We start from the raw sequence: 240,894 nt of genomic DNA, 5'->3' as shown, positions 1-240,894 counted from the left end.
CAATTTTGCTAGTGCAGGTTAGAAAATGAACGGAAGCTTTGATTGTTTCGCCTTATCACATCTTTTTTTTATTGTGCTCCAAATTTTATAGATATCCCCAAGTCGACTGAGAGCGTAATCTTGATAACTGTCAAGTGGCTGACGACTTGCTATCGGGATAAGATAGCCAAAGTGCTGACAGTGACATTCACATTGCATTTGAGTGTAACATTTGTACTGAACCACACCAACAATTAAGTCATTCTCTTTTATCTGTCTAGTGTATGATAGACAATAAAAGGACATGTGTGAGTGATTGCCATGCTTTATTTTGCTCTGAAATACAATGTTCCAACCAGCTAGTTTTACATAAATATTATATACTGCAGTAGCTTGGCTCTCTGCTATTTATTTTACATTACTGGCCCAGCCCCTGCTCACATGAATGGTTTTCTTTGTAGTCATTGTCCAAAACAATATTCCTGCACAGAGCAAATATTATGAATTATCACTGCACCCCAACAGGTATTGACAGTCTGGTCATTGCACCAAATGGAGTAGGAAGAGATTAGAAAACATTCATAGCTGTGCAACCCTCAACCATAGACTGCATAGGAGATGTGACATGGTGTGTTTCATTCTTCCGGCTACCGGTAAATAAATCTCACAGTAACTGGCACAGCTCGTAAAAGAACAACTTGTAATGCTACTTAAACCAATTTGTTATATGTGTATGACAATCACACAATACAATTATCCACTTACTAAATTAGTGTTCTGGTAGATCATCAATCATTACAGCTGTCATCAATAAACTTTTAAGGCAACATATGAAAACAACCAATATAGCTACTTGAAGTGTTAACTATCACAATCATAAAATAATAAAATGCTAAAAAATTGGTATTAGATTGGCCTCATGTAGAGATGGACAAAAGGCAGTTTGTGAAATACGAAGCTCAATACTGCGCGTGCGCACATAAAATACCTGTGCTTGCATCTATATACATTCCGTCTCATCTTACCTATACAAGTCCTTACACTTACAGAGGCAGACCAGGGGAGGCAAGGGACATGCAAGCATGGGCTAAGTAGAATAAGCGTGTGTTCAAGTAATTGCGCCTGTCAGGAAATGTATCCGATGCCGGTGCTCTACCCCTGGTGTCAGATATGAAGTAATAATAATGATGATCACCTACTGAGCATAACTACGTTGAATGTGTCTTTTTTATTAAAGCAAACCTGCGTTTTGGACGTAATTTGCGGCCATCTCTACATATGGCCATAAATGAGAATTTCAGCCTCCTATAAAGGCAGATACTTCTGTTGTAATATAACCTAAGCCATGTAATTAAATTCATTTCTACCAGTGCTCTCAACTTACAAGATGTGTTCTGGTAGCAACCAGTTGCTGACTGGTAGCATTGCTTCTCCTGGTGGCCATGGGCAACTATCTACTGACCAATAGGAAAGTTATATACCGTTCCATCTTCATGCGCAGCATCACACTGCCGCAGCACTCATTCATTGCTTGAAATGAAAATAGCTCTAAAACTATGTTACATATGTACATGTCTTCCCTGCTGTCAGCCCCATACCATCAATGGCAACGGCTGTACTGTTTGCTGGATGCTATGTACATTGTAATATTGATCGTTAATTTTAAAAACTGAGAATCTTAGCTTTTCAAATTTTACAGTTAAACACTATTCAGCCCATTCTTTTTGTTGAGATATGAAATAGGACCGTTTACATTAGTTAAAAAACATAATGTTTGTTTTCCCCATTTAGAACGCCAGAGTATTAAGAGAGTTGTTCTGCCACCTACAGGTGTTGATATTTACTGATATTTTCAAATTTTCAACCGGAATTTAACATATATGTATTGGTCAACTGTTGCAAATACACATATTGAGGCTGGTGATAACTTTGATAGCATTTGCATTCCAAAATGCAGACATAAAAGGTATTAACCAAAAAAACACAATTGAGTACATAGGCAAAGTTGAATTAACTGCAAGATTCGTGCAATTCTGTAACCAGTAGCCTATGTGTCAGTTGTATTCAATCTGTAACCAGTAGCCTATGTGTCAGTTTTATTCAAGTATACATCAGATACACATCTAACAATTTTTTTAAACATTTGTTTTTTAAAGCGAAACATACATTCGCTATTAGGTTTTTGTAAAAAAAAAAACAAACCTCAAATACATCATGTATAACTCTCCTTCAAGTATGTGATTAAAAAGAAAACCTTAAAGTGCTAAAATACCCTCACAGATAAAAAAAATATATGCACAATCAATAAATAAACAATCAGCCAATCAGAAGCATTTGCTGGCTGCCATCATCATGTATTTGCACCTGCCCTCAGGCACCCGCAAATTATATGAATACTGACAGGCGTATGTGCGTCTCTTTCACAATTACATTAACATGCCCTTACTCTGCTCGGCCTATATTAGGCCACTTCTTTCCCTCTCCTATCTCGCCTTTACAGTCGCAAAGGGTAAGGTTTGTTTTGAGGGCATGCGCAGAACCAATTTCCGCAGGGCAGCATGGTGGCTTAGTGGATATCAATTCTGCCTCACTGCACTGGGGTCATTAGATTGATTCCTGACCATGGCCTTATCTGTGTGGAACTTGTATTTTCTCTCTGTGTTTGAGTGGGTTTCCTCCGTGTGCTCCGGTTTTCTCCCACACTCCAAAAACATACCAGTAGGTTAATTGGCTGCTATTAAATTGACCCTAGACTGTCTGTCTGTCTGAGTCTGTGTATGTTAGGGGATTTAGACTGTAAGCTTCAATGGGGCAGGGACTGATGTACATGAGTTCTCTGTTCAGTGCTGCAGATTTGGTGGCGCTATATAATTGCCATTCTGGGTATAAATAAATCATGAATAACCTTTGTACTGCATATTTTAGAATAGATATACTCAAGACTGTGTAGAAACATTGTTTTTCATGTCAGTAGATACTACACAGTTTTCATATTGCACTCTGACCTATTGAGTGACAGATTATTATATCAATGTTTAATGAACCCTGAAATGACAGGACTAGTACTTAACTTAAAGTATTTTAATAACAGTTGGTATAATATTTTTCTAGTGTTTCGCCACAACATACCTATTGTTTCAAGAATATAAAGTAATGAAATTTGTATGGAGATCAGAAATGTTAAGTGTATAATAAAATTCCAGGAATGTTTGCTATTCAAAAGAAGGGTCCATCTTATAGTACGTTGCAAATCAGCTCATAATCCACAATCATTTCAACAGTGTATAAACAGTTTTTATTTATATATCAACAATACGCATTTGAGAAACGGAAGTAAACCTGTAAAATAAGAGCAAAATTGGCTACCAATGTGGTATTAAATAACTGAAACAGTAAATATGTGCTGTGATGAGTAGTTTATTTGTCTTTAGAGGTTTTGCTGGCATTAATTTGTGAATGTTTTATATTTTTCTTAGCATTATTCCTATAAACAATCTTTCAGCACGAGAATAGCAGAAAGTAAAGGAAATGTGGGTTGGATTTATGTGGATTATGTGTAGAGTCAACATATAGCTTTTGTCACAGTAGACAAAAATGATAAAGTAAAAATCAACTCCATTGTTTATTAATATTAATATTTATTCAATCAATCAATCAATCTGTAGTTAACACTTATAGAGCACAAGACCAATCATAATTACTGTATGCAAGTAAGCAGTGAGTATGAAATACAATAACTTCTTTAGATGTTAGTAGTTATAAAGTGCAGGGCCAGAGCTACCACTTGGTTGGTGGTCCCCTAGGATGCCTGTGCTGGTGCTTAGTAGAAAAATGAATTGTAAACATATTAGCATTTAAAAATCAATGTCTGTAAAGAAATGAGCTTAAAGAGGAGAGGATGCAAAGTTGGTAAAATAAATGATTAAAAAGGCACAAGCATTTTTCACGCATATATTATGACTTATGACCAACAGCTGATAAATAAGTCTCCACTTATTTGCTGGTGGCTGGGCTCCTCATGTGGCTGTGGCTGCTTAGCCCAATGGGCTCTATGCAATAACATACATAGAGCCCCTGAGCATACGTTTGGCTATAATCAAGTGTAGTCCTGTCCTAGGAGGGAAATCAGTGGCCCTTTTATAATGGACAGGCTACCTTGGTCCTCTGGCCGAAGGGCCGGCAGCAAGAAAGCTCGGAACGTATGTGTCCACAGAGTTGTGGCCCGGAGGTACCTGACCAATCAACGGGAGTGGTGTCACTTTTTGTTGCACTCACTTCTGTGCCTGGCCTTCTGTTTAGGCAGAAACATTTTTACAAATCCAACCGAAAAGTCACTTATTTATTTTTCACATTGTCTGACACTGTTTTTAGTATTTTTCTCTTGGATTGGAGGGGTGATTTAGGGTTCAATTCTTTGTGTTGTTCAAGCTCAATTACAGCTCAATTACCGTTAGTACGGTCATTTTAACACAGATCAGCGGTAAAATTACTGTACTAACGGTAATAATGTGCATCTATTACCGTAGTAACGGCAGGGCCGCCATCAGGGGGGTACGGGGGGTACTGTTGTACCGGGCCCGGGCTCACCAGGGGGCCCGGTACAACAGCTCAGCACAGACTTACCTGGGGCCCGCCGCTGATCTCCGCTATTCTGTCTTCAGCCTGGCTGTCACCCTGACAGATCACATGATCGCAGGGGGAATGAATCCTCCACCCCTGCGATCGGATCGTGGTGCCTGGCTGTCACGGTGACAGCCAGGCTGAAGACAGAATAGCGGAGATCAGCGGCGGGCCCCAGGTAAGTATGAAAGTATGTGTTGCTAACGTGGGGGGGGCGCTCATGAGGGGGGGGGCCCGGATGGCACGGGGGGCCCGTACTGGGCCCGATTTTTTCTGAATGCGGCCCTGAGTAACGGTAATAGTGTGCAGCCCGCATTGTTCTAAAGAACAACATGGGAAATTGAATCTACCCCTTTACCTGCTTACATCTCCCACAATAATCTGAGCAACAAGTTTCATTTGCACTTTAAGAAGCTTCATCATAGTAGATCCAGCTATCATATTTAGATTGCTGAACTGATAATATATCAGTATAAATAAACATTAATCACTTTTAGGTGTATAAAAAGATGCACAATGTTTTTATTAACTTCAACATTAAAGAGATACCAAACCGTATGTACTCCTTAACATACAACATTAAATGGGATACTTCTTCATGATATCAGGGACACTGTACTAGTGAATAAGCTGAATAGTCTGATAACTATTAATACAAAGTGAGATTCCTGAAGCATACACTGTCAGTTAGTTAAAGAAAAAAACATACCCTAATTCAGCAGAATATCATCATCATCATCATCATCATTTATTTATATAGAGCCAACATATTCCGTAGCGCTTGAATATCTGTTTTCGTTCATTTCTTATAAATATATACGGAAACATATGGGCATTTCTTAATCTACACAGAATTCATACTCTTTCTGTATATTTGTTTTTCCAAAACTAGATTGGAGCTTTTTCACTAAAATTATATTTTTTCTTAATTATTATTATTATTATTATTATTATTGTTAACCTTTATTTATAGGGCGCTACATGAGGCCCGTAGCACCGTACAGAGGGCAAAAAACAAGAAAGTACGTGGTATAACAGTACAATACAATAAACAAATAACAATACAACTCCCAACATAGTTACTGGGGTGCAAGGGGTATATTCAGCGCAGGCTGAAACCTGTGCCCATTAGCATGGGAACAACTAATATGTTTTGAGCCACTGAAAGATGTGCAAAGACAATGGAGGAATGGACTCAATGGGCAGAGAGCCCAAAGAGGAGGTGCACAGTATAGTTGGTGAGAAAAAGTCATAGGCAATAGGAACAGGAGGGAAGAGAGCTCTGCTCACTAGAGCTTACAATCTAAAGGGAAAGGGGCAGACAAACAATTGACACATGGGGGTGAGCCAATGTAAGGAGATCCGATGACAAAAAGCAAAATAAGGAGAGATGGAGGATGAAAAGGGGTGAGGTATATTACATAGTGTAATGGTTAAGCGGAGGACTGATAGGCTCTTCTAGGTGGGGATAGTCTGATAGAACAAGGTTTAATGTCACTCTTTACTAGTTTTGTCAATTCCTGTTCTTTTTACTGGCATTTGCAATGTAAAATTGGTATAAAATAAAATAAAATAATTTCTTTCAGTGTTTATCAATACATGAACACCAGTTTTATTCAACATATACATCGGCTTGCAAAAGTATTCAAGCCTCTAAAAAGTCAACAGATTTGTCTGTATTACAAATGACATTTACAATTATATCAGGCAGTATTTTTATTGCGAACCAGTAGCCTCTTAAAGTAAATTTTCAAACTCATAATTCATTATTTGTTTGCAGAGTTTTTTTAAAATAAAATCTAAAAAATGATGCTTGCCCATGTATTCAACCTCTGTAAACTAGTACGTGGTAGAACCACCTTTCGCTCCAATAACAGTGTTAAGTCTGTTGGAATAAGTTTCTATGTAATGTTTCTTCACTACTTTATATCACCACCCCTATTTCATTATGATTCAAGACAGAAAACCTCTGCACCCTAAGGTAAGTTTTACAAGTGAAAACAAAGGCATGCTGGAGCAATGTATTCCAGTATAAAAATGTCAGATATGTTTATTGTTTGCACACAACCAAACAAGCACAAAGATACAAAGCACATATAATAAATTGTACAACTCCATAAAGGATCAATGGCACAACAATACCCTGGACTAAGATTATTCCTAGGCATTATATTAAAGATTTGCTCCTGATTATAGTTGTGATTAATATGTAAAACCACAAAAAGATTCAAAATCATTTTAAGCTTATCAATAATTGGAACTGCTAACACAAAAGAGAAGTTAAAGAAATAAAACAGAAAATATTATTGACTAAGTTACAGGTATCTTTCTATTATTACATAACCCCCAGGCAATATCAGTGATATTTGTATTTGTATTACTGCATGTGGGAATCATACATTGGTGGGCGTAAAAAAGCTGGCACACAATTATTCCAGGAAAATCACTTGCTTAATCTGAGCTGAGAAGAACTGTGAACTGATACTTTAGCGTTAGTATGCAAATACATTCCATTGACAGGCAGAACCCACATAGATCACTTTCATACTCTCAAGAAAAGACTCAATTAAACGTTCATAAGCCAATGTAAAGCATAATAATATTTTGCAAAACAAATTACTTTGTTTTAGTTGCACATGATGCGACACAAATGTTCCTTGATGGTACAATTTGTCATCTATATTAGTTTATTACACATGAGTTGTAACTGCCGCATTGTACAAACACATTTGTGTTTATATTCTATAATTATACTTCAATAGTGAGGGGTATAACAGTAGAGAAAGCAGGAATCTGACTGGCACCAAGTAGGGAGATATATATGGAAACATGATGCTCAATGGAAAACTCAATTAAAGCCCTTTGTTGTAAAATAGCCATAGATAATACAGTGGGTGACATAGTTAGAGGTAAGTAAGTTTATCTAAAATACAATGTTAAATATTTATATCTGCTTCATGTATGTAAGTATTGTGTTCAATCCTGTTATTGAATATCTGTAATACAAAAATATGATGGCTAACATTATGATGATGAAGCAATACACAGTACGGGGCATTTGTTATAGTGAGGTCATTTTTACTTTAACCTAGAATATTGTCAGCATGGTTTCATTAATGCCACTATTGTAAAAAATGTAACTAGGTCTATATTACTTTTGTTTTGGTAACGATTTCTCTTAAAAGGTATTAATTCTGAAACATCCAAAAGCACTATATTTTAAAAGCACAAACACCCACTGTGCAATTTCAACATTGCTCTTAAATTAAGAAAAGGCAATGCATCAGTGGTCGCACGTACAAGATCAAAGTGGGCAAACAGCAATTACAATGGCCACAAAAATGTCCTCTTCCTACCCTACAATTAAAGATGATACAATGCTAGGACCAGTCATCTGATTTACCTTGGACAGAGCTTTCATACTGTAGTTTTATTAAACACATGTTAACACTAGAGCAATTTTTTTTTTTTTTTTTTTTATAAATATGGAAACAACAGTGCCACAGTCTTTCAGAAATGTACCCCTTCTGCTGTTAGGTGTATGAGATCACTTTCTACCTTAGGTGTTCATACTACTTTTCAAATGTTTGCATTGTTTGTTTTGTTAGAATTAACTCTCATGTTTTGTACTCCAAGCAAAATATATATTTTTTGGGGACAGATGGGGTTATGTTTTAGTATTTTTTAAATGTATGTGCATTATATAGAGAAAACAGACTAAACATAAACATACTTTTTCATTATTCTTCCCATTCACACATGAATTCACATGAAATAATCCATTGATTTTGTTCTGCAGCTTCCAGTGTTTATAAGTATACCATCAGGGTCGCAGAGAGGGGGGGGGGGGGGGGGGTTGGTACAAATTACCCAGATCCCGGACATAGCACAGTGTAAATGAAAAAAGGGGTGGAGCAGCATGGCACAGTGTGAATAAAAAAGGGGGGAGCAGCATGGCACATTGTGATGAAGGGGGGGGCCAGGTGAAGGGGGCAAAATCGGCATGGAGGGCGCAGTGTGATCATAAGGGGGCACAGCGTGGTGATAATGAATGGGCACAGTAATGTGTGCGTGATGGCACATGGGCCTTGTGGCAATGTAGTGTGTGTGAGGTAGGTGGTGTCTAATTAATGGGTGCTATTTTGTTTGTGGGGCGATGGTGGGGCAATTTAGTAGTGGGGATTATTAATTTAAGATGGGGTGGTTTGGGGGCTATTGAATGTGGGGGTGAGTTTTAATTTAATTTCTTTATTAAATTTGACCTTGAATTACTTAATGGCAGTGATGGTTGCGGGATATAGGTATATTTATTAAAAGCAAATACTATTAATTTAATGCTGGGGCTGTTTGCAGGGAGGAAAATAGGTTAATTTATTAAATGGGAATACTATTATTTTAATGTTGGGACTGGAGAAAGGCCTAATTATTACTCGTGGGCCCTAATGATTTAACAACGGGGCTGGTTTGAATTTTCTAAATGTACCCATTTTTTTCCAAATAGGACCCCAACATTCCAGGATCCAGACAAGCCGCAACTGAAAAAACCAGCAGCCACAGGTGGCGAAAGTGACAAGAACCAGTAGGAGAGAGCAAGAGAGTATATGAAATGTTGTCATTCTAGTAAGACAATCCCGATTTCTGGTGAGTGTCCTGACCAATGTAAGGGACAGGCCAAGATTGTTAACTCTTTATATACACACTGCATTGTTTATATACCACATAATGGTGCTAGATGTCCTGAAAGTCAGGAGTGCACAACAATGCAGGTTTTTTTTCTCTAGGAGGGTAGCCTAGCGTTTTTTACCTGCAAACCATGCCCCAATGACGCATAGACATGCCCCCAATCATCTGAATACATCCATAGCTATAAAGGGGGCCCCATGAAGTTGTTGTACCCGGAACCTGAATTCCTCTTTGCAGCCCTGTATACCATGTGTGTGTCTAACACTATGGGCCCTGTAGGAGAGCTATTTTGGGTCTAAGGGAAGTGGGGCCATCAGCCTAAACGTATTTAAAATCACGTGGGTGAGTGATTATGTGTTTAGCCTATGGGCTGCTTTTACCGGTTAACCAATAGGTCAGAGGAGGGGGGTGGTCTGGTTTTATATAGGTGAAAGTTCTCCACCATTTCCCCCTCTCTGCTTGCGGATTTCGTGGAGTCAGGCTGAGTATTTTTCAAGTGCTAGCTAAAGTTGTATTGCTTACTGATTTTGTATTTCAACTGCTTTTCTGTTTCTTTCTGTTTTTTCCCCTTGTATCCTTTGTTTCCTGCCCTCTTTATCTCCCTTCTCTTTCTTCCTTCTCTCGTTTTATCCGTCCTGCCTCTTCCCTTCCTCCCCCTCTCCCTCCATCTCCCCCCTCCCTCCCTCCCCCTCCCTCTCCCTGATCCTTTTTCTCCTCGTAATATTTGCTCACCTTCCTCGGGTATGTCCCGTCCTAGCCGTGTGCGGAGGTCTCCGGCAGTAGGTCTGCCCCATCAGCGTCCCCTGGATCCTCTGCGCCTGCGCGATTCCTGCAAGTTGGCGGCGTGTCTGCCAAGGGTACCTGCAATGCGTCCCTCTCTCCTGGGCCTCACCTTTGCCCTACTAGGGGTCGGCGGTTGAACAGTCCCGCAAGTAGTGCGGTAGGGGCGGCAGTTGAGGCGGCGCCAGTGGGGCCAGATCCCGTCGCTGGGGGGGAGCGGGCAGGGGTATCATGGCGGGGGCTGGCCAGCAGGTTCCTATCTCTCCAGCGTCTGCCCGTCCTCCCATTCAGTCCCCGACAGGAGGGGGGATTTTCCGGGCATGGGAAGCAGGCAGTCAGAGGGATCCCCTTCCAGCTAGAGGGCAGGGGTAGGTGTCTCCCTATAGGGGTTTGGGGCCTGTGCTATGGGACCCCATTGTTACTGAGGCGAGTGTAGGGCGGCAGCATGGATCTCTGGTTAGGGGGGAGAGGGGTTGAAGCTAGGAGTTGCCATGGGGCCTGGGGACAGCGGGGTGAGGGGGGGTGTAGGGGGGTTTAGCAATAGGGGCCTGTCCTTCCCTATGGTTCCTCCAGCAAGAGACAGGGTGAGTATGGATGCCAGCAGTTTTTGCCCCCCCCCTGTGTTAGGGTATGAGTCAAATGCTAGGGCCCCTTTTCAGGTAGGGTGAAGGGAGTTGTACAGCGGTGTTGGTTTCCCATTTCCTGGTCAGGGGTCAGCCTTTCCTGAGGTGGTTCGACCACAGTCTCTAACCGGCGCGGTGATCGGGGAATCATGGGGGTTACCATATCCGCCTGCAAGGGGGAGTTTTATGTCTTATGCTCCAGGGGTAGTTTCACCTCCTTATCCTGTCCCATCGGGGATTTATACTCATTATTATCCGGTACCTTTGAGACAGGTAGAAGAGCAAACAACGGATCCCAGAGGTTCCGGCCGTGCTGTACCCCCCGCTCCAGGTTTCATTGGGGCTGAACTGGGGCGATGGGGCTTTGGGCCAGGTTGTGCTGGTGGAGGCCCTGATAGTGACGCTGGGCAGTCTGGTGTTGTTGCTAAAGTGCCTCTGTTTTCAGATTCCCAAGGGCTTATGGACAGGTCATCGTCACAGACATCGGGCATGATGGGGCCTGGGGCAGAGGGCCGGACGGAGGTCCCGGCTGAGAGTCAGGAGTTAGCCGCAGTGGTTCCCGTCGGAGTGGTCAGGGGACCGGAATCGCAGCAGTCAGGCATCATAGAGGTGGCAGCAGCACCAGGACCCTCCGGAGCGGCAGCAGACAGAGCAGACCTCTGGCGGTGAGTTGTTGGATGTTGGTCTGTCACACCAGCTTACACATAGTCCGCCAATGTCTTCCACTGACAAGGATTCTCCCTCTTCTTCGGGGGAGGGTCTTTGGAAGTTGATCAAAATACTCAACACACATTTTAGTAAAGCTAGATCTCAGGGTGATAGGAGGGGAGCGTCAGCGAAGTTGGCAGCATCTAAGGCCAACACCGCCCTGCTTGCAGGTATAAGGGCCTGCATTAGGGATAGGATTAAGAAAGCATGGTTTGTGAGCATGTTTGAAATTCCGAAAACGGCAAAGAAAGAGTTTGATGCGGCCTGCGCTAAAAGCGGCATAGGTGAAGATGCATATAAAACCTTCCCTAAGTGAGTGGCCGGGTATTGTTCCTTCGCTGCATGCTACATTGACACTAGACCAGAGGCGTATGAGAAAGTTTGGAAATATTTGCACCTCATAAACGAGATGTTTAGTAATGACCGCCCGGGGACTTGGCTCAAATATGACGAGTTGTTCCAGGAGAGAGTTGATGGTCAGGTTAACATGCCTTTAGGGGTTAAAGACGTAGAAATTTGGATGCAACTTAATCGGGCTAGTTTAGTTTTCGGCGCAGGGACGCAAGGGAATCGGTTTCTGAAAGGGGGGAGACGTGGGGCTCCCCAGTTTAATAAAAACAGATGCTTCGCGTTTAACAACTCTGCGTGTGGGAGGGGGGAAGCGTGTCGCTATAGACATAATTGCACATATTTCCGCGGACCACATTCTGCAAAAGAGTGTCCGAGGAGTGGCCCCGGTCTCGGCAGAGGCCGCGGGAGCGACGGTAATGTTGGTTAAAGCTCCTTCCCCTATTCGTAATGAAGTTCTAGAGTGATGGCTCAGGCTATACCCGGATGCAGAACAGGCTGCATTTCTCCGTGAAGGTTTTCGTCACGGCTTCCGGCTGCTGATTGGGTCAGCGATTAACGCGAGGGCCGCTAGAAATCTGAAGTCGGCTTATATTTACCCAGAAGTTCTTGACGAAAAGATTTGCGGGGAGATCGGCCTGGGGCGCATGATCGGCCCCTTCAGCTACCCCCCCATGTCGGATCTAGTTATCTCCCCGGTAGGGATAGTTCCAAAAAAGGCCCCCCGGTAAGTTACGCTTAATTCAACATTTGTCACATCCAGTGGGAGGTTCAGTCAATGACGCGATTGATCAGGACATTAGCTCGGTGGTCTATCAGTCATTTGAAGAGGCTCTGGGGTTGGTTAGGCATTTTGGCGCGGGTGCCCTCATGGCGAAATTAAATATACAATCCTACACCCCGATTCTTTCAAGTACATGGGGTTTCAAATTAAAGGAGAATATTTCATAGATAGATGTCTGCCCATGGGTTGTTCTCTGTCATGTGCTTACTTTGAGTCATTTAGTTCTTTCCTTCACTGGGCGATTCAAGCAGGGACAAGACACGACGGCATTGCTCATTACCTCGATGATTTTTTGTTTGTGGGCCCGGCTGAGTCCTCATCGTGTTCGGACACTTTGTTTTCCGCGCAGACGGAAGGTCCGACTACATGTTTGTCCTTCCTAGGGATAGAGATAGACACGGTGGCGGGATGCTGTTGGTTGCCAGCAGATAAAATTCAAAAACTGGGGGTGATGATTTCCGAGGCTTTGTCTGTTTCCTCCCTTAAATTGAAACAAGTTCAGGCGCTCTTAAGACTGTTTAATTTTGCATGCAAGGTGATTCCGATGGGTAGGATTTTTTGCAGGAAGTTACAGCTTTCCACAGCAGGTAGGAACAGGCCTCATGCTCTCATTAAACTACAAGAGGAGATCAGGCAGGACTTGATGGTGTGGACATCTTTCTTGGGGAGATTTAACGGTATTAGAATTTGGCCTTCCCCCCTATTTCCACGAGGGATTTAGAATTGTTCACAGACGCAGCGGGGTCTAAGGGTTTTGGAGCATACTTTCAGGGTGAGTGGTGCGCATCTCCTTGGCCATGGGAATGGGTTGAAGGAGATTTGATAAAAAATGTGCTCATTTTGGAGTTGTTTCCCATTATTGTGGCCTTAGAGTCAGGGGCGCCTCAGCTTAGGGGTCATAATGTGTCCTTTTGGCGCAACAATTTGTGAGTGGTTCAGGCAATTAATCGCCAGAGTGCATCGTCCAGACCAGCGGTGAACTTATTGCGGGTGCTGGTGCTTCGTTGCTTGGATCATGACATAAATTTTAGTGCCAAACATGTCCCGGGGGTAGAGAACTGTATTGCTGATGCTCTTTCTCGCTTTGATTGGGGACGGTTTGGATTACTGGCTGCAGGGGCTAATCTCGTAGGTATAGCATGTCCATCTTATATTTGGCAGATGGTCGGTCCGGCTTAAGGTTTTTGGCTGAAGCGGCCATAGCTCTCTCTACATTAAAGGCTTATCGGTTGGCGTGGAAGCGCTGGGAGAGTTATTTGACATCTTCTGGCAGGAAGTTATCAGGCAATGGTTTGGACATCAAGGAGTTTATGTTTGGATGCTATCAGGATGGGCTTATTAAAGCGTCCATGTCATCTACGATAGCAGGTATATTCTTTATGGCTAGGGTTCGGGGGCTAACTGATCCCACAAAATCTTTTCTGGTCAAGAAAGCCCTGAAAGGTTGGGCTAGGTTACACCCCCTACCAAGAGATCACAGGCGTCCCATAGATACATTGTTGTTGGCCCGGTTGTTGGGAGTTTTGCCAGAGATAACGGTGGATGTTTTTGAGACTTCCCTTTTCAGCGCAGCTTTTTCCATGGCTTTTCACAGGGCTTTGAGAGTAGGGGAGTTGGTTGCGCAGTCCAAGAATCAGTTAGGGTCGGCCATTTTAACTAAAAATGTCATTTTAAATTCAGATACTACTCAAATTAGGATTGCTAAAACAGATCAATTGGGAGTTGGTCACTGGTTAACGTTAGCAAGACAGGTGGACAGGGTTATTTGTCCGGTCAGGCTTTGCCACGAGCTATCGGAGTCACGCCCGCAGCAAGCGGAAGCTTGGTTAGTTCACATGGACAGTTCCCCGGTTACCAAGTTTCAATTCCATGCCATTATGTGCAAAGCTTTGGAGGGTTTGGGTTTACCTTCCTCTGAATTCGGTACACATTCCTTTCGTATTGGCGCAGCGACAGCGGCAGCATTAGGTGGAGCTTCAAGTTCAGCTATACAGGCATTGGGTAGATGGAAATCCAGTTGTTATAAAAGATACATTAGACCTGATGTTTAACCATTTTCGTTTGCTTCCTTTTTACGCAGTTTCTCCTTTTTCTTCGATTTCTTTTCTCAGGTGGTAGACCCAGGGGCTAGCTGCTCGCCGCTATTTGCGGGTGCGTGAAGGGCTTTTTCCCACCGGGTTTTCACCTTCACTTGGGTCGCTGCCTTTCCTTTTCCGTTCTATTTAATGTTGGAAGTAAAATCACCCCTTGTTATGTCAGTTTATCCAGGTTTGCTTCATTGGCGTTTTTATTAGGTTTATTATGAGGTTAGGCCTTTGGACATGTTTAATAGTTGTTTTACTTTTGTTAGTACTTTTATTATGCATCGTTAGTTCAATTTGTTGATTTCTTTTAGGGGTGGATGCCAGAAAATTGTCGGTGTGGTTTTTGGGACACTCCTATGTCTATTGGGCCAGCAGGCATACGTTTGTGCGTTCTTGTCCGTGGCTTCCGGTGAATGCTGAGGTCATTTGGATAGGCCGCCGGTGTATGAGATGGATGGAGTTTATGTCGGTCCTATCTATGGAGATCGCTGTGCGTGGAGTTCCCGATATTCTTGTGGTCCACTTGGGTGGTAATGATGTGGGACAAATTAAATCTCTGGAACTTATAATAAAAATTTGTGATGACATTTTGGCAGTCACTGTTAATTGGCCGTCTATTACCCTTGTCTGGTCGTATATTGTGCCTCGCAGGAGATGGAGGTCTGTTATCCCCCTATGGCTATCGCTTCGGTTGTTAGAAAAATGAATCAGGTGGCCAATAAGTTGTTTCATGAGTCTGGGGAGTTTTCAATTTCTCATCCATCATTGAGGGCTGTATGTATCCAGCTGTTCAGAGACAATGGTGTTCATTTGTCCGACATGGGTATCATCTTTTTTATAGACCAGTTATTTTGGAAGCTTAGAGGTATTTGTAGGGCTGTTGTTGGCGGGCCGCATCTATAGTCATCCCTGCGGCGTGGGTGGGAGAGCAGTGCAGTCGGTAAGTTTGCATATGGTGCTTGGGTTATCTTGTCATAGGTCACTACTCCCCCTTTGGATTCTGTTGTCATCACGTGTGTTGGGCCCAGTGATTGGGACTCTGGGCCAGTATGTTTAAGGTTTTACTGGCGGTTAAAAGGGGGGTGTAGTCTTGCCGTTGGACAGATATTTCGCACCGGCCGATAGATAAGGTATGATCCTGGGTTGGTGGTACTATGGTCTGACCTTTCCACCGTTATTGGTTTTGTGTTTGCTGGCTGCCCTGCTCTCGTCCGCCTTTCAGCCCCTTTAGTTTAAAAAATTAGTTATTTAATAAATAATATTTTATTCCAACGTTAATCTAGTGTCCGTGTCTTTATTTGTTTTAGGTGGGGTATTATGGTAAACACTAAGAACTTCCACACTGTGCATTTTAGGGAAGTGGGGCCATCAGCCTAAACGTATTTAAAATCACGTGGGTGAGTGATTATGTGTTTAGCCTATGGGCTGCTTTTACCGGTTAACCAATAGGGCAGAGGAGGGGGGTGGTCTGGTTTTATATAGGTGAAAGTTCACCACCATTTCCCCCTCTCTGCTTCTGGATTCCTCCCACCCACCCGGCAATTATTGGGTTGTGATATTTGGTTTCTTTTAGGTGGGAGAGCAGTGCAGTCGATAAGTTTGCATATGGTGCTTGGGTTATATTGTCATAGGTCACTACTCCCCCTTTGGATTGTGTTGTCATCACGTGTGTTGGGTCCAGTGAATGGGACTCTGGGCCAGTATGTTTAAGGTTTTACTGGCGGTTAAAAGGGGGGTGTAGTCTTGCCGTTGGACAGATATTTCGCACTGGCCAATAGATAAGGTATGATCCTGGGTTGGTGGTACTATGGTCTGACCTTTCCACCGTTATTGGTTTTGTGTTTGCTGACTGCCCTGCTCTCGTCCGCCTTTCAGCCCCTTTAGTTTAAAAAATTAGTCATTTAATAAATAATATTTTATTCCAACGTTAATCTGGTGTCCGTGTCTTTATTGGTTTTAGGTGGGGTATTATGGTAAACACTTAGAACTTCCACACTGTGCATTTTATAAGAACCATAGTCTCTCTATGGTACTAGCAAAATCAGGGGAACAAAAATCGTGGGATACACCCCTGAATTTTCTAGTACAGTACAAGGATTTGACAGTCAGTTCTGATCGAGCTAAAGCAGGAAAACTCACATTGTGGGGTCCCCCTGCCATAATCACAAACCAACACCAGGCTCCTGGCAAAACAAAATCACAGTACCAGCTTGCAAATAGCTCTCAATCCAAATGAGCTCTTAGCGGCAGTACAGTCATCTAGATAACGTGGGGATTTCCCACGGCCTGAATAATAAAGAGGGTGAATACGCGATGTGTAGAGGAAGTTTTTTTTTCAAATAAATGTATTTTTAAAACTATGTGTGTGTTTTATTTACATTTTTCCCTGGGGCACTACAGGTCCCAATAGTGCCAGGACATGCCGTGGTGCTTGTGGTTCCCCAGGTGCCAGGATGCCTTTGTACATATGGGTATGTTGGTGATTGTAGTACTACAAGTGTCAGTACGCTCAAACACTTAATGGCAACCTGGGCATGCTGGGACCTATACTGCACCATGAACAAAATGTTTGCTCTTATTAAAATTTAATTTCAAACAATTTCCCCTTACCCAACACACCTGGATGTGAAGGCACATTTGACATTTGGGGGCACATTTTTTTTGTGTGGGTTTGATCTCCCTAAAGATCTGGCCCCATGCTGACCAGGCTGGTTTGTCATTTTGGCAGGGGAACAGTGCACGTTTCCTGCTGACTGGCAAAACCTAGTGCTTGTTCTAGTAAATTGATGCCCCCACGGTTTTGTCTCCCCATTTTTGCTAATACCAGGCTGGCAGGACTAGGGTTGGATAAACATTTTTTTAAAAAAAATAAAAATAATATTTATTTATTTATTTAATTCTTATAGCTTAAAGCGTATCAGATGTAATGTAGGATATGTTTTAAGTTTATCTTACAAAAATATATGCAATATGCAATCTAGTCCGATTCGCACGTATCTTTAGGGATGCAAACTATGCTTTAAGGATAAATTGCGTCCAATTCTACATGATGGCTGGCTTATTTAACTACCTTGAGATGCATTAGTTACATTATCGCAATTGAAGTGATTCTGTTAAAGACTTAGGGGTATATTTACTAAACTGTGGGTTTAAAAAAATGGAGATGTTACCTTTAGCAACCAATCAGATTCTAGTTTTCATTTATTTAGTGCATTCTACAGAAAACAGAAAGACAGCTAGAATATGATTGGTTGCTGTAGGCAACATTTCACTTTTTCAAATCCACAGTTTAGTAAATATACCTCCTAAGTTAAGTTTAAGTTAAGTTTTTAATAGGATCTCTTCAATTGCAATAATGTAACTTATACATTGCAAGGAAGTTAAATAATCCAGCCACCACAAGTAATGCAAACTTGCATCAGTTTCTCGGTTCTAAGAAACAGGTAAGAGTTCAAAGATAAAATAAAAACATTGTCCCTATAAGGGCATCAAATGTGGATATTTTCAAATTAGAGATGAGCGAAGTCGCAGCAAAATTATGCAACAAAGTCGGCCGTATCTCCTCTTTGCTAAGTGGGAACAATTATGGTAAAATTCTGCCAGCGAAACAAGTTTTGTGGCTTAATGAGCAATGAGGAGAATATTTCACAAAACAGTTTTGAAAATTTCACTCATCCCATTCAACATGCTAAGGATATTCTGGGTTTAACACTGCAGAGGTTAGTTAGTCTGACGCTCAGATTCATCCATTTGTATATACCAACAAAGATGTCGCGCAGACCTGGCTCTGGAACACGGCCAAGCGCCGTTGTAGAGAAGGGAACTTTGGGAAGACTTAGCGCTATGGAAGTGCTAGACATTTCCCTATGAGAAGTGGTATGATCATGGCCCCTTGTGTGCGCACACTGACACTTTGCTTCTTTTTGTATCAGGACAATGCTGGAAATTATGTTTTATAGCATGCGGGAGGATGCTCTCACAATCCATATAACGGACCGGCCTTACATCACTGTGCACACAGAAATGTCCAATGCAAGTAGTTCCATACTCACTGAAACATTGAAAAATAGTAGGGAAAAAAATCTGCAAATAAACCAAAATTAGTTTGAATAAGAGCGATACAGTCTGTTTAATTAACCACAACAACACTGGCATGTGTCATTCTCTTACCGTCCAGAGAACAAAGCATTGACTGAAGTCCTTCATTAGAGAGTATAAACATGTGCAAAGGAATATAAAAGTGTAAAAATAAAAATAAAAATCTCTGCTAGATATCTGTTGTTTTATGATCTGTTTTAAATCCGCACACAGGGCAGACTAAGTCAGAGATAGTGTGTACGTTTGTGTGCTGCAATTAGAAGAGGCAGTGAAATTGCCACATAGGCATAAATACTGTTTTCCATTAATGTTTAATGTTCCCAAAAAAAGCATAACATTTCTTGCCAACTTTCACTAGCAGTGTTTTGTAGTAAACAAACACGCGTGGTAGAAAGTGTGTCCACAGATGGTTTAAACAGGCCTAATCTGCTTTGAGTTTCAGTTATATTTTAAATGACAGCGTAGAGCACTTTCTTGTTTACAGGTAAAACAGAAAAGATGATGGTGACCTGTGTATCGTCTAGGAGTGATTGCCAACCCATAACATTGAAGAGAATGTAAAATTTCCACTACTCACTCCCTTGGCTGAGCCTATTATAACATTTCTTAGACCCCCTCCTTAGGCAGCCCTGTAACCTGAGAGTTCTAAATGAAATTAAGTGAGCTGAACATTTGTGCAGAGATTCTAAAAGGAAGTGAAATATCTTAAGTAAAGTAAATTCAATAGTATTATTAGTATTATTGTTATTATTATTATGTGCTGGTTTCAACAACGGTATCTAAATTTAAACTGATATTTCTGGAACATTTTACAATAAAATATTTGAGTGAACATACATGCACTCTAATTGCAAATATAGGGGCTGATGCCAATTGAGTACTACACCGTTTTGGTAGCGCATCTTGAGTAAAAATGCTCTGCGCATGACCAGAAATGTGGCCTATTGCATATACCCCTAAATATATGATTTGAGGGATTCATATATAGGAAACCACCAATTCTTAAAGATAGATTGGGTGAAAAATGCTTCTTCCAAAACAGACCAGACTGGGAAACTTTTAACTATGGCATCCATAGAGGTGGATCTTGTGTCACCTGTAGCACTTAAGAAAGGTAAAAAAGATATTAGTAAATACACAGATTTTACTGGTAGAGAACAAAAATTCCCAATCAAACACTTTATATCTTGTCATAGCTGAAACGTTATACATCATTTTGAATGTGAATAAAGCCTTTTCTATCTTCCCGACCCCATAAAGTTTGTTTGGGTGAACATCTGAATAATATTAAAAGAGGGATGGTTTAATCCTGTTTTGGGAAGGTACATCATTGTTCTGTCGGGTCCCTAAGAATTTTTTGGGGAATTGACAAAATTTAAAATAATTGGAGACACAAATACAGTCAGGCCAGACTTGCTAAAAGTGAAATTAAATGGATACACAGATTACAGACATTGGCCCTGATTCATCAAGGCATGCATGCTGAGTGCAATGTGCGTTTGTTTCAGAACGCACGTAATTTGGGTCTGCGCGAGGCCATTATTCAAGAAGGAACGGATCTGAAGAGATGTGTGCAGATGGATACAGGTGTAGGTCTGCTCTGCTCTACCACACAGGACACTGCAGGGTACATCCAATGCCTATGTGGAATATCAATTTGCAAAAGAATGCTCAGATAAAATAAACTATTGAATTAATGTCACCTTGTAATAATATAAACATTAATGACAAAACTTTTAAAAAAATTAAAATGTTTTTATTTTATTGTTTTCCAAACAAATACATTTATTAGGATGTTATGAATCTCTACTGTCAATAAATACATTTTTACAGTTGTTCCTGATTTCATGCACCCAGTCTAGCATGCATACACAGCAGTTATCATAGGTAAGGGGAGACTAGCCCTGTAGCTGGAGCAAGATATATGGCTGAAAAACAAGTACTTTGAGATGCCCAGAGCTTGGATCTAACGCTGCTGTGTGAGCTTTAGTTTGACACACCCTTACTGTACATTGACTATGGTTAAGCGCCCTCTCCCTGCCCCGTCCCTCCTTGGAACCGTAGGCTGCTGCAAGTGTCCGTTACGCTGGAAGATGAATTGAACTTGGCTACATTCTGTGGAGTACGAGCCAGTTCTGGGCATGTGCAGAGTAAATTTTGTGAATGAGAAGCGCAAAATAATTTTTATACCCCCATATTAATTTTAGTGTCCTAAGTATAACTATTAATCCAACTCTACAAGTATCACTTCACTACTTTAATTGAATGCATTCTAATACTTAGATTTTGACGATTCATTTTCAAACTGAGACATAAACATTCTGGTTTGAAATGAAACATTACTGCTACTGTCACCTGGTCAGTGGCTTCAAATTGACCTTGTATGTCCAGAATAATGAATTGACCTTTTTTATAGCTGTACTTCTTGGGAAATTGAATTGCTGCTAATTCTGTTGATCGAGTTTTATTCTGTGCTATTCATTAGAGACTAACCTGCCACCTTGTGGGCAAAATATAAATTAAACAAAACATATAGGGCAAAGATTCAAAACCAGAATGCAACTTGTATGTGAGTTGGAAAAGAGCACACAACTTGAGCATAGTTCTGTCTTCTCAAATCGATATATATATATATATATTTATAGAGAACCAAAAAAGTCAGTCAACAAAAATTTTGGCTTTTGTAGAATGCAATCTAATTACTAAGATACTAGATACCAAAATGGCAATAAAATACACTGTAATTAACAAGAGTTCTTCAGTTCTGCTACACATAAATTTTTGCTAAATTCTTAATTGTTACATGTGTTGAATGTCATATTTATACTAAAATTCACTCACATGTTAATAATGTAGACTGCTTTTATTAACATAACCTTCATAGGAACAGAAGAAACTTGATGTAATAAAATTACAGTAATTATTATTACTATTATTATTATTAATCTTTATTTGCACAACACCAACATATTACATAGTGCTGTCATTATATGTAAGACAATGAGAGTGGGACATCTCTATAACTGGGAACATTCTGCCAGCTTTGATCATTTAATTTCAGTCATTCGTAGTGTGCGGTGAATGGTTTTATGGAGTTTTTAAGTTTATTATTTTTTTCTGAATTCAAATTCAACAGATCCAGACCAAAATAAGACAAAATGTTGTTCCCCTATATATGTGTGCATGGTTAGGGTCTAAAGCAGTCTTAATTTATTGTGGCTTATACCACGGAGGAATATTTTTGTACTTAATGTGTTTACCTTGGACTAATAAATTACATACTTAATCTCAACTCCAATCTTCTGTAAGATGAGTCTTAAGTTTATTACAGGAGAATTCCAGCTTCAGTCGAGTTTCTCTTTTAGATAGATTGTCTTATGTTCGTTGTCCTTTCATGCCACAACAGACAGAGCCTTATTTAGAGTTGGAATTTGTGCCCAAAATGCACGTAGAAAAAAGACATATGCAACAGAAAGCGCACGTATGTGTGTATGTTAAGCTGGACAAATCTCAAGATTCACCCAACTCAAAGGCAGTAGTATTTACACCAGGCATAGAAATGGTAATACTTACAGTAGTGCAGAGATGAGACATGACAGTGTTAATGTTATATGCTATAGTTACATTATCCTATTTGTACAGAATATAATAATGTAATAAAGTGTTACACGCACAAAAGAGAATAATGTCTGGACAGCTATAGAATAATATATAATAATATAATAAATGTAATAGTCATATTTTTCAGATGAAATGTAATTAAATACATATAACCCCACATCCGTTGTTTAAAGCTTAAAAATCCAAAGGGATCTTTTTTTCCTGCAGTAATGCAAATGAAAATGACAAATAAATAATCTGAATAGCCTGTGACATGATATATTTTAGCTGTGATGCAAATGAATAAAGTACAAACAGCTGGAGAGCAGCCAATCAGAAAGGGCTAGATAGTGCTGCATCATCCTGTATCCAGTCACCAGCTCTCCAGTACCCTCAACTTCTTATATGGTGACCCAGATGATCATATTATACCCATTGAAATATTACATTGTTGTAGGAAAATCACCAATAGTAATGCCAAGTCCACAGTCGTTAATCAAAATTGTGCTGTATGGTGTCCCCTCTATCTCCTATATATATATATATATATATATATATATATATATATATATATATATATATATATAGATAGATAGATAGATATACAGGATAGATAGATAGATAGCTAGATAGATAGATATTGTTAAAAAAAAACATGCATGCCAGGTAGTGATTGTACCATAGACACATATATATATATATATCCTTAAGTCGGGCAGCACAAAGATTCAAAACCATTGATTACCAGAAGAGTTTTAGTAAGTAATTAAAGTTGAGCAGCAGAGTTGTGGGTTTATATTATAATAAAGGCGCTAGCAGAAAGCTGAGTTTAACCCCAAAACAGAACCAGTTAGTCTTAGAGAAGGATACAGGAGATTTATTATAATCATAGAAATTAACTTTTACTTTCATTTCTTATATACACACAGACAAATTTTGGATACAAATCATAAAACACTACTTATTATACAGGCAAACCCATAACAGCTTTTTTGTTGGTTCTCTGATGTAGTTTGTGCTTTTCAAACTGTAAAGTAGGAGATTTTTGAAATTTAGAAACAAAACATTTAAATTAAGGTGTTTTATATGCACACATGAGCCCAAAAAGATTTCTTCACCCAGTTGGTATATGGGTCTCTATACTATGCAGATCTACACCTTTTTGCTTAAATGCAGGTAGTGGACAAAGAAAAAGAAAACAGCAAAATAAAGAAATGTAATTGGTCCATCATATGCTGTCAGTACAGCCTATATACAATATCATTGAATCAACCAATGACATCCTGCTCTGTGGAGTTCTTATCAGACCATTTTTTCTGAAAGTGGTCAGAGGTTGAAATGTGCTATCAATTGATGTGTGTTCCTGCAAAAAATATATAAAAATATTTCCTTAATTGTTTAAGTTTATCATAGTCCTCCAGCCACTGGCGGAACGATAGGCAGTGCGGCCGGTGCACGGCATCAGGGCCATGAAGATAATAGGGCCCGCTGCAGCCAGCTGAACCGCCAACATCAGACTGGCCCGCTGAGCAGAGCCCGACTAAGGGGGAACACAGGGAGCTCGTGCCCCAGGCCCCCCACTGGTCAACTGGTAGATGGCGATCCGCTGCTTTTTTTCAGCTTGTCCGTCTGTGGGGCCCCCATGACGCGCAGTAACATCTTGTGTAGGCCCAATGTGCTTGCACTGGGCGCGCAGCATGCAGGGAATGGAGGGGAGAGGTGTATAGAGAGATGCTTGGGAGGAGTGATGGACTGGGAAACTGAGCGTGAGTGAGAGTGAGCAAAGAGTCAGCGTGAAGCAGAGACTGAAAGTGCGTACTGACAAGCATAATTTATAAAGGATTTTTGCAATAAACTGTTTTATTAAAATATAATTATATTAAGGGTATGCCGTAAGTGAGCTTTCAGTTATGCACACACTGAAGTCTATTAATTTCATAACCATTACTTGCAAGACCTTGTATTTTTCTGGTAGGTCATGCTCTTCTTGATTGCCAAAAATGTTCTTTTAAAATTGAGACTGTTGGTACCAGAGGCGTAACTACCAGCATCTATTAAATAAAAAAATAAAAATAAAAATAATTATACTGACCAATCCACGTGGCACCCGGGATCCGGCATCCTACTCCCTGTACCCTTCCAACTGCATGTCGGTGTGATGTCATCACGTCCGGCATTTTCAGTGAAGAGCAGCGCAGAAAGGAACCACGAGCATGAAGAAAAAAGACAGAATGAAAAGAAAGAGAAGAAAGAAAGCCAAGCAAAGGGTAAGTAAACGAACAGAGGCAGTGGGCACAGTGTGATTAAAGGGAAACTGATGGAGGGCACAGTGTAATGGTGAAGGGGGACAGGGGACACAGTGTGGTGGTGAATGGGGACAGGGGACACAGTGTGGTGGTGAAGGGGAACAGGGGACACAGTGTGGTGGTGAAGGGGGACCGTGGGCACAGTGTGGTGGTGAAGAGTGCCAGGGGCCACAGTTTGATACAGGAGGGGCACAGTGTGATAGTGAAGAGTGCCAGGGGCCACAGTGTGATACAGAAGGGGCACCTTTTATATTTTTGTAATTCTTATGCATGAAATTTGAAGTAAACAAAACAAAAATATACTATATATTTTTTGTTTTTGTGTCTGTGTGTGTGTGTGTCTGTGTGTGTGTATGGTGTGAGGGGGGGAGGGGGGCCTGGAGCCCAAAGCAAACTTTGCACCTGGGCCCACAACTCGCTAGTTCCGCCATTGCTTCCAGCATCTGTCTAACACTGGCTGCGAAGACTCTGTTACCAGAGAAGCATAATTGGTCCAATATTACAGTGTGCGCGACCCAGAAGCAAGCACAATGCTCCATAATAGTCTATAACTATACTAAAGCACTTTAAAAATTTCAATAGGTAGATGACCGCTTGGCCCATATGTGTGGTCATTTCCTGAGGTCACTATCAGGACCTGGTAAAACCAGATGTGCAATAATCAAGCAGCTGGTTTTCATTCAATTTGGTTACCTATTTAGGTAGCGAACTTGGACACTGGTCCTTTCGTTTGGCACTTAACGTGCAGTGTCAGCCCGTGTTTGACCACTGTTGTTATAGGAGTGTCTTTTTGTGCAAATCTGCTCCTCACTATTTAAATATAAGTAGTATAAATGGAAACAACAATATAAAGTCACTTGATAGGGCATTGGGATCCCATATGCTGCTTCTATGCATCTCAGCACTAAGCTAACCTGTTCGGAGTTCTTGTTACACCATTTTTGATGAAATTGGCCACAGAGTGTAATTGGCAATCAATTAATTTGCAATTGCTCTCTTGTTTGCCCTGCACTTGGTATTAATGCACAGATATCAGAATTCTAGAGCATACGCTTCCGCCCGCTGTTGCCTTTGCCTGTAATGTATTCCCTTGGAGTTCAATGCTGACATCACCTTAGACACCATCTCTCCTGAAATATTAGCACATTGAGATGTCTATTTCACAGACTCCTGCTAAACATGCACCAACAATCACGCATCTTTCAATGCCTCTGTTGCAGCCATGCGTGCTATACATGCTGGAATGTTATTTGTTTAATCAATGCATGAACACCCCTTGCTATCAAAATACTTGGTGTCCTTCATTTACCCTGGTGTTTTTTGTCCACTACTTGTATGTTGAAATGATAAATTCTGTTTATTTTTACCTTCAGAATCGGAAATAGTTGCAAAGAAGAAAACAAGGCTTTTCAATTATAAGTATCTCACATCTAATGTGTTTGCCCTAGATTACTGACACGTTAGTCCTTCACCCCAGTTTCATTTACAGTCTATAAATGGTCACTGGTACAACATCCTTATATGTTACAGAACAGTGCCACCTTGTGGTAAGGCAGTGTTATTGGTTATTGTTTGTACTAACAGCACAGTTTGAATTTGCAGTAAAAAGGATTTATTTGCTGAGGGACATGTGTATTTTTTAATGGTGTGTATAGTTGCTAAACTAAGGTGCTTTCTAGACTCTTAAAGTTTAATGATTAAAATTTTACACATTTATAGCAAACTAGGGTGACATGCAATGTCTTTAAACACAATTTAATCTTCAAAGACAGAAAGAATCATTAATTTGACTGTCTACTATCCATAGTCAACACATGTATTATTAAATACAATAAATTGCACTAATACAAAAAAATATGAAATATCCACATACATGGGTCATATAGGTAATATTCAGGTATGTAAACATTTGCCAATAAGATATTTAGGTGCACTTAACTCTACATGCTAGGGAGATATGGAGTGTTATTTATAATAATAGTTTTATAAATAAGCATTCTATGGTATTTTGTTTTTGTTCTCATTCATGTATATACAGGTCATTTAACAAATGCTACCCATGCAGCAGTAACCATAGCTTGCCAAATTAATGAACTATAGATCATTATGATAATCACTGTTACAATGTTCGGGGCTATTTTAACAATCCCATACTGTCTGCGTCTGTAGTGGGCATTGAATGGCATCTATAAAGCCTAGCACAACTAATAAGTCCCCCTGGATAAAAAAAACATTGTTCATCTATCACACAAAGCTTGAAACAGGTGACGGGCAGATCCAAGCATACTGCAGTCTGATTTCAGTATGGTAAGCTACCCCTTATGAGGCAGAATACACATATTAAGGCTTTGCTCAGTCCAACCTGTATGGAGAACACCAATTTAATATTATTATTAACCTTTATTTATAGGGCACCACATGAGATCCGTGGTGCCTTACAGAGGGCACACAACAAGACAGTATATGGCGGCGGTTCCCAAAGTTTGCGCTGTGGCTCCCAGGGGTGCAGCGGCATTGTCACTGGGGTGCCGCGGGCCAGCCATAGAAAAAACAAAGAACACAAACACTTAGCAATCCGCACGGCGCCGGGACCCAGCATCCTTCTCTCTCACGCAGCTTGTCAATATAAGCTGCATGAGAGGAGGATGCTGGGTCCCGGCGCCGTGCGGATTGGTAAGTTTTTGTGTTCTTTGTTTTTTCTATGGCTGGCGCGTGGCAGAGGGTGCAGATTGAGAGGGAGCGTGACAAAGGGCAGAGGAGGGGGACAGAGTGACAGAGGAGGGGGACAGCGTGAGAGAGGTCAAAGGAAGGGGGACAGCGTGAGAGGTCAGAGGAGGGGGACAGCGTGAGAGAGGGCAGAGGAGGGGGGCTGCATGAGAGAGGGCAGAGGAGGGGGACAACGTGAGAGAGGGCAGAGGAGGGGGGACAGCGTGAGTGAGGGCAGAGGAGGGGGACAGCATGACAGAGGAGGAGGACAGTGTGAGAGGGCAGAAGAGGGGGACAGCGTGAGAGTGGGCAGCGTGAGAGGGCAGAGGGGGCAGCGTGAGAGGGCAGAGGGGGCAGTGTGAGAGAGGGCAGTGTGTCTGGATGCAGAGGGGGCAGTGTGTCTGGATGCAAAGGGGGCAGAGTGTCTGAATGCAGAGGGGACAGAGTGTCTGGATGCAGAGTACCTGGGGGCAAAGTGTCTGGATGCAGAGGGGGCATTTTTGCATACAACTAAATAAGTATTTCTGACCTGACCTAAATACTTACTACAATTTTTTGACCCAACTACTTCTAAAACAGGACTGCTCAGTAATTATTTTGGAGTGGTGCCTTGAAAAAATTATGAAGACTCTAAGGGTGCCGCGAACTGCAAATGTTTGGGAACCACTGGTATATGGTATAAGAGTACAATATAGTAAACAACACTGCAACTCTCAACACAGCTACTGGGGTGTAAGAGGAATAGTCAGCGCAGGCTGAAACCTGTGCCCATTAGCATGGGCGCAACTACCAGGTTTAGAGCCACTGAAAGAGGTGCCAAGACAATGGAGAAGTGAAGTCAATGGGCAGAGAGCCCAAGGAGGAGGTGTGCAGTGCAGCTGGTGAGCAAAAGTTATAGGCAATGGGAACAGGAGAGAAGAGGATCCTGCCCACTAGAGCTTACAATCTAAAGAAAAAGGGGCAGAAAAAATGGTTGACACATGGGGGTGAGCCAATGTGAGGGGATCTGAGAGTAAGAAACCAAAGTGGAAGAGAAGGCTGATGAAAGAGGGAGAGGTAAACTACATAGTGAAATGGTTAAGTGGAGGACTGGTAGGCTTTTACAAACAGGTAGGTTTTCAATGACTGTTTGAAGCTATACAGACTATGAAGTAGACTGATAGAACGAGGGAGATTGTTCCAATAGTGGGGAGCAGCACAGGAGAAATCTTGGATAAGAGTGTGAGATGTGGTTACCAAAGGGGAGGAAAGGCGACGGTCATTGTGTGACCATTAGTATGTATGGAGATGAGTTTGAAGATGTAGGGTGCAGTTGAGTTGGAGAGAGCCTTGTACATGAGGCTGAGGAGTTTTAACAGGGGTTTCTGTATGGGAAGGGGAGCCAATATAAGGCTTGGCAGAGAGCGGTGGCAGACATGGAGCGACGCGAGAGGAAGTCTAGATGCATATATATATATATATATATATATATATATATATATATATATATATATCTATATCTCTAAAAGCAAAAGTAAAGGGATAGGGCGCCAAAATAGTAGTAGTAGTACTGTTAGAATGAAAGCAATGCTTTCATTAACTAAATTATGCGTACCAAAAAGATGGAATGTTGCAAGTATATCTAATACTTTTTCAAGAGTATTCCAAATCTCATAGCAGACTCAGAGACAGGGTGATTGAAAGCATATAGGGCAAGAAAAAGTGTATAAACCTTCGTCATTAAACCAAATACACCAAACCCGTCAAAAGGTGTATGTGCGTACCAGAAATATAAACTTTATAGCTTATCTGCATGTAGTCCTGAAATCTTCATGTGTTCACTGTTACTTATTTTCTTTCTTAATGGATATTGTATGTAGTGATCTATATCACTACAAAGCTATAAAATTGCATCAAATAACACATATGTCTGTCCCATGATCACACTGTTCCATCTTCATTACACTGCTGGCCCCTTCATTACACTGCACTGTTCCCCTTGCATCACACTGTTCCTCCTTCATTATACTGTTCCCCTTTCATAACCATACTGCCCCCTTTATCACACTGTTCCCCCATCATCACAATATTGCCCCCTTATCACACTGTGCCCCTTCTTCACACTATGCGACTCATGACACTGTGCCTATTATCACACTGTGCCCCTCATCACACTGCCCCCCTTATTAGTGTGCCCCACTGTCCCCCTTATCCCACTGTTCCTCGTTACTGTGCTCCACATCACACTGCCTCCCTCATTACTGTGCCCCTGATTACACTTTCCCCTTCATCACACAGTCACCCTCATTACCGTGCCCCTCATTATACTGTCCCCCTCATTACTGTGTCTCTCTTTACAGAATTCTAATTTATTTACCTTCCTATGATCTATTTTACTTGTGACTTATTTTCTTCCTCCCAGTGCAGCTCCTCACTGACATCATCAGGATGTAATGATGACATCACAACTGACAGTGAGTGAGAAGGAGGGTGAGTTGGTGCTACAGGGCTCCCGTTGTTTAGGGGAGGAGCCCTGTAGCACAGTCACTGGAGTGGTGCAGGCAGCCTATGCAGACCACACATAGGTGGCCACATTGTATACTATTCAATGTGGCCACATAAATCATTAATAGAATATTGTGCTACAAGCTGTAGTACAATATTCTATGAATGGATGACACGGCCCAATTGAGTAGTATGCAATGCAGTCGCCTATGTGAGGATTGCATAGGCTGCCTGCATCACATTCCCATGGGATCACCAGGAAGCCCAAAATGGACTTTGGGCTCCCAGTCAGAGGGGTGCATGTCCCCTTGCCCCCCCCTGGCCCAGCCCACCCCGGTGAGTGGATAAGAGTTTTGGTGGCATCCTGGGAGAGGGATGTGCTGAAACGGACGATGTTGCAGAGCTGCAAGCGACAATATTGGGCAAGAGATTGAACTTGAGGGGTGAAGAAAGGGAGAAGTCAAGAATGACACCCAGGCAGCGGAATTGAAGAGGAGACTCTTGATGAAGTGAAGACAATGAGTTCGGTTTTGGCCATGTTTAATTTCAGAAAGAGTAAGGACATCCAGGAGGAGAGGCAATTGCACACCCGTGAGAGGAGGGGAGGGGAGAGATCAGTAAATGAGAGGTAGAGTTTAGTCTCATTGGCATAGAGGTGGTACTGGAGACTGAAGGAACTGATATGTTAACCCAGGGAGGAGGTGTACAGAGGAAAGAGCATAAGACCAAGGACAGAACCCTGTGGGACTCCTATGGGAAGGATGGATGGAGGGGGGGGGGAGAAACCAGAGGTAGAAACAGAGAAGGTTTGGTTTGCAAGGTAGGAGGTACATTTAATATTTAATTTGATATTAAATTTAAACTACAGTTATCAGCAACACACTTTGTAAATACCATAGCCCAGGCTTTTATCTGCTTGGGAAGTTTAGACCATAGATTTGATTTGAGACTAAATCATGATATTCCTACAATAAACTAAATACTCATTAAAATAACACATCTTCCCCACCATTGGTATCTTGTCAAGAAAATTAAACATGCTATTTCTGGCACACATATGGACCAACAGGTATTGCCAAACCATCTATCAAAATAACCCTTGAAACAATACTCTAAGAGGTTACAGCAGGTCAGATCTTATACACTTGTATTGAGGTACAAACTCTGTCATTTTAGAACCTGTGGGAAAGGGGCACACTCTTCCATGTTTGATGTGACTGTGCCATAATAAAACCTTATTGGTTTAAGATTAACCCATTACCAAGTAGGGACACTCTCACCTATGAATGGACCATTGAAACTTCCAGACATAGACTTATGTAAGCCAGCTCAAAGACCAGCTTAATGTCTGTCTTGCATTTCAAATATATGATGTATCTCAAATGAAACACAAAACACTATGGGCCTGAGTCATTAAGAAGAGCAAAGCATAAAATAGTAATAAGTTTGCACCTGGACAAAACCATGTTGCATTGGAGATAAATTTAAAATATGGGGACAGATTTATAGTTGGGGTAAGGCATGTCTTAGATCAACTTTAAATTTCAGTGAAAAAATAAAGCTATCAAGTATTTGTGTGCTAGATGAAAAAGGAGCCACTATTTAACTTATGTGCAAAATAATAAACTCATTTACACACTTTGCATTGTAACATGGTTCGTCCTGGAGAACATTTACTCCTTTTTTTGCCTTACTTTCCTTAATGACTCAGGTCCTATATTGGGATTTAATTGTACAGCATCTAAACAAAGTGTAAAGTCTAAAGTGTATACTCTAGACCATACCTGCCAACTCTCCTGGAAAGTCCGGGAGACTCCCGAAATTCGGGTCAGGCTCCCGGGCTCCCAGGGCGAGCTGGCATTTCTCGAGCATCCCGGATTTCACATAGAATTGCGTCATTGATGCAATTCTCGGTGATTCACGCCATTTTGGAGGGCGGGAGGGGGCGGGGCTAGGCCAATCGCGTCATTTTGGTCCTGCCCCCGCAACGTGAATCACGGTTTCGCGGGAGACAGGGCCAAAATGACGCGATTGGCCTCTCCCCGCCCTCCAGTCACGCCCCGTTTCCGGGACTTGGCAAGTATGCTCTAGACAGGCAGACATCACTGTCCTATGGCACAGTTGAATAATATTATATATAATATGATGGCTTGCAGTGCAGAAATTGACATATGAGCAAGGCCATTCATGTGACTTCATGTGAGCTCAACAATCATGACTGAAATATACTACTAAATGTTTATTTTACTCCAATTTATGTATTCTCATTTCAGCTAGCAAGCATATTCTTTAGATACCTGAAAAACAATATACTTTTCTTAAGTAATCACCGACTATTGATTTAATTGATTATTTTTAATACATATTATACCAACCAGTATAAGTTAGAGGAGCTTAGTACTGTATTTTTTATAAACAATTTATATTTATGTAAAATTCACTGTGAAACTATTAATAAAAAAAAAATAATTAAATATAAATATATTGTTAAGAAGGGTGAATGGTAAAGCAAAGTATAATAAATTGTAAATTTAATACAACTTTTTTGTTTTGAAAATTCTTCATAATGTGGTTGCATTTTGTCTTATGCACTGAAATACACAGGCTAGATTTATTCAGACAAAAAAAAATATACAAATATTCTGTGTAAACTATTTGCAATGAATTCAATGGAGTACAGATGTAATCACATTTAATTTCTACATACAGAGATAATGTCAACCTGACGGCACTTTAGTGGATGTAAGAAAATATCACCCTCAGTTACTGTGGCTCAGTCATCGCAGCCTTGCACTGCTTGCATATTAAGCACTAGTATTAATTCACTTACATGCATTTGGATAAATTTGTTAAAATATAACTTTACAACAGAAAATTTTCTTTTTATTCATCTGGTGTAACAATAGTGATACTGAGACTAAAGAGAATTTTGAATATTATGTTACTTAAAACTGGTTAATTCATTTAAATGAATATTTTCTAGAAACATTAAAATTTAACAATTCTTCAATACAAATATATTTAAACTCTGCAAACAAAAAATTTTCAAGTGGTGAAAAATGTTTTTACATCAAAATTTTATTTTTAAAAAAGTCTCACTTTAGCTGTTACTACTGTTTAGATGGCTGCTAATGGCAAATGTACCCTTTACTTTTGATATCAGTCATAGAGTTTAGCTCTCTTATTAGCCTGTTTATAACAAAAAATATAATATTCAGAATTAGAAATCTGTGTGTCTTAAGTCTATCAACTTAAAATGTTTTGCACTAAAACACTTGATATATCCAGATATGAATAACCAATCCTGAATAATTATAGATTTTTCTATTGTGAATGGGGTAAAATATTGCTTGGAGGCAACAAGCGATCAATCTGTTGATTAGAAGTCTGTGATTATATCTCTATGCTTCTACATCAGTATATTCTTTGAAGTAGGGTTTGAAGGAGCTATAACCTCTACAAACGTATATGAAAGTCAAACCATAGAACATACTGTTTTGGTAACAAGCTTATCATCAGAAAGAGCAGCTGGTGTGCTAAACATTGGTTGTTGGTAGGTACAACATGTTTGGTAAACTTATGTGAACTCACTCTGCTCACGTACAAAGTCATCACCACTTTGTGACCACTGCAGTATGAGTGTGTTGCTTCCTGCTAAAACTGGGTAATGCCACAATAACATTGCCCAAAATACATAAATGATGAGGCACTCAGGCTATCTTTATTTAGTGTAAATACAAGTAAGAATGGGTGTTCCAGGAATGAAAGGACATCATATTATTGCCAGAAGCAAAAATAAGTTTCTGGAAATTTACCGCATAACGATGCACGTACGCTTTTTAAACAACCTTGAGAGCATACCATAATCAGTTTATAAAATTGTAATTCCCCATTGGTAATGCAAACGGAATAATGTCAATGGGTCATGTGTGTGTGTGTGTGTGTGTAATGAAAAAAAAATACATGTGTGGCCTGTCTTTATTTATTAAGTAGTTTATTGCAATTATGTAATTAGCAATAGTGCTCACTAATGCCACCAATGTTGTGAGGTAATTAGTTATTTAAAAGGCTTTGTGGTGAATTCTAAAGATTTTCCCTTTAAATACGGCTTTTTTTTCAGTACAATATGATTAATATTTTATCTCTTTTATTAAACATTGACCAAATTGGAAAAAATATTATTTTGCTATAGCAAAGTTAATATTATTTTTACAAATGTTTGCAATAGTTTTCCTTTAAATCACTCAGAAAAAGAAATATGGTTAAAAATTAATGTTAACAGTAAGTATGTGCCATTTGAAAGATTAAGAGCCCCAAAAAGTTTAGCATAACTTTTAAATGAACATTTCTAGTTACATGTTACAAATAACCACATGTGTATTTCTACTATTTGATCTATGTGTCTTATTTTGCTGTTAATGCAAGATTATTTGATGAAAAATGTACATTCATAGGACAAACTAAAAGATATTAAAGTGTGTTGTTTGCACAGGATTGCTTTTTTGTAATGCATACTATTTAAAAACTGTAAGAAAATCTCCTAAATGTAGAAAATGAATAAATCCAACATCAATATATTGTTCACTTCTACCAAGAACTATTAAACATAGAAATATTCTATTAATAATCGTTAACTTAATGTTCAATGGATTATAACATATATTTTGCAGTTAAAGGAGTAATCCAATCAGTAGATCTGTGAGACAGCTGCATTTGAAATTTGACATAGGAACACTGAGGGCCTAATTTTGAGTTAGGAGCAAAGAAAAGGAGCAACTTCGCACTAAACCATATTACAATGCAAGGAGTACAAATTAACTTATTTTTTTGCACACAAGGGAATTACTGGCTGCTTTTTCATGTAGCACACAAATACTTGATAGCTTTATTTTTACACTGAAATTAAAGTTGATCTATGCCATGCCGTATCCCAACTATAAATCTGTCCCCACATTTTAAATTTCCTCCCCCTCCAATGTAACATGGTTTTGCCAAGGTGCAAATTTGCTCTTTTTCTTTGCTTTGCTCGTAAAATATCAGGCCTATTGTATCAGTGCTCATTTGGCTATAGAATCACATAGATAACTGAGAAATAATTTACTATGTTGTAATGTATTAAATAATTCTAAACATAAAATGGCAAGAATTTATTTAAAATTTCAGTGATTTCATTTCAATTCCCACTTGTTATTCGGTGATAACTATTCAATAAATAACAAGAATAATAAATGAATTCATCTTCTACAACATAATTAAGTAACACTGCACACTTTTAATTTAAGACATTAAACCATACTTTTTTTAAAAAAAATTGTAGTTATGGTAAAAATAGGACCCTCTTTTTTAAAATTGATATTTTAATTATAAAGGGATCATTTATTTAGAGTATTTTATAGCCACACACATCTTACTTGAAATGTAAAGAGCTATTCAATTGGCCTGGTCTCAACTCTGGCCTGATTCATAAAACAGCAAAGAAATATTCATATACCTTTCATTTTACAGTAACATTATCTTACAGTTAAATTGAGGCCATGTTTTCTAAGCTTTTTCACATAGTTTAAAAGAGGGTTTTCCTATAAATATGTACCTCTATATTGCTATAAATATAACAAAGAATCCCATAGAGTAGATTGTACATATTTTAATTATTACTAATATGGCAATATGTTATTCTGCTAAACTAATCCTCCTGCCATAAATGTTCAATTGTGTAACGTTACTTCCATGGAATAAACTATGTTTGGCATCTCTAGCATCATTTTCCTTACACAGTGCTCTTAAAGGAGTAACTAATACAGTAATGCAATCAAATATATTCATATAATGCATACTGCAGATAAATCTTAATGAAATATGTATGTATCTACTTATTTTATAAGAAGGTTGGGTATATGCATCTCCACAGCTTAAATATTGCCATTATTTCAGCTTATTTTACAAGTTGTTTAGCATGTCAGACAATGTCCTTTACCACTAAGCAGCTTTTAGTTGACCTATATGACTAAGTGAAATGATAAAAGAAAAAAAAAGAATGCAAATAGGTCATTAAAGGATATAATAAATTTCCATTTTTCCCTAACCTACATTATTGAAAAATACTCCAAAAATTCCTCCGTAAAAAAATATATATTTTAGAACTTCTAATAATACTTAATCTATTAGCAGAAAATTAATCTGCCTGAAACATTCTTGCACATACAACTATGCTATCATGTGCTCTCATTAAAATAAAGTCAGTTTTACAAAATGGAATATTAAAATAATATTATGTTTTTCTTTTTATTTATTTAATGCTTAAATTAAATGATTAAATTCCTTTACTGTTTGTTGTTTCCATTACATTTGCTTCTTCCTATTACTTTTTGACATTTTCTAACCATCTATAAATCGTTCAGTAAAACAATGTCTTATATATATCATGCACCCCTTTTCTCTTCTACCCTCCAAGTAGCACATGATAAGCTCTATAAATATTTCCTGATACACATTGTTATTTAGACCTTGCAACATTTTTTCGCCTTTCTTTGGATCCTTTCTATTTGTCAGCATATGTTTGGTATGCAATGTCTACATTTTGCTATATAGATAGTATGTCTAAGGTAGCATTTAAGTAGCTCTTTACAATGTCTATAATATCAGCAAAATGTTGTTGTATAAAGATTTGAAATATTCTCATATAAACCTTGACATTATATACTGAAAGATGTTTAAGGAAGTGATAAGTTAAATTCAGTAAATCTCTTTAGTTCATATGTCACATAAATCTTAATTTGTTTAAAATGCCTCTGACACAGCAGTGTTTTTTTCATGAAAGTCATTTGTTAGAGGAGTTTACGACAATATACCCCTGTGCATTTAATACGATGAACTTTTTTTCACTTATTTAAATAAACAATTAATATCAAAAGATCTTGAGCAAATGCACTTAACCTGCCAAAGTAAGATACTATGTATACATTTTATGAAATAAATATTTTGATTTTTCTAACATTTGACTTGAAATATCAATTTAAATGCCCCAAAAATAGCAGAAAGAAAGAAAATTAATTCCAAAATATGTAATGCCGAAAAGAAACCTTATAAAAGAAATATTATGGCAAAACTTAATTTTTGTGCATATTTCATAGTGTCACAATAATAAAAAAATATTTAGATCATACAATTATAACCACCATTATTTGTTATGATACTTTAGCTGGTAACACATTCATCAACATAGTAGTAATAAACAATATTTAGCAAGTCTTTTAAATGAGAAAATTGTAACCTGACAATAATATACAAATAATAAACAAATTAAGGTATTTAAGTAAAATTATCTTGTAGCATTGTCATCATGTTGCATACTCAGTATCAGCCATATTCCTAAACAGAAACATCTCCAGCTTAAAAAATGTAATCTTTTCAGGTGACTATATACAGCAATATCCCGGTATAATTATGGCTATTATTTTAGCTGTGATGTTGCTACAGCTTGAAATCCCCATTAAACTTAGTGCCATGCACATCAAATAAGCCAGGCTGGTGTTTGGAGAAAAAATAATGCAGTATGCATGAAAATCCTGGTGGTCCTCCACAGCAACACACATGGTACAAAGCAAATGTGGGGAAGACTCAGTGAGTACCTGAATAAATGTAATAAATATATTAAGTACTATATATATATATATATATATATATATATATATATATATATATATCTCCTTAAAAGTCCTCCAAGATATTACTGGAACATTTCCTTTTTGATTGATATATCCACTAGAGAGCTCCCATAAAGCAATGTCAAAATATATATATTATTATTTTCATGGTCCATTTAATGTGTTGAGTAGATGAAATGCATAATCCACTGATATTTTTAAATAATCCCAGCCAAGAATCCCCTCTTCCAGATCAGTATCCTGCCTTGGTTCAAGAAAAATGAGAGAACCCTGGTACTGGGATTTATATATGTGTAATGAAGGCTACAAAATACAGAAATACAAATATATTTTAAAATATAATATTATCATTGTCAACACTGAGGTCCTATTTACTACTAAGAAAAGAAAATATTCGGAATAGTGTCATTTGTTTCAGGAGATGCAAAAAAGTTTCAACAACTAACATGACTTGTTTCTTTGCAAAATAAGCCATCTCAAGTTGTAAAAGCAGAAATTGTTTGTGCCCACTTGTTCTTTGTGTTCTGACAAACAAACCTTCAGTTTAATAGGTGAGGTCAGAAGTCACTAGGATGATACTATATTCATCTGTTAATCATTTAAGTTTGCTCTGTTTTTAGTATATAAAGACTCACCCTAAATTATCTTAAAGAGAAACAGTGACCAGGGTCTATGGAGGTGTTTTATCTGCTTGTCACATATACAGTATAATAAGCTAAATAAAATCTAAGAATATTCCATGAGCCCACATTATCTAAGGGGAGAGTATTTTAATAGACAGCTTTATTTTCTAAGCTCTCTCCTGTGCTAGGATCATCATCATCATCATCATTTATTTATTTATATAGTGCCAGCAAATTCTGTAGCACTTTACAATTAGGAAGAAACATTAATAAAACAATACTGGGCAATACATACAGACAGAGAGGGAAGAGGGCCCTGCTCGCAAGCTTACAATCTATGGGACAATGGGAGTTTGAAACACATGCTACATCATATTGCACATTGGACTAGCTAGAATGCAAAGGTAAAAAGTATTGAGTGGGCTGTGTGATCAGTTACACAGCAATGTTGCTCAGAGGGTTGTTGTCTTGTTTTAGCTGTGTAGAGTTTGGTAATAGGGTAATCAAGGGAGATTAAGCTGCTGGTTGAGGAATATCATAAGCTTGTCTGAAGAAGTGGGTTTTCAGAGAACGCTTGAAGGGTTGAAGAGTAAAGGAAGGTCATACTGTGCAAGGGAGTGAATTCCACAAAGTAGGTGCAGCCTGAAAAAAGTCTTAATACCAGGAATGGGAGGATGTGATGGGAGTGGAAGAGAGACGTAGATCTTGTGCAGAGCGAAGGTCTCGAGTTGGGAGATATTTTGAGACAAGTGAGGAAATGTAAATCGGTGCAATTTTGTTGACGGCCTTGTATGTTAGCAGAAAAATGTTATATTGGATTCGTTGAAAAACAGGCAACCAATGTAGAGACTGACAGAGTAGCTCAGCAGAGGAAGAATGGCTTGCAAGGAAAATAAATCTAGACGCAGCTTGCAAAATAGATTGTAGGAGTTCTAGTCTGATTTTGGTAAGACCAGTAAGGAGGGAATTGCAATAGTCGATGCGGGATATAATGTCTTGTGTAAGATATGTGCATATTTTGGAAATGTTTTTAGATGTATGTAACATAATTTCGATATAGAGTCGATGTGAGGAACAAAGGATAGTTGTGAGTAAAGGATTACACCTAAGCAGTGAGCTTGCAGGGTGGGATTTATGGTCATGTTATCAACAGAAATAGAAATGTCAGGCAGGTAGCTTCTGTTTTTGGGTGGGAATATTATTAATTCTGCTTTTGAAAGCTGAGTTTGAGTTGGCGAGTAGACATCCAAGATGAAGTGGCAGGAAGACAGTCAGTAACGCGAGACAACACAGATGGTAAGAGATCAGGAGAGGATAAATAGATTTGTGTATTATCTGCATAGAGATGATACTGAAATCAGAGGAACTTATTAGTTTTCCAAGAGAAGTGGTGAAGATAGAGAATAGCAGAGGGCCTAGGACTGAGCCTTGAGGTACTCCAACTGATAAAGGAAGCGTAGCAGAAGTGAATGCAGAGTAATTAACACTGAGAGAGCGATTAGATAGGTAGGATGAGAACCAGGAAAGGACAATGCCTTCAAGACCTAGGGATTGTAGCGTTTGTATTAGGAGAAAGTGATCCACAGTGTCAAATGCAGAGAGATCCAGGAGAATTAGAAGAGAGTAATGGCCTTCAGATTTTTCTGTGATCAAATCATTGACAACTTTGGTCAGCACAGTCTCTGTGCAGTGTTCAGAGCAAAAGCCTGACTGAAGAGAATCCAGCAGGTTGCTTGCTGTAAGTGTAACATAAATGATGCGATACTTGCCCCTCTCTAGATTTGCGCTGGTTGGCCAGTGGTGGCTGAGGGAGATGACCGAAGTCAAGTAGGCGGAGTCTGGTATACAAGAGAATAGCAGATATCGTGGTCAGGCAAGCTAGGTCTGCTACTCAGGTGTACAGCAGGAACGTGGTCAGACAGGTCGGGTCTGATACACAGGTAGACAGCAGCAACGTGGTCAGGTAAACCGGATCTGGTACACGAGGATTAGAGAGCAGGGAAAGTCAGCAGGCAGAACAGGTACATGAGAGGAATAGGCACAACACAGGTACTGAGTCAGGAATGGCAGAAGTTGCTCTGATGCTGCCTCAGAACGAGGTTTATATAGAAATCAGGTTTAAATTTCCCGCCGTGCGATCATGTGACCTGCTGACACCTGGAAGTGAGAGCCGGGAGTGCTGCGATCGCGGCGCTGGAATGGGGAGAGGCGAGTGTAACAGTATCCCCTACCAAAAAAGGTGGATTCCAGACACCTAAAAGGGTTTGGTGGGAAATTTCCTATGGAAAATTTGCAGAAGATGGGGAGCGTGTAGATCAGAGACAGAAACGCATGATTGTTTCTCGGGGCCAAGAATCCGGGAATCCAGAATTTGCTTGACTTCATATTCCAGTCATTCTAGAACCATCACAGGAGATGAAGGTCTCTCAGTGGTGGTAACCATGGTTTTGAGGAGAGAGACATGAAAAACGTTGGGGATGCGTAAAGTGGAAGGAAGCATTAATCTAAGTCACAGGATTGATGATCTTGGTAATCTCAAATGGACCAATAAATCTAGGAGCCAACTTCTTGCTAGGAACTTTTAAGCAAATGTTCTGGGTAGACAGCCATATCTTATCCCCTACGGCGAAACAAGGAACTGTCCTTTTATCTTGTCATACACCTTCTTGGCGCGGATAGCGGATCTCCTCATGCTGGTCTTCGCTAAATCTCAGATAGTAGAAAACCTGCGAAAGAGATAATCCACCGCTGGTACCTCTGACTGAGGAAGAGAAGAGAAGGTTGGTAGTCTGGGATGACAACCATACAAGATAAAGAAAGGGGAGTTGAAAGCTGCTTCATGGAAATGATAGTTGGTTGTAAGAGGCACAAGGGAAAAGTGGATGGTGGTTGCAAAAGGTATAAGATGGTGGAGGGAAAGTTATGATAAGAGGGGTAAAGGGAGAGAGACAGAAACCAAAAGAGACTAAAACCTACAATGCAGAGACAGAAACACAAACACAAGGGGGAGACAGACAAAGAGATAGATGGGGAGACAGATGTACACAAAATTACCAACAGACACACAAAGAGTAGGACAAAGGCACAAATGAAGATACAGAAAGGGAAACTGGCACAGACAGAGAAATGGGAGAGAAACTAGCACAGGCAGAGGAATGGTAGAGACTGGCACAGACAGTGGAAGAACAAAGACTGGTGCAGAAAGTGGAAGGGCAATGAGGCTGGTGCAAAGAGGGGAAGGGCGGAGAGGCTTATGTAGACAGGGGAAAGTGAGAGAGGCTGGCACAGATGAGAAGGGCAGAGGCTGTTGCAGACAGAGCAAGAGCAGAGAGGCTGGAGCAGACCTTGGAGGGGCAGAGAGTGTGGCACTGGTAGGGGAAGACGAGAGACTGGTACAAACAGTGTATATAGATAGACTAGCACACACGGGGAAAGGGCAGAGAGAATGGCACAGGTAGAATAGAATGATACTAGATAGAAAAGTGACAGGAATATACAGTGACAGGAATGGACACAAACTTACTTAATTTGCTTTAAGTCTGTCCTAGATGTGCAGGGGAAAGGGTCTCTGGAAGCCCAGTGGAGGGAGGACAAGTGGTTGGGTCAGGGGATGCACAGGAAATGTTTTGGCACTGACTGATGTTGACATGAAATTTAAAAAAACGTAAAATAAACCCCAAAAAAGTCAGGTTGCTCTTATACGGGTCAGGGTCCCCAGGCAGGTCTCAATATCTGTACCCATCCCCTCACCCCTTGGTGTCCCTGACTAAGGCTGAGTGACTCACTGTGAGTTGAGGAACTATTGGTATCAGCAGACCAGAGTGAACATGAAAGCTGCTACAGCACTGCAAAAGATTCTAGAAAGGGAGTTGCCTGTGCAGCATTTTAAATAAAATTTGATGGAGGAGCAATTCTGGAGGAGAACGAAGGAGTGCCAGGAAGAGAGAGATAAAGCATTACTGGACGTCTGCACAGAGAAGAGTCATTTTGGGATCCAGAGGCTGGGAGCAACACTGGTAAGCAACCCATGTTTATTTCACTTTTTATGTTACTGGACTGAGCCATTCTTTATTAGTAAGGTAGAAAACAGGTTGGGAGACCAGAAGAATATTGTGTTCTGCCCTATTGCATGACAGAGATAATAGGGATGAATTGCAGGGATGGTCAGCTAGGGGAAAGAGACTGAATTATATTAGTGAGGAGCTGCATAAATTGTTTTTCTACTATCTACTGTATGTGAAAAGGCCCATGTATCCACATGGTTAGAAACCTGTGTTATCAAATTGACTACATGAAAAGTGTACAGGGATGTAACAAAAGTGCAAAGCATAGATTGTCTTTATTGTGAAATAATGACAGTCTTCAGGAACCAAGTGTTGTTTGAGGAGAGCTATATAATGAGGATCCTAATGGGACTGGGACATGCTTTGTTCTAACTGGTTGCTAAGAGCCTAATCAAATTAAGAAAGAAAAGGAGACAGTTGAGTTGACACTACTTCGTGGTAGAAACTGCATAATTACTAGAGATGTCCACTGACCCCCGAGTTCTGGTTTTGGCAAAACCGCCCTCGTGTGTTTTGGTTTTGGATCTGTATTTTTTAGAAAAATAGCTAAAATATGCTAAAATCACATAATTTTGCTCGTTTTTTGTTCCTACATTATTATTAACCTCAATAACACTAATTTCAAGTCAATTTTGACCACCTCACAGGTCACAATATTATTTTCCTACACTTTCAAACAAAGACTGCGGCAGTTCTTGCCAGTGATAAGAAGGCATTGTCATGCCTGGTTATAAGACCAAAATATCCACCCCTTATGTGTGGAATTATTTTTAACCAAATTCTGACAACAGTTGTCTAGCCATTTGTACCATTGTAAAGCCACAGTCAGTAGAGGTATGGACCTTAACCATCTAGGATCCTCATTCGTGTTACACCATTTGAAGCAAGTTCATGGAAAGCTCTTGGGAAAATCAGAAACTTATGCTTAAAAAATAACAACAAACAGTCTAGCATCAGCTAAATCCATTCTCTCATCTAGATCCCAGCACCTGCAATCTACAACCCCAACACCTTCATCATCAATATCCTCACAAGTGATCGGAGTTAGTCCTGCATCCAGGTTGCTAATGCTAGATGACTCCTTCCCTATCCAGGACTCCTCAGAAGAATCCTTGAGCGTTAGGCCCACTGCTGCTGCTCCTGCTGCTGGGGGTGGATTTTCAACCCAGAAGCAGACCAAGAAGAAGACTACTAGCAATTTACAACAATTGACTGTTAAACAATCCTTAGCAAGTATGAAACCTGTCACCCAAAACGGATCACAGATGCCATGGCAACTATGCTAGTATTAGATCTGCGTCCAATATTTACTATTAATGCAGCTGGTTTTAGACAGTTACTTGAGGTGTTGTGTCCCCGTTACCAAATTCCATCACAACACCATTTTACTAGAAAAGCTATTTCTCACCTCTACCATAAGGTTTGTAAAAATGTAATTATTGGGCTACAAAATGCCATTCTTCCCACTGAACACTTAACCACAGATATGTGGACAAGCAGAACTGGGCAAACTAAATATTATATGATGGTGACAGCCCACTGGGTTGGTGATTCGCCTTCACCAGCAGGAACAGCAGCAGCATGTACCCAAGTACGTCACATTTTTCAGAGGCAGGCTACTCTGTGTATCATCTGCTTCACTACGAGGCATATTATTATTAATATTATTAGTATTATTATCGTAGATTTGTAAGGCACCACAGTGCTCCATAGCTCTGTACAGTAGGGAACACAAGGGCATACATAAAACAACACATACGTAAAACAAAAACAGGCAAGGCAGACAGAATGAATGTAGACATGAAAACAAAGGGTATGGAAGACCCTGCTCATTAGAGAGCTTACATTCTAAAGGGAAGAGGGCACAGCTGAAACAAGAGGAGCGAGTGTGGCTCAGAGTAGAGATTGGGATAGTTGTGAGGGTGCATTAGTGTAAATAGTGTTATCAAGGATAAGGTCACCTTTAAAAAAGAGATGACTTTTCAAAGGCTGTGGGAAAGTCTGATTGAGCGTGGTAGGGAATTCCATAACTGGGGAGCAGCATAGGAGAAGTCTTGAAGGCGGGAGTGAGAGGTGGTTGTCAGAGACGAGACAAGGTGCTGGCCGGTAATACCGCTGACAACCTGTTTGAAAAACTAAGGGATGTGATTGCAACATGGCTTATCCTGCTTGGACTCTCCTGAGGATATGTGATTTCTGATAACGCCACCAATATTGTTAGAGCATTACAGTGGAGGGAATTCCATAACAATCCCTGCTTTGATAACACAATCAATTGGTCTTACAGAACCTTTTTAAAAAATGACAATGACATGCAGGCGATGCTGTCTGTGTCCCGAAATATTTAGGGTCATTTTCGGGAGTCTGCAACAGCATGTAGGAGAATGCAGCAGCTGCAAGAAGAATAGCATTTAGGGGGAATGCACTTTAGTACAGCGCAGTGGAGAATTCTTTCCATGTTGTGCAAGGTGCTGAAACCACTCGAAGTAGTCACCTGTGAAGAGAGTGCAGACACTGTTAGCTTGAGTCAAGTGATTCCCCTAATTAGACTTTTGAGAAGCAGCATGAGAAATTGAAGGAGGAAATGAAACAAAGCAATTCCACTAATTATGCTGGACTTGTAGATCAAGTACTTTATTCGCTTCGCCAGGATCCAAGAGTTATCAACATCACTACATCATTACATTTTGGCAACTGTGCTTGATCCTAGGTTTAAGAGCTATGTCTTTTTTTTCTTTCCAACTGACCCAGATCTCAAGAAATGCAATGAGCTCCTGGTCAGCAAGCTCAATCTCAAGTGGTACATTATACAATGACGTCTCCTTCAGTTTCTCTGGAAATTGCTGCTAGTAAAAAACTTAGCTTTCCCAAGACACCCAGTGGTGATGCAGATGAGTGTGCACAACATTTTGACATTTGGTCTGGTCTAAAAGAATTGCCCAAAAATCGTGACAGCTCTTCGATAAAATGAACTACAAATTCATGGCCATTATCCGCAATTACATCAAAGTACACAGACTTCTGTGATGGTGGATTCCAGCAGGGATGAATTAATATTGTTTGAGGATGATGTACACACTGATGAGGGTGAATATGATGACAGTGTAGATTGCAGGTGCTGAGATCTAGCTGAGAGAAGGTAGCTAGCTGATGCTGGCATGCTTGGTAATATTTTGGGTAGAATGGCATGTTGGCAATTTTATGTTTTTCCACAGTAAACTTTCACCCTTATTAAAGAGGTGTTTTTGTCTTTCAAAATGTACAAGCTTTTTATTTACATTTTGATTTCCCTGACTTAAAACCACTATGCACTTGAACATAGACTTTAGCACATGAGGTAGAGGGATTAGTATCATGTGACTGAGACTGGAGAGTGACAAGAACAATGCCACCCCTCCTGTTTCTGTATGAACTATGGCACAATAGAATGTCACTGGAGACTTTTAAGAACACTGACAGCCCTATTATTACAATTTCTGTTTCAACACTGAACCCTGCCACGTCTCCTGTTTCTGAGTGAGCTATGGTACAGTAAAATGTAACTGCAGATTTAAACCAAGACTGCCAGCCATATTATTTCTATTTCAGCAATGACAATTACCAATGAAGCTCTCCTCTTTGTATTTTACCTTTATAACACACTACAATGTAACTGCAAATTTAGAAGACCAAGCCTGCCAGCCCTAGTATTTGTATTTCAGCAATGATAATTAGCAATGGAGCAATGAGGCTCTCCTCTTTGTGAGTAACCTATATAACACTGTACAATTTGACTGCAGATTTACACCAAGCCTGCCAGCACTAGTATATGTATTTCAGCAATGACAATTAGCAATGAAGCAATGGAGCTCTCCTCTTTGTGTGTTACCTATATAACACTGTACATTATGGGATTGCAGATTTAGAAGACCAAGCCTGCCCTATTAATTCTATTTCAGCAATGACATTTAGCAATGGAGCAATGGATCTCTCCTGACTGTCACTGTAGACTTTGTAGAACACTGCTACCCCCTCCCCTTTCTTTTCTACCTATGTTGCTGCCCAACTGCTCTACAGACTGTGCTACCCCTTCTGTGTCCCTCTGTGAAACGGCACTACATCGCCGTGGAGGGCAGTACTTATAGAATCCAAAACTCGCGAGATCCGAGATCCGACGACGTATGGATGACTTTTTGCCTCGTTTTCAATTCTGAAAAACCACAAAAGTACCGAGCCGGCTCGGCTTGGTACTTGGATCTGCTAAGTTCGGGTATGTTCGGTTCTCGGGAAACCGGGCCTGAGCATCTCTAATAATTACCTGTATTTGCCTGACTTCCAAATGTATTTCTGTGCTATGCATTTATAAAGTTAAAGCAGCTATGATAGAACTGTGTGTGTAGTTCTGTGTAATGCTCCGGTCCCACAAGTAGTACCTATCTCGTTACCCGCATTTCATTTATCTAGAAAATGCCATGTTTCAGCTTCAGACAACTTCATTCATTCATTCATTCATTCAGCTATACTCAGTTAGGCACAGGTGCTAGGCTATTGCACTTCTGGACCTTCTTCCTCTTGTCATTTCTGGAGCACTATTTAAACCTTCTAGATTCACCTGTCTGATGCCTGTTCTTCAAGCTCACTTCCTGTAGCCTGTGGTTCTGGTTCCTGTTCTCCGTGTGGATCTCCGCTGTTCCAGCCTGCTCTCAGTTTGTGGCCTGTGTTGAACCATCGCTGCTCCAGTACTACTATTACCATCTTCCCGTGTACTTCATTGTGACAGCTCCGGTTCTCTCATCGCTACTACTCAGAGCCGCTATTACACCTGTGACTCATCAGCTGCTATTCCGAGTTGCCTCCGCTATTCCAGCCTGCTCTCAGTTTGTGGCCTGTGTTGAACCATCGCTGCTCCAGTACTACTATTACCATCTTCCCGTGTACTTCATCGTGACAGCTCTGGTTCTTTCATCGCTACTACTCAGAGCCGCTATTACACCTGTGACGCATGAGCTGTTACCACGAGTTACCTCCGTTACTTCAATCTGCTCTCAGTCTCTGGCTGCATTGGACTACTGCTGCTCCAGTACTACTTTTACCATCTTCAGTGTACTTCATCGTGACAGCTCCAGTTCTCTCATCCAAGCCGCCACCACTATTGTGACTCATCAGCTGTTACCACCAGTTACCTCCGCTACTGCAGTCTGCTTTCAGTCTCCAGCTGTGTTGAACTCTTGCTGCTCCAGTACTACTGTTATCATCTTCAGTGTGCTCCATCGTGACAGCTCCAGTTCTCTCATCGCTACCACTCAGGGCTACTATTGTGACTCATCAGCCGTTACTACGAGTAACCTCCGCTACCTCAGTCTGCTCTTAGTCTCTGGCTGTGTTGAACTTTTGCTGATCCAGTACTGCTACCACCATCTCACCTGTACTACATCGCGACAGCCTCAGTTCTATCACCGCTATCACTGAGAGCCGGTACTACTACTGTGTCTCATCAGTGGTTGCTACGAGTTACCTTCACCACTTCAGTTTGTTCTCAGTATCCTGCTGTATTGAACTATTGCTGCTCCAGTACCACTGTACTATATTTTATGTACTTCATTGTGACAGCTCCAGTTCTCTGATCGCTACCACTGTGAACCGCAGCTGCCTTGGTGACTCATTGCTTGTCCTCTCCAGTTACCTCCGCTTCTCTGTGTATTCAGCACTATTTTAGTGCAGTACTCCAGTGCTCCAGAATCTCTGGCTCCTCCTCACCATGCTGTGCACCCACTCACAGGACTGAGAACTGCAGGTTTGGTGCCGCTAAGCCCATACCCCCTTGTGGAAGTTCCTGGAGAAAACCCCCTGCCTGTTAGACTCCGCACCTGTGGGTGGGCTAAGCCATGTTCAGCAGAGCCTAGGGCTCAATTTCCTATAGCTAACCGTGACATTCTGGTATTAATTACCCTTGCTAGATATATGTTGTGAAACTGTGTTAGTGGGTTAAGAGGTACCTCTTAGTTAATGTAGAATAAATACTAAACAGTATTGTTCATACGTTATATGTGACCATTTTGTTCCACATCAAAGAAATCTATTTTTGATACAAAATTCCTTTAGAAGTCTATGTCCATTAATAAATGTGCCGGTGTGTCTTATAAGATCAAGTTGGTGTGATAATATTTCTTTTGTGTGCCTGTGGTCCAGTGTAGGTGGGCAGAGGGTTCCTTGGTCTCTCTGTGGTGTTGTTAGGAACTTACCTTGTTCCCGTTCCGCTGCGCTGTCAGCGGGAGCTGACAGCGGTGTCCATCTCTTCAGCGCTTCTTCTGTTAGCGCTGCCGCACTTCCGGATTCTCTCTGCTGCTGATCATGTGACTCCTGGGCGGGGAATTCAAACTCCTATATCTTCCCTGCTCTGACACGCTGCCTGTGTCAGAGCAATGTGTTTCCTGTTCCTGGCTACCGTTCCTGTGTCCTGACTCCTGTGAACCTGCTCCCTGTTAACCCCTCTATTCCTCCTACTCCTGTGTACCTACCTGGCTGTGACCTGACTATTCTCTGGATCTCCCTCTGGCACCGCATACCTGATACCTTCTGTGTACCGACTCGGCTGTGTTACCAACTATTCTCTGGATCTCCCTCTGGCACCGTATACCTGATACCTTCTGTGTACCGACCCGGCTGTGTTACCAACTATTCTCTGGATCTCCCTCTGGCACCGTATACCTGATACCTTCTGTGTACCGACCCGGCTGTGTTACCAACTATTCTCTGGATCCTGCCACGCACCCATTGCCTCCGTGCATCTACCGGTTACTGTTCCAGACCTACTACGCCTGGAATTAACGGTTAGTGCCTGTACTTGCACCGCATTGTCTATTTTCTTGTCTGCCTGCCATCACTTAGAACTTTCTCCCTTACGTCAGTAGGCTAATCTGGGGGCCGCGACCTGCGGTTCTTCGGCAGCTAAGCCCACACTACCTTGCGGTGGTTCTTGGTGAAGACCGGAAGGCCGTTAGACTCCGCGCCCTAGGTAAGCCTGTGCTAATACTGACTAAGGCATCAAAATCGTAACAGTTTGCTCTGACCCTTATCTAACTGATGGAAGCGACAGGGAATCCCACTGCGAGAGTACTACTGGATAACTTAGCGGCTCAGGTTGAGGAACAGGGAAAAAATCAAGAACAGTTATTACAGATTCTGCAGACTCTGTCTAACAGGTTGGATACGCTCCAAGCAGCTCAGGTGGCAGCTCCTAATCCTCCACCTGCTCCGGCCCCACAGCCTTCCCCCGCTCCAAGCGGTTCAGCTGTATCTGCTCCCACCACCTCTCAACTCCGCATACCTAACCCACCCAAGTTCAATGGGGATCCTAAGGAATGCCGAGGCTTTTTGAACCAGTGCGCTATTCAATTCGAACTTTTGCCCGGAAACTTTCCCACACAGAAAACTAAAGTCGCGTATATTATTTCCTTATTGTCTGGTCAAGCGCTTGCCTGGGCTTCTCCTCTCTGGGAACATGATGACCCCATTCTCCATAATTGTGCCACTTTCTTGGAAACCTTCAGACGCATCTTTGATGAACCCGGACGAGTCTCCAGTGCAGCTTCTGGACTCCTCCGTCTGCGCCAGGGTACCCTTACTCTGGGCCAGTATGCCCTTCAATTTCGCACTATGGCGGCCGAACTTCGTTGGAACAATGAAGCTTTAGTGGCCACATTTTGGCAAGGCTTGTCCGATCGTATTAAGGACGAGCTAGCAGCCCGAGAGTTACCCACTACCCTGGATGCTTTGATCTCTCTCTGTAACCAGATTGATATACGTTTCCGTGAACGCACTCAGGAGAGAGAGAGTTCCAGTCGATCTACTTTCCGTTTGGCTCCTCGCTTCCAAAGTCCTATTACACCAGAGGAAGAGCCTATGCAGTTGGGAAGAGCACGTTTATCCCAGGAGGAAAGAGAGAGGCGGTTCAAGAATCGTTTATGCCTTTATTGCGGGGAACCCAGTCATGTCCTGAGTCAATGTGGGAAGCGCCCGGGAAACGATCGGACCTAACTGATGACGGAGAGACTAAGTTAGGTATGAACATTCTCTCTCCTATGGATTCTAGTTTTTCTATCCAAGTTATTCTGCAATATACTGATAAACAATTGTCTCTTCCAGCGCTTATTGACTCCGGTGCAGCGGGGAACTTTTTACGAGCTGACATTGTAGAGCGGTTATCATTGCCTAGGCAACCCTTAGATCCACCTATTGCCATTACAGCTATAGATGGCAGTCGTATCATTGGAGGATCCATTAAGAACAGAACTGTCAACATGTCTCTACGCATTGGAGCCTTGCACACTGAGGAAATCTCCTTCTTAGTCATTCCAAAGGCTATCAACCCGTTGATCTTAGGCCTACCTTGGATCAGACTTCACTCCCCCACTTTAGATTGGCAGAAACCGGAAGTTCTTGCATGGGGTTCAGAGTGTCATTCCCGATGTCTTCCCAGGATTCATAGGCCTTGCTATGGGCTGTCTTCCAACACCCTCCGGTATTCCTCCTCAATATCATTCGTTTTCTGATGTCTTTTGTGAAAAGGAGGCTTCCAAGTTACCCCCTCATAGACCTTGGGATTGCTCCATTGAATTGTTGCCGGATAAGATACCACCTAGAGGACGGGTATTTCCATTATCTCTACCCGAATCAGAGGCCATGTCCCTATATATTAAGGAGAATTTAAACAGGGGTTTTATCCGGAAATCCTCGTCACCAGCAGGAGCAGGTTTCTTTTTCGTAAAAAAGAAGGGCGGCGGATTGCGTCCTTGCATAGACTACCGTGGCCTCAACGCCATAACGAAAAAGAATAGGTACCCCTTACCATTAATCTCTGAACTCTTTGATAGGATCAAGGGAGCTTCAATTTTTTCTAAACTGGATTTGAAAGGGGCCTACAACCTTATCCGTATTAAACAAGGGGATGAATGGAAGACGGCGTTCAATACGCACGATGGGCATTTTGAGTATCTTGTCATGCCATTTGGACTTTGTAACGCTCCTGCGGTTTTTCAAAATTTCATTAACGAAGTTTTTCAGGATTTCCTGTATCAATTTGTTGTCATCTACCTAGACGATATTCTTATTTTTTCACCTGATATTATTACTCATCGCCATCATGTCTCCTTGATTCTTCAACGCCTTCGGTCGCATCATCTGTACTGTAATGTGGACAAGTGTGTCTTTGAAAAAACGCATCTTCCTTTTCTTGGTCACGTGGTTTCTGGCTCCGGATTACGTATGGACCCTGAGAAATTAAAGGCGATTTCCGATTGGCCCCAACCGGTTGGACTTAAGGCCATCCAGCGTTTTATTGGGTTCTCTAATTATTACCGCCACTTTATCAAAGGGTTTTCGTCTGTTATTGCACCCATCACTTCCCTGACCAAGAAATCTGCCAACGCTAAGACCTGGCCACCAGAGGCGGTAGAGGCCTTCAAGTATCTTAAAGAAGCCTTCATATCGGCACCTATTCTTCAACAGCCAGATTCTTCCTTCCCCTTTTTTCTTGAAGTTGACGCATCTTCCACTGGAGTAGGAGCTATTTTGTCTCAGAAGAATTCTACTGGAAAGTTTTCTCCCTGTGGCTTCTTTTCTCGTAAATTCTCATCCACCGAAAAAAACTACGGCATTGGAGACAGAGAACTACTTGCTATCAAATTGGCCTTGGAGGCCTGGAGACATCATTTGGAGGGAGCCAGATTTCCTGTTACTATTTTTACGGATCACAAGAACCTGCTTTATCTACAAACTGCATCCTGCCTCAATCCCCGTCAGGCCAGATGATCTTTATTTTTTTCACGATTCAATATGATCATTACCTTCAGACCAGGGTCCAAGAACAAGAAGGCTGATGCTCTCTCTTGTTCCTTTGATTCTATGGATACCGAAGAAGAGAGTGTTAGGTCTATTCTAGATCCAGAATGTATTTTGGCTACTACTCCTACTCGGGTGATCATTCCTCACGGGAAGACTTTGGTTCCTCCACATCTCCAAACTAAACTCCTTAAATGGGCTCATGCCTCCCGTTTTTCTGGTCATGCCGGTATAAAGAAGACCTTGGAATTTATCTCCCATAGTTATTGGTGGCCGGCTATCCGTTCGGACGTTCGACAGTTTGTGACGGCGTGTTCCACTTGCGCTCAGAATAAAGTTCCTCGTCAAGCTCCACACGGTCTGCTGCAGCCTCTGCCAATTCCGGATCGACCTTGGAGTCATCTCTCCATGGATTTTATCACAGATTTACCCTCCTCCAGAGGGTTCTCAGTAGTGTGGGTGGTCACCGATCGCCTTTCCCGAGCTGCTCATTTTGTGGCATTAAAAGGTCTCCCTTCTGCTCCTATTCTGGCTCAACTCTTCATTAAAGAAATTTTCCGCCTACATGGCTGTCCAGATATTATCGTTTCTGATCGAGGAACTCAGTTCGTGGCAAGATTTTGGAGGGCCTTTTCTCGTCTTTGTGGAATTAAGTTAAATTTCTCTTCTGCATATCATCCGCAAAGTAATGGTCTCACGGAAAGGACGAATCAAGAATTGGAGAAATTCCTCAGATATTTCATTTCAGCTAAACATGATGATTGGGTTGATTTATTACCTTGGGCAGAATTCGCCCACAATAATAATTCACACGACTCTACCTCCATTTCTCCCTTTTTTGCTCTTCAGGGATTTCATCCTAAAGTTCCACCCTTCAAAGAGTTAACCGCTTCTGGGGTTCCTGCAGTGGATTCCCTTCTATCGGACTTCTCGTCTAGGTGGGATCTTATCAAATGCAAATTACTTCACACCTCTGCCATCAGTAAAAAAGCATTTGACAAAAGAAGAAGACCGTCTCCACTACTTACTCCTGGTGACAAAGTGTGGTTGTCTACAAAGAATCTTCGCTTGTTGGTTCCTTCTAGGAAATTCGCTCCCCGATTTATCGGTCCCTTCAAGATCATTGAGGTCATTAATCCGGTGGCCTTTAGATTAAAATTACCCCCTACCTTGAGGATTCCCAATGTCTTCCACATTTCCCTTCTCAAACCACTTGTTGTTAACAAATTTTTCTCTTCAAGAAGACCTCCTGCTGCTATTTCTGCACCAGATCAGGAATTTGAGGTGAAGGAGATTCTAGATTCTCGGATTTCCAGAGGTTCCTTGCAGTTCCTGGTTGACTGGAAAGGTTACGGTCCTGAAGAGCGTTCTTGGATTCCTGCACGAGACCTTCATGCTCCGAGTTTGTTGAAGAAATTCCATACCAAGTTCCCTCTAAAGCCTTATAGGTTGTCCGGAGGCCACCCCTTAAGGGGGGGTACTGTTAGGAACTTACCTTGTTCCCGTTCCGCTGCGCTGTCAGCGGGAGCTGACAGCGGTGTCCATCTCTTCAGCGCTTCTTCTGTTAGCGCTGCCGCACTTCCGGATTCTCTCTGCTGCTGATCATGTGACTCCTGGGCGGGGAATTCAAACTCCTATATCTTCCCTGCTCTGACACGCTGCCTGTGTCAGAGCAATGTGTTTCCTGTTCCTGGCTACCGTTCCTGTGTCCTGACTCCTGTGAACCTGCTCCCTGTTAACCCCTCTATTCCTCCTACTCCTGTGTACCTACCTGGCTGTGACCTGACTATTCTCTGGATCTCCCTCTGGCACCGCATACCTGATACCTTCTGTGTACCGACTCGGCTGTGTTACCAACTATTCTCTGGATCTCCCTCTGGCACCGTATACCTGATTCCTTCTGTGTACCGACCCGGCTGTGTTACCAACTATTCTCTGGATCTCCCTCTGGCACCGTATACCTGATACCTTCTGTGTACCGACCCGGCTGTGTTACCAACTATTCTCTGGATCCTGCCACGCACCCATTGCCTCCGTGCATCTACCGGTTACTGTTCCAGACCTACTACGCCTGGAATTAACGGTTAGTGCCTGTACTTGCACCGCATTGTCTATTTTCTTGTCTGCCTGCCATCACTTAGAACTTTCTCCCTTACGTCAGTAGGCTAATCTGGGGGCCGCGACCTGCGGTTCTTCGGCAGCTAAGCCCACACTACCTTGCGGTGGTTCTTGGTGAAGACCGGAAGGCCGTTAAACTCCGTGCCCTAGGTAAGCCTGTGCTAATACTGACTAAGGCATCAAAATCGTAACAGGTGTCTCTCTAGTGGCTAATTCCAGGACACTACCCCACGAAGAGTCTACAGTGCTTAGACCAAGGTGGAGGCACTGCATGATACTGAATACAAGGTAAAGAGTCTATTTGCAGAAATTACACACAAAGATTAGTACAAACACTCTAGTCGAGGAAAGGGGGTGTTACATTGGAGGCACTGCTGAGATCCATGTCACAAACTCAGAATTGCTTATGGCAAACGAGCGCCATGGCGAAATTATCGCAGGAAGGTAGCCGGAAAACAGACCTGGATGCCAAGACCTAAAATTTTAGACAGATGTGTTAATGGTGCATACTGTGCTACAGGAGTGTCAAACTAAGTCAGATAAAGATTTGCTTCCCACTGCTATTTTGGATGGATAAGGACGTCGTTGGAGTATAATGTTTTCCATTAGACCTAGTGAAGATGTGAGAGTCACCCCCAAGATGAACCCTACACATGGGGAGAAGGATATTTCTAGTATATAATTTCCAGATGCTCGAAGACGGGAAAACACATCTCTTAGTTCAAGTGAAATGTCTGACACACAGAGCCAGATGTTCTTAATGCCCATGAATAAAATCATAGAGCAATTGAACTAGCTGTGTCGGGAGAATGGTGCCCATGTTCAACCAGTGGATACACAAAGTCAAGCAGGAAGGAGCTTTAGTCGATGTCAGAGATCGGGTGACCAAGAAGGCTAAAGCGGCCAGCTTGAAAACCGAACCCATATGCAAAAATGAACAAATAGACCAGTTAATAGCTATCAAACTGGCCAGGGAGGCTCCAAAGCCTATACTTCACCACGTTCCAGTCGACCAGCAGATGGGGGGTGTGACCCCAGGAAGTGCTTTGAGTGGGCTCAAGTGGGATATATAGTCAAATGTGTCCTAATGGTTGGGATCCACGAACAAATTCATTTTTTACATAAGAGCATTCTCAAATGCTATATAAAATATTTTTCACATTGTGGATCATTTACAACAAACAAACACAGCTCTGAACATCCATATCTGTACCATACATGCCCACTATTTGTTTCTTTGAGATCCTGAAGGTCGAGGCCAGGTGGCAAGCTGGGGAAGGGGCATGATGACGTGATCGCACCACCATAGCCTGCCCGCTTCCGTGCTGCAACTCAATGGCATTGCAAATCATGGGCAGGGCAAACCGTGTCATTAAGGTCTGCCTCAACCCAAGATCCAGGATGGTGCCTGCGTTTCCAGGAGGACTCCCATTTGGGAATAATAAGGAAATAAAAAGTCTGTGACTAATTCATGTGTTCATTTTGTCAGTTTTAATATTTTAATTGATTTACTTTTTCACGGATGTAAGTGTATCAGCTTGCAAATACACGTTTGTTTTGAAACTTTAAACAGCGGCACATGTAAAAAATGTACCTAGCCTGTCATCATCTGATCAGCCCATTATTCCAACATGTATTTCTGCATGTCCAAGCTGCCTACTCTGTGCTTAGGCACTGTATTAAGCAACAAACATACAAAACAACTTTTACATGTTAATGCTGTCTGCTTATTTGCTATAAATCACCATCTTTATACTACATTCGATACCTGCTTTGGCATCTAGCTGGAAAATTTATTAATTATGCAGCTATTACTATGAATTTTTAAAAAATCACTTATTGCCTTAATTTATCACAAAATATCGCCATGGCGGCTGAGCAATCTCAGCTGGCCCTCAGACACTGACCCAGGTTTGGAATCATTTTCAAAACACAGATTTTAACAAATGATGTGCAGTATTATTTCACAATGAATTAAATGTGGGCATTTTTTGCAAACAGTTCATGTTATTGAGTATGAGTACTGTGAATTTTATTTAAGTCATGTCAAATATGATATTAAGGAACTTCAGTATTTTGGACTATCATTGTGGGCTCCAAACTGTTGTGTGACAGATGTCCATCTATTTTTGTCTTAGTTTATGAGATTGTTTCTCATAAATGCTGAGAACCCCTTCTAACATGATGTGCCTTAATGTGACCACTAGGTGGAACTACAGTATTGTTTTTCCTTTGCATTGCAAGTAGTTGTAATTCTATGATGAATGCAAATATTTCTGAGAAATCAGGCTCTCTGTTCAAAATGAGACATCTGATATTGAAACTAAAGTGAACGTAAGCAGGGTATATTTTTAAAATGATGTTGGAAAGCATAGAAGTATCAAAGGAGAAAACAGAGTTGAAAAATTCAGATGCAAAATATAGCTACAATAAAAAAACAATAATTCATTGTTTTAAAATAATAATAATGCTGCCTGATGTTCTCCAAAGTATAAGGAACCAATAAAGAAATATAGTAAGCTTGCGGGCAGGGCCTTCTTACCTCTCTGTCTGTCTGCATTGCCAATATTATTTTATTACTGTGTTTGTTCCCAATTGGAAAGTGCTATGGAATGTTAGCACTATATCAATAAATGGTGAAGATTATGATGAGTGTAAAATTTGTTTTACATTAATAAACAGAATGCAAAACATACTTCACCATTATTGCACCTTCTCCCCACCCATCCTCCGCCACCCAATTGTGGAGTATATAACATCCTCAACGAACTCTGAAAGAAAACCAAGGTTTCTGTAGATCGTGACGCAGCTAAACAGAAACATAGAGGAATGACAATCACTACACACTTATGTATACTTGCAGGGCCTGATCAACCACTAGGCTGACCAGGCTGCAGCCTGGGGCGCTGGGTCCAGGGGGGCGCGGCGCTGCGGGTATTTATTTATTTCATTCTTTTTTTCTTTTTTTTTCCCTTCATTCATTTTTTTTTCAGGGTGGGGGAGGGGGGGGGTCGCCGCAGGGGGGGGTCGTCGCGTGGGGGTGGAGGACTCGACGATCAAAAGCATTGGTGGTCAGTGGTTAGCAACACACAGCCAATCGCCAGGCTGTCTGTTGCTGTGCAGCAGACAGGAAGCAGGACGTCTTCACTTCCTATCTGCTGATCTGAGGAGAGGAGCGACGCTGGCACAACTACAGGTAAGTGAAGGGGGGAACTGCCCTGCATATCTATAGGGAGGGGGTAACTGCCCTGCATATCTATAGGGAGGGGGGGAACTGCCCTGCATATTTATAGGGAGGGGGGGAACTGCCCTGCATATCTATAGGGGGGGGGGAACTGCCCTGCATATCTATAGGGAGGGGGGGAACTGCTCTGCATATCTATAGGGAGGGGGGGAACTGCTCTGCATATCTATAGGGAGGGGGGAACTGCCCTGCATATCTATAGGGAGGGGGGAACTGCCCTGCATATCTATAGGGAGGGGAGGAACTGCCCTGCATATCTATAGGGAGGGGGGGAACTGCCCTGCATATCTATAGGGAGGGGGGGAACTGCCCTGCATATCTATAGGGAGGGGGGGAGTGCCCTGCATATCTATAGGGAGGGGGGGGAACTGCCCTGCATATCTATAGGGAGGGGGGGAACTGCCCTGTATATCTATAGGGAGGGTGGGGAACTGCCCTGCATATCTATAGGGAGGGGGGAACTGCCCTGCATATCTATAGGGAGGGGGGGAACTGCCCTGCATATCTATAGGGAGGGGGGGAACTGCCCTGCATATCTATAAGGAGGGGGGGAACTACCCTGCATATCTATAGGGAGGGGGTAACTGCCCTGCATATCTATAGGGAGGGGGGGAACTGCCCTGCATATCTATAGGGATGGCAGGAACTGCCCTGCATATCTATAGGGGGGGAACTGCCCTGAATATCTATAGGGAGGGGGGGGAACTGCCCTGCATATCTATAGGGAGGGCAGGAACTGCCCTGCATATCTATAGGGGGGGGGAACTGCCCTGCATATCTATAGGGAGGGGGGAAACTGCCCTGCATATCTATAGGGGGGGGGAACTGCCCTGCATATCTATAGGGAGGGGGGGGACTGCCCTGCATATCTATAGGGAGGGGGGGAACTGCCCTGCATATCTATAGGGAGGGGGGGGAATTGCCCTGCATATCTATAGAGGGGGGGAACTGCCCTGCATATCTATAGGGAGGGGGAGAACTGCCCTGCATATCTATAGGGAGGGGGGGAACTGCCCTGCATATCTATAGGGGGGGGGAACTGCCCTGCATATCTATAGGGAGGGGGGGAACTGCCCTGCATATCTATAGGGAGGGGTGAAACTGCCCTGCATATCTATAAGGAGGGGGGGAACTGCCCTGCATATCTATAGGGAGGGGGAGAACTGCCCTGCATATCTATAGGGAGGGGGTAACTGCCCTGCATATCTATAGGGAGGGTGGGGAACTGCCCTGCATATCTATAGAGAGGGGGGGAACTGCCCTGCATATCTATAGGGAGGGGGGGGAACTGCCCTGCATATCTATAGGGAGGGGGGGAACTGCCCTGCATATTTATAGGGAGGGGGGAGTGCCCTGCATATCTATAGGGAGGGGGGGGAACTGCCCTGCATATCTATAGGGAGGGGGGGGGAACTGCCCTGCATATCTATAGGGAGGGGGGGAACTGCCCTGTATATCTATAGGGAGGGTGGGGAACTGCCCTGCATATCTATAGGGAGGGGGGGACTGCCCTGCATATCTATAGGGAGGGGGGGAACTGCCCTGCATATCTATAAGGAGGGGGGAACTGCCCTGCATATCTATAGGGAGGGGGAGAACTGCCCTGCATATCTATAGGGAGGGGGAGAACTTCCCTGCATATCTATAGGGAGGGGGAACTGCCCTGCATATCTATAGGAAGGGGGGGGAACTACCCTGCATATCTATAGGGAGGGGGGGAACTACACTGCATATCTATAGGGAGGGGGGGAACTACCCTGCATATCTATAGGGAGGGGGGGGGACTACCCTGCATATCTATAGGGAGGGAGAGGGGGGACTGTCATGCATATGTATAGGGTGGGAGAGGGGGACTGTCATACAAATCTATAGGGTGGGAGGGGGGGCTGCCATGAAAATCTATAGGGAGGGAGAGAGGTTGATATGTATGAAGGAGCGCAGAAGAGAGGGGGGCTGATATATGTGACTGGTGTAGATGTGATGGGGGGATAGCTACAGAGTGGAGGTAAGGAAAATAGCTGCAAGGGGGATGGATGCAGGGTGGGAGGTAAAGAAAATGGCTGCAGTAGGGGTTAAGGAAAATGGCTGTGGGGGGGTTGTGGTTAAGGAAAATGGCTGCAGGGGGTATTTAAAAAATAGAGCAGCTTTGGGGGGCAGAATCTCATGATTGTGTGGTAGTCACATGGGTGGTCTCAGCAATCACTAGAATACTAAATATTAGTGAGATGGGGCTGGTAGAGGTTTGTATTTGATTGACAACAAATATTCAGATATTGCTTATATATGCCTGTCCAATGGGGTACTTTTGGCTGGCCATAATGGAGTGTTTTGTTTTAACTAAAGGGCCTAATCATTCAGGGTTTGCATTATAATACATTTTTGCATTTTCAAAACAGGACGCCAACTTTCCAGAAGCCAGCGAGAGGATAACAAAGTTGCAAGAGTGAAGAGCAAGAACAGGTAAGAGACAATGGCACAATCTGTCTAAATTTGAATGCTGGAGAATACACCTGAACATTCATATTCAGGAGTGTTCCTATACACCTATATATTCGGAGGAGGGGGGGGCGCTGCGGCCGTATTAGCCTAGGGCGGCCAGAACCCTTAATCAGGCCCTGTATACTTGTCAAGGTGAGCGCAACATTCATTCTGTTGTTGAATATTAGATTGATCCCGCATGTACTTCACTATTGCTGCACCCTCTTCTCTCCCCACCACTTAAAGTACACCGCTTCACTGACGTATTAGAGAGATAAGAACTAGGGATGTGCACCGGCGACTTTTGAGGTCTCGTGTTTTGTGTTTTGGATCCGGATTTTCATTATTTTTGGGGTTCGGATTTGTCTCGCAAAACACTTGACGAAAGGTCTCGGTTCGGATTTAAGGTTTTGGATTCAGATTTTTTTTGGAAAAAACATAAAAAGTTTAAAAATCAAGTTTTTGGGCTTATTTTCACTCCTATGCTATTAGTAACCTCAATAACATTCAATAACAAGCATTTCCACTAATTTACAGTGTATTCTGAACACCTCACAATATAGTTATTAGTCCAAAACGTTGCAACGAGGTATCTTTCTGGACTGCGTAGAGGAGTGGGTCACCACAATATATATAATAAGAAAACCATCAACTTGTATGATTCGCACCAATAAATGTACCTGGACTGCGTAGAGGAGTGGGTCACCACAATATATATTAAAAACCCTGAACTTGTATGATTCGCACCAATAAATGTACCTGGACTGCGTAGAGGAGTGGGTCACCACAATATATATTAAAAACCCTGAACTTGTATGATTCGCACCAATAAATGTACCTGGACTGCGTAGAGGAGTGGGTCACCACAATATATATTAAAAACCCTGAACTTGTATGATTCGCACCAATAAATGTACCTGGACTGCGTAGAGGAGTGGGTCACCACAATATATATTAAAAACCCTGAACTTTTATGATTCGCACCAATAAATGTATCTGGACTGCGTAGAGGAGTGGGTCACCACAATATATATAATAAGAAAACCATCAACTTGTATGATTCGCACCAATAAATGTACCTGGACTGCGTAGAGGAGTGGGTCACCACAATATATATTAAAAACCCTGAACTTTTATGATTCGCACCAATAAATGTATCTGGACTGCGTAGAGGAGTGGGTCACCACAATATATATAATAAGAAAACCATCAACTTGTATGATTCGCACCAATAAATGTACCTGGACTGCGTAGAGGAGTGGGTCACCACAATATATATAATAAGAAAACCATCAACTTGTATGATTCGCACCAATAAATGTACCTGGACTGCGTAGAGGAGTGGGTCACCACAATATATATTAAAAACCCTGAACTTGTATGAATCGCACCAATAAATGTACCTGGACTGCGTAGAGGAGTGGGTCACCACAATATATATTAAAAACCCTGAACTTTTATGATTCGCACCAATAAATGTATCTGGACTGCGTAGAGGAGTGGGTCACCACAATATATATAATAAGAAAACCATCAACTTGTATGATTCGCACCAATAAATGTACCTGGACTGTGTAGAGGAGTGGGTCACCACAATATATATTAAAAACCCTGAACTTTTATGATTCGCACCAATAAATGTATCTGGACTGCGTAGAGGAGTGGGTCACCACAATATATATAATAAGAAAACCATCAACTTGTATGATTCGCACCAATAAATGTACCTGGACTGCGTAGAGGAGTGGGTCACCACAATATATATTAAAAACCCTGAACTTTTATGATTCGCACCAATAAATGTATCTGGACTGCGTAGAGGAGTGGGCACTGGGCACCACAATAAAATATATAAAAAACCTTCAACAGGTCTGCATTACACTGCACATACGGCTGCTCCTCCATCCTCTCCATCATATACATGTTGGAGTTTTAGCGTGTGACAACCTCTTGTTTTTGATAATGTCAGTGCATTTTGAATATTTTTCAATTTGCCCCACACCACTGAATGTACTTTATCTATGATACGCATCTATCTATCTTGACTGCGTAGTGTGGTGGCCCCGGTACACAATTTGGTACCAAGGCCACAATATAATTAAAAAACCCTCCACGGGTCAGAATTCCACCAAAAAAGGGTATGGACTGCGTAGTGTGGTGGCCCCGGTACACAATTTGGTACCGAGGCCACAATATAATTAAAAAATTGGGCATCAACTGTCACCGTTGTTTAATATCTGATACACCTAAATATGGACTGCACAGTGGAGTGGCCCCGGTAGTAAATTTGGTGCCGGGGCCACAATACCTCCTCCAACTTCCAAGTGTAGTGTTTATAAAGACAGACAGCGTCGAAGTGTTATTAGTTGACTTTCTTAACCCTAAAATTGTCCCTGTTGCAAATATTCGTGCAATGGACAGTTACTTTTTTATTGAAAGACTCAAGCTTTCAAGTGTAGTGTTTATAAAATATAAACAACAATACAGTAGTTTTAGAGCACATCAATACCTCTTGTTTTAAATTATGACAGGGCATTTTACTTTTGGTTTAATTTCTTGAATTTGTTTAAATTTGGTTTTACTTTTTGAACATGGCAAACGACTGTTGATTGGTCATATAATGCAAAAAAGAAAGTTCCAAGATGGAATTGTCCTTGGGCCCTCACACCCACCCTTATGTTGTTGAAATAGGACATGCACACTTTAACAAACCAATCATTTCAGCGACAGGGCCTACCAAACAACTTTGGCTGAAATGATTGGTTTGTTTGGGCCCCCACACCAAAAAAGCTATTCATCTCTCCCTGTACAGCCTAAACAGGCTCTACTGAGGCAAGATGTCGTCCTCATCCTCAACCTCTGATTCCTCTCCCCCTACAGTGTGTACTTCCTCCTCATCACACATTATCAATTCGTCCCCGCTGGACTCCACAACCACAGGTCCCTCTGTAGTATCTGGAGGGCAGTGCTGTACTTCATTGAGGAATTGATTATTCATTTTTATAAACATCATTTTTTCAACGTTATGAGGAAGCAACCTCCTTCGCCGCTCACTGACCAGGTTCCCCGCTGCACTAAAAACTCTTTCCGAGTACACACTGGAGGGGGGACAACTCAGGTAAAATAGAGCCAGTTTGTACAGGGGCTTCCAAACTGCCTTTTTTTCCTGCCAGTAACAATATGGACTGTCTGACATGTCTACTTGGATGGTGTCAGCAAAGTAATCATCCACCATTTTTTCTATTGTGACAGCATCCAATGCAGCGAGAGTAGACATGTCTGCAATGGTTGGCAGGTCCTTCAGTCCGGACCAGATGTTATCAGCATCCCCGCCAGTGCCTCTTTTGGGAAAACTGAGCTTTTTCCTCGCAGCCATAGATGTGGAAGAAAATGAGGGTGGAGCTGTTGGCATGTCACGGTCCTCTTCAGAGGACAATCTCCTGACCAGCAGGTCTTTGCACCGCTGTAGACTTGTGTCCGCCGGAAACAGAGACACAACATACGCTTTAAACCGAGGATCGAGCACGGTGGCCAGAATGTATTCCTCTGACTTTAAAAGAGTGACCACCCTCGGATCCTGGCAAAGCGTACGAAGGGCTACATCCACAAGAGCTACATGCTTGGTGTAATCGCAATGGCTTACCAGCTCCTCCCTCACTTTCTCCAGCTGCTTCTGCAACAGCCTGATCAGGGGAATGACCTGACTCAAGCTGGCAGTGTCGGAACTGACTTCTCGTGTGGCAAGTTCAAATGGCTGCAGAACCTATCACAACACGAAAATCAGTCTCCACTGCGCTTGACTGAGGCGCATCCCCACTCCTTTGCCTATGTCGTAGGTGGCTGTGTAGGCCTGAATGGCCTTTTGCTGCTCCTCCATCCTCTGCAGCATATAGAGGGTGGAGTTCCAGCGCGTCACAACCTCTTGTTTGAGGTGATGGCAGGGCAGGTTCATGCTTTTTTGATTTGCCTCTAGTCTGCGGTAGGCACTGGCTGAATGCCGAAAGTGTCCAGCAATTTTGCGCGCCACCGCAAGCATCTCCTGCACACCCCTGTCACTCTTGAGGTAATGCTGCACCACCAAATTAATGGTGTGGGCAAAACATGGGACGTGCTGGAAATTGCCCATATTTAATGCCCGCACAATGTTACTGGCATTGTCTGACACCACAAATCCCCATGAGAGTCTAAGTGGGGTAAGCCACTGGGAGATAATTTCCCTCATTTTCTCTAATATGTTGTCAGCGTTGTGCCTCTTATTAAAGCCTGTAATACACAATGTTGCCTGCCTTTGCACGAGCAGCCATTTTGTAGTTGCTGCTACTGATGCAGCTGTTGCTGCGGAAGGGGATGCATCTACCCAGTGGGCTGTCACAGTCATATAGTCCTTCGTTTGCCCAGAACCACTTGTCCACATGTCCGTGGTTAAGTGGACAGTGGGTACAACCGCATTTTTTAGAGCACTGAGGACACTTGATCGTACTTCTCTGTACATTTTTGGTATCGCCTGCCTAGTGAAGTGGAATCTCGACGGGATTTGGTACCGGGGACACAATACCTCCATCAACCCTCTAAATCCCACTCCACTGATGGCGGACACCGGGCGCACGTCTAACACCAACATTGCAGTTACAGCCGCAGTTATACGCTTTGCAATAGGGTGACTACTATCGTATTTTGTGGTCATGGCAAACGACTGTTGGACGGTCAATTGTTTTGTGAAAGACTTAGCGGTCTTACGACTTCCCCTCTGGGAAGATGACCGACTAACAGCGGCAACAGCAGCAGTGGCAGTAGTAGGCGTACCGCTGCAGGATTCCTCGGATGAATCCCGTATTGAGGAGGACTCAGTCTGGCTGCTGACTTGGGCTGCAGGACTGAATCTGATGGAGATTGTGGAGGAAGTTGACGAGGAGGGTGTTGCTGGTGTGTATCCAACTGGACCACGGGATTTAGGTGTCCCTGTACCGATGAGGGTCCTAGCCCCAGTTCCTGAACTAACCACTGAACTATGAAGGTTATTCAGGTGACGTATAAGGGAGGATGTTCCTAGGTGGGCAAGATCCTTACCCCTGCTTATTTGAGCTTTACATAAGCTACATATGGCCATACATTGGTTGTCTGGATTTGGATAAAAATAACTCCAGACCGAAGAGGTGCATTTTTTGGTCTTCTGACCAGGCATGACGATGGGCTTTTTCATCCCATGGACATCAGCTGTTTCCCCCCCTGGTGCCTCATTTACAATAACCACATCACCATCCTCATCATCAAGTTCCTCCACAGCGCCAGCTACATCATCAATAGCCTCCTCCCGAGCCACCTCTTCCCGTACAGTGATGGGAAGGTCAGGCTTGACAACCACCAACATCCTTGGACTCGCCTTGTGGATTTGTGATAATTTCTCTTTAGAAGGCAGAGTTCTTTGCTGTTTTGTTGCTGACAGCATAACTCTCTTCAATTTTTTGTAGGGGGGGGGGGGAGGAGGAGGGCTAAGATCCGTGGGTGAAGCTGAACCACTAGTCATGAACACGGGCCAGTGCCTAAGCCGTTCCTTGCCACTCCGTGTCGTAAATGGCATATTGGCAACTTTACGTTTCTCCTCAGATGATTTTAAGTTTCTCTTTTTGCTACTTTTTCTTAACTTGGGCTTTTTGGATTTTACATGCCCGGTACTACGAGATTGGGCATCGGGCTTGGAAGACGACGTTGATGGCATTTCATCGTCTATGTCATGACTAGTGGCAGCAGCTTCAGCATTAGGAGGAAGTGGGTCTTGATCTTTCCCTACTTTATCCTCCAAATTTTTGGTCTCCATTATATGTAGCACAAGATACTGCAGAATGTGTGAACTTGGTAATATTGCAGTACCAATGGACTTACACTGCTGGATTGGTTTTGCAAATTTGGTTATAATTATATATTTTTTTTTTAATTTTTAATTTTTTATTTTTTTTTACTTTTTTTTTATTTTTTAAAAACTTGGGAATAATGGGGAAATAACTATGCCCTTAGAAGCACAGAGCACAGGACACAGCAACACTGGACTGAACAGGACACAGCACAGGACCCAGCAGCACCACTGACCTCAGAAGGACAGAGCACAGCACACAGCACCACTGGACTGATACTGCAGAACACAGCACAGCACAGTACAGCACAGAACTAAACAGCACAGCACAGAACTAAACAGCACAGCACGAGATCTACCAGGACAGAGGACCACCTAACACACCCTCCCTCTACCCTGATCAATGCCCGAGTGAAGATGGCGGCGACTAGCGAGGAATTTATAGGATCCGAGTATCGCGAGATCCGACAACGGGATTATGAGTCAGAGCCTCAGTTTCAGATTTGAATTTGGCGCCAATACCCGGATCTGTCTCGGATCCGACTCGGATCGGCAACGTTCGGGTGGGCTCGGATTTCAGAAATCCGAGTGCGCTCATCTCTAACAAGAACTGAAAAGTGTTCAGGTACAAGAGGGACCACAGAGATCTTCACCCCTACAAGATGAACACTCATCCATAGCTACTAAATGTGAGCGTTGCTATTTATTTATTTGTGCTACATACACTCAGAAGCTAAATCACATATTTTTCCATCCATTTATACACATGAAAAGCAAAATTGAAGAAATACCATATGCTTATTCACATTTTTTACATTACCAATGGTACTGCATGATCTAACTTTTAAGTAATTAGATCTTATAGAGTGATAATGGCATTATATGCCTTTTGGGTGTAATTAAATGTAGTTGAATGAGCATGTGGCTTAGGTTAATTCACTTAGAAGCTATCTTTGTCTAAATTAAATTCTGATAAGTTTTCACTGCACGTCAATGATAAACACTGCAAAAAAAAACTATATTCATGCTACATCAATTGGTGGTGCTCCCCCCTCCCCCTTATCACTACTTTTGAACGGTACAGCATCTCCAAGATTAATAAATTAGATACTATGAAGCTGAATTCTTGACCTTTCAAATGAAATTAAGCAGTTGCTTAAGCATATTACTTTGATTAATGCATTCAGCAGCTATTTTCACCCTGCAGGGTGAAGAGTGGGCACATTTTGAAAGTGGTTGCAAGTTTGCATAGATAGTGCACAAGCTACGTTTTTAACTGCTGTGAGTGTAGGTGGGGGTGACAGAAGGCAGTGACTTTGCTAGGTGGCTCTTTGCTGAAAATATGCTGCATATGCTACACAATGATGGAAGGAAATACTGAAGAGGAGCGGAGAAGCTTTCCCCGCGGCTCATATTAGTCCAATGGTGGGGTAAATAGTGGACCATTTTTAGAAACGTGTTTTCTTTTTTAAAGTCTTTGTTATATCTGTGTGTTATATTCCAAGCTGGCAGTCATTGTTATGCTACAAGAAGTAAAATATTCACTTTACTACATTGGCATGAGAATGATTGATCTGCTATCCAAACTATCCAACAGCAATGTTATATGTGTTGTATACTAGCCACCAGTATTATTATCTTCATAGTAGCCAATAGGATTAAGATCAGTTTTATGTATTATCTACCAGGCTTCTTATCTGAATTTTTTTATTATATACGATCCCTAATGAAAAAGACTGTATATCAGTTGAAACATGTTGGCGGAAGTATTTTTGCATGTGGAACAGACCTCATTACCGTTTTCTATTAACATCTAAATTTGGAAGTACTTCCCAGTGTATACATCACTCCGGGGTAAATTTGGAAAAGATCTGTTATACACTTCGTTTGTTTACCCATTTCTCCAAGTAAGAGTAACTGCACATATTGAATCTATATGTTTTTTATTGTTTGATAAAATGTGAGTGTATTGACTGTATTATTAAAAACGTTTTGAAGATAGATGTACTCTATTAAGATATTTAGCACTCTATTACGCTAAATACTTCTTATTTTTCTTACATTCTATATTATATTATATTGCCACTTGATGAGAAACTAAGAAGAATCTGCCACTTAAAAAGGAGTCCATTAAAAAGGACCACAGTATTACATAGAAGTTACAATATACGAAAATTTTGAGTACATTTTCTAACACTAGGGGGCAGCACGTGTGGAAAGTGTCTTCACAAAGCTCACCACTTCAAAGATAAAAGTTAAAGAAAAAAATCTTTTTATCACTAAAAGGAACATCATGTTTGGGAAATTTGGATTCTGATGACTTCTCAACAAAGAAAGTCACACAGTCAAAAACTTTAATTGTGTTGTACTATTATGGTCTTCTTTTTGTCTTTTTCTGTTTCTGTATATTATACCTGAAAAATTTGTTGGAGAAACAGAAGATCCGCGAACAACACTGATTGAATTTAGGTATAAATTTATGATTCTTTCCACGCATTTAATAAGGGATACATGCAGTTCTTGAATTTTTCTTTACCCATTTATTATTGTTTATATGTTTATACTTTATATTGTTTATACTTCTCCCAAACACATATATCTGAACGCTACAGAAATCCAGCAAACCTCAAACGCATCACCTGCCTCCCCTCTCTTTCAAAATCTTTTAAATTAGCCCTTTGGATCACCCCCAGTTCTTCACCCTCCTCAGTGTCAAATTCTCCCAAGCCTCCTCACAACCCCAGGAATATCAACTTTATTGATCTTCAACAGTTTTCCACCTCTCTTCAACACCTTCTCTCCAAATTGTCTACATTCTCCTCCCCTGATAGGGCAGTACCCCATTTTCACCAAACCCTAGCAACTGCCCTAGATCAAGTGGTTCCAGCAACTCTATATACTCCGCGTAGACTTCGTTGCCAACCGTGGCACACTAAAAGTAACACAAAAACTTTCTCGAAAAGCTGAAGTTCACTGGCGTAGATCTTGTACCTCTAATGATTTCAGCGCATATACTGGTATCTACCACTCCTGTAGAAATGCTCTTGACGCTGCAAAACAACATACTTTCAATATCTCATCTATGCTCAGGCTTCTAACCCCAAACACCTGTTAAACACATTTAAATCTCTTCTCAATCTCCCCCCCCCCCCCCAAACCCTCCAACTACCATCAGTGCCCAGGATCTTGCTTCCTATTTCAAGGACAAAACAAACAAGATCAGACTTGAAATGGTATCATCTCCCTCAACAAGCAATCAGCTCAATTACTATGTAGCACCCTCTGACACATTATCTTTATTTGATCCCACAAATGAAGAGGATGTTTCTACTTTCTTCTCATCTTCCTAACCTGCCTCCTGTCCACTGAATCCAATACCCTAACAAATTGGTAGGGCCTTGTCTCCTGTGCTCATTCAACCTCTAACTAAAATCTGTAATCTCTCTCTCTCTCTCTACTGGTATTTTTCCATCACTATTTAAGCATGCAGTGATTACGCCTATTCTGAAAAAACAAAATTCTGACCCAAATTACCGCCCCATCTCCCAGCACCCATGCCCCTCCAAGCTTCTCGAGAGAATTGCATACACTCACCTCACACACTTTCTTACAGCAAATAACCTACTGGATTCTCTTCAGTCAGGTTTTTTCTCTCTAAACTCCACAGAGACTGCGTTGGCCAAGGTTGTCAATGATTTGATCACAGTAAAAATTGAAGGCCATTACTCTCTTCTAATTCTCCTGGATCTCTCTGCTGCATTTCACACTGTTGACCACTCTCTCCTTATACAAACGCTACAATCCCTAGGTCTTGAAGGCACTGTCTTACCTGGGTTCTCATCCTACCTATCTAATCGCTCTTTCAGTGTTAATTACTCTGGATCCACCTCTGCCCCGCTCCCTTTATCAGTTGGAGTACCTCAAGGCTCAGTCCTAGGTCCTCTGCTATTCTCTATCTACACCACTTCTCTTGGAAAACTAATACGCTCCTTTGGATTTCAGTATCATCTCTATGGGGATGATACACAAATCATCATCATCGTCATCACCATTTATTTATATAGTGCCACTGATTCCGCAACGCTGTACAGAGAACTCATTCACATCAGTCCCTGCCCCATTGGAGTTTTCAGTCTAAATTCCCTAATACACACACACACACACACACACACACACACACACACACACAGAGACAGACTAGGGTCAATTTTGATAGGAGACAACTAACCTACCAGTATGTTTTTGGAGTGTGGGAGGAAACCGGAGCACCCGGAGGAAACCCACACAAACACAGGGAGAACATACAAACTCCACACAGATAAGGCCATGGACGGGAATTGAACTCATGACCCCAGTGCTGTGAGGCAGAAGTGCTAACCACTGAGCCTCCATGCCGCCCATCTATCTATCCTCTCCTGATCTCTCACCATCTGTGTTGTCTCATCTTACTGACTTTATTTCTCCCATTTAATCTTGGATATCTTCTTGCAAACTCAAACTCAATATTCCCCATATCGACTCTATATCTTTGCTATCTTTGGAAAATAGCCATTGGGATTGTAAGTCATCAGGATTGTGATTTGCTGTAGTCAGCAGATTTGGGATATGTTGTACATACCTTCTTACAGGTCTTTTCTAACTAGACTTTTACCCCTACAATCTATTTTGAATGTAGCTGCTAGATTAGTTTTCTTTGCAAAATATTATTTTTCTGCTGCTCCACTCTTGTGGTGGCCTTTACGTTATTGATTCCAATATAACATTATCATCATCACCAGTTATATAGTTATATAGCGCCACTAATTCCACAGCGCTGTACAGAGAACTCACTCACATCAGTCCCTGCCCCAAAGGAGCTTACAGTCTAAATTACCTAACAAAAACAAACACAGACTAAAGTCAATTTGATTGCAGCCAATTAACCTACTAGTAAGTTTTTTGGAGTGTGGGAGGAAACTGGAGCACACCCACGCAAACACAGGGAGAACATACAAACTCTGCACAGATATGGCCATTGTCGGGAATCAAACTCATGACCCCAGCACTGTGAGGCAGAAGTAGTAACCACTACGCCACCATAGTGCCCCATAACATAAGGCCACTAGTACACAAAGTCATTAACAAAATTGCACCAATATACATCTCTTCTCTCAAAATAGCTCCAAACTCGACCCCTCTGCTCTGCCAAATATCTGCACATCTCATTTGCATCCATTACCTGCTGCTTTTCCCAGTTGCAAGACTTTTCAGGTTACACCACTCTGTGAAATTCCCTCCCACATACAAGAAGACTCTCCCTAGCCTCTAAATCTTCAAGCATTCACTGAAAACATACCTCTTTAGGCAATGTTATCAAACTCCCAAATGGTATTTTTAACCTCCCTAGGCTAATCTACCTTGCTCTACACAGGTCTTTCAAAACTTACATTTGTTCTCTTTCTATGAAACAGCCTACTTATCCCCAAATCAACATTGTTGTGACTAGATCATATAGGTCCTATATGCACTTTTCTCTTTGAAATCTGCTTAGACTGTGAAGACCCCACTGGTGGCCTAATTTGATGACCATGAGCAGCCTTTAGCTATGGTGATCACAGGCAAATACACACCAGAGGGCCCCCCTGAATACATGTTTGTTAACACTAATTGCATGGAGTGGACACCAGTGTAGTAGCGTGGTGCAGTGCAGATATTGAAATTGGGTACCAGACCATCTCAGTTCAAAAAAACAGTCACTTTAGTTATACTGTTTTCCCTCCCTAATATCCGTTTTTGCGTATCAAGGATTCAAAACAGGACCCCCCTATACCTGGCTCTGGTGCATTCACATGACACTGTTGACCATGCTCTCACCAATAGTGCATCACATCATCGCATGGGGCCACCTCTCCGTGAACGTGACCACACATGCCACTGATGTCTCCCTGCTCCTTTGAGGCTAGCGCTTATCCTCCTCTAGTGCCAAATTGCAAAGCGAAATGGAATATGCTGGCACTGAATAAATTAATTATAATAATAATAACAATAATAATAATAATAATAATAATTATAATAATAGGTCAGTATTGTAAACCAGTCACCAGATTGATTATGTATTCCACACAGACATTGGATCTTTATTTGATCCTATCCAATTAGGGATTGCTTTGCATTCTTACCAGCAAAAAGCTTTTGTATGTAGAAGCTTACATTAAAATTGTCTTTTTGTGCCTCATTCAATCAAATTCTATGCATGTTAATATGTGGCATATATGGATCAATACAATGAATTAAATGGTCTATTTAATATGGAAAATTTGAATTGCACTAAAGTTTTCATTTGAAAAATCTAGTTGGTCACCTTACATTTGGGGCTTCTTCATCTAAGACATTAATAAATCTTCCTTCCCAGGAGCAAAGTTTCTATGAAAACTGTTGAAGTATTTGAAACACTGAAGCAACCGAAAAAAGCATTCCACTTAGCAAAATATTCCTTTGCCTGTCATTGTTTTATATTTTCATGTAAAAAAATATTTGACATAATGGAGCATGTATGACCTGGAAAAAATTAAGGGATCTATTGATTTATCAATTAACTCACGCCGGAACAGTGCTTCCAATAAGCAGCAGTCCTGATGAAGACTGCCTAATAATACTATACCTTTCGCTACTTGTTGATTGCAGCATGGAAATGCTATACTTCTGTGAACTGTACCAGCCTATTCACTGTGCATACACTGTGTGGGCATCAGTTACGCATACACTCATAACAATTACTGACAATGTCACGAACACGCTCCCAGCTGCCATGACTTTGGGTGTTTGCTGTATGAGGTCACACACGATTCCAGCCCTCATTCTCTCTCTCTACCTATCACACAGGTTATAGAACTACTGAATCGCCCCCAAACAGCGCTCACACCTCACACACTTCAGGTTTGCCACCACCTATTGAATACGGGCAGTGTCACGGTTGGCTTACAGGAAATTGATCCCTAGGCTCTGCTGAACATGGCTAAGCCCACCCACAGGTGCGGAGTCTAACAGGCAGGTGGTTTTCACCAGGAACCCCCGCAAGGAGGTATGGTCTTAGCTGCACCAAGTCTGCAGGTCGCGGTCCCGTGAGTGAGTGTACAGCAGAACGATGAGAGGGAGCCAGGTGAAGTGGATGGAGACGATGGAGTCCACAGATGAGTGGTATAAATACAGGCACAACAATAATATAGGCTGATGGTCAGCAGCCAATGAGTCACTAGGAGAATAGGGGCACTGTGGTATACAATAAGAGGACAGAGGCTGCCACTATGAAGTACTCTGGAGATGGTAATAGAGGTACTGGAACAGCGATAGTTCAACACGGCCGCAGGCTGAGAGCAAACTGGAGTTGTGGAGGTAACTCGTAGTAACAGCTGATGAGTCACAGAGAGAGTAGCCGCTCTGAGCGGTAGCGATGAGAGAACTGAAGCTGTCACGATGATGAACACTGGAGATGGTAATAGTAGTACTGGAGCAGCGATGGTTTAGCACAGACCACGAACTGAGAGTAGACTGGAACACAGGCAAACCACAAGGAGAACAGGAACCAGAACCACAGGCTGCAGGAAGTGAGCTTGAAGAACAGGCATCAGACAGGTGAATCCAGGAGGTTTAAATAGTGCTCCAGAAGTGCTTAGCCAATAAAAAAGAGGGAGGAGGTCCTGAAGTGCAATAGGCTTTCAACTGCACAGATCTGAATATAGTTGAATGAATGAACTGGAGAATGTCTGATGCTGGGACATGGCAGTTTCCAGATGAATGGACTGCAGGTAACGAGACATGTACTATCTGTGGGACCGGAGCGTTACAGGCAGTAGGACCCCAATATACTGTCCCACACTGGCACGCAAAGCTTCTGGTTGCTCACAGACTAGCAAGACCCACACCAGCGAACAAATGGTTAACTTGGTTGAGATATTTCTTCTTAACAGGCTAATGGATTTGTTAGAGAATCAAAGACACAACATATTAAATTATGGATTTAATATACAAAAGTACAGGGCATTCAGATATAAAAAATAATTAATAAACAATTAATAGATTGACATAACATACACAAACACAGTTTAAAATAAAAGGAATTGAATTCAGAGCATAACTTACAGATAAGTGGTATGTTCTGGCCAAGGGAAATTGGCTTGGAAGATGGACAGCTTATCAATGTAAATTGATTTCCCCAAAGTCTGACAATTTGCTGTACCTGGTCTCAGCCTTTTAAAGACACCTCTTCCTACCCCCAGCCTAATTTACTAACCAATTCTACTATGTTACCTAACTATTCTGTGGAGCGTCACACAGATCGAATTTTATTATTAATAAATCCCCTATGAACTTATCAAAAAAGAGTTATAAGCATTACATTGGTGTAAGAGTTGGATTTCGCAAACACATCCTACTACACGTTCTTTACAGCTTTTACATAATTACGTTTTTAATTTATTTAAAATTTATTTGCACACACTTACCTTAATATATACAGCACCCTCTGTTTAATATATATATAACCTTTGATTCTGATGAGGTGCAGCTTTCTTTAATACAAGAGCGCCTGATCCTATATTTGTATAGCCTTATAAATAACTGTAAGTTGTCTCTGTTCACAACAGACAGGATAGAGGGTGCAGCCTGCCAGGGATGGACAGAAGATTCCTATCCTGCTCAGTGGTAGTCATATTTCTGACGGAAGAAATACCAGCTCTGTATCCTGCTGACATGAAAATGCCAACAGACTAAATGCTGGTATTTAATTTCCCTGACACAAAGAAAATACCAGTATTTTGATTGCCGACAGTAAAAATGCCAACAGTCACAAAACCGACATTAAATCAGCAATTCCAGCGGGCCCAGCTATACAGTCGTTGGAGCCACCGGCAGTAAACAGACTTAAACAAAAAAGTTAAAAAAAGCTGGTAGCCCCCACCCCCAATCATATTAATCCTAGTGCTGCCAGTCTAGTGCGTGTCGTAGAAAAACCCAGGGGACAAAAAGCTTCGGGTCCCATCGATTCTCCTTCAACCAGCCCTTTAGCCAGTCAGGGCTGGTAGCACTATAGCAGGGGAGCCCCTCCCTAGGGGTACCTAGCTCCATGCTGACAGCACTAAGGCTCTTTCTAAACCCCTTGGTGGTGGGTGTGGGGGTAATAAATGGTTACAAATAATAGAAATGAATTAAATGCTATTTTACAGTGGTGAACTACAGGTCCAAGCAAGCCCGTGCTACCATGAGCAGTCTGGGCATGCTGGTGCATGTACTATTACAAACACCAGCACACCCATGGCTGTCAAGGCATGATGGCTCTTGGGGGACCATAAGTGCCAGCATGTCCAGATACCCAGGGCCACTGGGTCCTGTAAGTGTACCAAGCAATATGTAAATAAAATACACCCCTCGTTTAAACCACAACATGTTCCGATTAGATTATTTTGGGTATCAAGCTACCAGACAAGATTGTTTTTTGGAAAACACTTGCAATATATATATATTTCTTTAATAACAAAATTTGGATTAGAAGTTTAGAAGATTGGATCGTACAAAAGAAAGAAGAACAGAGTTGATCAGTATAAATGTTTTTTTTATTTTTTAATAAAATGTTGTGGTATTAGGGGTATTTTTTATTTACATTTTGCATTGGTGCACTACAGAGCCCAGCAGCCTTGGGTGTCAGGGCATGCTGGCATGTGTGTTTCCCCAAGTGCCAGCATACCCTGGCAGCCATGTGTATGCTGGTGCTTGTAGTACTACAAACACCAGCATGCCCAGGCTGTTCATGGCAGCCTGGGCTTGTTGGGACCTGTAGTTCAATGTAAAAGAGCGTTGCATTCATTTTTTTTTGGGGTAACCATTTATTACCCCACACCTACCGCCCAGGTGTTTGAGAAGAGCCCTAGAGAAGAGCTGTCAGCACGGGGCTGGGTACCCCTAGGGATGGGGTCCGCATTCTTTTGTGGACCCCAACTTCCTAGGGAATCCAGCCCCATACTGTCCAATCTAGAGCTGGTTATCATGGCAGGGGATCCCCGCTGGGGGTTCACCTGCTGTAGTGTCAACAGCCCCGGCTGGCTAAGGGACTCTACACTGTTTGGCCGCCCGATTTTCCTGCGACCAGCATTAGAGAGGCAGCACTAGGCTTAACATGACTGGCAAGGATGGGACACATATATTTATTTATTTTTAAGACTGTTTACTGCCGGCGGCTCCAGCAATTGTATAGCCGCTGGCATTGCCATTTTAATGCCGGCATTGTGACTGTCGGCAATCACAATACGGTATTTTATCTGTGTCAGGGAACTACCGGCATTTAGCCTATTGGTATTTTCATGTGGGCAGGATAAGTTTCGGTATTGCTTCCGTCGGGATTTTATATGAACCCCTCCTGCTGTGGTTTAACTGTATGTAAGAGTGGCTAACGCTATATTCAAATGTTGTTTTTACAGCATGTTAAATTGCCCCTACTTGTTGTTTACTCTTGAAAACAAAAGTCAAGTCAACGCCAGAGATATCTCCAGTGTTACAGGATTAAAAAAATCTATCCAATACCATATTTTGCTATAATACTCAAAAACGAACGTTTTTGCAGCATTTAAGCATACTTGCCAACTCTCCCGGATTGTCCGGGAGACTCCCGCATTTTGCGAGAGTCTCCCGGACGAGTGTGGCAATCTCCCTGATAGGAAGGGGGAAAAATTTAGTTTAAACGCCGCGATTCACCCGGAATCGCGGCGTTTAGCCCCGCCCCCACTGTAAAATGACGCGATTTGCGTCATTCCGTCACGGGGGCGGGGCCAAAATGACGTGATTTCGCAGCCCCGCCCCCTGCACGCCCATGTCCCAGCCGGCATCTCCCGGAAAAATAAAAAAAAATGTTGGCAAGTATGCATTTAAGGCGGTGATGAGCAACCTGATACACTTTGGGGGCCTCATAGTCCGGTCCTCTAACATTCAAACAATCCCTTTAATCTCTGTAAAAAACAATACATTTAATCGAAGAAAGAGACACCTATCTGTAATAACATATAATAACAAAACAGCAGGCATTTTAAACAAGTGTTACAAGCTGAAACAAACAAATCTGACAAAAAAGTAGAGATGAGCGGGCTCGGATTCCGCTAATCCGAGCCCACCCGAACAGTGCAGATCCGAACGGGATCCGAGCACTGTTCGGATATTTCCGGCGGGCAAAAAATTGAAAACGAGGCTCTGTCGTCCAAGTCTCGCGTCGAATCTTGTGAGGGGTGGGAGGGAGGGCCCAGAACAATTCCATCTTGTACCTCTTTTTTTGGCATTATGTGCTCAAGCTACCTCGGTGCAACCTTTTGGCCTAAAAACAATATTGTGAGGGTGTTCAGAATAGACTGGAAATTAGTGGAAATGATTGTTATTGAATGTTATTAAGGTTAATAATAGCGTAGAAGTGTAAAACAAACCCACAAAACTGGTTTTTAGCACTTTTTATGTTTTTTTCAAAATAAATCCGAATCCAAAACCTTAAATCCGAACCAAAACCTTTCGTCAGGTGTTTTGCAAAACAAATCCGAACCCAAAACCTCAAGCAAATCCGAATCCAAAACACAAAACACGAGACACCAAAAGTGGCCGGTGCACATCCCTACAAAAAAGTAGGAATGAGCTGGGAGCTGCAGGTAAAGGCTCACAGGCCTCGGGCCTCCTGTTGCCCAACATTGATTTAAGGGCTGCAAGTCTTTGATAGTCACTCACATGCTCAGGAGTGAGCATGAGTTTGTCTCTGCATTGGGCATTTGCTTACAGTGCAGCATTACATTTCATGCTCTCTGCCGGGTGTATGGAGCAGTGGCTCCATAGAGCAGTGCATTAAAATTTCTTTTTACCACAGAGCTAAACAATTTTTTATTTTATTTTACTTTTGATGACAATTTTGTGTCAACTAAGTTGGTACTACCGCATTATTACTTCCCACTTTTCCATACTTCCTTATTTATTGAATAAAAGTCAGCATTTCACATCTGTTGGTCTGAGTATGTGGAGAAGAGGGAGTATTTACAGAAAAATAAAGCAGTTACTTAGCTACGGTTCCTAACATCACCAGCAGGAGCATGATGGGATAGAGAACAGAAAGAAGCTTCCTGTCTCAAGCTTAGAATGAAGGGGTGTGGCTTGGACAACTAGCTTGAAAGACCCTGCTGCTTATGTAGTATTCCTTTATAAACAACTAGTGACATTAAAATTGTGGTAAAAAATCTATGGATGTGGTAAGTTTACATGTCATTTTTGTCAAGTTTCCAGGGACACATTACTGCTAAGCCTGAACATGTCTGTGGTACTGTCTAGAAGGGACTCAATGTGCTACAGTCCCTATCATGATATGTTCACTAAACTTTAATGTACTTTTATGCATTTTAAATAGCCATATTCAATAAATATTAAAAAAAGGATAGAGAGTAAGAATAAATAAAGAGGACTATATCTTATATACAGTAAAACACAATTGTACAGTACAATTAGTTAATATTTAAGAATAGGGACATGCACATAGATACAAATTTATTGCAGCCTTTTGTGTAAGTTTTACCTTGTTTACTCCTATATTTGTGCCTGGATCACCTGTATTTAGTATGCATTTGTACCTATTATTCTATTGCCCTATCACTGTGCTATACACTGCCTCCTAGTGCAGTGATGGGTAACCTGTGACACTCCAGGTGTTGTTAAACTACAAGTCCCAGCATGCTCTGCCAGCTATCAGCTAGTTATCTCCTGGCAAAGCATGCTGGGGTTTGTAGTTTCACAACACCTGGAGTGTCACAGGTTAGCCATCACTGTCCTAGTGCCTACAATAGAGCCTCTGTATAAACTCCTAAAACTAAGTGCAGAAGACCTGGTGGAAACAGATGCTGTGATTGTTAGCAACTGTAAGTGAAAAGTGGTGTTTATCCTAGTTTCCTATGTTTCTGCATCACACCTGCACATGTGCATCTAAGACCCAGTCTGGGAAAAGATAGGCAGTGATGGAAGGAGCTGGTCTGCTTCAATTAAAAAACAAAATTTTATTAAAGATGGTTTTCTATTGAGAGTAATCAAATCTACCTAGATGATGTCACACATGCAGACTTTTTGCTCTTGATGGATTGTAAAACGCTATATGCACTGTTTAGGGTCACCAGAAAAACAGCTTTAGCAAATACGTGCTTTATAGATATCTCTGCACCTGCATCTGTCACACAGGTTATTAAACAGCTCCTCTTAAACTAATCAGATTTTATGTAGACCTTCTTAAGACAGCATTCTTCTAGTCAGCAAAGAAACCCCCAAAAAACGATTTGAAATATTGATTTCTTTTTTTTCTCCCCTGGCTGTTTTTCCTGAAAATCTAGCTTTGCTATATGTATTTGTGAAGGCATTGTGTATAATGGTCTATTAGGAACCTGCTTTGAGTCTGCTTGCTTTAAATTTTTCAGTAACTTTTTTTATCCACTAAATAGAGAAAGAAGCATCTTTTTATTAACACTACCAGAATTACTGCAGAATGCATCCTCCCTTTTGGCATTCAAACAGCATTAGACAGGAAATGTGAACAGGAAAGCGAGGGTTGTGAATAAAAATAATTACTGCCATAATATGGCTAATTTGAAACAAGGGGAAAAGCATTACAGGAACAAATTGAACAACATAGGCAAATAATGTGGTCATTCAACCCAGAAGCCTCAGGTTTTATGCAAAATATGCATGTAGCAAAAATATTTGGAAATTTTTAACACTCGGGTACACTGTGCCATAGTATTTTCTCATGTCTTAAACATTTCTGAGTTTTCACCATATCTATATCAACAAAGAGGGACATCTCTGCAAAAATCCCACACATAAGCCCCTCCACAATCCATACTCCTCTTAAACAGCATACCGTAAAAATACTTGTGAATGATTCAAACAAAACATAGGATAGATATGAGACTCTGCATTGCTTCTCTCCAGATAAAGGGCCATCTGTACCGATTTTTCTCTCTGAATAATGTCTTCTCTGCATTGTTTCTCATCAGTCATGCCCCTCCTGTACTTATTATTCCCCAGGTTATGAATCCCTTGATTTTTTTTCTTTCCCAAGTCTTGCCTGACAAATTTATTCTCCTCCAGCTCATGAACTCCTGAACTGATTCTTCCCATATTATGACAGCCAATCTGAATTGATGACCACTCTGAATTGATTCTCCCCTAGGACATGACCAAACCACCTAATGTTGAATAAAGCCTCCAAATTGATTCTCCTCCACCTCATACCAGCATTTATTCCCCACTAAATAATTTGCCTTAGGCCGTCCATTATGGGGAACTCACAGAAACATGAACTCAAGCAGTACAGAAATGTAGATATCTACACTTGAGAGTCCAATACACGAATAAGCTGCCAACTGAACGCAATATTTTCTCTGCTTCGTGATCACTGTTCCATAAATGCCCCTTCATCTGAACATTAGATATTATATCTCTTCTATTAGATGGTACCAAGTCCAGCACATTTCTCCCTCTGGGTCTTCTACCACTTCTAAAAGTTAGTTGTCTTTTAAAATAGATACAAATTTGTCTTTGTTTTCTAGAACTAGTTTCATTAGCCCATGTTATATTTGTATAGTTAAAATCACCCATAAGGTAGACATTCTTTGATGCCCTTTGTATTTGTAATGATAATTGAATTTCAATACAATGATTTATGCCAAGTGGCTTATAAGAAACCCCATTCTGTACTTTACTGGTGTCATTGTCTCAGTGTATAACTTCCCAAACATATTCTACACAGATAACCTCCAACTGTGTAGGTCTTAAACAGGTTTTTATATATACCCTAACTCCTCCTTTCTTCCTAAACATGCTAGAACTTCATCAAGCCAAATCTCAATTATACCTTTTAAATACATTTTTTACCCCAGTTTCTAGTTTAAAACTTCCTCCAGCCTTCTAAACATCTGAAAACAAAGACAGAGTGCACTGACTGTGTGCACACGAATGCAGCACATGTAGACTTGCACAATCATGCATATAAGTCTGCTAGGAGGCATATGTTTTGCACCTGCTAAAGGCGCTGATGATGATGACTTATAGTACACCGGGCGCATATGTTGTTGATGTATCTCATCATACGTACATCTCTGCATATGGGCAAAAATCTTTTTCCTTCCTCTTCCTTAAAGAGAACGTTACACTTGCTTTGCGTCCAAGTCTCCATCAACCCAAGAGTTTGCTTTTGTAAAGAAGCTGATTAGCACATAGGAAGAGTCAATTCATTTATGAGTCATGGCCAGTCTGAGGAAATGCTAAACTTTGTAGGTGCATTATATAAAGCATAAACACTGTCAAATAGAAATGTTTTCGTTTCTTACATAAATGTCTATTTTCAGATTTTGGAAAACGATTCAGATGCCAAGCCATTAGACCTTAGAGGAGTGATTAAGACCATGGATAGAATCTATCTTGAGCTGAAGAAGCTCACTGGTAAATATGATTCTAACCCTTAATTGTTTCATGTGATATTCACATTTTATGAAAACAGGGAAAGAAATGTAGAACACATCAGTTTTACTCTCCAAGCCCAAAAGAATGTGTGTTTTAATTAAAATATGTTTTTTAAACATCTGCACAGTAAAGCCGAATGCATGTCCCTTACACAGTTACTTTCACACTGACCTCAGAGCATAGAGGAATACTGAGGTTTGCAGTGCACAGTTCCCCTGTAATCTGCATCCCTGCATTCAGCAAAAACTGGAACTGCATGTAGTGAATCCAGTTTTACAATAAAAAGAGAGGCAGCAGGAGGGATCATGTCACGTGCTGGGTACGTCTGCTAGCCTCTAGAAATAGCTATCAATTTTAAATACTATGAATTTAAATGATTGTCTAGTTTTAGGAAATATATGGCTTTTGGTGGGCAAATGGACAGTTTTGTATTGTAACTTTTCTGGTGTATTTTTCTAATTTTTTTGCACATAAGGACTATTGTGTTTTGGGGCTATATCGGTTAAACATGGTATGGGAACTATAATTATATGATATCTATGAACTCATGAGAATATGACATGTTAAAGGCTGAAGGCTAATTCCCTCTTTATAGTAGATATTTAAAAAAATTATACAGAAATGGTAGTTGCTCAATCGATTTATAGGTTCACAGTAGGTAATTGGAAGGGTGGGGTCATCAAGAAAGGAAGAAACAGAATAATCCTCCAGCACACTGCTGTGAATCAGTAAAAGAGCTGCTTTGTTTATAAAATGCAGAAGTGTCAGTTACACATATTTGTAAATAAGACACCTGCCCGTCACTGCTTTTCTGGTAGTAGGATGGTCCTAACTTTAAACTTTAATTGAGAGTCCCTATATTGGGTCATACATTCATGTGTTTTTAAATTGAGAGCTAACTTACCAAGAGTTACCCCCAGGAACATCCAAATAGCAATAGAGGACCAGCACTACTGATACCAAACATGCCTCTCAAACAACAATACAGATATGGTAGTTGATCAATCAATTTATAGGTTCACAACAGATGCTTGAAAGGGTGGGGTTATCAATTTTGAAAAGTTAGCCTTTCTTATCTGATCTTTAGCTAATTAATGGAGGAGGCCCTTCTGCAAAGATCCCAACTCTACTCTACTTAGGTTTATGTTTTTATTGGGTCCCCACAATGGAGGGTCCGATGCTTGAATAGTCCAAAAGCGGATTGCTATGTCTGCTCCGCCTCCAGTTGTGTTCCACTTCAGGCAACTAACTTACCAATAGCATGATAACAATATATGACAGTGCTGACATAGAGCTTGGCACGTAGCTTATTCATGTATTCGTGTACTCAATAGAAACATGAACCATAACTGAAAAAATTAAGAGGTCCTGAAGGATGGTCCTCCTTAATTCGGGTAAGGGGGTGCAAAGTAGGTAACTTTTCAAAATTTACAACTGTAGTTTAGAAATTGCACCTTAATTTTGTTTTATACTCTTTATTTAATTTGTTGCACATATTGAGCATATAAGGAGAAAAATGTATTTTGTAATTTCTGTTTTTTTGTTATTGTATTTTTGACATCATATCTTTAAGACAAGAGTATGAAATTCAGTTCCAGTGAGATACGATGTAAAAGCTGAACATTTACAGAAAATAAAATATTTGATAAATTTTTGCACTCTACGTTTACAGAAAGATTCTGTTGCAAAAATATTTTTACATGTGTGTGTTGGATCGCATTTATCTCAACTCAAAAACTGCAGGGATATATCATCATCATCATCATCATCATCATCATTTATTTATTTATATAGCGCCAACATATTCCGTAGCGCTTTAGAATTGGGGACAAACATAATAAACTAATAAACAAACTGGGTAAAACAGACAAAGAGGTGAGAAGGGCCTGCTTGCAAGCTTACAATCTATGGGACAATGGGAGATTGACACATGAGGTTAAGTCTACATTTTGCATTTTGGCCCAGCCAGACTGCAAAGGTAAAAGTGACTCATAAGCTAAATGAACCCGTCACACAACAATGTTGGTCAGGGGGTAGTTGTCTTGTGTGAAATTGTGTAACAGGCTAAAGGTAGCGAGGTTAACAGGGTGGCTGAGGAATATTATAAGCTTGTCTGAAGAGGTAGGTTTTCAGAGAATGTTTGAAAGTTTGTAGACCAGAGGAGAGTCTTACTGTGCGAGGGAGAGAATTCCATAGAGTGGGTGCAGCCCGAAAAAAGTCCTGTAACCAGGAATGGGAGGATGTAATGAGGGTGGATGAGAGACGCAGATCTTGTGTAGAACGGAGTTGCCGAGTTGGGAGATATTTTGAGATGAGAGGAGATGTATGTTGGTGCAGCTTTGTTGATGGCCTTGTAGGTTAGTAAAAGTATTTTATATCGGATTCGGTACAAAACAGGCAGCCAGTGTAGAGACATACAAAGTGATTCGATAGAGGAAGAACGATTTGCAAGAAAAATCAGACATGCCGCAGTGTGCAAAATAGATTGTAGAGGTTTGAGTCTGTTTTTGGGAAGACCAGTAAGGAGGGAATTGCAATAGTCAATGCAAGAGCTGATGAGTGCATGAATTAAGGTTTTTGCAGTGTTTTGCGTGAGATATGTGCGAATTCTGGAAATGTTCTTTAGATGTATGTAGCAGGATTTAGATATAGAGTCAATGTGGGGAACAAAGAATAGGTGTGAGTGAAGGATTACACCTAGGCAGCGAGCTTGTGGGGTGGGATTTATGGTCAAGTTATCAACAGAGATAGAAATGTCAGGTATGCTCTTGTTGGTGGGCGGGAATATGATTAACTCTGTTTTAGAAAGATTAAGTTTGAGTTGGCGAGAGGACATCCAAGATGAAATGGCAGAAAGACAGTCAGTTACACGGGACAACACAGATGTCGAGAGATCAGGAGAGGATAGATAGATTTGGGTATCACACGCATAGAGATGATACTGAAAGCCAAAGGAACTTATTAGATTTCCAAGAGAAGCGGTATAGATAGAGAACAGCAGAGGACCTAGCACTGAGCCTTGTGGTACTCCAACTAATAGGGGAAGCGGAGCAGAGGTGGCTCCAGAGAAATTAACAGTGAAAGAGCGATTAGAAAGGTAGGATGAGAACCAGGATAGAACAGTGTCTTGAAGACCTAGGGATTGCAGTGTTTGTAGGAGAAGAGAGTGGTCAACGGTGTCAAATGCAGCCGAGAGAACCAGGAGAATTAGGAGGGAGTAATGGCGTTCAGTTTTAGCAGTGATCAGATCATTGACAACCTTGGTCAACGCAGTCTCTGTGGAGTGTTGAGAACGAAAGCCAGATTGAAGAGGATCCAACAGGTTGTTAGCGGAAAGAAAGCGTGTGAGGCGAGTGTAGTCAAGTCTCTCTAGAAGCTTGGAGGGGCACGGCAGGTGAGAGATGGGACGGTAATTTGATAGAGAGTTTGGGTCGGAATCTTGTTTTTTTAGGATAGGAGTAATCACTGCATGGTTGTATAGTGATGGAAAGATGCCAGTAGAGAGCGAGAGATTACAGATTTGAGTTAGAGGTGAAATGAGCACAGAAGACAGGGATCTACCAATTTGCGAGGGAATAGGATCAAGACGACAGGAGGTAGAGTAGGAAGATAAGAAGAGCGTAGAAATTTCCTCTTCATTTGTGGGGTCAAATGCAGAGAGGGTGTCAGAGGGTAGTGGTAAGGAATTGAGCTGATTGCTTGTCGAGGAAGAGGATACCATTTCTAGTCTGATCTTGTCAATCTTGTCCTTGAAGTAGGAAGCAAGATCCTGAGCACTGATAGTAGATGGAGGGTTCGGGGTGGGAGGATTGAGAAGATATTTAAATGTATTGAAAAGGCGTTTGGGGTTAGAAGCCTGAGCATAGATAAGAGATTGGAAGTATGTTTGTTTTGCAGTGTCCAGAGCATTTCGATAGGAGTGGTAGACAGAAGTATATGTGAAGAAGTCATTAGAGGTGCGAGATTTACGCCAGTGACGTTTTGCTTTACGGGACAGTTTTTGAAGATTTCGTGTTGCATTAGTGTGCCACGGTTGACATCGAAGTCGACGTGTAGTATGTAGTGTCGCTGGAGCCACTTGATCAAGGGCCATTGCTAAGGTTTGGTGAAAATGGGGTACTGCCATCTCAGGGGATGAGAATGTAGAGATAGGGGAGAGAAGGTGTTGGAGAGAGGTGGAAAATTGTTGAAGATTAATAGAATTCAGATTTCTGCGGGTATGAGGAGGCTTGGTAGAGTTAGACAGTGGAGAGGTTAGAGCAGTGGGGGTGAGTGAGTAGCTGATAAGGTGATGATCCGAGAGGGGGTAGGGTGTGTTAAGAAAATTAGAAACTTAGCATAGTCTAGAGAAAACAAGATCAAGGCAGTGGCCATCCTTAGGAGTAGATGATTCAATCATGGCATGCGGGCGGCAGTTGGAGATGGCTGCACGTTAGATCAGCTCTGTGTCTTTCCTCCCACACAATCATCTGTCCACAATTGTAAAACATCTAAAAACTTGTGAAGACAGTGGGAAATTATTGTGGGGGTACAAAGGAGTGTCATCATCACTCCAAGGACAAGGCCATACCATCTATCCCTGGCTTATCTGCATCAACTGACCTACTGTGTACCGACCCGGCTTGTCAGTTAACCCTTCTCCTGCTGAATCCCTGGCTTATCTGCATCAAGTGAACTACTGTGTACCGACCCGGCTTGTCAGTTAACCCTTCTGCTGAATCCATGTCTTATCTGCATCAACTGATCTACTGTGTACCGACCCGGCTTGTCAGTTAACCCTTCTGCTGAATCCATGGCTTATATGCATCAACTGATCTACTGTGTACCGACCCGGCTTGTCAGTTAACCCTTCTCCTGCTGAATCCATGGCTTATCTGCATCAACTGATCTACTGTGTACCGACCCGGCTTGTCAATTAACCCTTCTTCTGCTGAATCCCTGGCTTATCTGCACTAATTGATCTACTGTGTACCGACCCGACTTGTCAGTTAACCCCTCTCCTGCTGAATCCCTGGCTTATCCGCATCAACTGCATATAAAACATTATTTTATATGCCATTATTTTGTTTTTCCTGATTGTACATTTACAAGTAACTACTTTTTACCTGTTATTATTCTAATATTTATATGCCTTTATCTTGTTTTTCCTGATTTTATATTTACCAGCAACTACTTTTACCTGTTATTATTCTTGCCTATTTCCATTGTCCTTATTACCTCTCCTTCTATTATTCATTGCCTTCCACGCCCTAATTGGTTATTGTCCTCCATCTTGCTATTGTCTCCCTGCTTATTCTTACCTGTTATCCGCTGTCCTTATTATGTTACTGTTCTGCTATCATTCTTACCTGTTTTCATTGTCCTTATTATCTCACTGTACTGTTGTTCCATGCCCTCCACGCCCTAATTTGTTATTATCTTCCACCTTTTCATTGTCTTCCTGCCATTGTTCTTACCTGTTTTTCACTGTCCCCACTATCTCACTGTTCTGTTACTCTCTCTCCCTACTATGCCTGCCCGCTCTCACTCCATACCCATACTTTCCCCCCGCCCTACCTCTCCCGTTCCTCCCCGCCCTCCCCGCGCGCTGCTCGTCTTGCTAACCTCATCCCCATTTCCCCCTCTCCTCTCCCCCTTTCTTCTGTGCCCTCTGGAATGACAGATCCGTCCGCAACAAGCTGACTGCTATCCACAACCTCTTTCTATCCAACTCCTTTAACCTTCTTGCCATTACTGAAACCTGGCTCTCCGATTCTGATACTACTTCCCCCGCTGCCCTCTCCTATGGTGGCCTCTCCTTCACCCACTCCGCCAGGCCTGGTGCCCGCCCAGGTGGTGGAGTTGGCCTCCTCCTCTCCTCCACCTGTACTTTTAGTGTCATTCCCCCTGAACCCTCCCTCTGATTCTCCTCCTTTGAAGCTCACTCCATCCGCCACTTCTACCCCACCTCCCTTTTCCTTGACAACTTTGCTAGCTGGCTTCCTCACCACCTCCGATCTCTCTTCGATCATTCTCGGTGACTTTAACATCCCCATCGACAACCCCACCTACCCTGCTTCCAGCAAACTGCTCACGCTCTCTTCCTCCCTTGGTCTCACCCAATGGACCTCCTCCTCTACCCACTGCCTTGGTCACTCCCTTGATCTTGTCTTCTCCTACTTTTGTAGACTCTCCGACTTCTCCATCTCTCCCTTTCTTCTATCCGACCACCATCTCCTCTCCTTCTCTCTCTCCTCTTCTCCTGCTCCCCTCCCCCTGCCCAACCTACTCTGTCCATACGCAACCTCTACGCTCTTGACCCTGCCTCTCTGTCCTCCTCTCTCGATACCCTCCTTTCTCCCTTTTCCTCCCAGGCCTGCCCCAACCAGGCGGTCTCCCTCTACAATCACACCCTCACCTCCGCTCTGGTCGTGGTCGCCCCTGCCCACTCCGCCCACCCCCGATGCTCCAAACCCCAGCCCTGGCACTCCAAATTTACCCGCTTCCTCCAAAAATGCTCCCGTACCGCCGAACGTCACTGGAGAAAATCCCGCTCCCTGGGTGACTTCCTCCACTTTAAATTCATCCTTTCATCCTACAGCTCTGCCCTCTCACTCGCTAAACAATCTTTCTTTAAATCCCTCATCTCTTCCCAGTCCTCTAACCCCCGCCGCCTCTTCGTCACCATCAGCACTCTCCTGGCCCCCTCCCCTCCCCCCCTCCCTCCTCCCTGACTGCCTCCGATTTTGCCTCCTTCTCCTCTAAAATCGAGGCCATCCAACTTGAAATCTCCTCCTCCACTCTCTCTTCCACCCCTCCCACTCTTCCCTCCTCCCCCCCAACCCCCTTCCCCTCCACTCCTTCCGTCCCACCACCGGCGAGGAAGTCCACTCTCATTTCATCCCCCCCCCCACTACCTGTCCCCTGGATCCCATCCCCTCCCATCTTCTTCGCTCCCTTTCCCCCACCACCTGCTCCCACCTCGCTCACCTCTTCAATCTCTCCCTCTCCACTGGCATCTTCCCCACTTCCTACAAACATGCTCTCGTATCCCCCATTCTTAAGAAGCCTAATCTCGATGCCACTTCTTTCTCGAACTATCGCCCCATATCTCTTCTCCCTTTTGCCTCCAAAATTCTCGAGAGGCTCGTCTGCAGCCGTCTCACCTCCTACCTTTCTGAATACTACCTCCTTGATCCTCTCCAGTCTCGTTTCCGCCCCCTCCACTCCACTGAAACTGCCCTGGCTAAAGTCACCAATGACCTCCTCTCTGCTAAAGCCAGGGGCCACTTCTCCCTTCTCATCCTCCTTGACCTCTCTGCAGCCTTTGACACCGTTGACCACCCCCTCCTCCTCCACACCCTCCAGTCTTTACGCCTCTCCGGCCCAGTCTTGTCCTGGTTCACCTCTTACCTTACTCACCGATCCTTCTCTGTCACCACCTCTGGGTTTCTCTCCCCCCCGTCCACCCTTTTAGTCAGGGTCCCTCAGGGCTCTGTTCTGGGACCCTTACTCTTCTCTCTATACACCTCCTCCCTGGGTGAACTCATCAGCTCCTTCGGCTTCAGCTACCACCTTTACGCTGACGACCCTAAACTATACCTCTCCTCTCCTGATCTCTCTCCCTCCCTCCTCTCTAGGGTGTCCATCTGCCTCTCTGCCATCTCCTCCTGAATGTCCTCTCGATTCCTCAAACTTAACCTTGCCAAAACTGAGCTCATAGTTTTTCCTCTCTCTCATACCTCATCCCCTTCTGACCTCTCCATCACTGTCGACAACACCTCTATCTCCCCTGTCCCCCAACTTCGCTGCCTTGGTGTCATCCTCGATTCCTCTCTCTCCTTTGGCCCCCACATCCTCTCTCTTGCTAAATCCTGCCGCTTCCAGCTGCGTAACATCGCTCGCATCCGGCCCTTCCTCTCCCAAGATGACACCAAATGCCTTATCCACTCTCTGATGATCTCCCGCCTGGACTACTGCAACCTCCTCCTCACTGGCCTCCCCCACTCTCATCTCGATCCCCTTCGATCTGTCCCTAACGCTGCCGCTAGGCTTATTTTCCTTTCTCGCCGCTCCTCTTCTGTCTCCCCCCTCTACCTAGCCCTTCACTGGCTCCCATTCCCCTTCAGAATCCTCTTTAAGCTCCTCACACTCACCTACAAGGCCCTCGCCAACTCCACTGCGCCCTACATCTCCACCCTCCTCTCTATTCATGCTCCATCCCGCCCTCTCTGTTCTGCCTCTGACCGTCGCCTCTCTTCCCCCCTTATAACCTCCTCCCACGCACGTATCCAAGACTTCGCCCGCGCTGCCCCCTCCACTGGAACAAGCTCCCTCCCTCCATCAGAACTTCCCCTAATCTGTCCAGTTTCAAACGAGCCCTAAAAACCCACCTTTTTCTTAAAGCCTTTCTGTCTCCCACTTAACTTCCTACCTTATCTTCTGCCTCCGTCCACCTACTCTCCCTCTCTCCCCTGCGTCTCTCCGTCTGTCCACCCCTCCCCTTAAATTGTACGCTCCTCTGAGCAGGGCCATCTCTCCTCCTGTTTCAACCACTTCTAACTCTGCTCTCCAGCTACTTAGCCCTCCTCCTCGATGGTCCTCCACCCCACGTCCACCCTCGCTCCCTCCTCCCCCCGGGGGTACTCCCTGTCTTCCGCGCCCTCCTTCTTGGGCCCCGTCGTTTGCGGATCCTCCCCCCCCTTCCCCGCCCTCTCTAGCTGTGCATTGAGCTTACCGAGTTGCTGTGCTTACTGTTTACGGTACTGTGCTGTCTCCCATTGTATTGTAATTTGCTTGTCTCTGTATGGCGCTGCGGACGCCTTGTAGCGCCTTATAAATAAAAATTAATAATAATAATAATAAGAATAATAATCCACTGGGAGAGGTCAAGTGAGGAGGTTAGAGAGAGTAGTTTGGAAGCAGCTTTGGAAGGTGGGTCATCAATGGGGATGTTGAAATCACCCATGATGATGGTGGGGATGTCTGAAGATAAGAAGTGAGGGAGCCATGCAGAGAAATCCTCAATAAATTGTTAGTGTGCTCCATGGGGACGATAGATCACTGCAACACGTAGAGAGAGTGGATTAAAAATGCGAATAGCATGTACTTCAATAGATTTGAACGAGATTTGAACGTGAGTGATGGAACATTGGTAGAACTGTAAACGTGCACTGTGGGGAAAGAAGTAGTCCAACCCCACCTCCTTGTCTGCCTTCAGGTCTGAAGGTGTAGGTGAGATGGAGGCCACTATGTGAAAGTGCTGCAGGTGAGACAGTGTCTGATTGCATGAGCCATGTTTCTGTTATTGCCAGAAGGTTGAGGTTTTTTGAGGGGGAAGAGATCATGAATGGAGGTAAGTTTGTTACAAACAGAGCGTGCATTCCAAAGGGCACATTTAAAGGACTTTGGAAGAGAGGGGAGACAGGTGATGTGTTTGAGGTTTGCTATAGAGCGGTAGTGTTCTGATGTATGTGTGTGTGAGGAGTGTGGGGGTCCTGGATTAGGTGAAATATCACCAGCTAATAGAAGCAGAGTGAGAGAAAGATAGGCAAGGGGATTGTAAGATGTGTGGCTTTTTATTTTCTGGCGACAGGTGGAAGTTGTACTTGTTAGAGATAATAAATAGGACAGCAGTTCATGGGTGTTGACTAGAGGTGAGTGGAGTAATGCAGGTGTAATATGAACAAATGTTTGTGTTGGTGGCAGAGCCGGATTTAGACCTCATAGGGCCCTAGGCAGGATACTGTTTTTGGGGCCCCTCCCTGCAACAATCCATAGCACTATATTTTTGCAGCCTACCATATACCCCTATAGTTACGTAGAAGTGAAAGCATGTGCCGCCGCATGCCTACCATATACCCCTATAGTTAAGTAGATATGAAAGTATGAAAGCATGTGCCGCCGCCCAGCGGCGGCACGCCGCCAAAGGAGGTGAGGGCGTGGCTTGCATCTTTGGGGGCGTACCTAACATGGGAAAAGAGCAAGGCCACCCTGCTGCAGAAAAAGGCACCCCTAAATAATTACCAAGCAGTCCCGTTTTTTTAAGTAGTTGGGTCAAAACAACATAATAAATATTGAAGTCAGGGCAGAAATACTTACTTAAGTTGTTTGCAAAAATAATACGCATAAATCCAAGTATGTGCTCTTGTCACTTTTGTCCCTCTATCATCACACTGTGCCCCTTCATTGTCACTTTTGCCCCTTCACAATATCACATGTGCCCTTTCACCATCACCTCTGTGCCCATCACCATCACCACCTCTGTGCCAATCACCATCACCACCACTGTGCCAATCACCATCACCACCTCTGTGCCCATTACCACCTCTGTGCCCTTCACCATCACCACTTCTGTGCCAATCACCATCACCACCTCTGTGCCTCTTCACCATCACCACCTCTGTGCCCTTCATCATCACCACCTCTGTGCCAATCACCATCACCAATTCTGTGCCCCTTCACCATCACCACCTCTGTGCCCTTCACCATCACCACCTCTGTGCCCATCACCACTTCTGTGCCAATCACCATCACCACTTCTGTGCCAATCACCATCTCTGTGCCCTTCACCATCACCACCTCTGTGCCCTTCACCATCACCACTTCTGTGCCAATCACCATCACCACTTCTGTGCCCTTCACCACCTCTGTGCCCTTTACCACCTCTGTGCCCATCACCATCACCACTTCTGTGCCCCTTCACCATCACCACTTCTGTGCCCCTTCACCATCACCACCTCTGTGCCCTTCACCATCACCACCTCTGTGCCCATCACCACTTCTGTGCCAATCACCATCACCACTTCTGTGCCAATCACCATCTCTGTGCCCTTCACCATCACCACCTCTGTGCCCTTCACCATCACCACTTCTGTGCCAATCACCATCACCACTTCTGTGCCAATCACCATCTCTGTGCCCTTCACCACCTCTGTGCCCATCACCATCACCACTTCTGTGCCCCTTCACCATCACCACTTCTGTGCCCCTTCACCATCACCACCTCTGTGCCCTTCACCATCACCACCTCTGTGCCCATCACCACTTCTGTGCCAATCACCATCACCACTTCTGTGCCAATCACCATCTCTGTGCCCTTCACCATCACCACCTCTGTGCCCTTCACCATCACCACCTCTGTGCCCTTCACCATCACCACCTCTGTGCCCATCACCACTTCTGTGCCAATCACCATCACCACTTCTGTGCCAATCACCATCTCTGTGCCCTTCACCATCACCACCTCTGTGCCCTTCACCATCACCACTTCTGTGCCAATCACCATCACCACTTCTGTGCCAATCACCATCTCTGTGCCCTTCACCACCTCTGTGCCCATCACCATCATCACTTCTGTGCCCCTTCACCATCACTTCTGTGCCCCTGACCATCACCACCTCTGTGCCCATCACCACTTCTGTGCCAATCACCATCACCACTTCTGTGCCAATCACCATCTCTGTGCCCTTCACCATCACCACCTCTGTGCCCTTCACCATCACCACTTCTGTGCCAATCACCATCACCACTTCTGTGCCAATCACCATCTCTGTGCCCTTCACCACCTCTGTGCCCATCACCATCACCACTTCTGTGCCCCTTCACCATCACCACTTCTGTGCCCCTTCACCATCACCACTTCTGTGCCCCTTCACCACCTCTGTGCCCATCACCATCACCACTTCTGTGCCCCTTCACCATCACCACTTCTGTGCCCCTTCACCATCACCACTTCTGTGCCCCTTCACCATCACCACTTCTGTCCCTTGTTTTACTTACCTTTCTATTGCGCGCTGCTCCTCCTCCGTCAGTCCAGATGTAAAAAAAAAAGAAAAAAAAAAAGAAAGAGTCACGTGATCGCTCGTCGGGTCCCGGCAGCCTCTCCTCCTCTCTCTATCACTTAGAGGAGAAGAGGCTGCCGGGACCCGATTCGCGGCACCCGACCCCCCCCTCCTCCGATTCGCGGCACCCCCCCCTCCCCCGACTCGCTGCCCCCCCCCCCCCGCACGAGTCGCGCGGGGGGGGGGGGGGGGTGTGCCGCGAGTTGGGGGAGGGGCCGAATTTTTTTTTTTTTTCATTTTTTTAAAAATTACTCCTGTCCCCCCCAGCTGTGCCCCCCCCAGAGCCGCTAGGCCCTAGGCAGGTGCCTAGGTTGCCTAGCGGTAAATCCGGCCCTGGTTGGTGGAGGGGTGAAAGATAACACAGTTCTAAAGATTATGCCATGAAAAGAGACCAAGAAAAGCAATTTGTTCCAAATTGTGATAAAAGGAGTTAAAGCCAAAAAGTTAGGGGATTTTAAAGAATTACCTCTTTGCAGTGTTTCATATAGAAAGACAAGTAATGCAGAAACAGGCTGTGGCAGATGTTGCTTATTGCTGGAAGTAAAATCCAGTCAAATGTAGTCCAATGTTTGTCCAACTGTGTTGTCTAACTGTGCATTTTCGTCCACTTTGTGAGAAAATCCCACTTAGTGTAGAAATCACACACGTGTCCCCATAGACTGAAGCAAAGATATAGTCAGTCTAATTTAGGAATACACTGCAGATGTGCTAATTGGTCAGCTAATCAAAAGAAACGAAAACATTTGTGGAATAGGATAGAGGAGGCCAGATACCTATCATAAATTAGGCATCAATAAAAGACTGGGCCAACCTAAGTTTAAACAGATAACAATTTCCTAGAACATCTTTTTAAACACAGATTGCAGGGATGAATTTCACAGATTAATGATCAGAATAGTAGTAGTATGGATGGACATACTTTTAAACACAGATTGCAGGGATGAATTACACAGATTGCAGGGATGAATTTCACAGATTAATGATAAGAATGGTAGTAGTATGGATGGACATACCTGGAGATGAAAAGAGAAGAGAAGGATGAGGGTTAGTTTCTGTGTTGTCTAAAACCACTTTCATACTGCCGCCCCGGCAATATCCCGGGTTGTTAACCCGGCATATTGCCGGGGCACAGGGCAGTAAAGATAACAAGATTCCCGGGTCGGGCGGGTTCATACTGCACCTGCCCGACCCGGGTTTTAGAAAAAAAAAAGTGTTAAAAAAGATTTTAATTAAAAAAAAATTCTAGTCCATTAGAAATTACGTCATTTTAGTACCTGACAGCCGGCAGCCGGCAACGCACCGGAGACACCGCTGGCTGAAAATAAGTTAAGTAAACATTTCTTATGTATTTTTTATTAATTAAAATCTTTTTTTTTACTGCACAATTTTTTTTTTTTACAGTATGAATGGTGAGACCCGGGAATTACACTGGTTGCACCATTCATACTGCAGGCGAGCGGGGTCCAACACGGGAATTAACCCTCGCAAAATCCCGGGTCTAAGTCCCGGGATTTTAGACCCGGGATTTTGTGGTTGGACTATTCATACTGCACCAAGACCCGGGTTTTTCAGCGTGCCTCTGCAAAAACCCTGGTTTTTGGTGCAGTATGAATGGGGTATAACTGTGCATTTTCGTCCACTTTGTGAGAAAATCCCACTTTGTGTAGAAATCACACACGTCTACCCCACATGAAATGCATACACTTACGCCCTACTATAGTGTACTACTATCACAGCTAAGTCGTACCATGCGATTGAACATACACATGCACTTTTTTGCAAGATCATTTTTATGCATACAATTGGAGTGCAAAACTCTAAATGAGGCCCAACGTCTTTGGTGTTTATATTGACTGCTTATTTATCTATCAAATTATATTTTCAAATTATTCTGTTTATCCTCATTGTTTTTATGCCACTTAGTGGGGGACATTGATACTATAATTGAAATATTTGTAAACATATCTAAATAGTAAATGCCTGCACAAATTCTGTAGTGATCTGAACGGTCCCTCATGTTTAAAATCAGAAAAAAGTATTTGAAATCATCTCCTGTTTTTCTTCCAAATAACTACATCTTACCTCTCTAGACACTGCCAAACAAATATTCTTCCAATCTCTTATCTCGCTCTGGATTCCAATGCCAAACGCCTCTTTAATACAATTGGATTTCATCTCAACCCTCCCACACCAACCCTTCCAACCACCATCACAGTCCAAAACATTGCTTTCTACATCAAGCACATGACTGGCAAGATTGGATGTTAAATGGCATCCACTCCCCGAGCAAGAACCTGATTATTTCCTTTACTGCACCATGAGTATATATGATTCCACACTTGCCTCCCACTCTTGACTATATATGTCCTCACGAATCAAGTCATTCCTGTACTCATCCCATCCTTAACTAACAACTGTAATCTCTCTCTTTCTCCATTGGTATGTTTTGATCATTATTCAAGTATCATTCTGGTTATTACTCCTATCCTGAACAAGAAAAAAAATTACAGTGTAATCTCTCAACTCCCTCCAGGCTTCTTAAAAGTTTTGTCAGTCTTACATCACACAACCTATTAGACCCTCTTCAGTTAAGCTTTCCTTTCCAACACTCCATAGAGACTGCATTGACTAAGGTGGTAAATGTTTTTATCACTGCTATATTCAAAGACCACAACACACTTCTAAATTTGCTTGACTGCTCTGCTACAATTGACACTGTTGACCTCTCACTTCTCATACTAACACTGCATTCCCTGGGTCTTTAAGACATGGTCCTATACTGGATCTCTTCATACTTATAAAACTAGTCTATCAGTGTAGTGTAGTGTTTCCATAGCTCCACCTCCTTTCTTTCCTCTATCAGTTGGAGTAACACAAGGCTTAGTCCCAGGTCCTCTGCCCTTCTTTAAACCATTTCTCTTGGAAAACTAATAAGCTCCTTTGTATTTCAATATCACATCTATAACCTCTCTCATAAATAACTACATATTATCTCTCTGTACACTATCAAAGAAATATTTGTCCAATCACTCATCTCGCTCATGCTTCCAACTCCAAATGTCTCTTTAATACATTTACATTTCTTCTCAATGCTCCCACACCAACCCTTCCGACTACCATCATTGCCAATGTCTACTGCTCCCTCAAAGAAATATATAATTGTAAATAAATGTCATTATCTTTGTATTTATAAAGTGCTGACACATTATGCAGCACTGTACATTAATGGGATCATGACATGACACATAAAAACTACATGCAATGACATGAAACAGAAGGTAAAGATGGGCCTGTCCAAAAGAGCTTGCAATCTAAGAGGTGTGGGGAACACATGATACATAAGGTAGCAGAATAACAATTGTATTTGCTGCTAGAAAGTGCGGGTGGCTTAATAGCATAACCCAGTCACTGTAGAAATTTTAAACCAATGAGGCGCTAGCAACCATAACTGTCTTATAATATATGATGGGAAACGAAAGAAATAAATGAATGTGCATTGGGGGATTTTTGCAGTGTGTGGCTGGCAACTGGTGGGATTATCTGTGCAATATATGGCCATAAATGGGGAGGTTATGCCCTTTGTACACACTAATTAAATCGTCCTACTTATTTGTAGCCTAATAATCAGGAGCGTAAGAATTTTCTCATCTCCCCACCTTTCACTTCTCTTACCTCCTCAGAGGGGTCAGCACTTGGCTTCCTGCTTAGAGAGCAAATGAACATTATCAGAGTGCCCCTTGCCTCTAAGCAGAATTTATTTTTGTAGCCCGCGCATATAATTCTGAGTCTTTAAATCCCTTCCTCTGTCACGTTTACATATCAAGGAGCTTATTGAGCTCAGACTGTAGATATTGCTGAGGGGAGCTACTGGAGGTCAAGAATGCAAAGAGGTTCGGGAGAAAGTGCTTGTCAGAGTTGTGTTTTTAATATACAATGCCTCAGTAAAAGTGAATAAATTGATAAACAAAAATGTGTGGGAGGGGGGCAAAATCAACCAAGACAACCAAAGGGAGCCATTGCAGACCATTCAAAGTGAATAACAGGTTGTGTTTGAAAACCTTATGGAAGCTTAAGCAACAAAGTTTCTCTAATAATTATGCGGGATTTTATATACACTTCCCCTGGTGTCTCACAAAGCAGCTGTCCGGGATAAATCTTAATTGTAACAAGTAGAAAAGTCCTGGGGGTATATTTACTAAATTGCAGGTTTGAAAAAGTGGAGATGTTGCCTATGGCAACCAATTAGATTCTAGTTATCATTTATTTAGTACATTGTAGAAAATGAGAGCTAGAATCTGAATGGTTGGTATAGGCAACATCTCCACTTTTTCAAACTCGCAGTTTAGTAAATATACCCCTGGTCCTTTGATAGCTAAACTAAACTAAACTAAAAAACAGAAACAAACTTACAATACATAAAACCTAAAAAAGGAGGTCCACAGGCCCCAACAAATCATGAACCCAACCACTCCAACATTAAGATATATAGCTTCCACACTAGTGAAAACGAGGTCAGGTCTCTACAGACCCAGGTCAGGACTACAGACCCAGAGTATAAAATAACTGGTCAATTAGTGCAAACAATTTTAACTCTAAGAGCCTGATTCATTAAGGAAAGTAAGGCAAATAAATGAGTTTTATCCTGGACAAAACTGTGTTACAATGCAAGTGGTGCAAACTAGTTTTTTATTTTGCACATAAGTTAAATACTGTCTGTTTCTTCATGTAGTACACACATACTTGATAGTTTATTTGTACACTGAAATTTAAAGATCTAGGATATGCCCTACCCCAAATATAAATCTGCCATCACATTTTAAATGTACATCCACCTCCAATGCAACATGTTTTTGCCAAGTTGCAAAGTTACTTATTTTTTTTCTTTACTTTCCTTATTTAATTAGGCCCTAAATGTACAAGCAAGAAGTTAAATAATTACATGAGTATTCTGAAAGTCAATTTTTGGCAAGTGGCGATAGTTAAGCAGTGGTCCATTTTCGATTTTTGAAACAGTTGAAAGAGAAATACCCCTCTGTAACGGATATCTAATGATCTGAAGATTTTAGTATTTTCAGACAGCTCTTCTTTTTTTCAGAGTTGTGGGTGAGTGGTCCTGAAAGATGAGAGGGTTTGTTCCAGAGTAAGAAATAGGTTTAGTGTTCCTGCATGTCAGTAGGATGTTCTCATTCACTCTGTAATAATGTAATCGTGCCACCACATCCTGTGGAGGTTGGGTGGGCAGGGATGTAGAGCTAAGGGCACGGTGCACTTGGTCCAGTAATAGGACTTCAGCATTAAGATCTGGCACTAATATTTTGAATAGCCCCTTAAGGCAGGTTGGAAGATCCCCTTCAGAATCAGACTCTGGAATATTTTTAATCTGTAAGTTTTTGAGCGATTCTCTTGATCTTTTTACTTGTTCTTTGTCAGTGTCCCTTTCAGACCAAATACTTCTGAGCTTTTGCTCTGTGTGTTCATGATAGTTAGAGATCTCATCTGTTTTCTTTTCCAGCACATTTGTCTGTGAGCCCAGTGATGTAATTTAAGATCTACAAATACGAATCTGGGTCTGGAGAGACCTGAGTGGGTTGTAGGAGTGGACCGGATTTCTCTTTCCTAGTAAAGATGCTGTGTTTGAGAAAGGCTAGTTTTTTCTGCCCTTGTTTTTTTCTGCGCCATGGTTGATTAGAAGAAAGATGAGAACTCTGTGTCTGGGATACAATGGAATGAAGTCAACAGCATAAAATTGAGGGAGTGCTTTCTAGGAGTCAGGATGCTTCTCCTATGGTCTATGATTTAGCATATGGTGAACAGTCTGACAGTTATAGAGATATTGGAGGCCAGTTGAGATATCTATTGTCTTATTATTTAGCTGCTTAGCAAGTACCCTCTTTGGGAAAAGAATGCAGTAGGTGTGTGTTAATATAGAGGAATATTATTCAAAGGTTATAAATAGTTGTTTCCTATGTAAAGGTCTGGGGTGACCTCTATTGATACAAAATGGAAATGCAGCTCTGGATTGTTCCCAATGTTATTCACCATGCTATGAATAAATCTGGAAGCATCCAGGTAAAGATGAAAAAAAAATCTTGCTTCTTTGGGAAAGTGTATCAAGCTGTGAATTTTGACGCAATTTGAAATCAATGCAAATCGCTAGAGATCACCGGCAATTTGAGCTACCATGTCATTATGTGTATTAACTAGCGATTTCTAGTTGCAGTCAATCTCCAGCAAGTTGAAACAATTTTACAAACCCTCGCCCATGTTTAGTTTTAAAATTGCCAATTATAAACCAATATTCATTCAAATCACTGTAGGTGGCTTTAGTTCTCAGCCTGCCGGCGCAGCACTTTTCAGATGGTTACCTTGCCAGAGGAGCTGTGTTTGGAGCATCACTAGAGTTCTCTGAGGGGGCTGAGAAATGTGCAGATCAGACCACTGTGCGCACAAGACCCGGCTACCAGCAGATGATTTGACAAGGCCTACGTAAGGTACTCTGGGTGATGGTCCGGGTGATGGTCAAGTCGAATCACTCTTGCCTGAGCTCTGTGGCCGTTACCAATGATGGCACTTAGGAGAAGGGGCCTTCCAGCAGGATTGATCAGACCATTTGCAAGTGTATAGCGAAGGGCTCGTGAAGACTATCCAGGCACTTTTTGGAGTACGGAAGATATCCTAAATACTCCGGTACCATGTTCGATGCATACAGAGGGTATTGGAACAGAGAAGTCTCCCGATGGTGTGAGATATTTACATCCAGAAGATCAGAGCATTCTATAGATGTGTCTGTTAAGCTTTGCCCTCAGTATTACAGTTTCTAAGGATTATGTAATTCTTTTTGGTTTGAAATACACTATTATACTTAGATATTTTTGCTTTTTATTTTATATATTTTATATATCTCTGGAGTTTACCAAACTGGCAATCTTTGAAAGTAGAGACAGCATCATACATGGAAGAAGAAAAGATTTAAGCATTATCAGAACATGTGGTACATGGGCCTTCTTTTTTAGTCAGTAATTAATTTAATGACAGAATTTATGTCGGTAAATTTCACTAGGTGCTTTGTATATTCATATTATTTTCCTTTTATATTGCTCATATAAGCACTTTTTCATATGTATTTTGAGGCAGCATACCATTGAAGTGCTCTTGAGTGGATGCTACACTTCATATTTTGACTCTCTGTACCTTGTTTGCTCCTGTCTTTGTGACATCTCCAGCTTCTCTAATTTAGTTTTCCAGCTCTCAGACCATAACCTCCTTTCTTTTTATCTTACATTGCCCACTGTCCACCCACTTTCACCCAAAGCCATCTACACACAGTGCCACCTTGTTGATCCCTCAATCCCATCCGTTTCTCTTCTTCTCTTGAACCAATCCTCTCTACCCTGTCATGCCCCAATGCTGCAGTCTTTCTTTATAACATTACACTCTCGACAGTTTGGAAAAGAAGCAGCCCCAATCACCATGCATCGTCTGCGGGGTTCAAACCCCTCCACTCCTGACACTCCACTCACCAGCTGCAAAAGTGCTCCCACTGCACCAAGCACCAGTAAAAGTCAATCGCTGACTACATCCACTACAAATTTATACTGCCTACATACTTCACCACCCTCTCTCTCATCAAACAACCCTTATCTAATCCCTCATCAATCCAACATCTACTGATGCATCTTGGCCCCCGTCAGCTGTGAGTGCCATTCTCCTCATCCTACCCTGTTTGCCATACTGCTCACAACTTTGTTATCTACTTCAATGACAAAATTGGCATCATCCGTCATAAAATTTTAACAACTCGATCTTCTCCTACCTTCATTCCCCCATCATCCACACACCCTTAGCTATTACACTCCTATTACTGTACCTTAAGTTTCTCTTGTTCCTTTCTTTCTCTTTCCCCTCAAGCTGTCCCCTTGACCCAGCCCCTCCCATCTCCTCCACTATCTTTCACCTACCTACATTGCCAACACCTTCAAATTGTCCCTCTCCACTGGCACTGTTTCTTACAACTCTAAATATGCGCACATATCTACCATTCACAAAATCCCAATCTCTTGATCTTTCCTCTCACTCCAGTTCCCACACCATTTGTAACGATACTGGTGTTAGTATCTGAAGCCCAATAGCTGAGTAGATATCCAGAGAGTAGTCAGATGTTTGCCGGGTCGGTACACAAGCGGGTAGTCAGACGTCTGCCGGGTCGGTAAACAAGAGGGTAGTCAAATGTTTGCCGGGTCAGTACACAAGCAGGTAGTCACAGATACAAGGTAGAGTAGCAGGCAGCAGGAGATGAGCAAGCAGAATACTCAAGCATATGTCTGAACCAGGAAGTGCCATTTATAGGCCCAAACAGGATACAAGATGGTTTCTCTTTGATTCCAAACTGGCCATCTTGGATAAGGGCAAATCTAAGGGCAAGTTTGCAAATACAGAGACCTCTAGTGATCGGAGGTGCAAATGTCAATGTAATTCCTTACAGTATTCCCCCCTTTTAATAACGTCCTCTGGACGGTGCTTTGCTGGGTTTCTTCGGGTATCTTTGATGAAATTCACGCAGTCATCGAGGTGCATGGACATTCTCTTCTGGTTCCCATGAATTGTCTTCTGGTCCATATCCCTGCCATTGTATCAAATACTGAAGTTTGTTTCTAAATATTTGAGAATCTAGTATTTTCTCTACCAGAAATTCTTCATGTTCATCAATTTGAACAGGATCTGGAGGAGGCAAGGTACGACCAGGAAATGGATTTGAAACTACTGGCTTCAGTAAGGAATCATGAAAGACAGGATGAACTTTCATAGATCCTAGGAGTTCAAATCGAAAAGAAGATGATATATATTTTGGTCCTAATTTAGGAGTAGGCACGCTTACTTTTAGGTTTTGTGTAGAAAGCCAAACATTGTCACCAACATTTAAAACTGGTGCAGCTTTACGATGTCTGTCTGCAATTCTTTTATAACTGTCCTGTGCATGTTGCAATGTCTCTCTTAATACTTTGAGATTATTCTGTAGCGACTCTAGTCTGGATGTAACAGCAGGTATGGAAGAATTATGTGGAAAATTGGGGAGTAGGTTTGGATGATACCTCAAATTGGCATAAAAAGGACTTTGTCTTGTGGTTGAGTGTTGTGAGTAGTTGTATGCAAGCTCTGCCATTGGCAAAACGTTAGTCCAGTCATCTTGCAGATGGAAAATGTAACACCATAGGTATTGTCCTAAAGTCTGATTGTTGCGTTCTGTCTGTCCATTGGATTGAGGATGGAAAGCAGTTGATAATTTGATATTAATATTAAGAGCACTAAAAAACTGCTTCCAAAAACGTAAAGTAAATTGTGCTCCTCGGTCAGAGACTACATCATCAGGGACTCCATGTAGACGAAACACTTCCTTGATTAGTAATTCTGCTGTTTCTTTTGCAGAAGGATGTCCATGACGGGGCACAAAATGAGCCATCTTTGTGAGTCGATCTACAACCACAAGAATTGTAGTCCTACCCTTGGATGATGGTAAAACCACAATAAAATCCATGGAGATTGAACCCCATGGACGAGAAGGAACTGACAAAGGATGTAAGAGTCCAAGTGGAGCAGTGCGGGAGTCTTAAACCAGCCACAAGTACTGCAGGATGATAGAAATCTTTTGACATCCTCCTTGTATTTCGGCCACCAGAAATAACGAGAAAATAATTCATTAGTCTGCCAAACAACTTTATGGCCTGCCAGTCTAGAGTCATGGACAAATTGCAGTACTCTTAATCGTGTTGTTGCTGATACATACAATTGATGTCCATATTTCCAAATGTTATCTCGATAGGTCAAGTGTAAATCTGTAGGGGGTTCTAAAAGGATCGGATCAGTTCTATAACCCTCCTTAATGTCAGACAACAGCTCACCAGTGCCAATAGCTCCCAAGAAATTTGACTTAGAGAGGATTGTCTTTTCCGGATCAAGCTGTGGTGAGTCTTCCATGTATGCTCTGGATAGAGCATCAGCTTTCCCATTTCGGGATCCAGGTCTATAAGAGATAACAAAATCAAAACGATTTAGGAATAAACTCCATCTGGCTTGTCGCGGAGAAAGTCTTTTTGCAGTAAACTTTGTATTAAGCAGAGAAAATGCCCCTTCAGCTTCTGGAGACCAATGGAAAAATGATTCCTTCTTGGTTAGTTGATTAATTGGTGTCACAATCTTGGAAAAATCTTTAATGAAACGTCTATAGAAGTTGGCAAACCCTACGAACCTTTGTACCTCTTTTACATTTCTTGGAGCTGGTCAATCTACTATAGCCTGGACCTCACTAGGGTCCATTCTCAAACCTTGAGGTGAGATGATATAGCCCAAGAACTGAATCTGTGTTTGGTGGAATTCACAATTCTCCAATTTAATGTACAAACAGTGTCTGCGAAGACATTCCAGTACGGTTTGAACTCGTTGTTGATGCTCCTCTTGGGAATTTGAGAAAATTAGTATGTCATTGAGATAAATGACAACAAATTGGTCAATTAGATCTTTAAAAACATCATTCATGAAATGTTGGAATGTAGCAGGAGCATTGCACAGTCCAAAGGGCATCACCAGATGTTCAAAATGTCCATATTTACATCGAAAGGCAGTCTTCCATTCATCGCAAGATCGTATGCTAACTAAATTGTATGCCCCTCCTAGATCTAATTTAGTGAAAATTCTTGCTGAGCGAAGCCTCTCCAGTAATTCTGAAATAAGTGGGAGTGGATAGCGGTTCTTGATTGTCACTTTATTCAACGCTCTATAGTCAATATATGGTCGGAATGAACAATCCTTCTTTTTCAAAAAGAAAATAGGTGCACTTGCTGGAGACGTAGAAGGACGAATAAAACCTTTTTCTAAACTTTCATCCACATAATTCTTGAGGACCTTTATCTCTGGCTCGGCTAATGGATATGTCCATAGGGTATAGCAGCCCCAGGTAACAAATCCACAGGACAATCATAGGGTCTGTGAGGTGGTAATTTGTCAGCATTCCTCTTACTACAGACATCAGAAAAGTCCTTATATTGTGGAGGTAGCTGGTCCAAAACATGAGGAGGGGAATTATATAACTTGCTCACCTCTTCAACAGAGGATTCAGGTTTAGTCTCAGAAGCATATATTTCTTGTGAAAAAGAAATAGTATTTGATTCCCAGTTAATGGATGGAGTATTTGCAGCTAACCAAGAAATTCCCAGAATAATAGGAAACTGGGGAGAAGAGATTAGTAAGAAAGTCAGAGTCTCATGATGGTTTGGCTCAATTACAAGGTCCAGGGGTTCGGTTTCATGAGTAGCTGGACCAGAGTTCAAAGGAGAACCATCCACAGTTTACATTAACACTGGTATCTGTTTCTCTCTAAATTCAATCTTATTTCTCTTAGCAAACAAAATGTCCATAAAATTGTCGTTCGCACCAGAGTCCACCATTGCTGTCCTGGAAATGCAGTGTGCACCAATCTGGAATCGAATTGGAATTGAGAAATGTGAATTTTTATTTCCCTTATTCTTCTCAGTTGATGCTAAAGAGAAGAGACAAGGAATAATTGCATTCACATGCTGAGGAATGTCGGAAATCACAGACTCCTGATCTGAAAAGTCTGTATCTGCTAAACTAGCCACTGTCTTCAGAGGTCTTCTAGGACAATTTGAGACATAATGTCCTAGTTTGCCACAATAAAGGCACAAATTCTCTTGACGTTGTTGCTCCCTTCTCTCATTGGAACTACGTTTGTGAAGTGTGTCTACTTGCATGGGTTCAGACTCAAATTCCTTAGTGGAATTTACCTCAGAATTCCCATAATAGTTTGAAGTTGTGGGTTCTCGATAACTGGGGTATGTCCAGGTTAAAGCCTTCCTTTCTTGTCGCCTCTCAATCAGTCGAGCATCAATTAGAATGCAATGGTTAATGAAAGGCTCAAGTTCAGTTGGTGCCTCTGCTCGGGCTAAATTATCTTTAATGGTCTCAGAAAGTCCCCTACGGTAGACAGACAGCTGCGCCTCCAGGTAGTGTTAAGGACCCATCTTCGAAAATCTGCAGTATATTCCACAATTGAACGTCTCCCCTGACGTAATTTTAATAATGTTTTTTCAGTAGTATCTTTCCGGTTCGGATCATCAAAGGTTTGTTTCATTACTTTGAGGAAGTCTTCAAATTTCTCTAATATTGGACTAGGAGTTTCGATATAAGGAGAAGCCCATGCAAGGGTGGTGTCCTTAAGTAGCATACACCGCACCTTTGACTTTTCAGACTGAAAATGGGACTCGTACAGTTGGAAATGCAGTGGGCATTGATTGATAAATCTGCAAAACTTTTGAAGGGTCCCCTCCAAACTGGTAGGGTGGGAGAGGGAGAGCAGCAGGGGATGGTGCCGTTACAACCACTTCTGGTAATCCCTTCTCCAACTTTGAGATACGTTCTTCATGTTGAGACAGTCTAATTAAAAATTCCTGGAAACCATCATGCGCGTCACAAGTTTTTTGTGAGATGACTTGAAACTCTTGCTTAACCTGTGACTCGAGAGCCACAAAACTGTCCTTCAGGAATTTCAGCTCCACCTGGCATTCAATTAGCATGGTGGTTAAACTTGCCAAGCACCGCTTAATAGGTTTATCTTCGGCGGGATCCATTTCAAGGCTTGAGTATCCTGTAACGATACTGGTGGTATTATCTGAAGCCCAATTGCTAAGCAAGCAGAATACTCAAACATATGTCTGAACCAGGAAGCGCCATTTATAGGCCCAAACAGGAAACAGAATCCAAGATGGTTTCTCTTTGATTCCAAACTGGCCATCTTGGATAAGGGCAAGTTTGCAAATACAGAGACCTCTAGTGGTCGGAGGTGCAAATGTCAATGTAATTCCTTACACCATTTCTCTGCTCCCTTTTGTTTCCAACTACTCAAATTTTTACTTCTCAATCTTCCTTGACTTCTCTCCTGTCTTTGAAACTGTTGACCGCCCTTTTCTCCTCAACACCCTTCACTGCTTTGGCCTTTGCCGCATTGTTCTTTCCTGGCTCACCTTCTGTCTCTTCGGTCGTTTCTTCAGAGTCCCTACATCTGACTCATGCTCCCATCAACTCCCTCTCTCTGTTGGGGTCTCTCAAGGCTCTGTTCTTTCCCTCTGCTTTTCTTTCTTTACACCTCTTCCCTTGGTGAATTCATATGCTCCTTCAGCCTTCATTACCACCTCTACACTGGTGACCCTCAAATTTACCTCTCCCCTCCTGACCTCTCCCACTGCTATCCTGTGTTTTAAACAGACACCCTCAGGTTCATCTAGATGTCTCTACACTTTCTCAAACTCAACATGTACAACACCATACCATATCATCTTTTTCCCTGCAATTGTCTTGTCCTCTCCTAACAATTCTCTCATGGTGGCATCCTTTCCATTCTGTCCTGTTCCAAAGGCACACTGTCTTAGTGACATCATTAACTCTGCCTTCAGCTTCACTCTTTATATCCAGTCCCTCACACTATCTTCTCCATCTTTGTAACATTGCTCTAATACAACCCTTTCTTACCCAAGTTGTCACCAAATCCCTCATTCACTCTTTTATCATTTTCTACCTTGACTACTCCTGCTTTCTGGGCTTCCATTCACCATCTCTCTTCTCTTCAATCTGTCCTAAATGTTGCAGGAAGACTAATCTTCCTCTTCTGTTGCTCCTATTCCACTGCACAGCTCAGCAAATTTCTACACTCGCTCCCCATTTTCTCCAGTATTCAGTTAATGTTGCTGACCCTTACCTACTAAGCCCTCACTGATGCCTTCATAGATCTCTGATCTTGTCATGAGATTCACTCCTTCTTTTCCCTTTCACCCGTGCCTCTGATCGACGCCTCTCCTGTCTGGCACAATTCTGTGTGTGTGTTGCTGAAGTTTAATAATTGGTTGAAGACGGTAATCAATAATTTCTGTACACTACAGTTGGTTGCGATACAAATAATATGCAACTGAACTATAATCTTAGAAAATAGCAACATGCAAATAAGTGTATTTATTTCAATCAATATAAATATAATGTGGTGAAAAAACTAGTCAATGTTTTCAACATGTTAATTGCACAGAGTTTCTCATTCTGTTCACATTCATATGAGAATGTTTCCAGTAGTATTTATAAAGCGTTCGCACATTGTAAATGCTAGGTTTAGCTAATATTACTTTTCATACACCAAATGGCAACTCCAGAAATGTTGTACAAGAACCATTTTATACAGTTCGAGAGGTAGAAGCCTGAAGAAGAACATCTGGCCACACAAAGAAAGATGACCCCCACCTCAAGGAACAATGGCCAGAGGAATCAGCGTTGAGTTCTTGTGAGGTGATGACCCATCAACCTATAAATGTGGACTTTAATACTATAACTGTGTATCTGTGATGTTACCGTACAGTGTATAAATTGTTAATCTCTGGCTTTGGAAACCAGAGCATTGTGACAGAAGCTTGATGTTGGTGCCGACTGCGCAGGCGTATGAATGCAATACTTTGCCCTGTAATCAATTTTGTGCATAAAACTCTTTTGCTTTGGAACCACAGCGATCGCATCAGAAAATCTTTATTTTATTACATATAGACGTATCAGTGTAGGGTGGAGTGGGTTTTTAGTTTCTGCTACAAAGAGCCTGAGAGCCCAATTATCCCAGACAGGACACTATGGCAGGTTTGTCACAGGCCTCTACTCACTCTCCTTACACTGTATCTGCTGATCTTGTGGGCTGACATATTCTGTATATTGAAATGGAGCAATACTTAATACTACCTTGTGGCCAATGCATTGTATTATTATATTAATGTGTCAGTTTACACTAAAATGACTTTTATTATTCTCAAAAACATATAGCTAAATAGTTGTTGGTGAGAACCAGAAATTAAAGACGTGTGGATTTATTAAATAAAAATTGAAGCCCTTGTCCAATATGAGTAGTTCTCTGAAACAAATTGCAGAAGTGATAGAAATGTTGCTACTGTCTAATTGTTGAAACACTAATATTTAATATTTTGTTTATGCAGAGAAATCATATCTGTTGCTGTGTGATCTGAATTTAGCATGCAGTTGCCCTGAAGAATCCACATTTTTAAGGAAGGGTGAAATATATTTTAATGGAAAACAGCTTATGGAATAAATAACTAGCTGGTACAACTGTGTTTAATCACCAGTCCTGGACGGTTTGTTTTATTGTCTTGTGTTTCAGTACTTGATAGCTAAATTTGTACATCATATGTACTGTACCAAAGAACAAATGTGCTTTAAACTAGCTATTTTTGTTTAAGGGAACATAATGTTAAAATGTTATTATGAATTTCGTTGTTCAATAAAAGACAATAAAACATAAAATATATTTTGATAACCAGTGCAAGATTTTACTTTTTCTCAGCTAAAATTCACATTCATTTATATTTTAATAAAGCTGAAATGTTACAGCCCATTATAATTAGAAACTATTTATTCAAGTTACTGCGTGAAGGTTTGTAGAGCTACCATTCAATTTTACATATATTACATGTACACAAGTAAGATTGCCAGATGAGTCATTAGCACTATATATCTCATTTCACACATGTCCTCTGCATGAAAAGCACGTGAAAATTTAGATGTAATTTTCATGCACCCTTTATGCTCTCCATTGGTATTAGTTAAATAAACAAAGACAGAGGGAGTGGTTTAGACCCCGATAGAAGGAGTTGTTTAATTACAGAGCTGTAAGTCTTAAAGCATTTTCATTAAAATGTCAAGCAAATTTGTTTGTGAAGAAAGCCTTTTGCTCAGCATACACAGATTACCTGTGTCAGAACTCTTGTAAATAGTGCAGGATATAGCTTGAATACTGGACCCTGCATAAGTAAACATTTGTACTTAGGATATTCCACTCAAAATATAATTTTCAGTTTTGGTTCAAATTATCCTGTAAATTAATTGTATTATTGTGTATACAGTATTCAGTCTCCTTGACCAAACTTGACTTTCATTACAAGCTTACCTATACTAGTATAGTCAGGGATTTGCTACCACTAAGTATTAAGTATAATGTTTTTCATGAATATTCAAAGTGCGTTGATATAGAAACACCTTATAAAGAGAAAGGATGAGACTTGTCACTGTAACAAAGTCTGCAAAGCAAACATTGTGGACTTGTCAATTATGGCCTGACATGCTAAGGAAATGCTGATAGTGCAGGGTTTCCCAAACCCAGTCCTTAGGGCTCCCTAACAGTGCAGGTCTTCTGGATCACATGTGACATAATTAGGACCACCTGTGGATCTGTTACAATGTGTCAGTCAGTAATGAATACACCTGTGCTCCAGCAAGGAGATATGGAAAACCTGCACTGTTAGGGAGCCCTGAGGACTGGGTTTGGGAAACCCTGTGGTAGTGTGTTCATTTGCCCACTGATTTAATTTACTCACTGAAAAGCTAGCAAACAATAATAGTCTACTTACAGGGTAACTAACAGCAGGATTATATATATATATATATATATATATATATATATACACACATATATTGGTGCTATGTAATAAAACAAACAATACTATGGGACCAATTTTAAGGACCTCATTTAGAGTCGGACGCAAAGTAATTTTTAGGTGCATCCAACAAAAAAACACTATCATGCATGTGTAGAAGGCACCAAATCCGCCTGGATCTTGGACACTTGCGCCTAAAACAGACTTTGCGTCCGACTCTAAATGAGGTCCTAATTGTGCACTATCAATATGGTAAATAGTTTTTGTTCACTGAAAAATACCTTAGAATATAGTTTGTTTGTACTCATTTATTTGATTTGTTTATACAGTTCACCACATTCCACAAAATAAAGTACAGGATTTAATTTATTTAAATGCTTATTTAATTAATTTTACTAAAATTTACCCCAATTAATGGAGATATAATTTTTTTTTCAGAGCAGTGAAAGAAAGTTCCAACTATTGCACATTTACTAAAGTACACAGAAAAAGGCACACAGCAGGATAACAAAGATGCCTCTTTAGATGCATGCGCTAACATACTAATAAATTAAAAAAGAAATAATAATAGATGCATTCTACTGGTATTTATTTTCCTGTGCCTTTTAATGTTCTATGATGAATATATGAGGCTGGGACTACTTTGAGGAATAATAGGATGGTGAGTGTTAATAAACAAACAATTGCAATAAAGTGATAATATGAAAGTTTACCTTCAGTAAATTCATTTTGGAAATCATCAAAAGTAACCATATAATTATTGATTTCAGAAACTCAAGATTAGTTAATAATCAGTGAGATGAAAAAGAAACAAACTTTCATGCATGTACAAGCATTGAAATGAATGGGCACATTGTATAGATGTGAGAAACACTTTTGTGGCACTCAAAATGCGTACACCATAAAGGTAATTAATAAAACTACCTTCTTGATGTTTATCTGTGGTTAGAAACACCTTTAAGGAGTGATGTTGAGTTGGATGTGTGCCAGGTTTATGTCAGGTATAATTACACCCAGATATACTCACACCCAATTGGGTCAATGAAACACCAGTAGAGTTTAACTCCTAGTGGGAATGCTGTTGCTGGGCTGGTGTGCAGTATTTGGTTTAGATCACGGTGTTCCTGCAAATATTCTCTTTACTTAAACCAGACCTAGACAAACTGACTCTTCAGCCATGGGTGAAATAACACCAAAGCAAGCATTCTATTTAACAATGTCTGTAGAGATAGGTAGCCTATAACCTTGCTTATGAAAGAGGTGTGGGATATTTTATCCACAGATCCGGAAGAAGGTAGAAAAGATAGAAGGAAAGAAAGAATTGCTGCAGCTTAATGACAATGTCATACACAAAATCAAGTTGATAATCCTAGTCGATTTTTAATTGGGTATTAATATATATTTTAGGCATGGTATTCCAAATTATTTGAAACATAATTTTCCAGAAAAATGTAGTACAGAAGTAACAGTTTTGTTTGAGATAGATCTGCATGATCTGTTGGTGGTCACAAGGTACCACCTATGTTGAGCCATACTGCACTCGCTTACATTTATGATTGGACAGAAGAAATACAATAATGCACCAAGTTGCTCATCTGTTTCAAATAAAGCTGCTTTATCTGTCTTTCACTGATTTCTGTTAAGGAGATTAACAGACACCTATACACCCTATAAACAAAACCTATAAGGCAAACCGAGAATAGCAATCAGAAATTCTTTAAAAATAGCACATTTGAAAGTAAAAACGATGAAATGTGAATTCTGGTAATACTTGTAACGTGGTGATTTTTTTTTTAGAGCAGTCTTTGTACACACACTGCTAACACTGTCCCTCTAATTATGATGCTTAGTTCATTGTCAATTAGAAAGTTTCAGTTGAACCAAGTATTAATGAAAACTTCTGGCAGCAATAGCTGTAAGCTTGCAGTGTTGCCTGGACCCTCGGTCTTTCCCATCAATAAGAAGAAGAGGTGTTGTGCTGAAGAAATTGATAATTTCAGACACTGACTCAAAAGTCTGTTGTATGAGAAGAAAACAAAACACTGTGTTATAATTTATTGCAATTAAGGCAAAGTACCACATCTATGCATTGTTAAGATGAACAGCGATTTTAAAACATGCGAGACTAAAGCTTATCGCATAATGCAAGAGAAAAGTATATATATATATATATATATATATATATATATATATATATATATATTTATATATTTATTTATATATATATGAAGCCTGGAACCACTTGAGTATTTTATATTAATAATAATGATATGAATATTTATGTCATCATGGAATATTGAAAGACATCAGCCCACTCTCGAATTTGACAATTTATATTGAGGGTAGAATACAAAAACGTGGTTGAATGGCCTGCCCTTGTATAAATGCATAGTCTGCTGGTGAAGAGCTGGATGCATCTGCAGCATATGGGAGTAAATAAACAATTTTTACATGTGTTTGAATTGAGCTTCCAACTGAACACCATCCCCTGTGTGTCTATGCCGAAGAAATTATTTCAGGGTGCCTTGGCAGAAATGAAGTGGGGATGCTGAGGGAGGAATGAACTGAGTGGGTGGTTGATGAGGGAAAAATGAATTACATGAGAGGATGGCAAGAATTAAATTGATCCCTGTTACATACATGTACGAGTGTGAGTGTGGCCACTGTTGGATGAGATCACAGCATTCTGGGACATGTCCTGGTCTATTGTTATTCAGGTCAGCCTCAGTTCTCTGACCGAGCTGTGGGATCCAGCCCATTGGACTGTCTTCAGTCAGCTAAGGCAGACATATATTTATTTACATTGGGTTATTCATTTACAATTAGTTCTTGTGGTGTGTGTAACCATGCACATCACACATGGCTTACTGGAGCTTCACCTACAGAAAGTCTCACTGTAAAAATGGGGCAACCCTGTGTTAATTAGCTGCTTAATTAATTAAAAAACAGTCTATCACTATACACTTATTTTTACAAGTTTTTTATGTTTGCTTTAAAGATGACTATATGTAACATGAAATATATGAAAAACATCTACTGCTTGATCAGTAGACTCTGGATGTAGAAACTATATGGACACCTATTAGGGGTATTTTCTTAAAGGAAATTCATTGCTTGTACCATGTGTATGTCTACGTGGGGTAGGTGTATTTAATATATTTAATATGTCGTGTGTATCTAATGTTCGTGTTTAATGTGCTTTTGTTTGAATGATGCTTCCCAAATGAATGTGTGTTATTGCATATGTACTTCCCAAATGTCCCGAATACAGCAGCACAGTTCAAATTTTGGATGGCTGTCTCATCCAGCCAGGGTTTTGTCCTGACTATAGGGATAGTTGGGAAACCCAACCTACCGTACTTCACTCTGAACACTAGAGTGAGCTGCATATCCAGGCACTGTCTATTATCCCCTCTGTGTCTTTCTTCCCTCAGCAGTCTGTATTCCACGTGCCCCCACCACCAGTCTGTGCCAAATGCCCACATCACTTTATTGCCCCACACTTCTCACTAGTCTGCCCCACCCCACATATTAATTTGAGCAGATACTCAGGTCTACTATACCTCATGACCTCCTGATCCTAGAAGGTAAGTTTGATCGCGCTGGTCATAGCGAATCCGTACATTATAGACTTTATTTCTATACAGTACCATAAGAACATATGGTTGCGACGTTGTTGTTTGGGAGCAATTTCTCACCAAAAATGTACCATCCTGTGACGAATAAAACATATTTTTAGACTCTCAAATACAGGCTTATACAAATGTAGTAAATGTCAGTGTAGTAAGGAGAAAATATGTAGCAAATAGGGCTGTGGTGGTCATGAGATTAATTGCAGGGATGTATATATTTCCTACATTTTTTTCCTTAGTGGGGAAAGGGGTTTTCCCCAATTCAGGACTTCCAGGATAGCTGATGGACATCACAAATAGTTTCATCCAATGAAAACAGGATCCGTAGAGGACTTAAATTTAAACTGTGCAATTTCAACAGCAACAAGCATTGCTGTGACAGCGTGAAGTGGAATTGGTGGGTAAAACATTGTTGTATGCAGGAGATTGAGCACAAGCATGAGTATGGTGTACATGTGACTGTGGGGGACATAATGCTGAGCACTGGGATGTATGTTGTGGGCATTAGCCCAAAGCTGTATATGACATAGGAGTGTGGTGGGCTTTTTTTATGTTGGTTCAGGGCAGTATCAGGTGGGCATCGGACTGACATGCTGGCCACAGGGATGTGTATAGTGAGGTTGGAAGTATACTGTATGTTGTAGGTATGAAGCTGGGCATGCAAATTTATGTCGTGGGCAAGGAACTGCATAATTAGTATTTGCTTTTTTGCAGAACTGTGCATAGCAGGGTACACTCAGCATATCCTTTTTACCATATCATTTATACCAGGCTTGGCTAACCTGTGGCACTCCAGATGTTTTGAAACTTCAAGCCCCAGCATGCTTTGCCAATATATAGCAGCTTATTGCTAGAAGCGTATGCTGGGACTTGTAGTTTCACAACACCTGGAGTGCCACAGGTTAGCCAAGCCTGATTTATACGAAGTATTTTTTTGCCTATCATGCATTACGCTACACACTAACTTTATCCCCAAGCTACAGTATGTGGCCCTCCAACACATTGGTCAAAAAAATGGGGCCTGTCATACTTCCAAAATTTGACAATGTGGGATTAGAAAAAATTGCCAGCATTTTAGTGGGGGAAACTGCCCAAGGCTCAAGCCACTACTTTAGTAACCCAGCAATCATATGTCTGCCCCATAAAGCTATACTATGCTTTGCCTAGTTGGGAGTTCAAAGTGAATAACAAATGAGCGTAGCATATTATGGTGAGGTAACTGTCACTACAATTTGCAACCCTTGAGGGCTTGGCACAAGCGCTAACTAATATAATATGGGATCAGTAGCTGAAATAACTGGTTGATATAATGTGTGAGCACTGTATAATGGGGTGGCACCAACTGGTATACTATGATGACCTCTAAGGCACAATGTAGAGGCATTGGAGGATATTATATGGGAGATACTGGGCCACATAATGTATGGGGCACTGTGTTACATAAAATGTGAGGAACTGGCTTGTATAATAATGAGGGTTTACAGGTTTGTATAACATGGAGCACTTCTAGTATAATGTGAAAGCCATAAGTTACAATAATATGGGCAAGTGGCTGGTATACTGTACTATTAGTCAGAGCTTTGTATATTATTTTTGCACTGATTTTTATAAAATGTGGGAGTAACTTTTCTGGTAAATATGGAGATCATTGTTCTGATAAAATATGCTAAGGGCACTACTGTTGATATGTCAAAGAGCTCTGTTGGTATAACATGCTGAGGATATGTTATGACAGACTATGTTTTGGAGAATGACTGTCATAATATTTTGGTGGCCAATAACATAATTCTATTGCCACATACATTGACCAAAGACCATTAAAACCCTGTTTTCAATAAAAATGATAATTCTTGACTGCACATGAACTGGTGTAGTTCCTCTATTAACCACTATTACTCCCAAAGGGAGATCCATATTAAGTTCTGCCCTGGGTCTTGTTTTGTCTAAAACTGATCTTGCCACTGTCACTCAACAGCAACTGAACTGGTATTTTTACCTCGCAAGACAATAATAATATGAATAAATGTGATTAACCGTTAAAATGGTAAATGCTGTGCGTATTATTTTAGAAATGTTACATTAAAATATAAAAAGGAATTCAATTATTTACCTGATTAATTGATCTAAGGGCATTCTCTGCATCCCTTCTTGAAATATTGCCCAAATACCACTGTTCTGAAGAAAGACCCTAAAAAACATTGATTAATATTCTTAATATATAATATACAACATAATATAAAAACCATTAACAATACAATATCAGTACAGTATGAGGGGTTAGGGCAGAGTGATTTCATGTGTTGGTAAACTCTTTTAAAAAAGCTGTATCAAATGTAATAATTAAATATAAATTAGCACATAGACCCCAATATGAGTAACTTAATGGGAGACTCTCTAAAACATTTTGAAATAACAGTGTCTAATTCACTAGTACTTACATGAACTAGTATAGTACAGAACTAGTACTAGTATACTTACATTAACATTATACTTAAAAATACCTTATTTTAAAATGAATCTACATTTTATAGATATCTTAATGTTGATTAGAACAAAGCTATCCTCTGGTCAAAAAATGATTGCTTGGAAAAGTCACAAAACATTTAAAATTATATATTGGTGATACTTAATTTTGCCTCTGCCCCAAACATACAATATTGCATATCCATATCACATTAATAAATACAGAAGTAATATATATATTTTTGTATAGATACAAAAAAAAAAGAGGTGGGGGGGACATTACGTTGGGTGTGTGTGTGTGAGTGAGTGTGTGTGTGGGGGGGGTCATAGTAGGTACTCAACACAGGAACACAACAGTGGGTCATAAAAAGGTTTTTGCACACCGGAAAGTACTAACATATGTCTATAAAGTAGCAGTTGCACATCTCCATTTCAGACCTCCTAAACTGGTATACATAAAAATAGAACACTCTGGCAAAACAACACCGATAGTCTCAAGGAGTCGACAGAGACAATCTGCTCGGAAGCCTGAGGAGGACCTCCCTCTCCCTCAGTTGTATAGACTTACCAAATATGGCATTTCACTAGTACTTACATGAACTAGTATAGTATAGAACTAGTACTAGTATACTTACATGAACATTCTACTCAAAAATATCTTATTTTAAAATGAATCTACATTTTACAGATATCTTAATGTCGATTAGAACAAAGCTATACTCTGGTCAAAAAATGATTGCTTGGAAAAGTCGAAAAATATTTAAAATGATATATTGGTGATACTTAATTTTACCTCTGCCCCAAGCATACAATATTGCATATCCATATCACATTAATAAATATAGAAGTATCTCCTGCAGCATTCAAATATAATGCCTCAAAATATAAAACAATGCATGGGCATTTGGTCTGGTTTAGATGGCATGGAGATGGTCCATTACTGAAAGAACTCCACTAGACTCACTCTCCTGACACTCTACTGTAGAATGCATCACACCAGCCTTCCTGATTAGACTTTCTGCCCAGTCTAGACCACTACTTTTGGAGCTCGACTGAAGCACATTTGCCTGCACTGTTTTGAACGTCACATAACAGAGTTTCAGCCCTGCAGGCAGAGCTGGACTGGGACTAAAAATCAGCCCTGGCATTTAAAGTACACAGGCCCACCTCAGGTCCAGAAGGAAAGAAATCGTGAGCCGTCGCGCAGCGACGGCGCCAAAAAGGGTGTGGCCAACATGGGGCATTGATACATACATTATAATAAAACATTACATTTATCATGCCCTCCCAGCCACATCACGCCACCCCCCAGGCACATTATGACACCCCCAGCCCACTGTACTTATCTATGCTGCTGACATCCATCAGGGTGGGAACTTCCTGTAGAGTGAACAGGGAAGCTCTTAGTCTCACGAGATTACCAAATCTTGTGAGACCTAGAGCTCCTCTGCTTGCTCTGCAGGCTGTGTCCTGTCCAGGGACTGGGATCAACTATCAGATTCCTCCTGCTAACCAGAGCTGGATTAACGCTCGGGGGGCACAGGTTATTTAAGACAGGGGGCCCCTATTATGTAACATGGTTATCATATTAGACACAATGTTAGACAAATACACAAGCAATACTGTGTGCAATACTGTTAGGTGCCCGCAGCTTTGCCTTCACAAGCAGTACATTGTGAAGTGGGACTTACCTCCCAACTGTCCTTGTAGTCGGACCAAATCTCACTAAACGAGACAGTCATCAAAATTCGGGACTTCCCCACCTGTGTTCTTGTCACTTACACCACCTGTGGCTGCTGGTGTCTTTAGTTGCTGCTTGTCTGGATCCTCGAATGCTGGAGGCCCTATTTGGAAAAAAAAAATGGGTACATGTAATTTAGAAACCTCCAACCAGCCCTGGTGTTTTATCAATGCAACCCATGTTTTATAATTAGGCCTCCCTCCAGCCTCAGCATTAAAATTGTAGTATTCACGTTTAATAAATAAACCTATATACCTCCCTCCAAACAACCCCAGCAATAAATTAAATCGCATTTACGTTTAAGAAATATACCTATTTCCCCCAACCATCAATGCCATTAAATAATTCCTATTCACATTTAATAAATAGACGTTATTTTTTCCCCAAACGGCCCCACTTTCAATTAATAGCCCCCAAATCATATTATGCCACAATAGTGCCCCAGTTCATACAATAGTGCCCCCAAATTATTTTATACCACAATACTGCCCCCGGTTAATATTATACCTCAATAGTGCCCCCAAATCATATTATGCCATACAGTAGTGCCCCAAATCATATTATGCCATACAGTATTGCCCCAAATCATATTATGCCACAAAGTAAACATATTAACAACACTAAATTACATTTGCATAAAATGTGAGGTTATATAAATATCCAGTAGGAATATACAGCCCCCCCCTCCCCCGTGTGGCATCCTCACTTTTCTCCCCCCCCCTGCTTTCTGTGTGCCATTCTCTTCCCCATTTTCCAGCTTTCTGTGTGCCATTCTCTTCCCCCTTTTCCTGCTTTCTGTGTGCTATTCTCTTCCCCCTTTTCCTGCTTTCTGTGTGCCATTCTCTTCCCTCTTTTCCTGCTTTCTGTGTGCCATTCTCTTCCCTCTTTTCCAGCTTTCTGTGTGGCATCCGTCACCTGCTATCTCCCCCCTCCCCACCGTTTTACTGTACTTACCTTTTCATCTTCTTTTCTCCTCCTGTTTCTGTCTTCTTTCTTCTTCTGTTCCACGCTCCTCAGACCCGGCCGACTCGACAGTGCAGCGCGCAGCGCTGCCCATGTGATCTGGTGGCTGGTTCCTGGGGAGGAGCCAGCCACCAGGCTATCAATGCACGCTGTGTCAGTGCATGGTGTACGCTGTCAGTACACCGTGCACCGACTGCCAGGGACCGGACCGGCCCATCTGCCCATCGGCCCTTCTGGCATTTGCCAGAAGTGCCAGATGGCCAGTCCGGCCCTGCCTGCAGGTGAGCTTTGTAGTAACAAGCAAACACTGACTACAGGTATGGGCTACAACAGGGATCCCCAAGCTGTATTCGGCATAGTCACACTGCTTAATAGTTAACTTGGCTACATTCAGCCCAGGTCACAACTGTATGGCCTCCACAAAGACATTACAAAAGAAGACCACTGCAAACAGGGGAAGCTAAACACAATGCTCTGCAGTCCCTAGAAAACTGTTCTATATTTTTAATTGTTGTTTTGTAGAAATTGTAAGTTTTGCAAGGATTTAAAATAAAGATACAAAAAAAGAGGGGGGGGAAGGAAATATATTACATTGTAGGTGGGGGGGGGGGGGTTCATAGTGGGTACTCAACATAGGAACACAACAGTAGGTCATAAAAAGGTAATCGAACACCTGAAAGTACTAAGGTATCATTATAAAGTCTATAAAGCAGCAGTTGCACATCTACATTTCAGACTTCCTAAACTAGTATACATAAAATTAGAGCACTCTGGTACCTAGAGTCTCAAGGAGTCGGCATTGACAATCTGCTCGGAAGCCTGAGAAGGAGCTCCCTCTCCATCAGTTGTATAGACTTACCAGCTACGCCATTTCAGTAGTGGAGAGGCAGCTGTGTAGAGTTGAGCACTCCCAAAGTCTTCATTTCCAAATTATAATTCAGATTTGATATAATTTTTGTCAGTAGGGGAGGTAATAGTTGCTTCCATGCTTGGGCTATAGTTGGGAGCCGAAAGAACATTCAGAACAAATACATCACTTTCGGGAGGAGTAACATTTTGAACACTGAGATTTCCAACCAGGAGACCTTGTAGCAAATCCATGAAGCCGTCAAAGCTGAAAGTTGTTGCATGAACAGGAAGAAATTCTTATCAGTAACAGTATCCAAGTGCGGTAATCTGAATGACTAAATAGGAGAGATATGTGGATTTCGATATATAAGCAAATTTGTCTTTCAGACCCTGAAGTCTCTCTGGGGAAATATTAATTGTAAGGGCTTCTGTTTTAGATGTATTGAATTTATAATTGGAAGCCTTAATGAACAGGGACAAGATTATATGGGCGGCTGGCAATGAGGTCTTTGGGTCGGAAATGAACAGCAGGACACCGTAGGTGAAAAGATTAAAAGTTTTTGTGACCTTCCACCTAAAATGACGCACCCACATTCCCGTTGATACCTCACTCGATTGGCAAGTGGTTCAATCGCCAGGAGATAAATGAGGGGGACAGAGGACAACTCTGATGAGTACCATTAGAGATAGGGAAACTGGCAAAGAGAAACTCATTGCTAAACAGAAGTGCGGAGGGCCTAGTAAATAGTGCCATTATGTTCTTTGGAATATCCCCTGTAAACCCAAGGACCCATGCCATATAAGACCAGTGGAATCTGATGAACGCTTTTTGGTGTCTAGTGAGAGAAGTAACATAGCAAAATTGGTTTTTTGAACTTGTTCTATCAAATGTAAGAAACGACTCGAATTGTCAAGAGCCTGCCTGCCCATGACAAACCCCACTTGGTCTGGATGTATCAGCTTGGGGATAACAGAAGAAAGAATATTAGCAATAAGTTTTGTTCATGAGAGGTTATTAGTTTGTTGTGAGAGGTCACCATCTCCTCCATTTTGTTCTCTAGGTGACCTGTTCTGCTCCTCAGTTCCACCACCTTGGATTGGATGGACGAGAGGGATGAGCGCATGTCAGATAGCAGGTGTGCTTTCAAGGTGGACAACAGATGTTGCATAGATTTAAAGGTAATTGAAGCATCTGGATCGATCTGTGATACAGTGTCCCCAGGAGATGAGGAATCTGATTGGGTGACACCAGATAGAGAATGTGCTCCTCCAGAGTCCTCCTCCCCTTTAGAGGATGAGGATGCAGAACCCAGCTTTTGAGGTTCAAAGAAGGGGAGCTGAGGAGACGGTTTAGAAGATTTAATCTTTTTAAGACCCATAGTTACTCTTTCGAGTAGTAGGTCCAATACAGCAAAAATCTCTGAAAGGGCTGGCGTGTCTAGGTCAGTGACAGCAGAGTAAGGAGTTTGTCGTTCCAGACATAGGATTTGGTGTAAAGTGACTGTGTCACATATCCAGATGAAGACTGGGTTGAAGCTACAGTGTCATAGCCATGGGATTGTACCCTTCATTAGGTGGCACTAACCAGGCACAAATGGGATAGAGTACCTGTAAGTCAATATGATAGTCCCATAAAATTCACGGCAGTAGTAAAGGTAGTAACAGGGAAGGCAATTCACCAGGAGGCGCACGCAGGGGGGCAAGCACCTGTGTCATCCAGCCAGGAGAGTATTGCTGGTTAGGTACTGAATTGGCAATATTGATTGGAGTGGTTACGCAATAATGACAGCAGCGCAGCCGGGAATAGAGGCCACTGACACTTCCAAGCAAGATGTAGTGGTCGGTGCAGATTCAAGGGTATAAACAACTGCAGATGATACAAAGGTACAGAGGCCTTGCAGCCTGAATAGTTTTAAAGTCTCCTTCAAAGGCCTCTAGAGATGCAAATCTCAATGTCACATGCATCCAGGTTAGCAATGCCTGAGCCTAGCACAGGTAATGTAGGCTCCCTAGGGTCACAAAGTCCTGTGCTTCCGTCCAGAGATCATGTGTGCGGCAAGAAAGCACCGTACTCCAGGTTGGGGATGAGCCCCTGAAGTAGGCCCAAGCCTCCAGTGAACCACCAGGAGGCTGGAGCAATTTGATCTTCAGGGGACAATCAATCGAGACACAAGGATTAAGGACATAGCAAGCCTGCCGGTAATAGGGGAGCAGCTAATGGAGCAGTTATTCTTGTGGTGACTTAGCGGGACATCCGTAGATGGAAGCAAAAGCGTCCCGGCAGTGACTCAATCTATGAGGGGGTCCTCAGGCAGTGGCCATTATGATTATATGAGGAAAGAGCCCATTTAGGTAGTATAAATTGCCAGGTCATATACAGCTCAGGGTAGACCGCTGGTCCCCATCGCCACTTGCAGCCATGGTCAGATTACAGAATTGGTCCGAACGGACCCAAGATGGTTGGGGGGTTGATTACGGAGGCAGGAGTGCCAGATGGTAGGGCAAAATTGCCACATGACCCATAGTTTATGGCCTTGTAGCCAGAACTCCAACAAAATGTGCCCGGTTAAGATGGCGTTCAAGCCGCGCCGCCTATTCTACACTTTATCCTCAAGTTAAAATTGTAAAATAGTTTGTCAAGTTTAAAATAGTTAAAATAGTCAAGTTTAAATTGCAAAAAATAACCTCAGTATACCTGCTATGATAACTGACACAGTCAACCATCTCTAAGAATTCTAATAGCACAAGCAGAAAGATTAAATAAAGATAAGATGGCTGAAACATGCATTAAAATACTGAAACTTGAAAATTAAACTTATCCAATCATATAATCCACTCCCTCGAAAGAGATATATAGGGACTGCATTCAAAACTTATTGTCACATCAAGTAGCCTTTGTCCTAAGCATACATATCAGTATGCAAACAAGGGGCCTCATTCATTAAGAATCTTAAATGAAGAGGTATCTTATTTCAGTCTCCTGGGCAAAACCATGTTACATTGTAAGGGGTGCAAACCAGTGTTCTGTTTCGCACATAAGTTAAATACTGACTGTTTTTTCATATAACACACAAATATCAACTTTAAATTTCAGTGTACAAATAAGCTATCAAGTATTTGTGTGCTACATGAAAAAACAGTCAGTATTTAACTTATGCGCAAAACAGAACACTAGTTTGCACCCCTTGCAATGTAACAGATAACTGAAATAAGGATCCTCTTCATTTAAGATCCTTAATGAATCAGGACCAAGATCTTTACACTACTGACTAGAAGATTTTAATTAAGCAAAAAATAGTTAATTTCATTCAGTCTGGACAATACCCTATATTCAAGGCCCTGATGGAACAGTTATCAATGACAATGACAATGTTCATATACTAACTAGAACAATTTCAGATATTACAACTTTTTCATCTCATTCCTCAAAACATCATGATAATTACATTGGTGGAAATACAGGAAGCAACAAAGGACTTCAAACTTAGAAAAGAACCACAGCAAATTGTTTGACAGAAATTGAGGAGACATTTTATTTACATTATTATCCATTATGGAACCATTTGAACTCGGAGGAAACAATCTGTTTCCAAAATTACACAATAGAAGGAATCAATTCAGTAATTATTTCCCTGTTTAAGCCTCATAATAACTGACATTAGCATCACTGCTTTGTAAAATGGAAGTAGCAATACCGTAACTATACACAACTCAGAGTTATGAGTCAACTCTGCATCTGGTCAGCACAGTTTGTGACCACATCACGTTGTAGTAGAAGTGCAACTTATTTTACAATTGCTACAACATCCACATTGGTGGATCAGAACATCTATCATTTAACAATTTGTCATTATCCACATCAGTAAATTTGGATTTCCAATGCCTAGTATATGTGCACAACGAAAGTGTATAGTGTTGCTCCATGATTAAGTGCTGCAATTTTGTTCATCCAACCTGTCTGAGTGGGTTGATTATGTGATATCAAATACCTAAATCCTGACAACAGTTTCAACGATATTTTAAAAGCGACAGATGTAATTTCAGAAATACCTAAAATTAGACGTGTTGAAATAGTGACATACCAGAATTCAGACAAACAGACATACCGACAGTGAGATTCACGTCACTTGTAAGGGCTGAGGCTATTAAGAGGGCAATGCGAGGAACCGCTGGCTGTATAATGTAGAACTGTTCCTAAAAAACATTGAACTATCTGGTAGATCAGGGGATATGGAGCCACCTGGTTGCCCATGTGAATTGTGTTAGATGGGCTAGAGCAGTGGTCAGGGAACAGGGGTAAATTACCCCAAATGGGGTAAAAATTAAATTCCTGGGGGTACTGCTGCCGATTCACATGCTGTCAGTTGGATTGTAGACCCCTTTAAATGTGAAATTGCTGTTGTACCAGAAGAGCCTCAAGAGTTGGCAGAGGCATTTCTTGAGCTTCGATGCAATAATGAAGCACGTATTGCTTTTGAAAACAAAGCAGATCTGTCATATTTTTGGATGTCAACAGCTGCAAAGGCAACAAAATTGCACATTAGGAGGCAGTCAAAAAGTTGCTGCCTTTTGTAACAACCTACCTTTGTGAACAAGGATTTTCCACTCTAACGAACATAAAACAAAGCAGAGAAATCGATTGGATGCTGAAGACTGTATCCAAATTGCTCTGACATCAAAATGCCCCAATATTGATGCTCTTGTATCAAAAATGAAGCAACATCATTTCTCCAAAACCTGAAGTTTTGAAGTTGAAGCATTCAAAGAAATTTTGAAAAGATTCAATAAAAATTTGAATTCCAATAATTAATAATATATGATTTCCTTCCTTTCAAATCAAGGGGGTAATGTCGGCGTATCTACATATATTTTGGGGTAAAAGTTCAAAAAGTTCCCTGACCCCTGGGCTAGAGTGATGTGATAAGACTAGATTTGTCGCAGTTGGAAAAACGTTCCCAATAAGATGCCTTACTTAACTTCCGAAGTGTTGAGCTTTGGGACACTTCTCCCAAATATGAAAGCACTTTGTTTAATGCACTGCATCTCTAGAAACAGTATGGGGGGACATTTGGAAAAATATGGGTGTTAATAATAAATTAATTTAAAAAAAGTAAACATGTAGTTTATAGAACTCAATAAAACAGTGCTTACAAGTGGGCAAAATATTTTGAAAAATGGTAGAACGAATAGCTTGCAATGCCAAACAAAAACTTTTCACTGAAGCATCTATGACTCATGAAAACAAAATACATATTTAGTTACTACCATTGGTTTGATTTGGTTTAATTCACATTTGCAGGTAAATGTTATCATTAATTAGCTTTTATGTACAGTATCTAGAACAAGTTAGACAATGAAATGCAGGGTGGGTACATTTTTGCAACGCTGATAATTGTGACAATGACTATAGCAACAAAAGAATGCCGGTTACAATAATGGCGATTTTGGAGAAAATCTAGACGTACCATAAAAAGACACGCCACATGTCTGACACCCCCGATATATATTCTGACTGCAGAAAATGCCAGCAGTTGAAACTGACATAATTTCAAAATTCTACAATGAGATTTCTGGTTTTATGCCAAGACCCACTGCCAGAGTAACCTAGAACCTTTTATCCTGATTCTAATTGTAACCCTAGCCCTAACCCTAACCCATAGATTTGATTATAGAGGCTGCGGGTTCCGGCTTTGCCGCCTTAAAACCGTAAATCTCACTGTCGCCATTTGAATTGACGTCAATTGCAAGTGCCTGCATTTTCTGCAGTCAGAATGTATAGGAGGCGTGTCAGTCATCTTGTGTATCTTTTTTTATGGTAAATCTGGATTTCCTTCATATTAGGATTATTGTAATCTGCATTCTTTTGTCGCTATAGTCATTGTCGGAATTGTGACTATTACCAGAAATGCAATGTTAGTAAATAACCCACAATGCACATATAAGAGTTTATTTTCCAGCTAATAATCCTGTCATCACATTTTCTAAACTACATATTGGTCTTACATTATTTCCTGACATGTGCTGGGACATACTGCTGACAGGAATCGGTGCTGGAGGTCTGCCGTTTCCGATCCCTTCTGAAAACCGGTTATCTGGTAAATGGCCAAATAGATCAGTAATTAGTAGTATACAGTTGTACTCTTGATAGAGAAGACAGACTTGTACACACAGGAGTTAGTTTTAAGTATTTAACATGTGTTCTAAAAACCTATTAAGCACACTTTGTTGCTAATTGATTACAAAGTAACGTAAGTGAATGGACCTGCATACACACTCTTTTTGTCAAGCATTCAATTTGCTGTGCATCGATTTTGACATTATATGCAGTGTTTAGAGTTGTTTAATGGAGGTGAGACAGTAAATATTCTGTTTCTTCCATTATCTAACATCAAAATATTTGTTTTCAAGATTTCTTGTTGTTGTTCAGTTGTTAAATAATTTTTTCCCGTTGGAAACCTCCGGCTACTGTACATAGAGATATAGAGACGAAGGACTCCAAGTCAAAAGAAGTCACGACAGTCATCCTCACTAAGGACACAGAGCACTGAGCAGCAGCATTGGAAACTAGTGCAAGATCTGTAACGTAGGAGCAAAGAATTTTGCATCCATCGGCTCCAGAGAAAGCCATCCTAGAGGAAGTATATGAGTCCCTAGAGATTATGAAGCTACTAAGACTTAAATTAACAGCAAGAACAAACAACTGCAGAAAATGAAGAGGATGAAATTGGTTTGTCCCCAATGTATCCACCAGATACATAATTTTCTCAGGACCTTCACACATTCCATCACTTATTCACATATCTGCACCACATTATTGTCAACATCACTGACATACAAATGCAATCTCAACCAGAGGCTGGGACCCCTTCATCTCTGGGCCCCGTAATGGTTGCACAACCTGTTCCTTTATAGTTTCACCCAGTGGTCAAGGTGGGGGTATATACAGTGGTATTCCTTACTGTCACCTCTACTACTGCCTCCATTGTAAAACTATAAAGTTCCATTCATTTAAATTCCCATTACAAGTTTCATACCACCACTTCTAAATTTCCACTTCGACCACTGGTTTCACCACTACGGACCTGAGTCTTTAAGGAGAGCAAGGCATAAAAAGGAGTAACTTTGCAACTGGGCAAAACCATGTTGCATTGGAGGGGAGGTAAATTTTAAATCCGGGGACAGATTTATAGTTGGGATAGGGCATGTCCTACATCAACTTTAAATTTCAGTGCAAATATAAGCTAACAAGTATTTGTGTGCTATATGAACAAAACAGCCAGTATTTAACAAAATAATAAACTAAATTGCACCCCTTGCATTGTAACATGGTTTGTCCCAGAGAACATTTACTCCTTTTTTTGCCTTAGTTGCCTTAATGATTTAGGTCCTATATCTGTAGTCCTTTACATTAGAATACTGCACACATAACACATATATGTATATAAAAACAAACACAGCATTCATCACCTTCCACAGCAATGACAGTGAAACCCAAGGGTATGAGTATGTGGGCCTGACTCCCTACCAAACATCCTCTGAACAAAAAATCCTATTTCCTAAAATCCTATGGGGTCTAAAAATTATTTTTCTGTTATCCACAATTCCTCATTTACACCTAGTGTTAAATCTAGATCTACTCTAAATTGCAGTGTAAATATTAACCCACCCAGTATTTGTGTATTACATTTAAAAACATTCAGTATTTTCTATATATGTAGGATTGTATTCGAACCTCTTGGAGAAAATACCTCTTTAACAGGATGTATGTCGCATGATGTATGTGCTTATTCCAAACTTCTTTGTACATAATGCTGAAGCAAAGCTCCAGGAATGCTTTAAGATGCAATAATGAATATGAGCTGTACACATTGCAAATGCACATTGCACACTGTCAAAGTGAGGAGAACTTAACTAGCCTTTATTTTGCTTTGTTTTTCAATGATTGTGTGTACAAGGCCTTAGACACAAAACCACATTATCAATGGTTTATTTACTACATTTTTGAATTAATAAGACTTTTGTCCAGATACTAAAAAAGGGAACAAATGAGAATTTCATTTAACTCTAGAGACATGTGCATTGGCCAATGCAGCAGGGATACAGGTGTCGGGAAAAACCACTATAGGCCAGACATACTGATTAAAATATGAAGAAAAACTGTTTCATGGCCGCCATTTTTAGCACTTAAAAGCCACTCGAATTGGTAGTCTTTGGAGGGCAGATTTTCCAGAGCAGGATGTATACATTACAATGCGGTATATGAATGTTGTATTTTAGGACTAAGAGAGTATGCATATAAACAGCATATTATTATTTGTAAGAAATGTAAAGCTAGACCCCTTTCCCAAAGATCTAAATATTGTACTTGTCCCTAATTTGTTTATTATAAAACAGTTCTCCGCAACCTTTTCCCACTCTCGGCACATCTAACCCCTTCCCAGAATTCCGCAGCACACCAAAAGCCAAAATATACCAAAAAATCAGGAATGAAAACAAAAAGAAAGAAAAAATGTATTGTTTACCTGGTTTGTATGGGGTGTATGGCAGCCCTCCTAATAATGGAGCACCAGTGTGAGAGCTGTAATACACATGGATGAAAAAATTAAACAAAATGTGCTTTGTTTGCTAGCTATTTAAAAGACAAAAAAGAACACATGGCTGTGCAGTAGTATATTTAATAAAGCAGAACTTTCCAAATGTTTCTTGGTAAGGATATGTTATAATTGCATATTTCTAATATAAAACGGTGTGCAAATGATCAATTGTAATGAAATGTCTCTTTAAAGCATAAACATAAATATATGTTTAAGTTCAGCTTGTAAAATCCTTTTTTCTCCAAATGGATCGGAATCCCTACGTCTTCCTCTTTCTTCCCGTTCTCCACAGGACCATCAACGATCTAGAAATCAATAAAACCAGGGGCTCCTTCCATGTTGTAAAATCTATTAACAATTTATTCAAACAAAAGAAAAAGAGATATTGCTCTGGTAAACCAAGATGACTCAGCACACATAAAAGTGTACACCTTCTTTAGTGCCACCCTTTTAAATGGAATAAAGTTTCCCAATTTTAGCCTTAAATACTGCTTGTTTTAGCCTTTCTCATGGCAAGCAAGTGAGGAAAAATATGCTTATATTATTTTTTTGTGCATGTGAAGCTTTTTATTACATTGCTCAAAGTGCACCTACAAATACATTTCAATTCTGAAGGCCTTTACTTTTAATGGGACCTGTTTTGTAGAGAACTGCACTTGCAGATGCACCTGTAATAAAACAGCCATGTGGAAAAAGTTATTTATCTTTCAGTATTTTGCTAATATGCTGCAGAGTAGTTTTGAAAATGTTGTTCCTCTCTGCTGTGATAGTTGATGTATTTTCCCTCACAGCTCAACCAACCATAATGCCCTGCTTTTTCATTGCAGTTCCATCAATTTTAGCTAATGTAAGGTATTTTTGCACTACACATTCATGTACTGTGTGCAGGCTAGACCGAATTGCTGTATGCAGTTAATAGGCTTGATTCATTAAGAAAAGTAAAGCAAAAAAGGGAGTAACTTTGCACCTTGGCAAAACCATGTTGCATTGGAGGGAGAGATACATTTAAAATGTAGGGACAGATTTACAGTTGGGGAAGGACACGTCTTAGATCAACTTTACATGTCCTTGTAAAAACAAAGCTATGAAGTATTTGTGTGCTACATGATAAAACAGCCAGTATTTAACTTATGTGCAAAATAATAAACTAATATTCACCCCTTGCATTGTAACATGGTTTTGTCCAGGAGAAAACTTACTAATTTTATTTGCTTTACTTTCCTTAATCAATCAGGCCCAATGTGTTTATTTCCTGTTCCTTTTATCATATTGGGCTTTCTTGTTTTGACTCCAGTCTGATTTCCATTTGTGAGCTTGTACTAGCTGTGTCGAACTTTGGGTATGCGTTAACTTCCACAAGTGAGAATTCGTTATCTTCATTGGTTTTTCTAGAATTGGCCACCCTTTCAGCGGTGACAATACCGGAAGAGAGATAAATGGTAGGTGTGGTACAATATATGAACATCAACAGATATTAAGAAGTAGCCATAACAAAACAATGTAACAATGTTAGTTTTATATGTCATACAAAATTTTAAGGATTAATATAACATACATATCTGTAATAGGCAAAGTGTTGGATCCTGAATTTATTTGTTTCATGGGGGGTTTCGGTGATGTTGAAGGGAAGGTGTTTGAATTGTAAGGACGGTGAGGATATTGTCTCTGTAGATCTGCAGAGCATAAAATAATACAATCATTAAAATAATAATTAAGCAGCTGATAGGTAGTTTTGTCAGATGTGAGTTTAATTTTCAAACAGTTGCACTAGTAGGGTAATATTAAATTACTGCTAAAGAACATTATCACCATTACCTCACTATTCAACATATAAAAACATTATTGTTGGCATCATTATTGCATCTAAGGCTGGTTTATCAAAAGCAAATGGAGCCGCTATGGTAATAAGCAGTCAGTATTAAAGCATGCAACAAAACCAGTGTTTCAAAAGAAAACGTATATATTAAAATAATGGAAGAAATGGTCCATGACAAACGATACTTTTCAAATAAAACTGCTGAACATGACCACGAAAAGGTTTTCACATAGACAGTTTCAAAAACAGTTCCAGTTTTTATAATGAGCAATCTTAATCATACACTGCATTTTTTGAAGTGAAACATCTTTAGCGGCACCTAGTAAAAATCATTTGTGGACATGAAAATGTGTAACGGAAATGGAGTCATGCACTTTCCCAACGCGCTCTGTTTAAATGCTCTCAGCTCTGTGCTCTGACACTGACTATCGGTGTCTAATGGTAACAACTATGCACCCACAGCTTTCCCTGTTCCTCTGTTCAGTTCCCATTTCACTACACAAACTACACCACTTTTATACATGAGCCAGCACACACTACCACAAGAAAGACACACTGCATGACCTTGTATCTGATGTCTGCTGACAACCTGGCTGGATGTAGGAAATTAAGGTGAATATTCTGGGAGCTGCTGTCCCTAGAGCTTTAGATATGCCTGCACTTTATATTTAGCAAATAATGTCACCTCTTCTCTCCAGCCCATCGGTTGCTAGGGGTGCATACAAGTAGCACAAATGAGTGTGAGTAATGCTATAGGGACTTACACAGAGTACAGCAAAAGACATGACAGGAAAAATGAGGAAGTCAGACAATAAACAGATGTGGGACAATAGGTAGAGAGGACCCTGCCCGTGGAAACTTACATTCTAGAGGGAGGAGTGGTGAGAGACAGTAGGACCAACTGTGAGAAAATGGAGATGGCAGAAGTGGAAGAGTAGGTGATGGATAGAAAGGTTAGGAGGTGGTAGGATAGACGAGCTTGGAAAGGTGAGTTTTGAGTGAGTGTTGGAAGAACTGAAGGTTGTGGGAGAGACAAGTAAGACGGTGTAGGGATTTCCAAAGATTAGAGGCAGCACAGCAGAAGTCTTGGAGGCGAACATGGGAGAAGGTAATATGAGATGAAATGATGCAGAGGCCGGAGGCAGACCTAAGATTTGATCTGAAGACGTGAAGAAGCTGCCCAGTCTGGCCGACATCTCTGGAGACACATGTGGCTCTAGTGCCCAGGTGTATAAATGCTCTTCCAGCTGTGGGGTATCACCTGGCAAAAAGTTTAACAATGCACCAGTCTCCACCAGATAATGATCACCCTCATATTCTCATCCTGTCTGTGTAATTCAATCACAAGAAAAAGTAGGGGGACACCATCCGGAGTATCCTCAGATGAACACACGCACAACTTGAATCCGCTCATGAACAGATTCTGAGCCCTCCCAAAACCCTGTCTAACTAACAAATGGGGCTCTGTCCCTGCACACATCCAAAAAGAAGTGGGTGCGGTTCCAACCACCATTTACTCAAGCCTGTTTGCTGGTTTCTAGCAGGGAAGTACGGGGGAGACTGCAATGATTGTGTCATGTGCCGGTTGGTCTCCAGGGAACGTGTTCCAGAACCCCCACTGCTGGCTGAACTCCAGGAGATGCCTGGCAGCTGTGGTGTGTGGAGAATACATTGTCACCAGCAGCAAGTGTTTTACTCGGGGTCGTGGTCACTGGCAGTGGTACTGGCGTGCAACCATCATCTGGATTTATACAAAGTTATAATAATAAAGAGAAATGATTCCCTGCTTCACATTCTCATATTCACCCATGTCATCTGAAAATCCAGTGTGTGTATCTACTGATAGTGCCCTCTTTATAATTTTCAATGACAAAAGGCAAAGAAGTTTCACTTAAAACTTGGCACACACTATATTTTTCAAGACCCATTTGGTCCTTAAAGCAAAGTTCTGTTTTTTCTCTGAGAACAATTCATGCCCTTGAAAAACTCTATAATAATTCTGTAGCTTGTTATAATTTTCTCATCGTTTTACTATATGTCCTTGGTTGGTTAATAACATTAAAGTTAAAAAAAAATAGTGAAAAAAAGTATTATTCAAATATTACCTCTCAATATTGGTTTTCTCCTAGATGCTGACATTCTAATTTTACAACACAAACACACATACATATACAAAGAGGTAGACACGTACCATCTCCATCCTGTAAAAAATAGAGAATATTGTATTAAGAATGAACTGAACTGAATATTTTACAACTGTCAAAATCAAATAAATGATTTATTCTAACCATTTTTCTAGCTTCAGTTTGTTTCTTGATTTTCAGGATGTCTGAAACTCTATACTATGCTGTTGGATGTATTCCTACTGGTCACTCAATGAAAGTTATTGTCCTTTGTTATCAGCAAGTTCAGCCCATTAATCTTTCTCTCCTAGTTCAAGTTGAGGTTTAGCAATAGGTAAGGTTAGCTTTTGGAACAATGAGCTAGGAGAGATACTGCCTAGAAAGATTGCTGTATATATTGATATACGTGGAATGAAGGGCTTACTGTGCATCCTAAAGAAAATGTAAGCTCAAAAATTATCTGGAGTATTTCAATGGGTGATAAGGCATAATAGTTTGCTAAAGCATCATTGTTGGCTATCATTATCCGCCTAACAAAACACCTCTAACAAAAAGTTCTCACATACTTACAGATTGAACTGTATATTACTATATTATACTATACTAGTAAGCAGTTTCATATATTAAACATTGCTTTATATTTATTTGCATATGCACTAAGGTCAGATTGCCCTGCTTGCACTACAATCAGAGCTTTTACCAGAACTACAAAGAGTTATCCCAGTGGACCTTATTGATCCTTTCAGAACTCACACTACACTTACTAGAACTCACATTACACTACACTTACTACAGTACTATAAATCACAATCCCAAATGATCCCTTAATCAGAGAAAACCCATATAAGTATCTGCTGTTTACCCTTCAGGTTCACTGCAGTAACATACCTCCCAACATTTCATATCCATGAATTGGGACTGGTGGAGAGGTACCGTCACAATGCATGGCGTGACCACACCCCGCCTCTTATACTTATACTGTCAAATGTAGACAGTATTAAAAGGTTGACAATTCAAATGTTGACAATATTATAGGGTTAGAGTTAGGGAATTATTGTCGACCTAATGATACTGTGTACATTTGTTTTGTCATTCATGTAACTGTTGAACATATGTATCACAGCCGACTTGACATACCTCACAACTGTACCACTTTGGGACAGAAATGTCCGTGGCTGGGACACAGAGCACTAGAATCAGGCTGCCCCGCCTTACTCTAGACAGTTGTGAGAAATTCAGTAACAATATTTAAATTTTACCCTGAATTTACACTTCACTGCTAGTCGAGCACTAACTATGTAGTTTTAATCTAAAACAGGCTCAGTTAATAGTTTGTTTTCATGGAGAGAGCAGTGAAGGACTGTAATCTTTACTGTGTCAGTGAATCATGAGTAATCCGGTAAATAGTAACATGAAATGAATGAGATTGTACAGATGTGAGTCAGTGTCTGACAGTTCTACTGTATTCTTTGTAAACTGATACACATTTTGGGCATTGAAGTATATATGGCTGCGACTAATATTCCACTCACAACAGTAGAAAGATATAGGAGGGATTTAGGGCATTTCTTTTTGGGACTGTCCCTTGCCATTTTAGTATTGCTATCTAGCAGTAAAGTTCTGATGAAAAATCAGAAAACAAACAGCACGGAGGTACAAAACATTTTTTCATTTGTATCTGGAGCTTTATTGTATAATAACAGCTATTGATCCTACAACTACAAGTTGGGTTGGTCCATCTGCTTTAAAGCTCTTCCTTTTACGTATCGTTGAACACATGAAACCTGGAAGATCTGGCTCAGCATAAAGCTCACTCTTTCCTTAAGTTGTGCAGTGAAAAACATGGATAAGTGTTAGGAACCCCCCTAGCCGATACTGCACAACCCGGAATCTACTCTGCCAGTCAGGTGTTCACTGGAGCCCCTGTGGTGGGGACAGACTGGGCCGCAGACTGACAGAGGGTCGTGAAGTGCGTACCGGCTGGGGAGAACCCGGGAAAGCAGAGTGAAGTCCAGGCAAGGGTTGAGGGCCGGCAGCAGACAGGGAATCCAATAAACAAGCCGAGGTCAAGGGTCATGAGCAAACAGGAAGGTCGGTAAACACGCCAGAGGTCGGGGTCACAAGTAACACAGGCAGGGTCCAAATCCAGGCAAGGGGTCATACACGGGCAATCCAACAGAATATTCAAAGGACAGGAACAAGGAGCAGAGCAGGTCAGCAGACTGGTAACAGAAGCTATAACCGGCAGTGAGGCTGCAGACCTCACTGCCTTAAATACACACATGGCCCAATCAGGGCTTGTATGCACTCCTGCAGACTAATTGCCTGTACAGAGCAGGACCAATCAGGGCCTGTCCCTAAAACACACAGGTGCAGGCTAATGCCTGTAAATTCAGCCCCAGGCTGGATTAACAAAGATGATTTAAACTATGCGCATGCGCGAATGGCTTTCCATGCTGCCGGGACGCCACGCTGAAGAAGCGTCCGACCGTTCCCTTGGCGAAAGTGACGTTCCGGTCGTCAAAGTGACGGCCAAGACGTCCGAGGGCACAGGAAGCGAGCCGCGGCGGCTGTGGATACCGCCGCGGCTCGTGACAGTACCCCCCCTTGAGGAGGGGTCAAGGAACCCCGACACCCAGGTCTCTTCAGAAATTTCTTGAAGAACTCCTTCAGCTGTTTAGGGGCATGGAGTTGTCTTTGCGGAATCCAAGACCGCTCTTCCAAACCTCGATTTTTCCATTGCACCAGGAAATGCACCTGACCCTGTACCTTTTTAGAATCAAGAATGCTTTGAACCACAGATTTTCTAGATCTGTTCTGACTCTGTCCATATGGACTTGGGTAAAGTACAGGTTTGAGCAGGGAACAATGGAACGTGTTGGGGATTCTCAACGACCCAGGAATTTTTAACCTAAATGCAACAGAATTAACCTGCTTGATGATGAGAAACGGACCAATGAACTTAGGGCCCAACTTCCTGCAAGGCTGTCTGAGCCTAATATTTTTTGTAGAAAGCCACACTTTCTGGCCCACTTTGAGAGAGCAGGTGATACGGTGGCGGTCCGATTTTTTTTTTTGGCTTGTCTCAATGATGACTGCACTTTTTTCCAGATAACTTTGAGATCCCTGGCAGTGGAGCAAATCTCCAGAACACCAGCGGACTTGAGCGAGTACAAAGAATTAGATCTGGGGTGAAAACCAAAATTGCAGTAAAATGGAGAGGTTTTGGTAGATAAGTGACATAAATTATTATAAGCAAATTCTGCCCAGGGTAACAATGAGGACCAGTTATCATGAAATTCCGACGTGTAGCATCATAAAAATTGTTCCAAAGACTGCTTAACCCTTTCAGTTTGCCCATTTGACTGAGGGTGGTATGCAGATGACAAACTAATCTTGATTCCGAGAAGGGTACAAAAGGATTTCCAGAATTGTGCTATGAACTGGGAACCCCGATTGGAAACGATATCAGTAGGGAGTCCATGGAGACGGAAAATATGTTGGATGAATAAGACGGCCAAATCTCGAGCGGTAGGAAGTCTGGTTAGCGGTATGAAGTGTGACATTTTGCTGAACCGGTCAACTACGACCCAAATGGTATTGTGTTCTGCAGAGGGTGGCAGATCGACTATAAAGTCCATGGACAAGTGTGTCCAAGGTTTTACAGGAATGGCCAATGGAACCAACTGGCCTACTGGACGAGTCCTGGGGATTTTATTCCTGGCACAAACCTCGCACGAGAGGACACGACTTTTGACGTCAGCAGACAATTATGGCTACCAGACAGTACGGGAAAGGATTTCTAGCGTCTTCTGAATTTCAGGATGTCCAGCAGTCCTACTATTATGCGCCTCTGCAAGAACCGCTTTCCTTAAATGGACTGGAACAAATAGACACCGCTCCGGAGTAATATCAGGGGCTAACCTTTGAAATCTCTGAAGTGTGATACTCAGGTCTTGGGTTAACCCAACATGGATTATGGAAGACGGAATAATAGGCTCTGGGTTTGTGACTGGAACGTGGTGTGCCAAGAAGCTTCTGAACAGAGCATCTGCCCGGACATTTTTAGAACCTTGTCGGTAGGTGATCACGAAGTTGAAACGGGTTAAGAACAACGACCTTAGGCGTTTGGCCGATTGAATATATTGTAAGTCCTTGTGGTCTGTAATAACGGAGATTTGATGTGAAGCACCCTCCAGCCAATGCCGCCACTCCTCGAAGGCCCATTTAATTGCCAATAGTTCCCTATTACAGACATCGTAGTTGGCTTCTGCTGAAGAGAACTTACGGGGGAAAGAGGCACATGGGTGTAGACGATGAGTATGAAGGTCCTTCTGTGATAGGATAGCACCGGCACCGATGTCAGAGGCATCGACCTCAAGAACAAATGCTTTAGTTTGATCCGGGTGTCTAAGGACCTGAGCGGACACAAAGGCTTTTTTCAAGCTTTCAAATGAGGCTACTGCTTGGGGCGACCAATTAGTTGGATCCATTCATTTGCGAGTCAGGGCGAAAATGGGAGCCATGATGTCAGCAAAGCCACGAATGAACCTTCTACAGTAGATGGCGAAGCCCAGGAACCTCTGCACCGCCTTAAGATTGTTTGGTTGCACCCAATCCAAGATAGCTTGAACCTTAGTTGGATCCATGGAGAATCCCTCAGAAGAGATTATGTAACCCAGAAAGGATACCTTTTGCACCTCGAACTCACACTTTTCTAGTTTGGCGTAAAGGTGGTGTTCTCGCAATTTCTGTAGAACCTGTTTGACGTGACCCTGATGTACGGATAAAGATTTAGAATAGATGAGGATATCATCTAAATAGGCGACCACGAAACAATCAAGGAACTCCCGAAGAACTTCATTAATCAGGTCCTGGAATACTGCAGGTGCGTTGCTAAGACCAAACGGCATGACCAGATACTCGTAGTGGCCAGAGTGCGTATTGAATGCCGTCTTCCATTCATCTCCTTCTTTAAAACGGATGAGGTTATATGCTCCACGAAGATAGATTTTGGTGAAGACAGTGGCACCTCTTAATTGATCAAATAATACGGAGATGAGAGGAAGGGGATAGGTGTTCTTGACTGTAATGAGATTCAGTCCACGGTAGTCAATACAGGGTCTTAGTCCTCCGTCTTTTTTGGATACAAATAAGCATCCCGCTCCTACTGAAGATTTAGATGGCCCGATGAAGCCTTTCTCCAGGTTTTCATCAATGTATTCCTGCACGGATTTGGTCTCTGGACCAGAGAGGGAGTACAAGTGTCCCTTGGGTAACTTGGAACCAGGAATAAGCTCGATGGCACAGTCGAAGTCACTGTGCGGTGGTAAGGTGTCAGCAGCCTTTTTGGAGAACACATCCCAGAACTCATGATACTGTGAGGGAAGCTGCTCCGGAATAGACTGAATTACATGCAGAGGCAGAGTCAAGCAGGACTGTGTGCAATAAGAGCACCACTGGACAATTTCTCCTTTCACCCAATCCACGACTGGGTTATGACGGGAAAGCCAAGGGTGACCCAGGATCAATGGAAATGACGGACAGTCGATAAGGAAGAAAGTCATTGACTCTGAATGAAGAACCTCAATGTTCAGTTGCAGTAAACGGGTCTCCCAAGTAATATTGCCACCAGGCAATGGACTCCCATCTAAGCCACAAATGGTAATGGCAGATTTAAGCTTCAAAGTCGGAATTCCCGCGGAGTGGGCAAACCCGATGTCGAGGAATTTGCCTGCAGCTCCACTATCAATGAAGGCCGACAGGGCCACGGAACTGGCACCGAAGTGACTTGTGCGGGAATCAGGACAGCATTCTTTTGGGAAACAACTTGCAGACCTAAGTGGACCTTTCCCAGACATGCTCCTTTTTCAAGTTTGTAAGGACAAGAGCAGGAGAAGTGGCCTTTATTACCACAATAAAGACATAGGCCTTGTGACTGTCTTCTGTCTCTTTCATCAGGAGAGAGGCGATAGGCCCCCGACTGCATAGGTTCCTCCTCATCCATGGGAACCGGGATAAATGCAGATGAAAAGGAAGATGCCTCTTTCTCTGTCTTCCTCTCCTTGATTCTCCTGTCAATTTTAATGGCGAGTTGCATAAGGCCTTCCAACGAGGTGGGGGAAGGATACTGCACAAGTGAATCTTTGATCTGCTCTGACAGTCCAAGGCAAAACTGGCTGCGTAACGCTGGATCATTCCATTCACTGTCAGGTGACCATCTGCGGAATTCAGCGCAGTATTCTTCTGCAGGACGTCGTCCTTGCTTTAGAGCCCGTAGATGAGCCTCAGCGGAGGCAACTCGGTCAGGGTCATCGTAGAGCAGACGGAATGCATTAAAGAAAGCTTCCAAAGATTGCAAGAAAGGACTAGACTGTGGCAGGGTGAAGGCCCAAGACTGGGGGTCACCCTGCAGGAGGGAGATAACAATCCCGACTCTCTGTGGTTCCGAACCGGAAGACCGAGGTTTCAGCCGAAAGTAGAGCTTGCAGCTTTCCTTAAAGTTCCGGAACAGGGCTCTATTTCTGGAGAACCGATCCGGCAAATTTAACTTGGGTTCATCTGTGGAACCGAAAATGGCTAGTGTAGTCTGGGAGTCCTCCTCTTGAGCGGACAAATGCTGGGACAATCCCCGAACCATCTGATACAGGGTCTCAACATGACCCGCCAGGGCTTGGAATGGAGACGATTTGGTTCCGCTTTCATCCATCCCAATTTCGTCTCCAGAATGTCTTTAGGTCGGTTATAATGTTAGGAACCCCCCTAGCCGAAACTGCACAACCCGGAATTTACTCTGCCAGTCAGGTGTTCACTGGAGCCCCTAGTGGTGGGGACAGACTGGGCCGCAGACTGACAGAGGGTCGTGAAGTGCATATCGGCTGGGGAGAACCCGGGAAAGCGGAGTGAAGTCCAGGCAAGGGTCGAGGGCCGCCAGCAGACAGGGAATCCAATAAACAAGCCAAGGTCAAGGGTCACGAGCAAACAAGAAGGTCGGTAAACACGCCAGAGGTCGGGGTCACAAGAAACACAGGCAGGGTCCAAATCCAGGCAAGGGGTCATACACGGGCAATCCAACAGAATATCCAAAGGACAGGAACAAGGAGCAGAGCAGGTCTGCAGACTGGTAACAGAAGCTATAACCGGCAGTGAGGCTGCAGACCTCACTGCCTTAAATACACAGATGGCCCAATCAGGGCTTGTATGCACTTCTGCAGACTAATTGCCTGTACAGAGCAGGACCAATCAGGGCTTGTCCCTAAAACACACAGGTGCAGGCTAATGCCTGTAAATTCAGCCCCAGGCTGGATTAACAAAGATGATTTAAACTATGCGCGTGCACGCCCGGCTTTCCATGCTGCCGGGACGCCGTGCTGAAAAAGCGTCCGACCAGTGCCTTTGCCGTTTGACCGTTGCCGTCACCTTGACGACCATTCCGGTCATCAAGGTGACGGCCGGGACTTCTGAGGGCACAGGAAGCGAGCCGGTGGTGACAATAAGTCCATATTATTATGCAAGGTTCTAATGCTAGATTCTGATGTTTACAAGCTGCCAATTTACTGAGAGCTAAATGGTCTGCCCCAATTTTCCTTTGCTTATTTTTCAATTCCAGCACCCATTGCTGGATTCATTTATTGATCTAAAATGTATTTTATATCAATTAACTAATTAAGCTCAGGTTGACAGGTCTGCAAAGACAGGGCAGGGGCCACCATTAGGCAGCTTTCGGGCTCTGGGGGGCGGCAGGGTGGCCGGGCACTCATACTAACAATGGCTCTGAACGAGACATTGTTAGCTGGGCAGTGCTGGTGGTGCGATCGCCCGCCCGCCATTTCCCCAGTACTGACCTGCTAAGAGAGCCTGTGCTGTTACAAGGCAGCACCATCTCCCCTGCTCCAGGCCTCTGACATCACAAAGCAGTCAGTAAAGAGGAGCCCAGAAGCTCCAAGACATAAGAAGAAACAAAAGAAGGAGCAAGAAGCGAAGATGATGAGAATAGAAAAGAAGAAAAGGTAATTATATTAATATAGACAAAACGGAGGGAGAGGGGCTGGTGAAAATGTGGGGGGGAGGGAGCAGAGAAAGGTGGCATCAGAAAAATGGGGAAACATAGGGGGGCACCAGAAAAATGGGGGGAGACAGAGAGAGAGGGCACCAGAAAAATATGGAGAGAGAAAGGAGTGGGCTAGAGAAAATGAGGGGGGGGGGGGGTATCTTGAGAAAATGGGGGGAGGGGGTAACAGAAATTGGGTTAAAGGGGGCTACAGAAAATAGGGGAAAAAGGGGAGGTTACCTTCAGAAATCCTCAGAAGTTACATACTATTAATTTAAGGAAACTTAAGGTTTGAGCAACCATTCATTTTATTAGTATTTGCACACTATTTGGCTCTCCCCTGTTGATATCTGTTAGTAGAATTAATTTAAATCTGCAGAATACTTTAACACATAAGCACAGGTAATCTAAATGTGATGCATTCAGCATTAAGCTGTTTGTTTAAAATTTTGTGGGCAAAAAAAAAAATCTGTTTGGCAGGGGGACATAGATGAAAAAAGCTGGCTAGGGCACATTTGGAAGGAGTGCTTATGGAAGAAAAGCTAGTGTGCTAAGGGCATGTGAGAAAAGTTGGTGGGATGGAGGTGGCATGTGTGACAAGAGCCAATTTATACAGGTGGCATGTGTGAGAAAAGCTGGTGGGCAGTGACGGACATGTCAGTAACAGGTGGGTGATTTTTTTGTTTTGTTTTGAAATCTAATATTTGCAGCCTCCCCTCTAGATATCCTGTATTTGCTCCTGGGCAGCAGTGAAGCCTGGACAACATTCTGCGTCAGACATCAGTACATCTGGTTATAAGTGCATCTGAACCACAACCTAACCAGCCAGGAGGAGGTAAGAGTTATTTTTTTTATTTTACAAATGTTAAGTGTGTGAGGGGCAAATATGTGGAAATTGGGGGCATAAGGGGCGGTATGCTGATGCTCTGTCTAGGGCACAGAGAAACCTTTCACCGCCTTGTGCAGAGGTAATAGAATGAAGGAAGGCAAAACCTTGTTTACTCAGTGAATGGATATATACGCATGAAGACATGATGTGCATGTTAGAATTCTTACATTGAATAAGATGTTTTGGAATAATCTAAACTCTGAGTGAACATTTATATAAATAAAACTGTAAAAGGGATGCACTGAGAAAAGTAAAGATAATAATAGCAAAGCCAAATAACACATATAACACTGTTAATTGTGTGCTCACCATCAATATGTCTTCAGCATCTGCATTATGTCTAGAACAAAAATAAAGAAGGAAACTAGTTAGGCAGATCTGAAACTTAAGGTTCATCCACAAACTACTGTACAGTCATAAACTGTGGAAAAAATGAAATATAGTAGTCCAAAGTACACTACATTAATGGTTTGCACCCATTTTAGCATTTTTTTAATGGGGTATGTTCACCTTTTAGTTATTATAGTACATTACTTGTAATTCTCTTATTCAGTCAATTAACAACCATGTATATAAAAATTAACAACATTGCTGATAGGCCTGGATTCCCTTAGGGACTGCAGGAGTTCAGGAATGAAGTAGGTGCAGTACATACAGTTTTTGTATTAATACCAGATATTCTGCAAAACATTTAAGTATGTATCCCTCAAGATACAGTTATAACAGGGTAATGTTCCACAAATTATAACAAAAAATAACCTTTAGTATCACAACAAAGGGCAGCTCTTGAAAGGTGAAGAATGTATAACTATGGAGCAAACTCAATTCCCCATGTTGTTCTTTAGAACGGCGTGGGCCGTGCACTATTACCGTTACTATGGTAATAGCTATGTATTATTACCGTTACTATGGTAATAGCTGTGCATTATTGCCATTTCTACGATAGCACGGTGGCTTAGTGGTTAACACTTCTGCCTCACAGCACTGGGGTCATGAGTTCGATTACCGACCATGGCCTTATTTGTGTGGAGTTTGTATTTTCTCCCCGTGTTTGCGTAGGTTTCCTCTGGGTGCTTTGATTTCCTTCCACACTCCAAAAACATACTGGTAGGTTAATTGGCTGCTATTAAATTGCCATTAGTCTCTCTAAGTCTGTGTGTGTGTATGTTAGGGGGTTTAGATTGTAAGCTCCAATGGGGCAGGGACTGATGTGAGTGAGTTCTCTGTGCAGTGCTGCAGAATTAGTGGCGCTATATAAATAAATAGATGATGATGATGATTATTACCATGACTGCAGTAATTTGAACACTGTTTTTTGCTTGCAACTCTGTCATGAGAAATTGAATCTACCCCTATATGTTCCAAGTATATAGAAAGTAATATGGCAGCAACAGGAATATGTGTAGATGTTGTGTACAAGATAGAAAAAAACAACAACTAATACGTGTTTTATATTGACCTACAAGAGCCACAGTCAATGTTTCTGAAGTCATAAACCTTTTTTGGGGGGATGTGGGCGAACTATACCATATACCCAAAAAGCTATTTACAGTGCTTTGAAAAAGTATTCGGCCCCCAATGTGTTTTTTTCACACAAATCTCACAACATGGAATTTGTATTTGTTTATAATGAGAGTTTGTTTACGTGAGTCACATATTATCATTTAATAAGTATTATCCCCTGGATCATTACTTAGTGAAAATACCTGTCAGCAATTATCAGCCAGTAGCTATAAGTTTAAACACTGAAAAGGAGCAATAGCTTCTGTAGTGTTATTGTACTGTCATCAGATTGCTACTTGTTATAGGATCTTGCTTGCAATAATGTTGTTTACTATTGCAATTATTATTCATGCATTAGTCAACATCGCTATGGGCTTGATCACACATAAGTGTGAGAAAAAGCATAATACATTAAAGCTAGCATGTCTTCCATTGTATTGGCAATGCAGGTTAGCAAATGATGTATTCTAATATCTTGAACAGTGTTAATACTTTAGTTTTTATCACATGAGAAGTGCAATAATAATGTTTGGATAATGGATAGGGCTGGATGGGCCCTAAAGGTTATTTACTAACCAAGCTCAAAATTGCAAAATTCCACTAAAAAGCAACTGATCAACAAATTTTTATGAACTAAATGAATTATTAAACGAAACTGGTATTACACATATATCACTCAAGCAATATTAAGTGGGGGGCGTTGATGCTACACTACTACTCTCCATCTATACATATAGGTGGTGAAATATTATATGCTGATTGCAATTAGAAATCTAAATGAAATGGATTCTTACCTCAAATTGTTTGACTTCAGTGAGGAAGGTAAAATTGGCAACGGAGGTTTCCTCAGAGGGTCTGGCTTTACTGGTACTTGTTGCCTAAAACACATACTTTTTAATGCTTTATACATATATTGTTTTAAGTTTAACAAACAGATCAGAATCCTATACAACACAAATTGAAGTTAACATATGTCTCTCTTTACAGAGTAAATAAGCCTAAACATGTTTCATACTGTCCTTTAGAATCTGTAGTTCATGTTAATTGTTTGACACTGTTATGTTACATATTCTGTAAATTCAATGCAGCATACAGCAGCAACATAGGTTTGACATCCACTACTAAATAGCAAACCTTACTAAATGTACTAATGATTTTGTAACCCAGGGACATAGAGTGGACAGAACAACCAGAGCTATTGTCTGGGAACCTGCTGCCCCATTGGGCACTGCACTAGCCACTGGCGTCAATGTATTTCCTTCTCAGCTGTCAGTGTGACTCACAGCAGAACAAGGATGGCAGCGGCCCTTACTGCTTTCATTCCGCACTGAGCGATCGTAACATATCATATTAACACATGGCCTTTCTCTTCAATGGTAGGCAGAGGGAAATGGGGTGTGTATCAATGTGCTCTGTACTCCTCTCCATGCTGCTTCTCTTACCTCACACAGTAGAAGCGGGAGGTAGAGAAGCTGGAGCTTCTGTATCTGACAGGCTGAGATTGGTGACCTCATTAACACGTGATGCCATAGATTATTTTCCTAGATTTCTTCTTGCTTATGTGATCAGATACAGGGTGATGTTTCTCTACCTATCATTTCTACTGTGTAAGACAAGCGATGGGAGATAAAGAGGAATAATGCATAACAAGGGTGGGGGGAGGATGTAGAGGGCTAGTGGAAGGATGTTGAAAGGGGATGACGAGGGAATGATGAATAATAAGTGTGGATGGTGTGATAAAAATGGATAGTATGGGGCAATGAAGAACAGGCTGGGGACTGATGAAGAGGGATGGTGGGGGGATTATGAAAGGAGATATTGATGGAGGAAGAGCAATAATAAAGAAATGGTAAAGAACAGGGTTAGAGGGGATTGATGAATGGGTGGGGGAAGATGAAGGGAGGTATTAAAGGGGGATTATGAATCACAGAGGTGAAAGGTGATGAAGGGGGTTAGAAATATCAGGGACGGAGTTGATGAAAAGCAGGGATGGGAAACATGAAGAGGGTTGATGGGTGGCTGATGAATTAGAGGGAAAGTGGGGGGATGGAATTACAGAGGTGGATGTGGGTGGAAAATAAGTTACAGTTTGGTTATGACAAATACATTTGCCTCTCTTCTGTCTTCAAATTATAGAAAACCTTCTAATGAATAAGAGCTTCACTAACTGGTTGTATTTATGTAGTACAATTATTTATATATATATATATATATATATATATATATATATATATATATATATATATACCTAAGCTGTCAATGTTTTTAGCCATATAGTTGAAATGAATACCAATTCACTTGCTTATAGTAAAAGTATTTACCTTGGACGTGGAGGTAACATGGAATTCTAGTAAAAGCAAACATAACAATTAGTATTTTGTATTTTAATAGAACATTTGTGACAACTACGCTCCTTTCCTAGTCCCCCTCTCTGTGAAATAATTTGGTGATGGCGCTTCCCTGATACCCCACCTTCACTTTTTATACCAATCAGCACCACTCCCTGCTATTTGTCTAAAGAAATAGAACTTACAACACTAGGGGGTCTGTTGAATACAATGCAGTAAGTAAAGCTTTTTATGTGAAAGTACTGCACACTTTTGTATGCAAAGTTCCACTTATTGGGGTCTATAAATTAAAGTTGCAACAATGCCTATTTAAGTACTGCAATGCACTATGTCGGGGCTACTCTGGGAGTCCAGGGGAAAGAGACCCCTGTGGTTTTTCCTATTTACTGGCAGCTTAGCACTGCCGGTGAAAGGAGGAAGGTGATGACGTTACCTGTCTGCACAATGCAAAGCTTATCAAAGCTTCATGCATTGCAGAACATCACAGTCCCCATATTAATCTATAGGGACTGTGATGCTACATGGTATTTGCCTAAACGGAGGAGATTTCTGCCATATCTCCTCAATTAGGTATGTAATATATAGCAACTAAACTTAAAAGATGAGGAAACAGCTGTTTCTGCATCTTTTAAGTGCCAAATTAGCTTGATGCATAGACCCCACTATGCCAAAAGTATCTACTAATTCACTGAAATTGCCTGCTTGCTGAACATTTTGCAGATTTTGCCAACAGGAAACTTGCCAATTTTTCAATAATGGGAACTCAGTGGGTCATAGCCACTTCTCCAGCTGTTATATGCAGCCTTGCTCTTCCAGCTGTTGTTGAACTTCATGTTGCTGATGCTTAAAGAACCACAAGCAACTAAATGGGCAGGGGTCCCTAAGACTCTTGACCATTATTCAAAACCGTAAAAAAAACCACACACATATAGTAAAAGTAAACTATATTAAACATAGATAACCCTCATTCACCACCTTGATATAAAATAATATTTTCTTTCTTCTTTTCTACATAGTGGAAAATTTAGCTTTCTTTATTAGCCAATGTAAAAAAGAAAAACAAACATAACAAGTGACACAAGACTGCTCTCTAAGAGCCCCGATACTGAGTGAGTCTAACCTTAATTGACTTGGAGTAACATGAGCTGCTCAACAAATTCACAAGCAGCTCACACACACCAGTCAACCACATTTCGGCCAATGTGCGAAAACACCGAGTGACTAATGTCACTCCCGGGTCAATTCAGGCTACAGGTATTCAGCACCATTTAACAGAAAAATGAATTGATGTACTATAAATTACAGTTTGATTCAAGCACATTTGTGCTTAAATATCAATTGATAGTGCAATGAATCGTTCTTTTCCCATCTGCTATATAGTTGTACAGGGAAGTGATATATATGCTAAAATTCCTTTCGTTCCTGCAAGAGCAATCAATGGAGGAATTGAGCAGGGTGAAGGTAAAAATGTAATCCGAAAATAGAGAACGGAATAGTCCCCTAAATATTTGAATAAGCCAAGAGTTTCAATTGCTGCACTGGGAGGTTTGTAATAATGCCCCATATGATTGGACAGGAGCCTTGGTTATCCAACATCAGGTGAACACATGGTAACAATGGGAGTTCAAGGACAGGCCCCATCACCAAATTATTACATGAACAGATTAACCATGATATTGCTGCAATATATACCTTCCCGTCTACATGGTCATGGGGAGTGGTCAAGACATATAAGGGCATGGTTGATAGATCGGTGCCATGCCTAGGCACCAGATCATGCCTAGATGGATTGTGGACAGGTGAATTGTGTCCAGGTTTTTTTTATTTAGGAATGTCGAGATGTATGGAATTCTCAAAACAGTGCCTGCTTTTAAATTAGCATTATATACAATGAGGGCTATTTACTAACACTGTGTTAAATATGATTGACTAACATCATGTTGACTAATTGTCGGCAAATTTACTTACAGCCAAAAAGTACATTTTAGGAACAGAAAAAAACTGGCACATTGCTGACATTACTAAACTTCATATACTGTGCAAATGTTTATTCTGTTATCTTGAATATCTGCACTAATTTGTTCCAAAGGATTTTTCTCATTTCATTGGTAATACATTTAGAAATTTAAACATTGTCAACCCTTACCAGCAGCACCATATGGTTTCTTGAAAACACAAATCAATTTTTACATGCATTTCATTTAAAAAAAGTCAGAGTAACATATACTTTGCTTTACTATATTGGTTTGTTTCAAATTTACCTTTATTTGATCTGGTTGGTATTTTCCTGAAAGAAAAATCACATAATAATGTTTTTATTAATAATAATACTGTACCATAGCTATAAAATTATTGGGCTAATTTTTATGCCGCTTAAAAATTCCTCCATCTTCTTAGCTATGTGGCTGGTAATGTCTGATTCAGCAATCAGCATACAAAAATAAGGCTGTGTGCTTTCATACGATGGATGTAAACATTTGTGTAACTGAGATGTTTGCATTTCCTAAAATTCTTACATTATAAATAATTTTTTAAGGTGCTACTATTTCAAAGTTAGTTACTAAAAATTAGGGATGCTCACTGACCCCCGTGTTTTGCTTTTGTTTTTTGTTTTGGATCTGGATTACCTTCGTGTTTTGGTTTTGGTTTTGCAAAACCGCCCTTGCGTGTTTTGGTTTTGGTTTTGTTTAGTTTTGTTTTGCTATTTTGATTAAAAATCAATGTTTTTGGGCCTAAAAGAACCAAATTTAGTGCTCCACCTGTTTGTAGGATAAGTAATGTAATTGTAAAGCTAATAATTTATCCAAAAAACAGTTTCATTCCTGGTAGGCCTTCATTAATTCTACACACAAACCAGATTGTCTTCCTCTCCATCTATGAATATTGGCAATGCAGCCATCATCTTTGGATGTATATTACACCCTACACTTATACTTAAATATGTAAAGAAATGGACAAAGGTAGTTTGGTTTCTGTCTCTCTAGGCCCCCCTCCAGTTGTTGTAAATACAAAAAAATTCAGCCGTTATAGATTGTACAATAATAATAGAAATGGACAAAGGCAGTTTGGTTTCTGTCTCTCTAGGCCCCCTTACATTTGTTATAAACACAAAAAAATTCAGCCGTTATAGACTGTACAATATTAATAGAAATGGACAAAGGCAGTTTGGTTTCTGTCTCTCTAGGCCCCCCTACATTTGTAAAAAATACTAAAAAATTCAGCCGTTATAGACTGTACAATATTAATTGAAATGGACAAAGACAGTTTGGGGTCACTCTGTCTATGACACCCTACCCTTAAGGAGAAATTGCCCAAACAGCAGCTTTTCAAGACGGTACGTGATATGGAAATGCCCCAAGTCCCTTTCCTCTTTGGGGGTAGATTGCACCCTACACTTACATAGAAAGTTTTAAAAAGATGTTATCGTCATCATCTTCAGCTTCATCCTCACCCTCATCGGTGTGTACGTCATCATCACAGACTACCAATTCATCGCCGCTTGAATCCGCCATTAGAGAACAGTCAGTGCTTGGATGTCTTGGATGGTGAAGGTCTTCCTCGTGGAAGTCATTTTTATAAACATAATTTTCTCCACATTTTTGGTAAGTAACCTTCTACGGCGATCACTGACTAAGTTCCCTGGTGTGCTGAACACTCGTTCAGAGTACACACTGGAGGGTGGGCAGCTTAAGTATTGCAAAGCAAGTTTGTACATGGGTTTCCAAATGGACTGCTTTTCTTACCAGTAAAGAAAGGGACTGTCTGACATTTCCATATCAATTACCTCTTGAAAGTAATCCTTCACCATCCTTTGCATGTTAATACTCATATTGGATGGAGTTATGGGCAAGGTCACACATTTTTAAAAAAAAATCTTTTAAATCAGCCCAGATGTTAAACTGTTCTGGTCTGCCCTCTGCGTCCTCCCTGCTTTCTTTGGGAAAATTCAATTTTTCACAAGCAGCAGCTGCTTGAGAAACTGAAGGAGGACATGTCGTCAAGCCAAGGCCCAGTTCAGCAGACAACTTGCTGAGCAATAGCTCCTTGCAAAAGTTCACATCTCGTTCATTTTGAAGCAAAGACTCAATGTAGGTCTTAAACCTTGGATCAAGCACAGTGGCCAAAACGTACTGATCCGAGCTCAAGATCTTAATAACTCAAGGATCATTGTGAAGCGAATTAAGTACTTGATCGACAAGGCCAACATACTTTGCGGAATTGCTTGCTTTCATCTCCTCCCTCAGTTTCTCAATCTGCTTTTCCAATAGTCTAATTAAAGGAATGACTTGGCTCAAGCTAGCAGAATCTGCACTCACTTCACACGTCACAACTTCAAATGGTTTCAGCACCTTGCACAGCACTGAAAGGATTCCCCACTGTGCAGGACTGAAATACATGCCCCCTCTTTTCCCAATGTCATGGCTTGTGCAATACGCTTGGGTGGCTTTGCGCTGTTCCTCCATCCTCTGCAGCATGTACAGGGTGGAATTCCACCTAGTTACCACCTCCTGCTTAAGTTGGTGACAGGGCAAGTTAAACTGCTCTTGGAGCTGCTGCAATCTCCTATATGCTGTGGCCGAATGCCTGAAATGGCCTGAAATCTTACAGGCCACCAAAAGCATCTCCTGCACCTCACGGTTATTTCGTAGGAAGCTCTGCACCACCAAGTTGATGGTGTGAGCAAAACAGGGAATGTGCTGGAAATCACCCAGCTGTAATGCTCGCACTATATTGTTGGCGTTATCAGAATTGACATATCCTGGGGAGAGTCCAAGTGGTATAAGCCTTGTATCAATCACATCTCTTAGTTTGCGTAACAAATTATCAGCTGTATGCCTGTTAGTGAAGCCGGTGATACAAAGAGTGGCCTGCCTGTGACAAATGTTATGTAGTGGTGTACATGCTGATGCTGTTCCTGCTGGTGAAGGTGAATGACCAACCCAGTGGGCTGTCACAGTCATATAGTCCTTGGTTTGACCACTTCCACTTGTCCACATATCTGTGGTTAAGTGGACAGTGGGCAGAATGGCATTTTCAGCGCAATCTCTACATTTGTACACACTTTTTGGTATAGTTGTGGAATAGCTTTACGGGAAAAATGGTGTTGCGATGGAATTCTGTAACGCGGACACAAAACCTTAATTAACTGTGAAAACCAGCTGCGTTTATTGTGGATATTGGACGCAGATCTAACACTAACATGGCAGCCATGGCGTCTGTGATTCGCTTGGCGACTGGGTGACTGCTGTCATATTTGCTTCCCCTAGCAAATGATTGTTTCATAGTTAGTTGTTGAAATGTAGGACTGCTCTCTTTCTTGGCCTTCCTCTGGGCTGACGATTCACCCCCAGCAGCAGCAACAGCAGCTGCAGTGGGACTAACACTTTCTTCAGAGGAATCAATAATAGTGCAGGAGTCATCCAGACTTAATAATTGGGATGCACTCCGAGCGGTACTGAGGATATTGATGAGTATGGTGTGGTGGGTGTATTTTGTAGCCATCGGGATGTCGGTGAGCGGAGGGTCTTAGCTGATGATGGAGTGCTTGTAATTTTTTTGGAAGAACTTTTAGCTTTTCCCAACACTTTTCCATGAACTCTCGTCAAATGGCGTAACATAGACGAGGTTCCAAGATGGTTAAGGTCCCTCCCTCGACTGACTGTGGCTTGACATACACTACAAATGGCTATATAGTTGTTGACTGGATTGGGGTAGAAATAATTCCAAACATAAGAAGTGGATTTTTTGGTTTTATGGCCTGGCATGACAATGGCCTTTTTCTTGTCACGTGCCAGAACTGCTGCCACTGGTGCAGGACTGACACAAACAACCTCATCCTCATCAACAACCTTATTAGCGCCCTCGTCGCCTACACAAATCTCCCCCTCATCCTCTTCTATTTCCATAGTGGCAACCTCAATTTGTGTATCACCGACTACACTCGGGCTGTTCAGGCACACATCAGCAGAACTGCTGAAAGGGTCAGTCTTTATGGGTACACTAACAGAATGCTCACGATTAGACATCCCACTGTTCGATATACTCTCCACAGGGATTGGTGTCATTTGTGATTCAGAGCAAACATTATCCTCTAATGCCTTACTGTTATCTTGCAGCTCGGCTTTGACACGTAACAGTAGTTGTGCACCACTTGTAGTCTCGGTAACATTTTTGGATCTGCCACTAATAGAGAAAGGTGAAGGCCTCATTCTCTCTTTGCCACTGCATGTGTAGAATGGCATGTTGGCAATTTTTTTTTATCGCCATTTAACTTTTCCTCAGTTACACTTCGTTTTTGCTTCAACAGAGTATTTTTTTTTGGGGTGTGTGTTTTTTTGACTGATTTCAAAACAGTGTGTACTTTGACACCGCCTTGCCCAGATGACGTACTGGGAACACTACCATCAGGACTGGTGACAGAACCTGGTTGCTCATTCTGCTCATATGTGGACTGCTTTGAACCCATTCTAAGCCCAACACACTTGTAGTGCTACATATTGTTTTAGATACTGCTGACAGATACTACTTTTGACAGCCAGAAATATTAATGCAAAAGAATGGGGGACAACCCCAAAAGCACTTGGGAGTGCTACAAATTATTTTTTAAATCTGCTGACAGATAGTACTTTTGACAGCCAGAAATATTAATGCAAAAGAATGGGGGACACCCCAAAAGCACTTTGGAGTGCTACAAATTATTTTTTAAATCTGCTGACAGATAGTACTTTTGACAGCCAGAAATATTAATGCAAAAGAATGGGGGACACCCCAAAAGCACTTTGGAGTGCTACAAATTATTTTTTAAATCTGCTGACAGATTGTACTTTTCACAGGCAGAAATATTAATGCAAAAGAATGGGGGACACCCCAAAAGCACTTTGGAGTGCTACAAATTATTTTTTATATCTGCTGACAGATAGTACTTTTGACAGCCAGAAATATTAATGCAAAAGAATGGGGGACACCCCAAAAGCACTTTGGAGTGCTACAAATTATTTTTTAAATCTGCTGACAGATTGTACTTTTGACAGCCAGAAATATTAATGCAAAAGAATGGGGGACACCCCAAAGCACTTGTAGTGCCAAATATTGAAAAAAAAAAATACTCCTCTATCCTCCTCTCTTCTCTATCGATTGTTAGCAGAATTGGAATCAGAATTGTATTGTCTGTCCCTGCTCTAATCAGCCTGTGACTACACCCTGCTCTCTCCCTCTGTCAAATGGCGATGGATTGCTGTGGAGGCAGGTATTTATAATTTTCAAGTACTCGGATAGCCTAAGTTCGGGTGGGTTCGGTTCTCGGGGAACCGAGCCCGCCCATCTCTACTAAAAATAAACACAGAATTATACAAAAAATAAGATACAAAATATAAATTTGTTTTGACATTTTAATAGTTAATTCAATCTACAGTGTATAGCTTTCTTTGTCTATACACACACATATATTCTTTCAGTAGGTTGTATTTGAAATGACCAAATAGTGTACCTCTTTCAGTTTGCTTGCGTGAGGCAGCTATTTTTTGACATATGGAGTAAAAAAAATAAATGGACGTAGATTTTTCCCAAAGGGAAGTGGATGAGTAAATATATATGAATATGTCGTGCAAACATATCCAAATGCAAAAAACAACTGTCTGTTAGTTATAATTCTACAAATACAAACTCAGCCACTTGTGGTTGAGTGGCATAACTACTTTATTTTTATTTTTGTTTCCAAAAGTTCTCACTCATCAGTGGTTGAAGTAGAAAATTAGAAGTAGCGATATGGATATTTGGAAGTGGCGGTATGGAAAATGTAAGTGAATGAAATTTGATAGTTTAGACAATTAGGGCATTAGGGGAAGTGGCGGTATGACATACCCTGTATACCAGCCAACTTCGACCACTGCTTTGCGTCCTTTCTAATGGATGGGACAATGTTTCACTGGGATTATCTGAACATTGCTTGCAGTTTATCATTGAGGTTTTTCAGCACATTAATACACAAGCCACAAATTTAGGGGAGTACTGAAATGCTTTCAGGAACAGGCCCAAATCAGCATAATTGATAACCCCCCCTAAAACTGAAAAATTAAGTTTTGGTTAGAATTCATTAAGTAATGTATAAATGCTGAAAATTACTTATATGGTGCCCAGTGTCCCCTGACAGTTCAACTGATGTCTGTAATGGTCTGGTGATGCAAACAGGCAGTGAGATGTCAACACACCTCTTATGAACTTCCCATTCAAGGAGTCATCAACAACACTGCTGCCTGTTTGCAGCAGGGAGGCAGCAGAAAGCTGTGAGGATTGATGGACTATATTATGGGGATTTTGGGGAATGCCAGCACTGAGCTAAATAATATTCAATATTATTGCATTACTTATCAAACGTAACAGCCTCCTCAGATCTCAGCTTAACCAAGCATTTGTGGAATGAGAAGTAACAAATGTTTGGGAGTAAAGATCCATCACCAACTAGTTTGCAAGAGCTATAGGACAAATTGGAGTCAACATGGGATAGTATCCTGTGCTGAACACACCTTGGTGAGTTTATGCCAAAATTAATTAAAGCGGTTTTGAAGGCATTTGCTATGAAAATAATCCTGTCTGCCCCACTCTAACTCATTGGAGATATACACTGTCTAGGTGCTGAACCTGGACAGAGTGATTTAAAAGAAAAAAAAACAATTTAGCAGGTGTATGGCTGGAATGACGATGTGAAGACACATATCTGTCATATCTCTATGTACTATGCTAATAAGCTTTACTAACCAGTGAAAAATGTGTTATTCTTCTCCATCTTACTTATTCTAAGTACCTGGTATTATGGGATGAAGATCTTAAGCTTAATATCCTTTTATAGCCAAGGCAAGCTCCATCCTCTCCTGACGGAATCCAACAATGCAACTCACCAAACCGTCCGATAACGAACCTGAAAACTAACCATGCCCCAGAAAGGGGAAACTGAGGGATTTTCTAGAAACCCTAAATGGTAACTTGCAATCTGATACTGAAATCATGTTTGCCTAAATCAAGAGAGGTGAGAGAATTTGGTGACAGTATAGACCAAGTTGACCATAAAATGGTAGGAGTACGCAATGATTTAGTGGATGCTACAAACAGTAAGAAGGAAGAAATAACAACAATTTCTAATAAGTTCCTTGGTTTTGAAAACATAATAGGTACAAACAATTTGCTCCTTAAAGGAAAATAAAAAATGAATTTAAAGAATTCATTGCAGTAATACCAGAACATTTACTTGTTGATAGAAACCATATCTGAACCATATGTTAACCAGAGCGTGTACATCGACAAAATAGCAAAAAGGTGAGAAGATTTTGAGAGGTGCTGAAAAACAGCATTTCATATGGAAAGTGGTTCCCAGTAAATCTAAACATATAGAAAAGAAATGATCTTAAGATAACCAAGGACCAGAGGACGTTATATCTCTGCTGCAAATCGGTGAGCTAATCACCCTAAGTTTTAGACAATGGTCCAAAATAAATGGAAATCTGTCCCAGAAAACATTACAAGGAAAATCTACTGAGTTAATAAAGTTTATAATCTCAATACATCAATGCCCTAGTATTTGTCTTCTTATTTTCTCTATAAGACTCCGACATCTGCTTGCGAGATTGGATAATTTATAGTTTTTGTAATAAGCTCCTTTTACCACTGCCCTTTACCTCAATTGAACTAGTTAGTTAAAGGGCAGCTGCTCTGGTGACTGATATGTTCCACCAAGGTAGAAGATTGGGCATATCCTGTAAATAGTTTTGTTCTTATTGTGTTTGGTTAATTAAATTAAAACTTGAATGGCTATATTATTTAGGAACTTAGTGCAATTTATGTCAAATTATCAGTATGCTGAGTCTAAAGGAAAGGTTCTTCATTAGAGTTTGTAATGTAAGTTATGTTAAATATATCCAGTGATGGCTCTTTATCCTCCATGTGATAAACAACATAGGGCATTTAAAGCCCAATGAAAATTAAAAATGAACAGTTAAACCAAGGTTCACTATAGCTATCTTGGGATTTTAGTTTTGTACTTTATTATGTCCTAGTTTCTTATTTATAGACCAAGTAAGTAATTGCATACCCCCACACCATTAGGGCTCATAAACATAATTGTTGAAAAACAATAATTGTTGTAAATAATTTACCTCACTGTGCTGCACCATAGTGTTCTATGTACTTTGACAGGCATTGAAATAGAACTCTGTTATATTTCACTTTGTTTGATGCAACACAGGTGAAAACTTGTCAGAAAGCATATATAGATCTTTCTGCTTAAATTATTTTTTGAACCCTGGTGCCAGTGTGAGTGTTTACTTGGCATTGTTGATGTGTCTTAAATGCACATGCCTGTGTGATAAGTTATTATGACATTTTTGAGCTTGGAGAATGTACCATTGATTACAAAACTCCCATCCCCTTATTATTAACTTTTATATATATATATATATATATATATATATATATATATATGTATAGAGCCAACACTCTGCAGCGCTTAACAATTGAGAGCAAATGAAGTAACAAAACAAGGCTGGGGGTCATATTTACTAAACTGTGGGTTTGAAAAAGTGGAGATGTCGTCTATAGCAACCAATCAGGTTCTAGCTATCATTGTAGATTGTACAAAATAATTGATAAATAGAATCTGATTGGTTGCTATAGGCAAGTTTTTTACTTTTTAAAACCCGCAGTTTAGTAAATATACCGCTGGGTCTTTATCAAACAGACAAAGAGGTAAAAAGTCCCTGCTGACAAATGATGATCTATAGCAAATACAATATATTTGTTGGAAATGGTGCCCCTAAACACAAAGCATAACAGGGAATGGGAATTAGATGTAAAAAGAGGTAAAAAGATTACGTTTTTTATAAGACATCACAAGCACGCCATGATTAATTTGACAGAAAGTGTACCCCTGTCCTGTCCAGAGTTGTCTCATTCATTAAAAAAAATGTCCAAAACAAAATCATCTCTTCTTCCATGCAAAGTAGCTTAGCACTAATTGTGCTTCCCTCCCTGTGATTCCGCACATTACCAACATGTCACAGTACAGGGCATCTGCCAGAGCAGTTTTAAATAAAGGTTGGCTGCCTCTGGGATGTGGAGGTGTTGGGTTGGACCACGCCATTTGTTTCCACTGCTCAGTGATGCAGTGCGACATTAGTTCATTTCTAGCGGATACTGCAGTTTTGTACAATTACAACGTATCTGTGAAACAGTGAATGTGGCATGCAAATACAATTTGTGTACTGACCTGCAGCAGGTTTCCCAGTATTTAATTGAATAATTGGCTTTTTATCTCTGTCGATTGGAGGCAATGCTGTAACAACAGAGAAAATTTAAGTTACTTAAATGTTGAAAAAATTATTACTTTCATAATGTCCTCTTCTGAGCGTTCCTGTGCAGCACAAATCAGACTAAATGGAATCATTTAAGAGAATTTAGTTACTGAAACAATAGAATGAGTTGGGAAATTTTAAAAATGCTAAAGAGAGCATTAGTGATGAAATGTGTCCCTGACAAATACGACATTAAGGTCATTTTGGAGCGTAAATGAATGCTATTTGTGGAATAAAGCATGTTTGACCCCTCTTATAGCGATTATTGGACTTTATTAAAATGGACCTAAGAATACACTTTCATTTGCTACATTACTCAAAAACAAATATGCTACCAGACACAAACCCCTGATACAGTAACTATATATCTAATATATAAATGTCTAGTGGCGTGTGTTAGTCTGTCTGTCTGTGTGTGTGTGGAAAAAATAAAACCAAGATGCAGCGCCACCTGCTGGGCGGAGTTATACACTGACCTACTAAATTCTTAGTGTGTGTGGGGAAAAAAATCAGAAAGGGCTGAAATTTGGTATACTAAGATGTTTTTAATTTGTTAATTTAATTTGTTAATTGTTAAAATTGTTTATAAAGATTTAAAAAATATATATATATATATTTCTTGAAGGAGAAGTGACAGTTGGGAGTGGTTGGTGGTTGCCAGGGGTGACAGTGGGGAATGGTTGGTGGTTGAGGCCTGGGCTATGGCCAAAATGCATGACAAGAACCTTTTTAACACCTTAAGTAGCTTGATTTGACTAGAATGCATGAGTATCATGCACGGGTTAACTTGTATATATATATATATATATATATATATATATATATATATATATATAGATAGATACGCTGTTAGGGAGTATGTGATGGAACTTGCCAAGGCATAACTACAGCAAGAATTACAGAAATATACCTGCTAGGTAAGCAAGCGATTTGTAATTATGCGTTAACTGTATATTGTGTTTTATGTTTACTAGCTTACTATTGTTTAAGAACATTGTAACTTCTGCCCAATAGTTTAGGTTTACTACTACTTACTGTTCTGTTTTAAGTAATACTAAATAAATGCTTCTCTATATTCCTTAGTACAAAGTTATACAAGAAGATTTTTTTAGGACCATTTAAGTTCAAATATAAGTTGCCTTATATATGTTATGTCAGTCCAGGCTAGACACTAGAGTAGGACATGTCCATTAGGGGTAAAGAGATGGTCAGTGAGTGAACTTCGAGGAAGGAGGATAGAGCAGAATGCTTAAGATGAGCTTTTGGGATGTGTGGGAATAAACTCAGATACCCTTATGAGATGCCAGTGCAGTAAGTTGAGCGAGAGATCCCAGCAGAAACATTGAAGTCTGCAGTCGATCCCTTAATTGCCAGATTTAACCTAAGAACTTGGAGAGTAATAGCAGAGTAAACTAAGGGATAACTGTGTCCTTGGTGTATGCCTGATTGAAGGAGTGTGCCAGAGGAGAGCTAATGATCCTTGTACAGTCACAGGATACCTCTATCAGTGTTGCCAGGGACTTAAGTCAGAGTTGATTAAGGCTGTAGAGTGTATTTGTGCACATGCTGGGATCAATAGTGCACCAAACCCAAAACTGCTAAATGTGCTTAACTCACAAGTAAAGTGTAACTTCAATAACCTTTACATACTGAGTAAGGACATGGGATTGTTGAGTGGGACTAATTCCTTAAAGGGTAGAAATGGAACAGTGCCATAAAGTGTATATTGCTGGATTGAGAGACCATTATAGATAATGCTGCTATAGGGAACATTACCCAGGAGTGTAATTTCCCCATTGCATGAAGGGGGTCAGTTTCTCGGGAGTAACAAGAACAAACTGTAGGATTTATTGGCACCATACGTTTGTGCAAAATTAAATGTGGGTTTTAACGAGAGATGGTCGTGCACCCAAAATTGTACCATCTTACTATGATCTGTATTGATGTATTGATGATGTCCAAACTTTCACTGCTTGGATCACTTTATCAAGTTACCACCCACACAACTCAGGGACACAGAGAGAATGATGTAGCCAAAAGTGCCCTGAGGAAGGAACAATACTAACTGGTGCCAACAGGTTGCTGCAATACAAAGGGCCCTGGTGCACTGTTACATTGCAGCCTTGAGGGGAAGTGGTTATGTATAAAAAGCTAATAATAACACTCACAAATATATATGTAAAGCTCATATGTTTGATACATTTGTGCAGGCAAATGCTAAGTAGTCTAAAATAAGCTATATTCTGTGTCCTTCAACAGGAGTACTGACACGGAGATTGTTGTGTATAGCAAACCTTATCTCAAATATACCTTATTTTCATAAGCTCCTGAAACTTTAACTTATTAGTAACTCCTTGATAAGCCTGGATTCAGTCTGTGTGACCATTGTGTCTGATCATAAACCAACCAGCACTGCATTTGCAGTCACCAGCCAACCTCAGTGCATTGGACCCTTGCAATTCAGTGTTTCCGTCTGACCAAACGTGCAGAATTGATTTTATAGATGTGTGGCCATATTGTCCACAGATCTACTTATTTGGATAAAGGATACAGTGCTCCATATATTGCCAGCATCCAAGCCTCATTCTGAAGGAAGCAAACCTCACTTTTGTGACAAATGACTAATGACTTTCCATTTACAGTTTTTACAATGCCTCTCACTTTTATTCAAAGTTCTGTCCCTGATTGAGCTTCATGGCATGGAGGCACGCATTGGTCTGCCTCTCTTACTTGTTTGTGACTTAACTAACACATATTTTTGGGGGGTTTAATTATTTTTCTGTAAATTTCTTTTTTTTGTTTTCATATTTGTATCTTTTGTGATTATAAAGCATTGATTGGTCCACTAACACATTAGTTTTGAATAAATTTTGTTATATATTATATATTCCGCTTTGAATACCAATTGGGGTAGGTGCAATGTTTTAGTGGATTTTATTAGGCGTATCCAAAAAAGATTATTTTTTGCATTTTATATGATACTTAGTTTATGTTTTTCTTGTGGTGTGCTCAAGCTTTGCACTTCTTGGTCTAATTTTGCCTGCATTGTCTAACTTGTTCTTGTGGTTTCCAAAGTTGTAGTTGGAGATACCCTTATAGAATGATGGCATAGAAGATTCATGTATGACCAGTGGCATTACATTTTATATATCAGGACAATGTTAATCATTATATGTATTCTTTAGTTATTCAATTCTGTTAAAAAATGGGAATTAATATCACATTACACATTTGCTGTTGAGGCTTTGGTATTCTATGGTTTTCTTGACTTGAGGAAGGCTGGGGCCCTGGGAACTGTAGAAATAAATAGAATTAATATTTGACATGTGTAATTGTAGGTAAACATGTTATTGAAAATATATTTCCCAACATTTAGGACTAACTGAGTTTTATATAAGAAAAAAAAACAAAAAAAAACAGGTAAAGTAATAAAAGATAACCATTAATATTGCTAACTGATGGAATAATTCAAACTTAGAGCATGGCCACATAATTTGGATTTACCTTGTAAAAGGTCAGTAAACCTAAATACAAGTTTATTCAAAGGCATCTTGTAACACTTAACAAATTATCTGTAAATCTATCACACATTGATAAAATGGGAGATGTTAGACTATATAGTTATCTTTGGTATGCAAGCTAGAACCTTATTGACTATTATTCATATTAAAGGTAACCAACTGCAATCTGCTCAACAAGGTTTTACCCAACCATCATTGTTATCTGAAATAACTTCAGCTATGATTAGTGTCTGAAACTTTTACATATGTGGAATATGTGGAGACATATCTTTCTCTCTCTCTCTCTCTCTCTCTCTCTCTCTCTCTCTCTCTCTCTCTCTCTCTCTCTCTCTCTCTCTCTCTCTCTCTATATATATATATATATATATATATATATATGTATATATATATCTATCTCTCTCTCTCTCTCTTTATATATATATACATATATATATATATATATATATAAATATATATATATATATATATATATATATATATATATATATATATATATAGCTATAGCAGATATATATATATATATATATATATATATATATATATATATATATAAATAATAGAGCAGGACTGGCGCTTCTTCTAAACAGTTGATTAATCTACTATATAAATGACTAGTGGCGTGTGTGAAAAAAAAAACCCCAAGCTGCAGCGCCACCTGCTGGTCAGAGTTATACACTGACCTATATATTTCTTGAAGGAGAAGTGACAGTTGGGAGTGGTTGGTGGTTGACGGGGGTGACAGTGGGGAGTTTTTAAGACCTTAAGTAGCTTGATGAAGGATGTGGCGATGAAGATGAAGGTTGAGGTGATGGAGAAAAATGATGAGGTGGTAATATGTGGACAAAACCACGTTAAAAAAGGGCGCTTGCGTCGGGAAGTAACGCTCTTCCCCTGAGGAGGCCTGGGCTATGGCCCAAATGCATGACAAGAACCTTTTTAACACCTTAAGTAGCTTGATTTTACTAGAATGCATGAGTATCATGCACGGGTTAACTTGTATATATATATATATATATATATATATATATATATATATGTATATATTGCAACAGAAGACAGGCAGGGCGTCTCAATGTGTATTATCACTTGTATAGTATAAATGGATGTAATATATTGCGTACCATGAGGTATTAGTAGGTCGTCTAGTCAGAGAAGGGAGATCCTCCTCATAGGTTGTTCCTCCCAATGGTTCAAATATCGGACAATGCAAAAAACAAAGAACAACATAGAGTAGTATTGTCAAGATGTGAGATCACACCACCTGTGAATATATACACCACCTATAGGGCTTCCTTAGCGTGAAAAAACACCTAAGCCCAGGATAAAGGCAACTGTAGTATATGGGACACCTGTGTGCTCCAACCATGTAAAGAAATATAAACTGCGTACCAGATGGTCTCTCTAAATTGGCATGGGATTGTTTCTTTAGAAGATCAAATCTGTACTCTCTCCCTCCCAATCTGACAAAAAAAATGAATGGGGGGCCAAAAAGAGAACACGAAAAAATTTTTTTTTGGGGTGTCCCATATACTACAGTTGCTTTTATCCTGGACTTAGGTGTTTTTTCACGCTAAGGAAGCCCTATAGGTGGTGTATATATTCACAGGTGGTGTGATCTCACATCTTGACAATACTACTCTATGTTGTTCTTTGTTTTTTGCATTGTCCGATATTTGAACCATTGGGAGGAACAACCTATGAGGAGGATCTCCCTTCTCTGACTAGACGACCTACTAATACCTCATGGTACGCAATATATTACATCCATTTATACTATACAAGTGATAATACACATTGAGGCGCCCTGCCTGTCTTCTGTTGCAGTGTTTCCATTTCCGGACTAACCATCTGGCTACAGGTCATCGCTGCTGCCGCTCATACTTGAGTTATCTACACATCTGGAATTTTCCTGTTTTTGATACTGCATTATTGTGACTACGTTGTGGTTGTGAGCGCCATTTTATATCTGTTTGTTGGCTATATATGTATATATATATATATATATATATATATATATATATATATATATATATACCGGTATATATATATATATCATATGTCACTATGTTTGAGACAAATCAATAGTTTGGCTGCCAAAGTCTCTAAATACTAATATATGGGCAATGGCAGACTGGCCCACAAAGAGTTCATCTACGAACCAGAAGCATTTTGACAAAATATGTCTCCACCTATTTTACTGCATTTGCACTAGTATTTACATAATGCACATGCATTCACTTGCCAAGATGTTTTTTCATGTGTGGAACATTCCTTATTGAAGAAGAGATATTGTAATACAGCAGTTTTTGCAGACATACAGGGCCTGAGTCATTAAGGAGAGCAAAGCATAAAAAAAGGAGTAACTTTGAACTTGGGCAAAACCATGTTGCATTGGAGGGGGAGGTAAATTTAAAACCTGATGCCAGATTTATAGTTGTGTAAGGCATCTCCTAGATCAACTTTAAATTTCAGTGTAAAAAGTTATCAAGTAAGTTGTGTGCTAGATGAAAAAACAGCCAGTATTTAACTTATGTGCAAAATAAACTAATTTGCACCCATTACATTGTAACGTGCTTTGTCCCGAAGAACATTTATTCCTTTTTTTGCCTTACTTTCCTTAATGACTCAGGACCAAAGTGTTTACAGAAATTAGATTTAATTTTAGGAAAGCATTTATTTGGAGACGTTACAGCACCAAGATGATGAGGTTATTGGAACGTGGTCACTACTTTCAATGGGACGCCATTATCTCACTTCAGCTGCATTATATAGAGGAAGCAGGAGCATATTAATAACCGATCCTAAACCAATGTAAAAAGGATCCGAAAATGAAATGACTACTTGAAATAGGCAAGAACTGTGAGGTGAGTTTTTAGGTTTCTGGACATTTGAATTTAGTCATGGACCAAAAATTAACAAAATGTCATGCAACGTGTATGCTCAAGTGGACCATGTTAATACAAAATGGGGTTGTTCACCTTTATATGTGCACAATTGTATCTGAAAAACTGTACTACGCACATATATTTTATAAGACTAGCAAATGATTGATTTGATATGCAATAATGTTCTGAAATCAATTTCTATAAAGGTAATTGTTGTATAGAGTTTATTTGTGCTAGGACTTGAATTATGCCCATAGTGAATATTAAAAATGCACAAGAATTTGGCAATACAATGGTCACACTGGAGCAGGAAAGGTTGATTACTAACTGTAAAATCATGATTGCACAGTGCATTTCATTTTGTTCATACATACGCGCCTAATGCTTTTTGGAAGTGCTCATGTGCAAGTGAGTGCTTTCACATGCAGGATTGTGGTACCACATGCACATGCTGAAAAATGCCACTGTGAACTATCCATTTTGGAGCTACATTACTTTCTACTTTGTTTTAAGAATACTGCTTGATCAAGCCTAGTTTATGTCGTACTGATAGTTTATGTTATGTGTCACATTTATAGTTTAATTTTATTTTTTCTAAGATTTTTTATTTATCTACAATGTCCTTTCTATTTACAATGTGCCTACTAGTACAGAAAAGTCACTTTGAAAATATAGGCCAAATTCCAATCTCTGCAACCTTCCAAGTCATGTGCAAATCAAGTTGTTTTTGGTGGGGTGCTTGAAACTCATTGAAACATCGTGTCCTGCAATACAAAAACAATTTTTTGCATTTGGACATATTACAAGATCCATTCCAATAGCTAACAGTCCTTTAGTGAAGAATTGTTCAGCCTTCGATAATTTTATACAACCACAGTCTAGAATGTGCACAGGAGTGAAAAGGTTTTGCAGAATGCCAAATGATTGATTTTGCTAGGGATCTGAATACACAATATTATTATTATTATTTTGTGCGATATACACTTATTTGAATTAAACAGGAGTTTAATCTCCTGAAATCCATGATGGATTTTTGTGCAATTAAATTGCAGGGGTAACAGGATTTGGTGTTGATTGAACCAGATCCTGAACCACATTCTGGAATCAGTGCATATATAATGTTTACATTTGGGGCTAGATTTACTAAGCTGTGGGTTTGAAAAAGTGGGGATGTTGCCTATAGCAACCAATCAGATTCTAGCTGTCATTTTGTAGAAGGTGCTAAATAAATGAAAGCTAGAATCTGATTGGTTGCTATAGGCATACTTGCCAACTCTCCCGGAATGTCCGGGAGACTCCCGCATTTTGCGAGAGTCTCCCAGGCGAGTGTGGCAATCTCCCGAATTCTGCCCACTTCACTAGGAAGTGCCCCACTTCCTAGTGAAGTGGGCAGAATTAGATCCCAAACGCCACGATTCCCGGTGAATCGCGGCATTTAGCTCCGCCCCCCGCTGTCAAATGACGCGATTTGCGTCATTACGTCGCGGGGGTAGGGCCAAAATGACGCGATTTCAGCGCCCCGCCCCCCGCACGCCCACCTGCTGCAGAGAGTCTCCCGGACACCAACTTAAAAAAGTTGGTATGACTATAGGCAACATCCCCACTTTTTCAAACTCGCAGCTTAGTAAATCTAGCCCTTGGTCTTGATGTGGTTTTAACTTGTTTTTTCAATGGGGAGTTGAATGGATACATATAGGGATTCAACTACATTTGTTACTGAAATGCCATATCAATAAAAATGTTAAAATGGCCAGACATCAAGGAGGCACACACCAAATTGTTTGGGCAGGGTACATAATTCAGACACTGTAAATGTCGGCACCTAACCTGCCGACATGAAAATGGTCTTTTAATGTCGGCATTGTGATTGGTGACATTATGAATTTCGCCAATCACACTGATGACATTGTCCACCTGTTTACCGAATGCAAGTGTCGTCATTTAGCCTGCCAACATTTTCATGTCTGCAGGTTAAGTGTCGACATTTACAATATCAGAATAATAACCGCCACCGAATTGAACAATTGAATAAAATAAGAAATTAAACATGTGAAAGCTGAAGAACATGTACCAAACTAACACAGGTAGGCATTGCATAGATATAACTTTGCCTTTTTAATACATAACGTATAGTCCAGTTACAAAGTGTGAAGGTTACTAATGACCCACATTCTTGTTAGTTAAATATATTACTTCATTCTGTGCCTAAACAACAAATATACATTTAAATAATTTAAATAATTGTCTTGCCAAGCACATAGCCCATTCTTAAATACTTTTTAATTTAAAAATAATTGAAATTTTGACTGAGAATAAAATGTACACAAATACACACATTCAAGTAACATTCTTTGAACATGAGACTTAGGGGCTGATTCAGAGTGGAAAGCAAAACAGGAGTAACTTAATCTTAAAAAAATGAGCACGGAAAAGACCTACTCTCTGGGCATGACCATAGCATATGTCCCACTCTGCATCAGCCCCTTATCATACAAATGGGAAACAAGAATAGTTTCACTTCTAAAAGTCAAGTTAGTATAGATTTCACTAATTTGGGGGCCATTTTTGGAGATATTTTGGACCTGAGAGGTACATTTTAAACTTATAAACAAATACTGCACACCGTATTTCTGTCAGTTTTGTATTTGTAAAGTAACTTTATATATCAAAGCAACTTACGGTTTTGCCTTTTACAGGAAATGTAGAAAATTCAGGTCTTGTCGGAGGATTCGGGGGACATGCAGTATAACTTCCAGGAACTGGTCTGTCTGCAATACCATAAAGCCATTTATTAGAGAAGACATAACCAATTGAGCAGACATAAGGTCCTTGTTGTTTTTGCCATTTTTGTACATAAGTAGTCTTATCCATATTACTCAATCTCCACAGTAAATCTTAGCTTTTATATTTTTAGCACTTTAGTATATATTGCACTTTCCAGCTGTCTAATCTTGGCCACAGATATGGAAATTGAAAATGTTTTATTACTGTGGCTGAATCACGTAGAAATAACTTATTTTAGAAATGTATTCCCGCTAGTTTGTGCAGTTCACTGCAGTATATCATTGGAGATGTACTGATTTTTTTATATTGTGTTGTATTTTTGTATTGAAAATGTAGTGATATGCCATTTTGGAAGAAATTAGTTTTGTAACTTTTCTAAGTCCCATGCTAATTAGGCCTTTGCATTTATGAGCGACCAATACATCCTTTAGCATGAATGCACAGGAGAGGGTCGTTAGACTTGCATCCTGTGTCTTAGAGAGTGAGGAAACCTAACAAAAAGTAATTTAGGAACTTTCAGTTGTAAATTTCTGGTAAATTTAAATTGTGTTACCTTCAAACTTAGAAAATATATAACAATCCGATGGCAAACATTGAATATAATATCTCAGACTTCGTGGTGCCAGCTAGTATCAGTGGGGCTGGGTTACCCCATGCCAACATGTGTGTCAGAAACTGTATAAAAAGAGCCCTGTTTGACCATGTGATGTATTATTCCATCTGTAACTTCTGTATGATCATTAGTACCTCAAACTAGTGTGTAACTGACCTTGTTAGGACTTCTTGAGGTGATAAATATCACTGCTTCAAGATCCTGCTTTTGACACTTACTTACCTGCTGTAATTCCTGTAACCTACAGACTAGATCACTCTAATCCGTTATCCCACTGTTTTGAGGTTGGGACCCAGTGTCTAATAACAACATTCTGCCCACTACCCTGTGATTCTGGCCAGTGTGATAGGCTAGGGGGAACCATCCACAGCAACCCTGATCTGACGGAAGAGGTCAGGGGTACCAGTCCAGGAGCCCAGCAAGGGGTACACTAGCAACGACAGTAACCATAAAGATACAGATCTAGGTGCCATTGAAGCAGCCTAGTGATAGCAGCAGAAGTCCTCCTCCTGCATTTAGAAGGGTGCAATTGAGATAAAGAAAGGGTACAGTAGAAAGGCAAGACAAGCTGTCCCAGCAACATGGTATGGTGACATAGGAGGTCCATCCTGTCTCAATTATATTCCTTTCTATTTCACTGCAAATACACCACTTCATAAAGCAGAATAGACATATGAATAATGTAGTTGGCAAAAGGGTAATATATTTTAGAGTGACCTATTTCCATAGCGTTCCTAGGAAATATAACTTGGAAATCTCCCTAACCCTTCCCTTTACATATGGTGGCCAGAAAATGCTAAATAAGTATCACTTCTGGTTCATCTTTTGTAAGCACAAGCCTAGGTAATACTCCAAAAAACTGGGTGAGACATTGACTGAAAAGGCAACCATATAAATGGCATTACAAAGAAGTATATTTTCCTTTTGGCTTGGCTTATGTACATATTGTCCCTAGAGACCATAGGTAAGAAATCTTCCTAACTTTTCTAATTGTTCTAGTGATACCATTTGGTTATAAACCATATGATTTATGCCATATGATTATTCACTATGTACATCAAGGTTCAGTTGTCATATGAATAACACCATAGTAAATAGGCAGACTTATGATTGTCCTGGTACAATACTGGGTGGTAGTTTTATCAAACCTTCTAAAAAGGAGGTGACAGTAAATCACTGTCTATCTTAACAGATTGGTTGTTCAAATTTTGGAATATTCATTATACACCTTTTAATATTTTGCTATTAGTATTTTTAATTTAATACAAATAAAGACTAAGGTTTTTAACCAATAGTTATTGTTTTTTTAATTATTCCTAATAAAGATTATGATTTTAATTGTTAACTCTTCCATCTGAGTGCCCCACATTACCCTTCTTTCTTCTTTCTGCATACTATTGGATGATTTTTGTGTATGGGTGCTCCCTTCCTTGTGATAAAATAAAATAATATATAATTAACATTATTCAGTTAGGTATATTTAAGGAAGTTTGTTGGATGACTTGGTGCGGTGTTCTTCCTATTTACTTTTTCTCCAAGCACTCTAGTGTAGCCAAAGTCATTATCTTACATGTTAGTATGAGTTGCAGAATAGTGCTTCTTACAATATTTTATTAAATGAATGGAAAAAGATTTCTTTACTGCCTGAGAAAAAGCTTTCTAGTAAAACATACGTGTGCCATGTAACATTGGTGTTACGTCATTGAACCACTATCAATACTACTCCTCTCTTTTGCATTGAATATGCTGCAGCAGCATGTTGTTGATGTTATGATGATTATGATATCTTATATATTTATGAATAGGCAGGGGAGGGCCGGCACATTTGAGCCCGGGGGGCAAGACTCGACTCAGCAGCCTATTTTAAATTGAAAAAAAAATGCAGGTGACCCAGTGACCCAGCCCAAGATTGCCCTCTTGTGATTGAAGCAGACGCCCCCCCTGCCCCCCAGCCCAGCCAACCCCTGTGAATAGGAAATCTGCATACTCCAGCAACAGCAGCAATATTTCTGTTTTACCAATAAACGCATAGGCTGAAACTGCTCAGAGCTGATCAGAATGCTTACAGAATGAGTGCAACATGCTGTGACAAAGATTTACTATTTACTCAGTAGAATATAGTGTTACGTAATTGTTACAATAACAGCTATTGGAACAACTTACAAAGTAACAGAAATCTAAACCAGAGATAGTTTAGCAACAAGTAACTCTTGCCTACACCTGCCCTCCCCCGTTTGCCTTTCCATGCGTAAGGAAATCATAAGTGTAAGATAAACTAAAATTTGGATATGGATGTATGTGTACAGTTTTTGTACCGCATGCCCAGTACGGAGTTTGTATTGTTTGACAAAAAATCAACGTACGTTCAAATCTACATGAACCCCATGAGGCATATAATGCCAAACTAGTGCTACCAGCTTATTACCCTGCTTCTTTGTCATAAAAATGCTTTTAACACGTTCCTGCCAAAATAAAAACCCTTGACTCCCCAGTCCTACTATGTAGGCCTATCATGTAGAAGCTTTTATTGCAGCAATAAAACATTAAAAATGCTGATCATCAGCCACATTTTATCTGTGGCAAACAGGTTATTAGAACTTAACTATATTATAAAACTAGCTGAAGTACCTGGTGTTGCCCGGGTTTAAATCTTAAAGTTGTGAAGTTATCAATGAGTTGGATGTAACTGTCAACATTTTAAAAATAATCAGTAGCTAAGATGTCATCCAAATACATCCAGTGGAAGGCCCAGAACATGCTCCCTGTGTAAAAGTTCTGCCCAGTGTACACCAACGGGAGCTCCGGCCGGGACCTAAACCCACTAGTATGTCTTCTGGGATCCATTGTAACACTCTGTGAAGTTCTTGTCCAAACCCATCCCGAGGAAGGCTCAGAATAGGCTCTGCCCAATATACAGCAATGGGAGGTTCGACTGAAACCCTAACCCCCTAAAACCTGCTCAGGAGCCAACTGGACCACCTTGCGTTGGTTTCATCCCAATCGATGCAGGGATGTCTGAATGCATAACCGGACAGACAAACAAACAAACAGACCAATTATTTGTATATATAAGATATGCATAACTTCGAAAAGGACTTACCAACATAGTGTGAGTTGCCTACATTTGTTTTTGGTGGATTAATTTGACAATTTTCAGTTTCAGATGGCGGGGGCTCATAATCATTATCATCATTTATGGGAGTTGGGGATTCATAATCCACCTCATCCGCCTCATTTGGACTCTCATAGTCATCACTATCCTGTAATTAGAAAACAGAACAAGAGAGAAACCCAAGTGAGCACAACTTCTTTTTTATAGTAAATCCTGAATATGAAAATGTCCATTATGTTTCTATCTGTCTGTCTGTCTATAATAGGCACGCCCCTGCATCTCACCATCTGTGTAAATGTATATACCTATATGCACATTGGAGTAAAAAAGTAACATTGTGCCATGTGCAAAAACATGTGCATTTCGCAATATGAGATCTATGTTTGCAATGAGATTCAGTTGTGAATAATCCAAAGAAAAACTTTAATAATGATAAAGCTTTCTTGTACCATTTTAACATTCTAATCTTTTGAGGTGGATGTCTTCTTTCTAATCCATTTTACCTTTAAAAATATCCTGTATATACTGAAGGTCCGGTTATATTAAAGTTATATGTGCTGTGGTCAGTTAGTTAATATTTTGAAGGTACTCATGTACCAGAATCCTAATTATGTAACTATGTTATTTTAAAGGGGTTTTCCACGTTGGTATTATGACGAATATAGCTAATGGTGTGGCTATGAGCTGGAGATGTAGCCTCCTTGCAGCAGTAGTTTCTATATTTGCCAAACAGAGCGAAGCTATTGCAAGCTATTGCAAGCTCCCACTCTGGGTAGATCTATGTACTACTCAGTAGCGGAACTACCATTGGTGCAGCAGGTGCCATGCAACAGGGCCCATGGAGATAAGGGGGCCTGCTGCATGGCAGATGCAGAGGGTTGGGTCCCCTCCTCCCCGCCTCTCTGCACTAGGGCCCACAGCTCGCTAGTTCCACCTCTGGTACCACCACTGATAGTGTATTACGTCAGCATCTCCTTGAGGAAAGTCAACTCAGGTACTAACAAGAAGCTTCTCACAATCTGTGTCCTTTAATAACTGAAATAACTGCTGTTTGCGTAAAAAATGTATGTACAAAAAGTGTTTGAAGGATTGCTCTGTACATGTTTTACAGAAAAGTAAGTGCAAAAATGTCTGCTGATAAAATGGATATTATTTTTACATCCAGAACAAAATGCATTTTTTTTATATAAATCAACTAGTTCTTTGAAAATGGTTTGTACTACAAGTTATAGAATAAAATTTAAACTTACAAATGAGTCAAACTCATCATCCCCGCTTTCTGATGTGTCTGCAAAAGAAACACTTTTTCTAGACATGCACCATAGAAAAGATACAAAATACATCACTTTGCAATTATTTTGCCTGTAAGCTGAGTGACCTGGAAACTATAGCAATAAATATCGTGCTTCAGAAAACTCCATTGAGCAGGGTTGTGCTGAACAGCAAGTTATATATGTGGCACTTCATGGAGGAGTTCTCATTTGAATAGCTTATCGCTCTAATGTACCCCTCCCTTTATTGTATGAGGCCATGTCTTCTTGTGACGTGTGAGTCAGGGGCAAGAGATGCAACAAGGTGCGTGTGATGAAGGGGTTACCTTTGACCGACCATTACAGCACCTCATTCAACTCAAAATGGATGAAGGCCAGGGCAATTTTTAAACCTTATACCCCCCCAGATTTCCATTTTCACGGAGAGGTGGATTCTGGGCATATTCAAAAGCATTGAGCATGGTATCGCATTGTAATAGTGTTCCCTGTGTATTTTGTTACAACTGTTGTCTTGTGATTCATTTAATCTTTTCATAATTGTGTTATAGCTCTGTTGGTGATTTGTGTTAAATATACTTAAAGAATTCTTCCTTCAGATATTTGCCTGGGTCTAAAAATATGTTCCAACATCCACGGTACTAGTAATTCTTTTACTGGAGGTGGATGATAGACTGAGAGGTAGCCCGATAAAGAGCTGACTTGGTGTAGGAGTCTTTACAAGTTATCTCCGTGTACAGTCTCCTCTTCAGGTGCCTTTTAGCATTCTGGTTAAACTGTCTGTCTTTACTGAAACAGAACTGTTCCATAATTCAAGAGAGATCGACTAGGTGCATTCTTTCGACAACTATGTTTGTTGTGTACTACTACACCTGTGTCACCTCAAATACCAAACTGGTCATTAAACTTGTACAAGGGCCCTTTCACACTTAAACACCACAGAGCCTGAGAAAGGGGAAGAGAGGACTGAGCTAACCAGAGGAAACCCAGGGCCAGAGGTAGGTGCCTGTGCGAAACCACATACAACGTGCCGTACTCCCACGATCAGAATCTGCAATCATGGAGACTGCAGCTATTGATTGGTTCTCCTGCTCACACCCCCCTCCACAGCCATTTAAAGGTCTACCGGTTCTTAGTTACATAAGTTGAAGAGTCCCAGGAAGAACAACTGCATATAGTAGTCCCTGGGTTATCAGGTAGGGTAATGACTGAGTGAATAAAACTTTAGGTGTTATCTATAATCATGTGCAATATTTTTATTTTTGTACAATATTTTAATTGTCTGTTCCAATTTATTTAATAAATTCAATGACAAATCTATATATCATTTCCAACTGACAGCAAATCAATGTTTGAAGTCAGGGATATTATTGGTGTAAGTCTGAGAGAGGCATATCAAGCAAATATATTTAAAAGGGAAGCCAGTCCCTTCTCTCTATGGATTAATATGTTACCAAATGAAATGGAATTGCTGAATGCAAATTTTGAACAAAGAACAATGTAGACCATATTATTAACATGCTATCAGTACACTAGAAACCAGTGATATCAGCTTCCACTCTATGTAACAAATATACTTTGACAAACTGGTACTTCTTTTTCAACAAAACTGTTTCACATAATAGGAAAAACATTCACTTACTTGCATTGTAACTTGAGTGAGTATAAGGTGCTTGCAATTTACCTGCTGGCTGACCTTTCTGAGTTTCCGGCCTGGAAAGAAATAATCAAAAAATTGTTTTTGTCTGTAGGTGGTTTAAAACTTGAGTGGGTTACGGAAAAATTGTAATTTCCTTTTTTATACTGTATCTTACAAATGCTTTGTGGTTATTTAAGAATTTCAAAAGGGCACTGTTTTTGTATTGTATCCTTTATACACTTAAATGTAGAAAAAGCTATTTTAACAATCTGAAAAATCACAACAATTGCAAAAACAAAGCGATCATGGAATTGGCAATAAGGATTTTTTGTACTTTCAGAAACTAAATGAGCGAATGAGGAAGAAGTTAAAGAGGAAGGAGGGGAAGTAGATTGAAAGCCCAGGGGTAAGATTTGAGATAGTATAAAAATTCTATAAAGTAGGAATTATTTAATAAGTGATAGGCAGGTGGATATTATTGTAGATTGCCCAGGGTTCCCAGGTCTTGTGACATGATTTAGTTAAATCATTTAGTATGGCAGTCATATATTCCATACTGTAAACATTCCATATGCATTGCACAACAGCAGCAAAAGGAGGGGAGCTGGAGATATAAATGATGATGATGATGATGATGATGATTTACATGTAGCATCAGAAATAAAGTGTACTGGTGCTTTATGATATCTGGGGGGTGTGCAAAGGGAGTAAGTAGCATTGAGCTTGAGTGGGATGTCAATCTGCAATAAATAGGGAATCAAACTCCTGAGCACGGACCAATAGCTAAATAAGTTGGGACATGACCACCAGATATGTAAAAAAGTTCAGCGTGATAGACAATTCCGCCAGCATCTATCAGAAACATCATGGTGAAATTTTACACAATCTGGTGGGGACATAGTACCACCGATATACTAATTTGATGGCATTCTCTTTAAATATCGTGCTGGATGCAGTGTGCTCCCAGATCTCAGACTGTCTACAGACTCGCCAATGTCAGATTCCTATGCTTGTTCATGGGTCACTGTCATGAATAGCCCCCTCTAGCTACTCCCTGAGTTAATATTTTATCATATATTCACACAGTAAAACAATATATAATCTCTATTTTGTTAGGAAACCTATCCTAACTGCCTTTACCAGTCACAACCCGCACTCTGTGCAATTGTGACTTGGAAGTGTTTACTGTATGGGGTTACACATGACTCTAGCACTCAATCTTCCTCTCCCCTATCACACAGGTTACAGATTTGCTGAATTTGTGGGTCCCGTGACTGTCAGTGGTTGTGTCCAGATACTCCAAAATACTGGCAATATTTACCAGGATAATATCACTGCTTTTGAACTTTGAGTGTCCCCTTATGAATGGCATTCACATAATTAATTACTTATAATTAAGTACTATTCATTTAGTTATTTGTCACAGTAAAAGTATTTTTTAATCTTACTCCAGTATCCTGATTCCACACCATATTAAAGTCAATTATTGTACCCATTGGAGGGACCAGAGCTCCTGCTTCCAGTCTTAAGTCTATGCTTAACAACCATAGTTCTCTGTCTCATAGAAGACTAGCAAATCAGGAAAGCTGGGGTGTAACTGGAGTATAACTCGAGACTTGTGGACCCAGTGCAAAATCAATGCCCCCTTGAACATGAAAAAACTTCTCACCTCCTCCAGGTTATTGAAGCTCCCTCTATTGATTAGTTCATGGCTGACATTATAATAACTGTTAAGAAGCAACTTACACTGCTAACTAATCAGGCTTGCTTTTGATTATCATGGCAACAGCTATTGTCTAATCACTAGAGGGAGCTTCAATATGCTGGAAATTGTCTGCAGCCCCACTGGTGTTGCATGAGGCTTTGACAGCAGATTCATCATCATCATCATTTATTTATATAACGCCACTAATTCCGCAGCGCTGTACAGAGAACTCATTCACCTCAGTCCCTGCCCCATTGGAGCTTACAGTCTAAATTCCCTAATATAGACACACACTCACTCACTGACAGACACACAGATAGGGAAAGGCTAGGGTCAATTTTGATAGCAGCCAATTAATCTACCAGTATGCTTTTGGGGTCTGGGAGAAAACCGGAGCACCCGGAGGAAACCCACGCAAACACAGGGAGAACATACAAACTCCACACAGATAAGGCCATGGACAGAAATTGAACTCATGACCCCAGTGCTGTGAGGCAGAAGTGCTAACCACTAGGCCACTGTGCTGCCCAGATTATACAAGAAAATAAACAGTTCTGATATTAGAGGCACTATCAATTTTTTAACCAGTACTGAGACAAATATTTAATCTATTATTATATCATAAAAACAAAATTGTATTTGTATTTCTTAGAATTACAATTATATCTCTTTTGTCTGATAATATAGTAATGAGCTCTCCTCTGCAAACGATAATACCATAAAATAATGATATTGTGATCAAATATTGGAAATCAGTGTAAATAACATTAAAATAGGGGGAAAAAGTACCCCCCCCCCAATTAGGTCCCAATTGCTCTCTTTAGTACTAAGATGTTTACAGTATTAATTCTACCCCATAATCACTTGGTTGTACCTTATTTCAGAATTGGGTCAGAATTGGGGTTTATATTGTGCGAATTGTTATTACTCTTTGTATGTATAATTAATATATTTAAATGTAAAAAAAATTGAGAAGGAAATTTCATTTATTTGAGTTTTTGTTGTTCACATATATCACCACTGATATATACCCTTTATATGTGAGGGCTAAACTATCTCTAGTGGCAAGATTTATACCACTTGTGGTGATTATTGATTTCTTGCTTGATCAGTAAACTCATTTGAGGAAATGTGAAACTTGTTGGATCTATGCCCTCAATAGACTTTTATCCAATTAATTTAATGGTTCTTTGAATTTTTATGTCTTTTTTACAGGTAATATGTTATATAATTGCCAATACATTTTTTTATAACATATAGCTTATTATATATTTTGTCTGTTTAGAACAAAAGTTTCTAGCTCTTATTATGAATAATGTATTGCTTATCGGATGTCACATTATGGTCCCTATTGAAAATTGTAATTGAACTGCTGATTCAACTCCATTTCAATTTCCTTTGCACACAGGTTCTTGTAGCAGGAGATTTGAGCGGATACGCACTGCAGGAAGGACACCATTAAAAGGGTCTACCCATTACATTCTCATTTCATTTGTAAGTGCATTTGTCTTCTTATGATAACTTAATTTGTTTATAGCACTTGATCTATTCGAGGCATTCTTTCCCTCTAGCAATCTGCCTTCCCATTCCAACCAGTGTTTGATATATTTGGCAGTGATTGGGACTGTTGCCTTGCTGACAGGAGCAGCTATTTAGTTCATTAATACTGATTACCAAATTATGCTTCTCCTCCTGCTTTAAGGCACAGTTACTTTAGCCAAGATGCAATTGAAACTCCTTATCCATTCTCTCATCATCTGCTATAACTACTGCAATCTATTTTTGCTTGGTATTCCATTCACCCATCTCCATGCTTTATTCTACTCTATATGAATTGGAAAGACTCATGTTGGACTCTCACCACTACAGCTCCATCACACTACTCTGGAGATTCCTATGCACTCCAAAACACAATTCAAATTATTCACCCTCACCTACTAACCTCTCATCAGCACCACACTAATTTCAAAATACTCCTCCACGTGCCTTTGACCTATGCCTTGCCTCTCTGTTAACCACCTCTCACTCCTACAAGACTTCTCTCATGTCACTGTCCATTTATGGAGTTCCCAACCATGCCCAACTCTCCCCCCAGTCTTTACATTTTTAAACACTCTGAAATCCCACCCCTGTACCAGAGCCTACTATACTCCCATCTGTTCTACTTACATTGGTACACCCTCCCTGCTGTCACAATATACACTCAGTCACAGTCACTACTTTTGGCTCAGCTGTACCCATTTCACACTACATTGTAAGATTTCATAAGTAGGGTCTGACCTCCTCTTTGTTTTACGCCTGCTCTTTTTCTTATCTGCTTAGCATGTCCCTGTATTATGTATGCTCTGTTTTCCCCACTGTCTGGTGCCTTACGAATCAAAGGTAAATTATAATGATGACAACAGAGTTTTGTCTATTAAAATAGTTGTTATATTGATATAAAATCAAAAATATTCTTGTGTATACAGTGTATATATATTAAAGGTTCTCTGGAAGTATGTCTTAATAGCTGTAAAAATCCCCGCCGGAGAGATTGTATAATTAGATACAGTACCTTATCTTATTTGTACTGTTTTTCTTCATGCAAAATCTTATTTTATAATGTGCGTGTACAACATGATAACTTTAGTTTTATTTTCATTGTTTCAAAGATATTATTTTATATCTATCATCTATTTATATTAAATATATTTTACTGGTACTAGATTAGGTTGCCAACTTAGTTTTTAGCGCTGTGACCAATTATATATTTTATTTTCATTTTTTAGCACTATAAATACCAGTGTATCATGGTATAAATACCAGTGTATTCCCTGGATTTCAGAGTTCCATGTTGCTAGGAAACAAGAAAATAACTTGATATCACCATTTATGCTACTTTTATCCCACACAGTATGTTGAGGAGGGTACTTTTTAGCCCTCAAGAGACAATAAAGGTGAGTACTGGCATGTTCAAATAAAAGTCAAGCCCACCAACTCTCCTCTGCATATTTCTAGTAATGTTTAAACCTATAACTTTCTATACTTATTTCTTAATAACATTTTATTAACAGCATCACATTTGTACAGACATAGAAAAAAAAGAACTGTATATCCTACACAGAGGCGTTGTCGGTCATAATTTGCGAAGGAGCTAATGTCGGCAATTAACCTTCCGACATGAAAATGTTGGCGGGCTAAATGCCGACACTTACATTATGCAGACAGGTTGACAATGTCGTCAGTGTGATTGACGACATTGACAATGTCGCCAATCACAATGCCGACATTAAATGACCAATGCCACAGGGGTCAGGGTATAGCGAGACCCTGAAGCATTAGTCACACCAATCACACTGATGACATTGTCAGCCTGTCTGCACAATGTAAGAGTCTGTATTTAGCCTGCCGACATTTTCATGTCGGCAGGTTAATTGCTCACATTAGCTCTATTATAATTATGACCGACAATGCCTCTATGTGGCGGCATTGGCAATGTCAATGTTGCCAATCACACTGACAACATTGTCAACTTGCCTGCACAGTGCAAGTGTTTGCATTAAGCCTGACAACATTTTCATGTCAGCAGGATAACTGCCGACATTAGCTCCATAGCAATTATGTACCCTACCCAAAAGAGGATATAAGCAACAGATGTACAATGTAATTGGCAGTAATAAATAACTACAAACATATGTTAAACAACAATAAAATGGTTCTGATGCTTATTTTTTTGTTTTAGTTTAAAGTAAAATAGAAAGGAGGAGAATGGTGGCAGAGAACAGCAGAAGAAAAGGGTTTAAGGTTTCTTTGGCAAAAAAATGTAAGTGGCAGAATTGGAGAAAGCTAGAAGTGAGGAGGAGGGCGTTAGGTCCATGTTTTAGAAAAACAGACAAATTCCTCAAGATATTAGTAATTTCTTCCATTTCGGAAATATAACAGATACTTTTCCTAAGGACACATATAGTGGATGGATTGTGATTCTTCCAGAAACTGACAATCAAGTAAGTGGTCACACTTAGGATGTGTCTGGTAAGCTTATTGAGGTGTTTGGAGAAAATGGTAGAGGAAGTTATATGAGTTGTGGTTGGAAGGGGAGGTTAGTAACCAATAACGAAATTAAAGGTTATTGAACCTCCGACCAGAATCTCTATATGACTGGGCTTGACACCCACTCAAGCAAAGAGGAGAGGTATTGGACTAGCATTTATAAAGCCTGGTTGGAACCAGGTCCTATCAGTACAAAACTTACAAGCATTTTCTTTACTCTGATGCTAATGGAGGTTATTCGGTACACCTTCTCATATGTCTGACAAGTCTTCAATATTCTTTCCCAGTGCTTTTTATAGGAGGATTTTTGAGAGATGCTCATTGTCAGTATTGAATGATACAGTGAGGATATAAGGCCCGTAGATTAGTGGTCTAGCAGATATTCTAGCCAGAGAGAATTGGAAGAAGTCACTAATTTGTATATATTGATAGAATGCAGAAAATGTAAGGTCTTAAGATTCTTAGAGGTCTGCAAAGGGGGGCAATATTTCTCTTTGGATTATTTAATTAAGAAATCTGACACCGCCTAACAACCAGAGAGAAACAGTGTTGGGGGTGAGACCTGGCGTCAAGTCCTGGTTATACCAGAGTGGTATGACACATTGAACAACCAAGCCACTGGCCAGCCCGGGATGCCGGAGAATGGGTAATCTCACCCTCAATTCCCTGCGTTGTTCTTTACAACTACGCGGAACGCACATTAATATTGTTACTACTGTAATTTTAACACAGATTTTTGCTTGCGGCTCACAGTGATGCAAGCAAAAATCAGCGTTGAAATTACAGTAGTAATGGTAATAATACGCCACAATTACCGTAGTAACGGTAATTGTGTGAGGCCCTCGTTGTTCTTTAGAACAACGTGGGAATTGAATCTTCCCCCTTAGTGTTTTATTAGCCCAAATAAACGATGTGATGATCCAATGAACGGCAGCAAATATCTTAATATCTTGGAGGGGATATTTAAGGGCAATGTCTGAAATAAATATAATAATTTTGGGAGAATATTAATTTTAATTGAGGTGATTTGGCCAATCCAATCAATGAATACTTATGTCTTTATTATGTCTATAATATGCATATATTGTGTTTCATGTCTATATTGATACCATGCATGTAAAAGAGCAGTAACAGTCCAGGGGAAAGAAATCATCTGCAGATGAGCAATGAAAGATTTAACCTTGGAACACTCTCCTTGCTAAATACATCTCCAGTGAATAGGCTTCTCTGTTTGAGATCCAATAATAATGCCCTTGCTTTTTTTCATGAACTGCCTTTAGGCTCCTCTCAGGAGATCCATTGTGTGAATTCACCAAATCAAGTTGACAGCGAAGCAGGACCACTGCCTTGCCAGCAACACCAGGAGAGAAACCTCTGCAGACTAGGATCAAGTTCTGATCAGATACCCCAGGGTTGGCTACTGGTATGGTCAGGGCCGGACTGGCCATCTGGCACTTCTGGCAAATGCCAGAAGGGCCGATGGCCAGATGGGCCGGTTGCTAGCTGGCCGGCCCCATCGCTCAGCACACAGACTGTCATGCCAGAATTCAGCATGACAGTCTGTGTGCTGAGCAGTGGGGTCGGCACTACACTTACTTCCTGGTGTGGTCGCTCCTCCCCTCTCTTCTATGAATGGCTCTGGAGATGTCACATGGGACGAGCACCATGTGATAGGTGCCGTCCCATGTGTTAGGAGAGACTGTACAGCGCGCTGCGGAGCGCACAAGGTAAGAGGGAGGGGGTAGTTTGTGTGACAGGGGAGCTATATGTGGACAGGGAAGCTATATGTGTGACAGGGGAGCTATATGTGTGACAGGGGAGCTATATGTGGACAGGCGAGCTATATGTGTGACAGGGGAGCTATATGTGTGACAGGGGAGCTATATGTGTGACAGGGGAGCTATATGTTTGACAGGGGAGCTATATGTTTGACAGGGGAGCTATATATGTGACAGGGGAGCTATATGTGGACAGGGGAGCTATATGTGTGACAGGGGAGCTATATGTGTGACAGGGGAGCTATATGTTTATATGTGTGACAGGGGAGCTATATGTGTGACAGGGGAGCTATATGTGGACAGGGGAGCTATATGTGTGACAGGGGAGCTATATGTGTGACAGGGGAGCTATATGTGTGACAGGGGAGCTATATGTGGACAGGGGAGCTATATGTGTGACAGGGGAGCTATATGTGTGACAGGGGAGCTATATGTGTGACAGGGGAGCTATATGTGGACAGGGGAGCTATATGTGTGACAGGGGAGCTATATGTGTGACAGGGGAGCTATATGTGGACAGGGGAGCTATATGTGTGACAGGGGAGCTATATGTGTGACAGGGAAGCTATATGTGTGACAGGGGAGCTATATGTGTGACAGGGAAGCTATATGTGTAACAGGGAAGCTATATGTGGACAGGGGAGCTATATGTGGACAGGGGAGCTATATGTGGACAGGGGAGCTATATGTGTGACAGGGGAGCTATATGTGTGACAGGGGATCTATATGTAGACAGGGGAGCTATATGTGGACAGGGGAGCTATATGTGTGACAGGGGAGCTATATGTGTGACAGGGAAGCTATATGTGGACAGGGGAGCTATATGTGGACAGGGGAGCTATATGTGTGACAGGGGAGCTATATGTGTGACAGGGGAGCTATATGTGTGACAGGGGAGCTATATGTGTGACAGGGGATCTATATGTGTGACTGGGGATCTATATGTGTGACAGGGGATCTATATGTGTGACTGGGGATCTATATGTGTGACAGGGTATCTATTTATTTGTGTGACAGGGTATCTATTTATTTGTGTGACAGGGTATCTATTTATTTGTGTGACAGGGTATCTATCTATTTGTGGGGCAGGGTATCTATCTATTTGTGTGACAATAACTATAGTATGTGTGTGTGTGTGACAGGTTATGATTATAGTGTGTATGTGTGTAACAGTATAACTATAGTATGTGTGTGTGGGCCGGTGTATGACCATAATGTGTGTATGGGTAGCTCTTAATATAATGTGGGAGGTAGACTGTTAATCTAATAGGAAATTGCAGGTGGGGGCTAATTATTGGGTGCTATTCTATTTGTGGGGTGAAGATGGGGGCAATTTAATAGTGGGGCCTATCAATTTCAGATGGGGTGATTGGATTTTTAATTTAATGCTGGGGTGCTTTGGAGAGAGGGAAATAGTTTTATTTATTAAATGGGAATACTATTTAATATCAGGGCTAGTTGGAGGGAAATAGATGTATTTATCAAATGTGAATACTAGTACTTTAATGTTGTGGCTGCAGTGAGGCCTAATTTTAAAACATGGATGCTATATTGATTTAACACCAGGGCTAAATTTCATCTGCTCATTTTTTTCTCCAAATAGGGCATCCAACATTCCAGGATCCAGACAAGCAGCAACTGATCTAAAGACACCAGCAGCCACAAGTGGTGACCATGACAAGACAGGTAGGAGAGACCAGGACAGTCTGCCAACTGTTCTGAATTTGATGGGTGACTGTCCCACTTAGTCAGGATTTGGTCTGACTACAAGGACAGTTGGGAGATATGTCCTGCTTCACACTGTACTGCTTGTTAAGGCAGAACTGCGTGCACCTAACAGTAGTGCACACTGTATTGCCTTTGTATTTGTCAAAAATTTGTCTAATAGCCAAATTGCATCATAGGAGCCCCCTGACTTAAGTGCCCGGGCCCCCCGAGCCTTAATCCAGTTGGTCAGCAGGAGGATCTGTGCTCCGTCCCGGACAGGGCACAGCCTGCAGAGCAAGCAGCGGAGCTCTAAGTCTCACGAGATTTATTAATCTCATGAGACTAAGAGCTTCCCTGCTCACTCTACAGGAATGTCAGCAGCATCAGAAGCATAGACAAGTACAGTGGGCTGGGGGTGTCATAATGTATCTGGGGGGGTGGCGTAATGTGGATGGGGAGGGTCTGATAAATGTAATGTTTTATTATAATGTATGTATCAATGCACCATTTTGACCACGCCCCCAACATAATGTAGCTACGCCTTTGGCGGCACCGCCACTGCACTGCGGCACACATTTTTTTTTCCAGCTTATCAACAGAGGTGGGCCTGTGTGCTTTAAATGCCAGGGCTGATTTTTAGTCCCAGTCCGGCCCTGGGTATGGTAATGTATTGTACCCCTTGTGTGTTCTGTGTCATTTGGTGTAGTATGACCATGTAAAATATTGTTTAATGTGCTATTTTATAGTTGGTGCTTTTGTGATAGTAAACATAAGTATTTCTTTATCTGGATATTTGCCTGGGTGTGAAACTACATGCCCAAGTCCATGGTAATGAGAACAGGTGAAGGAAGCCTGGTAAGCTGACCTGGGAAAGAAACCTTTGCATTCTATCATTTATTTAGTACATTCTACAAAATGACAGCTAAATTCTGATTGGTTGCTATAGGCAACATCTCCCCTTTATCAAACCCACAGTTTGGTAGATATACCCCTAGGTCTCAATTTCTTCCACAGTACATATGGCTGCTAAATAAAAACTTTAGTTAAAAGTGTATCTTACTCCCCTTTGCATAGATGTGCCTTTGTGATGCGTTTAAGTGTTATGGGATGAATGGGAGCCACCTCTTCAACTTCTAGCTCCTACCTCAATTTAGACTCCAGTCTAAATTTAAGGCATACATCTAGTTTAGGGCTTTTCTTCAGTTTGAGTCTAAGGGGTATATTTACTAAACTGCGGGTTTGAAAAAGTGAAGAAGCTGCCTATGGCAACCAATCAGATTCTAGCCGTCAATTTGTAGAATGCACTAAATAAATGTAAGCTAGAATCTGACTGGTTGCTATAGGCAACATCTCCACTTTTTCAAACCTGCAGTTTAGTAAATATACTCTTAAACCTTATCTCTCTGTGGTAAGCTCTTAGAGTCCTATCTATCCCATCACCCTTTTAATATCTCAGCAGAGCTAGAGACAATTGCAGAAACAGAGGTACAACTGTTAGTTAGCGTGAGTTCTGAGGAGACTCCGGGACTTAGCTGTAACTGCAGCTGTACTTGAGAGCACAGAGAGAGAGTTGTGAGAGAGACAGTTGTGAGAGAGAGGCTCTGGAACTGAACAAGAGGCAAAGAGAAGTCAATGATAATGCTGTGAATACCAGTGAGAAATTCAAAGGTTCTGTGTACCTGACTTGAGTTGAGAGTGCAGGAGCATGGATGTCTGCCCTGAGAGGCATCTCTAAACCCTAAAATTTACAGATAAGTGTCTGAGTCCCTGAGTCCTACAAGGCTGATTTTCAGAAAAACAATGGTTGCTATGATACATATCCGTTGTATATTAAAAGTAGGACACTATAGTAAAATATAAAATCAATGCATACCTTATCGGAAATAATCCTTTCTTTTCTTCTTTTTTAATTATTTCTTGTTGAATTCTAATAAGGATTCTAAAAAAAAAGAAGATCATTATTTTAAAAGTACCTCATTAAATGTTTTAATTTAAGAATAATAAATATTGAAATGAAGTTTTTCCTTTACTGCCGTCATACTTGCTAAATAGACAACTCCCTCGCATGAGCAGGGTTATCATCGCCGCTAAGTGCTTTGATGGAAGGAATAATACAATAACTGGTGTATTCGCTGGCAATAGAACTCTACAGCCTTGATAAACCCCTAAATTAGCTGATATTCTCCTGCTTCAATCTTAATAACAGAGAATGAGTATATTTATAAAAATACACTCCCCAACACGGCTTTCAGTTTGTCTTGCGAGAAACATGCCAACAGTCCAGTTTTGGGAACGGCCCTCTGAAATTCATTCTAGGCTGATTTAGCGTTAGGTGCATATTATACCCCAGTGCAGAATTTGTAGCTGTGCAAACTGTATTGCACTACAAGGGGTAATATGCAAACTTCCTCTTGTATGTATCATACCCCTGAAACTAATGGCTGAGGTAGGATACTGTATCTACTAGTTAAAAGGATATGCAATGATCAAGTCCTTTTGCAGGGAGAAAATGGCTTTATGTTCCCCGATAAACAAGGAACACCAGTATAAATGCGCTCTTTCCGCCACTTGAATCTCATGTAAATATCTCATCCTGCAAAATGCAATTTTGTTTCTGCATTTGGGTACAATGCAATCTGCATTCCTGTGTTTAGCTTGGATATAGATAATGCCCGATCTGCCCAGCCCCTCTGTAGAGTAGTAAATTTTATTAACTATTTTGACCCTCTTTCTTCGGGGAAGTAGGGAAACACTCCCTTATAGACTAAATATATATGTACAGTATATGCAGTGGGGAGTTATGTGCCAGTATGACATACTGACACTTCTCCCCACTTCATTTTAAACTACACACATGCTCTGCATGTGTGCCTAGGTCTGGCTGCCACCTTAATTTGGCCACGGATTGTATGATCTCTCCCCCTCTCCCTCTCTAACCCTATGCTTGTCTCTGTCCGTCTCCTCCCTGCCCCCTATATGTGTGTCTGTGTTCGTCTCTTCCCTGCAATTCCTATGTGTGTCAGTGTCCGTCACCTCCCTATGTGTGTATGACAAGACACATGGGATGCACACCACATGACAGGTGCCATCCCATGCATGCAGGCTACAAGAGAGGCAGACAACAGATTCTGCCTCTCCTACACAGCGAGACTGAAAGAAGGTAAGTGTGAAAGATGGGAGATAGGGTTTGTCTTAATGTAATAAGGGAAGGGGGAGGATTGTCTGAATGTAATGAGGAACAGGTTTTTTTTTTAATGTTATGAGGATGGGAGGTGCCCTGTTAACTTAATAGTGGACTGTGAATGGGGACTAATTATTTAATATTCGGTGCTATTAATTAATTTATGGATTGATGGTAGATTTTTAAATTTAATACAGGGGCCTATTAATTTAAGGTAGACTAACTGGACCTTTAATTTAATGCATGGGTGCTTTGGGGGCTGTTAATTAAATGTGGAGCTGAGTTTGGGGAGAAAGGTGGCTATATTTTAAATGTGAATATGATTTATTTAATGATGGGGATAGTTATGGGAAATAGGTATATTTATTAAATGCAAATGTTATTAATTTATTACTATGGATGTTTGGAGGAAGGGAATTATTTTTTTTAACATGGGAATACTATTAAGTTTGGGGGGGGCTGGTTTGATGGGAAATAGTGCTATTTATTAAATGTGTATGCTGTTAAATTAAAGTCAGGGCTGATTGGAGGGAAATAGGTATATTATTTTATCTAATGTAATAGATGAGGCTGATTTCACGGAGGGAGGCCTAATTATTAAATGTGGGTGTTATTGATTTAACACCAGGGCTTGTTGGGGTTTTTTATATTTCATGTACTGATCTTTAACAACAAATAGGGCACTAACATTCCAGGATCCAGGTACTCAGCAACTGAGTATAAGACACCAATAGCTGCAGGTAGTGAAAGCTGAAAGAACAGGTACCAGAGAGCAGAATAGCCAGCGAAGATGACTTAAGAAGTATTTTAATTTTACATAAGTCATGTATGACTTATGTTTGAAGATAAGAGCACATGGACAGAATAGACAGATAATAGATAAGGGAAAGTTGAAGGGTCACAAGGAAGCCATAAGGGAGAGATGAAGAATTAAAGTTGAGGTGGGAGACACAGGGCAGGTAGTTGCGTAAATTGCATGAATAACTATTGATATTTTCAAATGATCACTCAAATTATTAACTTATGATACACAGTTGTATAGTGCACTTGGAATATCCAGGCCACTTGTTTACTAAAATGTAAACTTTATTTGTTTATATAATGTGATACTTTTGAAAAGAATTACAATCAGACTCAATTGTTTGACCTTTTATACTAAAACTCTGGGTTTGTCATTAAAACATGTGGGAAACATTTTCTTCAATCAAAAGCTATAGATCAGATGCCAACCACAAACTGTTGCAATTAAACTGACTGCTCCATTGTAGAGAGCACTTCTTGCTCCTGCCAACCAACGAGCGAGCAGAGCATTGCAGGCACTCACAGGAAGTTGGGGGAAACATAGAAAGGCCTATGTGCCAGACCCCAAGTAAATAACCTCTTTAGGACAAAGGATGCTCCACCTAAAACTGATATATTTATATACTTCATATTTTTTACTTTAATACCAGTTATTCTTTTTTTTGTACACAGTTCAATTAAAACAGATTGAGCCTGATTCATATTCCTGTTCCCCAAGTCATCAAAGAAAATTAGCATGAACAGTCCAAATCGATATATAGTAAGTCCAGAAATAGTGTTAGCTTTTTAAGTTTAAAGAATACAAGCTTACGATAACCTTTTGATAAATTGAGTGAAACGGTAAAAGAGCATTTATCCAATGAAAGAGACATATTCGTTTAGGCTTATGATTCATTAATAAGTAGTCTCCTCTCTCTTGTGAATGATGACACCATGCTCTTAATTTTCAGCCATGGTGGCTCCTTATGTGCCCTAGGACCCCCAATACCTCAATTCAGCTCTTCATAAAAGGGCATACGACACACACACAAACACACACACACACACACACACACACACACACACACACACACACATACCTACTGTAAGAAATAAAAACACAATTCTTGCCACAGAGTTAGTTCCTATCGCCAAAAATAAATATCAGCAGAGGAAGAATATCTTGAACTGAGAACACCATCAGTGGTCAATCTATCCAGCTAAACATTAAGTCTTCCTTACAATATTATTCAAAGTTCCCCTTAATTTAAAATACGTAAACAACAACACACAATAAAAGTGTTAGAAATATAGATCTGAATAGAAAATAATATATTTATGGAAGAAGAGGAGAATACGTTTAAATGCATACTATTTGCAACTGTTATGCTTTTCTGTGCGGGAAGAAGAGGAGTTAAATATAGAATATCTTCCTGTTTTGAACTGAGATGGCCTGGCACCCAATATTATTGTTATTGCACCACTCACAGACTAGTGTCCACTGCACATAATGACTGTGTTAAACACCCATATATATTTGGGGGGATCCTCTTGTATTTGCTGCCCGTACCTACCAGCTAGGTGGGGCAGTTAGTAGTACCGCAAGTAATTGCAGACTGGGATCTTTTTTATTTCTCAAAATGTGATTACACAATATGGGGCTGATGCTAAGTTGGACTAATAAGAGTTTTAAAGATAATCTCTAAAAAGTGGTCCATAAATTTAATGTATTTACTCCCATGTGCTGAGGCATAAAACATCATCATATGCATCCATTTCTGTACCAGTAGCATGTGCACAGGTTTACATCAGCCATACTTACATGCAGATACCTTTACACACAACCAGGTCATAAGCACAGGATATGTTTTTTAACATTGCTTTTACTAGCAAAAAATGCATTTGCAGTTTGTTTACAATAAAATAAACCCTCTATAATAAAGTAGATATTGTGATGTTATTGCAGAATTCACATATGCATTGTATTTGTTGACACCCTTACTAGTTAAAAAGTCTTTAGTGATGATCCCAGGAGCAGGGGTGGCTGGGAAATAGGGTGTGGTTTTATATGATGTTGTAGTGTAATGGCTGAATAATGCTCCAGTGGTCTTTAACCCAAAAGAAGCACAAGCAAAACATGGTATCAGAAGAGGTTATCAAGGACTATATATGATCATAGTGTGCAGGGAGCCTGCCGGTCATTTGTCTGTGTTGAACAGGGAGTAAACATTTGCTCTGATCGGAACATGTCACATAACAACTGTGAATAAGCAATGGATAGACTGACTTCTCCAAAATACATGGAAATGTCTGGTAATCGGTCTGAGGATTGGAAAAAGATTTAAACAAAGTTTTATTCATAGTTGCCTACTCTCCCGGAATGTCCATGAGACTCCTGAGTTTCTGGGAGTGTTCCCGGACACCCAGGAGAGCAGGTCAACCTTCCTCATCCCGGCCAGTTAGGAAAGTTAAATGGAGGGGGTGAGGATTAGTGACACTATTCACACGTCAATGTGGCCCCACCCCCTTTCCTAATAGGTCAAAAATGATTATGCCAGTTTAGAGGGAAGGGCTAAGAGAAGTGTTTCACCTCCCCCTTGGCCCCACATGCCCACCTCCCCCCGGATCTCCTGGATTCAACCTTGCCAAAGTTGGCAAGTATGAGTTTAATATATACCTTATTGGCATTCTGCGATGGATGATACCATAGGTGTGCAGCAGGAGGTCTCATAGATAAAGAATCACCTTAGGAGTTACCTTATATTCAGACAGAACGAGTCTTGAGATGTATATCTTCTTTATATAGTACTAAGTACCAGGATCAGTATAACAACAGCTTTCAGTAATAGCTTCTTAACATAACATATCAGTAACATGAGCTGCTCAGCTCACCTCCCTTTCCCGGAGAGTCTCTTCTAGAACACATAGAGTTGAGACAGGAAATATACAAACAAGTACATGCATATACAGCAGACAAACAATACACCTCTGTATGAATACAGCGCCATCTGCTGACCCTCCATGGTAACTACATGCATATAAACAAACCCATAGTCTGTTGTACATATTTCAACATACCTTACTGCAAGTGGTGCAGACCGTGAGGAAGATAAAACAAATGCATCCATTTTACTCCATGTAATAGGGGAGGATGTGATGGATATTTATAATAGTTTTCAGTTTGCTGAGGGACAAAATATGATCTTTTCCTCTATAATGCAAACATTTGAAGGATACTTTGTCCAAAGAAAGAATGTGCAATATGAAAGATATAAGTTTTTCACTTGTGCTCAGAAGAAAGCAGATAGTTGTGATCAATATGTGACAGGACTGCGATCACTCAGCAAAATGTGTGAGTTTGGTGATTTAAAGGAATCGCTGATTAGAGATTGTATTGTTTGTGGAATACCTGATAATGGACTCAGAGAGAGATTGCTAAGGAGTATGATTTATTGTTAGACAAGGCAGTGAGTATGTGTAGAGCCACAGAAACTACTAGATTTTAGGCAAAGGAACTGCATAGAAGAGAGTGATGGTGCAGTACAAGTGGGGAATAAAACTGAACCAAACAAACTGCCATTTGCTAAAATAAAACAAAATAAAATGCAGCTTAATAGAAAATTTTTATAGCAGATGTGGAAGCAGTTACTGTGCTAGAAATTGTCCAGCTTATGGCAAATCTTGCATGACATGTGGTAGACATAATCACTTTGCTAAATGCTATCAAACGAAGAAAATACAAATAAGGTGCATAGCGTGAAATGAGATGAGTTTTTTTTGTAGATTCCATTGATCTTTTCTTTGCAGATAAGATGGAACAGATTGTACCTTTAATTGTGAACAAGGCTGTTATTATGTTTAAGCTTGATACGGGTGCGCAAGTGAATTTGATATCTATGCATGATTATAAGAGTTTGAGAGAAAAACCTAAGTTCATCCAGCCAAGGTGAAGGTGACAGGCGATACTGGGGATAACATTCCAGTAAAAGGTACCTGCACAGTCACTCTGAAGTATAACAGTAAACGGTTCAGAGCATATTTACAGATTGTTAAAGTTCCTGCGAGAAACTGTACGTAAAGTCTTTATGATGACATCACAAGTAAATGACGTGTGCAAGTCATGGATTACTGATGTATTTGAAGGTTCAAGATGTTTGCCTGGTAAGCATAAGATAAACATAGATGATCCTCTTGTAATACATCCCTTTGAAAAGTGCTATTTGCAATGAGAACTAAGCTGCATGGTAGCCCTAGGAGTGGTAGAGAAAATTGATGAGCCTACAGTTTGGGTGAACTCATTAGTAATAGTGGAAAAGAAAAATGGACAGCTCAGAATATGTCTGGATCCAAGAGACTTAACAAAGCCATTCAAAGAGAACATTTCAAACTACCAACCAGAGATGAAATCATGTCGCAGTTTACTGGAGCAAAATGGTTCAGTAAATCAGACACATCATCAGGGATGAGGCAAATGAACCTAGATGACTCCATTTCAAAGCTGTGTACATTTCATATGCCAGAAGGTCAATACAGATTCCATAGGTTGCTGTATGGAATATTGTCTGCTCCTGAAGTATACCACAAAAGAATACACATGATTCCAGGTGTCAAAACAATGATGGATGATATCATCCTTTGGGGTTCTATGAAAGTAGTATTTAAAGCTCAACAAAGACAAATGTGAGTTTGCAGTGAAAACACCTACTTTTATGTTGTGAAATCCGACCTCTGGAAAATATCAGCCATTGTGAATATGGAGCATCCCAACAACAAAGATGATGTCAGAAGACTTTTAGGGATGATAATTTACTTAGGAAAGTTTATCTCTCAACTCTAAGAACAGTCTGCTCCACTGAGACAGTTGTTAGACAAATATAATAAGTGGATATGGTCACATGAACAAAAAGAGAGTTGCCAGAAACTAAAACAAGATATTACAGAGCAACCAGTGCTAAGAGTCTTTGATCCTGTAAAAAGAATAAGGATATATGCAGATGCTTATCAGATTGCAAAAGTATGATGTACAATTGTTGTACTGTCCTGGTAAATATATGTATATTGCTGACACGCTTTCTCATGCTGCGGATAAAAGTGAAAGTCCTACAAGTCAGATGGACAATGAGACTGAAATATATGTTAACATGATTGTAGCCTCTTTTCCCTTACAAGACAGAAACAGATTAGAAGGGCAACTGAGTCATATGAAACAATGACAATGCTAAAAGGAGTCATTCTGAAAGGATGTCCAGCAGAGAAAAATGCTTGTGCACCATCTATTCATGATTATTGGGTATACCCAAGTGACCTTAGTGTAGTCAATGTCATCCCTTACAATGGGAATTGATTTGCCATACCTGCATGACTCAGAAAAAGTATCTTGTGCAAGATACACGAGTGCCACTTAGACAAAGAGAAATGTAAGAAAAGAGCACTGTTTCTTTTTATATTTAAGGATATCTGCTAGTGTCACCCCAACATCAATCCACGTTACCAGTACCACCAATCAACACAAAGTATACCATTGAACTTTTTGGACTTTCTTTGAAGATTTAAAGGAATATTGTCTGTGGAACGGCTACACGTAAGATCGTTCTTTGTATTTGTTTCATTAGAGCTAATACACTTTCAAATATTCCTCTATGCAGTATTATCTCTGTATGCAAGGGATAAGCGCTGTATTGCCATATCTGTAATTGAATGTACATGTTGTGAAGGGTATTTGGTGAAATACCTTTCAATAAGGGTATTGATATTGGTTTTGGCTGCAGATTTATGTTGCACGGCTAGTCACTTCTTCAATTATTGATATAGCTGATGGTAATATACTGGCCAAAAATGATCATCATCATAAGCTATTTATATAGCACCACTAATTCCATAGCGCTATACAGAGCGTACTCACATCAGTCCCTGCCCCATAGGAGCTTGCAGTCTAAATTCCCTAAAATACACACACACAGACTGAGAGACTAAGTCAATTTAATAGCAGCTACTTAACCTACTAGTATGTCTTTTTAACCAAGACATAACGCAAACAACTGCTACATGTGAATTGTGTTTTATATAGGTCATATCAATAAGTCGAGATATTGAGTCCTCATGCAGTGCAAGACATGGGGGTAAATGTATTAACATGCAGGTTCTTCAACACCCGCGAGTTCAGCGTCTTCGGCGATTAAATTTAAAGCGGCGCAGCATTGTAAAGGGAAACTTCCCTTTACAATGCAGAAAGCAAATAAAAGATATACTGCACTCTAGATCTGCACCCGTAGGTTACCCTAAATGCAGTAGAAATTTTGGGTTTGAACATAAATGAAAACTAAAGGGTCTATTTAACAAATGGTGAAGAGTCTGAAAAAGAGGTGGGCAAAGAGGGAGAAATCTGTGTCTTGGTTTACTAACTTGTCATGGTAGTTAGTCAAATTCCTTAGCCATATAGACACTGTCAGGATATTGGTACATAAATTCTGCATGTGCACCCATGGGAGGGGGGGAATAATAAGAAAGGGCTGACATAGAAAACTAACACCAGTACAGGAAAGGCATCATAGCACTGTTCAAACATATATAAATTTGCCCTCTGGGACTAATCTACTGGATTGCAAAATAACTGTACAGTGTTTAATCAGGTTTGAGAATATGGCGTATGATAAGTCTAAACAACCCAACCTGTTCACAAAAGTACTATATAGGAGGGCCATAATACTACCTGTACTATAAACCTCCTATAAATATATAATACTGGGAAAATTTCCTTAAAAAATTCTAGCACAAACATTTCAATTCTAATATTCAGTTCCTGACATACCAGCTGAAAAAAAGTTAACATATTGCTAGTCATTTAAGCATTGATATATTAGCTCAGGGGCCTTAGAGATTGAATGTTATGAATAAATAGTCATCATCATCATCTATATAGTATCACTAATTACGCAGCGCTGTACAGAAAACTCATTCACATCAGTCCCAGCCCCATTGGAGCTTACAGTATAAATTCCTTAACATACAGAGAGAGAGAGAGAGAGAGAGAGAGAGAGAGAGAGAGACTAGGGTCAATTTTATAGCAGCCAATTAACCTACTAGTATGTTTTTGGAGTGTGGGAGGAAACCAGAGCACCCGGAGGAAACCCATGCAGACAAATTAAATAATAATTCAAATATAATTCTTGACAAAACTGACACATTGCAACACCAAGACAAAACTTCTGGTCATAGATTTATAAACCACCTCCAGTTTTGAAGGGGTTAAAATTTATACGTGCCAGTGAAAATAGTTTGTCTGTATAAAAAGTCTGTATAAGAGTGACTTAATGATGCATTGTAAACCGTAAAAAGGAAATTCTGTTTTCTTATCTACACATTCACACAGGATGCAACTTCTTGCTTTACTTCCTTGGCTGTCCTTATTAGGTATGCAAAAATAGGAACCAGACTTAAAGATAAAGTGTCATATAATAATGATGCATTCTTTCTGTGTGCAACTATCTGAACTGTGTGGTAATCAGTAGATGAGATGTTTCCCTGGTCACTACGTTTTCCTGACATCATTTGGACAGTAGCATCACTTTAATACAAAGTGTTGTGCATTGGGTATTCCCCAGTGTCAAATCCACCAGATTTCTACAGCCAGCCTCCCACAGCAATCAAATGCTTAGCATTTAAGCACGGTGGTTGGGTATCAATATTATGTAGGGTTGATGTACAAAATCAATATATTTATGGGCTAATAATGTAATAATGCAATGTGGTATCTGTAATATATATTGGGGATAACAATTTAATGAGGTTGCACATTGGGGAGAAGAATGCATATTTATTAAATGTGGGCGTTATTGATTACATTTTCAGGATAGATGTGTGAAGTCTAGTGTGATTACTTTTTGCTTGGATTTCCAGAGGTTGAAGAGTACCTATATATTTTCCAAACATAGCTTCAACATTCCAGAATCCAGGCAAGCCAGACTTGCCAACTCTCCTGGAAAGTCCGGGAGACTCCCGAAATTCGGGTCAGGTGTCCGGGCTCCCGCGAGAGCTGGCATTTGTCCCGCATCCCGGAATTTCAGTGTTAAATTGTCGCGATTCACCGAGAATCGCGTCAAATGATTTTCAGTGAATCGCTCCATTCCCAACCCCCTCCCCCCGTGAAAACCATCATTTTTCTGTTGCGGGGCAGGCCAAAATGACGCGTTTGGCTGTGCCCCGCCCCCGCCCGCCCTTCAGTCATGCTCTCTCCCGGAAACAAGTTTCAAAGAGTAGGTAAGTATGAGGCAAGTGGCAACAGAGCTTAAAACAACAGCAGGTAGTAAAAACTACAGCTGCCCTGGTTCTGGAGGCACAAACCCAATTTTAGGGAGCTTTGCAACACAGTCAAAACAATGACTCCAGGGACAGTGGGGAACTTTGTTTTGCTTCAAGCTACTTTATCAAGCAACTATGATCCTGCCCGGCTCTCTTCTCCTGCTGTGGTGTCCTGTGGTGGAGGGGTCAGATTGCCACACTACAAAGCAGCAGCTCATACTGCATAAAATGGATGGACTGTGCAGAGCTCTGTAACAATGTAATGCACACATTTATCTTCAGAGACTGGTTCTAATGTGAAGAGCCCTCCTATGCCAGACCCCAGTTAGGGCCCTGGGGAAGCCTTGGGGCATTTGGATAATTTTGCTCCTTTTGTCTCTGTGTGATCAGCTCATGTACAAAAAGTATTGGTAGATAAAGCAAGATAAAAACTGTAAAAAATGAACAATGTATATATGCATATCTATTAAATGTGCCATCAGATGCTGAATGGGAAATTTAATAGATGCGATTGGATGATGATCCCATGTCATCGACTGACCCTGCTTATGTATTTCCATCAGACAATGATATGTAGAATAGGCACCAATCATCTGGAGCTGTAAGATTTGGTGATACACGTTTATGTACGTGTTAGGAACCCCTCCAGTCAGCACGACAAATCCCGGAGTCTGCTCCGAAGTCTGGTGTTCGCTGGAGCCCCTAGTGGTGGGGACATGTGCACTGACTGGGGAGAACCCAGGGGTAGCGTGAAGTAGTACACAGCAGCGTGAGATCCAAGCAAAGGTCAAGGGCCGGCAGCAGACAGCGATACCAGATAACGAGCCGAGGTCAGGGGTCACAGGCAATACAACAAGGTCCAGAAATAAGCCAAGGGTCATACACGGGAAATCCAAACTAGAATACAGCACAGGAGCAGGGAAACAAGGAACAGGAGCCTAGCTACACTGGGAGCTATAACTGGCAGTGAAACTCTGCTCCTCACTACCTTAAATAGTGAGAGGAACCAATAGGAGCCGTGAGCAGCGACTCCTCCCAATTACATCTTCAGTGTGCAAATGTCAAGCCCAGCAATTCCCTGGCCAGAATACCCAGCCAATGCCAGTGTATAAGGTTGTGCCACAAGAGAGACCCTCATGAGGTCAAAGAAGAAAAGAATAAACTAGTCACCCTTATTTTCTCCTGCGCACATGCGCCCGGCTGTAGGACAGCTCGCCGGGCGCTGCGGCAGGCGAGGCAGAGCGTCCCGGTTGTTGCCCAGGCAACCGGGAAGTGGAGAGCGGAAGTGCCATCCCGGTCATCATGGAGACGGCCGGGGCGTCTGAGAGAACCAGAAGTGAGCCGCGGCGGCCGGTCCGTGAGCCGCGGCTCGTAACAGTACGTATGTGGTCAAATCAGACAAATCAGACCCGGCCACCCTATGGTTGGGCTGAGTGGCTGGACTGGCTAGTGTATGGCTAGTTTTTATACCACCATCAGTATACACAGCATACTGTAAAATTAGATATCAATGTAGACAAAAGGTGAGTGCAGAATATAAGGAAACGCAGGCAAGCTGTAATAAGAGGACTCTCTCAATGGTAAATTGGTAATACATACATATACACTAGGGAGAATTTTATAAACTCAATGTTCTAGATTAGAACACACAGTAGTCTCTCATGCCACAGGTTAAGTATTGGTTACCTTTCGGTAGGTGAGCATTCAGTTGGGATTTTAAGGTGGTTTTGCCGCTCACGTGGCAATTCTTCATTGTGAGAGAGTAGCAGAGGCGGGGAGCAGCAAGAAAGAAAGGTTTAAGATGGAATAGATCAGTAGCACTAATAGGTGCAGTGATAACGTAGCCCTGAGACAAGTGACGATGTGTAGGAATGAGTGAAAAGTTGTGAGGCACAGGAGCATGGAGAAGCTGGATGAAGGTGCCCATTTATAGACAGATCTAGTAGCTTGACTCAAGCCCCAAGTGGGATGATCTATATATTTGTGCTCTGTCTGTAAAAGCATAGTATTATAATACTATTATGATTGTTTATCCAGCACCAATTATATTACACATCATTATACAGAGAATATGTAATCATTTACAACAGTCTCTGCCCCACTGGAGCTTACAATCTAAATTTCCTACTACACAAACTAGGATGCATTTTTCAGAAGCCAATTAACCAACCATTATGTTTTTGAACTATCAGAACAAACCTTAGCATTTGGAGGAAGCACATGGAGAGAAAATACAAATTCCACACAGATAGGGCTTTGGTCGGAATCAAGCTCATGACTCCAGCGCTTCCCATATGACACTAATCATAAGAGTGACAGGGCCAGACAATGTCTGATGTAAATATAGGTGAAAACAAATTTGAATGAGAAGTCACTACTGAGGGGCCTGTATGATGGATATTACTACCATTACTTATGGAGATATGGATGGCATAGAATTGGGAGGTAATCTGTGGAGTGGAGTGCGGAATTGTTTCTGTGGACGGAATTAAATATGTTTAGAAAATAATCTGCAAACTAGGTGACACAAGAGAGCAGGTTGAAGTACAGAATCAACTAAAAAAAATCTGGAATGTGAGAGTACACAATGAAAGTATGACCAGCTAAACTTCTAGTGCTAGAAGTTTAGCTGGTAGGAGACATTCTGAGGAGCCATCAAATAACATCTGCTTATCAAGTCAAATCTAGCATTTAAGTATCCCGAGAGCTTAACATTTTAAGAAGCAACTTTGCCAAGATAAAGAAATAGAACAGTGTTACAGTTGTCAACAAGATTATTTATACCGGAATAGAGTTGTTTCAGTGATACAAACGAAAGAATACTAATGCACCAGGTACCTCTCTGTCAGGTGACCCCTTGGACCAGGTGCCATCGGGGGGAAAGTGTGATATTAGGTGTCTGGCACCCCCTCCGTTACCAACTACATTCCTTCATTTGCTGTGGATCTTATGATCCGTCCCTCCCTCCCTTCCCGTAAGTGGGGCTGCCGCCTCCTATACCTGTAAGAGACAGGTGTCAAATTGGGCGTGTACCACGTGACTGATGCTGTTCCATGTGCACAGAGCAGCAAGAGGTGCAGTCTGCCTCTCCAACACATGTGGAATGTGGAACAAGGTAAGTGTGAGGGAAGGAAGGGAGAGTATGTTAGTATAATGTGCGAGGAATGGAGGGGATGGTCTTAATATAATGGGACCTTTAATTTAATACTGGGCTGTTTGGGGAAAATGAGGTCTATTTATTGAATGTGAAAATAGATTATTTAATGTCAGTGTTTAATGTCAGAGATGGTTGTGGGAATATATATAATAGGTATATTTATTAAATGTAAATGCTATTAATTTGTTGCCGGGGTATACTATACTGTAATTTGGGTTTGAGGTAGGCTATTAATTTAATGGTGGACCATGGGTTGGAGCCAATTATTTAATTGTGGGTGCTATTAATTTATTTGTGGGGTTATGGTGGGGTTACTTAATTTATTAGTGGTGCCTATTAATTTAAGGTGAGGTGACGGGACCTTTAATTTAATGCTGGGGTGGTTTGGGGCTGTTAACTGAATGTGTGTGTGAGATTGGGAAGGAGGGCTATTTATTAAATATGTATATGAATTATTTAATGGTGGGGATGGTTGTGGGAAATAGTTATATTTATTAAACATAAATGCTATTTATTTATTGCTGGAGCTCTTTGGAGGGAATGAAATACAATTATTTATCAAATGTGAATACTGTTATTTTAATGTTGGGGCTGGAGGGAGGCCTAATTATTAAACATGGGTGCTATTGATTTAACAGTGAGGCTGGTTGGAGTTATCTAAATTTCATGTAGTCATTTTATTTCCAAAGATTGCCCCCAACATTCCAGGATCCAAACAAGCAGCGACTGAGCTAAAGACATCAGCGGCCACAGGTGGTGAAAGTGAGAGGAACAGGTAGGAGAGAGTAGGACAGTCTGCCAGCTGTCCTGAATCTAGTGGGGCAGTCCTGAATTTGGGTGACTCGCTTAGTCAGGATTTGGTCTAGCTGCAAGGACAGTTGGGAGATATGTCATGCTTCAATCTGTACTCCTCTTGAAGGCAAAGCTGCGTGCACCTAACATTAGTACACATAGTATTGCCTGTTTATTTGTTTAACATTTGTGTAAAATGATAACCATATTACATCATAGTCTTGCAAGCCACCATCTAGCTAATATAATTCATCTAGCTCATATTACCTCACATGCAAACATGCCAATGTGCCCCATATAGCCAGTGTGCCAATAAAGTGTTATATAGTTTAGTATAGAAGCATATAAGAATACATGGGGGCATATTAAGCTATGTGATATAGCAAGTAAGCATGGCACTTGGGGAAAGACTAAAACGCTGCATCCTCCCGCCCCCTCTATTGCATACATTAGTATATTTTTATAAATGTACATTTAAACTTACAAAAGCATGAGCAAGACTGATCGCCTTCTCTTACCATTCTACATCCACCACACATCTGCTAATCGCTGAACTGGTTCCCCATATCCTTGAGAATCTAATTCAAATATACTCACTTTCTACAGTGCCATCAACACCTACCCTTCATACATCTCAAACCTCAGAATCTTTGAAACTTCAGCTAATCAGTGACCAAAACTAAACAGTGTTCCAAAACTCTTTGTGAGAGTGACAGAGATGCATGTGATTGGCTGATAATACTAACTCGATGACAGTGAAGAGCTTTCACCAAGGTGCTCAAACTCAGTCATCAAGGGCTACTGACAGTTCATGTTTTCAGGACTTCTTTAATCATGCACAAGTGAGTTAATCTATTTTTTCTGGGTGAGTAGTTATCCCACCTGTTTCTACAGACAGAAATCCTGAAAACATGACCTGTTGGCATGTCATGAGGACTGGGTTTGAGCATCTATGGTTTACACTGTGTAGGGTGCTGAAATGCTTTCAATGAAAGGGCTTTCAACTCCACTAAGTGAAGAAAAGTACTAAAATTTGAAATAAACAAAACAAAAAAACACTATCAAGCAGGCGGCACACCTCCTCTTCCCTGTTGCTCCGCTTGCCCCTCCTTGCTACAGCAAGTACATCTCTGCCATCTGTCTTCAATTTCTAGAAATCCTTCCAGATTTGAAAGATTTGTCCCTGGAATTTTGGTCCTGGGAAATGTCCCCGGGTTGTAATATTCACCATCAGTACTGTACATTTCCTAATATGTTGTATAGAGAATGCAATTCTCACTTCCCATTCTTATTTTCTGTTTGCTATAACTTAATGTTTAATTAATGGGAGCATTGAAATCTGCCTGCAGAGAAAGAGGCACATTTATGCACATTAAAAGGTATTGTGGGTCAGTATTTTTTGTGGTTTGTAAATGAACTTTCATGTCTTTCTGTGATTGCCAATATGGTTTTATCTTTTTTTAAAAATGACTTAAAATATCCCTTTAATTTGCATTAGGGAGTATATGACACCATTCAGTGCTGTCTGTAATTTTATGTTTGTTATGTGTTATGCCTATGAGGATTGTTAATTTGTAAGTTTGGTTACATTGATTATGCTACACTTATTATTTTGTACAGAAAATCTTTGTTTTAAGTGTAAACAGAGTGAAACACTTCATTCAATGGAAAGAAACTAGAAGCAACCACCATTTCATGTTGCACAATGTATTGCACCTACATTTTTTCTCTGTGGTTTATACATCCTTCCTTGTCTAAGAAAAAAATAACTTTCAGTTTGTGTTCTAGTTCTGTAGAACAGAACTATACATGTGTCTGTTAAACCAAGGGAAATATTTTTTCATCTGTTTGAATATTTATGCTTGAATCCAACTGCCCGGCATCTACTTACCACCCTCAGGGGCTTATTTATCAAAGGTTTCCCCCCTGTAAAATCCCCGAAAACTGTTGTTAAACACTAATTTGCTATTTATGATAGTAGCATCGCAGCAGATATCATAGATATCTGCTACTTTGCATCTCCTATCGTTTTACTGAGCACTCCCCATAACAATGTATGGGAAGTGCTCAATAACGCTATTTAACAATAAATGTAGCTCAAGCTGGCGTACATTATCATAAATGAAAAGTTTCAGTGCTGTCAGCTCTGCTCCAAAGAGCACACACAGTAGGCACTACATGACAGAACACAGCCCTACCTATGTTTGTCAGAGCATGGTGGTTTCACACCTCATACGATCTAGTTAAAGAAAAAGATACATAAGTTGCTGCCTGCTCCTGTGATATCCAAGCAGTGACTGGAAAAAAGGGAATCGTAACGTAAAAAGTACAATAGGCGTTCAGTTGGAATAGCAAATGCTAAAATTCCATACAGGACTCAAATAGTATTAATCCACCATTACCTGAACAAGTTAATCCACCTGCAATTTGAAAAATCCTAGACAAGGGCTACAATGACCTATACTTGCTTGAATAGCTGACTATACAAAATACCCATGCAGAACATAGCATCCTACACACTGGACTGCAAAAGATTTATTATTTTTTATTATTTAATTGCTAAAATGTCAGGGGCAGAAATGTATCATCATTACTCGAAATTATGAATTAAAGAAGACCTTTACATAAGACCCATGTGCAGCATCTTGTCTCCTATGTGGAGTATCTTGTTGGATGCTAGTCCTCAGCAGGTTGTCAAGTGTGCTGGATTTATGTTTAATTATAGGGTATGAATTGCCCATTGTGGCTTCTAGTTTCTGAGCCCTAGGGACGGCGTTTTTTGCCATGGGTACCACAGCACCTTGTTATTTTTATGATGCAGAAAACTTGTTATTTTTTTCTCACTGCTCACAGTATCCAATATATATCAAATATATTATATAATTGTAAATATAAAAATTGACGTGTACTTACGGTACTGTTATTTTAGGAAACTTCTGTATGTCATTTTCTGACATTTCCTGTAACAAATAAATAAAATGTCATGAATTTAATATAAGGACAAAAATCCTTGAATAATGGCGAATGTAACAATATGTATAAAAAAAAGAATAATGAGTGCAATGATGAAGTAACTGTATAAAATGAGGCTGCAATTCTCCACAAGTACAGTATATCCAAACAAACAAACAGAAATAAATACAGCACTAATTAGACCATACATACATTACAAATGGAATCATGCATAATAAAGTCTCTCACGAATCACAAGTACAAATAAGGTTTATTATGATCCTAAAACATAAATAGCATATTGTATGTAACTATCTATTGATATGATATACGCACAATAGAAACTAGATGATATGACTCATAAGAACACGTAGAAAGCTAATAGGGTATTAATTGACCCTAGTCTGTTTGTGGGTCTGTGTTAGGGAATTTAAATAAATGATAATGATGATGATGATGAAGGGTATCTTCTCTAGAACGTCAATCACAGCTGTCTGAAACTCCAAAGCAATATCCCAAAATGCACAATAGAAATACGTGGTGTAAAGGTCCAATCAGAGAGCAAAGGAGAAAGGCAGTTCCGTACACTACATAAAAGGAATAATACCTGCGATGATTCTCATAATGATATAGCATTGTCCAAATCCTTACAAGAGTGTAAAGCAAGCTCCGATTATGAGATGGCGGAAGATAAAGTTTATGTTGTAAACAAGTTGTAAGCATAAATAAATCCATCTGTGATGTTAATATTAATCCACAATGGAACCGGTTCCTCTGCCTTATCGGTGAGCTGGAGAGAATTAAGCAGCAAGCTGCAAAGCAGACAACTGTGTCCTCCACTGATAAGACGCTCACCTCATCGTCAGGTAATGATCTTTATTTTTATTTTTATCAATTTATTAGTATGATAGCTTTACATGCTGTTTATTTGTGTGTCACTGATCAATTCTAAGCATGACACTCAATATTATTGCTTCACTTTTAGACCCAGATTTCTGGTTTCTGGGCCTCAAGGCAACTTTCCAAGGATTTGTTTGCATCCACTCTTAACAGAATGAAATCCAAAGTAATTTAATTTGCTGCATGAGTGGACAGTGAACATGGATCTGGACTTAATGAATGAATTAATTAATTAATTAATTTAAAAGGTGCTTATTGCAGTGATAGAAAGTCTATAATCCCTATTTACCATACAATTTTGCCGGGGCATCTGAGTGATACTTATCCCCCCCGAGCAATACCCGCTGACAGTGGCAAGGGAGGACTCTTACTGACTCGCCAGCCAGTTTTCAGCGCTTCTGCACTTGCCTGACCTGGGCTTTGCCGGTTCATAAATGCACAATGGAACTGGAAGCCCAGACTTGCATCACAAACAAATAATTAAATAATATGTTAAAAAAAATATTTGAAATAAATAAATATTTTAAAATTAATCCGCTCTGAGAAAATGCTTTATTTAAATAAAGCATTTTCTCTATGTGTAAACCCTGTTCTCACCATCCTGCGATGGCGATAGCTATAAGAAGACTGTTTCGGTACTTGTACCGTCACTGTCAATGGTAAAAAAAAATTGCCAGGGGGAAACCAGTGAAAACTGTTAAAGTTGAGGGGAGAACAATGGTGGTCAAAACTGGTTAATGAGCATACTGTTCCCAGTTAATTGAGGACAAGCATTTGTGACATTGCAAAGGATTCAGACATAGAAATGTGCTTCTCTGCTAAAGTGCAACATGAAGGCACATAAAGTGTCCCATTACCCCATTAATTGTAGTATGGGACATACAGAAAATCAGCTCTGAACTGCTTTAAGATTTAAGATCCTTTAAAAATGGCTGTACAGTAAAGAGTGCCTATAAATATGTGCCTGGCCCACCCTTTTATCTCATTTCAATAATTTTGCTCTGTAAAATAAAATCTCCTTTTTGCATTCTCAGCAAAATTAGGTGCATCTGTGCACCCACTCTGTCCTTCGCAAGTAACACCCTCACTCTTCCTATCTCCAGACCTTGTCCTGTGCAAACATCTAGGTCCGTAAACCTATGTGCTAAATCTAAATCAAAGCAAGCTTGAGCTATTTGAAATGCACAACAGCAGCAAATGATATTTTGTTCAATGTATTGTGCATTGTTAGTTTCGAAAGTAGAGCACACTAAGGGGCTCAAGCTGAGCTTGAATGCATTGGCATCCAGAATTACAGCCTGAAAATGCGTTCACTAAAAAACACACAATTGCGTGCATATGTAAAGTTGCAAAAATGACATGATGTGTGCAGGTCTGCACTAGTAGTATACGTGCTAGGTTTACATTACACATATGGAAGATACACTTACACCCATGTTTAAAAACATTAGTTTTGATAGTGGAAACCGCTTCCGTTACTAGATTTGAATGAAATTAAAAAAAGTGTTCAACGCAGCAGGTAGACCTCCTTAGGATGTAATAAAAAATGTACTAAACATATAATATATGCATGAGCAATGAGAAAAAGCACCTCTCAGTTTTAGCTGTGAATTTGGCCACAGTGAGATTGCCAGATTTAAGGCAGCAATGGCCGGACCCGCCGCCTGTATAATGTGGAACCCCTAATTCTAACCCTAACCTAATTGTAACAATAAACGTTAGATTCGATTATGCAGGAGGGCGGTCATGGAATTGCCACCCTAAAACACTGTAGGAAAGATTTATTTTTCTTCTTAAAACCAAGAAATAACCACAAGAATTTAGGAGTCTCCTGGAGGGCTAATTTTTTGTTTTGTTTTGCTTCGTTTGTTAGAGCACCAGATGCATTTTTTGGGGTGGTTATTAAAATTTGCTTAAATAAAATGGTATTTCTTTACACATATTACATTATAATTTAGCTTCATGATAACATTAGAAAAAAGTGTAAATGTGATGTTCAAGAATCTGACTTTCAGTACACCAGAAGGATCTGTATTATGATTATTTGTTTGGTCATTAATTAATTGTAAATACTCACCACAAATTACACATTCAAATAGTGCAAAAAAAAAGATCCATATGACTAACTGGTTGACTGCAGTGCGTGTTAGGTCATAAATTAATCGTGAGTCACACAGAGTACACAATTAGCAGTACTATAAGAAGCAGTACTGAAATCATATACACTGCTGATGTAGCAGTGGCTTACTCATGCGCAGGGTCCAATTAAGGGTTCAAGCCGCCCAAGGCTAATCTGCCCGTAGCGTCTCCTTGTCTTCCAATCAGAGACTAATATGTCGTAGGTAAGAATGAACTCATCCTTAAATTAAAGCTCAGCTTTCCTCACTCCCCCAACCAATGTTTATGTTCCTGTGTGTTCAAACCTCAGCTTCACTTGGCTTTTTTAAAGGTTCATGGCAACCTTTGTCAATTATTTAATTTTCATTAAAATCAGAACTGAAAAGCAGAACAGAGGCATGAATGAGTGCTACTGAGGGTGAAGGTGGAGGGGGCTTCTAAGCCTGTGCCAGTCACCATCCTAGTCTCTCCTACTCCTCCCATCCCAGCATGTCTCATTATCTTCAGCCTTCACCATGGGAATACATCAAGATTAAAACCTTGATACGTTTTTCTTTAATGTTTTCTTTTTACTTTGTAGAACAACTATATTCTTATATTTTAAAATGAAGTTCAGTTCATACTTCTCCCTGTCACAATTTTGCACCCACCAAAAGCCTTGTACCCTAGGCTGAAGACTAGTCAGCCTATTGGATAATTAGGCTCTGCTCGTGCACCACATTCTGTATGGGGATGTTGATATGTAAGTTACATCAATGTATCAACTCTGAGCTAGTTTCTATGAGCTATTTTCATTGAAAAATACATCAAACACTCTCCAGCAAACACCCTGCACTGAATTCAGTTGTATCCTGCGCCAATCATGTACACAAAGGTAGACACAAGCATGTTTACTATATGCCTGATGTCAACTTGTTTTAGATATGAAAATTGCAGACCTAAGCATATCTTGAGGTGCATCCAACTCAGCATACATAGGTAACTGACTTTTTTCAGATGTATTCTATGCCTTCATTTTTTATGCAAAATGTGTCTGTCACACTCTTACACAAGGAATGTCACTGACTAGTATTAGCGCTACTAACCTGAGAGGCGCGGAGTCTAACACACCACCAGTGTTCACCAGGGACCCCCGCAAGGAGGTTTGGGCTTTGCTGCGTGCGATGTGCAGGTCGCGGTTCTCCCAGGAAGTCACCAGTGCAGCGATTAGAGGGTAGTCAGACATGCCGAGTCGAAACCAAGGAAGCGAGGTACCACGGAGAGTAGGCAAGAGTAGTCAGGAACAGTCCAAAGGTCAATACCAGTGCGGGCAGCGAAGTACAAGGGATATCCGGAAGAGAGGTCAAACAAGCCAAGGAGTCAAATACACAGGAGGTCAGGAACAGGAATATAAACTAAATGCTGGAGCTGGTTAGAACCAATACTCTGGCACTAGACAGGTGTCAGAGGCTGTTTTAAGTACTCTTAGGTGCCTCCTGATTGGGTTAGGGAGATTTAGGCGGTTTAGACATGCTGGCTGCAGACAGGTGAGTAGAGATAGAGTTCTGCTGCTAGGCAACAGGACGAGGATTGCGGAGAGAAGGTGTCCGTCTCCGGCGCCTGTGGAGAGCGCGTAGACGGCACCTGACAGTGTCCAACTCTACATGAGGCCCTTAGACTCTTGGCCAGTGGTGTCCAACACTTATTCCTGTAACCACTCTACCTCCAGCTCCAAAGATTGCAGTCTTGCCGCACGACTCTGTACCTCCCCTGGGATATAAGTGGATTTCAAATTCTCTCTACTAGAGAGTGCTGATGTCATTGCACTGTGCGCCTCAAACAAGATTTGACAGATTTTGAACTCTTCTATCTCCAAAACTGTTGAGATCCCAACATGACTCTTTTATGTGACTGATTCATAATTACTCTCGAGAAAAATCTCTAAAAATGTGGAGGGGGTTTTTTTTGCAATTTTTTTTACCCCGACACCGAGCTGTACTAGTGTGTCACAGTGAAGGGGCAGAGAGGAGCAGGAGGAGATGGAACTAGACCACTGGTCCTGCAGACTACACCCCTCTGCATGCCTTGTGCTGGGGGGAGCAAGGGGAGGAAGAAACCACCCCAAAGCTCTATGGCAGTGCAGGAAAATCAAGAGAAGGAGCACAGGAATCACAAGAGAGTGGCAGAGGAGAGCAGTATAAATTGTATTGGGAGACTTGAATAGAGCAGTCTAGCTGGTCTTCCTTCCAAGGAGAGGTTCCAGAACGTGAATCCAGGCTGTGTCTAGTGCCAGTGTCCAGCACTGATCCAGTTTCCAGTGTCAATGTTCAGAGGAGGTCCATTGTTCGGTGTTTATGCAACATACAGAGGTCCCGTGTCCTATAGTTGGCTGGCAAAGACAATGAGGCACTTCGTCCATTGATAAATATGACCCTAAAGTTCAGTGAAACTGAAATACGATTATTCTAATACAGAACAAGCGAGCATTTTACTGGAGCTTCCTCTAAAACTCTGGACTTATTTTCAGTTGTGTGAATAGATCTCATTTGCAGGGCCACCAAGAGATATTTGAGGCTTCAGTACAGGAACTTCTTGGGAGCCCACTCCATAGTCACCGAAGGGGGCTGGGCCACACCAGGTTGGTGACTCCATCCATTATGTAAACAGGCCAGTGTAATTTGTATCTTTTTCCCCCCTCTCTTGGCGCCCATGCTCATGTGAATGCTTAAGAAAAACGGTACATTTAAATGCTATTTTATGGGAAATAAGCAAAAGATAACTTCCAGCATTCTCTATTTGAAATAAGCATTTGCTGCACACAATAGCTTAACATGTAGCCTGTGCAATAACTTCTATGAATTAAATGAATCACTTGAAGTTCATTAGTAGAGACTAATGATTAAATCATTACACTACACAACAATTATCAATCTCTTCTGTTGCACAGCTCAGTTACAAAACGATCACTGAGATTAATTGAATAACATTATGGGACAAAGAGCAACCGATGCAGAATCACCCTAAACAGTTTGAATTGAATCGGTCAACAACAATTTTGTTCAAATGCTTTGGTGTAGTAATAAAGTTTACATTTAATTAAGTCTATTACAATATTTGGTTAATAAAAATATATAAAACAAGCATAATTTGAGTAAACTCTTGTGGCAACATAAAAAAAATAATCTGCTAATATTAACAATGCAAAAAGTGAAAGGCAGGAAATATAATAAAAAAATGTAGCTGACCATTATGAATCAAGCAGTGGTCAATGCATAGGAAACTGTGGGATCAGTGACATGCAAACCCCACAGTTATGTTACCGAGGGGAATGGGGTTGTGAAAAGAAATATTAAATCACATTGTGGTGCTCAAATATCTTCTAGCAGACATCCTTCGGATATTATTTAATTATTTACCTTCTGTTCTGGCAAAATAAGAATATAGGGACTAATGATGATCCATTGCAATGTAATGGGATGTGCCTGAAAACTCTACATATGGTTGGTAGACGGTTTGGAATGGCAAAATGTTTCCTCATGCTAAAGAAAGCATGCCAAAACAGTGTGCAGTTGGTAAACCAAGTAGAGATTGTTGGGGGAAGCTATAGCATTAAGATGACTGAGTCTGCCTCGAGAAGAGTAAACATTATTGTAGACAAGTTTGTACCTTCTTCAGAGACAGGAAGTTCAATATATAAAAGAGTAATGTATGTGTGACAGTAAGGCACAGTAGACCTGACATAAAAAGAATATGCTATATGTGTCCGATTATGTGGTTATTAGTATTGCACAAAACTGTGTTGCAACTTCCAAAAGGGAAAGTGGCTTTTATGGCTTGGAAAGCCAGAAAATAAAACAGACACTACACTCCGGAATAGTTAAATATGTGGTCACTGTAAATTAAATACAGGTGACAGAATGAGAAGTCACCCAGTCCTGACATAAGCTTTTAGAAAAGGCAGAAGAAGTCTTCACCAATAGCAGCTGCCTTTCCCATAGAGTTGAATGTCATGTCTTATTTATGCACCCTTCCCTTTGTGTCTGTCCTCAATAAAACTTTTTGCTCGTGACTCCCCCACCCTACCCCTCTCACCTACCTCCCCCTCACATCCAATGTTTTTTATTGTAATGTAATAATGTTTAATGTTTGAATGGTTAGTGCAGTACTTGATGTATAGTGTAGGATGTTTTATCTTGTACTTTATACCTTGTATTGTACTAAAATGTATGCATGATTATGTCTTACAGTGTACTGTGTACACTTGAATGAAACGTAATGCTTGTGTTTTTTGTACTTTATACAAATAAAGTTACTTTTTCAATCAAAAAGCTGCCTTTCCCGTAGAGTTAGACACACTCACAGTTATTTGAAAGTCCCCAGAACTTAAGTAGTAAAAACTTATGACCAGAAACTGCCAGTGAGGAGATAGGAAGCAGAGAGAGACAGCTCCCAACAAGGAATAAGCAGGGCCAAGCCAAAGGTCATGGGTTAGAAGCAGACTAGGTAGTCGTAAATCAGGCCAAAAGGTCAGGGCTGGCAGCAGGTAGGGGATGCTTCAGAAGTATGAGCCAAGAGGTCAGTGGTATAATCGGCTATAATCGGCAGAGAGGCTAAGCCCTCTCTGCCTTAAATATTTATGGGAGCCAATCAGTTGTGGAGGAGAATGGACACCCCTATACCATTACAGGAGGCACAATCAAGTGATTGCATATGCTTGCCCCGGCTGCCTGTTAAACAGCTGGAGTGGAAGTGTGTCCCGGTTACCCTGGCAACTGCTGGGACCCAAAGGAAGTGACATCCAGGGTGCTAAGGCAACAGCTGGTTGCCTTGGCTAGCATGGGGGCTCATGACAATTTCTCAATTTCTTTACTGTAGTGAACTTGTAGGGAGAGGGGGTTAGGTACAAGGGATAGGTTCTCTAGGATACCCCAAACCACTGTATATTTCTGTGGTGACTGCAGGCACTAGAGCTTGCTTGGTACCTACAGATTGTATATATTGCAGAAGAGCTTAGTGATATGAAAGTTTGAATTTCTTGTGGGATTATAAGCACTCTAGCAATCCTTTTCACTTCAAGGATACCAGCTTTGCTCTCACCAAGGGTCTCAAAAGACCTCAAAAGGGTCTCAAAAGGCTCATGTGGCTATTAATAGAATCAAATTGGAGTCAAGCCCTGTCTAATACTGCAGCACACATTTGGATAAACAGGCTATCAATACAACCTAAAACTAGCCAGAGAAAATCCAGCAATTTCCCATGACAGGAAAGAACGAGAACCCTTGGGTCGACCTATATAGATTACAAATTGCCCTCAACCTAATTTCTCTACTATGCTAACAATCATTATATTGATCTTTCTACAAAATTGTCTTATGAGGCTCTAGATAAAAATCTCAAACCTATTGATAGATAACACTGTAACCTCACACACACACACACACACACACGGCCGCTTTACATAGCCTTAAAAATAAAACATCCCTGTGATAACTCTTATGTTGACCCTACAGTTTATCATTCCAAGAGATCAATATTCATTTTCATTAAATTTTAAGAATATGTAGGAACTCCAAGCAGGTATGTTTGGAACAAATCCAGCTGTTTAAAAAAAAAGGATCTTAGAAAATGGTTATTCCGAATCAATAATCCAAGAAGCAATCAACGGGATCAAAATAATAGATAGAAATAAATAAATTAAAATAAATATATAAATAAATAAATATTGGAGCATTTTAAAACTAAACCCAATTTTGCAAACCATTTTATCATACAAACCACAAATAAGCTTGCAACTATATCATGAGAAATACTATATTTAGATCTCTTGTTATGAAGTCCTAATACAAAAGACTGTATCTTAATTTAAAAATGGTCAAACTGCGTTTGTTGCATAAATTCTCTCTTCTAGATATGGTACACAAAATGCTGGCAGAACCTTTAGAAAACTAAAAATCTGACTGTTGGAATACTTCATTGGTATAAGGAATACTTAAAATAACAAAGTTGCAATAAAACGGTACAGTATTTTTTTGACACATCTTGGCACACATCACAATTGTGATGCAGCAAAATTAAAATGCATATCAATTGAACTAATCCACAGTGACCTAAAAAGAGGGACAGAAAGCTTGTGCTCCTTAAAGCCGTTGCATTCTGGATCCATAATCTGTGCAGCAGATATGAATTGGGTTCTAACAAGTGCGTTAATCTCTATTAAAATAGACATATTTTATGACTGCTCTGCACAGAGTGGATAATGTATCTCTAAATAGATTTCTTTGAATATACACATTCTTTATGGATACATTTAAAAATATATGAATACACTGTGTGTGTATATTTTCAATCAAGTACATTTTTAAAATTTAAGAATGTTCCATAAATATGAAATATATGGCCCATATTTAAACCTCTTAACTATAGGTGCTCTGAATGTATTTCCCTTTCAAATGTAGTTTCCTTTTAATATACTTATGTTCTTTATAAAATCATTATGCCCCCTTAAGAATTATTACCACTATTTGTGATTTTTATATTAAATATTTTTTACAAGAAATGTTGTCATTTTTGAAATGTATATATTTTCATAGTTATATCTGTATGACATTTCATTGACATTTTATTCATTTTATCTAACAACCCATGTATCAATATTGAAGCATTAATATTTAACTTTAAAAATATAACTGAACAATTACTGTTTGCATCATCATGGAAAAAATTAAAAAAGTTCTTAAAAAAACAACCCAATGCAATATAATTTTAAAGAATATGTAAGTAATGATGCTGAGTGTGTGCTATGTTAATTTACCTAGCCTATCCTGCTGTACTCATGCCCAGAAAAATGGGTGCACGCACGTGTGCCTATGCGTATTTGCAAGATTCTGCCATATATGTCTCCTTGCGTCTGGAAAGGTGGGACGGGGACATTCTAGAACAGGCCAAATACAGTAAGGGCATGTTCACGCAATTACAAACAGATGCAGACTGCTACAAAGATGCATATGCACCTGAGAAATACATATTATTTCTGGGTGATCAGGGCAGGAGCCAATAGCAGATAATGATGATAGTCCCCAGCACTAACCAACAGCTTGTGAGTGATTCTTTGTGAGTGCTCTGCTTATGCTGATTGGTGATTTCTAAGGTGTTTGGCATATATCATAGGGAATTGCCTCTGCTGTATAAGAGAGGTTTTAGCAATTTTTTTGATGCCTAGTATCAAATGCTTTAGATGCTAAAATAATAAATGGTTAAAACATGGGCAGACGTGGGACATAAGTATGTGTGACATATGCCGGTAGTAAACCAAGCAAATATTTGCTGCTTTGTATATGGCTGCTCTTTTAATGAAAACAAATTGTGTCTGTGATTTGGAACGTAATTACGGCCAACTCTGCATCAACCCCAATCTATTTGATAAAGTTTCTTAATACAAACATATGTCAATTAATCAACATATTACCAATGAAATGTAATTGTTACTGGCTGTCTAAAGGTGTATTATAGTACACACAACCCCCTTCCTATAGAGCATAGGGCTCAGATGACTGTGGGAAAATATGAAGACTGCACAAACCTATTCCTGTGACCCATTTTTTCACCCTATAAGCTTTGAGGAGACCAGAATCTGGTGAGGACTTTATCTTTATTTTCTTCCACAATGCTGGTAACCACTAACTTATAAGTAAGTGGGTTTCTGCACTTTTTGCATTATTTAATACTATATTGACTCTCACCACTTTGCTTACTTCTCTTTGAGATCAGATCTTTATTTAAAAGTCTTGCAGGTAGAACCTGGTAGCGATAGAATTTACAGGGAGGTCTGGAAAAAGAAACGCAGCAAATCTGCATTGAAAAGCATTCATTTTTTCTTAATTTCCCATGAGAACCGTATACAGCCTTATATGGCCACATCACAAAACATTAATCTCTTAATGGCAAAACAGATTTATATCGGGTACAGATCTCCGTAATAAAGCATCTGCCCACGCAAAACACAAAAGATACCAGCCTGGCATAGGTGGGATGCATTTAGAAAATTGCCAAGTGGGGTCATTGTCCTCAAAGTCCAGTGGTAAAAAGTAAAGAAGAGAATACTAGCAACATACTAGCAAAAACAATTGTTTGTTGGTTTGTGAAATTATTATTAAAGGTATATGACCACTGGCTTACTTTAAAGTTAATGCTAAAAGCATCTATAGTTAGGACTTGAGGGCTTTATTATAATTAGGAGTAGATCCTGCTAGAAGGTGCAATTTTGCTTTGAGCCTTATTAACCAGCCTATTGGTTTTAGCCTGGTAGTAAAATTTGCTGCCTGTAAGCAGTTCCACCTTTAGATTAGTGTCTAACAGTGGGAAGCAGGACAGATGCAGCGGGACCCAGGGTTGCTGGGGCATAAAGACTAAAGCAGTATTTTGGTCCTGGAGGCCCAGGTCCACCGTATCTGTCTTGTACTGGTTTTTACTGTGGCTGACTGGGTGGAGACTATGTTTCACTGACTGGGAGTCCACTCACCACAGGATAAGTACATAATATGCATAGGATATACACAGAATGCTATGTCTATGGGCTCCATAGCAATATTTTGGAGAGGGTCTAGAGATGTTGTTCCAGCCTCCTGGCCAACCACTTTAGTTACAGAACAACAGAACGGGGGTCTCTTCTAAACATTACTGCAGAAAAGGCATTCACTGTGCTCTTCTGAGAGTAGAACAGGGTGCTCAGGATGGAGACCTGGCATTGACAGATCGCCCTCTCCTGTCGAGCCCTGTTGCAGCTGCACCCCTCGTGGGAGTTCCACCACTGGTTACTGCAGCAGTAAGGGGGGGTATGTTACAGAGGTGTTAGAGGAAATGTGTAACCACAAATGTGACTGGGGGTTGTGTTACAGGGGAGAGTTGGGAAGTAATGTGTAACTACAGAGGTGAAGTGGGAATGTGTTACAGGCAAGGGATCGAGAAGAAATGTGTTATTACATAGGTGAGGGGGCTGTATGTTACAGAGAAGGGATGGGGAAGAAATGTGTTATTACATAGGTGAGGGGGCTGTATGTTACAGAGAAGGGATGGGGAAGAAATGTGTTATTACATAGGTGAAGGGGCAGTATGTTACAGAGAAGGGATGGGGAAGAAATGTGTTATTACATAGGTGAGGGGGCTGTATGTTACAGAGAAGGGATGGGGAAGAAATGTGTTATTACATAGGTGAAGGGGCAGTATGTTACAGAGAAGGGATGGGGAAGAAATGTGTTATTACATAGGTGAGGGGGCTGTATGTTACAGAGAAGGGATGGGGAAGAAATGTGTTATTACATAGGTGAAGGAGCAGTATGTTACAGAGAAGGGATGGGGAAGAAATGTGTTATTACATAGGTGAGGGGGCTGTATGTTACAGAGAAGGGATGGGAAGAAATGTGTTATTACATAGGTGAGGGGGCAGTATGTTACAGAGAAGGGATGGGGAAGAAATGTGTTGCTAAAGAGATTGGGTTGTATTGCTACAGAAGTGAGAGGGGATGTGTTATTATGAAGGATGTATTGTAGGGAAAGGAAGGGTGGAAGAAATTGTTGCTATAGAGTGTAACATTTTTTCAAATAAAATGTGACACAAGTACAGCGATACAGCGTGGCAATGACATCAAGGCCGTCACCAACCGCTATAATGGATTCAGATAAATGAAATATAAATTATGTATAGCAAGTCACATGGTGTGCATAGTTTCTTCATAACATCCTTACAGAAGGTTTACAGACAACATTAACTATTTAGAAGCAATTTATGGAAACATGGATGTTAATCGGTTATTTGACTAGCTTTTATTATGAAACAAGAAAAAATGAACAGTGGACTTCACAACAGCTATTCATTTTTTCTTCTTTCCTTCAAAAGTTTGAACCTGAAATTAACACACAAATAGCATTCAGTTTGTAAAAATACAGAGCATGTTGTTCTTGTCGAAGTACAAAGCCAAAGAACTCTTGGCTAAAAGCTTACCAAAAACCTTTTCCCACTGATTCCTTGCTTTTTAACCAACTTTTGACAATCCTTGAGGTTGCACTGAAGGAAAAAATGAAAAGACTATTTTAGGACCATGCAGATTTGTGAATTGCTTAAAAGTATTAATAACAGACTTTAGTTGGCAAACCTTTTCTTTTTGCTTGCACACACACACACACACACATATATATATATATATATATATATATATATGTAAACCACTTATACATGTTGACTATGTAAACTTTGAACTACATTTCCACATAATGTGTGTCATGCATGTATTATATAGCATACCAGTGCACCTGTTCACACAATATTATATGAATTAGTGCAGAGCTGTAACTTAAAATTTTAGCCCTGGGTGAGAAGTAAAACTGCCGCCCCCCATAGCCTTCCATTTTACCTAAATTAACATAAAATATTCATAAACTGCGTCCCCCTTCAGAATTGCTCTCTGGGCGGCCTCCCCATGCGTACAGCCTTAGTTACGGCTCTGATATAGTGAGCTAACATTGTTTTGTTAGCCAGAGTGTTCCTGTTACTCTAAATACAATGAAACAGTGCTTACCACTCTAAAATAATCGATGAGAGCTTCAGGACTCCAGGAGCTTACTTCAGTGCAAGATGGTACCTTTCGAAAATCCATTTCTTTGTTAGCAGAACAATTGAACAGTTCAGTTCATAACAGAAGCAAGTATATTATCCAGGTATATCAGAGTATATAGAGGCCTGAACTGCAAAAATGCTTCAAAAGTGTTTAGGATTTTCCAATCTTTGAAGGTGCTCGGGCGATTTGTTTGGTAAAGTATTGCTCGTCTCCAATCAAACAACCGTAGGCTGAAACATCTTCCAAAAAATGACAACTTCCCCCATAGTACTGGTGCTTCACTTCTCAGAAAAAGTCAGCACATTTCCTTTACCACTTCCTTATTTGAAACATGATGAAGTTAAATAAACTGCAGTCAACAATGATAGTGCACAATCCTATATATATATATATATATATATATATATATATATATATATATATATATATTTTAAACAAGTTAGGAAACTGTTTATAGTTCAGAATTAGAAAAATCTAAGGTGTTGGGATAGTTCTTTGCAGATGTTGATCCTCTTTATTTACTACCTCCTTTTTCCTTTCTTGGTTCCCATAGTTTTTGGTGAACAGCAGTCTCTGGTGGTGTAATATTGTCTAATGCAGTGATGCACAACCTGTGGGACATATGAGAATGATGGGGCAGAAATACTACAGTAGTATTTCTGTCCCTGCACCCCAAGTACTATATCTTTCTTATACTAAGTGCTGTGTTGTCTCTCAATGTGACCCTACCATTCATTAGTGCCCTCTAATTCATTGCCAGACCGTAGCTGTATTGTGGAGATTAGTCTCACAAGTGATACATAATCAAAGTCATAGGCCCCTGAATGGCATGGTCATACTCTCTCTGGCACCGCCACCTTGGTGCACACAATTCTGTTCCCTTGGGGACTTTTTATCAATGATGATAGGTGTGTGTAACAATATGGAAAGCGGCATGCTGAGAACCCGACCATACATCATTGAACGCAGCTACACTCAATTCATCAACCACTAGAAACAGCGCTGAATGCAAGGGAGTTCATGAATATAAATGAATGCAAATTTATTAAAACCTAATACACATAGATAAAACAACTCTCATCAATTCCTATGCAAATTGCTGTTCAACAGCTAAATATATACCTCTATAATAAACATATGTATATCAAAAAAGGAGCAAACACTCCAACAATATTGGAATAAAGTCACAATGATCAAAGATATAATAAATACATATAATTGCAGTTACTATGCAATGAACGACCATAGGGAAACTTGTATATGTACTGAGCAGAGCATTCCTTTAATCAAGGTGCTGATATAAAGGAAATCTGTAGTCTCACCTTAGGAGTTTCGGCAACAACTTATCACGCATCTCACCAGTTTAGTTCCATTCTGTGCCTTGTGTACATGGGTTGCCCGTGGTTACTCCTATCTGTTGTACAGCCTGGCATACCTCTATCCTCGAACGCCATCTTGTCAAGCATTCTGCACATGCGCAACTTCGGGAACCTTTTAAAACCTTTGCTCCATGGTGATAGGAGGATCACCAGCCCGCCCTTTATAAGGGTCCTCCTCCTTTCAATGGGTGTCAGATCATCAGGTCTCCCTACCTGATAGGAAACTTTTCATCTGACTCCTGTCCGTGCTCATACTTACCTTTGTTTCTGATGATGAGGGAAGCTGCAGCAGTTCGTTCATCGGCTGCAGCTTCCCTCATCATTGGTCCTGTTCCAGAGTTTTAACTCTGTTGATCTCAGTGCTTTTGCTCTCCGCAGTTCATCACTTCACATCATTACCTGTTCAGCTTATTCCAAAGTCAAGACCTGTGACCTCACAGAAGGGTATCGTTCATCATCGGTCCTGTTCCAGAGTTATATCACCTATGTGGATCTCAGTACTTCTGCTCGCCGAATTGCATCGCTTCACAGCTATATCTATTCAGTTTATTCCACTGTTAAGACCTGTGACTATACTTCCTGCTCAGCCTATCCTATTATCGAGATTCATGGCTATACTGCTGACCATCGCACAGCATCCATCCTGTTCCGGAATTCCATACACCTGAGGCTACATTTCATTCTGCCTTATAGTTACTCTGTATTATCTGCTCTGCACCCCATAGAGGACCGCGACCTGCGGTTGAGAGCAGCTAAGTCATATTCCCTTGTGGGAATCCTTGTGTAAATCCCTGGTGAATACCTCATAAAAACCCTAAAAAATTCTATAAGTACATATACACAAATACCAAATATTTAAAAATCTGTAAACTATATGAAGATGAACTTATACCAATAGCTTCCACATCTCCAATATTGATACATATGTATACAGCAGCTCACTTCAATGCACAAGAAGAACTCAAGAAAGAACTTCATTTAATTCTAACCCTTCATTCAATCCCAAAGAGCTTAGGTGTTAAGTTGATGTATCTAGTATACTTCCTGGGTACAAAGTTTTCTATATCTATCACCCCCTCGTTCAGTACTCCTAATATGCTCAGTTCCAACAAGAGTTAGTCCTTGAACATTGCCACCATGAAATAAATTGAAATGACGAGGAACACTATGATTTTCCTTCTTATTAATGATATTACGCCTATTTTCCATAAATCTACACTTCAGAGAGTTGTCCTACCTATGTAAATCAGGTCACAACTACATTTCACCATGTAAATGGCATAACAGGAATTACAATTGATAAATCCTCTGATTTTATATTTCTTATCTGCATGTGTAAACTCCATGCATTTATTTTCCATAAACTAACATGTTGTACATCTGATTTGTCCACATCTAAAACAGCCCTCTTGCTTCTTAGGAAACCAATCTATTTGTTTAGTAAATAGCTAAACATCATTTGGTCTACATTTAATGAGACTAGGAGCTAACAGATTCTTCAGGTCTTTCCCTTTTCTAAAAACTATTTTAGGGACTTGTGGCAGGATCTTCTTTAATACTGGATCATGTTGTAGAATAGGATAATGTTTTTTGATAGCTCTTTTAATTTCCCAATACATTTTGTTATATTTTGAAATAAAAGAAAAATTATTAATTTCTTCTTCACCATTAATCTTTTTTATAGGACAACCTAGATTTCAAGTCGTTTTACCTCTTAGGAGTTGTTCTCTGTCTAATCTAATGACTTCTGAAAGAATATTCTCCAGTAGCCTTTCAGTATATTTTCTCTCTCTAAAAGTATCCAAAAGATCTCGTGCTTGAACTTTACATTTTTTGTCACTAGTATAATTTCTACTAATATGCATTAACTGCCCTTTGGGTATATTGTTTTTCCAGTTAGTATGATGTGCCCTATTGTAATATAAATAATTGGCCACGTCCACCTTCTTCTTATATGTGAACGTTTCTATTATTCCCTCCACAACGGAGATCTGTATATCCAAAAATTCCATATTGATTCTATGGAATTTATGTGTAAATTTTTGAAGACGCTCATCTTTGGGCGCAAAGAACACTTACTACAGCTTATGATTCGTGAAGGGAACAGGGTGGGGAAGGGGTGGTTGCACGTAGGTAATGTACAGTAAAGGCGTTCCCCTGCAAATATGTCTGATTAAAACTCGGTCGCATGCAGACGTATGCTGGTTTTCTGACAGACAGCCTGAGCCTGCTTGGGGTCTAGTCTAAATCATAGTGATGACAATACACAGCATTCACCACCTCGCCATATAATGGGAGATGGACCTATCACCTGCATACACTTGCCCACACTCATCTCGTAGTACAGCCAGAGGGAGATCACTATAGTGCCATTTAGTTAAAAGGATGGTTTTTACCAGTGTTTGCTGAGGATTATAGGATTGTTATATACCAAAGAGGTAGATGTCTATTTTTATTATTTTTACAAACACTGCGTACAAATGTTTATAGGGTTCTGGGCATTATCAATGGTTGTCTGTTTTTAAATGTTATATGTGTGTTGTATAGTTCCTACGTGCGTGCATACATGTGCATTGTGGTTGTGTGTTTTAATTTTTAATTTTTTTTTAACATTTTGCCTATGCCATTTACTATGTATGCCTGTGTAGTACATATTTTCTATTTATCATTTCCTTTCTTGATATTCTTCAGAGGATTCCAAAGACTATTCTGTCTAGAAAAAACATGACAGTTCATCATACTTTACATGTAAGTACATTTTGGCCTTTGTTTCAAATGTAACGTTAAAGTAAATTGACAAAAACACAAGGAGACTTTCTGGTTTTGGAAAACATACTTGCATATTAAGGCACACACAGAGCACAAGTGTCCAATCTAAAATAACAACAAAATATTTAAATTCATTTGGGTCCGCTTGCCAGTTGGTCCAACATTGGGAGAAGATTTGGCCTTGACTCCTTGGTTTCTGGTTACCTGAGATGTGGAGTGCAACAGTAGTGAAGAAGCAGAGGGTTGTGGAATAGCAGACTGTGCAGGTGCAGCAGAGGGCAGTGGGTTCAAAGAAGTTTGTTGATCCAATGAGCTGTGATTGGAAAATGAAGTAGGTTGGCAAAGTGAGGTGGGTTGGGAAAGTGAGGTGGGTTTGGAAAAAGAGGTGGGTTGGGAAAGTGAGGTGGGTTGGAAAAGTGAGGTGGGTTGGGAATGTGAGGTGGGTTTGGAAAAAGAGGTGGGTTGGGAAAGTGAGGTGGGTTGGAAAAGTGAGGTGGGTTGGGAAAAAGAGGTTGGTTGGGCAAATGAGTTTGTCTGGGCAAAAGAGTTGGGCTGGGCTACTGAGATAGACTTTATTTTGCTAATAAGGAGTAAAAAGACAATCATTAGTAACAATACTTAAACGGGCTATAAAGTGGCTCACATAAGGCCTTGTACTGACAAATGGTTTCCAAAATAAACTTCTGATTCACTCTAGAAAATGTAGAACCTCATGTTGTGAACTCACAACATGACAGGGCTGAATGATTGTCTCTCCAACAGGTATACAGGGAATGCATATGTCTTTTCCTGAGATTGCCTGTGTATTAATGGCTAAGCGTTGTCATAACAGATGAAAGTTAGCCATTTTATGAATGATATTGAAGGAATCTGTGACTGAAGTATGCCCATACATACACTGAGAACAAATCACTGCGCAGTATGTTGAAAAGTCTTATTCTCTTGCAAACATGCGGGCTGCCACCTTCTCTCCTGCTGAACTGATTGTACTGACTGCAACAATGGATCATTGCTTTCAACGCTAATTAAACGTGTCATATTTATTCCAACAGAACGTCTCAGCATCCACCGCCATAGACAGCAGTCTATGGCGGATGCCCATGAGGAGGCGTTGGGGCAGGAGGAGAAGACCCATGATAAGGCCCCCTCCAAGAGGAAAGCCAGGATTCCTCCCAGGAGAAGGTGGCCCTTTACCCACTCCCTGAAAAAGACCTCTCCCCAACCCAGGAATAACAGCCCAGGGCCGAATCCTGATCCCTGCACATATTTGAGGAGACCCTGGAGGAAGAGGCAGGGATATCCCAGGCCAGTGCAGAAGAATGTAATTATCTTGATGTTATAATATAGTATAATATCATTTAATTTTTTGCATAATCAAAGTGTAGTCCTCAGAAATTCTTTTGTTCCTAAATGTGACTTTCCCTAGGCCATTCAAAGTTTGCCATTTCACAGGTGTCTTACATCATAAATATTTGTTGCCATGAAATCAAGTTCTCCCCCAATATATCTGCATGTGCCTTCAAAAAGCAGTAGTCCTCTGACTACTACTGTGGTCAGTATAACATGAACATGAAGACAGTTTCACTTAATGTACAACTTCAGAACTTTAGGATGATGAATATTAGCCAGTGCTGTCTACCTAAAATGTGGGAAGAAGTATGAAAATTGGGTGCTGCCTCTGGGGATTGAATGGTCTCTCTACCATTCAGATAAGCAGATAATGATAAAGTTCCCTGGCGCTCCACCACTATAACAATATAAGACAGAGTCTACGGTGATAAAGTGATCACAATACTTTATACAATGTAATAAAGGTTAAAAAAGATGGCATCTGTCAAAGTGACCACAATTTTCCGTTATAATACCAGGATTATTCTGTACTGGATTGCACCTATCTGCGTACAGAGTGAGAGCTAAGACTCTATTATTATGTGCAGTATTCTATCTGTGATTACAACTCATATTTGTTATGTTGTTATACTCTAGCCAAAGCAGCAGATGCCATCTTGTTTAACCTTTATTACATTCTATAAAGTATTGTGATCACTTTCTCACTGTAGACTCTGGCTTACATTTTTATAGTGGTGGAGCGCCAGGGTACTTTATCATTAACCTCAGAACTTTGCTGAGCTTGGAAAATGTGTGAATAAACTACAACCACTGAGCCAAGATATTTTTTATCAATGTACTAAAAGTTTACGTTTTTTTTTCCTGTCAGCTGATGAAGAGATCCCCACATTTCCATCCCTTCAACCCAGGTTCACATCCCCCAGTCCCAGGGCCATCTCTTCCATTGGGCACAATGGGCAGGTGCCCGGGGGCCCTGCGGGCAAGGGGGCCTGTCCGAGGCAGTGCTGGAAAAAAAAATCCTGAAAAAAAAAAAAAAAAATGAAAATACCTGGCGGTCACGTCAGCTGCGATCCGGTTCCTGCCTTGGTCCTCTCTTCCATGCTGTGCTTGCAGTTAATGTTGGGCGTGATTTCACGCCCAGCATCACTGCGAGCACAGCACGGAAGAGTGCAGGAGAGACTCAGCGGCGCGGAAAAAAGAAGAGAAGGGGATCGGCCTTAAGGTAAGTTAAGGGGGCCCCTATATGTATATATATATATATATATATATATATATATATATGTAAAAAAAAGTGATTATATATAAATATAATCACTTTTTTTTACATACATATATATTTTTTTACACACACACACACACACACACACACACTATATATATATATATTTATTTATTTATTTTATTTTATTTTTTTAGAGGCTCCGAAGCACTGTATTGCCCAGGGGGCCCATAATGTAGTTAAGGTGGCGCTGCCCAGTCCCTGTTTACAGACCCCGATACACATTGTCTCACACCCCAAGTCCAATTCCCCCACCCCAAGGTGTTATAAAATAAATAAAAAAAGGTTAAACAAATATTGGAAAAAAATATAAATATAAAATTACTTACCAAATATTATTGGATTAAGGCATTTTTAATTTCTGTTTATTTCTTTTACTAACTTTAATTAAAAAAAAGTTGTTTTTGAAAAAAAATCTGTGTTTTATTTATATTTTTTTTGTGTACATTAAAAAAAAGACCTGGCTGCCAGTGGAGCCCGGGCCCCATTTATCTGTACCCGCACCCCCCCTTGGTGCCCCTAGTCCCAGAACAGTGTCAAAGCATTTGGTGGAATTTAACTATTTATGGGAGGTATTGAGCTGATTCGGATTGGGAACTATCTTTATTAGTTGGATTACATTTCTATATACTGCCCCTATAGTAAGGGTATGTGACAACAGCTATTTGGTCTGGGAAGGGGCACTAGACAGGGGTGCACTGTGTCACTAGCATAGTTCCCACTGGCTAAACCATTAACTATTTACATGTTTAATATTCGAGATTTCCCAGCTAGGGAGGCCACAGATAACATAGCACTTTATGCAGATGACATGCTTCTGTTCTTATCTGAAGTGTATAACTGATTGGATTATCTTCTCCACAGAGTGGATAATTAAGCGATTTTCAAGCCTCAAAATCAAGTGGATTAGATCTAGTGTATTCCCCACACATGGTGCAATCCAAGTTTAAGCAATGTCGTGTCATTCCATGCAATAGACCCTTTGTTTTAAGCACCTGGGAGTTTAAATATCGAATTTGTTTTTTATTTTTTAAAAACAAATTCGCACTTGTGGAAGAGACTACACCTGACTGTGATAAGAAAGATCAATTTATTTAAAATGATTGTCAAACCTTTATATATTACAACATTTTCCTTTTTCCCTAACAGTATTCCAAAACATTAATAAATATATATCTTCATTTGTCTGGGGGGATAAATGGGCCAAACTTAAACTGAGCACACTCGGTAGATCTAAGGCTTCTGGTGGCTCTGTCCTTCCTGACCTCAAATTATATTACCTTGTGGCACAACTGTTACAGTTAATTGAGTGGAGAATGAACTCTCAGGGGAGTGCTCTGGTGAGCTTCCAGATTGAGCAGACGAGGTGCTCTTTAAATCCACTACATGTCCATCCTGTTGGCAAGAGGTACAAAAAGGTTGCCCTGATAATTGGTCAAGCGATTGAAATATGGAACCCAGCTCACAATATATTGAGGGATCAGGACCCGGACAAGCCAATATGATTTAATAGTAGATTTCACAAACTGGTTAAACTTAGGAAGGACAACATGTTTGAAAATTGAAATATTTAGAACAACTAACACAGGATTTACCTGCAATTGAGATTATGAACTCTCCTATCAAAAAGTTATTGTTAACTCAGGGTACTCATAAAAAATATATATTCTGTACTCTAATCTCAACTTTAATATAGCTCCCAAAAGATTATTGAACTTAAAACAAAATGGGAGGGGGATTTGGTACCCCCTCAACTTTATTCAAAATGGGTAGCAGAACACATTAACTGCTGCTTCTACCATTGACCACAGGGTGAGTCTCCTTGTTATATACATTTATCTTGGTGATGTTGGCAAAGGTCAACATAGCGTTAACTTTGGCTATCTATTAAATCTTCTGACTTCAGAAATCGCTTATAAATATTATGATGAACCATGAGCCATAGACTAGCAGGAATGCAGTGAATAAATATCACATAATTTGGTGTCAATGGCTTTAATCTAGATACAGAGTGCGCTGTTGAGATTTAGGATCATATTATTATACAAATCAGTAAATAAACATATAGGGCCTGAGGCATAAATATATACTAATGCCATATTTTGCGTAAAAACACATTGCACACGCCCAGAAATGAACCATACACCAGAGAATGCAGCAACGTCCAATTAATCTTTGAGTGCACAGGACCATTATGACATCCTACGATTTCAGAGGTGGAATGGAAAGGGGACTGGGCATATGCATTTAGACAATGTACAGTAAGGACGTCCCAAGTTTAAGCACATGCAGCAGTGTCCAATTCAAGCTTTGGGCATCTCAAAGGTAGGTGTATTTCTATCATATCACTGGCAACAGCTACAGGTCAGGTGTAAGTGCCGATTACTAGTGATGACGGTTGCATATGCAAAATAGAACATGTGTTTGCAATCAATAGCGACTGCAAAAATACATTTTATGTACAGTCAGGGCCGTAACTAGGCTGATGTGGCATCTGCAACCGCCTAGGTTGCTAGAATGCAGGGGATGCTGTCTGGCAGCCACCTGTCATTTCTTTCTGTTTCTTTTCTTCATAGCTTCTGGTGCCCAGATCCTCCTCTGCTACACACAGACAGCAGTGAAATGAGAAATCTATCAAGACTGAAGCTCATTGACCAGTGAGGGTAGTGAGAGCAGCCACTGACAGCTCTCCCCACAGCATATATAGAACTCTTTATTATCCAGACATCGATCCCTGTGTGAAAATGGTGGCTGGTCCCTCTTCCATACCAGCCACCTCTATATGCTACAGATCAGAGAGATCCATTTCTCCCCTTCTCCTCTCCCATTTCTCCTCCCCCTTCCTTCTCTCTTTCCTTCCCTCCTGTATTTCCCTCCCTCCATTTTCTCTCTCTCCATGAATAGATCCCCGCTGTTCCAACTGGAGTGCAAGCAAATTGTTTGGACAGTTGGTAAGAGTATAAAAATAGAGGCTTGTGGACTATTAATGTTAGACTGGGGCTGGTGGGGGTGTTAAAACAATATAGGCTTGGGGCATCTATTACTACAATGTGGGGTCTATATTAAATTTGCAGCTAAAAAATTAATGTCAGGCCTCAGTGGGTGATATTTGAATGTTATTAACTTGTGATGGGAACAGGTTGTGGAGAAATAGGCCTATTTATTAAATGGTAATGCTATTAATATATTATAAGGGCTGATGGGGGAATATGTCTGTTTATTAAGCAGAAATACTATTAATTTATTGAAGTGCTGGTGTGGGGAAAAATGTATTTTTATTAAATGGAATTGCTGTTAATTTAATGTCAGGGCTGGTTGGGGGAAATAGGCATATTTATTAGATGTGATTACTAATAGTTTAATTTTGGGGCTGCTTTGGAGGAAGCAAGTGTTTATTTAAACAAAAACACTATTAAATTAATGCCTGGATGCTTGGGGTGGAAGATGGTGTAATCAATAATTGTGGATACAGTGTTCATTTGACAAGTGAGGCTTTTAGGATGAACTCACTTAAAGGGTGACAGGGTTTGTAACAGACTGAACACTTACCTGAAGGGGTTAACATTGGGTGGGGCCCGATCAATGGTAGTTCCTGTGGAAGGGGCCTGGATTGAATATAGCAGACGGCACTTCCTGGTTTGTCTCACTCTGCAGCACGAGATCCCACCCACCCACTCCTTAGTTAAAGTATTTTATGTGAAAAGTTTTGCAGTAGGAAGGCACTGCGTTCAGCGGCTGATTAGTGGGCGTAAAGGTAGTTGGCTGCAGGTCACTGTCCCATTAGAGGCACCAGCAACTCCTTTTTGGTCCTTCGGTGAGGAGGGTCCCTGTCCGGCTCGGTGAGGGAGGGCAGTGTGAGTTTAGAAGGGGCAGTCACTCTAATTCAGCGCATGATAGTTTGGGATGTGTTCCCCATGGTTAGTGGATGTACGGCGGTTTGCGTCAGTTCCCACGTTATCTAGTTGTATCAGCTTGGGAGCTGTATCGCAGTGCCCTTTCTCCGCCACCATAGGTTTAGTTAAATACTAAAATAATAATAAATGTCCTCCATTTTTTAGCAAAATTATACATAACTCCGTGTGTTTATTTGATATAAATGTTTAAGAATTTTTAGGTTGATGTGAAGATTATGGGAACATACACAGTGAGCCCTTTACATTGCTCGGCTTTCTAGAAGGTAAATAGTGACCATCTCTTTTCCAAACAGGACCCCAATATTCCAGGATCCAGCTAAGCAGCAACTTAGCTTAAGACACCAGCAGAACCACCAGGTATTCAAATCTGCAAAAAGTAGGAGAGAGCAGCACAATGTTGAAGGACAGTCTAATGTTTGTAAAGGGCTAGGCACACCCCCACAATAGTTGACCACGCCTACTCAGGCAATGCATCATTGCTTGGTGGGCAAAAGCATTCTCTATCACCCAGGGAGCTATAATGTCTAGTTACAGCTTTGTGTACAGTAGATATTCATAACATCCAAAAAAATGCATTTTATGGGGGGGGGGAGGGCATGAAAAAAAAATATTTTTTATTTTTAAAAAATTTTCATTAATGTCTATATTATTAACAGGTGACACTAACGGAATAGTTTTTTTTTTTGTGCTTTTTTTTGTGACTTTATATTTCACATATGTATCGGATGTATGCTGCAGTCTGTTAGGGGAGTGCAGACCTAGACCTGTATTCTTCAACGGACGTACCTTTACATTCACTCATTGTCTATATGGACCTGCGTATGCCGAAATTATGTGCGTTTTAAAAAAAATATTGGATTCCTGGGATTCTATCCCTTTGTATGCTTAGGTGATTCTTCGACATGTTTCTGTTTCTATAGTTTAAATAATCTAGTTAATATGGCTAAAATAAGTGTCAAATGCATGTCTGTATGTGTACCTGTTTTGTTATGAAAAAAGAATAAAAATTACATGCTTTAAAAAATAAAAGCAATGAAGAATGCCAGTAAATGTCAATAAAAGCTTTTGGCTTATATAAATATGTACCTAATGAGTTGCAATCGATTTATGCTATGAAAAATGTCAGTAAATGGAAATATGTGAATAAAAAATATACTGTACATAAAGAGATGGAACCTAAACCCTAAATCTATGAAAAAACTTAAATATCCGAAAGTTATTACATTTCCGCAATCACGCTAGCATATCTTCTCAATGACTATCCTGATTAATAACCTCAATGTCATATAGGATGCTTGATTCTGATAATCTGTGTCAGTAGTAGTGCAGTTCGTTTTAATACAACAGAGTGGATCTTTGGAACACTGCTGATAGGTATGGCATGACATCAAAAAAGTAATTTTTTTCTGTCGTTGCTTTCATTTTTTTGCAAGTTAAGTTTTTGTGCAGACCCTTCAAATGACAACAGACTATTGTAAGGATACCCAGTTTATTTGTCCCAATTCTACCAATTCATGCTGGCTATCCACCCAGAGGTGGCTTACTATGACAGGGAGGACTACCCTGTACCTTCTAGGGTTCTCATAGTCACTCAAGCAAATGCAGTTATAAAATACAACATTACATTTATTGTAATAAAGCAATCACTAGAATATTATATACAAAGTATAAATAAATGCCAGGCAAGTTTACAACATTATCTGTTCCTTACCTAGCTTAAGGAGTTAAAGTCACCTGGCTTTCCTGACTTACAGAATCCGAGACCCATGGTTTCTTCTCAGCTGCAGGTGTAGTCTGCTGGTAGAGAATGGAAATTCAAAACCAGCAAGCCTTCCACCTTCCAGGAATCAATCCTCAGAATGAATACCACCTCCCCCATGAGTGGCTCCTTATATCCAGGGACAAATTTCCACAGTGTTTTCCCCTCCCTTTGCAAACCCCTGGGTCTCTCCTTCTTAAACATTGGTGGGTGCTGGTCCAGGTGGTTGGAGGTGAAATGGAGATGAGCTGACTTCCACAGTGGCTCCCCTGCTGTGCCACTGACAAACTGTCTGGGTTAGTCCTGTGGAAGACAGTGAATACTAATTGATCTTTCCCCACCTCCAGAGATTAACCCTTACAAACTTTTTGAGCCAGACCTAGCTTTCAGCTGTTCAGGACTTCCTGTAGCAAAAGGAGGGGGAAAATGAATGTAGCTACAGCCCGCTCACCTGTATCCTGTAACTGGACCCCACCTGATCCTTACCCATAACCCACGTGGCTTCACTTTAAGAACAATGAATAACAGCTTCACTGCAATAACAACAAACACATTTTTACATGGAATTAAGGAATTTCCTATATGGGCATGACTACAATGTCCATTTAACCATGTCTAATTTGACACTCCAGTCTTACTCTGGCGAGCTGGAGAACATAAGCAGGGCTATGAAAAGTATAGCGCTACGGAATTTGCTGGCGCTATATAAATATATGTTGATGATGATATGTTGTTATGTTTCACATTTAGTGAGAAACAAGGAACACGCTGGTTAAGGTGTTATCAAACTTGTTTTGTGACAACTTCCAATATGGCTCTTGGACAAAATAAGTTTGTGACCCCCTGTTCTAAATTCTCCTTCTACTCAAAGGGATAAGTAACAAAACAAATGACACCATGTCTATGGTAATCTGAAGTATAAAATCATTGTCACTTATAAGAAGGTGTTAATATAAAGCTTCATGCCCCCAGGTGTTTAAGGTTTACATGATATTTGTGTACTTCTCTTTGGATTTTTGGCTGCAAATTCTACTTTACCAACCTTGGTAGCACCTCAATAAGTCTATATCTCCTGGGCAAAGACACAAGGAATTGCTGTTATACTGTTATGTTCTTGTGCTTGTTGCATCTGATGTGTATTTTTAAAAAAATGTTCCTGTGGATGCGTGAAAAGAGTTGTTATAGGCAAATGGTAACAATTCTGCCCTGTCAATAAGCAATTCTGATATGTAGCATTTCAGGTACTGCCCAACACCTGATTAATCCTTTTGGTTTGACAATTGGTCTATAGATGGTAGACTGATGAGAAATTAAGATCAATACCCAAATTATAAGGGCTCTTCAGAATTTGGAATATAATTGAGACCCTCTATCTGAGACAATGCTTTATGGAATAACATGCAACGTGATGATATGCTGGATGAATAAGAAGGCCAAAGTCTTGGACAAGTGTTCAAAATGAGACATTTGATAAATCAATCCACAATGACCCAGATGATATTGAAATCGTTAGACAGGGGTAGACTAACTATGATCGTCCAACTAGAGATGAGACCAGAGAATTTTGAGAATAAGTAAAGGCAATAGTTGACCTGATAGATCTTTAGAATTATTATTGTGGACACAGACCAAAAAGCTTGAATAAAGACCCTGACATTTACAAGGTTGTCCACCAAACAGAATGAAGGAGAAGTTTAATGGATGACCAGCTTATTTTCATGAGCTTCCAGCAAACAGTACATCTAAATAGGAGATAAGGAGGAATGTACGCAGAAGTCTGATTTTGGACACATAATACATGCTTGGAAAAATCCTGAGTTAAGCTGCTTTTATCTTGTTTGGAGGCATAATATGAATATTTTCTGAGCTTTTGTAGGACCATCTTGACAATGGATTGATGCTTAGAAAGGGAAGAGGAGAAATGAGAGCCAAATAGACCACCAGCATCCTGCCTATGAATTCTCTTATCACTTCGTCAATGAGATCCTAAAAAATTGCAGTGGCATTACAAAGGCCAAACGTTATTACAAGATATTACTAGTGTTCAGTGGTTGTATGGAATGTGGTTTTCCTTTCATCACCTTCCTTGAGTCTAACTAAGATACAATCTCTTTGCACAACAGCCTTGAAGAAAATAACAGCTCCTTTCAAATGGTAAAAAACAAATAGTAGAATGATCAGCGCAGTTCTATATAGGAAATGAGATATGCTGCTCCTGTAAGGGAAAATATTAGGGAGGGAGTGAATTCCAGAAAGTTTCCCAAAACACTAGAAACAAACAAATATTTCTCAAGGTGCAAATAAATGAACAGGTTAAAAACACAATAACACACCTACATAGCATAATGTGTTGTTATTGTCTTTTTAACCTGTTAATTTATTAGCATTTTATCAATTTACTTACCACAGTGTATACTATTATATTTGTGCCTTGCAAAATATTTATTTGTTTCTATCTCTTTGCAATTGCTCAAGAGATTATAGGTAATGGATATTTATTTTTTACAGTACTTTCTTATCTAATTTTATTGAGTCCTCTATAATGGATGCAGGGTCATAATCTACCAAAATCTGGCTCTAACAAGAGATTTTGCTGGTCTTTTCAATCCAAGCACAAAGATTGTAAATCTTCCCTCTGGGAAGTTTGGAACACGAAATGATATTGATTGCACAATCAGGACTGCTCTGAGGGATGAACACATCAGAAAATTCCTGATAGGAACTGGGTAACAATCCAAAGCACAGGTAAAGAGAGATGATGAGCCATACAACTCCAACTCCACTGAATAACTCTCCAGTTGACAAAGCAATCCCAAAATTAGCAGGTAAGTAGGGGAATGTATCAAATAGAAAGACATCTGTTCTGTTTGTATTACTTTCACTGACAAGGTAAGTTCAGGAGTCTGAGAACACACTGGAACCCCAGAAAGAGAACACGCATAAAGACCACAAATGACAATAGTGGTATCTAAATGGATTGCAGCGCTATGTCCACAAAGGCACAAAGATGATTGAAAAAAGAGTCAAATGACATCTTAGGGCATTCTTAGAAGAAAGTACTTGTAAATCTAGGTTACACTTTTGCTCATTGTTTGAGGCTGTTGCAAACAAAATGATTCTTGTTGCCACAATACAGACAAAATGCCAAAGTTCACCTCATTTGTAGATAATCCATAGACACCAATATGCTTAGGCTATGAAGGGAAGACAATCAACACCCCATTCTAAACATCTTTCTCTAAAATGTCTGTATATTTTGGGTATTGCACCAGAAAGTATTTTATTTATTCAGAAAAACTTAGTCTGAAAGGACTGTAAAGAACATTGTAATTCAAAGCAATATTCCTCAACTGGGCAGTGACCCTGCTTGAGTGAATGTAAGTGTTATTCCTAAGAAGTTACCCTATTAGGGTCATCATATAATAGGCCTAAGGTCTCAAAGAAGGGATCCACACATGGTAAAGTGGGGTTGTAAGATTCTAGTTCATGATTCTGGCTCCTACTGTAGCAAGATGTTCACAATTCACACTCTCTGCTGATCTGTACCAGTAGATTTATATATTTCGCCGAAGTTCTGAAAATACCCACAAAAACTCTTTGGCAGATTGTTTAGGTTCTACTAAGGCAACAATGGGAGACTGCAGAGTTCTAAATGCTTCTTTCTAAGAAGTGATTGTCGTAGAAAGACTTTGCACCATCTCTGTTAACACTTGCAGATGATTGACCATTACTTAAGTTCTCCATGAATATGTCCATATTATATATAATATATAATTAGTATTTCTATTTTCTCATTTATGTACTTAGTTGTCATCTTACGTGAACTGTATCTCCTTCCCTCCATTTCATTTTATCTATCTGTCTCTTAACCATGTATTTAGTCTTCCACTCTAATTTGTACTCTAATTATAGCATTTTTTTTATATACATAATGCATTTTGTGGTACAGATTGTAAGCCTGCAAGCAGGGCCCTATTACCTCTATGTCTGTTTGTTAGAGCCCCATCTTTATTTGCTGCTGTTTTGTTTTATTACCAATTGTAAAGCACTGGTGGTATATAAATAAATCTAAAAAAAATGTCTATTATTAAGACTTTGACTTGTTCTGTTTTTGTTGCCGATACCTAGTACTGTGGAAAATGCCCATTAGTATCTTTATTAAACTGTCATTATATTATCTTGCTGGGGCTGCTCTTACTGTGCCTGATTCATTAAGGAATGTAAATGCTGATACACGCCGCATTTTGAGTAAAATCGCTCTGAGCATTCCCAGTACCGGAACATACGCCAGCGATCGCAAGAACATTCAATTCATCGTCTAAAATGCAAAGGAACTCTTACAACAGCCCACGATCTCATGAGTGGAACAGGGAGGAGAAAGGGCATATACACAAAGTCAATGTTCAGTAAGGGCGTGCCAAGCTCAACTGCATACAGTAGCATCCAATTCAAGTTTTGGGCATCTCAAAGATGTGCGTTTTTCTGTCATATCATTTGCACCAGCTACAGTTCAGGTGTAAGTGCTGATTGATAGTGAAGACAGCTGTGTTTGCATGCCACAACATGTGTTTGCAATCATTTGCAACTGTAACAATGCATTTTATTTACAGTAGACATTAATAACACTCCTAATAAATGTATTTTATGAGGGGAAAATGGAAACAATGCTAATAATGACTATATTATTAACTTATGACATTAATTAAATATGAAATAACTATACCCATACTTAAAGTAGCTCACTAGATTCAATATTAAATCAATAATAAGCCAGCATATATAAACAAATAATTTATTCTCAAAAAACATATAAAAGGCAATAGAAGTGCTGTTTTAATTAACTAAAAGAAAAGTCAGATGAATATAATAAAGCTTAAGATGGGGAAAAACATCTTTAACAGTACCCTAAAAGTTACTGAATAATAAAACACACTTACATGACTATTCCATAACTAGAGTCTTTGATCTATAGGTAACCTTGCGTGAAAAATCTTAGAACATCAGACATCCAGGTTGATGAAATAGTAAGTAGTTAAATGTCCACAATAGAAGCAGGCACAATTGATGTATAAAAAGCCAACTAACATAGATATGATACAGTTCCGATAGAGTAAATAGAAACCCAGCAAGGACAAGTAGAAGGGATCTCAAATCCATCCGTAAGGGCTGAAAATAATAACCACCAAACCTCCGCATTTACTATAGATGAAGGATGAAGACAATTTATTAATATGAAAATATTTACATTGTTTTATCTTATTTTAGTATATCATTTATATTTGATGTGGTTTTATTATGTCATATGTTATATTATATAAGCATTTCGTGTGAGCTGATAAATAGGATATGAACAGGAATAAAGGAGTTGTTCAAAGAACAGATGTTTCCAATCAAGAGATGTTGGAACAAAGAGTTGCAAGAATTTCTTCAGAGTTTCCAATGCATCCAGGGAAGCCAGGGGGGGGGATCAGGATATGCCTATATACCTTCTCATCCAATAGTAATATGATATATTTGTAAATTGTAGTACAGCCTACTTTTATTTGAACAAAAACTACGTGTCTGGTTTGTTGAAGACCAGAGTTTTCAGCTTTGAAAATGAGCGCTTGCTTATTCTTTTGTAAATAAACAATGATATAATTTTATTCTTAAAGTCTCTCTTGCTGAAGGAATTATTTTATTTCTTTATTACTACAAAGAACAGATCAGCCACATATGCTGCATAATCATAAATTTATTCATTGGCTGTGTGGAGATAGTCTTCCAAGCTGAGAGTCAAAAGGATAAGACACCCAGATGATAATGACTGGACTAGGTATGGATAGATGTCCATCCATTTGCTTTGCAAAGATCTGTCGTTGAAGCCTGGGCCTTACTTTTCCCAAGATGTTTCTACTTTCCCTGTTCAATTGGTCATTAGTATCTCTGGCACTTTACGCTCATTGTTTAGAAGAGGCACTCCTTTAATGAAGCCCTGTAGGAACCAAGAGTTGTTTCATTCTACTTAATACTTCTCTGCTACGTAATTACCCTTACCAAGTTCAATAAGTGCATTTGTCGCCACAAGTAACAGCCACCACAAATTGCACTTTTTATGTCAAAGAAACCTCTTACAGTGGTTCAAACCGATCAGATATCAGAGTGTTGAGCACTAAATTGAGGTCCAATTTTGCTACAAGGAAAACGAATAATCAATTCTTTTGAAGCTAATTTGATATCTAAAAAGACACTCAAACCAGAAAATTGTATCTTGAGAGCAGATAAGGGAAGCCCCTTGCTGAGGCCATCCTGAAAGAAGTCAGAGACCTGTGGAATAGTTGCTGTAGTTGAGTTACATTTCTACCAAATTCTTTAATAGATTATTGACAAATTCTTCTTTCTTGCCTGTATTAGTGTGTTGATTACTTACTCTGAGACTCCTGAACAGTTCCTGGTCAATTTGCATGTGATGAAAGCTTGCCACTCTGGATTTGGATAAAAAGAATCTGGCCAAAGATACACAGGACATAGTTACTGCTAGACCATCTTACAAGCTATTGGAAACTACAGATGGTGAGTTTAAGAATCACTTTGCTTTTTTTCTGATCTTTTTTAGAATCTAAGCAATGAGTTGAAATGGAGGGACAACATATCTTAGACGGAATGTCCATGAAACTGTCAAAGAGTCTATTCCCTCACTTCCTAATTCAACACTTCCTAATGCAAAAAAATGTCTTGGATGAGTCTGTTTTTGAATTAATTAATCTACTATTTCATTATGTTTCCCTGCTGCATGCAAGTCTGAGAGTGACTTCAGATTTTTTTCTGCCCATGATATGATTCCTGTTATTTTCAACATCATCCATCATAGATCTGCTTTTGATACCTCCTTATCAATTTATGAAGGCTACAAAATTCTTGTTGTCTGAGAATAATCTGAGATACTTTCCTTCCAAATTGACAATGAAAATGCTGAATTCAACACTGCTCTCATTTCTAAGATACTTATGTGGAGTATTTTTTTTTGCTTTATGACCTTGTCCCTTTGTTCCTGAAGGTGGGTCCCCAGCCAGCGACACAGGAGTCTGGTTCTAAAAATTGCACTCCTCTTGTCTTTAATGTTGGGCTTTGACACCAACAGAGAGACTACCTGCTGGTTTTTGAGTGATGGCATGATTCAGAGAAATCTGCTTGTGATCCAACTGGGTCAGATTTTCCAACTGCATTCTGCATGTGCATCCTTACCCAAGGGATGATCCCTATAGTGGAGGATAACATCCCCAGCAATTAAAGTCCTTTTCTTATCAGTATTTGGTGATAAGTCTGTAGTTGATGTGTCAGGGACTGGATCTTGAGAAACCTTTCTTCTGACAATGATACTATTCTGCATGATGTTTATCTGGACCCCCAGAAAGTTTTCTTGCTGTGGTAAGATGACATGCCTCCTTGTTTTGTTCACAATCCGACCATACTATTGCAGAGAGGCTATCACTTGAGCTGTCTTTTAGTTGACAATGTGCTTTGAACTTCCCACAACAAGGATGTCATCCAAATAGGACTATATCATGATTCCTCACTTTCTTAATTCCACCTCCACAGCAACTAGCACTTTGGTAAAAGTTCTCAAGGAGTCAGTCCAAAGGTGAACTGAAAGTGCTGACCCATGACCCAGAAACTGATAAATTTCCTCCGCAATTTCAGGTAGTGGCCCTGATGACATGTTCTCAGTAGTTTATTAGTTTTATGTGCCATCCATACAACAAAATAGTGAGTTTGAGATCTGCAAATTATCATCTCATATGTACAGCAAACTGTATTAGTGGAAACTTTTAATTTCTAACAAATTTACTGATATTATAATGACATCTTGTGGCCATTTGAATTATAGCTTCTAGCTAAGTTTTTTAAATCAAATGAAGTTAACAGCAGACCCATCTGTGAAGTTTGACATGTGAAGGCATACTGGTGCTCATTTACAAAATACGGGGGGTAAACTATTTTATCGCAGTGGATGTATTAATGACCCTCAATGTTCTTATAAATATTTATGCTAAATACTTAGAGTATCTATGCAGCCTATTTCAAATGAGTCATTCAAGATAATATAGAGTTTCTTGCTAACTCTGACTGACAGATTAGAGTATAACAGTCAGTCACAACATCCCCCTCCCCCAGTGAGAGCAGGGACCAGTGTTGCTAGGGGGGGCCATGCCTTGGTGACATCATCGGGCAACACACCAATCACACAATGTCAGGGACGGACTGGCCATCTGGCACTTCTGGCAAATACCAGAAGGGCCGATGGCAGTGTGGACCGGTCCGTCTCCCTGCGATCCCCCAATTAAATTAAATAAAATATTTTTGATTTGTGTGTAGCCGTCATGACGTCACACACTCTGCGGGCCGGCCCGGCTCCCGCGCTTCAGGTTCATCACATCGCGCGGCCGCGTAGGACTAGCTGCAGTGGATTCCTGGAGGCTGCTGACAGTGCTGAGGTAAGTGTATTTGCTGTTTTCACAGGGAAGAGGAATGGGAAATGTCTGCAGGGGGGGAGAGGGGCTGAAAATGTCTGCAGGTGGAGAGGGGCTGAAAGTGTCTGCAGGGGGGGAGAGGGCTAAAAAAATGTCTGGGGGGGGGGAGAGGGGCTGAAAATGTCTGCAGGGGGGAGGAGAGGGGCTGAAAATGTCTGCAAATATCTGCGGGGAGGGAGAGGGGCTGAAAATGTCTGCAGGGGTGGAGGGGCTGAAAATGTCTGCAGGGGGGGAGAGGGGCTGAAAATGCCTACAGGGTTAATGAAATGTCTTGGGTGGTATTTAAAAAATTGAGCAGCTTTGGGGGTATGATCTTTTTTGTGTGGCAGTTACATGGCTGCTCTCTGGTCTCAACTATTACTAGAATAATAAGTACCAGTGATATGGGGCTGGTAGAGGTTAATATTTTTTTGACCACAAATGTTCAGATATTACTTATATATGCCTGTACAATGGGGTAGTGTTATCTGGCCACAATGGAGTGGGATTTTTTCAATTAAAAATCCTAATCATTCTGGGTTTGTTAATATTTTACAAATACAATACATTATTTGCATTTTCAATACAAGACTCCAATTTTCAAAAGCCAGCGAGAAGACAACAAAGCAGCAAGAGAGAAGAGCAAGAACAGGTAAGAGACAACGGCGCAATCAATCTAAAGTTGAATGCTGGAGAATATTTCCGAATATTTAAATTTATTTAGGAGTATTCCTTTACATTGGGGGGGAGACGCTGTTGGTGTATTTGCCTATGGTGACCGGAACCCTTAATAAGGCCTGCACCAGCAACGCCACTTCAGCTTGCAACAAATATCATGCATGGAGATCATAGCAGGTGGGCCTGTGTGTTTTAAATGCCAGGGCTGATTTTTAGTCCCAGTCCGGCCCTGCACAACGCCCAGCCATAGCTCTGCCCCTGTATCCTGCCGGGCTTTTCAAACAGGAGAAGGAGTGAGAGCAAAGAAACAGTTTGCAGTGGGACACAGAGAGACAGCAGCAGCAGCAGCGAGATCAGACCAAGCACACAGTGGACACTGGAGTGCTGAAGTGTTTTTCCGCAGAGAAAGGGAAAACAGCATTGAAGGAGTGCCCCAATACTCACAGCCACAAAGGGAGGGAGAAGCCTGCACAGCCGGTCCACGGGAGAGAGCAGCAGCAGCAGCAGAGCTCTCAGCGACCAGGAAGGAACAGGTAAGTGCTCTTTGTGTGTGTGTGTGTGCCCCAACATAGTTCCAGGCATCCTCCCTATTAAATTAATTTTATCATTTTCCAATAAGCTTTGTCTAAGCGATTTCTTGTGTTTCCAAAGCACAAACAATTTATTTAGCAGATGAAAAAGATTTAGCAATTCAATACATAATTCTAATACAGTACAGCCAATACCAAAGATACATACATACCGTTGCGCCCGCCTGCGCTAGCTGCGCTCTGCTGGTACCAGCTACAGTACTTTCCAGAATACTATGGTCAGAGAATGACTGGGCTAGTACCAGCAAAGCTGTATTATATACACTCAGTGTTACAGAGAAAACAATGCAGATGATGTGGCTTGCTTCTATAGGTCCAGGCTTCAGGAGGGTCCAGTGTAAACAGGTCATAGGCCAGTTCAAACAACCCCCTCCAAGGGTGAGGGTCAGCATTCCAGATGATTCTCCCGCCCAGAAACCAGTTTAAGCTACTCTATTCACAATACACAGTCAGTAACATTTTAAACATTTATTCCCTAACATCGCTAACTAGAGTATTCAATGTGCGATCCCTTTGGCAATTGAACCGGACAACTGCGGATGAATAGGGGACTAAAATGATACTAAACATGACATGTTTCCTGTAACTTGTAACCTGTTTCCTGTAACCACTAAAGTGTACATATAACCTTAATATATATATATAACTATAAACTAAATACCATCTGCTCATAAATCACTGGGGAATGGAACCATTATAAATATGAAATATATAAATAACTAAATGGGAGATTGCGAGTGTATGCGTGCGTATTTTACCGAGTGATCGCGCCGTGCCACGTGTTACGTGGCATACTGATCGCAATCGCATGGTAAAACAATATTAACCAATATACTTTCGTTCAGCCAATTATACGACTTCAACATCCCCTAGCTCCTATCACTAGCCTCCTAACCCGTAGGCCAGCCATCCCCAGTATCCTCTCCCTTAAGCTTAGCCCCATGCCAGATCACAGTCACTTGCCCTAGGCCGGATCTACAGCCACTAGCCCTAGGCCTGATTCACAGCCACTGCTCACAGGCCAGATTCCCAGCAACTGCTCACAGGCCTGATTCACAGTCTAAGAAATGTGATTTTGCTTAGCTGACACCATCTTGTTGCCTTATAGCCATTTTGTTCTCTTATAGCTTAAAGAGAGATTATATATAGCTAGTTTGTAGGAGTTATTCATTATTTGCAGGAGTTTATGCTAATGACCTTGGATATAGCAGGTGGAGATAAAACCAACTCCCCCTTGGGGAGTATTCCTGTGTGAAAATGTTTGAATGTAGCAAGATCTGAGTAAAGAAAGCATGAGTGGTTAAAACCTTTTGGGGCGTAGTTTTCTGTAATACGTGATTTTGTGCTATAAAGACACGAGCTTGTAACTAATAAAGTAGAGTTAATTGTACACGCAGAACTTGCTGTGTCTTTTATTCTCCCGACTGAGGAGCTCATAACTGATAAACTGACACTTACAGGTGAACAATCTGATTTAGATCCGACACAGTCACAGGCCTGATTCACATCCACAGGCCACAGCCACTGCCCAAAGGCCTGATTCACAGTCACAGGCCTGATTCAGAGCCACAGGCCACAGCCACAACCCCTAGACCTCAACCTCAGCGCCTTGGCCTCCCTAGATCCCTCGGCCTGTACCCCCTACACCTTAGTGGCCACCCCTAGCGTAATGCCCGCAGTGAGTGTGTTTTATTGTATTGCCTAGTGTTTATACGCTATATTGTAACTGCATACTGTACCCGCTCCCTCTATCCCTATTGTCCTCTAGGTTGTATCATTGCTGTTTTGTGTATCTCTTGTTGCAGATTTTGTATGCCAGATAGTTGTCAGGGTTGGGTGCACGAGCGAGTTTAGAAATGTAGCAGCAATTAGAAAGGGACAACCTAGGTATAGTTGTCGGTGTAGTCAGCATCGATATGCTGAGCACCACCGAATAACAGAGATGACATGAATAGCTCCAACCAGCCAGTGGCACCACTTTTTGAACGCCCATTTTAATGGCTAACAGTTCCCGATTGTCCACATCATGGTTAAGTGGCACTATAGCTGACAGGGAGGCTAAGCCATCCCTGCCTTATAAACACTTGGGAGCCAATGAGCAGAAGGGAGCCACAGGGGTTGCAATCAGCCTCATGAAGCTGTTAACTACAGTAAGGAGAAGTGGGCAATTGCTCCCAGCTGTCAAACTAACTGGGCCGTGACGGTGATTTCGGGACCTTCCCGGCTGTTGCCCTGGTGACAGCCAGGATGCATCGGAGGAAGTGACGTCCTGGCTGTCAGGCAGCAGTCGAGACGCACTACACAAAGGGGAGAGATGAGCCGCCGCAGCGCGACTCATTACAATTATACAACAAGACTACCAGAGGGAGATGACTATGGTGCCATTTCATTAAAAGAATTGTTCATAGTAGTGTTTGCTCCTAAATCATAAAATGGCATGACTGAATGATTGCCTCTCCAGCTGTTTTAAAGGGTATGCAGGTGCTTTCTCCTGCAATTGCCTGTGTGTGAATGGCATTGGCACACCCCTAATTGCCTGGATACAGATGATTAATGGGATTAATTGACAGGTGAAAGTCAGCCAATTTAGATATGGTGTAGAAGGGATCCACAACTGATGTACAATTGTACGTTGTCTGAGAAACAATCAGTGATGAGAATGTTAAAAGTCTCATATACTTGCAAAAATGAGAGCAGCAACGTTCTCCCGCGCCGAACTGCGGGTACTCAGTGTTACAATGGACTGATATTTTGGTCCCACAGCTCGGTACATCAGCAATTACAAGAAAAATTAGGCCTACAAGGTTGTCAAGCTGAGTCTGCGGAGCAAATTTGTCCATAACCAGAGCATTGTACAATTACAATGCCAGTGGAGTGATTTGCGGAGGAGGCAACCAGAACTCCTCTCCGATTTGAGGTGTGCTGGACATAAGTTCACAATTAATAAAAAAAAATTAAGATCTTTCAAGCTAAGATTACTGTTATATCTGGGCCATTGCAAATCAATATGGCCAGATATTGTAAAAATCTTCATTGGACAAAGTACAAGGCCTGCTATGTAATAGTGATGTTCCAGAATCAGTATGTGATTAATATAAATCTCCCAGGTCAAGCCCATATGAAAGTGGTGTAGAAGTGTGCTTATTTGGCTAATAATGGTCCAAGTGTGGTAATGGATATTTCACATTGCAACGTAGCATTATCTGGCTATATCTATGTATGTGTGAGACAGAGATAACCTTTATAAATAAACAAATGGATTATATACATTCCAGATGACCGCCTATGCCACCGCCACCGCCTACAATGAGAGGCCCAAAAAGTTTCCTTTTCCTCAGGAACCCTTGTTCCCATTTCCCTAACCCCTGGAGATTCCTTTTCTCCACCCCACCACCAATCCCTTTCCCACAGCCTTGTGGATATTTAAGTGGAGGAGGCTATGGTAAGACCAAGTGGAGGAGGCCCAAGTAGAGGAGGCAGGAAGCCAATCCCAGGCCACCGCAGACGAATGTAAGTATCTTGATTTTATAATCTAGTCTACAATTAATAATTTTGTTTTGCAGCATAAAAATGTAGTCCTCATAAAGCCTTTCTTTCCCAAATGCGACTTTCCCTAGACCCAGGGCCTGATTAACCACTAGGCTGATCAGGCTGCAGCTGGGGCGCTGAGTCCTGGGGGCGCAGTGCGGCACACTATCAAGCTGTTTTGTTTTTTTCTTTTTTTTTCTTCAAGTGCCGGCGATCGGCTTCTTTCTCCCGCAAGTTTCTGTATCCAATCACGCAGCTAACAGCATCCGACGCTGTTAGCTGCCCTATCAGTGTATTGCTTAGTGTGGTCACGTGAGATCTCACATTTAACGTGACCACACTAATCACACAGAGCGCACCCACGGTGACAGTGCAGCTAACAAAGTCGGATGCTGTTAGCTGCGTGTGAAAATGACAAAAGCGCCGGCATCTGCAGAGAGGAGGAACAGAAGACAGCAAGGTAAGTGCATCTTGTTAAATATCAGGGGGGTGTGTTACACATCGGATGTGGAGGGGAGGGGGGATGACTGGGGGGGATTAATGAACTGGTCAATGGGGGGTGAGCTTATAAATTGGATAAGATCCTGCTGATCGATCTGTTTTTATACGTGTTTTTGATTTAACAGTTATATTTATTTGTTCAGTTATGTTATGGGTGAAATTTATTGTCATTAAATGTTGACTCCATTTACTTAAACATCATATTGTAATTATTCTCCTTCTAACTTTACCCTTATAACACCATCCACATAAGTGTATAAAACCCAGACTTTAGCGCTGTTCTTATTTACTTTATTATTTAGGGAGTGGACTCTCCCTCGTCTTTTTGTCCTAGTCTGGTTAGCTGGACACATCAGCATAGATCAATCAAACTCTTACAACTCAATTGTGCTGTGCGCACCCACCTTTCTTTGTGGATTAATGATCTGGCTAGTATGGATTGGATTAATGGAGTGAAAATGGGGAGGTAATGAACTGACTAGAGGGGGGGCTTATTAATTGGATTAATTGGATGGGGGGACCCCAAAAAAACAAAACAACCAACCCGCGCAAGACTACTGCGCATGCGCCCGCGCATGCGCAGCAGCTCCATTTAGGCAGCGCTGTCCTATACAGCAGCCGTGGCGCTGTCAAAAAAGCGGCCACAGCGGTGCTGTAAACACTACAGCACCGCCGCGGACGCTTCTTTGACAGCGCCGCGGCTGCTGTATAGGACAGTGCCGCTATAGTGGCCATTTAGTTAGCGCAGGGGGGGGGGGTTTCTGGAGACTCAGAAACCCCGTCTGTGTGCGCCACTGGATTAACGAAATGGCTAGTGGGGGGATTAATCAAATGAAAATGGGGATTAATGAACAATATATATATATACATATATATATATATATATATATATATATATATATATATATTAATGAATTAATATATATATATATTTATTTTTTTATTTACACACACATTGGGGGGGGGCGGCAACTAGTGTAGAAGCCTAGGGCGGCTGTGACCCTTAATCAGGCCCTGCCTAGACCTAAGCAAAGTTTTCCATTCCACAGGTATCTTACATCATGAGCCTAATAAGTGCTTG

General features: G+C 40.6%; 1 protein-coding gene and 1 long non-coding RNA gene across 5 annotated transcripts; one reads left to right on the top strand and one right to left on the bottom strand.

Moving 5' to 3' along the window:
- Positions 1-77,786: 77,786 nt before the first annotated feature.
- On the top strand, positions 77,787-108,342 carry LOC142150152 (uncharacterized). The gene is made up of 3 exons (XR_012691049.1): positions 77,787-77,903; positions 81,042-81,135; positions 108,005-108,342. It is a non-coding gene; the product is annotated as an uncharacterized LOC142150152 (long non-coding RNA).
- Positions 108,343-110,814: 2,472 nt separating this feature from the next.
- LCP2 (lymphocyte cytosolic protein 2) lies at positions 110,815-213,845 on the bottom strand. Of its 4 annotated transcripts, none has more exons than XM_075209808.1 (21): positions 213,539-213,845; positions 212,965-213,027; positions 199,932-199,978; positions 182,684-182,749; positions 171,595-171,665; positions 169,935-169,972; positions 168,673-168,832; positions 164,855-164,943; positions 158,997-159,063; positions 155,685-155,750; positions 146,692-146,717; positions 144,404-144,429; positions 142,877-142,960; positions 140,889-140,919; positions 131,709-131,718; positions 129,257-129,374; positions 127,630-127,685; positions 125,111-125,199; positions 115,202-115,279; positions 113,023-113,172; positions 110,815-111,475 (listed from the first exon to the last, which is right to left on the bottom strand). In XM_075209808.1, exons 1-21 carry the CDS (start codon positions 213,614-213,616, stop codon positions 111,347-111,349), a joined length of 1,542 nt encoding a protein of 513 aa, XP_075065909.1. In that variant the 5' UTR covers positions 213,617-213,845; the 3' UTR covers positions 110,815-111,346. The 4 variants fall into 4 exon arrangements, with proteins under 4 accessions (XP_075065909.1, XP_075065910.1, XP_075065911.1 ...); XM_075209809.1 differs by having other exon boundaries at positions 171,637-171,665; XM_075209810.1 differs by lacking the exon at positions 182,684-182,749.
- Positions 213,846-240,894: the final 27,049 nt, after the last annotated feature.

The sequence above is a fragment of the Mixophyes fleayi genome, chromosome 4 (genome assembly GCF_038048845.1).
Source record: "Mixophyes fleayi isolate aMixFle1 chromosome 4, aMixFle1.hap1, whole genome shotgun sequence".
NCBI lineage: Eukaryota > Metazoa > Chordata > Amphibia > Anura > Limnodynastidae > Mixophyes > Mixophyes fleayi.
The sequence above is the reverse complement of the archived record's forward strand: the minus strand, read 5'-3'. Positions and strand labels throughout refer to the sequence as shown.

What these genes read in the sequence shown, in the direction of transcription:
- LCP2 (XM_075209808.1), bottom strand. Translation starts at nt 213,616, where the DNA reads ATGGATTTTCGAAAGGTACCATCTTGCACTGAAGTAAGCTCCTGGAGT. An exon ending in TCACTCAAGTTACAATGCAA is followed by an intron (nt 169,973 to 171,594) that starts GTAAGTGAATGT and finishes TTTCTTTTGCAG; the next exon opens with ACACATCAGAAAGCGGGGAT. An exon ending in CTGAAGTCAAACAATTTGAG is followed by an intron (nt 140,920 to 142,876) that starts GTAAGAATCCAT and finishes TTTTTGTTCTAG; the next exon opens with ACATAATGCAGATGCTGAAG.